The 288,358-nt window shown below is 44.4% G+C and overlaps 4 protein-coding genes and 1 long non-coding RNA gene across 8 annotated transcripts in view; 3 read left to right on the forward strand and 2 right to left on the reverse strand.

Annotated features, from left to right (window-relative positions):
• Positions 1–3,451: 3,451 nt before the first annotated feature.
• Positions 3,452–157,501, reverse strand: UNC79 (unc-79 homolog, NALCN channel complex subunit). Its single transcript, XM_066607519.1, has 52 exons — positions 157,450–157,501; positions 153,116–153,236; positions 131,457–131,761; positions 124,900–125,070; positions 120,237–120,332; positions 118,082–118,137; positions 114,757–114,886; positions 111,311–111,375; positions 110,765–110,853; positions 106,887–106,927; positions 99,812–99,840; positions 97,487–97,722; positions 95,921–96,092; positions 93,920–94,150; positions 91,384–91,574; positions 90,967–91,090; positions 90,129–90,269; positions 89,822–90,043; positions 86,484–86,711; positions 84,117–84,264; positions 79,874–79,953; positions 79,603–79,751; positions 78,814–78,971; positions 77,671–77,852; positions 73,661–73,862; positions 63,793–63,972; positions 62,388–62,453; positions 60,729–61,015; positions 58,767–58,949; positions 53,923–54,085; positions 53,269–53,418; positions 49,475–50,608; positions 48,424–48,531; positions 45,880–45,996; positions 43,988–44,071; positions 43,552–43,654; positions 43,317–43,457; positions 43,194–43,232; positions 40,726–40,838; positions 40,555–40,640; positions 36,728–36,901; positions 36,266–36,334; positions 34,824–34,934; positions 26,862–26,966; positions 26,312–26,389; positions 12,285–12,374; positions 12,016–12,191; positions 10,672–10,858; positions 7,970–8,167; positions 7,221–7,298; positions 4,446–4,487; positions 3,452–3,710 (listed from the first exon to the last, which is right to left on the reverse strand). The coding sequence occupies exons 1-52, from the start codon at positions 157,469–157,471 to the stop codon at positions 3,510–3,512; spliced, it is 8,052 nt and encodes a 2,683-aa protein (XP_066463616.1). The 5' UTR covers positions 157,472–157,501; the 3' UTR covers positions 3,452–3,509.
• A 34,193-nt stretch (positions 157,502–191,694) lies between these two features.
• On the forward strand, positions 191,695–239,776 carry BTBD7 (BTB domain containing 7). Of its 2 annotated transcripts, XM_066607517.1 has the most exons (11): positions 191,695–191,788; positions 212,041–212,227; positions 212,780–213,859; positions 217,660–217,868; positions 218,774–218,849; positions 219,436–219,596; positions 220,062–220,205; positions 221,606–221,795; positions 222,096–222,274; positions 223,272–223,700; positions 226,184–239,776. In XM_066607517.1, the coding sequence occupies exons 2-11, from the start codon at positions 212,146–212,148 to the stop codon at positions 226,979–226,981; spliced, it is 3,348 nt and encodes a 1,115-aa protein (XP_066463614.1). In that variant the 5' UTR covers positions 191,695–191,788; positions 212,041–212,145; the 3' UTR covers positions 226,982–239,776. The 2 variants fall into 2 exon arrangements, with proteins under 2 accessions (XP_066463614.1, XP_066463615.1); XM_066607518.1 differs by lacking the exons at positions 218,774–218,849; positions 219,436–219,596; positions 220,062–220,205; ... (2 more) ...; positions 223,272–223,700; positions 226,184–239,776 and having other exon boundaries at positions 212,780–213,863; positions 217,660–217,710.
• A 5,575-nt stretch (positions 239,777–245,351) lies between these two features.
• On the forward strand, positions 245,352–249,559 carry LOC136632558 (uncharacterized). 2 transcript variants are annotated; one of them, XR_010793181.1, is made up of 4 exons: positions 245,352–245,571; positions 246,837–246,898; positions 248,366–248,519; positions 249,413–249,559. It is a non-coding gene; the product is annotated as an uncharacterized lncRNA (long non-coding RNA). The 2 variants fall into 2 exon arrangements; XR_010793182.1 differs by having other exon boundaries at positions 248,366–248,511.
• A 5,055-nt stretch (positions 249,560–254,614) lies between these two features.
• Positions 254,615–271,566, forward strand: SPC25 (SPC25 component of NDC80 kinetochore complex). Of its 2 annotated transcripts, none has more exons than XM_066607520.1 (7): positions 254,615–254,707; positions 256,546–256,721; positions 262,551–262,616; positions 267,454–267,600; positions 267,692–267,796; positions 270,995–271,093; positions 271,368–271,564. In XM_066607520.1, exons 2-7 carry the CDS (start codon positions 256,577–256,579, stop codon positions 271,496–271,498), a joined length of 693 nt encoding a protein of 230 aa, XP_066463617.1. In that variant the 5' UTR covers positions 254,615–254,707; positions 256,546–256,576; the 3' UTR covers positions 271,499–271,564. The 2 variants fall into 2 exon arrangements, with proteins under 2 accessions (XP_066463617.1, XP_066463618.1); XM_066607521.1 differs by having other exon boundaries at positions 254,634–254,707; positions 256,551–256,721; positions 271,368–271,566.
• A 5,325-nt stretch (positions 271,567–276,891) lies between these two features.
• UBR7 (ubiquitin protein ligase E3 component n-recognin 7) overlaps positions 276,892–288,358 on the reverse strand; it is a 12,760-nt gene continuing 1,293 nt past the window's right edge. The window contains exons 3-11 of the mRNA XM_066607522.1: positions 283,801–283,861; positions 282,343–282,438; positions 282,122–282,175; positions 281,815–281,920; positions 281,301–281,455; positions 280,282–280,449; positions 280,026–280,188; positions 277,862–277,923; positions 276,892–277,771 (exon numbers count right to left, since the gene is read on the reverse strand). Of these exons, the coding sequence (XP_066463619.1) occupies positions 277,679–277,771; positions 277,862–277,923; positions 280,026–280,188; positions 280,282–280,449; positions 281,301–281,455; positions 281,815–281,920; positions 282,122–282,175; positions 282,343–282,438; positions 283,801–283,861 (958 nt within the window). The 3' untranslated portion in view covers positions 276,892–277,678. The remainder of the gene's footprint in view (positions 277,772–277,861; positions 277,924–280,025; positions 280,189–280,281; positions 280,450–281,300; positions 281,456–281,814; positions 281,921–282,121; positions 282,176–282,342; positions 282,439–283,800; positions 283,862–288,358) is intronic.

The following is a 288,358-nucleotide window of genomic DNA, read 5'->3' on the forward strand; positions in this document are numbered from 1 at the left end:
CAGCAGAAGGCGCCATTGTATAATGGCAGAAAGAGAAAGCCCCCTAGGAAACCCTGAATCCAAATTGGATTTCAAAGAGTTAACATTGCTAATTTTTCTGTTTAATTTTAGGAGGTTATTTTTTAAAGATTCGTTACTATTTTCTCTGTCCCTAACCACCAAGTTCTGTCCGCAGTGGCGTCCACAATGGATATGAAAAATTCATTTTTATCCATGTTGAGGTTTACACTATTCTACCTATTCAAGGAATTGGAAACCCGACATTAAGGAGCTGTGAGATTAGTGTGAACCAGGCCTGACATCCATGATCTGTGCATTGGATCAATACAAAGATGGCCTCAGCAACACCGTATCCAATACTGGAAGGCAGGACTTTGTAGTGTATTAGTCTCTGGTTACTTTGTAGCTACATTTTCTTTTTCTGGGGCCGATTGTAAGATCTGCGCAGTAGTGATGACCTAACACTCATTCATATTCTGAACACATCTTCCCACCATGATTTATAAGTGGAGTTACACCATGTCAGCTCTTTAATCTGTCACCTCCTCCTCGCTCCGCATTCTAGAATTATCCACAGGACATAAATTAAGATTGAACTGGTTTGATAAAAGGTGCACAGATCAGAGAGCGACAGAAAGCCATCTGCACAGCCATTCTGCTAAAATGTAAAGCTGTAATGTATCTCTGTGAATTTAAAGAGAATGCAGAAGATTTATGAAACTGTCTAAGAAAAAAAATTGGCTTTGTTGCCCGTAGGAACCAATCACAGCCCAGCTTTCATTTTACCAGAGCATAATACTAAATAAAAGCTGCACTGTGATTGGATGGTTGCTACGGGCAGCAAAGACAGTTTTTTCTTTTTGGACAGTTTCATAAATCCACCCCAATGTGTCCATTATTGAGCACCAAGTTACAGGTTACATATAGAACTTATAGTATGTAAACAGCAGACATTATTCTGTACTGTTATGTGCTGTGTTATACTCTAGAGCTGCACTCACTGTTCTGCTAGTGGAGCTACTGTGTACATATTGTACATTAAATTTAATCCTGTACTGATCTTGAACTCATCCTGAATTATACTCCAGAGCTGCACTCACTATTCTGCTGGTGGAGTCACTGAGTACATACATTATATTATTTATCCTGTACTGATCCTGAGCTACATCCCATATTATACTCCAGAGCTGCACTCACTATTCTGCTGGTGGAGTCACTGTGTACACACATTACTTATCCTGTAAGAATTCTGAGCTACAGTATATCCTGTATTTGACTTCGCTAGCATAGTATTTAGTGGACCTTTGGAATATAATACATGATGTAACTCAGGATCAGTACAGGATAAGTAATGTAATGTATGTATACAGTGACTGCACCAGCAAAATGATGAGTGCAGCTCTGGAGTATAATACAGGATGTAACTCAGGATCAGTACAGTATAAGTAATGTAATGCATGTACACAGTGACTGCACCAGCAAAATGATGAGTGCAGCTCTGGAGTATAATACAGGATGTAACTCAGGATCAGTACAGGATAAGTAATGTAATGTAATGTATGTACACAGTGACTCTACCAGTAGAATAGTGAGTGCAGCTCTGGAGTATAATACAGGATGTAACTCAGGATCAGTACAGGATAAAGAATGTATGTACACAGTGACTCCACAAAAAGAATAGTGAGTGCAGCTCTGGAGTATAATACAGGATGTAACTCAGGATCAGTATAGGATAAGCAATGTAATGTATTACACAGTAACTCCACCATCAGAATAGTGAGTGCAGCTGTGGAGTATAGTACAGGATGTAACTTGGGATCTGTATGAGATAAGTAATGTAATCTATGTACACAGAAACTTCACCAGCAGAATAGTGAGTGCAGCTCTGGAGTATAATACAGGATGTAACTCAGGATCAGTACAGGACAAGTAATGTACAGTAGGTACATAGTGTCTCTGGATCAGCGCTGCAATATATTTAGAAAGTCATTTGAATTTATAATTAATAATATAATACATGTCATACAATAATATATTATAATTAATATTATAATACATATAATAAAATATAATATAATTAATAATATAATACAGGATGTAACTCGGGATCAGTACAGGATAAGTAATGTAATGCATGTACACAGTGACTCCATCGGCAGAATAGTGAGTGCAGCTCAGATGTAACTCAGGATCACTAATCTCATGTATGTAAATGGTGACTCAACTGTTATTCTTGATTATTTTGAATACGGTGTTCAAAGGTGAATAATGAGAGATCTATAGTCACTTTAACTTCAATACAATGACATAATTCAATATAAAGGGATTCTCTGACCAGGTTCATGAAGTTTGACTTGGAGCTGAGGCCCTAGTCACAGAAGTGGGCAGTGCCAGCCTCTCCCTGCCCACATCATGCAAACTGACAGCTCTCTCCCCTTTTATGTATAAGAAGAGAGCTGTCAGTCTGCATGCTGTTGGCAGGGAGAGGCTGGCACGTCCCACTTCCATGACTCGGAGCTCAGCTCCAAGTCAAGCTTCCAGAGCCCGGTGAGAGAATCCCTTTAACAAGATTAGCATTAATATAATGTTGAAAATTCTAATACCAGTTAGTAACAACAGAAGGAACAAGAAATGAATGCTAATAAAACAAGTAACGCAGTAGTAAACGGGTAAGACCCAGCAGACATGTAGGCGGCGCAATCCCCTCCACTGCAAGCTTTCTGGATAAAAATAAACTGTGCGTCTTTGGTATGTATCATTAGATTGCAGTGCAAGACCTCCCTCCATGGCTTACATTATAAAAGGTCCAGTGGTCGTCTGTGGAATCGGGGTGTTGCCTGGTAATCCCAATAGTAGACAAGTGAGGCGCCCACCCCTCTTCTTTCACCTCATTAAATCGGCTGAGTGTCCCAACTTCTGGGCACAGTGTGCGTTCCTGATCCACCCTTGACCTTTCCTATTAGCTGCTTTCCAATGCAAACAAAAATCTTTTAAAGGGTTATCCGGCTTTAAAATCTAAATAAAAATCCCTGCAAATGTGATAATGCAAAAAAAAAAAACCACTATTCACTTGTTTTCTGCCCTGGTGACCCAGCATTCCAGGTCCAGTGGTCCTCCTGGTCTTTGTTTAAAAGCGGACAGCATGTGACCATTGCAGCCAATCAGTGCAGCAGTCACGAGCCCTTCTGACTGGCCTCACCAGTCATTGATGAGTGCTATGATGCCAGGAGTATGGCACAAGACTACTGTGACCACTGACTGGCTACAGCAGGAACGAGCACTACGAAACATCATTGCTGCTGACTACTCAACAGAGACTGTCAAGAGACAGCCAGCTCATCAGTGCTGCATCGCCAGGATAGACAACAAGTGAATAGTGTTTCTTTTATGTTTTATCACATTTTCAGGGGTTTATATCCTTTTTTTAAAAGCTGGATAACCCTTTAATCTCAACCATTCAGCTTGATAGCGACAGGAAGAAACATTCCATCCCTTGTGTCTGCACAGTATTATAGCGGATAGAACTGTGATGCAGCCTCCGACGACTGGATCTCCACCTGTGCCATTTTGAACTGGGTACATTGCAGCCATTTCTTCAGAACCCCCGAGTTGTGGCTGAACTGTGCAGAGCCTTGTAACATCCGCAGGTTCTGTTGGTTCGCGTTGTTCTGTATCGCCTGGAGACGTAGCTGCAGCCCGGCTGATAAATGCTGGACAAAAGATGTATATTAGTGTTTACATTTACCTTCATTAATACTTTGAAAACAAAAAGAATCAAAAGGCTCATTGAGGCATTTCCTGAAAGATTCAGCAACTTTCTAACATACATTTCTTGCCACTTTTAAAATCGGCTTGCTGTCAGTAAACAGAAACTCGGAGAAGGCTGCCTGACTTGGAATCTAAAATAAACTAGAAAGTTGTAAAACGTTTCATTTTAACACCATTGAGCTTTATTTACATTAGACTTTTGAAGGGAAGCGAGGTACATGAAAGTAGGGAACCCCACAGAGAGTAAGGGATACCTCAAGTTGCCTTCTTCACTATCCTGCATGGCATGAGAAAGAGGGAGGGATTAAACTCACTCAAGTCCTTCTGTCCCAATTGAAGAAGAACCTCAATGGCGGATTGCACTTCTTTTTTATGCCTTGACAGAGAATGATAACAACCTGAGAGAGACTCTCTCTTCTTCAAGAGCTTCATGGAAGCCATAGGAGCTGCCTCTGTATACCCTTGAAGAGGACTTGATATGCAATCAACTTCTTTCACATTAGTTGCACTTAGTTGTTATTTTACGCAAGTGTATTACCAATACACCTACCTCATACTGCCGGGCAATCATAGGGAAGCAAAATCTCAACAGCTGGCCTGACCACTCATTAACAAATGACTGATCTGCATTTAACATCCTATTACCACTGAAAAGTCAGAAAACTGCGGTCACTTACCTTTATATTGGACTGGATCATCGGTAACCACATTGGTATCAACTGCAGAAAAAAGATACATTGAGTTACTACAAATGTGCACATGCTGAAAGAAATAGATCTATTCATATTACACAGTAGCTGTCAAGTTCATCTTGTGATGAGGGCTACAGTGCCAGCTGTCATTGGTTGGACTTTGTCTTTGCCCAGAATCGCCTCAACACAACCTTGGCTCAGATAGTATTACCTTACTGGGGAAGTTGCCTGGGGATGTTCCAGTAATATAGCTGTCTGTATATGGACAGGCACATCACTGGAGATCCTTTGGACAGGGAATCTTAATTGAGCACAGATTTCCTTGAGACGACCCTGAGAGTTGTGATCGCAGGGGTACCTCCATGGTCTTTATGGTGTGTATGCCCTTGTGAAGCATCTCACTCCCCTTTGCAGAATATCTTCCTCTCTCTTTGCCTTGCCTTCTTGCTGGGCTTTTCTAGCTGCTGCTTGTTGCAGTCCTCCAGCTTTGGATCTTTCATGATTTGTGGGATTATACATGAGCCAGAAAGCCTTGCTCTTGCCCTGCATGTTGAAGACCAAAAAAATCGGTCCTCATGCAGTCACTCCAGAAGAGCTAAGCTACTCCCAAGCAGATGGGGGAAAGGGAAAGTGAGAGCAGGGTGCATAGGATGAGGGGCTGCTGCATGGGTAAGACAGACATTATGTCCAAGGTACAGCTCGAGGGATAGAGGCCTGACCCTAAACGGAAGGCACTCACCCACTCAGAGACTCAAGAAGAGACAGCTGGAGAAACTGCCGCAGGTGGTGTAGTCTAGCACAAGGTGTCATTAATGTGCCCACTCACAGAACAGACCAAAAAGCTGGAGAGACAGAGGCCAACTGCGTCCAAGAGACAGGGAACAGAGTGGTAGCATGGCTGAGTGGCATGCACTGAACTAAAGCTTTCAAGGAACCTTTGCCTGGGAAAACGCCAGTGATTAGCATCCATATATGGACTTGTGCCACTCAGATGGAAGCCTACAGTGATATCTGTCACCTATAGCACTGAGGCCTCCATCAGGTTAATGTAACACTAGAGACATGTTCAGCATGTACATCAGAAGCTTTCCTTGTGTACAAACTAAAAAGGCATTAATTGGTATGCAAATAAGGGAGCTAGAACAATACCTCTGCAGCGCCACCTATTGGAAAGCAGCATTTCTGCAAGTCAAAGTTAGACTCTTTATACAAGCCTTGTAACAATGACTTATTTGCATATTACCCAGAGAAGCATGAATGGCCTTATAAGTCTCCTCACTCACTCACCTTCTAGGTGCTCGCCCTAAGGAGAAAAGGTAGTATTCCTGACCCACACACGATATGGACACAGCTCAAGCCCATCTGACTGTATTCTCTGGAGGCAACTTGAAACTTCTGCCCTCCTTGGATATAACTACAGTACCAGGGTAGCAGGCATGACAGCTATTAGGAGATACAGGGTCCAAGAATGCCTACTTCCACTTGCAGGTGAGGTGCAGTGAGTGATGCCTGTGAATAATGGAGGCTGCGTAGGGCATTGAATGCAGATTATTGTGAGACAAGGGCACAGATTATGTTTGTCTGACAATCCCAAATTGCCACCCAATTTTCCTTGAAGATCAGGGTATTCCGAAAACCTTTGAAAATCCTGGATGAATTTGGTCACGTGACCCCGGCCACACTCAAGGCTCTTATTTTCTGTGCAGGGAGTGCACTTGTTATGTGACTCTGTTATTCGCTCCATTCATTGTACACTGTTCATTTAGATTCTGCTGAGGCACCACTCGGGCAGAAATCAACATCTATTGCTTAATGAGACCTTGGCCGCTCCATTTTGGATCCAGAATATGAATGCAATTATGTCCTTTTAACATAATCAAGATCTGCAATTACACCTCTAAATCTCAAGGCCGAGGATAATTGGTATTGACTGGATCTGTGATGAGTCACCTTGTGTTCCGTTCTGGAGAAGCATCGCAGCTTCCTATATATCATGTCACAGAACACAAAAAGCTTTCAGGGTAATTAGATTTATTACATTGTTACATCATACTCAAAGCCACAGACCACAGCTTCTGGTTTTATATGAATAAATCTCTAAGAGACCATTGGAGTAGGAGGTTGTGCTGGAACTTGTGGTTCTGTAGATGTGAGATGTTACGCTGTCCTCGCTGTCAAATCTGTACACCCATGCAGTGAACACCTTAAATGTGTGATCTGTATGCAATATATCCTTATATTTGCTTATTATGTATTAACCCTTTCCAATCCAATTTGAATCCTGGTTTTCCTAGTGGGCTTACTCTTTTTCTGCTGTTATACAACGGCGCTATATGCTCACTAAAGCCAGTACTGCATGAGGTGACACGTTGGATAGGCTCCGACAGCAGAGGGGCTGGCAATATACAGTAAGAGAACTCTGACGGACGTCTTCCAACATCAGAGCTGTACAGCCTTAAATCATAATGTCTGAAGACATCAGACAGTGGATTGGAAAGGGTTAATTAAGAGTGACCTAGCATGCACAGGCACCTTTCCGCTGGGAAGAGGGGATGGAGCAACCCCAATTTCAGAAGTATTGGTACCCCCCCAATATCATTTAGACATGAGTCAAGCATGCTCTGTAGCTCCCCCCAAATATCTATAGGGAGCATTTTCATATACCAGTCCCAGACTGCTATACGTGCAGCATGCAAAAGCCTCAATGACTATCTCATCTGACAGATAGCAAAGAAGGGATGCATGTGGAGTGCATCGTACCTTCACGAAAACCATGGAGTTACACTCCTGTAGTGCTTCCATCAAGCTGATCAAATGTAGACAGACCATTTCCACCATCTGCAAAAATAAAAAATATCACGTAAGATCAGCAGCCGTTGCTCCATTAATGATCTAGCAGGATTCTGCATAATTTTTGCCTTCTGCATGGTCCCCACTGTCTCATAGGATAACTTTTCCTCTAACAGTGTATACTAAGGAGGGAAAGCTCAGAGCAACCTGAAAATGGAGCCACTCTTTTCCAAGCAACTTGATTCAGTTCTTCCTATGTAACATCTTCATCCACCCTCATTTGCATTCTTGACTATTCATGCTATACCCCCCCCCCCTTCCTCCTACATTGCGAGAGTAGTCAAGGACGTGCAGTATCAGAGCAGAATGGGGAGACGTAGAAGCGGTGAGGAATCGGCACTGAAAATAACCTTCCCTGAAGCAATGATTTTGGAATTGGTTACTTAGGGGAGTTGGGGATAGTACAGCATAGCCCCCACAACATCTAAACACATAGGTATAGAGTGAAATCTTAAGTGTCTAACCCTCCCTCCACACTGAGGAAACATCTCTATTTCGCTTCTTCCAAATGCCACTCAGAAGTGGACAGAAAGCAGCCCGGTGATATTATCTGCATAATGAGATTTGCAGTATGTTGATCTAATTATTTGAGCTCTACAGGAACGCCAATTACCAGAGATTGACTTGACCATACAAAGGAGCTCAGGGCCTGCACTCACCACAGTGTTGTGCGCCATTAGCTGCAGGATGCTGGGAGTCACTCTGCTCCAGAACTCCAGAGCCGTAAGTATGGCTGTGAAGCTAAACTCATTTTGGTTCTGAACAGTTGGAGCGATGGCTGCCTGCTCACAGTATACAGTCCACAGCTGGGCGAAGATAAAGGCATGAAAGAGGGAGCACATGTGGAGCACGGAGGTCTGCAGAGATAAAAGGCACGTTAAAGGGGCGGCCTGATTCAATAAAACCCAACCTAAAATACTCTATTAGGTATTAGTCTGAGTTAACAGAGGGGCTTCCCTATTTAATCGGAGAGAAGCTATAAAGAACATTTCTCTGGGAAGGACCAGCTAGCGCATTAATTGAAATAAAAAAATTCTTGTTATTTGTATAACGCCAACTTATTCCGCAGCACTTTCAAGTAATTTATTTATTATTCCCCAGCAAGCTGGGTACTCATTTTACCGACCTCGGAAGGATGGAAGGCTAAGTCAATCTTGAGTCAACTACCTGAACCATTCGGAGATTGAACTTGCAACCTTTAGGTTGTGATTGAGAGCTTAGGACTGCATTTCGGCTGTCTTAACACTTTGCACCACACAAGGGTGGAACCTGTGTAATTCTTAATTTTTTTCCCGCAGGAAACACCTTGTAATCAACTTTTCAACAGGAAACCCTTCTAAGGGCTCATGTCCACTTGTGTTTTTTTAATGCTGCGATATCGGTGCATTTTTTTTTTACGCAAATGTCAATGGGACTTTCTAATGTTAAAAACGCATCGCAAGCTTGTGCTTTGCGATTTTTGTGCGATGCGTTTTTAACATTAGAAAGTCCCATTGACAATCAAACAAATGTTACATCCCCATGACTGAAGATAATATCATAGAAAAGTAATATAATCCTGCATTAAGGCCCTTTACACACAACGATTATCGTTTGAATGACCAAATGACTGAACGAATTAACGACTTTTTTGCATAAAATGCTGAACATTTAAAAGTACAAATAATTATCTGAAATCCTCTCCATTTCCCTCATTAGCTAAAGTAAACACTGTATATGTGTCACGTCTGTCTCCTACAGGTTCTCTGGAGCTTTGGTTTATGTCTTGTGGTTTTGTTTGGTTGTGCCACTGGACTCCTGGTTAGTGTAGGGACTAGCAGTATTGCCGGGAGCCGTGACGTCGCCCACTAGCTTCCATATTTTGACCAAAATGCCAACAAATGCCAGGCATTTATAGTATTAACATCTGCTACTAGTGTTTGCGTATTGGCTGCTGTTTGGTGTGATTATGGCTCTGTGTGTCTTCTTATCCTGTTCAGTTGTGCTTGTCAGTGGTGGCATGTGTATGCGTCCTAGCCTGGGTGTTTGAGTTCCAAGTGGCAGAAAGGGCCCAGATCTGAAGACCACTGGGCCGCCCTTCATTGGGGCGATGTCCCCGCTCAGGTAGGTCCTTGGTCCTCTTCCTCTGTAGAAGATAGGGGGAGGTGTTAATCGGTCGTAGATTCACCTGGTGTTCCCTATCCATGGTAACGTTTGTGTGGGCCCAGTGCTCACTTGCCTATACGAATGTAACAATATGTTTGCTCCAGTGGGTGGGTGTCTGTTTATGTGAGGAAAAATGTGGCAGGCAGGTTTTTAGTTAGTGTGAAGAAAGGCCATTGTCTTCTGCTGGCATGAGTAAACAAATAATCCTTCTGCAAACAATCATTCCTCCCCTCAAGTCTTTCAGTATTTCAAAGACTGAATGAATGCCATTTAAACGGAATGTAGAGTGAACTACATAACGACTATTTTTAGTTAGGCTGAAACTCAGCGATAAGCGACAAGTGAATGAATAGTGCTTGACGGACACACGTTTACACATAACGATTATTGCTCACTTTCACTCGTTTGAACGAATTCTGAGATTAATCATTGCATGTAAATGGGCATTTAACTGCTGCTTGATTTCCAAAGAGCAGTAAAATCATATAGAGCCAAGCACTGTGATATATTATTCTGTATCCCCAGCAGCAAAACTGTATGGCAAACAATACCTTGAGAGGTTCACTTTTAAAATTACTTCAGAAACAGCTGGTATATAACTGTATGCGAGCTTGTTCTTTTTAAGATGAGTCATACTTTTTAACAGAACCATTTTGGAGTGCATATACATTATTTTTTAGCCCTACTAGGGGACCTCACAGTACGATAGTTTGATGGCTAATATCCTTTGGTATACTCAGTACAACAAAGCATTATTGCCTGTCAGTGTAAAATTGACAGGTAATCTATAGTTTCAAGCAACTTAACCGGCATACTGCCTTTGTTAGGCTTAAGCTGCAATCGTATTGCGGACCGCCAATGCAGTGAGAAAGGGAGTCCCTCTCTCTGTCTAACTGCTTAAATGCAGCAGACATTAGTGACCGTGGCATCTGAGGGGTTAAATGGTCGGGATCAGAGTCATCTCCAACCATGGCAGCTGCAGTGAGTAGCCTGCTGTAGATAGCATGGACACAGTTCCTGTGCCCACACCTTCCTCTGGACGTAACTGTAGGTCATAATGCAGGAGCACACCACAAAACTGAACATACAATTAAGTCCATTTGCGGCAACGTGTTAAATGGTAATCATAGTTATTATAGTGTCATATACTCATGTGCATGAGGGCTTTCATCATCCATAAGTAAATCCGTGATTTGTGCATAAGTAGTTGACTTACCTTTGATTGCTCAGGGAACCCAATCAGAATGACGATCAGATGATCAGCAACATGTGAGCCGGCATCTAATGGGATTGGCATACAGGCTGAGGGTGAATTCATGCACACCACGCCATGGGTGAGAGACCCCAACAGAAGCCATGACAGAAGTCGGATGTGAGAAACACATTCGATGAATTCTTTAGGACTAGGGGGAAAAAGATGGTTTCAATAATAAAAACAGTTATGAAGTTTTAGGATAGACCGATCAGTCATAACATTAAAACCACTGCATCTTGTTACAATGGAACCTGTCAATGGGGTGGGATATAATATGCAGCAAGTGAACTGATCGTTCTTGAAATTGATGTGTTGGAAGCAGGAAAAATGAGCAAATCTAAGGATCTGAGTAACACTGACAAGCCAAAGTATGAAGGCTAGATGATAGGGTCAGAGTATCTTTAAAACAGCAGGTCTTGGTGGTTGGTAGCTACGTATAAAAAGTGGTCAAAGGAAGGACAAGCGGTGAACAGGTGACAGAGTCTTGTGCAACCAAGGCTCATTGATGTGCATTTGGAAGGAATTCTAGCCCGTCTGGTCCAATCCCACAGAAGAGCTACTGTAGTACAAACTGCCGGCTATGATAGGAAGGTGTCAGAACACACAGAACAGCTTGCTATGTATGGGGACTGGTCAGAATGCCCATGCTTATCAGTCCTACAATGGGCAAGGAAGCATTAGAGTTGGACCATGGAGCAATCGAAGGAGGTGACCTGATGTGGTGAATCATATTTCCTTTTACATCATGTGCATGGCTGGGTGCGTGTGCATCACTTACCTGGGAAAGGGATGGCACCATATGCACTACGAGAAGAAGACAAGCCAGCGGAGGTTTTAGGATGTTCTGGACAATGTTTGGTGGGGAACTTTGGGTCTTGGCATTCATGTGGATTTCATTTGACATGTGCCATCTACCTATATATTGTTGTAGACCAAGTACATCTTTTATAGCGGGGGTATTTTCTAATGGCAGTAGTCACTTTCAATGTGCCCAGCCACACTGCAGAAATTGTTTAGGAATGGTTTGAGAAACAGGACAAAGAGTTCAAGGTGATGACTTGGCCTCAATCTGATTGAGCATCTGTGGAATTTGCAGGAAACACAAGTACGATCTATGGAGGCCAGATACCACAGGGCACCTACTGAAGTTTTGTGAAGTACAGTGCATGCCTTAACAGAGCTGAGTCGTTTGGGTGGCATAAAGGAAACCTACACAATATTAGGCAGTGGTTTTAATGTTATGGTTGATCTGTGTATATTCTGTAATTATACACATTTACGAGAATGCTATTTTGCTTCTCTTACCCTTGTTGCATGGATGATGGTGGATGATACAACCAGGGTAGATATCGTATGACAGCTTTATTATCCCGATGATTTCCGCGTGTTATCTCCATGGCAGCAATCTGGGCAAGACCAACCTTAAGGTGTCCACCAAATGTGTCCTCATGCAAAGGCTGGGAGCAAGTCTTCATGTGGCTCTACAGGAGGGAGGAAACAAACACATCACATGACATCAAGTTGTTGTACAAGTCCCTTATGGTGGCTTTCCAATGTTCTCTATCAGGACTTACCTTCAGCTTGGTCAAAGTGTGCATATCTGCAATGAAATCCAAGATCTCTCCAATGTATTGTCTGGTGCACTCCATAGCTGCTGTGCCGCACTGCATGGTAGGGAAATATTGGAAATTGCGTCACTTATAAAACATTAGAGGTGACCTGCTCTGACTTTAATTCCACATAACCTTTAAGTGACCTTCTAATTTCAAGAAACTTCTCATATGTCCCAGAAACATATGTTTATAGCTTAGAGATCTCCAATGCCCTTGCTATGCTCTTTTGAGTCTTGTGGCCCTTAGTGATCTTTGCGTCTCTTTCTACCTCTGTGCTCTTTGTTTATTCCATTTACATTTAAAGGGGTTGTCCCGCGCCGAAATGGTTTTGTTTTTTTTTCAATAGGCCCCCCGTTCGGCGCGAGACAAACCCAATGCATGTGTTAAAAAAAAAACCGTTTAGTACTTACCTGAATCCCCGCGCTGCGGCGACTTCTTCCTTACCTTAGCAAGATGGCCGCCAGGATTTTCACCCACGATGCACCGCGGGTCTTCTCCCATGGTGCACCGTGGGCTCTGTGCGGTCCATTACCGATTCCAGCCTCCTGATTGGCTGGAATCGGCACACATGACGGGGCGGAGCTACGAGGACCAGCTCTCCGGCACGAGCGGCCCCATTCACCAGGGAGAAGACCGGACTGCGCAAGCGCGTCTAATCGGGCGATTAGACACTGAAATTAGACGGCACCATGGAGACGAGGACGCTAGCAATGGAGCAGGTAAGTGAATAACTTCTGTATGGCTCATAATTAATGCACGATGTACATTACAAAGTGCATTAATATGGCCATACAGAAGTGTATAACCCCACTTGCTTTCGCGGGACAACCCCTTTAAGGTTCTCACTTGCCCATTGGTTTTCAACTTTCATATCTCTGCTGCTCCTATGAGCACTTGACCCCCCAGGCATTCAGCTTAGGAAGTTCTTCAAAGTCTTGTGACCTTTTCACTTGGACTTTTTCAATAGTTTTCCAAATACCTTGGTTGACCATAAATTGTAATTAGTATTGTAGCTCGGCTTTATCGAAGTGAATGAGGCTGAGTTGCAATATCTCAAACAGCTTGTGGACAGGTATGAAGCAGTTTTCTTTTTTCGAAGAAAGCAGCCATGTTTTTCTAATTGTGTGCAGTTCTATTAAGTTGTAGGTGCATTCAATTTCTGTTCAAGTCTACAGCTGGCCTATCAATCTTTTCTGATCTCAAGCTACAAGAGGAAAGAGCTTAGAGGAACATTGGAGATCGTCTTGCTAAATGCTAAAGAGGAACAGCATTAGAGACTCTTTTTGATCTAACAACTGGTGGGAGCCCACCACAATGAAACCCCCTAACGTGTCTTAGGGTGGCCCAAAAAAAACTAAACTTTCAACTACATAGCAAGTCACCCTCTATTTTTTTTTTCTTTTAACAAACCTTTATATGGGGCAGAGTTTCAGGTTCTTATGTCTACAACAAGGTTGTGCTCAAAGACCATTAATTTTCAGACTTTTTACTAATGACGAAGAATTATATAGATTACCAAGAAGTCCGTGTCCAGTCCTTAAGCTCTGACTGACAAATATTTGTGTCGTAATTTTGACTATTTTCATATATTTGGAGGTATTCTTGAATGAATAGCACAAATGTGTAGATGGTCAGGACAAATGTCATTGTTAATACTTGTTTTAAAGTCTAGTGGTAGTTTTGCAAAAGTGAATTGTTAATATTAATGCTGCAGCTTCTGTAATTGGAAATCTTGTGTGTAAGCGCCATTTCTCATAATATACATCAGTTTGAGCACCTTCTTGCAGTTGGAATTTAAAGCTAAAACTTTACCCTAACATTACTATTAGTAGTTGTAACAAATTGGGAAGGTGCCTTGCTGTATAGCTGCCACTTGATTTTTTGCCATATCTCTGTGGGCCACCCTAAATTGTCTATAAGATAACCAAAGTTTGTTACTTTAAGGCAAATGATACTACTTGGAATGTCAAGATTTGGATTCCATGACTGGATATACTGTAGCTCTCCACACTGAAGACTAAATTACACATAGGAACCATTATAATGAACAAGTACCGTTTCCCCTTTATATTGATTTATGTCCATAGTGATGTATGTAGAGAAGTAATGAGACTTCATAGAGATTCTGTGTTTATGTTTACAATGTGAGAATTTGACCTGCCAGGGCCCCCCACCTCATAAATCTGTGGTATTACCATTCCCCCTGACAAGCAGCGCCAGCCCCATAAACTTTAACAGTCTGCGGCACCAGCGAGTCTCCCTGGCGCAACGGCATCCACTTATATTTCATCTGTTTAATAGAGATTAAATATGTCAAGTCTACATGGTGGGGGCGGGGGACAGGAGCAGCACACAATGACAGACCGTCCTCTTCACTTAACCGAGAAAGTTACTGGAGAAAGTTGTATAAACAAGTTACTCATTTTATAGACAAGCCTCTCACCTTCTATACGAAATCTGCTCTACATCAGAAATCCACAGAGGACACTAATCTGAAGAGTCAGTTCATACAGACAGTAACAAATCTACAAGGTCATTGTTCCCTGCACCAGCAATGGACTGACAGAAATACTCGAGTATTATAGCAGTTATGTTCTTGACTATAGGGGGCGTATTATAGTAATATAGTATGTTGGGCGGAAGAAAAGACCTATGTCCATCCTGTTTAGCCTATTTACCTACCAAAGTTGATCTAGAGGTAGGCAAAAAAACCCCATCAGGTAGAAGCCAACGCTCAATAAAGACATCCAAGCCCCTCTTAAACTCTTGTATAGAGTTCACCATCACCACGTCCTAAGGCAAAGAGTTTCATAGTCTCACTGCTCTTACAGTAAAGAACCCTTCTATGTCGGTGTAGAAGCCTCCTTTCCTCTAGACGTAGACAGAGCACATTTGTTATAATCACAGTCCTGGGCATAAATAGATGACGGGAGAGATCTCTGTATTGTTCCCTGATATATTTATACATTGTTATTAAGTCGCCCCTCAGACATAATGTTTCTAAGCTAATTAACCCTGATTTTAATAACCACCCATTCTATTTATTAACTTAGTTGTACGTCTTTGGAGTCATTCAAGCTCTGATATGTCCTTCTTGAATACTGGTGCCCAAAACTGTACACAATGTGTGGTCTGAGCAGTGACTTGTAAAGTAGAAGAACAATGCTCTCATCCTGTGTCTCTCGACCTCTTTTGATGCACCCCATGATCCTATTTGCCTTGGCAGCAGCTGCCTGACACTGGTTGCTCTAGGTAAGTGTTACCATGCGGCGGTTGCTGGTCCTCCCGAGGCGGCGGTGTGCGGGGTCCCGCGGTCAGGGTCGTCCCCCCGGCTTGTTGTCCGGCTGCAGGTGGCACGGGTGCCTGGCCAGCGCGGTGCTGGTGGCGAGCGGCTCCGTGCGCACCTGTGAGTGCAGCTGCCGTGCATGAGCTCCCTTTTATTATGTTCTGTTGGGAGTTGGCTGTCTCCCATTCTCCGTCCCTGGGCAGAGGCTTTTGTTTAAAGGTCAGGCAGAGACTTGCAATCACTCCCAGTTATTGGTTTCCTTCAGTGTGCTAGCTAGTCTGCCTCTGTTGGTCTCCTGCCTCTGTCATCTTGTCTGCTATACTTTGCTATTGTCCACCAGGTTTTTCCATCTGCCTCAGTTCTGCTTAGTATTGTTCGTGTTGGTAGAATACCGACAGAAAAGGCAGATGTAATTAACCCTTTCCATCCCAGTACGCCAGCGTCCCTTTTTGGTCCCTAGTGAGAGTAGGGACCGTCGCCCAGTTGCCTGCCTGGGGTTAATCAGGAGTGGAGGCAAGCAGGCAGGGACAAGAGTTGTGGGTGAGATCTAGGGCACCTGGGCTGGCGTATCAAGGGTAGTATACCATGTTAACAGTTAACTAAAATCCCCAAGTCCTTTTTTATGTCAGTGTTACCCAGTGGTTTCCCACTTAGTGTGTATTAGTGATATGTTGTTAGGGTATGCTGCTGGGATCTGTTGTTCTACATGGGTTTCTAGCAGTGCAGCCCCACAGGTGGGGGTTGATTGAGCTGACAGTGTGTGGATTTCTCCAGCCAGCCAATCACCACCGGTCTGCAGCTCATATATACCAGCTCCTCCGCTAGAGGCTGCTGGGCTTTCCTCTGTTTGTTCAAAGTGTTCAGTGTGAACAGTGCCATGTTCCTACGTGTCGGTGCATGTGTCGGACGTGTGGTGTGAACAGTCCTGTTCAGGGTGCATGGTGTGCAGTTTGTATGCAAATCCCTGGCATGATGGTATGAGCTCTGTTCTGTGTTTCGTTTGTCATTTAGGTCTAGGTAGGTCCCTAGGTACCAGCGCTGGGTTGTCCTTGTTAAAACAATTGCCCTGCATGCAGGCAGGTGTCATGTGGAAGTTGTCTCGTTAGAGTAGTGACCCACAAGACAACGAGGACCCTTGAAGTGCACTGGCACGCTTAAGTATCTTGGCCATTACCTTGCATGGTATCCATTTACATCTGTTTATGCGTGCGGGTATGCTTGGTCGTGTTTTGGTGTTTGTTAGTCATGATTTTTGTCTGTTTCTTAGTTATGTCTGCTGTTTCCAAGTTCCGCTAGGAGTCATTATCTGTTAGTCACATTTGCCAGAGAGGAGCAGGTTTAGGAGGTGATGCTTGATCAAGGCAAAGAGCAAAATAATCATGCAACGCAGGAGTGTCAGGCCCAGGATTTTATAGGAAGTCCTAATCAGGAACAGGTGGAGCTAAAACAAGTGCTGGATAGTAGGATGTCGAAAACCTGGTCAAGGTATGCAGAGGCATGAGTTCAAAGGCCTGGATAGCTCAATAAGAAGGACTACTGCTTGGAGTGCAGAAGGTTCCCGATTCGAGTCCTGACACATGTATTTCCTCTTCCCATGTACATAACCTTACATTCATCAGTGTTAAAGGTCATTTGCTAGTTTTCTGCTCAAGCCCCCAACTTATCCAGATCCTTTTGCAACCACATGCTGTCCTCTGTTGTGTTCAATTACTTTACATAGTTTTGTAACATCTGAAAATATTGCTATTTTATTGTGTAATCCTTTTACCAGGTCAATAATAAATATATTAAAAAGAATAGGGCCCAAAACCGACCGCAGTAGTAACGGTGACCCAATCAGAGTATATACCATTTATAACCCCCATCTGCTTTCTATCACTGAGCCAGTTACTTAATCACTTACACACATTCTCCCCCAGACCAAGCATTCTCATTTTATGTACCAACCTTTTATATAACACATTATCACACGCTTTGAAAGAAATTAAGATATACAAGATCTAATGATTTTTTCCAGTCAAGTCTAGAACTTACCCTTGTATTAGAGAAGTCAAATTCTTGTACATAGGGGGCAGTACTACAGTAGTTATATTCTTGTACATAAGGGGCAGTATTATAGTAGTTATATTCTTGTACATAGGGGGAAGTATTATATTAGATATATTTTTGTACATAGGGGGCAGTATTATAGTAGTTATATTCTTGTACATAGGAAGCAGTATTATAGTAGTTATATTCTTGTACATAAGGGGCAGTATTATAGTAGATATATTCTTGTACATAGGGAGGCAGTATTATAGTAGTTATATTCTTGTACATAGGGGACAGTATCATAGTAGTTATATTCTTGAACATAAGAAACAGTATTATAGTAGTTATAATCCTGTACATGGGAGGAGGTATTATGGTAATTACATTCTTGTACATAGGAGGCAGTATTATGGTAGTCATTTTCCTGTACATAGGGAGCAGTATTATAGTAGTCATATTCTTGTACATAGGGGCAGTATTATATTAGTTATATTCTTGTACATATGAGGCAGTATTATAGTAGTTATATCCTTTTACATAAGGGTAGTATTATAGCAGTTATATTCTTGTATATAGGAACAGTATTATATTAGTTATATTCTTGTACATAGGAGGCAGTATTATAGTAGTTATATTCCTGTACATAGGGGGCAGTATTATAGTAGTTATAGTCTTGTACGTAGGAGCAGTATTATATTAGTTATATTCGCACACACAGGGGGCAGTATTATAGCAGTTATATTCTTATACATAGGGGACAGTATTATATTAGTTATATTCTTACAGACAGGGGGCAGTATTATAGCAGTTACATTCTTGTACATAGGAGGCAGTTCTATAGTAGTTATATTCTTGTACATAGGAGCAGTATTATAGTAGTTATATTCTTGTACATAGGGGTAGTATTATAGTAGTTATATTCTTGCACATAGGGGGCAGTATTATAGTAGTTATATTCTTGTACATAGAGAGCAGTATTATAGTAGATATATTTTTGTACATAGGGGGCAGTGTTATAGTAGTTATATTCTTGTACATAGCAAGCAGTATTATAGTAGTTATATTCTTGTACATAGGAGGCAGAATTATAGTAGTTATATTCTTGAACATAGGAGGCAGTATTATAGTAGTTATATTCTTATACATAGGAAGCAGTATTATAGTAGTTCTATTCTTGTGCATAAGAGCAGTATTATAGTAATTATGTTCTTGTACATAGGAGGCAGTATTATGGTAGTCATATTCCTGTACATAGGGAGCAGTATTATAGTAGTTATATCCTTTTACATAAGGATAGTATTATTGCATTTATATTACTGTATATAGGAACAGTATTATATTAGTTATATTCTTGTACATAGGAGACAGTATTATAGTAGTTATATTCTTGTACATAGGGGGCAGTATTATAGTAGTTATATTCTTGTACGTAGAAGCAGTATTATATTAGTTATATTCTTACACACAGGGGGCAGTATTATAGCAGTTATATTCTTATACATAGAGGACAGTATTATATTAGTTATATTCTTACACACAGGGAGCAGTATTATAGCAGTTATAGTCTTATACATAGGGGACAGTATTATATTAGTTATATTCTTACACACAGGGAGCAGTATTATAGCAGTTATAGTCTTATACATAGGGGACAGTATTATATTAGTTATATTCTTACACACAGGGGGCAGTATTATAGCAGTTACATTCTTGTACATAGAGGCAGTATTATAGTAGTTATATTCTTGCACATAGGGGGCAGTATTATAGAAGTTATATTATTGTACATAGGGAGCAGTATTATAGTAGATATATTTTTGTACATAGGGGCAGTGTTATAGTAGTTATATTCTTGTACATAGCAAGCAGTATTATAGTAGTTATATTCTTGTACATAGGAGCAGTATTATAGTAGTTATATTCTTGTACATAGGAGGCAGAATTATAGTAGTTATATTCTTGTACATAGGGGCAGTATTATAGTAGTTATATTCTTGTACATAGGAAGCAGTATTATAGTAGTTCTATTCTTGTGCATAAGAGCAGTATTATAGTAATTATGTTCTTGTACATAGAGGCAGTATTATACGGTACTAGTTATATTCTTGTACACTAAGAATATTACTGTATTTATATTTTTGTTATATTCTTACATAGGAGGTAGTTTTATACTAGTTATATTTGTACATAGAGAGCAATACAGTAGTGGCTTATTTTTGCACATTAGGGGCAGTATTTTTTAATTATATATAGAAATTTAAAGTTAGTGATTTATAAATCTTAATAAAATGATAAATGCTTTACATAGTTACAAAGTTTATAAAGTTGGAAAATCCGTCAATCCAATCTATAACCCTACTATGTTAATCCAGAGAGACGTAAAAAATTCCTTCACAGCTTTTAACATGGCAATAAGAAAAAATACCAGGTGACAACGTCCCGTCTCCAGGAATTTAGTACTCATAACTTGTAATATTATATTTTTCAAGAAAGATATCAAGACTGCTCTTGAACTTGTTCAATGAATCAATATCACATCATCTCATGGCAGGGAGTTCCATAGTCTCACTGCTCTAACTGTAAAAAAAATCCCTGTTTACATTGATACTAAAGCCACCTTTCCTTTCGAAAAGGATGCCCTCTTGTCATAGTTACAGGCCAAGGTATCATTATAAAGATCTCTGTACTGTCCATCCATATATTTGTAGATTATAATTAGATCATCCGTAATCCGTCTTTTTCCCCCAAACTGAATAACCTTAAATTTGCCTAGATGTCTTAGTACAGCAAACCACTCATTCACTTACATACTCTTGCTGTCCTTTCTACCTGCTCTAGTTCAGCTATGTCCAAAATTGTACACAATGCAAAACTATGTTTTTGTAATGAGCATCTATGCCTCTTTTGATGCACCTCATGATGTTATTTGCCTTGGAAGCAGCTGCCTGCACTGGACTCTAAAGTTGAATTTATTGTTCACTATAAATCAAATGAATTTGATTAATTCGCCCATTCAGTGCTCCACGATTCAGAATTTTGTCTGAATTGGATAATCAATTTAGCTCAGACGAATAGCCCACTACCTGAGCCATTCTGACCAGACTGTTAGGAGGTGTTTGGACTAGTGTATACGTGAGGGCACACAAGGTGACCAGGCTCAAGACACCTTCGACAGACCAGCAGTAGAGAGGATGGTCTGATCATTCGACAAGCATGAGCAGCTCCAACTGTTTGGTTATCCGCCAAAGACAGGTGGCACCATTGTTATAGACCCCTGTGTCTGTCGGAACCATTTCCAGGTACTTGGCTGAAGGACATTTGGTCCCACGGCACCCATTGCGTGTACTGACTTTGATATCCAATCATCGTCACCTCCATTTGCTGTGGTGTTATGAACGACAAAATTGGACTGCTACACAGTGGAACCCGGTTATCTTCAAAGATAAATCCAGGTTTAGTTTGGGCACTGATGACGGCCATTTTCATGTCTGAAGACCTAGAGGTGAGCGCCCCAAACCTGCCTTTGCTGTGGAGTGGTACACTGCCCCCACTGCTGGTGTGATGGTCTGGGGGGCCATCGCATATGACAGTCGGTCACCCCCAGTAGTGGTACGAGGGACAATGACGGCACAGCGATATGTTCAGGACATCCTGCAGCCCCATGTGTCCTCTCATGGCGGCTTCCAAGAGGCATTTTCCAGCATGTGTGTGTATGTGTAAGGGTAGGTTAATTCCACCGTCTTTCTTTCCAATGTTCAGCTCCACCCTCAGAGCTGAAAAACTTGAAGTGCCAGATACAGTATGTGCCAGAATCAGACAGCCAAACAAACCTCATTGATTATGATGGGATCCAATCAACTTCCAGCATGTAGGCAGACATTTTTCTGGACTAAATAGTGAGGCGTGCTGCACTATTTCATCTGGGATTTCATGCCAGAGCTGTACCAGACGCTCTGAATCAAGCCTGAGATGCAGATGTAAACTTAGCCTATGGTGTATGTTTATATGTATGTACTGTATATATGTGTGTATTGTAACATATATATGTGTGTACTATTCTATACATTACACACATTAAAACACATATGTGTTATGATGTGTGTACATATAGCATGTGTATATGTCTGTATATGACATTTTTCATTTCACTCAACAAAGAAGAAAGACATATTAAAAAACAATTAAAAAATACCTACATGGTGACGGACATTCTACTCTGGGTTTTAAACCATAATAACTTAGCCTCCCCAAAACTGCCTGTCCAAATATCAATGCTACTTAATATATGTTATAAAAATTACATCATAATCTCCATAGCCATAACAAAACAGCAAACCTATACTATAATAGCGACAAATAATATACAGTTATTCATAAACGGCCAACTGTCACTATATACAGTACATACAACGATATATGCCAAGAAATACAAGACAGGAAAGTATGAAAACAATCATTACTGAGTAAATCAACAGGGCAAATATATGATATTGAGTATATCTGGGATATGGAGAGGATAGTATAAAATAAAACCCAAAAATATGTACTTCAGATGATTGGGCACGTAGCAACCAGCACTTATGTATATCGCCAAATTTTACGTTTGTACGAAACTGGGAAGTTAGAGAATTAGATTAGGTACAGTACACAGGGGTGCCAATACTTTGGGACTTAGCATTGAATAATCGAGTTGTAACCCCTTTAGTTTTCCTATTTAGGACCTAATGAATGGTCATGCCAAATTTCATGTTTGTGCAGTTATTAGTGTGTGTTATTAGTTAGATTACATAGGGGGTCACCTACTTTTGCACTTAGAATTGAATAATGAAACTGTGATGCAGTTACTTCTCCTATTAAGAAACTAAAGAATAGTTATGCCAAATTTCAAGTTTGTAAACGGGAAGTTAGAGAATTAAGGGCGAGTTAGTCAGTGAGTGCTTTTGCCTTTATATATATATATATATATATATATATATATATAGATGTACATAACATATCGGCATCATTTATTCAGATATAGCAAGCGTTCTATTGATTGCTGGTATGTGACACAATTGGGGTGCTTTCACATGGGCGAGTTTTATGCGTTTAAAGACGCACGGAAATAGACCCAATTATTTTCAATGGCTCTATTTACATGCCTGATATCACTCATTACAATGCTGCGAGATAAAACATGCTGTGATTTTTCTATTTTTCTGCGATCTTGCAGAAAACTAGCTGACTATTTCCTATAGGCAAGTTAAAAATTGCATGGTACTCACATGGCACTTGCATGTAAATGCGAGTTTCATCCAAGTGTGATACATTTTTTAAATTCTCCTATTGAAAAAACATGTGATTTTCACATGTATGAAGATCGTATGTTCAGCAATGCAATGCGATTTTCTCACAAAACACATTGCAATTGCTCAGGGGTTGGGAAATCGCAAAAATACACCCGCTCAGCTATTTCCAGCACTCCGGTTGAAATGAATGGAGCACCAACCGCGTATGCTCAGCCAGCGCTCCATTCAGAGTGTCATCACCGCTGGCGAAGAAGCAACCCCCGCAGTGGCAGGAGAACGGGTCACGGGAGTCACGTTCTTGGAATCGGCAGGGGTCTCAGCGGTGAGACCCCCACCAATCAGCAAGTTATCCCCTGTCCTGTGGATAGAGGATAACTTGTTATTCTGGTAAAGCCAAGTATTCCAAGAAGCAGCTAAGCTAATAATGCGCCGGTGTAGCAGTAAGATCATGAGCATTCAGGAGAGAGACAATTTGTCATTAAACTTCAGGCTACTAATGATAAGAAGCTAATATTCATTTTAGCAGTAGGCTGTAATGTAAAATGCTTGCGTATAGTCTAGCGTTTTGTCCTGATATCTAGCGGATATACAAAAACTGTAATTTTTCGTATTTCATTTTTTCATCTGCTAAAATTGCTTAAAAATTGATTTTCCCATTCTCTGCAGATATCATGCCTTTTAAAGTTGCCATTTACATCCTGACATTACAAATGTCCTGAGTAATTATTTTAGCAAGGAAGAGGCGAGCAGAAATCACAGCATTGACTTTTTATAATAACATTAGCGGAGTCTGCAGCAATGTAATTAATTGCACAGATATGGATTATCTTTCATATGAAAGCCCCAGAGATTTTTCATGTAAAAGAGGGAGCGCTGCGATGGAGGAGGGGTTAACGCAGCCCGGCTCAAGGAAGCGGTTAAATCTTTCTATGGCAGCATCATGTGCAGATGTCCACTCTGTTATGATAATATAGCGGATCCTCATTGTGCTGAACTGGACCCGACTGTCTCACAGACTGCGATGCCTGACATTATTTTGACAGCAACACAAACACAAGACTAACGTGACTGACAGAGGTGCCCGTCCCGTTCTGCCCTACTGCCAGTGATAGGATCATCTAGGGTGGTGATAGTTGTTAAGCTTCAATGATCTATCTATCTATCTATCTCATATCTATCTATCTATCTATCTTATATCTATCACATATCTATCTCATATCTATCTCTCTCATATCCATCTATCTTAAATCTCTATCTATCTCTATCTAATATCTATCTATCTCATATCTATCTATCTATCTCATATCTCTCTACCTATCTAATAACTCTCTCTCTCTCATATCTATCTATCCATGTAAATCATCTATCTATATCTCTCTCATATCTATCTCTTTCTAATCTCTCTGTCACTCCCATATCAATCTATACTAACTGTAAAAAAAAATCAAGCCTCTAGAAGTTGTAGTTCTGCTGCAAAACTCAGCATGTAATTACATCTTAGATAGATATGGAAATGATGAGAGCTGTGGTGTGATTAGATGAATGGTCTTGCCACCTGAGACACTAAAAGTGGTTCTCAGAGGCTATTTGTGTGCAGTGACCTCTTTTTCCACTTAGAGCTTGTTGGCCACTAGACCTCAACTGGGCAAAATCTCTTTGATTGCATTGTAAACAGAGTTTGAGAAGGGGCACATTATTAGAATACAAGAAGCTGGATGGTTGTATCAACGAATTGCCTGCCACCTGGGCCGTTCTGTCCAGACTGTTAGGAGGGGTTGGGGCCGATATGCCGCAGGATACCATACAGAGCCTGTGTGCTTCCATGCCTGTCCATATCACATCTTACATCCAAGTTAGAGGCAGCCCAACAGAGTCTTAGAGCCTCCATGCCTGCCTGTATCACATCTTGTATATAAGCTAGAGGTGGCCCAATAGAGTACTAGAGCCTCCATGCCCACCAATATCACATCTAAGCTATAGGCAGCCCAACAGGGTACTAGAGCCTCCATGCCCACCCATATCCCATCTTGTATCCAAGCTAGAGGTGGTACAACAGGGTACTAGAGCCTCTATGCCTGCCTGTATCACATCTTGTATCCAAGCTAGAGGCGGTATAACAGGATACTAGAGCCTCCATGCCCCTCCGTATCAAAACTTGTATCCAAGCTAGAGGCCATACAACAGGGTACTAGAGCCTCCATGCCCACCTGTATCACATCTTGTATCCAAGCTAGAGGCAGTACAACAGGGTACTCGAGCCTCCATGCCCACTTCTATCACATCTTATATCCAAGCTACAGGGGGTAACATCAGGGTACTAGAGCCTGCATGCCCACCTGTATCACATCTCGTATCCAAGCTAGAGGTGGTACAACAGGGTACTAGAGCCTCCATGGCTGCCCCTATCACATCTCGTATCCAAGCTAAAGGCGGTACAACAGGGTACTAGAGCCTCCATAGCTGCCCATATCACATCTCGTATCCAAGCTAGAGGCGGTACAACAGGGTGCTAGAGCCTCCATGCCCACCCATACCACATCTTGTATCCAAGCTAGAGGCGGTACAACAGTGTACTAGAGCCTCCATAGCTGTCCATATCACATCTTGTATCCAAGCTAGAGGCGGTACAACAGTGTACTAGAGCCTCCATAGCTGTCCATATCACATCTTGTATCCAAGTTAGAGGCGGTACAACAGGGTACTGGAGCCTCTCTTCAAGTGTTCAGTTTTCTGCATAAATTATCCTTTTGCTCGGATATTGTAATCACTTACTTATATCATTGTTAGAATCGCACAGAAAGTTTAATTCCATTCCAACAACTCCTTCTAGGTGCTTGATTTTTTTTTACTATGGATCTATCTCAAGCCGTCAGTGTACCACACTTGGAGCCCCCTCCCCACGAATGCAGGGTAGCCTGAGAACACTTTATCCAAGATTATACACAAAGTCGAGCACGTCACCATATATATTATTGAAGCTTTGATCTATCAGCCTGTCATGAGAATAAGGGCTATCGACCCTTTTTTGCCTTTTTGTATAGTAGGGGGGGGGGGGAAATCACATTCAGCTCTGAAGATACCTTAATATTTGACCTCCTTGCTAGGTTAGTTTCCGAAGAGAGTATGACAGCAGCTTCCTCAGAAGACTATGTATGACCACTACAATTTCTTATTCTTGCTCGGTGCACGTCCTGATATTGGTATGTGATAGGAGAGGGGAGAGGATGGATTGCCAGTACTGGTCAGTAGAGCTGGCACCACTGTGGCCAACGTGCAGGACCTTGCTGATGTAGAACATCCTACTTTATCTTCTATATCATGATCCAACTCTAATACATTCAAAATACAATATACAGAAGACTGCCGCACAGATCATCACTCACCGAAGGTAACGATGCAATCATCTGCTTGTGAATGATCGTTGACTCCGACAACTTCGTTCCAACATCTGCACAAATGAACTATCAACATAACCGTAGTCAATACCAAGAGGAAAAATGTATAAAAGAGACAAAAAACATTATTGTAGTTATTCTAGAAACATACTGCAACAGACAAGCAGCCACCTAGCAGACAACACAAAAAGCAGGATATATGTATATCTCTTCAAAGTAAATACCCCTTAAAGAAAGAAACATTATCCACATCTATAGAATGATATTACTAGACGCCTCGTCTCTGCCTATAGCTTACGGCCTGTGTGAAGGTGGCGGGTGCACTTTAATTCTCCTACTCCTTTTAAGTAGGTCACATTTGCTTGGAATTGGTCTCAGGAGCTCAGATACTAACACAGATCCTTAACGCCGGTCCTTTAATTTAATGAAAAGGCTCAGCACATAAAATTGCGTTCACTGGGGAGAGTCATTGATGAAATGGCCCATTTCATTCTCGCTGTAATTACCATTCCCCTGCAGCCTAGAAAGTGTTTCATACCTGAACTAGCAGCAGGAGGTTGGTGTCAGGCAAGGGAGACTTTAACTTCAAGGCTTGCAGCAGGTCCAGGATCACGCTGCGGGTCAGGTAGTACTTGTCCCGTTCCTGCAAAGCATTTGTAAAAAATGGTCCATTATATTTAAAGTGCATGATCTTTGACTTTCAGTGGAGTGGTAATAGCGCCTCTTACAAAAGCTGCATAATCAAGGCACATCTCTGCTATATCTGTATACATATATACAGGAGCCACGGGCAGAATTAAAGTCATCTGTCTACACAGAGGCATCATCCATCTCCATCAATGGCAGAGACAGCAAGAAAGAGTGCCACCATATTCAGTGACAGCCCTTACAAAGCGTGCTTACTCACAGGACTACTATACATGAGCGGCTGATGTATTGCTGCACCTATGTAGATCAGAACCCTGAGAGAGCTGGGTGCCTAGTCCTGTAGAAGCTGTGGGTAAGCACTGACATTCACTTTCTCAACAATTCACGACATAAGGAAAGCTGTCGGAGCTGCGATGACAGCTTTCCTAAACTGGTGTACCTCTGCATAGCTATATAGCTTTGTTTACCAGGACTCTGAGAAAGTTGGGTGCTACAAAAACAGAAATGGACACCATATTTAATGTTACTCAGCTTTCTGAGATTTGTATACCTTACCTCTGCATAACTGGGTAGAATTGATGTGCAGGACCATGGAAAATCTGGGTATCCATCCTTGCTAATAGTAACCCTACTGGCTGCCATTCAGCTTTTCAGACATCCTGATCACTGCATCTGCAGGCAGATTTGCAATTCAGGTCTTAAGGAAGGCTGTGGCAGCTGTAATAGCAGCCATAATGGACCTCACTCAGCTTTTCCAGAATTCTAGATCTCTAATTAGATCTGTTATTCAGGACTCTGAGAAAGCTGGGTAACATTTCCAGCCAAAACGGTAATGGAGGATACATTATAAGTCACTCACCTCTCTTAAAGGAGTAGTCCGGTTACTTTTTGACATTGTAAAAATAACAAATCCAGCCTACTTACCTGTCCTCAGCGTCAAAGATGCAGCCCTGTGGTTCTCCCAGTCTCTGTTGACAGCAGAAGTCAAGTAATTTCTGCCTACTAATCAGAGGCTGCAGCGTCACGCTACGTTGGAAGAGATAAGACTGGTGAATGGGCGCACAAATCAAACGTTTGTGCGCCCGTTCAGACGGCATGGGTCCTGGCACATATACGCCAAGACTACCACGCAGTCGCCCCTTTTACCCTCCCTCCCCTTTGCAGGCTCACCTCTGCTCTCCTTCCCACTCATTCTTTGCTGTGGGAGGCGGTGGAGCGGGGCGGGGGCAGTGCTAAGCACCGTCACATCCCGCCTCCTCCCATTGATGGCTATTGACAAGGGGTGAGAGCTTAGCTCCACCCACGTCCCACCCCTTGTCCACAGCCAGCAATGGGAGGAGGCTGGACGAGACAGCGCTTAGCTAAGCCCCCATCCCACCCCCTCCCACAGCAAAGAACGAGCGGGGAGGAGAGGTGAGCCTGCACAGTGGGGGGTGGGGTGGGAGCACAGGGAGGGAGTTTAGCAGCCACGCTGCTAAACTCCCTCCCACCTGTGACTGCTGCCATGGGATCCCGTAGGAGCCCATGCAGCAGCCGATGTATTCCGGCCCAAAAGACAGTTCCAAGACTATCTTTTGGGCCCGACATAAAAATGCCCGGCGCTATATTGGCCGACCGGGCGCTTTTACGTCTCAGGAATACGGCCATGTGATCTAATGCTTTAGAATCCAATGCATCAGATCACAGCGTATATCAGCCAGCCATAAAAACGGACAACTGATATACGCTCGTGGGAAAGAGCCCTTACGCTGTTAGATGAGCAGAAGGTGTGTGAAAAGTTAATGTCCATTTAAATTTCTGTGTAGCTGCTTACCTATGCAGATTTTTTGTTCAGGACTCTGGAAAAGCTGTGCGACAATCTCTGTAAAAATTTTCGCAGCAACAGCTATAACTTACTGAATAAAGGCTTGAAAGAATACGATGGTTGAGGACTGATAAATTTCTCCTGCTAACAGCTTGATATTTCGGTTCCAGAGCTCCACCTTGCGTATAGTTACAGTTTCTGGCACAATCTCTTGAACACAGCAGAATTCCCACACAATGCTCTGAATTATGGAAATAAAGCCCCTTTTGCCCCTTACCCTGACAAGCTCTGATCAATCATATCGACCAGTTGCTGCATTAGCATACTTTCCAATTAGTTAGAAGGCTGTAAAGTCACTGACCCTCTGCTGGTCACTCATTAATTTTCCCTTTTTCTTATTTAACTTGACTTCTTGCACATCACCAGTTGGCATCTAATTTGTGTGCAGGCACAATCCTAAGAGACAAGTGCACTTGTAAACACACAAAATTGATGCGGAGCACCGACTTCCACAAGAAAGTAAGGAAGGACAACAAAGATGGCTGAAACACTGATCTGACTACCTAATGCACACTGTGCATAGCATGCATTGGTAGTCTGAAGCCCCATTTAAACGCAACAATTCGCTCAAACGATGTCTTTTGAGCAATAATCACTGCATGTAAATGCTACCATTGTTTACTTTTCGGCCGAACGATTTTTAGTTCAGCTTAAAATCCATTGTCGAGCCGGAGAGCTGATAGCAGGGACCTCAAGCTGTGTTTCTCCATGTGAGCTCTAATAATATTGTATTCAGCTGCCGCAGAACAAAAGAGAGAGAAGAGACTACCTGCTGTTATCTGCATACAGCTCCTGGAGGCTCATTTGCATGCAAATGAAGTTAATAGGCTACTAATGGGCATTAGTGCCCATTAGCAGCTTATGCAAAATGATCGCTCAAACTGTGAATCATCCTATCTTTTAAAGGAATTTTGAGAGATCATCTTTGTGTGTAAATGTGGGCAACACTGGCCAATTAAAACAGCATGTAGTGTCTTAAACTAATGATGCATCCTAATGCATAGTGTGCACCAAGTCGTCAGAAAAGTGGTTCAGTCATTTTTATCTGTTCAGGTTCAGAGGGTCACTTTACAGGGGCACCAACTTTTCAGATAACTAATGCTTATGTACTATCTTGTGTTAGTCTCATCTCTCATCATTTCTGTAATATACTTGCATTAAAAGTTTTGTTGCTTTACCACTGTAAATCACATTTGAAGCGGCTGCCCCTAGGGGTCTCCCTCCCAGCTGCTCTGCATTCCACTCTTTGTCATTAGGTACAGAGCTTCCTTAGTAGCAAGGAAATAGATGTTTCCATAGTAGTAGTGAGAGGGTTTATCTTCACTAGCAGCTGTCCTGTACTTACAGGCTGACAGATCTGCAGACACCCTGATAAGGATCTCCACAGTCTCTGCCTCCCCTGCTTAAAAGCAGTGTCTTTGTGTATCTGTGCACACTATAATAGTGGGTTTACTAACTATTTGTCCTGAGTGTCTCTGAATGCCTGAATCATACTAGGAGGGCAGAGGAGCAGGCATTTGGATACTGCATGGGAAGTAATGGAAAAGAAGTGCAGGACAGTGAACTACTGGAAGAATACTAGGCATGCTTCACTCCCCCTCCTTGAAAGTGGATTGCAAACGACAAAACAGCAAAAAAAAATGGGAAGAACTTTCCTTTATACAATGATTACACTTTGTTATAGAAGTCTAGGCACTGTCCCTTTAAAGGGAAGGTGTCATCAGAAAATGATCTATTATATAAATAACATTTTTGTTTTCAACATTTTTGGTACTTTTTTTCTGTCAGTCTGTATTTAGAAAAAAAATCCTAAAATCCTGCATTTTATACACTGAGCACAGAGCCTTATACTGGTCTGTCACTTCCTGATCTGTAGAGAAAGCTTAGCAGCTGTCATCCACTGAACATCACAGGCAGGATTACACTGACTGGTAACACCTACATGTAGATAACACCCTTTACAATATGTGATCAGCTGTGACTATCTGCTCCCCTCCCTGCACAATGACCCCTGCACAGGTCATAGAACATGTCTAGAATAGTCTACCATACAAGTCCTTGGGTCAGCTCCTGTCCATTGTGTGAATGCCCCATGAAGATGCTGTAAATCACACCTCTAAATGCTGTTAAATGTAACTGAACAAGATGGCCATCCCCACAGTCATGTACAGACAACAGAATAAAAAAATTCTACACTCAGAAAATAAAAGCAGATTAGAAAAATGGAAAATGTTTCTCTATCTGGTTTTACTTAATAAAATAAGTTGGTGATACAGTCCCTTTAACATGTATGCTGCTATTAGTAAAATACTACTTCACTGAAGTAAACATTCACTTCCAAAGAAAGTCTGCTTCTCAGTTTTAACCCCCCAGCAGTTTAGGACAAGCTGTTTTCTTCTGCAGGAAATAAGGAAATGGAACAATACCTCTGCAGCGCCACCTATTGGAAGGCAGCATTCCTTCAAATCAATGATTGACCCTTTAGGGTGACTACCCACTACAGTTCTTTTTTCACTGCGAAATTCGCAGCAGTTTTTTTCTGCAGGGGTCTATGGGACTTGTAGTGTTAAAATCGCGATCGCCGAAAATCACAATTTACCGCGAAATCGCGATTTTAACATTACAAGTCCCATAGACCCCCGCAGAAAAAAAACGCTGCGAATTTCACAGTTAAAAAAAACTGTAGTGGGTAGTCACCCTAAGGGCGAGCACCCACTGGCGTTTTTTTACCTGCGTTTTGCGTTTTGCGTTTTTCCTGCACAGGCATAGAGATAACATGTGTTCCTGTCCACTGGCGTTTTTTTTGCGTTGCGTTTGCGTTTTTAACATAGGAACTGTCAGTTGCATATGTGTCCTTATTTTTCTCCATGGAAATTAATGGAAAAGCCGCGAAAACGCCGCGAAAAACGCGCGGAAAAATCGCGGGAAACGCGGCGAAAACGCAAACGTTTTCCCGCGGAAAACGCAAACGCCAGTGGGTGCTCGCCCTAATACAGGTCTGTAGAGCAATGATTGGGAATTGAAAATCAAGCCAGAATCCATACACCTTCTTGGCGCTCTCCCTAAGGAGTGATGTTACCCCTCCCAAAACAACATCATAGGCCTCTCACTAGCCAAGCCAGGATCCTACTGCACACTGATGAGGGGCCAAAACCTCGAAACAGCTGTCTTTGCATGGATTCTGGCTTGCTTTTCATTTCCCAATCATTCCTCTACACTGTTCCATCTTCCTTATTTGCATTAAACCCAGATGAGCATGGATGGCTTTATAAGTCTCCTCACTCACCCTCTTGGTGCTCTTTCCTAAGGCTCCCTGTCCACGGGCGATGCGGTATCCCGTGGCAGATCTCAGCCGCGGGAGCCGTCGCCTGGGAGAAGGAGCCGGCACACGGTTCTCCGCAGGTCAGCCTATCTGACAGATAGGCTGACCGCGGAGAATCGGGGCAATTCGCAGCATGCTGCGAATTGCCGGCCGCGAGCGGAGAATTGAAATGATTCTCTGCTCGTGCACACGGGGCCGGCGCTTTCCATAGCAGTGCTATGGAAAGCTTCAGCCTGCGTGATTCGCCAGCGATTTACCGCCGGCGAAATCACGGCCGTGGACAGGGGGCCTAAGGAATAATGTTAACCCTCCTGACCTTCTGCAGGAAACAAAACATTACAGTTTTGGATGAACAGAGTTTGTTCTACTTCAAACAGCTGTAGTTCCAGTTCTACGGGGCTATTGATATGTTTTTGGTGTCATTCTAAAGCTTTTTAAGCATGTTGGTATCCCTTACAGAATCAGAGTTACAGTCATTTGAATTGGAGTCGGGAATACTGAATTTACAGCTGTCAATTTTCAGTTATTGGTGTAGAGGAGAGAAGGAGGGGGAGAGGAGACCACCAGCAGCAGTAGAGAAGATCTGTGATTTCTTTTATATCTCCCAGTCACAGGGGACGGATGACATGAATTTATGTTCAAGATATGTCAGCTATTTGACAGCTCTGTCAAATGGGAAAAAAATGCTCCGGTTTTGGAAGGTGGCATCACACAAAAAGTATTTCTGTGAAAAAAGGTGTTACATTGTGCAAAAGTAGCAGCGACCCAGTTTGGTACTGCAAGTACAGCTTCTATTGAGTTCCATGGGAACTGTGCCTGCAATACCAATCTGACCTATTGCACTACAGACAGCGCTATCTGCTTCCTGCTTTGTCCATACTGACATTGGAAATCAGCTGATTGGTAGGATCCTCAGTGGTGGACCCCTATAGGTCATCAGTAGGGAAAATGCCCAAAGTCCTGACAACTTCTTTAACCCCTAACGCCACAGGATGTAAGGTTACGTCATGGTAGTGTGGTACTTAACGCAACAGGTTGTAACTAGAGATGAGCGAGCGTATTTGCTAAGGGCAAATACTCGAGCGAGTAGTGCCTTTTGCGAGTACCTGCCCGCTCGTCTCAAAAGATTCAGGTGCCGGCGGGGGTGAGCTGTGAGTTACGGGAGTGAGCAGGGGGAAGAGAGAGACGAGCGGGCAGGTATTCGCAAAAGGCAATACTCGCTCGAGTATTTGCCCTTAGCGAGTACGCTCGCTCATCTCTAGTTGTAACCTTACGTTATGTGGATGGCATGGGTTCCAAAGTGAGCCCACGCCATCCGGTAGTGGGAGACGGCTGTCACTGATAGCCAGCCTCCCGCTGCAACAGTGGTGGTACACGAGGACAGTTACCCCCGCTGTTAACCCCCTACATGACTTGATCTATGTAGACGTCATTGGATCCCCGCGATATAAGTGCAGAGGACTGACGGGTTGCCATGGCAACATGATTTCTATTCCAAGCGATAAGGTATTGCAGTATAGAAGTCCTGCAATGTCTTACCATAGCGATCATAGCTGCTTTGCATCAAGTCCCCTCCAGGTACACAAAAGTGTAAGAAAACAAAAAAAGAGTGTACACAAAAATCCTGTAAAAAAAACCAAACCCTTTTTTGCTAATTTTCTCCTATTTGTATAAAAAAAATTAAAAATTCAATAAAAGCCCACACATTTGGTATCATTGTGTCTAATGACCTGTACTATCATTTGAGCACACTAATAATCCTGTGCAGCAAAAAAAGATCGAGGCAAACTGCTTATTTTGTTCATTTTACCTCCCAAAAAGCACAATAAGAGCAATCAAAAAAGCCATATGTACCCCAAAATGGTAAAAATAAAAACTACAGCTCGTCATGCAAAAAAATGGGACTTTGAATGCAGTGGTGTAAAAATAATTATAGTTTCCAAAAAAGGGGTTTTATTGTGCAAAAGTGGAAAAACCTAAAAAAATTATAATATTTTTGTTATTGCTGTAATCATACGGACATGCAGAAAAAATGGATTGTATCATTTATGCTAAATGATTGACGCTGTAAGAAAAAAAAACAAGGGCAGAATTGATGTGTTTTATCTCCCTGCTCTCAGGGAAAAAAAAAAGGTTTACAATACATTATATGTACCCAGAAATGGAATCAATAAAAACTGCAGTTCGCCACGCAAAAAACAAGCCCCCACATGACCATGTCAAGACAGAAAAATAAAAAAGTTATGGCTTTTGAAAAGTAGAGATAAAAATTCCCCAAAAACCGTTGCGTCCTCAACGCCAAAATAGGCCGCGTCCTTCAGAGGTTAAGGCAACTGAGTTCTGCGTAAAATATATTTTTTTTCTATTTTAATGTGGCCGTTGGGGGGGTTAAACAATGGGTCAATTTCTTGCTGCAACTGTAACAGAATGTTTCCAATTGATTTAATAGCCATCTGCTGAAAAGTAATCAATAAATGTCATCTTTACACCAGACACTGTCCAGTCATCTGATGTCGAGAACACTAACATTATACGGAAGGGGCTCAGCTGAGCTGTTCAGGGGTGTCTGACCACAAACATGATGACTGTCTCTAATAACAACCAGCTGATGTGGACAAAGCTTTTACAGAATGATGCTAATGATATAATTGAAGCATTGCTCCTACCTTGGTGAACGCCCGGTAACACAGGCCACAAAGCTCGACAAGGTACGCCAGTGTGAACAACCCGTTCTGAATGACGAAACTCAGCAGCTTGGAGAACGGCTCTAGCAGACTCTATGATGAGGAAGAAGATGATCAGTATCATATGTCTATATAAGAATATATATAATCTTCAGAATCACAGGCCAGACAAGCACTATTTCAGCCTCTATCCAGTGATTTCAGTCCTATGGAGCCATTTGCTTCCTATCATGTCATTTATACCACATAGAAAAAACACAAAAAAAACCATAGTGGAATTATTCAATACATTATATCTACCCCTAAACGGCGCCAAGGAAAAATAAACCGTGCTTTGCAAAAACAAGCCACCATATAGCTATGTTGATGGAAAATAGAAATAAAAAAGTTAAGACTTTTGAAAAATCATGCCGTCATTTAAGCAAACTATGTTGCATTCTTAGGGATTATTCACACAAGCGTATATCGGCCACTGTTTTCACGCCCGGCCGATATACGCTACCATCTGATGCATTGGAATCCAATGCATGAGATCACATAGGTATATTCCCGCAGTATAAAAGCGCCCGTCTGGGCGCTTTTACGCCGGGCAGGAAAGATAGTCCTGGAACTATCTTCCTGGCTGGACTCCTATAGGAGCCAATGACAACATCCGGAGAAGGGAGGTGGGAGGGAGTTTAGCAGTGTGACTGCTAAACTCCCTCCCCCTTCTCTCCTCCTCTCTCCTCCGGCTGTTTGCAATAAGAGGGGGCGGGACAGAGGCGGAGCTGAGCTCCGCCCCGTCTCACCCCTTCCCATTGCTGGCTGCAGACAAGGGGTGGGGAGGGGCCAGGAGCTTAGCTCCACCCCTGCCCCCTTCCATTGCAAACAGCCAGAAGGGAGGAGAGAGCTAAGCTGTCTCTCCCCGCCCGATGGCATATACGACGAGACCATGCATCAGATAGTAGCGTATATCGGCCGGACGATATACGCTCGTGTAAATAATCCCTTTCGGGATTAAATGAGCAACAGAACATGTATGTGATTAAATGGATTTTCTGGCACTTTTTACACTTTTTCTACAAGAGATGATAGGCAGAAACCCACTACTCAGATCTCCACCAATCGGACCGCTGATTCTCGGGGTTGCTGTCACTGGGGGCAGCACAGGAAGCAGAAGGAAATGACCACAGCGCAATGGCCAGGGTTGGTATTGCAGGTGAATTTAGTAAGAGCTGCGCCTGAAGATGGGCTGCTGTGCTATGGTCAACGCATTCTGCTTCCTGTGCTGATTGCAGTGACAGCAGCCCCAGGAATCAGCTGATTGGTGGGGACCTGGGTGACAGGTGTCCGTAGGTCATCAGTAGAAAAAAAAATTTAAAGTCCCACAATATCCCTTTAACATCAATCAGAAAATATGAGATGAGCAGCATGTTTGCACTTACTCTGGTAGCGTTAGATGTTGGGATCTTCAGAAGACAAATCATTATCCGCAAACTGGAATCTAAGGAACACTAGATGCAAAAATAGTGGTACAATTATTTAGAATGAAACATACTAATACAATAAACAGAAAATACCGTAAAGGCATCTACTTCATCTAGCCATAGTGTAGAGTCGTGTTCCCCAACTCCAGTCCTTAGGGACCCCCAACAGGTCATGTTTTCAGGAGTTCCTCACGATTGCACAGGTGATGTAATTATTGTCGGTGCCTCAGACATTACCACAGGGGTTCTTACTATAGGAGATCCTGAAAACATGACCTGTTGGGGGTCCCTGAGGACTGGAGTTGAGAAACATTGCTGTAGCCTACATGTTACAAATGGTAACAGCAGACTGTTGGTCACAAGTGGTAGTGCGATATAGAGTGCATCATTTCACAAAGCGGATGTAAAAAATGTGTCTACCTTTAGTGGAAGGACAGAAGGCAATTTTGTGAAAAAGGTCTGGAACTGGTTACAGATGGTGGTCCACAGATTACTGGGGGAATCCATAGGTAAGGCTTCCATGAATGTGGCAATATTTTCCAAGCATCTCAACATTGTACCACCAGCTGGTAAGTTCTTCTTGTTATTCAACCCCTGAAAAGTACATCAATTCTATTACTGCATTCAATAATTCTTCTTTTTATATCCATATAGGATTAATATATGTGGGTACGTCATTTTATTATAATCAATAAAAGTTATGATTTTTTCTTTTTGGTCCTTACGGTGACAATTCTTTTTATATTAATTTCATATTATTTCATTATTATTTTTAAAATAATTTTTAACAATTGCCCAACAGTTTCACTTGTTCATATGGCCTAAATCAATTTTAAAACAGAGAAAAGTTGTGGAAAAAAAGAGATTTTCTTGCATTTGCTTAACAAGCTAAAGAATAACAAGACACATTTTTATGACATGCATGTACAGCAATTCCTTTCTATACAGTATACTGATTGTAAGTATTGTACAGGACTATTCTGATAATTACTATATATTCAGGAACTGCAGTGCATGCACATCACTTATGTGAAGTTATGGGATACAAACTTCATTTATATTCAACTACGCCCCAGTCATCACTTGTTCAATAAACATCACAGACACCCTTGTATTGTTGTCTTCCGCAGCCATACAACCTCCTCAGCAATGCATTGCAGTAATACAAGCATAGCGCTGATTGGCTGAGGCTCATCAACCAGCACTATGCTTCATCTCTGCATCTTTCCTCAACCTCCTCCACTAGCTGCTGCCCATCCTGCTGCAGCGTCTCCTCCTACACAGGGGGCGGGACTAATAGTGATTTGGCGATTATGAATCATAATTTATGATGAAAATCACAATCATGTTACATTAAAATTGCAAATGAATCAAATCAATTTGCTTATTCGACCAGCCCTAACTTTAACTGTTATATTCTGTACTTTAACTTTTAAAATCTTCCTTATGGGTCATCTAATTTATTTCCAACTCTACCATTCTATGATTCTATTTCAATTGAATTCAAACAAAGGCTGTCTGAGATGATTTAGTGAATCCTGCACTGAGCAGGGGGTTGGACCCAATGACCCTGGAGGTCCCTTCCAACTCTACCATTCTATGATTCTTTTTTTATGATTCTATGATTGTCCTATATGTCATGTTTGTTTTGCAAGCACATTTTTCAATGTTTTCACTTATGTTGTTTTTGTTGTTCAGTTTCAATTGTATTTTTTTTTCCTTCTTAACGTAAACCTGTATGTACTAATTGTCAAACACAATAAGATCTTACCTTTTCCATTTCATTTATAATTTTAGTCATATTTGATTTTTTTTTTAAATTAAAAAAGAACCTGTCAGGTTCTATGAGAACCATAAAACATACAACAGAGGCCGCTGATTCAGTGGGTGTGCTTTTTATACTCCCCCTCACCCCCCGACCCTCCTTTCCTGTTTCTCCACTGTCCGTTGGGGAAACCGCACCTTGATCCATGCATGGGACTCATCTATGCATTTAGTGCATGCGCACACACACCATTCCCTATATTTGTGCATTCACACAGAATATAGAGATGAGTCTAATGCATTGACCGAGCAGCTTCCCAGACGGACAGTGAAGGAACAAGGAGGAACATAAGTATATAAAGTATACATCAGCGGCCTCTATCCTATGACACCATAAACTTAAAGGGGTTGTCCCGCGGCAGCAAGTGGGTCTATACACTTCTGTATGGCCATATTAATGCACTTTGTAATGTACATTGTGCATTAATTATGAGCCATACAGAAGTTATAAAAAATTTTTTACTTACCTGCTCCGTTGCTAGCGTCCTCGTTCCCATGGAGCCGACTAATTTTCGCCCTCCGATGGCCAAATTAGCCGCGCTTGCGCAGTCCGGGTCTTCTGCTCTCTTCAATGGAGCCGCTCGTGCAGAATGCCGGCTCCGTGTAGCTCCGCCCCGTCACGTGCCGATTCCAGCCAATCAGGAGGCTGGAATCGGCAATGGACCGCACAGAAGAGCTGCGGTCCACGGAGGAAGAGGATCCCGGCGGCCATCTTCACCGGTAAGTATAGAAGTCACTGGAGCGCAGGGATTCAGGTAAGCGCTCCGGTAAGCTTTCTTTAGGTCCCTGCATCGGGGTTGTCTCGCGCCGAACGGGGGGGGGGGTTGAAAAAAAAAAAAACCGTTTCGGCGCGGGACAACCCCTTTAAGGGGCATTTGCACAATTAGCATTCAAAAAAATCCCAGCATGGTTCTAACTTGATCATTCATTGTGAACGCAGACTACGATCAAACGATGAACGATAATTTGTTCGCTTATCATTCATCATTTATTTCATGCACGTATGAAAATCATCATTGGCTCATTCGCTAATCATTCAGTTTTAATATCTATCATTCAGTCACTCTCATTCACTTATACAATAAATGGGAATGACAGAATGATTTAGTGGGGGAACAATGTATCTGCCTGTATAAACAGGCTGCACAAGATAACTCTGACATTGCTTGCTCGTGCGAACGATAAATCGTTACGTGTAGAAGCACCCTTAGTTTATGGTGTTCATAAAACCTGATGGGTTACCTTTAAAAGAGATTTTATATATATATATATATATATATATATATATATACATATATATATTAAGTTATGCTCACATCTTGAAGCCTCTGTCACTCATTCTATCAGATTTGACAAAATGATGGCCAACTCGGTGAAGCCCAAAAGACCGCAGTGTCAGTCAATAGGATTCATGGACGGCTGGTGGTCTCTATTGAGCAGGGCCTTAATATTTTATTTAATCACTTATACACCTTTTAACTTTTTACTCTAAGCTGTAACATTCCATTATAATAAAAACCACATTATAGTGCAGAATCTGTCAAATGACAGACACCGGTGGCGCCTGACAGACCTACTGACTTACAATGGTGCCCACTGAGTTCTGCCAAGATGTCTGTCCTTTTGAGAGGAAAATCAGCAATGCATGAATTGCTATTTCAGTCAAAAACCTGCAGAATTTACTAAAGCAGATGTAAAGAGCGCAATTTGTGTTTTATTCTTTAATTTGCATTGAATGACCAATGTTCAAAGACCACTCTAGCGAAAACACATTTTTCCATGCCTGACCCCTCACCTGATCACATTCTTGAGATCCCCTGTGTATATTCCTCAACTTCCCTGCAGTGTTATCCCCTTTCTGATGCTTACCAGGCACCATCTTCAGAGCAAGACTTTTTTCATTCACTTTCAATCAATACCCATGATGCATTAGCGCAGCATTAGCTTTGCCTATACAATTTTTGGCTGTTGGGGAGAAAGTTTATCATTACCTTCTATATTCACCTAAATAAGCTACAGACCATAAGTATACAGTCAGGAGCAGAAACGGTGATCTCCTCTTTTACAACTGTGTGACAGGAGCTGTGTGATCATCATCAGTAACTGTGATCTGAGTACCTATGTCCCCCCTCTAGGTAGTTTCTGTGGTAGATACATGCAATAGCATCACTCAAACTGAGAATCTGACCAGAAAATGAATACATAATTCCAAGAAGATCTGAACTGGTCAGAACTGAGATCACATGGCCATCTGAGGAGAAACAGGCTGGATGCTTCAGGCAGAAAGAAATAACTAACCAAGGTAACACTAACCGACTTATATATACTGGGGGAATAGCTACATGATGAATGAATAAAAAAAACAACAAATAACAGGAGTGGCCCTTTAAATAGAATATCTGCAACCCCTGGACTATTCTTACCTCCAGTAGTTGACTCAGGGCAGCAAAAGAGCTAAGCTCACTGAAGTCCATTAGAGATGCAGCTAAGGTTCGTAAAAAGCTGCCATCTGTAAAACAGGGAAGCAGAATGTGACTGTTGAGTAATATGACAATCCTGGATATAGATAGTGTGTGCGCTCTGACATATATCACCTTTGATATTGCTTTGGAACAGCTGTGAGAAGATGCCATTGGGAGCCAACTGATGGAAAACGCAGCGCAGGAACTGCTTTGCCACCCCGGCCACATTCCCTGGAATCATCATACTGGAGAAAAAAACAACATTTTGAATTGAATAGTGATATCTGTAAAAATATTACATTTTTCATATGTATAACACCCTGCTGTCTTTTGCTACAAAAGTCTGGACTACCTAAAGCCACCACTAGGGGGAGCTTAGGATCTTACTGCATACTGGTAATACATTGCATTCAATAATAAAAGAATGTGAAGTAAGCTCCCCCTAGTGTTGGCTGTAGGAAGCAGGGCATCCAATATTTAATTCTATGTCAAATCTAGTCCTCCATGTAGGATTCTGCTGACAGTCACCTGGAATCTGTCAGCACTGTGCTAACAGACAGGCCACTAATAGCTGAAAACTTCTAATGTACTGGTTTCTTAGGTGTAGAGTACTATTGTCCAGTCCGTGTAGTAGAATACACCCACAGCCAATGATAATTCTCCTTCATATGACATATAATCATGTGACACCTACCTCTCCATATCTCTTTGTATCTCAAATGCTAAACTCAGACAATAGTAACCACTGGGTTCAGGATCAAGCTCCTTCAACAATTTGCATGTTTGGAATTAAATGTGTAATTCCCCTTTAACCCTCTAACTACTTTTCAAATGCAGTGCTCAGCATGGAAAAAAGGATATTAATGCTTATCCCAACTATAACATGGGGCAAAGGAGCTGCTATTCTAAAGGCTTTACCTCCAGCTGCGATTTTGGTCTTGTTTTAAAGCCTAGTATCAAGCTTGAGCTAAAGCAAGCTGAAGTGAGATCTGCATAAACTACACTTACAGATCTTACTTCAGACCATGTGAAGAGCAGAGGGAGACCAGTGGGAGATGTGCTAGTGTAGGTCATCAGTGAAAAATGACAGACAAACCCTTTAATCCCAGTCCAGCCCTAACTAAGGGAAGGGGTAAGCAGGAATTGTTTATTATAATCATCCCCCATATCAAACAGCATATTTACTCTTGGATTCTGCGGCAAGTTGCTTGAGAGTTCTCCCCGCTGTCATCTCTCTGCTCTGCTTTGAATTCCCCCGCCGTCAGCGCTGTGTAAGTAAGCGCTGCGATTGGATCGATGTGCCAGCCAATTACAGCCGGCGCTCAATAAACCAATCACAGCAATTCAGTGATGTTATCCACTGAATGGCTCTGAATGATCGAACACCGGCTGTGATTGGCTGGCGCTTGATCCAATCACAGCGCTTACCTACACAGCGCTGATGGCAGGGGAATTCAAAGCTGAGCAGGGAGATGACAGCGGGGAGAATTGTCAAGCAGCTGGCCGCACCGCCGGGAACACCATTGCGCCCGGGACATAGACACAGGCTGAGAGGTGAGTATTGCGGGTTTTTTGTTGTTTTTTTTTCACCTCACTCGAGTATAAGCCGAGGGGGGCTTTTTCAGCATAAAAAATGTGCTGAAAAACTAGGCTTATACTCGAGTATATACAGTATTTGGTACGCTTACACTTGTAGAGCAGACAGTGTGACAGGAGTGAGTTACAGATAATTAGGAGATGAGCACAAGTCTGCTTTTTATCGCCCGTCACTGATTTAATCATGGAGATGAATTATCAGTTGGATATTTTAACCTTTTAGGCATTTAATCTTCACCCCTCATCACATGACACATGAAAAGTCATCCAGGTTCAAAGGTACGTTTGTTGTCTTTGTGGTCGGACAGATTCACTTCTATAAATCTTTCATTGTGACTTAATTAAAGGATGAAATCATTATTCTCATTAGTCTAAATTCTCCCTGGTCCCATTAATTATGTCATCATGCTTTATGATGTCATTGACAAATAACTGTATGGTGAAAAATGCTTTTTTTTGCTTAAAGAAAAACTCCACTCTTTTGAACAAGAATTTACGACAGCTCATGTTAAAGAGCAACATAAATCGTAAGTAACGTTTTGTTACTTAGTTATTTTGTGTTACGTAATGCTTTCTTCTCCAATCATGTCCAAAGCGAATTTCAGAATTCCACTGGTTTCCTATTACCAGAGAACGAAGCATTGTGGGAACTGAGATGAGAAATAACACAGAGCTCCGCTGTTAGGTCACATGTCTAGGAGTGGGTATGGAGCTTAAACTGCTGTGTATTTCTAAGGGCAACCAATACAACATTTGGAAAGCCACCCTAGATATGATTGTATAAAGAAACACATAAAATAACTCAAACTATTAAAAAAAATTAGATAATCCATATGATAAACCATCAAAGTACTGTATGATCATCAGGGTCAACCCATGTGATCCCCACATCAGTCAGCTGCTGGACTACTTCATTAAACCACCATAATTCAAAGAGTCTAGGAAAACCCCCCTTTAACAAGGAAACCAGAAGAGAAAAACATTAATTTATAAGACAATATTACCTCTCTGCTTGGTTGGAGAAGCTTGTGCTACATGCCAACCTAGGAGAAAATATACAGGATAATGAACAAAGTTGTGTAAACTTTCTTCTGTGCTTCTTAGTAATTGCTGTAGTATTAACTGACCTCCCCACAGACTGCATGATATCGAGCAAAAGGGGTGCAGCCAAATCTGGGCTCAAGTGTATGAATGTCAATAGAACAACTATTGCCAGGCCTAAGGTTTCTTCATCATACTCCTCCAGAATGGCCCCACAATCATGACACCTGCAAGGATATGAAGCATATATGTTACCTAGGAGGCTGCAGGACATTCAAAAGGTGGGGTTGATACAGTGTTCACATTCTGGTCACCACTTACTTGTCAGACATTACTGTGGGCTGCTCATCAGAAAAGTCTTCAGGTGCTGGGACAAACATGCTGACAATGCTGGGGGCAGAGAGAAGGCTGGACTTGGTTGCCCCTTTAAAGATGTAAAAAGATTATTTAGAGATATGTAGAAGAAAATGTGGCCAAAATGATCTAAGAATGTGTCAAAATATTAAAGGGCACTTTTTGGTTATAGACATTATGCACCCTAGATAAATAATATCCTTGTTATTTGTCTGCCAGTTATTTAATGAGGGGCATGCTGGACAATGTGAACTGCTCTCATATGTGACTAAGTACTCCATCTAATAGGAAGTATACAGCACACTGGGTGGACAGGGCCTGTCTGCAGACCCCATGGCCAGTCCGCTTGCAACAGCCCCATCCGTATTCAGCACTAAGTGAACAGATGTAACTTATCACTCACCTATCTGAATATATGGAATGCTCGTCCTTCCCATTGAGACTTCTGAAATGCTCCCTAATACTTCATGTGCTGCTTTGGGATCATCTAAGGAATAAAAAAAATCAATCTTTATTAAATATTGCTACTTTCTCGATAAAGGGGTTCTCCAGTCTCAAAACTAATGATGACCTAATGACAACTAGGATAGGCAACAAAGAGTAGATCAACAGATGTCTCCCACCCAGGAATTCCGCCAATCAGGCCAGTGTGATTGTGCACTGAGGTGTTTTATGCAGAAAGCAGGCAGCTCCATTCCCACTCTAGTGGCCAGTTATGGTATTACAGGCAAAGTTTTCATTGAAGTGAATGACCTACAATACCAAGACTGGACACTTCAGTGAGAATAGAGCTGTCTGCTTCCTGCAGAAATCAACTCAGTGCAAAAGCACACCAGTCCAGTAAACAGCCCTAGGTGGCGGAACCTGGCTAATCTACTATAGATGGCCTATCCTAAGGTTAGGCCATCAATAGTTTACAGCTGGACAACCCCTTTAATAAGACATTTGTACCAGCTGGGTCTGGAAAATTTAATCTGATTCATACAGTCTGGGAGAAAATTCAACAAGAAACTATATTTCTGGCTTTCTGTGCTCCTTATGGACATTGAGGATCTTTCTCATAACCAGGAGGTGGCAGTGCTCTGTCAATGCATTATTCATTGTAACCTTTGAAATCCATTCCACAATTTATAAATACAGTAGAAGACCAACAAAAAGTCACTGTACAATGTATGCAAATCTCTTGTAATAAGTATACAAAGCAATTGCATTTGCCTTCTCTCAAAAAGGTGTACAATGATTTTTTTATACCTAACCCTGGAGATACAATCTATATAAAAAGCTGAGTACATCTGTAACAGTACAAACTCATGTTTATCCTGAGCTACAACTTGTATTACACTCCAGAGCTACACTCATCATTCTGCAGGTGGAGTCATTGTATACATATATTTCGCTAATTTATCATGTACTTTTCCTAAGTTACATCTTGTATTATACTGCAAAGCTATATTACGGTATAATAGTGAGTTCAGCTCTGTAGTTTAATACAGGAAGTAAGTGTGGCTTAACGCAGAATAAGTAATGTATGTACACAGTGACTCCACCAGCAGAATAGTGAGTGCAGCTCTGGAGCATAATACAGGATGTAACTCAGGATCAGTACAGGATGAGTAATGTAATGTATGTACACAGTGACTCCACCAGCAGAATAGTGAGTGCAGCTCTGGAGTATAATACAGGATGTAACTCAGGGTCAGTACAGGATAAGTAATGTATGTACACAATGACTCCACCAGCAGAATAGTGAGTGCAGCTCTGGAGTATAATACAGGATGTAGCTCAGGATCAGTACAGGATAAGTAATGTAATGTATGTACACAGTGACTCCACCAGCAGAATAGTGAGTACAGCTCTGGAGTATAATACAGGATGTAACTCAGGATCAGTACAGGATAAGTAATGTACAGTCGGTACATAGCGACTCTGGATTAGCGCTGCAACATATTTAGCAAGTGACTCGAATTTTTATTATCTCTAAATGTAAACTGTAAAATGGGGATCAAGTTGAATGCGCACTTTCAGTCAAAATTCTATTTCTTATTATTTATGACAGCTCTTGTCAGTGAAATCACAAAGCAAAATCACACCACAGGACAAAATATGGAAATGGTGTGGTAATTATAATGCAAATTCTGACCCAATTCCACCCATTTTTAGCACACAGCTTATTAATTTGAGGATTTTCTACCTTACTCAATTAAGTACAACAGTTTCATAGCCCTTGTATCAGAAGCACGTGCGATGTTGTATGATTTGTGGTGGTCATGAGTGAGGCGAGTTGTGGTCACCTACCCGGATCCCAGGTACTGATGTTGTGGGGTGCACTGGATTGGTGTTCAAGCTGCCTCTTCATGATCTGGGCCATAGTAAGTGCACCAAGAGAGCCCCTTTTCATTTGCCTATATTGCGCTTGATGGACATAAATATATTACGATATATTAGGAAGAAGCAGCTGTTTCTGAATTACAGATGCTTCACAATTGTGTTTTCTTTTTCCCTTTAAATATGAACAGCCCTGCACCGAGCCATATTTCCTGATACCGATATCCATAAATACCGCTGCTAGAAAAGTAGACCACACCCACTGCACTTTTAAGCTCCTCCCAGCTCCCCCCAATCATTATTTTAAAGCTCCGTCTATTTTGTGGGGGTTCTATAAGTTCTACTGGTCCACAAAAATCTCATATAAAATGTATGGGCATTGTTGTATTGTGAACAGGAGTTCATAAAATAGAGATTTTCTACATTCACATAACACACAGAGCACTTAGGAGGTTCTCCAGCTGTATTTAAAGAGAATTTTATAATCATATACCATGCCCTTCAACTTCTTACCATTTTAAAGGTCTTCACTTGCTGTCATTGAATAGCAACATTTTAGTTTGCATGCTGATAAACCACCCTTGCCTGACATACAGCTTAAGTTCTGCTACAATTGTATTCCATCTAGCTAATCCTGTGTAAACCGTGTGATACATTGTAACAAATGCTGATGCATAGCTCACAGAGGATTTTCGAGACTGGATACAATTGTAACAAACCCCCCAGCTGTGAGAAGTATTAGGTCTTTTTGAGTTTTCAGCCTCTGGATCTGAGATCTTAACCCCTTAGTGACCACGCCTGTTTGCACCTTAATGATAAGGCCAAATTTTGGAAATCTGACATGTGTCACTTTAACATAGAATAACTCCGTAAAGATTTTGCATATCCAAGTGATTCTGACATTGTTTTTTCACCCCAAAATGGATACCCTCATTTGTTCCGTGTTCAGAAACATACCCATTGTGGCCCTAATATTATGTCCATATGTACAACGGGGCTTAAACCAAAAGGAGCATTAAACTTCAACTGTGTTTTAACGTTTACTTAATTGCCATTGTCCATTGGATAACGGCAATCATGTGACTGGGGACCAGTCGACGCGGCCCTCGGTCAGTCTTCCAGGCTCTCGGCTACCTGTAGTACCCAGGAGCAAGGAGACTTTAAACTGCCCAGGCCATCCCCAGCTTTTGTGCTTGCGTCTGCCATTTTGTAGATGGGCGCAAGTGCCGAAGCCGGAGAAAGGTCCGTGGATAAAGATCCCATCAAAGGCTTTAGGTAAGTAATTTCACTTCCCCTCACGGATCGGATCCGTGTGGGGAGGTGAAACCTTTTTCTTACTTTTACGTGATCGCCGTTTTCTATTGGAAAACGGCATTGACGTGACCAGGTACCACGTACCCCGGCCCACTGTGCAGGCTCTTGGCTATGTTTGGAAGCCAGAAGCAGGGAGATTTTAAATTACCCTGGCATTCCGTGGCTTTTGCACCTGCATCCGCCATTACGGCAGCGGAAGAGTGCGCTGAAGCCATGGGGAGGTCTGTGGATAAATCCGGGGGCCTTAAGTACGTAATTTCAAATCCCCTCATAGATATGATTTTTAAAAAAATTTTTAACTTTCATTGAATAGCCGCGATCATGTGACCAGGAACCACATACAATAGCTCCTGGTGATATCTCTCTGATCTGGGTTACGCATGCTAGCCGGGAGCCATTTCCCAGGCCGCGCACCCTTCTGTGCACGCGCCCGATGTATGACATTTGGTGCACATGCACAGAAGGCGCTGTTGGGACTGAGAGGCCAGAATGCCATGGGACATCGCTGAGATGAAGGTGAGTACTTTCAGCTGCCCTGATGGATCTACTCCATCAAGGCAGCTGAATCGTTTACTCTTATTTACATTTCATTGAGTTTCATTCGGCACATGCCGGTGATCACATGGCTGGCAAGGGGGGGTGGTCACTAAGGGGTTAAAGGGTTTTCCAGGCAGCGCCCTCTGTCTGAGCCAAGATGCAACAAGGTCAGAGTGGAAGCTGCTGCTCCGACCCCTGTGTAGCGGCCTTCACTTGTAATTGCAGGCGCAGCTCTCATTGAAATCAATGGGAACTGCGCTTGGAAAACCCCTTTAAACACAGTGATAGTTTGCGAAAAGCTCTTAGCTGGGTAAGCAGGATCAGGTCAGAACTTTTTTTCATAATCTGAATGTAAACCAGGGTGTTTCTACTCACTGAGAGGAAACAGAGATTTTGATACTAGCTAGAAAATCAAACACCGGGTCTATTAGAAAGTTGTAGATCTATTCATTATACATCGATTAAACATTATTTACATAAAACATGCACCCCCTCCTTTAATTCACAAGTCATTCTACCCTTGAGCACCACATTACATATTTCCTTCATGTCACTAATTGTTTTTACCTTAACATGACCATAACATAAGGTTTTATATGAATTTCCGGAATGTAAATTACAAGAGTTTTTCCGTATATCAGCACATGTCCATTCATGACCTACTTGCAAGAGATGAGCGGCTACTGGGCTCTGGAACACCAGCTTCTAAGGTGGGTGCAGAAGAAGATTCTCGAGGCATCTCCAAAATTGACAGTGCTTTACTATCAGTCTCTGGGGGAAAAAAGAACAATGGAAATGGCAATCCAGTATTGAATGGCTTAGCTGAGCTATGTCTGACAGTGTGGGAATACTGCATAACAACCAGTCGTATTAATGGAGTTATGAGACTGCAGTCGGATTACTTAGGTGTTCAGGGGAATTAGCATCGGACTGAGGTCTATGATGGGGAAAGGAGACCTGGTGGGACTTATATCTCCCATCCTACCCCTGTCAGCTGAACACACTCATCAACCAGTTCTAGCCCAGGCTATTTTCCCCTGTTAATGACCAGGCATACCTTCTCTTTTTTAGTACATGAGGGTTTTAAAAGTACAATACTTTTTTTTGTTTGCTTATTTACATTTTTTTTTGCATTTTTGTGACACACGGGGCTTAATTTTTATATCATTTTTATAAGAGTACTTATGGGAAAATATAAAAAAGAAGTTTCTATTTTATTATATTTTTCTAATATTTTCAATAACACAAAAGTGCATATATAAGTTGTGTCCTCCATTCTGTTATGATAATTGTTACATAAGAACACGATATTTACTTTTTTTTATTGACGATTTACCCTGTAATTGGGTCTGACATATTAGCCCCAGTTATGGGGGAAGTACAGCCTTCTGACATGCCCTGTAGAGCTCATGAAGACTAGGCAGATCCTGCAGCTGCCAGGCACCTGGTGATAACGCAATCTCTGGGACTGCAATTGTAAGTGGCATTTTCCGTTCCCTGATCTGTGCAGACACCGCTTACTGAGCACCTTGTATACAGCGATCAGGAGGGGACAGGGACAGTAATAAACCGTCTCTCTAATGAACTGTCTCTGACAACTCTTCGGAGTTCTATGGAGACAAGCATGATGTTCAAAGGCGTTTAGCAGTCCACAAGTGGTTAGGTATCTGGCCTGATACAAAGTAACTTATTTTATAACTGTCCAAGAAGTTACCGTTGTCTTTCTGCTCTCCCAGCTTGTCCAGGATGTTGAAGGTGATGTCCAGGTATTCCCTCTGGATTGCACTGACCGCTATCTTTCTTTGCTTCCGTTGCCTTGGGACTATTTGTATCTTAAATTCTTCTGTCTCTTCCTTCTGTTCTGCACCTTGCTCCTGGTCAGATTCCGTGCTGGCATCGGGCTTCTCACCTTCTGTTTGGTTTTCAGCATCCTCTGGGACGCCGAGTTGGATACTTTTGGTGGGGGATTTGTTTTCTTCTACAGTGTCTTCAAAGTTGTCATCCACAGACATGTCAGAGAGAGCACAGGACTTGCGTAACAGGTCCCTCTTCTGTTTGAGAGTGAGCGGGCTCCCGGTGTAGACTTCTAGCATATCTCCTGGTTTGGCCAAATCTTTTTGATCTTCTGCAGATTGGCAAGAGATGTCCTCTACTTGCAAATCGGGATTGTAGCAGAATTCCTCAGAGGTGAAGGTTCTTGAGCAATCCTCTATGCTCACTTGTACCAACGGTGTCATACTGAGGCTAAGCACAGATGTACTCATGGGAGTTGACGTAGCTGAAACCACAATGTTTCCACTGTTGATGAGCTGGAACTCTTCATCATCACTTTCCACAATCCTCAAGGGTGGCAGAGGCTCAAACACTAAAGAGTCACTATCGGAGGTAGATAATATGGACTGTTTTTCTGGGCCTGAGGTGGAGTCGGAAGATAAATCTATCAGGTCCAAGTCTTCTTTTGGAGAAAGCGGCTTCACTGGAGAGTCAACCTTGACCTCAAATGTCTCCATGCAACTCAACCTCACCTCTGGTATAACCGGTCTCCTGACCTCATGGCTGCTGTCTCTTTCCGATGGCTGCTCATTGGAATCCACATTATCAGCCTTGTTGGAAGAATTCTGACGTGACTGCGCATAGTCATTCATCTTTTGGCTGTGACTGATGTCGCATCGGTCTATGCAAGATTTCCTGCGGTGCTCATCCAAAGTGAACAACAAAGAGTCTGTGTTGCCGATGTCTAAAGACTTCTGCTTAAGGGAACGCAGCCTTTTCTTCTGAATGCTTTCATCTCTTACACAGCGCAGGATACTGTCTCCAGATTCCCTGTATTCAGCCAGTTCTATTTCACCTGGAATAAAGCAAGGAAAGAGATACACATTTAAAGGGATTGTTCACAAGCAGACTATATCTATTAACGATGCATTGTTAAATATAACGTTTTTGGCAACAAAGATAATAAATAGCTAATTTCATCATGATTTCCCTTCTATTTTTTTATACTATGCAGGTTTCACAATGAATGATCTGTTAAATTAGGCCTCATGCCCACAGCTGTAACGGATGCCACCAGCGGAATATCACAGCGGAGTCCGCCGCAGCGCCCCCCAAAACCCCCATACTCACCACTCTGGATCTGCTGTATACCGCATACCGCCTGCCGGGCTGGTGCGCATGCGCAGTACAGCGCCGGATGACGTGGCCAGCAGTGGGCGGAGATGCGTATTCACGCGATACTTCCGCTGTGCTACAGCGCAAGTATAGCATGATGGCCGGCTTCCATTGACTACAATGGAGGCAGGCAGTTTGTATTCCCACGGCAAAGAGAGCATGCCACTTTTTCTTTCACACTGCAGAATTCCGCAGCATGAACATTAAGCTATTAGGTTCACTAGAACCTAATAGCTGCGGGACAACTCTACGGACTTCTGCCACGTAAAACGGGACAGAAATTTGGCAGTGGGCATTAGCCCTTTTTTTTCTTTTTATGTAGTGTAAATGTGGTTTATGCTAAATAATAGTAGTTTTTGTAATTTATCTGCATACATTTTTTAAACGGGTTGTCCAGTTTATCACATTTTGCTCTATAGGTCCTGCTGTGCTAAAACAACAGAAGGACCTGTACATGCCTGTCCTCAGCCCCTGCAATCCAGCGCTGCAGCCCCACCATCTCTTGGTGCTAGCTATGGAAGATGACATCACAGGATGACATCTGCCCGCTGCAGCCAATCACTGGCTGCAGCAGTATAATTCTCAATTCTTGGCATTGTGACACCCAAGATGGGAGCGCTGGTGCCAGGAGTTTAGAATGATGATGCTGCAGCTTCTGATTGGGTGCAGTGGTCAAGTGACATCTAGCAAAATCATCTTCCACAACAAATGCCAGGAGGATGGAGAGGCTGCAGTGCTGGATTGCAGTGGCTGAGGACAGGCAAGTATAGCTCCTTTTGTTATTTTATCACAGCTAGACTGATAGACGAAATGCTGCTTGGTAACCAGATAACCCCTTTAATGAAATTTCGTTATTCTACCCTGAAGACTAGCCATCAACAATAAAAGACCCAGAAAACCCCTCTAAATCCTTATATGCCAATGGGTTGCTTAACTGCCATGTGTGAATGTCTAAACTATAACACCCAATTTTATCCATTTAAAATTCACATATAGTATAAATGTGAAAAGAAAACATGATATACATATTTGGTATTGCCAAATTCATAATGCCCTGTATATTAGGGCTTATTCACATTAGGGTATATTGGCCGCCGGTTTCACGGCCGGCCAATATATGCTACCATCTGATGCATTGGATTCAAATGCATCAGATCACGCAGGCATATTTCCGTGGTGTAAAACCACCCGCCTGGCCAATATAGCACTGGACGCTTTTACACTAGGCAGGAAAGATAGTCCTGGAATACGGCCGCTGCATAGACTCCTATGTGAGCCAATGACAGCAGCTGGAGAAGGGAGGTGGGAGGGAGTTTAGCAGTCACGCTGCTAAAGTCCCTCCCTTCTCTCCTCCTCTCTCCTCTTCTCTGTCTGTGTGCAATGGGAGGGGGTGGGATGGGGGCTGAGTGCCAGGCCCGTGCCGTCTGAATGGGCGCACAAAAATTAGATTTGTGCGCCCGTTTACACGTTTTTACGGCGCAGGCGGGCGCACGTAAAAACGCTTACGGCAATGTGAAGAACCCCTTAAAGTTATATTTTTTATACTGCATGGTGAATACCATTTTCCACTGTATCCCCCAAAAAATTAATAAAAAAATGAATCAGTGAGTTAAGTGTAGCCCAAGATGGTAGCAATTAAAAATAAAAGTCGTCACACAAAAAACAGCCCTCATGAAGCTATATACATAAAAAAAAAACTTTTTGCTATGGAAATATGGTGATGCAAAGACAATTTTTTCCAATGCAAAAGTAGTAAACTATACATATGAGATATCAGCATAAATATAAATTACCCGTAGATTAAAGTTAAAATGTTATTTCTACTGTAAGGTGAGAGGCGGAAAAAAAATTACGGAACTGCTGTCCCCCCTCAGGAAAAAAATAAAAATTAATCAAACAGATAATTATGCCATTGTAAAATATAACTCAGCCCGCAAAAAAAACAGCCCTCATACGGTTATATTGGTGGAAAAATATAAAAGTTATCACTTTTGGAAAGCGACAATAAAATACAAAACATACAAGAAATTCCTACATCCATAATGGTGAGAATCCCAAATCAAAATCTTGGTAATTCCTCCTGGTGGTGTGAAATCTTTTCCCCCAAATACCTGTGCTATGTGAATAGTTGCAGTGAAATAGCTTGTTGCTATGGTAGACATGCTATATTGTAACCCCCGAAAATTCAGATTTCCACAGGATTGTCCCAATTCAGACCCCCTATGGTCATAAAGATCACTAAAAAGTGGGTAATATGTTAATATGGTGGTTTCTGGGCAGAACCAAGGTTATGTGGTCATTCCAGCCCCCCTTAGTGACAGACTGAATTCTTGCTCATACTTCTCTGTCCGCTCATTTCTACTGGTTGATATTTCACCATCTTGCTCCCTCCAATCCTCTTCAGACGTGCGAAGAAAGTTTGTGACTCCTTGTTACCGGCTCCTGTGGGAGTTTCGTGGATGTCGGACTCATCGAAGACGCTGTCTTCCTCTGCTGTGGATATAACAAAAGAGAAAGGTACTTCTGTCAGGCTGATAAAACCTCATTAGTAGTTTCCAAGCTGGGACAGTTAGGTGGCAACCAACATTGACGTCATTCCAGCTTTAACCCTTTCCAATCCAATTTTGGATTCAGGGTTTCCTAATAGGCTTTCTCTTTTTGCTGTTATACAATGGTGCCATCTGCTGGCTAAAGCTAGTGTGTGCGCGCCAGAGAGGCTCAGACAGCAGAGTAGCTGGCAATAGACAGTAAGAATACCCTGTCGGATGTCTTCTGACATTGGAGCTATACAAGCTTCAATCAGAATATAGGAAGACGTCAGGCAGTGGATTGGAAAGGGGTAATAGAGTCATCTACCAAGCTTTCCCAGAGCTAGGGAGTGGTATTGGAATGGGGGATGTAACTACTCATGCATGCCTCACAGGAGCCTATGAAAGCTGTGTAGGAACAACTATTGGAGCTAAAATGGTGAGCAAATAGACATGAAGCAATCACCTTTCTCCTTCTCGCTGTATCGGCTGATGTTGCTGTTGTCGCTGTACAGCGGGCCGGCTGTGGCGTGGGGTTTGCAGCTGTGGTACTGAGCATTCAGTGTGTTCACTGTGATGTGAATGAGATGTAACACGATCTTCCCAAGATCTGCTTCCCGGTACGGGTACTGCCACAAAACAATAAATTATCACAGTGTAATGAAAAGTCGGAAAACTTTCTAATATACTTTACACTTTTCAAGATTTCGGCCTACTGTCAGTGAATGTAAATATTTTTGCTTTATATTAAAGGGGCTGTGCTTTGATTGAAAATTATCCTCTATTCACAGGTTAGAAGGCAGGGATCAGACTGGTGGGGGTCCGACCACAACTGCTAGGGCGGAGAGGAGGCAGAGAGGGGGCGGGAGCTCAGTGCACTGCTGCCGGCTCTTCCAGCCTCCTCCCCCTGCAGAGAGCGACACCGTATATCGGCTGGCGTGAATACCCGGCCGATATACGGTCGTCTGAATGCACCCTTATACCTATGTGGGGTGAAATGGAAAAAAAGCAATTGTGCCATGTTAGGGGAGGAGATGTCTTGTTTTTACAGTGTTCACGGTGCAGTACAAATGACATTAACTGTATTCTGCAGGTCAGAAGACTTGCCGTAATGCCAAATTTATAGAATTTTTATTATGTTTTATGACTTTGAAAAAATATAAAACTTACAGGGCCACTCCAGCGAAAACACATTTTTATTGTCATATTCCGAGTCCAATAACTTTTTTTCCCATCAAAACATCTGTGTGGGGGCATGCTTTTTGCAGTATCGGTACGCAGTGTGCACGACCTTTTGATCATTTTAATTTAATTTTTCATTTAGCAGCAGGATGACAAAAATATCTGCAAATCTGGCATTTTTTTTCTAATAGTGTTCACTGTGAGTAATAAATAATGCAATATTTTGATATCTTGGATGTTTACGGATGTGGGGATGCGCATTATGTAGTTTATTGTATTATTTCGATTTTTTTTAACATGAAAATTAACAAAAGTATTATTTTTTTACTTTAAACTTATTTTTATTTTTTTTTAGTTTCCATAGGGGACTCCTGATCATCTGACTGCTTGTACAATTTCCTTCATTACCTCAGTATTGCAGTATATTGTACTTTTACTGGCAATCTATTCAGCCCCGCAACAGGCAGAGTTTAATAGGTTGAAATTTATGGTAGGTCTAGGAGCCTTTACTAGGCTCAAGGCTGTCATGGCAATGCATCAGCCGACTGCAATGCATCGCAGGGGGGCAGTAAAACATCAGAAGGAACCTCCTCCAGCCAGCTATGTAGATGCTGTGGTCAGCATTGACCACAGCATTTAAGTAGTTAAACAGCCAAGATCTGGCTAGCTCTGACCATGTTGTAAGGCCCAGGTAGTAGCTGTTGACTATGAAGTGGGCTCGGCTTCCAAACCTGCTCCATATTGCCCCTGGCAACACATAATGAATATATCCATCATAGGTCATTAAGGGGTTAAACTTAGCCATAGCACAAACCTCTCCAACGCAATTACAATGTATCAATGTAAACAATCAGTACCCATCTCACTTCTATATTGGATACACTGATACATTGCAACACGCCCTCAGCTAAGTGACCAGGACTTGGTACAGTCAGATTTTCTGGATCATTCACTGACAGCAAACGGAGATTGTATTTACATATAACCAGATTTCCTCTACATGGTGAAACACGCACAGGGCCAGCATTGGGGAAGAGCAAACTGGCAATTGCCCGATCCCCAAAAGAGCCCCTTCTCTTCAGGGCTGCACTGTGACTACTGCTGTGTGACTTGCAGCAATGTGAATCCTTAGTGATTGAGCAGTGCAGCTTTAAGCAAGCACAATCAATGGATTCTCATTCAAGTGAATAGGACATATTAGAAATTTGGGGTCCCACTTAAAATTTTTGTCTAAAACTGACCCTAAACACATAATTTGCAAATAATTTACTCCCACATTAACCCTATTACCCTCTATTTAGAAACACTACTAGTACCAGCATGCCTCCATTGTCCAGGGTGCGGTATTTCCTATTCTATGATCACATTTCCAGAAGAGCACATTGCACGGTCCCTTATCAGCTGTCTGCCCATCATTAGCTATTTTATTAATTTATTCGCTGTGGTCACTGGCAAGCGGTCCTAGCAGGCGACACGCTGACGGCTCCATGACAGGTGAAAGACAGTCAGAGCACTTTTGTGTCACCAATTCAGATTAGAGTTGACAGATATTTGGAATAATGGTGACCCGGGTCTGGCCATTAACATATTCAGCCGTCGTATGAAGGAGAGGTCTGTGTCTGCATGATAATGGGCTGACTGTATGAAAGAAGAACAAACTCATGGGTACACTTATAGACACCCCATCTGCTGGCACAGACTCCTGGGGGATCATGTAGTAGTAACGCCATTTGTACCGTAAGAAGAGTAGCGCAACGCGTATTAGAAAATAGTGATGTATGTTATATTTATAAAAAATGGATCCAATAGCAGTCGAGAATACACTGTTAGGGCTCCTGTCCACGGACGATAGTGCATTGTGTTACCCGAAACGATAATCCCTCCGCGAGCAGCACAGTGCACGATTTCCATAGCGTTGCTATGAAAAGCACAGTCCCCTGTCCACTAGCCAAGAATCATAGCAATTCTCCACTAGCAGGACTCAAATCACGGCATGTCGCAATTCTCCGCGGTGAGCCTATCTGTCAGATAGGCTCACTGCAGAGAACTGTCAGTTCTCTCCTCTTCCCCCCCAGCGGCAGAATATTGCTATCGATATTTCGCCTCGCCTGTGGACAGGGGGCTTAAAGAGAGGACCCCAAGAGACTTCCTTCTAAGTTACCCTCAAATGCTGCAAACTTGCCTCCTGAACATCCCCCCTGTCCAGGACACATGATAACCACCCCTAATGCTGACATCCTGCATATCCTAAGTACCTGCACTCCTTCACCTGAGGCCAGCTTTAGCCCGCCTGCAAACAAACTGTTAAAAATTGCAAAATCCATGCTGGGCGTCCGTACCAAGGATCCACAGCAAATACAATTTGTAGCGTGCTATGGAAAAGTGCTTCTTCCTGCATATGAGCAGAAATGAATTGCGATTTTTGCTTGCGGAGGAAAAATTGCAGCGTGTTCTATTTTAGTATGGATTCCGCATTGACGGCTTCCATTGAAGCCAACTGACATTGCGGATACGTCACGGGTACCCATGTCATCATCTAGTGATGGCACAGGAAAAATAAAGATTTACATCAGTAGAGATAATGAAGAAAGAAGAAATGTATGCGGGGTCGTCGGCCGGGGTCAGAGCCGGATTCCGCTGCGGGCTTCCACATGCGGAATCCGGCTCTGCCATGTGCAGGAGGCCTTACGTTCCTAATAGAGACAAAGGTGGAACAAGCAGTTGATGCTCCCCCATGCTGCACAGCAGTGTAGTGCACTACTCCTTTGGTAGATACTGGCTATGGGCTTAAGAATATTAGTTCAACCAAAATTAAAGCAGTCACTATCTCTTGGTAATGCTTGCTTGCTATTTATTATGAACTCTTTATCTTGTGCCTCTAATCAGAGGATTAGGCTGCTGTTTGATTTCTCCCAATGCTTTACACTGCTGCTTTGCTCAATTAAGGCACAATTAAGGCCATTGTCTTCAGCTCTGCTGATTCTGTAGTGGTTTAAAATCTACTTCCTGTATTATCAGTGTTACTGAATATTTCTTTGATCTTTGTCCCATGCTTTAAGGCGCTTTTACATGCAACGAATTATCACTCAAAATTCGTTCAAACAGCCAAAACTGAGCAATAATCCTTACATGTAAACGCGGGCAGTTGTGTACTATTCGTTCAATAGTGGTTCAGCGCTGTTTTTTAGCCGGCATAAAAACCATCACCAGGGCCGCACAAAATTCGTTCCATAGGAATACAGTTTTTTCTGTTTTTTCAGCGGCTTAAGGATGGGTTTTGTTTGCCTTTCATACATAATGAGTACATTGTTTACTTGAGAAGACAATAGAATCCTGCTGGCCAGATAATCCCTCGCATAAACAAACGCCCTACTGAACCAACAGCAGCTACTGAGTTTACTTTAGCTAAATAGGAAAAATAGAGCTGATTAGGTGCGAGTAATTTTATGCAAAAATGTCATCAATTTGTTCAACTGTTCCTCCGTTTAAGCGATAATCGTTGCGTGTAAATGGGCCTTTACACTACAGCTCTGCTTGTTCTGACTGACTGATTTGTTTAAGCACAAGCTCATCAGGAAGTTAGAGCATAGAGGTCTGATCTCCACTTCAAAATCAAGAGTATCACACATATACTTAAATGAGACATTATAAGGAGAACACTGGAGAGCTTTAACTATTGTGCCCCCTGTATGGTCATGTGCTATACTTTAGGGGTCATTCAATCAACGGTGACTTCGGCACATAATAAGCACGCAATGCACGGCCATGTGATACGCAGTGAATGGAGTCAATGAAAGTACACACTCTATTTCACCGCGTATCACACAGCGTGAGCCCTATTCTTTTCTATAGGGGGCCAATACATACGCAACGCCGCTATGAGAAAAGCATGAAAAAAAAGACAAATGTCACACTGCGCATGTCCGTGTGCGGGAGACACGCTGTCATGTGCAGTGCACTCGCTGCCATATGCCGCGATGGTCAGCACTTACACAGACCGGTAAAACGCTAAGTGACCCACACAGCATTTTACGCATACGCTTGTGTGAATGAGACCAGATGGAAATTAAGTAATAAACACAACTAACCAAAGAAGCATGAAACATACTGACACGTTTCCCTTTGTACCTTATAGAGGATGACGAGGAGAGCTTTCAGCCACATTTGCCGGATGTGTGGCTTTAGAGACCAAAGCGAGCAGCGGGGCGGCTGCTGGAAGTAATGCCTGAGCTGGGGGCATGTGCAGTATTTTAGGACTTGTACCACCAGAGGCAGAAGATGCTTCCCCAGGTTGATGTTATAATCCATCACCTGCAAGACATGCAATAGAGGTTACCAACAATAAAAAACATGCAGACTGTGTCAATGTCACCCAGTTTTCCACAGACCCTGAATGCTCAACCAAGAGTGCATGTGTATGGGGGAGTTGGGTGTACTGAAGGTGTATGGGGTCTTCAGTGGCTGCAGGAAGTTACCAAGTGTGTACAGTAGCAATCAATGTTTTCTGATACTGAATAAACTCAGCATTTCCTCTGTTTACCTCGAGCAGATATGGATGTCGTTTATTATAACTGTTCATTATCCGGTCATTAATAATAGCTACAGCTTCCAGGAAACTCTAATTTAACTTGTCTTACCCTAGAGGTCAGTTACATTTATTACATAAGACACCATTTCCTGTCACTGGTAAATAATACATAACTCTCACCAAGAGAAGATACTGTGACAAATTCCAAAATTGTATTTAACCCCTTAAAGGGGTTGTCCAGCTTTACATTACTGATGACCCATCCTCAGGATATGCTAGAAATAGTGGATCAGCAGAGGTCCACCGTTTAGGCCGATGCACTACTGCAGGTCGATATTAGGGTATACTAGTAATTATTAGGAAATTATAGCACCAGCATTTCTAGTGGCGCAATGCGCTTCACAGCTCTGCTACATGCACGTTACACACACACAGCTTTACTACATGCACGTCACACACACAGCTTTGCTACATGCACGTCACACACACAGCTCTGTTACATGTACGTCACACACACCGCCCTGCTACATGCATGTCACACACACAGCCCTGCTACATGCATGTCACACACAGCTCTGCTACATACATTTTCCATCCCATACAACAGGGAACACAACCAGCACAGCAGAGTCCTGCACATACTGATCACCCCCGGGATCATGTGACCCCAGACTCCTCCTAAATAGGTGACGGATCACATGACAGTGACATCATCACAGGACCTGTAAGCACATGGCTGCTGTCCGGCTAGGTGGTCGTAAGTATTCCATAGCAACTAAGGCTGTAGGGGTTTGTAGGGGATGTAGTCCACCCGCAATCTGCACAGGGATGAAGGACCTGTGATGAGGTCACCGTCATGTAATCAGGGGCGGAGCATGTAACTCACTCACGGACAGGTGGTCATTAGTATCTGCATAGGGATGAAGGACCTGTGATGACATCCCCGTCATGTGTTCAGGGGCGGAGCATGTAACTCACTCACGGACAGGAGGTTGTTAGTATCTGCAGAGGGATGAAGGTCCCGTGATGACATCGCCGTCATGTGATCAGGGTGGAGCATATAACACATGCACGGACGGACAGGTGGTGACTAGTATCTTGATTAGCGAAACTGCTATATACCAAAACTAAGGCAGTGTGCACAGAGCCTAAGTCACATCGCACTGATCATTAATTCTTGGATATGAGTGATAAGTAATAAGGTGGTTATTACAGCTTACATCCCATTGGTTGACAATCAGCTTTCCCAGACTCCTCAATGTTTTTTTTGGTTGGATATGAACATAAGAGTTGGGGGTATATTACTGGTGTACATAACATGGCGTACTTATCATTGAGATGTTTGGAGCAGCTGGATGATTATTATTACAGTTCTCAAATGCATTGTCTACTAGTTTTCCAAGGCCCTTACAGTATCTGCCTGGTTATTAGAGTTGGAATGTGTCATTGCATAACATAGCAAATGATGGTAAATGTGTCATTCTGGGGGAGATGTAATGGCAGTCACATTGGTTATCACCTAATGTTTCAGAAGAAATGATTGCTAGATCTTGTCACCATACCTGCGCTATTCCTGCAATAAATGCATTGAAGCATGTAGATATGCGCATTTTTTGAGGGGCGATCATGAAACATCCCTCCTGCTGATCGAAGCCCAGCAACACGTATAGATGGCGTTTTACTGTATTGAAAGCTTTAGCACTGCTGATGTCTGCTTCGGCGCTGCTCTTGTCTTTGGCCATGAACTTCATGAGGACAGTGATTAGGTGGTGCACAGTCTGGTGGTCAATCCCCGCATCCTCTGGCAATGGGTCCTTAATGATGTTGTCATTTTCTGGAGACTGCTGACCTGTACATAAAGACAAATGTTGACCTGTCTTGCGTGCCTTCCTGGTGCATTGTGGGAGCTGAGATAACAGTAAGGCCATGTCCAGTCATGGTAACAGAAAGTGGATCATAAACCTAATTTACTAACGGAACATTAAGAGAGTCGTCTGGGACTTTTTACATGTATTTCTATTGATGTTCAGTGGGGGTCCTGCTACCTAGGATTCCTGGTGCTGCTGTCACTATGAATAGCGCAGGAAGCAGATTGCACTAACAATAGGGCAGTGGCCTGGGTTGGTATTGCAGGTACAGCTCCAATTGAATTCAATAGGAGCTGTGCCCGCAATACCAACCAGGACCACTGTGCAATGGTCAGTGCAATCTGCTTTCTGTGCATTCCATAGTGACAGCAGTATCAGGAATCAGCTGATCAGTAGGGGTCCCAGCAGTGGACACCCGCTCATCATCTATTGATGACCTGTTCTGAGGACAAGCCATTTCCCTATTATTTATTTAGACATAGAGAAGTAATATTTAGGTGTCCGAGTATCAGGGCACCCTGTGTTAGCTCAGCAGAATCAGTGCATTAATTTAAATGGGTGCTAAGTAAAGGCCCATTTAAACACGACGATTATTGCTCAAAATTCGCTCAAAAGCTGTCTTTTGAGCGATACTCGTTGTGTGTAAATGTGCTCATCTTTCAATTTTCTGCCAAAAGATGAATTTGAGTTCAACATAAAATCCATCGTTCAGCAGAACAGCTGATAAGATGCACCGCACGCTGTGTTCTGCCCGGGGAGGGAGAGCTGATAACAGCTGATTACATTGTCTCAGCTGTCAGCCCCGCCAGCAGAATAAAGGGAATGCATTCAGCAAACAGCAGGTGGTCTGTTCCCTGAATACAGCTCCCAATAGGCATTAGTACCAAGTAGTAGTTTATGCAAAGTGATCGCTCAAAAGATGGCTTTGTGTGTAAATGCACCTTAATGTGTAAAGAAAAGGAGCCTTCAAGGAGTAGTTTCCCTTTCAGTGTGTCGGAAATGTTGTGAATTTACGGAATAATATCTCTTGGATGGTACTGATTCTCCTTTTGAAGATGCAACTGGTGTAGGGAGTGCAGAGCTCCCTGGAAAAAGTATACAACATAACTCTCCTATAGAAGGAAGAAAATAGTCTCTCTAGTGTCCCCTATGGGTAGCTATACTTGTAAGCCAATATCTACAGTGTCTCTAGTCATGTTTCCAGGCTGTTTACCAGTAGCTGACAGGATAGCTACTTGTAGGTGGCAACAGAGGGACAGTTTTCTTTCTTCTGGGGAGAGCTAATTTCGGAATAACATTTGAGTGCCCGATCCAAATGTAAGTAAAATACTTCACTGCTTCTCACAGACTAACCTTGAGTTTGCTCCGCTGTGCCACCAAGTGCTGGGGCAGACTGTTCATGTCTCGTCAATCTGACAGCTAGAGACAGGAAAACATGTAAGTAAACAAATCTGCAATGATAATGAGTGAAGAAGTGCCATGAAAAGAGTTTATTGGGCTGAAAACCAAAACTTCTACAACTTATAAAAATGGAACATTATAAGTGCAGCATTTAGTGGGCGAAGTTTCTCTATATATAAACTAGTCATAAAGGGGTAGGAAATCTTTCTGTGCATCCCACTGAAGTACATTACAGACAGTTTCTCCCCAAGCTGAATTGGCTGATAACTGAGAACATTAGTTTAGTTGAACTTTAGATCAAATTCAGAGAAGACAGACTGCAGAGCTAACATCCCTTTTAGAAATGATGACCAATGTGTAAAGTCTACAACATAGGAGTGTTATACAGGGTTTTTCAAAAAGTTGTAGATTTGGGGATTTAATTACAAACAAACTAAAATAAACAGGTATACAATCCACACACACTGAAAGGTCGAATGCCCACGGGCAGATTATCGCTGCGAAAAAAAACGCGGTAAGACAACCGCCACGATTTCCGCAGCAATGTCTGTCCATAGGCATGCTGTGTAAAACGATTCTCCCCTGCCCACAAGCGGAGATCAGCTGTGATTTTCTGCTCGCGAGGGGAGAATCGCAGCATGTTCTAATTTTTGTGGAAAAACGCATGGATGGCTTCCATTGCAGTCAATGGAAGCCATCCGTTTCACGATTCTCCGCACTGTGGGCACAGCAGAAGTATTGTGGGAATCTGCATCATACCTTAGCGCTGGCACGTTATGCGCTGCACTGAACACGCGCTGGCTGACACTCTGAGGCAGATCCGGACAGGTGAGTATAGGGTCTCTGGGGGGCGCCGGGTCTGATTCCGCTATGAGATTTTGCAGGTGGAATCCGACCTGGCCGTGGGCATGAGGCCAAAAGAAAAAGGTTCAAAGTTTTTTATGATATACTAACAAGTTCCATCTTCTCCCACGTCGCAGCGCTGTTTCCTGTTTACAATTTATAGGAAATGGCTTCACCACAGGAGAAATCATTGTGAGTCCTTGACTTCAAGTGCAACGTGAATTCCAGCATGAATTCCATAAACAGCCGCCTCGTCACAAGTAAAATTATGAGTGGCACAGACAAGTCATTGATCTAGGTTGTATATGCATCTCAGGGACCATAAAACTGTGAAAGAGACACCTAGCACCGCGATGTGGCAGAAAATGGAACTTACTGGAATGTCATAGAAAACTTTGACCCTTCCTCTTTTCAGCGATGTGTGGATTGTGTATCTGTCTTTTGTAGGTTGTTTGCAATTAAATCCTCAAATCTGCTCCTTTTTGAATAACCCTTATTTAAGTTAATACTCAACGGATTTTGGTGCTGAGAGTCTCTGGCAGGGAGAGGGCTCTCTTGGATTCTCCTGCTCCTTTAACGCTGTCTCGGAGGGAACGGACACTTTTCTGTCGGTTGCGTGCAAATCGTGCTCTTTTAATCTTCCACATGGCAGCATCACTTAAATTAGCCACATTTGTCCTCACCGCCGTGATGGCTAAATGTTAACACACAATTAAAAGAGACACAAAGTATAAGAACAAATACACATGATACTTGGTAATTATAAGAAGTCTGCAGAATTGTGAGTGCAGCTCTGGAGTATAATACAGGATGTAACTCAGGATCAGTACAGGATAAGTAATGTAATGTATGTACACAGTGACTCCACCAGAAGAATAGTGAATACAGCTCTGGAGTATAATACAGGATGTAACTCAAGATCAGTAATGTAATGTATGTACACAGTGACTCCACCAGAAGAATAGTGAGTACAGCTCTGGAGTATAATACAGGATGTAACTCAGGATCAGTACAGGAAAAGTTATGTAATGTATGTACACAGTAATTCCAGCAGCAGAATAGTGAGTGCAGCTCTGGAGTATAATACAGGATGTAACTCAGGATCAGTACAGGATAAGTAATGTAATGTATGTACACAGTGAGTCCACCAGCAGAATAGTGAGTGCCGCTCTGGAATATAACACAGGATGTAACTCAGGATCAGTACTTGATAAGTAATGTAATGTATGTACACAGTGACTCCACCAGCAGAATAGTGAGTGCATCTCTGGAGAAGGTTGGGTGTGTGAGAGCTCTGCAGGATCCAGGGTGTGGTCACCAGTAAGAGGAAAGCTTACCCAGCCAAGTCTACAGGTGCTGGGCTTGCTCCAGCCATGGAGTCCCAGACCTCCTCCCTCTGGCCTCGGTCGGGGGGAGGGAGGACTGCACCCCAGGAGGGGAGAACACCTGGTCGGAGTGGCAGCAATGTCACCCTGACTCCCCTGGAGGAGCCCAAGAGGACCCGCAGCCAGAGGAAGAGAGTGGAGGACCATGCGGCAAAACAACGTTTGCAGGCAAGTTGGGCTGATCGCAGGGAGGGCGAGTCTGTAACGGATGTGGCATCACGCATTGCCAAGTATATGAAGGACTTTGGGCATGTCGGGAGGCAGCTGAATAAATATAAGCAGGAGCTGCACGTTGCCCGCTATGATGCGGAGCGGGCCAGATCCCGCACCAGGAAGTTAGCCATATCGCGGCAGATTGAAGCCTGTGAGGAGGCCATGGAGTTTTATGCAGAGGAGAGGGAAAGGATTCTGCAAAGAAGCGGGCCTTTCAAAGAAAAACTGTTAAACGACGAAAGGTTTAGCAAAATGGCGTCTGTGAGCAGTTGCGGCATTAAAGAGCGCTCTGCCAGGTGCTCAAGCAGCAGCACAGGCGAATCAGACAGTGCTGAGGATGGGCGAGCTGGGTGCTCTGGTGAGCAGCAATCGTCGCTGCCAGGTGGGACTACTGGGCCCAGCATCCCAGCTGAACAGGTCAGCCTGCCCCCCACGTCAGGCGAATCTGACCAGGAGGACACCGACGACAGCTGCAGCAGCAGTGGAGAGGGGGCGCTGATAATGCGGCAGATACAGCTGCAGGAGTCCCCAGAGAGGCTACAATCCTGCTACTTTGGAAAGGATTTGCCCCCAGACACCTCAAGCAAAAAGAGGAGGAAAAAGGAAAAAACGTATATTCAAGAAAAGTTCGTTTATGTCACCAAGCACTCTGGTTTGGCTGAAAAGTCAGACCAGGGTGGTAACCCTGAGCTCCTAGTCCCGGGCTCTATGGTGGGTCCGGTGCAGGGGACTGGGGAAGAGAGGGTTAATGCGGCCCAAAACTCCAAGCCCACTTGTGCTAGTAGTGGGAATGGAGGAGTAAAGGAGGTGGAGAAGAGCGTTCGGAAAGCGAAGAGTCGCGGCCAGTCCAGAGGTGCTGGCGCTGTTGGTCGCGTCCCAGTGGGAGGGGGGCGCGATCCGGCGCCAGGTCCCACCGGTGGTGGCTTAGCTGTCCCCCCTGTGTCCCTAAAGCGCCTTTCCGGTGCAGAGGGGGCGCAGGGGGTGGTGGCTGGGTCTGCCGATCCTCCCACACATGGTAAACATCCTTCTGCTGCTGGAAGGAAAGCTGGGGGAACTGCAGATCCAAGAGTGGCTAAGGTGGGTGGATCTACAGCCACCAATGTCAAAAGAAATGTTGAAGTACATCTTCAGCCACCCACCAAAGGTGCCATGGACTTGCCCTCAGGGCATAAAGAGAAAACTAAGAGTAAAGGTAACATGGGTCCTGGTCCAGCAGCTAATGGAGAAGTGAGTGCGGTAATGGATGCGGCTGTTGGTACCCCTGCTGCCCCTGTTCCTGCTGCCCCTGTTCCTGCAGGAACAGGTGTCCCCGATTCCCCGGCTGGTATGCCACCTTTTGTAAGGGAGGGTGGGGCTTTGGAGGGTAGTCAGGGGGTGGGTCAGGATCCAGTCGCCCCTCCAGCGGCGACAACATCTGGTAGAAGTTATGCCAGTGTCGCCGCTGGAGGGAGGGGGGATGCGTCCTCCTCGTCTTTGGGCTCTGGGGACGGCGTTTTGCAACAGCGCCTCCTGGAGGCCTTGAGGAGGGGGGAGAGCTCGATGAATGTAGGGGGCAGAGTTGTGGATTTGTCTCTCTGGGTGGAGAGACATGGTCTTGGTGCCTTCCGAGAACAAAGGGGGGAGACCGTCTGGTCCCTGCCGACAACCGGGCAGGACATTGGCCGTAGGAATGTGGCTCGTCTTCAGTGGAGAGGCAATGACGCGTGCCCATCCAGGAGTAAGGTGGTGGAGCTTCTGCTGAAGATGGGTTTCAGGGCAAATGACATCTATGCCCTGATCCATCCTTATGGCACGTCTGAGTTCGACATCAGCTTTGCTCGCCCGGAGGGCCTGGAGCTCTTCTGGGGGAATTATGAGCTGATGAAGGACGAGCCCGGCTGGCGCGGTTTCGCTGCACAAGTGGTAACCCGCCAGACTGGAGTCAAGAGAGTGACCGTTTTGACTCGTAACGAGTCCCTCTCTTGTTATGATATCATGACTTGGATAAGTCGGTATGGAGAGGTGGTGGATATGCCCAATAAGAACCGGGACGAACACGGCATCTGGTCCGGAGCCTGGACGTTTATGGTGAAACTTAAGCGTTCAGGGAATTCGGTGGCCCACATACCATCCGCGGCTTTCCTTGGCAGGGATCGTATCTTGGCCTTCTACCAGGGGCAGCCGAAGCTCTGTCACAAGTGCGGCGACCCCACACATTTGAGTGCAGCCTGTAACGTCATCAAGTGCGCTCTGTGTGGCGAGGTAGGTCATCTTGCGGCATCTTGTACAGAGATTAGGTGTCACCTGTGTGGTGACCTCGGTCACCCATTCAGTCGCTGTCCACGCTCTTTTGCCAATGCGGTCAGGGCCCCAGCGGAGGAGAGCCGTGAGGTTGCTTCTGCAGGGGAGGGGACCAGCAGAGGCGATGGAGCCCAGGAGCCAAGGAAGAACAAACATGCTGGGGCAGCCAAGCTAAGGCGCCAAGAGAAGCGCGGAAGGGGCAGGGAGCTGGTGGAAACCCAGGTGGCAGGTGGGTCAATGCTGGCCCCTGCTCCGGACGCAAATCATGTGGCTGAGGCTCCAGGGGACAGGGAGCTGGATGAGGAGGTCAGGAGGATCCAAAGGGAAGAGGATGCCACTTATTCAGATTCTTCCCACTATGAAAGTGTGGGTGAGGGCAAGGATGAGTGGCAAAAGAAAAAGCGCAAGCAGGGCTCCAAGAAAATGAAAAAAAGGGAAGGGAAATCTTCCCCTGCAACGGGCCAGGTGCAGGAAGGCAATCCAAACTCTCCTCTTGTTGGGCTCTCCAACAGGTACCAAGCTCTCTCGTCCTCGGAGGAAGAGATGCCTAGGACAAGCGTGGGGCCTACAGGGGGTGCTGAGCCTTCCTCTTATGGGGGTTTGGTGACCTCCAGGGGGAGGGCTGGCCCAGAGCCCAGTGACAAGGAGGACGAGGTCGAGGAGCCCCTTGCCATGGACCTTTCAGTGTCCAAGAAACGTGGCAAGGGGTCATCCTCAGACCCGGATGAGAAGGGGGGTGGGAAGAAGAAAGCCATCTAACTCAATCACCAATGATGGCGGCACCCGCTCCGTTGACGCTGGCATCCATTAATGTTGCCAGCATTAAATCTGATATGGCTAGATTTGCGGCCTTTGATTTTCTCGGCCGCGTTGAAGCTGACATTTTGTTTTTGCAAGAGACCAGGCTGCCAAATTTGGCAGCTGTGCATAAGGCAAGGAGGGAATGGAGGTCTGGTCCATCTTACTGGTCTCTTGCGGCCGAGCCATATAGCGGAGTGGCGGTACTTTTTACCGCAGCGGTTGAATGCCGACGGGTTATCGAGTTAGAAATAGGGAGGTGCCTGATCCTGGATGTTCTCATGAAGGGACAAGAGCTTCGGCTAATCAACATCTACGGTCCCCAAACCAAGCGGGACCGCAAAGATCTCTTTATGAGGATCAAGCCGTACCTTTTTACCAGTCGGCAGGTGATCTTTGGGGGTGACTTTAACGCAGTCACGAGGACCCGTGACAGGGGAGGCTCCCTAGGCAAGCTGACTTATGATAGCGTCGCGCTTAATAGCATAGCTAGCGAAGCTCGCCTGGTGGATGTCCACATCCGGCACACCCCAGGCCACGCGGGTTTCACCTATTATAGAGGCGAGTGCAGGTCTAGAATAGATAGGTTTTATTTGAAGGAGGAAGCCATCTCTTCACCAGTTTCTGTTGTTGAGGTGGAGTTCTCCGACCACTGTCTGATTTTGTTTTCCCTGAATGTTGCAGAGACCCCCCGGATGGGTAGAGGCTTATGGAGGCTGAATTCATCACTCCTGGAGGAAGCAGAGATAAGACAGTCCTTTGAGGATTTTCTGCAGAGCCAGGTACCATTACTGGATCTTTGTAGCAGTAAGTCAGAGTGGTGGGAGATATTCAAGATCAGGGCGGCGAGGTTCTTCCGCCAGCTCTCTAGCCTCAGGAGCCTGAGTAAGTATCGTCTTTATCAGGGCCTGAGGAGGAAACTCGAACATCTCATCTCGACTGGAGGTAGCCGCGAGGAGATCTCCAGAGTGAAGTCTTTGCTCAAAGGGTGCCAGTATAATAGGCACGCATCTTTGGTTTTTGAGAGGGACTTCGGGAAGTACCACTCACCTGACCCTTACAGAAACTGCAAGATGTCAGTGAATCGTAAAGTTGTCACTGGACTGATCGACGGTACGGGATCTCTGAACAGGTCCAGATCAGGGATTCTGGAAGTCATCAGATCCTTCTACTCGCACCTTTTGAGGAAGAGGGATCTAGATCGAGATGTGATGTCGGCTTTCCTGGCTGAAGCTGTTCCTGAGCCAGGGGATGACATCTTCCTTAATGTTTTGACAGAGGAGATCAACATAGAGGAAGTTAAACTGGCGATTGATGGGCTTGCGCTCAAAAAATCTCCAGGACCGGATGGCTTAACATCTGAGTACTATAAGACCTTTAAGGACCTCTTGAGTCCCCTCTTGACTGAGGTTTTCAATGAGTGTCTTTCCTCGGACACTCTCCCAAAGTCAATGAGGAGGTCGGCTTTGATCCTTCTGTCAAAGGGTAAAGACTCGAGCCGTATTGAGAACTGGCGTCCCATAGCGCTTCTCAATACGGACAGGAAGGTTCTGGCAAAAGTGCTGTTTAATCGGCTGGTCAAGTTTGCACCCCGGCTCCTCTCGGGCGCCCAGCATTGCTCTGTTCCAGGCCGTAGCACCTTTAGTGCTGTTCTAGGTGTCCGGGAGGCAGTGGAGCAGGGTAGGGCTGGTCACTGGGAGGGGTACCTGCTGTCCTTGGATCAGGCCAAAGCGTTTGATCGGGTTAATCATGAGTACCTCTGGTCTGTTCTTCTGAGATATGGCCTGCCAGTGGGGTTTGTCAATTGGCTCAAGACATTGTACGCGGGGGCTGAGACTTTCCCGCTAGTGAACGGTTGGGTCGGCCACCCATTTGAGGTTGGGTCTGGCGTCCGTCAGGGTTGTCCTCTGAGCCCCTTGCTGTACGTGTTTGCCATTGATCCTTTCCTTAGGATGATTGATGGTGGGCCTATGGCGGGGGTCGGGATGGATCGGGCAGTGCCGGAAGCCGCCCTCAGGGTGGCAGCGTACGCTGATGACGTCACCGTCTTTGTGTCCTCGAGGGGGGAGGCAGAGTACGTGATGGCAGAGGTGGATCGCTACTCGGAAGCATCCGGGTCCGGCATCAACTGGGATAAGTGCGAAAGTCTCTGGTTAGGAAGGGGAGATCCTACATTTAGTCTCCCGGACACCCTTCCAGTGCCCCAGGACTCGGCTAAAGTTCTCGGCATCAAATTCGGCCGGGGAGATTACCCCATGCAAAATTGGGTGGTCAGGCTCGATGGTGCCACTCAGAAGGTGGCCCAGTGGAAGGGTTGGTCTTTGACCCTTCGGGAAAGGGTTAACCTGATCAAAACATACCTGCTCCCTTTATTCATCTACCTGGGCAGCGTATGCATTTTGCCAGAACCTCTCTGGACCCGGGTCTACAACCTGTTCTTCCTAATGTTGTGGGGGAACAGGTTGAACCTAATTAGGAGAGATGTCACATATCGCACGAGGAGACTAGGGGGGTTATCTATGGTCAACCCCGTGGTGTTTCTCGTAAACACCTTTGTTAAGATCAATATAGGCAACCTCTGGCAAGAGAGGGCTCCTCCGTGGGTATTCTCCTGTTGGGGATGGCTTCGGCCTTTCTTCCAGGAATGGGAGACAGGAGGGCGAGTGAAGGATCTTCGCACGCCGCACGGGCATCTTCCGGCTTACGCTACTGTGGTTCTGAAGATGATACGTCGGTGGGGTCTGGGGATGTGGGAGATCAGAACTCTGTCGAGGAAACTCCTCGATAAGAGGGTTCTGTTGACCCATTTCCAGAAGCCCCTGGCGCTCAAGGACTGCCCAAGTCGGGACCTGGAGGGAGGGTTACGTTTATTGAATTCTGACAGGATCCCCTTGAAGTTTTGGGACTTGACTTGGCGCTGTTTCCACGGGAGACTGTATGTAAGGGGCAACTTGAAGAGCAGGCCACTGGTGGATAGGGGTTGCCCCCGCCAGGAGTGCAGCAACGTACTGGAAAGCATGGAGCATTTCCTGCTTCAGTGTCCCTTTAATACAGAGGTGTACAAACGGGTGGGAGCCTCCATTGGTTGGCCCAGGTTGGCACGCCTCTCGTATGCGGAATGGGTCTATGGGGCATTCGGGGACCTTGGTGGCAGGGACCGGTGCACTTTATTCTTAGTCAGCCTAGTGGTCAGGTTTCACATTTGGAACGCACGGTGTTTAGTTTCGACGGAAGAGAAAATCCTCCCCGTGGATGAGGTGAATAGGAACATCCTGGGTGACCTGGTGAAGGTGCGCTCTCTGGATTATGAGAGGTTGGGCACGACTAAGGCCTCTCTCCTATGGAGAGGGTTTGTATTTCGTTAGGGACAGTCTTCTTATTGTTAGGGTCTTTGTAGGGACAGAATAGGGAGAGGTAGGGACAGTTTCTCTGAGGGTAAGTTTTAGGGAAGGAGTAGGGACATTGTAGGGACAGATTAACTATAGGGATAGTTTTTCTCTTTTTGGTCGGTGCCCGGCTTATCATATCCAGTCCTTGTGGAGGGCTGAGTGTGACACTAGTAGAGTTTTTGTTTTTCGGTCAAAGATGAAGTATGTACGGCTGCAGGTAACTGAACCTTAGGCTTTCGGGTATTAATATGTAGTGTTGGTTTGTAGTTGTGTAGTATAAGATATGTTATATGTTATGTTATGTTTTGTTTTGTATATAGGGTGAGGGGTTATAGATAGGTTGGGTGGGGGTTTATTGGGGGGAGGGGGGGGGGGGGGATTTATGCCTCAGCCGTAGCTTGACACGTCCCGGACAATGAACACTGGGCACGGACTGTTGGTGCGGGCGTGGCCCTCAGGCTGCGGCGGGCAGGGTGTGTGTATGCGGTGCAGCTCGGCTCGTCCTGGACATAGACATTGAGCACGGACTTGGGATGCAGGCGTGGCTCCCGTGGCTGCACCGTAGGGGGTTGTTTGGGGTGTGTGGTGGTTTGGTCTGGATATAGGGTTAGTTTAGGATTATGTAAGGTTTTATTCTTTAGGTGGCGGGCATTAAAAAAAAAAATAAAAAAAAAAAATAAAAAAAAAAAAAATTGAAAAAAAAAAAAAGGTATTGGGTTGTTCTTATTGTTATTATTATTACTTTTGTTGTTGTTTGCATTATTATTATATCATTGCTTCGGTTATTAGTCAAGTTTTCTTTCTTCTTTCTTGGGATTTCAGGCTGGATCCTGTGAGTTATGGTTGTTTTCTTACATGTGGGTTTATTGTTATATGTAGTCTGTAGTGTATATGTATTGGTGAGGATGAGTGAGTGTAGTTTTGGAGTGCAGGTTGGTGTAGTGTGCGGTGTGTATTATTTGGACCAGATGGACCTTTTGCTTTTGTTACTTTGTCCTGAAGTAAGGCAAAGTACAGTTAATATAAGTGATGATTTGTTTTGGTTTTATGTTTATGTCTTATGCCAAGTGAGCGATATTTATGTTCTTGTCATTGTTATGTTTTTTACTTTTATAATAAAAGATCTACAGGATATAACTCAGGATCAGTACAGGATAATTAATGTAATGTATGTACACAGTGACTCCACCAGCAGAATAATGAGTACAGCTCTGGAGTATAATACAGGATGTAACTCAGGATCAGTACTGGATAAGTAATGTAATGTATGTACACAGTGACTCCACCAGCAGAATAGTGAGTGCAGCTCTGGAGTATAATACAGGATATAACTCAGGATCAGTACAGGATAATTAATGTAATGTATGTACACAGTGACTCCACCAGCAGAATAGTGAGTACAGCTCTGGAGTATAATACAGGATGTAACTCAGGATCAGTACAGGATAAGTAATGTAATGTATGTACACAGTGACTCCACCAGCAGAATAGTGAGTGCAGCTCTGGAATATAATACAGAATGTAACTCAGGGTCAGTACAGGATAAGTAATATACAAATGTGTTGATCTTTAGCTTGACTCTTAGGGCCCTTAAGTAGGGGCGGATCATCGTTCAGATTCTTGCTGGATTGCGAGAATCTGAGCGATGATCAATTGCATCGACAGACTGTACGACGAACGATAATTTGTTCTGTTATTGTACAACGTTCTGTTTATGCATGAATAAAAACTGAACAATTATCGACCCGTGTAAACAGGCAGTCGTTCATCTATGAACAACTGCCTGTTTACTGTGAATGAAGAAGGGCAGGCCGGAACGATCTGCATCTGCGCCCAACAGTCATCCTGTGTAACAGGGCCCTTAATGTGATGTGATATCATGGAGTGCCCTGCTATCAGGGTGGTTTATTTACACTGTGAATTACTTTTTAGGTTTTTTTTGTTGTGTCAAAAGAAGAGAACAATAACTTTTTAATGGATTAAGATAAAATAATTTTCTGCACAGTGTTATAACAATCAAAGTAAAATTTGCTCATCTGTATACACAAAGAGACTCCAACAGCAGAATATTGAGTGCAGCTCTTGAGTATACGTGTAATATAGAACTGTAAAGGAGGATCAATACAAGATATGTAAAGTAATGTATGTACACAGTAATTCTTCTGTTTATGTAGATTAATTCTATATGAAAACTGTAACCTGGTGTTCTGAAGTGGACAGATTAAGGCCAGGTAACCCCAAAGAGGAGACTTATATTAGCAGTTAACCTGTTGGAATATGGATTGTTGGGGAGCAAGCTATTTAACAAAGTGCTTACTTGTAGGGAATGGGAACTCCTTGTTGCAGTCTAGGTGTAGCTGAGCCTCTAGAGACAACGTGTCAAATCTATTCACAAAGAACTCCCAGCTCAAGGCAGGAATGTCTTGCTTTAAGAAATGAAGGAGAAGCAGTTTGCTGAGAATGGTTGGCCGATCTTTCACCACCGTGTCAAACTGGAAATCCAGGCAAAGGCAAAGACCCTGCAAAGTCAAAACAGGAGCAAAGTGAGAACAATGTACATTCCTTATATAGTACTTGGAGGTCTAGTTTGCAGTACTAGGTGCAGCTTAGTGACATATGTCCTATATAAATCAGGCAAATATTGTAACTAGAGATGAGCGAACGTACTCGGTAAGGGCGATTTCGCAATCGAGCACCGCGATTTTCGAGTACTCCACTACTCGGGTGAAAAGTACTCGGGTGCGCTGTGGGTGAGCGGGGGGTTGCAGCGGGGAGTGGGGGGGAGAGGGAGAGAGAGAGGGCTCCCCCCTGTTCCCCACTGCTACCCCCCACTCCCGTCTGCAACCCTCCGCCCCACAGCGCACCCGAGTACTTTTCACCCGAGTAGTGAAGTACTCAAAAATCGCGGTGCTCGATTGCGAAATCGCCCTTACCGAGTACGTTCGCTCATCTCTAATTGTAACCCCCTGACTATATACATGAATTTAATGTTGAAAGTCATGAATAACAGGTTTTGACCTTTTCAAAATAAATAAAAAATGTTGTTAAACTAAAAAAGGCAAATAAGTGAGTGTGAGAGCTTGTGAGTGTGCAGATGGGTAGTATATATATATATATATATATATATATATATATTTAGTAATTAAAAACCAGATAAAAACATTAGGAAAATGTTTCATTATCTAGACTGCAGATTTTTTTATTCTAGTGTCTGTACATGACTTTGGGGACTGTCATTTTGCCTGAGCTGCATGAATCATGGGCCATTCACAGAATGAACAGGAGGGGATCCATTGACGTCTATGCAAAAGCGTAGTAGACATGCTCTGTAACCTACATAGAGGTCATTGTGTACAGTAGGGAGGGGAGTAGATAAGCTGTGACCATCACCTATTGTGAATGGTGGATCCTGTGTTGTAGGCATATAAGTGTCACCTTTCATTGTAATCCTACCTGTGATGAAAATGAGATGGCTGCTGAAAAGTTCTGTCTACAGAATAGGAAGTGTCAGACTATTATTAGGCATAGGGTAGTTTTACAAGGGCTAACTATTGGCCGTAAAATGGCTCAAACAAGTGACTTTGACCTATAGTTGTCTTGGACCCGACAGGATACTTAGGCCTTAGTCAGACGGGCGATTTTTCACGCGATTTGCGCATGCGCATGCGTCCGGCGATTTTATAAAACCATTGCTTTGCAATGGTATCGGACACATGAGCGCTTTTTATGCGCTCGTCCGATAAATTATAGAACAAAAAATCGCAGATCGCACCTATCTGCGATCTGCGATTCCTGTTCTCTTCTCTATATGCGCTCAATGGGGCCGGCGGCAGCAGCGCCGACCCCATTGAGAACATATAGAATACAAATCATTCTTCTCTGCCACAGCTGTAACAGCTGTGACAGAGAAGAACGGTGTTTGCCCATTGAATTCAATGGAGCGGCAATACAGCCGCTCCATTGAAAGCAATGGGCTGCCGGCGTGCACGGGGTGAATTGTCGGGAAGGGCTTAAATATATAAACCCTTCCCTGCAATTCATTCTAAAATGTGTTAAAATAAAAAAAAATTGTATACTCACCTTTCCGCTGCAGCCGGAGTCCAGCCGCGGCCGCTGTCAGTTCTCCTGAACTGCTTCTTGGCACTATTCAGCCGGCGGGGCTTTAAAATCCCCGCCTGCGGAATGATCTGCCTCTGATTGGTCACAGCCCTGACCAATCAGAGGCTGAAAACACTCACACACCCATTCATGAATTCATGAATGGGTGAGTGACTGCTGCCTCTGAGCCAATCAGGGGCAGGTCTGACTCACATCCATTCATGAATTCATGAATGGGTGTGAGTGAGGCATGCCTCTGATTGGCTCAGCGCTGAGCCAATCAGGGGGCAGGTCTGACTCACACCCCCTTCACACCCACTGCAGGACGGCCGTGCGGAGCTTCGGCTGCCGGGAGAAGGTGAGTATACAATTTATTTTAACACATTTTAGGATGGATTGCAGGGAAGGGCTTATATATTTAAGCCCTTACCGACAATTCATCCCGGGCTCGCCCGCAGCGCATTGCTTTCAATGGAGATGGCTGTATTGCCGTCTCCATTGAATGCAATGCGCTGGACAGCTCCGGCCCGTTTCTAATGAAACGCGGCTAGGAGCAGATTTTCGGGCGATTTGCGGGCGACTTGCGCGCACCGGTCACGCGATTTGCGGATGCGCATCCGTCATGCGATCCGCAAATCGCGCGAAAAAACGCCCGTCTGACTAAGGCCTTACTGAGAAACTGTACATTAGCTTTTAATCTCTTCATTTCAGTTCACTGAAACGAAGCAACTAATGAGGGACTTCTCATTCAGTGTAAACAGGCAGTCGTTCATCTATGAGTGACTGCCTATTCACTGTGAATGGAAGGCAGGCGGCCGGAAGAGATCTCTGGCCCACTACACCTTCATTCACTGAATAACTATTGCTCCTCTGTGAAAGCACCCACCAGTCATCCCATATAAAAGTACCCTTATGGTGGTGTTAGATTTGACAACTCTTGCCCAACTAGTCGCTTGATCAAGCAAATGTAAGGGACAGTTGTTCTGTGTAAACACGGCCACGAAAAGGATGATGAGCGAGAATTCATTCACTAGTCAATTATCGTTTTCTTTTAGCTAACTTAAAAAACAGTCGCTGATTGATTAATAACTCTCTGACTTTGTCTCTCTTTCTGTCTCGACATATTCCCTTCAAGTATGACCCAAGATTCATTGACTTTAGAATAAAGGGTTTAGAAGTAACTGCTATTTGGTCACCATTACTTTTAGGTTGGAGGTTTTTTTTTCAAAATTAATTCTTCCTGTACTTTTAGAGATCCCCATTATTCATAGTGAGCCCATTAGTCGTACTGTAAATCCTGAGCCATATATGCCCTCCTGGATGGGGCATACTGCTGTGCGTGAGAATTGCCCATCTGGAAGCAGAAATTGTGAATCTAAATGAACAGCTCTTAAAACTATGTACAACTGATAAGACAGAGAGAAGTGTGCTTGGAAGATCAGGGTGATGGGGCTGGGTTACAGCAGAATGGGTAGTTTGCAGTATCATGACAGGTTACCAAACCTGAGGTTATTCCGTTTAGGAGTGATCTAATTACAATGTACAAATATATGACAAGACAGGACAGAGATCTTTTAATGATCTTCTTACACCTTGGCCTGCAACCATGTACATCTACAGTTAAGAAGGTTTCACCATCATCATAAAGCGGTATATTTACTGTAAGAGCAGTGAGACTACGGAATTCCCTGCCACAAGATATTGTGATGGATGAATCATTGAACTAGTTCAAAGAGAGTCAAGAAGCCTTTCTCAAAAAACATTATAAGGTTATAAGTACTAGATTTCTGGAGATGAGACGTTGAACCAGGGATTTATTCTGATTGCCATATTTGAAGTCGGAAATAAATTTTTCTCCCTCTAATGTGGGGCAATCAGCATCCACCTCATATGGATTTTTTGCCTTCCTCTGGATGAACACCATTGGATTATAGATTGGACTTAGTGCAGCTGTGTGCTAGTCCTTTGTGGTTGTTAGCCATTTAGTTGTTCATGACTCTCGGTGACCCAAAAGGCGAGCTCCCTCCGTGTTTTTCGGTTTTGTACGGCTTCTTTCAGTTGTCTAATATCCATGCTAGTCCTCCACCCATAGGCAATAGAGCCAGCCAGAGCTGCTACACACCACCCCCTACAAAAGCAGCTTACTCTATGACTCGTGCCCTTGTTGAACACTGCTGTAGGTCAACTTTGTATGTTCTCCATGGAATGAGAAGTTTCCCTTAGTCTTACCTGTAGAGCAGGTCTCTTGATGGTGTCCAGTAAAAGTCCAGCTCTTGTTGCCACAGCCGGGTTGACATCTTCTACCGCAGTTAAGAAACAGCAGAAAGCATGAGCCAGTGAATACTTCAATAGATGGTTTTTGGTGACTGAGTGAATGTCCAGAAATCGGCACAAGACAGCAACTTTCTCCACTGTAACAACAAGAATAAGGCATTTATAATAACAACCATTATTTGTCATTAAAAGAGCACTCAAGGTGAAAGCGTGCCATGTTATGCCTAGATCATGGCCTGAGGGCTGGAGAATGACGTGTGGCTCTTTGGTGCCATACACCTTTCCCTTAGGCATGACAGTGTATTAATCTTGCCAGGTCCATTCCTTTAATCCATACACAGAACTAAACCAGGTTCTATTCACATCATGTTCTGACACCAGCTTAACATGTATGACGATAAGCAGTGATTGTCTGCTTACATAGGACAATTTGCACTTGATTTTTATGCCTGCCTAAACTGAATGACGAATGATAAGCATTCATCATTCAGTTATTGGCCATTATTACACATTGGGGCAATTTCACAAGATCCAGTGACTAACTGAATGATAATCGTCCATGTAAATGGGCCCTTAGAACATCTGCATGGAGTTTGTACGTTCTGATTGGGTTTGTGTATACTTTATCCAATTTCCTCCCACACTCTAAAAACGTGCCAACAGGTGATTTTATATTGTGAGCCCCAATGGGGACAGAACCCAATATCAGGTGATAGACAGTGTTGTGGAATATGTATGAGCTATATAAATGAGTAAAACAAATAACTCTAAGGCCGGCTTCACACAGGCCATATAATCACACGATTTTGAGACGTACAAATATGAACCCCCATTCATTTGAATCTCAACCCCATTGTTCTCAGCCGCACCAGAGGATCCCTTCATCCCCATACTGATGCAAGGCTGCTTTCACATGAAACCACCTCACATCCACAGGCCTTTCACATGATGGGGAGCGCAATATGGGGGCGGGATTCACGGCCCTATATTATGCTTGTCCATGTGAAGCTAGCCTAAAAGGGATGTAAAGAATCCTCTGTGTTTGCTCTTAGGATTTTATTGATGCCCTGGGACATTGCTCATTCACAATAGATTTACCTGCTTCAAATCTCATTTTCCAGTCTTTGCTGTTAAAGTTGGAGTTTATGATTGTCCAGAAAATATCTGCTCCGTAGGGAAGGGATAGTGCATGAAGAAGCAGAGGGACCCCCAAAGAGGACAACTGTGAGAACTCTGATTTCAGAACTCGCCACAAGCTGCAGGAGCAAAGAGTGATCTGTCCATCAGTTTACATTCAAGTATCATGGCAGCAAAATCAGTTTAAATCCTCACAGAATGTTAAGTAACTCTATAAATAATATGCATTTTGTCATATACTCCAACCACATCCGAAATGTGCATTTAAGGTACATTTAAAAATCCTGCAGGCTTGCTGCTCACGAAGTATAATGAGTTCTCGAAATTTAGATGAGAGTAAAACAGAGCTGTTATTAGATGATATGCCTGGCAAATGGAGATACCTCTTTCCCCAAAGGCAGCCTGCATAATTTGAGGAGTTCTTGAGGAGCTTCTCGTATTCATATGTCATCTATTGATTGATAATTACTAAAACAACTAGAATAAACTATTCATATTGATTATCACTGTGAAATTATATGAAAAATGTACATGAATGGAAACCCAATCCCATTGCTGCAACTACTGTATCTTCTACTGTATGGCCATTTAACAACCAGCGTTTCACTAATGGAAAATGCTACAACATTGCTGGGATAGGGATCAAATTCACCAAATCCATAGTCTAGTACAAAGCACCATTATACTATCCGCAAGTATCCCTCTTGTCTTTGGCGTAAAAATCTGCTTCACAACAATACATACAGCTACCTGGAAATCAGCATGTGTTCCTGAATGTACGCCAAAAATGGCAAATGATCCTTCTTTGCAATATATAGGCACTCGCCATGAAGACACAGAATCTTCAGGCAGTTCAGCATGTTAAACAGAATGTCCGGCTCGTCAAACTTTGCCATTTCCTAGAATACAAGGTGAAAATGATGCAAAACATCTAAAAAGTTGTACACCAAAGAAAAGTAAACTTTAACAAAGAACACGTTGGATTTCAGGGATTATGTATACATGCACAGGGGCCACATACCTGAAGGATGGTGTAGATTAGCTTCAGGGTGACAGGAAGTTGCTGGTAACAAAATTTTTGTTCGGTATCATTTTTGACAGCTAAAAAGGAAGAACAACTTGCTGAAGACAGATCGGTTGTTTAAATTTAAGAACACCGAGGAGAATAAAAAAAGGTGCAAAGGTAAAACATAGAAGTTTCTTACACCAGCCAAATCAGGACTATATTGGATGTTATGGGCAAAACGTCTTATTCCTTTGCAGTAGTTTCCATATAGAATAGAAAACGTCATTGCCAAGTATAACTATTTACATATGGCAAATTGCAAAAAGCACTTGGGTTAACGCATGCAAGAAAAGCACATCAAGATATCACATTCTTCCCCATTGTGGAGGATTTTGATGCATCAGTAATATTACAGGGTGAAACTGCCCATGTTTGTAATGTAATAAATTTGCTGTGGATATTTTAGGGCTATGGACATCTTTGGGGGATTTTCTTTAACTTAAAGACATGTATTTTTGGAAGAAAAACATTCTTACAATAGGGTTTTATTAAACATTTTGCACTGTTTTGGCTTCTGCAGCTTCTGTGTATCACAGTATACAGCAAACTGCAGAATGCCATTTATCCCCAATTCTATCAGTGTTCTCTACTGAAAGGTCTGACCCCTCTTTCTCGTCTCCTGGACGAACTTTCAAAATTGATTTGTAAGCAAATCAAAGTTTAACTGCAACATTTTTAATAAAACCCTATTGTACAAATGCTGTGTAGCCAAAAATATATGCTTTTAGAAAAAGAAAAAGTTACCTAAAGGTGTCCACAGCCTTTTAAGGCAACCAGTCGTGTCCTATAAGAACTATGAACTTAGTTATGGTGCTCATAGGGAATGTGGATGTACTTTTCATACCTACCTGGCCCACCGTTCCATTGCAGTCGTCCCTGGAAGTTGGTGCTCAGTCTGTGAGAGCGACTCTTTTTTTCAGTCATAGTGTGCCCTCCCACAAATAAAAATACGTCTGCACACGTAGAAAAGAGACATGCTCACAGCGACGACTTCTATGGGTGACAGTTTATGCTTACAGAACGTCACAGTTTCTCTTTAACTCCTTCCCACTCCAGGACATACATTTACGTCCTGGAGCATTGGGGTATGTATAAAGAGAGGTCACGAGACGACCTCTTTCCATACAGTGCGGGTGTCATCTGTCTATTACAGCTGACACCCATAGGCACCCTTTAGTCCTTTGCAATCCAATTTTAAATTCAGGGCTTCCTAGGGGGCTTTCTCTTTCTGCCATTATACAATGGTGCCATCCGCTGGCTAGAGCCAGTACTGCGGTATGTGACATGCTGGGGAGGCCCCCGACAACAGAGCGGCCATTAATATACAATAAGAATACCCTGCCGGACGGCTTCCGACATCGGAGCTGTACAGCCTTCAATCAGAATGTCTTCAGACGGCAGACAGTGGATTGGAAAGGGTTAAATGCCGCTATCACTTCTGACAGCGGCGTTTCAATCCCCCAAACAATGCTCGGGGGTCCCATACAGCCCCCCGAGGTGGGATCAGGGGAGTTGTGCAGGTGTCACGGCAGCCAGGGGCCTTCTGAAAGGCTCCATGGCTGCCTTAGGAAACTGCCTATCAAGCCATCCCTTTGGTGTGGCTTAATGGGCTGCCTGTCAAAACGCAGTATGACGTAATGCTGTAGCATTACGTCATACTGCAGGAGCGATCAAAGTATTGCATGTTGTAGTCCCCCAGGGGGGCTTAAAGGAAAAGTGAAAATAAAGTATTATTAATTGTAAAAAAAAAAAAAATAATAGAAGTTTAAATCACCCTCCTTTTGCCATATCTATAATAAAAAAATCTAAATCATAAAAGAAAAATATATATTTGGTATTGCCACGTCCATAAAAGTCTGATCTATCAAAGTAGCACATTATTTACCCCACATGGTGAACGTCGTTCCAAAAAAAAATAAAGAACGCCAGAAGTGCACCCTGTCACCCAGAAAAAATGCAATAAAAAGCGATCAAAAAGTCGAATGTATTCCAAATTGGTACTAACGGAAACTACAGGACATCCCGCAAAAAATGAGCCCTCGCTGAACTACGTCGACATAAAAATTAAAAAGTTTTTGTGCGCACAAAATGACCGCAGAAAATAATTGAAAAAAATTAAATGTCTTTGAAAAAAAAAGAGAGTAGTATAGTAAAAAAAAGCCTATACAAGTTTGGTATTGTAGTAATCGTACCGACCCATAGAATAAAGGTTTCATGTCATTTTTGTTGCAGTTTGTGCGCTGTAGAAACAAGAAGCACTGAAAGCTGGTGGAAGGTAGTCTTTTTTCTTCATTTTACGCCATTTGGAATTTTTTTAAAGTTTTTCAGTACATTATATGGTACATTCAATAGCATCTTTGAAAAATACAACTCGTCCTGCAAAAAAAGCCTTTATACAGCGACGTCGATGGATAAATAAAGGAGTTACGATTTTTTTAAAGGGGGGAGGAAAAAACGAAAATGGAAAACAAAAAAGGGCCATGTCCTTATGGGGTTAATGCTCTTTTATGAACACAATTTTTGCAGTGTTTTTTAAAATATTGTAAGAAAAGCTATGGGTTTCAAGTTTTTTTTACAAGCATTTTTTAGAGCTGCTATTTATTTTGCAACATCTGTAATGTGTGCTTTTTCTGGTGTTTTTCAAGGCGTGTAGGGAAGCTTATTGGAAAAGCGCCAGAAAGACAATCATAACCCACAGCATGCTGCATTTAAAATAAATGGTCACAGACTTAAAAATGCTTTAAAAGCCCTAAAAACAAAAATGCTGTGTATGTTGACTTTCTAATAATTTCCTTTAGAGAACCTGTCAGTAGCTACAAGCACCAAAAACTGACTGATGGTGTTTATAGTTTAGATGATGTGGAGTCTAAAGGCTTCCCGGATTCCACTTCATCACAACTATAAACACCACAACTTAATTTCCGCTGCTTAGAGTTGCTGACAGGTTCCCTTTAAAGTAGCATGTTGCCAGACTATTTTGAGAAAAAAAGGCATAGAAAATGCCACAAAAAGCTACAAAGTGCTGTGTGTGAGTTTAAACTTAAGAAAATATATTTTTAACGCATTTTGTTCCAGGCCTTGAGCTTCAAAGGCATATATACCAATGCAGCGGCCCATGCATCCGTTGCTCCTTGGAGGGAGTTGACCTACCTTTTTCAGGACCGCTTCTGCAGGGAAGAACTAAACAATAGTAAACAAGGGCCAAAGTGTTTTTTTACACTGCGTTTTTTGAATGCAAGTGTCAATGGGACCTACTAATGTTAAAAACACATCACACAAAAATCGCAAAGCACAAACTTGTGATGCGTTTTTAAGTCCCATTGACATTCGCGTAAAAAAAATGCAAGTGTGTAGGAGCCCTTAGGCTTCATGTCCACGGGGAAAATCAGGCCCGCTACGGATTCTCCATGGAGAATCCGTAGCGGGTCCCACCTGCCCCGCGGACATGATGCTAAAAAATCAGAATAAACTTACCCGCAGTGGTCCGTGCGTGTCTTCCTTCCGTAGCGGCCGGATCTTCTTTCTTCTTTTCTTCGAAAAAAGAAGTTTCCGGCCACGAAGGAAGGAAGACCTGCATCGCCCGGAGCAGGTGAGTTTAATTCAGGCGCGGGTCTCCCGTGGATCCAGACAGCTTCCATAGGCTTCAATAGAAGCCTGCGGGAGCCGTCCCCACGGGAGACCCGCGCCTGAATGGAGCATGTCCGGATTTTTTCCTGCACGCAGGACCCGCGCTTGCAGGGAAAAATGACATCTGCAGGTATTTAACTACTTGCGGGTGTCTAATGCATCCCTATGGGGCGCGGATCCGCATGCAGGAAAAACGCTGCAGATTTAAAATCCGAATTTGCCCGTGGACATGGGGCCTTAAAGTCATAGAAAGGGAGTGAAGGTGGACACAAACTCCAGGCTCTTTTGTCCTGAGTGAAAAAAGCCAGCACCATAATGGGGGTCCCAATCTAATCACTACTATAGGGCCCCATCTCCCTTATGTACAGTACTGGTGAGCTCCGCAGCGGATATTGTGCAGTGCAATCTGCCAATACAGTACTTATCCCATAGCCAAATGATATTGGAGCATCAATTTGGGGTGCGGGCTAATTTATGGCCAACTTCAGACAACACACATGTATTGCAAGCTGTATATATAGTAATAAAGACCGTCATCCTGTATATGGTCCATCTCCTGTATATGATGCACCTGTGTTGGAAGGCTCTGCTGTCTCGGTGTGTGTTCCTGGATTATCTCCATGTTTATTTGATGGATTCTCTTCTTCTTCTCCTTCGTTCCCAATGATAAATTCGGCTCTTGAGAATAGCAGACTCTCTTCTAGACTGTCTGTTGGCTCCTAAGAAAAATATGTGCCCCTGTTTGAACTTTTCTGAACATTTACAAACAATTTATAATAAAACATTTCTTACAGACTTGTTTTTTGGGATGTCGGTCGTAAATCTGATAGCAAGTGAAACCCTGCCTGGGATGATCTACATGGCTCATGATAAGTGATTTACGGACTTCCAAGTCTACTTCTATTTCTTCTCTCTGACACGTCCATCAATTTCATCTGATTATATGGAGCCATTTATCATGAAACTAACTAAAACAGAGATAGAGGATCTGGGGTGTAAACTAAAAATTCATTCCATCCATCACGTACATCTTCATAATGGCAGCAGCTCAGGACAGGTGCCGCATTAACAATCCTGCTGGGCTGTTGTGTAAGCTGGAATATCCCCTCAACACAATGAGCTGCACATTTTTCAAAATGACAGCATGGAGAAGAAAGGATTACAGCAGCGAGTGCTATATTTACAATACAGACAAGAAGTACTCTTTGTAGAAGTACTGTGTGCTTATGAACTATTCAACTTTATTCCCACTTTATATTACATTCACAGGGCAGGTGAAAAATATATGATTGCTGGGACACCGACCAATTAGGGGTCACAAGCTCTTGTTTGAATGGTGCAGTGGTACCACATCACACTCCATTCATCGTCTATAAGACTAATGGAGTAAGCCGAGTGCTATGTGTGTGACCACTACTATGTTCAAGTGGAGGACTTCCATTCTCATTATCAGAAGGGGTCCCATCAGTGGAACCTTGCAACAACCATACATTTATCAACTATCCAGTGGAGTGGAGTTTGCAGGCCAACCTCTTCAAAGCAGACAACCTGTTGCTATCTTAAAGGGAATGTGTAACCAGAAAATGGCCCATTATATAAAACACATTTCTGTGTTAAACATATTTTTAAAGAATTTTTGGCGATTTTTTTTTTTACTTTCGGTCAGTCTGTATTTAAAAAAAAACACATAATTTGTCACACTGGGCACAGAGCCTTATACTAGTCTGCCACTTCCTGATCTGCAGAGAAAGCTTTAGCCCCATTTAGATAGAACGAATGTCGGGCAAACAATGCCGGACACTCGTCCCTGCACATACCCGATCCCGTGCTTATATATATATGTAGATAACACAGGATTCATCATTTACAATAGGAGATAAGCTGTGACTATCTAGCCCACCTCCCTGCAAAATGACCCCCACACAGGTCACAGAACATGTCTAGAATAGTCTCCCATACAAGTCAATGGGTCCCCTCCTGTAGATTGTGTGAACGGCCCATTAGCCTCCTGTAAACCATATCTCTAAATGCTGTTAAATGCAGCACGGGGAAGATGACTGCCCCCCACCCCCACCCCCACCCCCACCCCCCCATAGTCATGTATAGTCAACAGAATTAAAAATCTACAATCAGAGAATAAAAACTATTTAAAAAATTGAAAATGTTTCACTATCTGGTTATAATGAACACAAACATGTTGGTGATTATAATCCCTTTCAACATTATATAAAAGTTTCTACTGAGGTTTTATGAGAGTCTAAAAACTGACTTCCTCTTTCATCACAGACTCAGACTTCTGCTCTTCTTCTCCCCTATCCTTTATACTCCATTTCTGCTCTGTTATAGCACACTGTGATCAGTGAAATTACCTATAAGAATTTGAAATCAGTCTCCTCTCATCTGAGGCTCTGGCTATTGTTCATTCCCCTCTCTTCACTTTACACTGCAGCCATGCTGTTTCAGGGTCCAGAGGCTGAGGGGTCTCACTCTTGTAGAGAAATATTGTCCATTTTTTAAGGAAAAACACTAGTGGCTTTCCACTGTCTTTCGTGCACAAGATAGATTTTAGCTACACAGCTGTCTGCAACTGTGCTTCATTGCAGCAAAGGTTCAAGCTACTGCTCTGTTTTTTTCCATGCTTTACACTGCAGCTCTACTTATTCAGATTGGCTGCTGTGCATTATCACGAGCTCTGCAGGAAGCCAGTACATGGAGAATGCATTTGCATTACAGCAAGGACAGAATAATTATATACTACAAGGAGCTAAACCTTCAGTGAGAAAAGCATATTATAAGGAAACTGCTGCACATCATAAATACCTCCTCACACCTAAAAGTGATTTGAGTATGGGCCTTCAGGAAACTATGGTAAAAGCCGCAGTTCCCTCTACAAGGGAAGGTTTATAAGATTAGCATAGAAAGTAGGCAAGACTCTCACCACCAGCCGGATCTCCTCCTTAGGAGCCAATCGCTCAAGAAGCTCACAGGCCATCTGGTAACAGAGGATGCTGGACTGGCACAAGCTACACTCTACAGCTTTTTCATCCTTCTGGCAGGTGTGAGATCCCCCCCAGGGGGCTTGGAACACGTTATTTATGATGGAAATTATGTCTTTGGACAGACTGTTCTCCAACCCCAGAGTGATCCCATCATCTTGCAGCTCCATCTGCAACAGAGAAGATATCCATAAACATTCAATATCAATGATCTTCCTACATATGACAGCCATGGTTGATGGAGCGCCAGTAACTAAAAGTAAATCAGTTAATATGTAAGCCTCTCTACTTCAGTTCACAAGTGTGCAATTAAATTAAACCCCAATATAAAGGTGATATTCGGCTCCTTGGTGGTCGAGCAGAGTTCAACTGCTTGGCCACATCTGGTGTGGCCTATTCACAGATGCTTTCAGATGTCTCCTGAACCTCAGCTATTTCCTGACGGCTTCCGGTATTTCTTTATAGCCAAGCTATGAACTATTCCCACTTCCCGACATTGTTCCTGCCATGAACATGTGGATTTATACCTGTTGTACTCCCTTCATAGTGACCTTCAGGCTCGGTGTAAGCAACTAGCAAACCTGATAGGTGCAGGAGCCTACTAAATAATGAGGGCTCACTTTTCTTCCTGGACCAAGATATGATTCACAGGAGAGCTGGGCTGCTGGGTCCGGTACAGCAGTTTCCCCCTAATTTTAATTTTAAGTGTATTTAATTTTAAAAAAAACAGTCCCCTCTCATCTCCTGTGCCCCACCCACCTCCCTCGGCAGCTGTAATGGGCGCGCTGCCCCATGCGGACTTCCGCCTTGTGCAATCATGTGACAAACACATGATCGCTGTAGTCAATAGTTCACGTTACTGTGTATCACATAATCGCACAAAGGGTAACAGCATGGCCATTATAACTAGTGGGGAGTGGCACAGAAAGTGAGTATATATATATTTTTTTTCTATTGCATGTAAGAGGACATTGGGGACAGTATTTTTCAAAAAAGGCTAGCAGGAATTGAACCTGGGACCTTCTGTGCTCTAGTTAGTGGCTCTCCCTATTGAGTCATCCAGCCTTGGACAGTTCCGCTGCATGACTCTAGCTTTGTTCTAGGTTTCTTGCTAGTCTAGTTACTGCCTCCCTGTCCTGGCCCCACCCAGCCACTAATTGGGGCTTCCTATAAAAGCCTGTCCATGACACTCCTCCAGTGCGTGATTATTGTGCTCCAAGCTTTGATCTGCGACACTTCTGCCTGCTCATCTGTCACCTTCTGATATCGATCCCTGGCTTCTTTTCTGACTACGCTGCCCACCTCACCCATCTGTACTGCAAACTGAGACCTCCCGTTGCTGACTCCTGGCTCTTCCCTGACTATTCTCCAGACCTGCAGCTACTACACCTGAGGCTCTACCCTAGTGCTTGAAACTGCTACAAAGGCAAATGGGGGCATTACGTTTCAGAGGAGGCAAATGGGGCTATTATTTCTGAAAGAAGGCAAAAGGGTACATTATTCATAAATGTGGGAAACAGGGGACATTGTTTCTGAAAGTGGACATTGGGGGCATTATTTCCAAAAATGCACAAACAGGGGCATAATTTCTGAAAGGAGGATAACAGTATTTTTATTTCTGAAAGCAGACAAACAGTGGTATTATTTCTGAAAGGGGGTATTAGCAAATGGAAGATAAAAGGGCTGGTGTTACTGAGTGGAGGCAAAAGGTGGTATTATTACTGAGTGGGGACATAAACAAGGCATTGGTGCTAAGTGGAGGGCACTTTTTCTGTGTAAGGGTCACTATTAAATAATAATAATAATAAATTTTATTTGTATAGCGCTAACATATTCCGCAGAGCTTACATAGACAGGGGGGATACAGAAAGACAAAATACAAACATTACAGAACCACGGTTACATAGTAATCACTTGATGGAAACAATAGGGGTGCGGGTCCTGCTCCAACAAGCTTACATACTACAAGTAATGGGATGATACAGAAGGTAAAGGGCTGGAGATGTGCATGGTATGGCGAGGTGGAGAGTGAGCAAAGTTATACACATAGACAATGGTAAGACATTTAGCCTTGTGACGGCAGAGACGGTGTGACTGCAGGAGCGGTTTATGATGGCTAGCAGGGATTGCAGTCAATAGGTCAGGGAGCATGTTATCAGGCGGAGTACAGAGGGGTTTGTTTAGGGAATGCGGTATGCCTCCCTGAAGAGGTACGTTTTTAGAGCACGCCTGAAGTTCTGCGAGTCCTGGATTGCTCGGGTAGCCTTTGGTAGTGCATTCCAGAGGACTGGTGCTGCTCTGGAGAAGTCTTGGAGGTGGGAATGAGAAGTTCGAATTAAAGGGGCACTCAGTCTGGTTTCGTTAGCAGAGCGGAGAGCCCGGGCTGGTTGATGGATTGAGATGAAGGAGGCGATATAGGGGGGCGCTGCGTTATGGAGCGCTATGTGGATGAAGGTAGCGAGTTTAAATTGAATTCTGTATTTAACGGGCAGCCAGTGCAGTGACTGGCACAGGGCAGAGGCGTCCGAGTAGCGTCTGGACAGGAAGATGAGCCTGGCTGCCGCATTCAGGATGGATTGGAGAGGGTAGAGTCTGGTGGCCGATCAGCAACAAGTTGCAATAATCGAGCCGGGAGTGGATGAGGGCAACAGTGAGCATTTTTAAAAGCACTTACTGTGTGAGCCGAACAGAGGGCACAAAAATGTGGAGAGTACTACTGTGTGGGATACCATAGGTAGGCATGATTATTATAGAAGGGGCATTATAGAAGGGGAGATTGTGTAAAAGTGTAGAAAACATGGGGATGGTGTTAGAAAAACAAGGAGCCAAAGATATCTGTGTATTAAATTCCATAGAGAGAAGTTATGGCCGGGAGAAGTTATCATGGCGAACTAGGCCGGACACATGAGAAAAGTGGAACTGAATGACTCCAAACAGAGAGGACATTACCTGTGATCACTGGATATAACGGTCCTGTAATCACTTATATGGTCTGCAAAGCATCTGTATAGAGCTGGTATCTAATATTATATGGTCACTGTATGTGCCGTTTGCAGATTCACTGCCGCATGTGTTGTGACACACTGTAAAAGAGCCCACTGAGACTGTGTCACCCAAGGGTCCGAATAAAACTGGAACCAGCTCTGCTAACCTTGGTTCCATCATATGACTAAGGACTGTCCCTAATACTTCTGCCATTTATCACCACTTTCCTGATATCAACACTTGGCTATCCTAACCAGTTCTCGGTATTGTTACTATGTCCAGGCGTGTTTCGTACCTGTTTCAATATGAGGTCGAACATAAGGATGAAACAATTGAGATTCATCTCATCATCATCACAGTCAAAGTCAATGGTTCTTCCAGCAGGATGTCCATAGTTCTTAAAGGGACTGCGGAAGGGACTACGCATGGGGCTTCGGAAGGGACTATGAAAAGGGCTGGGGAAAGGGCTCAGCATACTGTGTAACACCCGTCGGCCAGGATCTGAGGCAATGCTGCCCTGAAAGAGAGACATGACTTTATTAGAGGGTTTCTGTGATTACCCAGGATGTTCCAGTTGTGTAATAGGCATTTTTGTTTCCTACCCTGTGACCTGGAACGTTCCCTGAAAGTTCTGTGATCCGGACTTTCCTTTGATTGGCAAGCTCCTTCACAGAATTCACCCCATCAGAAAACATGCTGATCAACAGCTGCAGGGGGACCACTATATCTAGTTCAGACAACACCTGTAAGATGAAGGAAAAATACATATAAACCCAGGTTAAAGAGAAAAAATACACATGTGGGTTCTCCCAGTAAACACTCAAGTGTCAGTTCCTCATTCCTGCTGTATTCCTTTATTATCTGCTGATATTCCTTAATGCTTTACAAATTTCAATGAGCTTTAAAATGTACTGATTTATGGGCATAGTCAGATGCCTATGGTACTCGGCACAACTTAGCCAATGGTTGTCAAAACAACTAAGTACACGATAGTCCCTGCAACCACTGTAAGCACATGGAAGTCCACACAACTAATCCCATTGTAGTTCCAACATCCTTGCAATTAAACTCATGGTGGTACGCACAATAAAGCCCATAAAGACCCGTGCAACTAAGCACATGACAAACCCAACAACTAAGCCTATGTCGTACCTCACAACTAAGCCCAAGGCATTTCCCAAAACTAAGCCCATTGTGGTTCCCACCATTAATCCTAAAACAGTTCCCACAATTAATCCCATGGCAGTCCCCAGAAGAAAGTTATAGAAGTGCCCACAGCTACTTCCATGGAGGTGCCTACAACCAAGCCCATAGTAATCTACACACCTATGCCGATAACAGTTCCCATTTCTAAGCCCATAGTGGTTCAGAACAACTCTAATATTTTCTTTGAATTTTAATAGAGAAAATCTAGAACTGAAAAAAGTCCAAACTTTTTACATGAAGCCAAAGCAAAGCTTGTTCCTGGACAGAAGATGGATAACCGGTGAATCGGCAGCTGATGAATCCAAACATCTCCTCCATAGAGAAAGGTAAAGGGCACAGCTCGATGTCAAACATTTTACTGTGAAAATAAAGCATATAGCAGAAAATTAATAATAATAATCTTTATTTATATAGAACCAACATATTCCACAGCACTTAACACACATACAAGTAATGTCTAACATATGACAGAGGGGGCAATACAGCTGAAGCTTGGGATGCTCAGATTATGTTTCTGGTATAAAACCAATCCAGTCCCATGACACTGACAGACAGATGATAACAAATCTTGGCTCAATGGGTTAATTGGTTATAAGCAATTCACCTTCCTATTATTAATGGCCATATTATATAAACTTCATTGCAACCAACCTGAGGACCTCTCGAAATTCCTTGAGTTGATTGTCAGGCACTTCTGTCCTGATCGCTTCCAACCACTCCGGCATGATACATTCCCAGATTGGCTGGTTTATAACATTATATGGAATAAGGCACAGAATTCTATTGAGACCTTCTTTCAGCTGGGTGACCGTACTGCAGGACTTGTCCCAGTATCCACCAACCTGAGGACAGACACACAGATTTAGCCACATTGACATATGCATCCTCTTAATGTGTTTGATCATTATATTTATGAATAGTGTTGAGCGAACTGAACCAGTAGAACCCTGTTTGGGGTCAAACTTTGTAAAAATGCTGGTTCAGCATGAAGTCGAACTGAGCTTTTAGCAAAGTTTCATCTGAAACTTGGTCTTATTGGTTTGGTTTGCCCTACACTAGTCCTGACCACTGCTGTATAACACTGTCTAAGAGCCATAAAAGCCTTGTGTAATACTCTAACAGTGTTATACAGGGCTTGTACGGCTCTTAGACAGTGTTATACACCAATTTTAAGTGTTTTGGTGAACTTCCAGTTTGGTTCAAACTAATTTGGACAAAACTGAAGTTTTTGAAGCATTCATCCAAACCAAATTTTTCAATAGTTTGCTCATCACTATTTCTGAAACAGTCCTTCAACTGTTGCAGTACGGCTGTTTACTATTTAGATGGCAACATATATTTGTCCTAGATATCAATAATTAAATAAACACCCTGCCTAGTTCATTGGAAGTTCCATAGGATCATAATAAAACCCCCAACACTAGAATTGGTGTGCCAGCACAACAGTGAGTGAGCATGATCATCAGTGCTGACTACATTGTGATCATCAGGAGGCACTGTGGAGCCACCAATGAACAGGTAAGTACATATATTTATTTGTATAGGTGTCCATGATTTGAAAAACATCCAATAATCAGACATCAGCAATTATGCCTGATTACAAAAAACGGACACTGTAGTGGCCCGAAGTATCTGGCCCCTCTATAAATGTCCATACATGTCATGTCTTTAATGTGGATGCACTGTGCAAGTGTCTTGTTAGTGATTTATGTGTATTGCACAGCTGCAGAATATGAGAGGTTAATGTCTGGAAAATGTAACAGTTTGTGTGTAGTCTAGGTTGTCACCTGAGCAAGAAAGATTTATGTGTTTGCAAGGTGTGCAAGTGAAGGAGTCTAGTTAGTTCTCTACAGACAGCAAGTCAGTAAGTTAGTCTAGACGGTGTGTACAGCCAGACTGTCTACCTGTGGATTACAATCTGTGTGAGAAGAGCGTGAAAGAAAGGAGAAAGCCTCACCTAGGCCTAACCAATATGGAGGAAGCAGAACGATATCCCATCTATTAAAGAATGGAGAATATCCCGTTTAATCCCCAGTTGGTCTTGAGTATTGGAGTTATCATGGAAGAAGTGAGTGTTGGCCGGTAGAGAGAGTGAGAGAAGTCGTCCGGAAGAGTGATCCTACAGATAACGTGGACTGTATGTATCAAGATGCCCCGAGTTGCCTCCCTGCCTCCTCACAAATACAAGTTGTCCTAAAGCCAATCCTCCATTGCAAGGACTGGTATAAATTATCCCTGTTGGATGTTCCAGTAAATAAAAGCTTTACCGACTGTTCCTGCTTGATTCTATTTAAAGTACAGCCCTGTGTGTGTAAACTATTTATTGCACCATCATTGGAGTTCACCGCAGCGCATGGAACGGTGGGGTCACCCGTGAAAAATACAGAAGTTTCACTACAGAGTTTTATACAGGTAACCGCACCACCAGCGTTACCTGGAGAGGCATGTCGGGGCCTTAGCAAAGGGTTTCACGCGTCCCTCAGGGGAGGAGTTAGTAGTGCCACTGTGACATCCCTAACACCTACCTTGCTATCTCCTCAGCTGTGGGCCCTGTGCCTCGGTCACTGCAACACTACAAGGTATGAACCTGTCACGTCCCCACAGCACCATAAACTAAGCTATGGTGCTGTTAGGGGAGATGACAGGGAGCTGGGTGATGGTTTTTTTACATTCACCCACTCCCGCAATCCAGTGCTGTCACATGGTGAGGTCTGTGCAGCGCACGAAAATCTGACTTTGCTATCCCATAAGATTTGTATCTGGTGCACAGGACTGAAAAGAGTCCTATTTTCGTGCGCTGTGCAGACTTTATTAGGTAACAGCGCTGGTTTGTGGGAGTGAGTGAGTATAAAAAATGCATCACCGGGCTCCCTGTCATCGTCTCCAACAGCACCATAACTTAGCTTATGGTCCTGTGGGGACATGACAGGTTCCCTTTATAAAATTGTGTTCCACTAAGTGCATGACCCAAGGACTCAAAAAGAAAGAAGCCATGTGTTAGGCTCTGTCCCTTAGGCCCGACAATAGACATAACACAGTATATCAGTTTTGCTTGAAAAGTTCCGTTCTGAATCCATTGCACTCATACTGACAGCTGCATCTCCATTCTCCCCAGTTATAATATAGCACAACGTTGAGTTGCTATCATATGCAGAGTAACTTCCGTTCTAATCATTTTAGTGATTACCCGAGCAAATTCCATTGGTTTGGGCAGCAAGCACATAACCATAACGTCAAAACGGATGTCACAGACTGTTTTGAGCCACTTGGTGACGAACTGCGGCTTGAGTTTCTCCACCAGACTGCCAACCTCATCATCCATCATGTAAGCTGTAGAGTGGAACCACTGAAAGACCATACTGACCAGGCGCGCCAAGCTTTCCGTCGGCGTGTTTTCGCTGGGAGTGCAGAGACTGACCTGTGCCACGAGATCATAGTAATTCGACAAGGTGATTACTCAGGACTTCAACATTTATTATTGTTACTTATGAATTAGTAACACAATATAGCAATGTAATTTTACACATTAACTTGGGCAACTTTGTAGGTATTGCATTATGTAACTATGCCTGATCTTGAGGTCACAGTCTATAATCTAGCCACATCCAGAGTTGCATTTACAGCTCTGCTACCTACCTGCAAGCAGTGATCTGTCAACATGGCGTGGACAGTCATAGCCCTATCAACTCAGGTGGGCTTCCGTATTACCAAGCTCTCTGGTGACTAATGTGAAATATCACTTAGGCCAGATTCACATGGCTGCATGCGAGTTGTGCGCCAGAAACTCGGGCGTAACTTGCATAAGCCAGCGCACAGACACCCATTCATGTGCTAGCCCCTCTCCATGGACACTGCACATTGCATGTTCTACTCTCGTCTGTGAGAATGACCGAGAATAGGACATGCAGAAATTATTTTTCACACAGACCATCATTCATGTGATTAGTCTAATTGGATATAATGGAGTCCTTTGCTGTCTGTAGAATGCACAGAGAGCACAAAGCCCAAAAATACAGCCAGGGGAATTGGCGCCCCCTCTCCACCCCTCGCCACTATTTGTAATGGGAGGGTGCGAGGTGGGCCGGAGGGGAACTTATCTCCGCCCCTATCCCGTCCTTCCACTGCAAACAGTGGCTAGGGGCGAAGAGGGGGTGGGAGCTCAGTGCACTGCTCCCGGCACAGCCCGCCTCTCCCTCTGATGAAAACCCGGCCCTTGCATGAAAAATATACGGACGTCTGAATAAGCCCTTAGGGCGACATCACACGACCGTATAAATAAAATAAATAAATAAATCTTGGTATTTGTATAGCGCATACGCTCACCTCAGTATGACGTATTTGCGCATGAACTAGTTACTTTTGCGCATGTATTGGCACATAGTACTGTATTTTCGCACCTGCATTGCATGTTCACATGCATGCGCAAAGCACTCCCGCCCTGATTTAAAAGGCTATTTAGACTAATGAGGTCCAGATGTGTTCTTTACTCTGCAGTCTTGCGCAGTGTATTGCGTGGGTATTGATTGCGCATTTGCATACCTCCGATAGACTTTTATGAAGCCCCTGGTACACAAATACACAGAAAGATAGCACTGATCCTATTTTTTTCCGCAAACTCATAAGAATGAATCCAATGAAAATCAATGGGTTCCATTTTCTGTCTTTTGCGCGCGTATATTTTATGCCCGCAAAAACACATGCAAATACTGTTGAGTGCAAAAGCCCTAGGGCTATATCCACATGGGATGGATTTGCTGTGGAATGTCCATAGTGGACATTCCACAGCAGATCCGCAGTGCAAAACCCACATTAAAAACCGCAAGATTTGGTGCAGATTTGAACACTGTTTTTAACATGAAATTTGAAGAGGAGTCCAGACCGAACATCTGCTGCTAGAATTGACAAGCGGCAGATATAAATTCTGCACCGCATATCAATTTCCGCAGTGGATTTTCTCAGTAGTGAGTGGACGAGATTTGGAAAATCTTATGCACTTTGCTGTTACTGTGAATGCGACAGATTTTCCATGCAGAGGGTCCGCACGGAAAATCCATAACAAATCTGCCCCGTGTGGACATTTCATAAACCAGCAAGGGGCAGCACTGAGGCCAGGCTGAATTGTAAATACAGCTCTGGATGTGACAGGAGTATGAGACATAATGTAGCAAGATAATGAAGTTTCTCTCACCAAGAACCAGATTCCAAACTGACTCAAAAGGCGCTGGTCGTGTTTATCATCATCTTTGTTATCAAAGTCCGTGTTGTCTAACGAATGATGCGAAGAGGCCAAACCCATCTGCCTCCTGCGGTTCATCTCGTACTCCCTCTGCTCTGCGTGATATTCCGCTTCCTTCAGCAAGCTGGAAAATTAACCAAGAAAGTCATTCAAAAATCTGATCTCAGAGTTCCTCGCTCCTGGGACTTGTAGTACTCAGCTATAATCTACAATTCCCATTTGTGTCCCCTTCACTGATTTTTGTACACAGTGGTCCCCGCAACCCCTTTGTGCAGGGAACTTCTGCGCAGCCCAATTTAAGCCATGATACAGTTCACAGCACAGAATACACAAAGGCGATTGTGTATTCTAGGGATATGCCATCACTTCACAAAATGGGAATACCCATTAATGGTCGGTCTGTGTAAAGTCTGGACATTCTAGGTCTTCCAGAGATGCTCTTTGTGGCCGCTCTTCTCTCTGACATATTGACAGAGGTCACCCTTTCTAGAAACCCAGAATGCCCTAATAAGGGTGTGCAATCTACACTGTCCTACTAAAAGTAATAAGATACCTGAGCAAGAATCAAAAGTAGCACTTATCTACATAAGTTAGGCCCTATTGACATTGGATACTCTTTTTGGTATACTCTCTACTAACATCAGATACATTTTAGCTGCTATTTCCCTCCATTCATCCTGCAAAAGTCTAGCGAGTTCTCTCAAGGAAGATGGGCGCTATTCATATTTCCTGACTCTACATTTTAGAGTTAGGAACAATAAGGTTCAGGTCGGGACTCTGTGCAGCCAGTCAAATCATGGAACATCCATATCCTCAAACTAATGTAAACAAAATTGGATTGCTGACTATTTCCAGAGTATTGATATATTGTTGGCAGCACATTTTTGTCTAGAATATCCGTCTTCATGGTTCTTGCCACTACAACCAACAGACCGAGACCATGCCACGTAAAACATCCCCAGACCATAACAGAACCTCCGCCGTACTTAACTGTTGGCACAACACACTTAGGTGAAAGGTGTTCCCCAGGAGTTCTCCACGAAGAGGTATATCCATCTGATTTGAAGATGGAGTAGAGCAATTCATCACTTCAGAGAATATTCTTTCATTGCTCAACTGTCCAATAACAACACTCAATCTATTATTGCAGATAGCTCAATGCATCTTCTTTGAGAGAACTTGCCAGCCATTTGCAGGATGAATGGAGGGAATTACCAGCTGAAATGTATCAGACATTAGTAGTATGCCACAGAGAGTATCCAATGTCATTAGTGCCAAAGGAGCCCCACTAAGAATTACCATATGGAAATAAATACTACTTTTGAGTCTTGTTCAGGTATCCAATTACTTTTGGTAGGATAGTGTACAACTACCACTGACACCTGCCTGTCTCTACCATGGCCAATGTGTGGAGTTATAACGCATTGTCATTAGATGGATCTTTTATACATTCAATTTTATGATTTCTTTAGTACATACATAAATAATAAGACTTCATACAACAGAGGCATTTATTACCTAATTACCGCCTCCACCGCGCACACCAGCTCCTCCGCCCCACACTCCCGTGTGTTGATAGGGGGCGGTGAGGTCTGAAACAAGTGTGTCTCCGATGAAGAAGCTCCCCCAGCCTCGCTGTTGTGGTGGTAGGAGTGGCATCGTTTACAGTATCGTACAGGACGGTTACCATGCCGGCCGCAGCATCCCGCAGAGAAGCAAGTCACCACCGCCCTCCTTACATGTGAGCTGCAGTTCTAGAAAGCAGTAATAAGTATTCATTTCTATGGTTATGCATTAACTGGACTTTCACAGCCTGTGTATAAATTGATTGGCACTTCAAGAGGCCAACTAGTGGGCACAGTGGGATATTAGGGTATCTGTAAGATGCAAGTTAAGGGGTTGGACACAGGGGCGAGTTACCTTTAAGAGAAAAATGTACCAAAAAGTTTGTATGAGCAATATTTCATTCCAGTGCCAAAGACTGATCATTTCCAAGCAATGATGCCATTCTGTAGCAGCTCAGCATACCTTACCCTGCTAAGGAATGCCTGACCACGAAATGTGTCCACTTATGTAATGAAGAAAAAATATTTGCAAGCAGCATGAGGTCAATGGAAAACAATCACAAAACGTTTTACAATGGGCGGAGCAATCACAGGAAATAACGATTCTGCACATGCAAGAAAAATGATGAAGCTGTGTGTGTTTTTCGACAGGTTTTCTGGTTTTATGCAAATAAAGCTTGCTTGTCCTGTTACCTTCTATCACACTTTGGGGGAATTTATCAAGACTGACATGTGATACGCCCATCTGCATATTATACCCGTCAACGCACGATGCGCCTAATATATGAAGGGACACACATTTCTTCATATTGCTATATCTCGGCTCTTCCACACGCCCACTTAGAAATTTACGGCGGCTAGGAGCTGGCATAGGTTTTTATATAATTTAAGCCTGTTTTTAGCGTAAATTATATAAAAATGTGACGAGCAGCCACGCCCCCTCCCCACAAGTCACGCTCATTTAATCGAGAAAGTGGAGTTGAGCGGCATAACTATTAAAAAGTCACAAATTTTTAGCTCAAGCTGCTCTTGCACCAAATTGTGCAACTTTTTTCTGACAAAAACTGAATGATAAATCTCCCATTTTGCGTTTCAATTCTCACCATTTTCAATATGTCTGCTTGCTGTCAGTGAATGGGAACATGAGAGCCTGTCCTAATCATGTCCAATTGATACAGCCTCTTACCCACAGTGTATTAGAGCCCTGTAGCTGTGTGTGCTGGATGGGATGTTAGGCCGGGTTCACACGACTGTATTGGAATTGCATATTATGCGGGCTCTGTACACCCGTGTGATACGCGGTAGCTCACAGGAAATCAATTAGACTGCCTTATGCAGTTATGCTCACATTAGCATGTCAGAAATGCATAATCTGCAAGCGCAAAATAGAATGCAGCGTGTACTATTTTGCCGCGTATATACGCAAGAGCTCATTGTTCCCTATTGTTGTGTATATACCCGCACTGCGTATGGCCTGAGGGTATATGTGTCATTGCTAAGTGACTGCATGGAAAAATATAAACAAACCAAAAAAAATACAGGCGTACTGCGCATGACCGCCTGCGTGAGCATGCGGTGATATGCAGTACAATTTGGCCACCATACGCAGCCTTATGAAGGGTCACAGCCGGGTTCACAGGAGTAAAATGCTGGGGGAGCCCTGTGGCGTTTTACGCTCATGGCCATGTGAGCCTGGCCTTAGTCTGTGGACATAAATGTGAATGTTTTAATTCATTGACAGCAAGCAGAGGTTCTGAAAAAAGTGAGAAATTGAAACACAAAGTGTATTAAAAAGTTGCAGAACATTTCATTATACACTGCTTCAGCTTCATTGACATAAAAGCAGAAACCCCTATCATAGGTAAATGAATGGAATGAAGTTGACTGTGCAAGTTCTAGGACTGCACTACAACTCCCAGCATGGGCTGACAGTCTCTGCCAATTCCATCGCCCTAGGATAGTGGTCTATAATCTGTGGCTCTCCAACTGTTGTGATACTGTTATTCCAAATATACCCTGAAGGCTTCTATGGGCATGCTGGAAGTTGTAGTCTTAAAGCAGTTGGAGAGCGGACTGGAAGTAGTTACTGAGTACAACAAGAAATCCCATCTGACTGCAGTCTGCTGGACCCAGGGTTGTTGTTAAAGGCACAGCGCTGTGTAACAGATGTATTGTGGGCCTTATCCCTTATGAGTGATGGCAATGACATGGGCCACAGATAGACAAATCACAGCTGAGATGTACAACAACACGGACGGCAAAGCTGGGTGGTTCTTACCTTCTTCTGACAAATGGCTGAAATCTCAGCTGCGTGAGACATGTACAGAAATCTCAGTAAATAGCGCCATCACAGACAGCACAACATCTGCACGGCCTCATTCACATTTGCGCTACTTTTAGTGAGTGATCGCTTTGCCCATTCCCAGTGTATGCGGCCATGCTGCGGGGTCTCTGTGACTCCCACTCACTGCACTGCAGACCGGGCACTGGGACAAGGCTACTCAGGGATTGCGACCCCCTTGTTCTTAGCGGTCCACAAGTCAAGTGTTTTACTGGACAACCTCCTTTAAAGTGATCCTGGACAAAGATGGCCGCACCGCTTCTCTGACTACCTGACACACACTGTATCTTAAGACACTTCATGTTGACTGGGCAGTACTGGCAAATCCAAGCAGCTTGCAGTGTCTTAAGATGCATAGAAATACGCGGGGTGCATGAGTGAGTTAGATCATCTTTGTTTGTCCAGCATAGCGTTGCTTGTCATGATCGCCCGGGGAATAAAATCGGGCCAACTATTGCTAAATCGGATCAGATCATCCCGATCCAATTTTTTGCAAAAATTGCCAAAATACTATCCCTCTGCTTTGACCAGAAAGGACGGTGTGATGGCTTGTAGGAATAAAATATGGAAAACGGAGAGATCTCTGTGCTAGTAAGGGTTCTATCACTGTTGTAAATAGAACAGAACAATCCCGGAAAGAGCGTGCCAAAAAAAAAGGATTTTTTATTTAGCGAACAAATAAATAAATAATACATTAAAAATATTGTGTTTTTGGCACACTCTTTCCCGGATTGTTCTGTCCTATTTACAACAGCGATAGAACCCTTACAAGTGCAGAGATCTCTCCTTTTTCTACATTTTATTCCTACTGTTCTTTCACCTACACCTTTCTAAATGTTGGGTCTTTGAAGTCCCTAGCTGCACTCCAATCATTGGATGTCCTAGGGGTTGCAAGGCACTCGGAAACACCACAGCGGACGGGAATTCCCGTGCTAGCGGGTAAAGACCCCAACCAGGGTAGTTCTCGTGGGCACCAGGTAACTTCCCTTCCTTCTCACTCTCGTGCTCGTAATAATTTGTGCACCTACTCACCCATCCCTATAGGTGCTGTCCCAGACCATACACTAGCTGTGTTGGCTTGGCACTGCTGCCTTCTAAAAACTGACCACTAGGCCGCCCCCGCTGCCACCGCCGTATCCACTATTCTTTAAGAAACATTTTAGAGGCCAAATGAGAGAACCTGAGTTTAACTCCTATTAATTTTAATGGAAGTTGGAATCGGGACTTTCAATTATTTTTTTTTAATTGGGTCAATCAATCCCGACCCAATTATTTCAATAATCGCTCAAGACTAGTCCATATTCAAGGACTAAAGTAGAGTATGTGTACTTTAGAAGTATAAAGTGACATTTTTTTAAACCAGCATCCAGTAGTCTAGAAAGTCTGATAATCTGACACATGCATTTATACAGAATCATATATGAAGTGATACAATTCACATTATCAAATCATAATTCTTTGATAATTCCATGGAATCACTATAAACTCATATTCACTTGGTGCCATCTAGTGGCAGCTGTTGGAATTTGTACATCCAGCAGAGATGGTAGTAGGTGACACAAAGGAAATAGGCTCCACTGGTTCCTATAGGGATAATAAGGCCAAGCAAGGCATCTGGAGAAGGATAACCATAGAGTAGCATCAGCTAAATATTCCTGGAACTATTATATGAGCAAAGAATAAGGGCATATTCATCCGCAGTAGATCTGCTCCATACGTGTGAACTGACTTGTTTCTGCAACAGGTAAATTCATTTCTGCAGGCTCTATTTAGATGAATGGGACAGTTGCAGAAATGACTGCCACGAGTGAACATATTATCTGCGTCCGAAAAAGCTGATGTGAACGAGGCATTAGTCTGGACCTCTGGAGGGTCTATCCCTCTGAATGAACTGGATGGATGTTTCATATTCTCAAGCAGTAAAATTCATTGTATATTTTATCTACATATTTATTTGATACAACTTTTATTTTTTAATACAGACAGAATTATTTTGTTCTTTTGATCCTATACAATGTGCGCTTATTTTAGGTTATTGTATTTTCAATATGAATGTATTCGATTCACACAAACGTATTTACGTGTGTTGGTGCATGCAAAATTTACACGCAATACGCAGAGAATAGAGCCCATTGATGTCAATGGGTTTTTCACATTTCCATATTTTGCGAGTAAATTTCAGTTGCACAAAAAAAAAATGCAGCATGCTCTACTTTTATGTGCATTTGCGCACCAAAGGTCCCCGTAGTAGGGGGGTGCACCAAAGCATACAGTATATGCTTGGAGATGTGTAGCATGCTGTGTAAGGGCTTATTCAGACGTGCGTATATCGGCCGGGTTTTCACGCCTGGCCGATATACGCTGTCCCTCTCTGCCTAATCCTGCCCCTTCCATTGCAAACAGTGGCGAGGGGCGGAGAGGGGGCGGGAGCTCAGCGCACTGCTCCCGGCCTGGCCTGCCTCCTCCCCCTGCAGAGAGGGACACCATTTATCAGCCAGGCATGAATACCCAGGCGATATACGGTCGTCTGAATAAGCCCTAATTGTGTTGGGAAAAAAAATACATTACACGAATTAGCCATTTCAATTGGTGCGGTTTTTTTTTTGCCATGCACAAATGAACATGCCATGCGGGTGCGAAAAGTACAGTAAAATACTGCAATGCATGCGCAAAAAAGCATTGTTCATGCCACAAAAACGTAGTGCTCAAGCACACGCAAATACGCATATGCTTGTCCTAAAGGGGCCTAAGTTTTGTATTTCTTGTTATCATTTTAAATAATTACATTTTTTTATATATTTGGTTTTATTTTTTTTTACTAATTTTATCCTTTGTTATATTACACTGTGTAATGTTTTAGTTTATTTACTTTCACCTATTACTAGATTTTATTGGACTGCTTTGTGTAGCTAACTCCTTCCTGTTCTTTACTTATTCTTATCATGTTTTATTACTATTTATTTGTCCATGCAGTATGTTTATAGAGTCCTCAGCAGTATATACAATAAAGCCGAGTGTATGATTCATCGATGGATTCTGGCCAGTTATTAATGTGTCAGGAAATACGTTTTCCCGCAACTCAGAAAGAGCAGGGGATGATCTGCTTATGTGTGTTACTACGATTACCAGACAATTCATCTTCTGTGTCAAGATTGATACATAATATCCTAGAATTTACTATCGTGGCTGGTCTGTAACTCTCAGAGCACTATGTGGGCATATCAGATCCATCCTAAAAGCGGGTTTACATGTATACTTTGTAATACCCATTGCTATCTGTTATTAGGAGATAACACCACCCAAAATACATTAATCTCCTGCTACTCTGTTCATGAAATCCAACTGGGATTATACAATTTGATCTATGGTGACAATAGGTGGAAGGTTGTCAGAGTCCCACCTTGTCATGAGGATCAAAAACTCTTTCAATATGCAATGAATGGCCATTAGATTATAGACACCAATCTAGTAGCTCACTGGTCCTCCTTTGGCCTTCAAGACTGCAGCAATTATTTGTATCCATTCAAAGGTATCAGAGGACCAAGGCTGTGCCAAGACGACATTCCCCGCACAATTATTCCACCTCCACCGGACTGAACTGTTGACTGCTAGGTTGTGCTCCTGGGACCTGTAGTTCTAGGGGAGCACACTGCCACAGGTGTGGGATGATTGAGCTGGCTGGCCTTGGAGTTCTCCAGCCAGCCAATCACCACCAGTCTGTTGCATATAAAATATTTGGCTAGAGGGTGCTGGTTTCCTCAGTTCCCTCACAATATCCTTGTGTTTGCATCCATGCAGGTTTCAGTAGGTGTGAACAGCGACGTGTTCTGTGTTTCTGTGCAGGTGGCCGGACATGTGGTGTGAACAGTCCTGTTCCGTGTGGTATGCATTCCATTGTGTGTTGGTGTGAATGTTGTCCTGTTCTGCTTAGATCATTTTCCATCTGGGGCGAGGCAGGTCCTTAGGCTCCAGCGTGAGGCCATCCCTATCGGGACGATTGGCCCACTTGCAGGCAGGATCCATGGAGTAAGTTGTCTTGTAAGAATAGGGACCCACGAGACAATGAGGACCCTTGTTGGGGGCTCGTAGGCTTAAGTATATTGTCCAAAATGTGAACCAATAGCTTGTACATGCTGTAGCGATTCCATCTGTTTATGCGTACAGGTATGCTAGGTGAGTGTTTTGAGTGTTTGTCAATCATTAGGTTATCCCTGATCGTGAGTCTCGTTCTTAACCCCTTTCAATCCACTGTCTGACCTCTGAAGACATTATGATTTAAGGTTGTACAGCTCCGATGTTGGAAGACATCCGCCAGGGTTCTCTTACTGTATACTACTAGCCTCTCTGCTGTCGGAGCCTATCCAACATGTCACCTCATGCAGTACTGGCTTTAGCCAGCAGATAATGACGTTGTATAACGGCCGAAAAAAAGTAAGCCCCCTAGGAAAACCAGGATACAAATTGGATTGGAAAGGGTTAATGCATTAGTTCACATATGAAGGAGACGTTATATGACACTTGTCAGGAAGGGTTCACCAATTCAAGCTACTTGCGCCAAATTTCGTTGCTCCCATCACCATGCTGCAACGGAAATTTGGATTCATCTAACCAGATGATGTTTTTCCACTGCTCAGTGATCTAATTTTTGTACTCTTAGTTTCTCTTAGGCAGCAATGGCACTCGAACCGGTCATCTGTCGATGAGCTGTATGTTCGGACACGTCTGTTGGAGCACCAGCGTTGTTTTCGGCTACAATTTGCTTAACTGTGCACCGCCTGTTTGTCAGAAGAATTCTTGCTATGCTCCTCTGACCCCTTTCATTGCCAAGTTACATCCCTTTTATTGGATGTTTTTCCTCAGTCATACCATTCTCGATAAATGCACAACCCCATTATATGAGAAAACTGAACAAGGTTGTCAGTGTATGAGATATTGGCCCTGACTAGTCTAGCACGATGACAAGGCCTTGTTCAAAGTTGCGCAACTTGCTTGATTTTTTCATTCTAATGCAAATCCACACTAAAACTGATCTACGGAAAACTTGCTCACTTGATCTTATGCTGCACTCCAGGGTCATGTGTCTAATTGCCATACAGGGAAGCTCCAGTCATGAAAGGGAATGTCACAGCATGCCTGGCAAATGGTCGGTGGTCCAAGGTAGCACTGCAGTGTTGGCCCAGGCTCACGTGATGAGCAATTTCGGCGTGTTTTCACTTTATGTCAGCACTAATCAGCAAAGGGTTAACTCTCCTTCCTGTTAGGTGGTTAGTTGACGGGCTGAAATAAGTGGCTGGTCAGCCAGTTAGCAGCTGTTTAGTTATTTAAAGCAGCTCTTCTGAACAGAAGGTGATGGTTATATTCTTTGTCAGAAGTTGTTTCTGGTCTTGTCGGTGGCTCCTAGATTTAACCTGCGTCTAAGTAACGATAAGTTTGCTGGTGATCCACTTACTTATCTGGGGTGTTTCTACATCTTCTTCCCGGTATTTAAGTGGTTAAATATACACTGCATGTCATGTTCTCTTTGCTACTGTTCTCTGTCACCACCTAGGCAAAAGTCAGGGTCACACCAGGTTCCTAATGTGGGGTCGCTCTTATCAGGGTGAGCGCTCTGATTATAGGTAGGGTCTTCTTTTTTTCAGATTGCTCAGGGTTATATTCCCCATTTTGTGGTGTTATCTGTGTTTATATTTAGTGTGGGTCCAGGTCCGATGTAACAAGGCATTCGTGTCTCGAATAAAGTGGCCATTCAGGGTACATATGGGAAATAAAGTTGACCTGTCTATTTTAGCATAAACTTGCGTTTTGCATAAAATAACAATTCTGGAGCATCTTTTCTTACAACTGTTTGTTGTGTCATTCCTCATTGACATATCAACAAGGGAGTGTTACAATTCTCCTTGTCAAAAGCGTGCCCCTTTGACATGGGGTATGGTAAGATCTAGGTGTCAATTTATTCATACATTTCCACAAAGAAAAACAGAGCAAATTTCTCCCCTTTCTAAGTTCCTCATCAAGGTATCAAATAAAGTAGAGGATCAGGAGAGCAAAGCAGAGTAATACTTTGCTTCATGGCTATATGAATGGAGTGAAATCTACCTGAAACTTGAAAGTTTTATTTCTGCTTCAGCCAACAATGGCTGATATGGCCATATCCCCTGTATGTGGAGGCTGGGAGTACGGAAACAGCACAATGCCACAGAAGTGAATGAGACTAATGGAAATACTGTAACATAGTGAGCTCTACTTTTTCCGTAACTCTGAAGCTGCAGAAGTAGAATCACTAGTTTTCACTTGTATCAGATGTGAATATGTGATAAAAGTCTGAGATAGGAATACTCCTTTAATATAATATATGTAATTAGGGTAAAGCATTATCATCCTCTTCATTCAGTAGTAATACTGTAGTTCTTCTTATCCAGCTATCAGATACCTGTAATATTGCAGGGTTATGGCCACAAGACCCGGACCACCTGGGGTTCTGCTGAATCAGGGCTCACTCATACGAATGTATTTTGGCTGTGTACTACACGTGCATTTTTTACATGCATAATACAAAAAGCCCGTTGATTTACATTGGGCCATTCAGACCTTTACCTTATTTTTCACACGCGTGTATAACACATGTGGAAAAAAAATAGTCCATGTCCTATTTTGGCATGTAATACGCAGCATTATTAGCTATGGGTGCTTAAATTATGCAGGAAATACACATATTACATGCGTATTTGCTGCATGCTGCCTATTACGCAGCCAAGATCATCAGAGTCCTACGGTGCTCTAAGCTCAGTTCTGTAGTACCACATGGGATCACAGTTTCCTTATGGTCACCTGAAACAGGCCTAAATGTTAGAAAGCTACCCAACCCTTTCAGAGAAGAGGTTCCACAGGTAACACTACAGTTGTGGTATACCGACAGCGATTAGACCATATATAAACTAATGAAGATATACACTACACACTGTTCTACAACTGGCAGGGTATATATATATATATATATATGCATTATACACACCTTGTGGCAGGAGAACATCTATCAGCCACGGACTGTGATCCCTGCACAACAAAATGAACAGATCTGTGACTAGGAAAGGCATGCTACAAGTACGTTATCTTATGCAATATACATCTGGACTATGTTTACATGTTGGGGAATTGGCTGTGAAAAACCTGTAGCATTTCACAGTACGGGTATTGTGGATATGAGATCAGTAAATCCCATCCACACACTGAGGAAGAAATCTGCAGCATACTGCTCCTGTCCATGGCCGATTTTGCATTGCGTTACTCGCAGCGATAATCTGGCCACCAGTAACGCAGTGCATGCTTTCCATAGCATTGCTATGGAAAGCGCAGCCTCCCGTCCACGAGCGGAGAATCATAGCGAAGCATGCTGCGATTTGCCGCTATTCTCCGCGGTAAGCCTATCTGAGCTCGTGATATTCCACCTCGCCCGTGGACAGGGGGCTTAAAGTGATCTGTGATGCAGACTTTAAAGCTACAACATGCCAATGTATGCTGTGGATTACCACCACTGATCTCTCCTCTTCAAATGAAGGGGTAAAATCTGCATCTAAGTCCACATATCACTGCTGTAGCCCTATTTACTAATATAAGAATACAAAAATGTACGAGGGCAGGAACAAGCACCACTTGCCAACACAATGCAGACAGGCAGGTTGCTAAATGGAGGAGCATTTCACAAGTGCAAGATACTGATGAGCAACCACTCACATACCTACCATATATTGTGGGGCTGGCTGCTTAGCATTATTATACTTGCACATAGATAAGGTATACATAGGGTGCCAGACCAACTGATACATGTGGTGCACCGATCTAAAAAAGACGCCACATACAATTCAGAGCAGTGGGTTGCCTTGGACCAACACCCCAGGCTGACACCCCAGCATCTAATTGGACTTGGCACCCTTTGTAGGTCTATGTCTATGAGCAAGTATAATACTAAGCAACCACTACCCCCAATATGTGGTAGATGTGCGAGTGGTTGTTCACCAGTATCTTGCTCTTGTACAACGCTCCTCCATATAGCAATCTGCCCGTCCGCATTCTGTTGGGAAGTGGCGTTTGTTGCTAGCATGATAATACAGTATGTAAGGCCGCAAAAAAGACATACGTCCATCCAGTTCAGCCTATTACCCCTCAATGTTGATCCAGAAGAAGGCAAAAACCCAATGAGGTAGAAGATAATTTCCCCCATTTAAGAAAAAAAAAATCCTTCCTGACTCCAATCTGGCAATAATCCCCGGATCACCGACCCTTCTGAAGTAATCAGTGACTATAACATGTAGTATTGTATCACTCAAGAAAGGCATCCAGGCATCTCTTAAACACCTTTAGTGATTTCAACATCACCACATTCTCAGGCAGAGAGTTCCACAGTCTCACTGCTTTTACAGTAAAGAACCCCCTTTTATGTCGGTGTAGAAACTTTCTTACCTCTAGATGTAGAGGGCGCCCCATTGTTACAGTCACAGTCCTGGGTATTAACAGATGATGGGAGAGATCTCTCTACTGTCCCCTGATATATTTATTCAGTTATTAGGTCGCCACTCAGCCATCATTTTCTAAAGTAAATAACCCCAATTTTGATCATTTCTCTGGGTGTTGTAGACCACCCATTCCATTACTTTAGTTGCCCGCCTTTGTACCCACTCAATCTCTGATAAGTCCTTCTTGAATACCCATGCTCAAAACTGTCCACAATATTCCATGTGTGGTCTGACCAGTGACTTGTAAAGAGGAAGAACAATGTTTTTGGGCCTCTATAACTATTTGGATACGCCCCATGATCCTATTTGCCTTGGCAGCAGCTGCCTGACACTGGTTGCTCCAGTTCAGTTTACAGTTAACTAACATCCACAAGTCCTTTTCATGTCAGTGTTCCCAGTGGTTTCCCATTTAGTGTGTAATGGTGACATGCATTCCCTCTGCCCATGTGCAGAACATTACATTTATCAGTGTTAACCCTCATTCACCACTTTTCTGCCCCCAACTTATCCAGATCCTTTTGCAATCATTTACTGTCCTCTATTGTGTTATCTGCAAATATAGATATTTTACGGTGCAATTCAGAATTCTACAAGGTTATTAATAAATATATTATACCCTTATTATGCTCCTAGTATGCTCTTTTAAAGTATATCGTCTGGCAGTGATTTATGAGTTGTATTTTTCCCTTTGCAGTGGTATGAATTGTATATTTGTAAATGGTAGGACACTCTCACACATGCATTCAGTTAAACGCTGCTTGGACCCACAGAATGTTACCGCGATTTCGAGCTGCGTTTTTGAACACATCACAGCGTTTTAGCAGCGCTTTATTAACTCACCCCATCACTGTGATGGGTGATGGGGTGCGTTAAAAAAAAACTAGAAAATGCTGAAAAATAGAACAGACAGTGCTCAAAAATCACGGCATTACAAACACTGTGTTCGAGCGCAGTTCTGCCAAGCCCCCAAATCAATGGAAGAGTTAAACACGGTAAAAAGCAGTGAGTGTGAAAATGACCTTAGTTTAGGGACTTGCAAAATAACGAGGACCCTTGATGTGGGCTTACAAGCCTACATATTTTGGCCAAATTGTAACTAATACCTCTTATTTATGGGTATTTAATATTATTTTTTGCAATAGGCAGTATGGCCTTAGATGACGGGAAGCCTGGGGTGTCGGTCCAGTTTGGCTCACTTTGAGATGCTGGGCTTAATGGTATGTGGTGTCATTAATAGGTTGTAAGCCTGCATGGTGCACCACATGTGTCAATGGGACTTGACACCCTTTGTATGGCTTATCTATGTTTAAATACAATATTAAGCAGCCAACCCCAATATACTGGTTGTTCACCAGTATCTTGCACATGCCCAACGTGCCTCCATATTGCAATCTGCCTACCTGTATTCTGCTGGGAAGTGGTGTTTGTTCCTGTACTAGTATATCTTTGTATTAGTATATAGGTAAATATGGACGCTGGCAGTGATATTTGAGTTAATGTTTCACTTCGCAGTGATATGTTTGCATCTAAATCCACATGTAACACAAGCAGATTTTGATGTGTATTTTGATGCAGATTCGCACAAAAATCCACTGCTGATTTTCCGCAACATGTGGACATACCTTTATATCTGAATACAATCAATAGTGATTTGCGCTAAAAGTTACTTATAACATTTTTGTAATTATTCTAATTGACATGAATCTAACAAATTTTGGAAAGGTTTAATTTGTCTAGGCACTTGCAATACCACTTTTCACCACTGCAAGCAGCACATACTTTCTATAAATATTCGTGCAATAGCACCCCACCACTTCAGGCCCGAATGTATTTCAGACTATAGGTAAAGGCCCATTTAGACACAATGATTATCGCTCAAAAGATGACTTTTGGGCAATAATCGCTGTGTGCCTTTACAGCGCAAGGTGATGACTCAACCATTGAGCGGTCACCTTGCGCTATACAGCCAAGCGCTCCGAGCGGGGTATGAAGAACACAGCTTGACCACTGTGTTCTTCATACTCCGCCTGTTTTCAGGGAGCGGATTACAGCTGGAACAACAGTATCAGCTGTATCCCGCTGTGAAAGCCTGATAACTATTCGCTGATCTTTCATCATGCTAAAAGACAACGATCAGCGACGGCTTAACGAAAACTTCACAATGTCAGTGCAGTTACGCACAACGACTATCGTTCAAAAGCCGCCCTTTGAGCGAATTTTGAGCGATAATCGTTGCGTCTAAATGGGCCTTAAAACCTTTGAAAAACATTTTTTTTGCATGAAGTATTCCTCAGACTGGACAGTACCATTAACAAATAGGAGTGTGCAACTTTACAGGCAATGTATTGTACCCCTGTAACATGTCTATTCAGCTACTCACCCTGTGATTCTCTGGCTGCATTCCTCACACAGGTACAGTGGGGGTGGCTTGTCCCCCAGAGCCACTGATAGTGCTGCGTCAATGCACATCTGCAGCAGGAACAAAATACAAAAAAGACATGATACATTCTAAAATAGTCTTTTGATGACATCTAGTGGCAGTAGCAGTGTATTACAAGCACAATATTCCTCTGCTCTGCCCATCATTGTTACAGGAAGCTGAAATCTAAAGAGCAGCTTGCAGGTGTTGTCACCTACAGAACTGGCTTAATTATCCCTGGAATAAGGTATTAACACCATGAAGTAGTAACGATTATACATGTTACGACCCTGCAGAGCTACTATTTTAAAGGGAAACATAAATGACTGGTGAAAACAGCGTTACCTCAATGTCACACAGTGGACTCTGCAAACAGGATCAGCCCTCAAAATCAGCCGAGTCTGACCGATAATTGGGTCATGTACATGAGCCACATCTCTAGCTGATAATAAATACTGAATATCAGACCGAACTACTCATATATCAGACATAGCGCTAGTGCCGTACCTTGACTGCTGGCTTGTTGATGGCATTGTGGCATTCAATATGCTGACAATGGATGGGATTCCAGGCTGAGAAGATAAAACACTATTTAGTGCTTCAGCATCATTTAAGCACAGGGATTTTGTTTTTTTAATAGATGATACAAAATGATCTGTTCAGAAAAACATATTACGGGAAATATATTTAACAGCTTACACCAGTTTTCTGTCTTTGAAAAGTTGAAATATTTTGTGCAAGTGATACCTGCACAAAGAGTTAAATTGTTGACCTTTTTGAGCCTCTTAATAAATCTGGCACCACTGCATGTATGTAGTGATCCTGCGGTACTGGTAGCACCATTCCTAAATTACAGCCTGTATTATACTCCAGAGCTGTACTCACTATTCTGCTGATTTACTCAGGCTGCCTTCACGTGGGCGTTAAAAATCGAGATTTGTGTATTGTGAGATGCAGAAATATGAACCTTATTCTTTTGAATGGGGTCATACACATGAGCGATCTTCTGCATGGCACCACGATGCGATGCTATGCAGGAAAAAAATCGCAGCATGTTCCATCTTGCTCTCGCATCGCAGCGGCCTTCTTATTTCAATGAGGTCAGCAGCTGCAGTGCACGCAATGTGATGTAAGGTCTTGCATTGAAGACAATAGGAGAAACTCTGCGATCCCCCACCACAGTTAACAGCCTTGGCAGAGGATTCCCTTTAACCCGGAAGTAATGCGAGGCTGTTTGGACATGAAAATGCCTCACATCCTTGAGGATTTCCGATGGATGGTAAGTGCGATAACGTGGCGGAATTCACAGCCCCTTAAAGCGCTCGCCCGTATGAAGTTAGCCTTATTGTGTATATACTTGACATTACTTATCCTGTACTGATCCTGAGTTACATCCTGTATTACACTCCAGAGCTGCACTCATCATGCTGCTGGTGGAGTCACTGTATACATACATTACATTACTTATCCTGTACTGATCCTGAGTTATATCCTGTATTATACTCCAGGGCTGTACTCACTATTCTGCTGGTGGAGTCACTGTGTACATACATTACATTACTTATCCTTTACTGATCCTGAGTTACATCCTGTATTATACTCCAGGGCTGTACTCACTATTCTGCTGGTGGAGTCACTGTGTACATACATTACATTACTTATCCTGTACTGATCACGAGTTATATCCTGTATTATACTCCAGAGCTACACTCACTATTCTGCTGGTGGAGTCACTGTGTACATACATTACATTACTTATCCTGTACTGATCCTGAGTTATATCCTGAATCATACTCCAGAGCTGCACTCACTATTCTGCTGGTGGAGTCACTGTGTACATACATTACATTACTTATCCTGTACTGATCCTGAGTTACATCCTGTATTATACTCCAGAGCTGCACTCACTGTTCTGCTGGTGGAGTCACTGTATACATACATTACATTACTTATCCTGTACTGATCCTGAGTTATATCCTGTATGATACATCAGAGCTGCACTCAATATTCTGCTGGTGGAGTCACTGTGTACATAAATGACATTACTTATCCTGTACTGATCCTGAGTTACATCCTGTATTATACTTCAGAGCTGCACTCACTATTCTGCTGGTGGAGTCACTGTGTACCTACATTACATGTCCCACTCTTGTGCGAGACTCACACAAAATTAGGACATGCAGTGATTTTTCAAACATGAAAAATCTCACATGAATGAACCCATTCAAGTGAAAGGGTACATTTTAAGTGTGAGTTTTGTCCGTCCCAAGTTTTGTCCGTCCCGAGCACAGACAGAACTTGTGCAAGAATATCGGCCATGTCAATGCGGCATTAGTACAGGACTATGTAGTATAAAACCCCAAGCAAAAAATGTGCATCCTACCAAATTCACGACAATAATCAGTCTTTATTAACTACATATTCTAAAATAGTCTGCCTTGTAGCGCTGTCGCGGTAATTCTGAACAGCCCATGCTCCCTATCAGTTTTTTTTTTATAAAAGCTGCTTCCGGTAACGCTTTTTAGCACTGGAATAGAGAAAGAAACTGCTCATACATTCCATCCCCAGGCTATACAGAACAAGCTTTCATACCTCGTGTCCCCCATATTTCCGCATAGTTTGTAAGCTCCTTCAAGCAGGCCCTCGCTCCTATTGTTCCAGTTGCACATCCATTTAATACTGTATGTTATGACTTATATTGTGCTTTGACCAACTTGTAAAGTTTTGATGACAGTATATAAAGATTATTAGGGCCGCCTGCACATGTGGAATCCTGCAACGGGATCTGCCCCTGAGCCTGGCTGGCATTTGCGTGTACCTGTCCTGAAGTCTTTTTATCTGTACTCCAGATGGTCCGCACGGCTCTGATTTTCGTGCGCCAATCAAGCTGCCCATAGGAAAGCATTGGGCATCTGTACTTCATCTCTATGGGAGCTTACGATTCGCAGTGCATCCACAAATACATTTGCGGATGCCCTGCAGATTTGAGGGTTAAAATCAATTAGGGAGGTGGAGAAAAGGCTGGGAGGTGGGGTTGCGGATTTTTTCCACTCGGATGATCCGCGATTTCCCGCAAGCAATAAAAAATCAATTTAACGATGACAGTGCATCCGCTGCGGAAATCTGCATGAAAACTCAGCGCGTACCGTGGACATGAGGCCTAAGGGCGGATTCAGATGAGCGTGGTTTCTCCCCCTATAGGGCTGTGATAATCACGGCCGTATAACGGGACAAAACAAAACCAGTGATCTCAATAGAAGTTCAGTGCTTTTGTCTTCACCACCTCTTTTCCACGCATGATTTGTACGGCCGGTAAAAGATAAGACCTGCCCTATCTTTCCCGCATGTAGTTAAACTACTTTCAAACTCCTGCGCTCTAGTGTGGAGGTGAAAAGCCGGCAAAAGGTAAGAAAGTCTCCTTGATCCGGCGCAACTACGTTCCGTGCTGCCGAGCGTAGTTGCGTCATTGCTCATGGGAATAAGCCCTTAGTCCGGTTTCAGACGAGATACGTAAAGCAGACGTTACACATGACAAGTGTTCCATCGCTATATGATCTCTAATTGCCTCCATTGGTTTTATTTTCTACTGGGCAAAAACTGATCTTTATTTGCTCGGTAGAAAATAATAATGATGAATGCATTTATGGAGGCAAAACCAGACATAAATAGGTCCTGCTGCGTACTTCAGACACGTCCAAGGCGACCAGCCCTATAGACCTACATGAGCTCCGTATTACAGTCCACATACGTAGTTATAACATGCGCCTCAGAAAGCACCCCGAGGCCCTGTACAAATACAGACCACTGAGCTATTCACGCTGCGTGGTGAGCGGGGCGACGACTGTGATGGCGGGCGGTAACAGCCGACAACCAGCATCTGCATGGCTGCATATAGTATTAAGGGGACGACTCAGGGACTTACTGTATAATGGCTGATTATCTCTACAAGATACCTGTATACTGTAATCCACGGTATTCGCTAATTGCGCCCGGAGGTTTCAAATTAGGCCAGTAATGAAAAAGCATTTGCACTGCTGGTGGTTTCACTTGGGAGGGTCCATAGGCGATTACATAGAGTAAATCCTGTGGGAAACAATATAGTACATAAGAAGACATAACGTACGGTGCAGCATGATGTCCACATGGCCGGCAGTCTGCTGGAACTGTGCTGACAGACTCTGTAAAAGGACTCTTTCATACGGGGAGCTAGTGGTGATTTTTGCGCGGTTAGCTCCCCGTGTGAAAGAGGCCTAAACGCCAGCCAGAACAGCAAAGCTCATTCTGCAGAAGATGGATGGCATTGGGCACTAAATACAGGTGTGCACATGGTCAGACCCTATAGTGTCTCTACTGTACCAAAGCTCTGAGAGAGACCCTGACAATAGATGGATTACTTAGGGTGGTTTCAGACAAGCGAGAAAATTGCGCGATTTTCATGCAATACGAGAGTGATTTTAAAAAAAAACAGATTATGAAACCAATGATTTACAATGGTTTTTCTTCCCATCTGCGATGTTTTTACTCATGCAATGTTGAAAAAAAGCAAAAAATCATGACATGCCCTATCCTTCTGCAATACGTGTTTTTTGGTTTTTTTTTATCTCCCATGTTTCCCTATGGAAGCTTCTTTTTATGGCCTTGCAACGCAACAAACTTGTGTTGCGATGCGATTTTAACATTAGAAAGTCCTATTGACTCTTGTGATAAAAACATCACGTTTTTATTACGCGATTTTTTTCGTGGGTGGCAGCAATGCAATGCCAGGTTATTCTACATTTTAAAAAAGGATTGCTGTTGCCCAAAAATTGCGGGAACAAACACACAATTTTGACCTAATTTTTTCTTGCGGCAAAAATCGCAATTGCCTGTGTGAAACTAGCCTTATATCTACACTTGGCTGCCAAATCTACACATGACAGCAATATCGCTGCTACAAAATAGCTGCTATGTACACGCGATTTTGTAGCGTCAGTGATGCTTTTTTTTTGTTAAGGGCTTTTACCCACTAGTGTCTTTTTTAAACTCGCATCGCACAAAAATTGCAAGTTGCGATTTTCATGTGATGCGATTTTAACATTAGAAAGTCCCATTGAAAAAGACGCAGCGATATCATAGCGTTAAAAAAGACGCTAGTGGGTAAAAGCCCTAAAAATGTAGCATTGTATCGCTGCTATGTGCGATTTTCTCACACGACAAAATGGCGCGCATTTATAGCAAGAAAGTTAATAGGACTTACTAATGTTAAAAACGCATCGCATAGCATGAACGTCACAAGTTCGTGCTATGCGATGCGATAAACAAGGAGGCTCCATAGGGAAACATGGGCTACAAAACATAGCAAATCGCAGCTGTTTAGAGCATGCCGCAATTTTGTAGTCTCTCAATGTCGCAGGCTGCAAAACATCACTTGTGTGGAAGAACCCTTAGGAAAGCATGGGTTCTACATGCATGCGATTTGTAGAACTGTCGCATTGCGCCAAATCACGCTACAAAGTTGCCCATGCGGATACAGCCTTAGGGCTCTTTTACACGAGCATATATCGGCCAGACGTTTTCACGGCCGGCCGATATACGCTGTAATCTGATGCATTGGATTCCAGCGCATCAGATCACATGGGTGTGTTCCTGAGATGTAAAAGCACCTGGGCAGCCCAATATAGCGCCGGGCGTTTTTACGTCAGGCCCAAGAGATAGTCCTTGAACTATCTTTTGGGCCGGAATACGTCGCCTGCTGCATGGGCTCCTATGGGCTCTCCTCCCCCGTGCAGGCTCACCTCTGCTCTCCTCCCTGCTCGTTCTTTGTAATGGGAGGGGGGCGGGACAGGAGCAGAGCTAAGCACCGACCAGTCCCGCCTACTCCCATTGCTGGCTGCAGACAAGGGGCAGAATGTTGGCGGAACTAAGCTCCCACCCTCTCCCCGCCCCTTGTCCATAGCCATCAATGGGAGGAGGCAGGATGGCGCTTAGCCCTGCCCCGCTCCACCCCCTCTCATTGCAAAGAATGAGCGGGGAGGAGGGCAAAGGTGAGCCTGCGATGGGGAGGGAGGGGAGAGGGGAGACAGGATGGTAACTTCGGCTCATATGCCGTGTGAACGGGCGCACAAACGTTAGATTTGTACAGCCATTCACGAGCTTCTACGCCCCAGATGGTAGCGTATATTGGCCGACCATGAAAATGCTGGTTGATATACACTCGTGGGAATAAAGCCTGAGGCTGCTTTCACATGGGTTACAAAATCACGTGATGGAGAAAACGAGCAGGAACTTGCAATTTTTGTGCTATGCGATACATTTTTAACATTAGAAACTCCTATTAACTTTGAAAACTACGGGTAGCAGCGATGCAATGAGAGATTTTTCAAAAGCACCACTAATGCTACAAAATCACCTGTACAAAGCTGGGTTATCGCAGCGATTTTGTAGCCCGTGTGAAATAGGCCTAAGGGCTTATTCACATGAGCATATATCGCCGGCCGTTTTCACAGCTGGCCGATATACGCTACGATCTGATGCATTGGATTCCAATGCATCAGATCACATCGCGGCATAAAAGCGCCCAGATGGGCCAATATAGCGCCGAGTGCTTTTACGCCGGGCCAAAAAATAGTCCTGGAACTATCTTTCCAGCCAAAATACATCGGCCACTGCATGGGCTCCTATGGGAGCCAATGACAGCAGCTGGAGAAGGGAGGTATGAGGGAGTTTAGTAGAGTGATTGCTAAACTCCCTTCCTCTTCCCTCCTCCTCTCTCCCCCCCCCCCCCCCCCTCCGGCTGTTTGCAATGGGAAGGGGCTGGACGGGGCTGTAGCTAAGCTCCGCCCCTGTCCCATGCATTCCCATTGCAAACAGCTGGAGGGAAGGAGAGAGGAGGTGAGTCGGGGAGTGGGAGGGAAGGGGAGGCAATGGCATTGCCTCGTATATGCACCGGGGCCCGGGCCGTCTGAACAGGCACACAAACGTTAGATGTGTGCGCCCATTCATGTGTTATTATAGCGCCGGCAGGCACATGTAAAAACGCCTATGGCCATGTAAGAGAGGCCTAAGGCTCATTTACTCATAATGATTATTTGCTCCAAAATTCACCCAAAGGAGCGGAAGTGTACGATAACTGTTACGTCAAAATGCAAGCCACTGTGCACTTTTCATTTGTCGCTCACTTTCAGCTTGTCTAAACATTCTGCACGAGCGCAAGGAACTGCAAACAAATTAGCGGTGGCATCACTCACTCGTGCACTTGTTCAAACGAGAATCGTCCAATATTAAAGTGGTGTTACTTACTTTCCACACCTCCTGCTTATACTTCATGAGACATTCCAGCAGCTGGCAGTGGTATACTATGGGAAACAAAACCCGTGTTACTAAGACACATGGGAGGTGATTGATCTGTGCACCAGAATTGTGGGAAAAAAGTCATAAAAGTCTGTTGTGGGCAAAAATGTGCACCTTTTTTCTACCCACTCTTCACTTTTCAGAAAATGGGCGAACTTAGTAAGAGGGAGTGGCTTCCTGCAACTTCGTAAATTTACTATCATTTGTACCAGAATCTAAATTATAGTGGAAATCTACTTATGTGATGATGATATTGACTTTCTAAAGCAATATAAACCTCCTTTTGCACATAGTGTATTGTCATTTTGGAAAAGATATACATGTAAAAGTTTAATGGATTAGATAATGAATGTATTAATAATGCCCAAATAATGGTGCCATACAGTGCCAAATAGCCCAAATAAAAATCGCCATATAGTGCCTCCATAATTGTGCTACACAGTAACTGGTATGCTGTAATATGAATAGAGCAAAACTGCCTGTTTATAGGTGTGCGCCATTTTTGGGAGAATGTAGCTATGTTTTTCTAATCCTCTGGAACCTCCTTACTCCCTTCCCGCACCATGACGTACATATGCATAATGGAAGGGAAGTGGTTAGCGCCAAATGTTATATGTGTATGGCATGTAACTGACCCCACACCATTTTCTGTAGGACCCAACTGTAACTGACAGCTGGGGTCCTGCTGCAACAGCAGAATTTGGCAAGGCAATAGTGGAGGGCCAATGAGTGCCTGGCAACCAGATGGTTGACAGGGGCTTCCAGGTTTACCATGGCTTGTAATAGCAAAGATAAGAGCTAATATACAGATGTACTGCAGAGTATCATCTGAGCGAGGATTGCAGGTTCAAGTTCTCTACACGGACATAAAAAAAGGTATAAAAAATAAAAACACTCAAAAAAAATCAAAGTAAACAGACAATGAAAAAATCTTTTTGCACATCTTATTGTTTTTTGGATTCTTTTTCAACGATAAAAAAGAATTAGTAAAAATACATGTTGCTGCATCTGTAATGCTCCATACAATAAATTGAAAACACTTTTTATCCCGCACGGCAAACGCTATTTAAAAAAAAAAGCAAAAAGACTGAGCCCAAATTCTTTTGTTTATTTCCCCTCCCAAAAAATGCAATAAAAGTGGTCAAAAAAGTCATATGTAGCAATAAAAGCTAGAGCTCATCATGCCAAAAACAAGACCACAAACAGCTCTGTCGATGGAAAACTAAAGTTTTGGGTCATTGGATGCAGCAATGCCAAAAACTAATTTTTTTATTTTTTTTTAAAAGTTTTTACTGTGAAAGTGGAAAAACCTAAAAAAAGGAGATGTATATAATTTTAGTATCCTGGTAATCATATTGACTCACAGAAAAAAATGACCATTTTAATTATATCGTATAGTGAATGCCATAAAAAAAAAACAATGGCAGAAATGATGTGTTCTTTCAGCCGGTCCCACCTAAAAAGTTAATACAAGTTATAAAATGCGTTATGCGTGCCTTAAATTGGTACCAGTAAAAACCACAGCTCACCATGCCACGAACAAGCCCACATATAGCTATGTTGATAGAAAAGTTAAAAAGTTAGGGCTTTTCAAAAGTGGAGATGAAAATCCAAAAAGATCGTCACGTCCCTTAAGGTTGTTTTCAAACAGGGCAGAATATTCCAGAACGACGCTTCTGCCCTCTTGCAGTACTGTTAATGTGCAAATTGTGATGCGAAATTGAAAATACAAATAATTTCGCATCAAAATCTGCATTTAGCCATGGAGATTTTCAGATGGAATTCCGTGATGATATATTCTGCAACATTGTTTCAGAATATTTCTTCCTGTGTGAAAGAACCCGAGGGGTTAACATCACAACAGGCACTTATCATGTATGTTTATGCTATGGAAAGAAAATGGCCGTGGAGACCCTGGGGCACTTTTAAAAAAAAGTGTACAAAAAAAGTTAAAAACTAAAAAAAGGCAAAAATGCTACGGGTCCTTGTTGTCCAAAAGTATCATATATTTAATATCCATAGTAACAATGTTTAGAATGTAAATCTAAGTAAACTGATAAAGCTGTATGAAGGCTCTTCTGCGAGTCCTCTTGAGTAGACTTACCTGGGTTTGTTGTATACTGCATTGCGATCATAAGCATTGAAGAAGCGGACAGATTGACATGAGCGGGGACGCCACCCTCTCTCCTGCTAGACCCCACTGCAAGGAAGAAAGGACACTCAGCATGGTGTTCATGTCTGCTGCTACATGCACCACTCCTCAGGGAGGTCATTGTCACTATGTAACAAATATATGGCATATGTCATGTGCTGTACGGTGGGGTGATACTGCATCAGATGGAACGTGAAGGAAGCACCTGTCCCAAGTCATATGCTTTGTGTTATACTACTTTCTCCTTTTTAAGATCTCTGCTTGCTTTCTGTTAAAGGGAATCTGTACTGAAAAGTGCTTTTTGCACGCATTGTTATGCTGCGTTTAGACGGATCATTCAGAAAATCGTTCAAACAAGCAAAACTGCCTGATATTCCTCAGTTTAAACGCAGGAAATGACTGAATGACGAACAAGAATCGTGCAGTTCTCGTTTGTCGCTCATTTCAGCCAGCACATAGGAATGTGAAACACTGAACAAGAAGTGAACGACAACTGCACGATTCTCACAGATAACCGTACAGTCTAAACAGGCAGCACAAATGAGAATCGGGCACTTCTCATTATGTGGAAAAGTTGTATTACAAGTGAAAGCACTGATGTAACATAGTATGTTAGGCTGAAAGAAGACAATGTCCATCCAGTTCAGCCTGTTCCCACCCTTGTGGATCCAGAGGAAGGCAAAAACCAACTCAATTTAGCCCACGGTGGGGGGAAAAATTTCTTTCCTGACTCCATAGTGGCAGTCAGAATAATCCCCCGAATCGACAACCCCTCTGGTTATTTAATGTCTATATCCTGTAATATCATAGCGCTCTAGAAACTTGTATTGTCCCCTCTTAAACACTTCTATGGATTTTGCCATCACTACATCCTCAGGCAGAGAGTTCCAGAGTCTCACTGCTCTTACAGTGAAGAACCCTCTTCTGTGTTGGTGATGAAACCACCTTTCCTCTAAACGTAGAGGATGCCCCCTGTTACAGTCACTGTCCTGGGTACACATGTGTGAGCAGTACAAGGTCAGGGCAGGTTTTCATCCTCTTAGGCTGGTGTCACACAGGTGTAAGCACATTTACGCGCACATGTGTCTAATGGGCACTGCATATTTGCATGTTTTGCTGTACTTTTTGTGCATGCAAAAAAACGTAGCAATGCTCCCATTCATTGAAATTGGCAATTTGTGTAGCTAGTTCAACATGTGCGCAGTAAAATAGAGCATGATGTGTTTTTATTTGCAAACAAAATACGCCTTTGTGAACACATTGGGTTCTATTCACTTTGTATTGCGCTTGCAAAACGCTGCACAAATACATGTGTGTGATACAGGCCTTGGGACCTTTCACACGGCACAGAATATATACTCCTTTGGAATATTCAGCAACAAAATCCGCACTGCTAACGGGGTGTGCGATTCAAAATAGCTGGTAATTCCTCATCAAAATCTGCAATTAGCTGTGTGGATTTTGGTGCAGAATTCAGGGGCGATATATTCTGCAACAATGTTGTAATAATGCAATGATGTAAATGTATATTTCCCAGCATAAGAGAATATACCATTTTTTTTTGTTCTGACTTAAATACTATTCATTTTTATTTAAAAAATAAAGTAGAAACAATCAGTGATTGGCTGTTAACTAACCTTATGGTCTCAGGATGACATGTGGTAACTGGATCCTGCAGAAACCAGTGGCAGCCAATGGACAAGCAATCTTACCAGTAATAGCAAGATTGTGCAGCCATTGGCTGCCACAGGTGGACGGGGTTTCGGACACACACGGTTAGCACAGCATGGAATCCCAGCCTGTATCCTGTGTCTGTGATTAGCACATGGTGTGTATGGGCCATAGGTCTCATAGTACCTCAATACCCCGTACATCCTGACTCATTTAACCAATGAACAGCCAATGCAGTTAATAGATTTATAGGTGAGAATAAACTTGCACACGGACGATTTTTCTGTCCAAAAATCAGGCGGAAATAGAAACCATTTATTTGAATAGGTGTATTCACAAGGGCATGTCCCATTCTTGTCTGATTGTTGGATGAGAATAGCACATGTAAATGTGCGGTGTCCCACACATCAGATAGCACGGGATGTCCATGTGCTGTTCAGTGCACGTTGTGCTCGAGAATCTCGGACGCAATTTTAAATTGGTCCGTGCACAAGTAGACTAAAGGCATCTGACTTGCGGATTATTTGCATAACACACTTAAACATAAAGCCCCCCCGGTCAAAGGATTGGTAAAAGGGGGTAATCGTGAGTGTGCAGGAGCACCTACAGACTTACATTGGTTAGGGTATTTCATAGATGTCATACCAGCATGGACTTAGGTGACAGGTGCCTTTTAATAACCTTGTGTTTCACTGGATTAAATAGTTTGGGGGGGGGGGGGTAGCCACCATTTTTACTGCAGTGTTTTCTGAGTTTTTGTACAAGTGGCAGAAGAATATTTTACAAATAAAAAAACATTTCAGAGCAAATGCTGTCAATTGTAAAAGATTCCTAAAGTCTCAACTACTTAAAGTTTAAAACCCAGCATCTCAATAAAAAAAAATCTCCACATTTTTGTGCACAGCAGAAAAAAAATTCTTCTCCTATTTGGAAGCTGTCAGTAAGCTGGTAATCTGCTGCCAATTAAAGGGATAGGTCATTAATAGTTGATCAGCAGTGGTCCTCCACTCTGGATAACCCTTGATTCCTGGCAGCGCTGCCAGTGCGGACAGTGCCGGAAGCAGGTGGTGCTATTCATATAGCAGCAGCCCAGTTTGGTACTGCAGGCACAGCTCCCATTTAATCCTATGGAAGCTATGCCTGCACTACCAAATCGGGGCACTGCAATGTTGACAGTGCTATCTGCTTCCAGCACTGTCTATGCTGATAATGGGCCCAGAAATCAGTTGATTGGCAGGTATATAGAGGTGGACCCCTGCTGATCAACTATTAATAATGTATGCTGAAGATAGATCATCAGTAGTAAAAGTCCTGGAGAACCCCTTTAATCTTACTATGTCCTTATTTGTGTTCTGCTAATGGCTTGTTTGAAAACCCAGGACAACATGGCACATTAACGCAAGAACATCCAAGTGACTTTAATTATATGACTGCTAAAATCTTCATTGAGCATGCGTGTTTTAAGATGAAGCGATGGACTTCAGGGAGAGTTAATAGAACCACAATAACCAAAATAACTCGAACAACTACTCTGAGCATGCAAGCAGTAAAGCAAGAAGAACTAATACATCTGTCAATTGCTTGCTGATGGTTTCCAGTTCTAAAAAAAGATATATTTTCATACACTGCAATAATAAACTGAAATAAGAAAAGACAGCCCAAATGTAATGAACACATATTACATTGATTCCAGATTTTACATTTTCTTTATCACAGCTGAAGCTGCACATTACAGAACAGCCATCAAATACTAGCAGTGTGGGCAGATAAATGGTAGATGAAGAACAATGGAACATATTTATTATCTGCCTTGCACCTGTCAGGTGATACACTTCTATGCTGATGCCTCCTGGAGCTAGACTAGGGACCTTTCACACAGGGTGCAATATTCTGCAATAGCGTTGCAGAATATTCAGCACCGAAATTCGGATTGTGGTGCAGAACTGAAAACGGTGGAATCCTATCAGCAATGCCGCATCAAAATCCACAGTTAGCAGTGTGGATTTTAGTGCAGAATTCAGGAACGCCATATTCTGCAGCACTGTTGGGGAATATTCCGTTCCATGTGAATGATCTGTTAGGGAAAATTGATTTAAAGAGGTCTCTTAGGCCTCCTTCCCACGAGCGTGACGGGCTCCGCAGCGTAATATTCCGCTGTGAAGCCCGTCACGGCGCCCCCCAGAGCCCCTATACTTACCTGCGGGAGATAGCGTGAAATCGCTTCCCCGCCCACCACCGCCGCGTCACCGCTCGTCACCGCCCACCGCTCTCGCGTCACCAGCCGTGTCACGTGACGCGGCCGGACCGCGTCATTTGGCGTCATATGACGCTCGGCGGTGGGCGGGAAAGCGTTTTTTCACGCTATCTCCCGCTGGTTACAGCGGGAGATAGCGTGAATGGACGGCTTCCATTGACTGCAATGGAAGCCGTCAGTGCGTACAGCCCGTCCTCACCCGCAGAAAATAGAGCATGCTGCGGGTGAGGACGGGAGAAATCGCGGTGCGTAATTCCGCGGTGGAATTACGCATCGTGAGCATGGAGCTATTAGGTTCAATAGAACCTAATAGCTGCGTGCAACGCAGCGGATTTTCGCCGCGAATTACGCGGCGGAAATCCGTTCGTGGGAAGGAGGCCTTAGAGTGTTAGACCCCCCCCCCCCCCTCCCCCGATTCCTCCAGTCTTGATTATCTTCCAATTTGCTAAGAGAATCCTGTTGATCGCCATCGGAGGCCCTGATGCAAAATCTGTAACAAAATCTGTCCCCCTTTCCATGTGCTATTTATAATACTGGTGTCTTCTTATATGGCAGAGGAGCCTTCGGGCCCCATCAGATACCCCCAGGGTCTGAGTACAACTGATATCTCTGCACCCCTGTTTCTGTGTGTCTTGATGGAGACAATGAAACTCATAGTAACAAGGAAGCAAGAAACGATTGTCTACTTACATATTGCCATGGGCAAGAAGGACGTACTGAGATACTCTGTGATGTCCTTGTGCAGGAAAGGTGGGAATGTAGCCAAGGTAGAGATCATGGTATAGGGTAAAGTGCTTAATATATCATCACTCAGAAAGGGCAACAGACAAGCAGTTGTATAAAATATAGACTGTCCCAGATCTGGAAACAGGAACAGGATGCGTGGTTAGTGGGAAGCAAAGCAAATACAACATAACCAACATAAAAAGTCACGAACATCACTGCCGAAAATCGTGTCAATGCACGATTTACTGTGAAGGAGTTCCGCGATGAAATAGCATTTTTTTGGCGATTCACACAGCCGGGTGTGACGTTTTGCCGAAAAAAATGCGCTTCTGATCGGAATTTCCTTGATCTACAGAAATCCTCCTAATGACTTAAATAGAGGCATCTGTCATCTTTTCCCAGCTTTGGACGCAGCTAAACTCCCTCCCCCCTCTTTTTTTCCAGGTCCCATAGGAGTCTATGAAGGCCCCAGTGTTTTTTGGTCCAAAGATAGGGCAAGACCTATATTTTTTGGCAGCAGGAGATTTCAGCTGCTGAATTCAGCTGCCTATGTGCTATCTTTTTTTTTGGTCTGATTTTTTTTTTGCGTGGCTAAAAATCGTTCGTCAGAATGAGTACATTGGAAACCATTGGTTCTAATAGTTGTGGTTTTATTGCGCTGCTAACTTAGCCACGCAAAATCATTCCTGTGAACGATTCACTGACATTTTACTTTGGAATTTTAGCATGAAATCCACAGCCCAAAATTCCATAGCATCTCTGGGATGTGTGAACTCACCCTTAAAGGGGTGGTCCAAGTTATATTTTTTCAGTAAAAGTATGTTCCCAATGTAGTAAAATAACAAATTGGCATACACTCACCTCTCCCTGCTCCTGCTGTGTCCAGCAACACTGCTGCAGGTCTCCCTTCTAAAATCAGGTTTACAGGCTACTCCAGCCTGTTTACGGGACATCATAAGTGCTGCAGCCAATAACAGAGCTCAGTGCTGGATCGCTGATCTCTGTTATTGGCTGCAGTGCCTGTGACGTCCCATAAACTAGGCGGGACTGCAGCCTGTAATTAAACAGAGCACTGGCACATGCCGATTTGTTATTTTACTGCATGGGGAACATACTTTTAGTTAAAAAATATAACTCGGACCACCCCTTTAAGCCACTTTCAGAGGAGCGTGTTTTGCGGCCCATAATACAGATCTAATGCAAATCCATGTATCTATTCACATGGCCTTATTCTTCACAGCTATTTTTTTTTATTTTTTTTTTAGTATTTGCTATTATTTTCTATTGGGCAAATACAGATCAGTATTTGTCCAGTAGAAAATAAAAAATAAAAAGGCAAAAACAGATTAAAAGACTGATGAAATAATGCTGACTTATAGTTGTAATGTCATCTGTAACACGTCTGTAATATAGATTCATATGTGTTACACAGCACAGGGATCGGGTGCCATCTTGGATTCTGGCACGCACCTCCACACCGCTCTGTCCAGCAGCTCTCAGGTGGTGGTAAAGCTGTACCAGCCATACCCGGGCAACCTAGCCACCCTCCAAGGTAGGAAGCTTGGACTAAAGAGGCAGAAGGGAAGAAACACCATCATACTGCATAGCGCTCCATAGTCATGTTAAGGAGTACTTACTTTTAGGGTTCATTCACACGGGCGTTTGCAGTTGTGGTCCGTGAAATATGCAGCATTTTCACAGAGCCAAACTGTGTGTATTCACTGCGTATTTGGACCTTCTTGCTTTTTTGTGCACATATTCCCATTGATTCATCCTGCCTTCATGCGTAAATACATAGTGGATATGCATGTATCATCCATATTCATTGCGTATTTATGCAATCACATTGACTTTAATGACTTTTTTTTTCACGCGGCCACTAAATCTTGCTGCAGGTATTTTGCAGTCAGTCAAGGGTTTTTGACCACCAGACTCATCAGGAATCTGGTGCCAGATAGTGATAGCTTCTTCTTTCTGCCAGGTCCAGACAGCGTAGTCAGTGAACTATGCTTCTAATGGTATCTCTACGAACATTCAGAGCCTTTGCTATCTTTTTGTATCCTTTTCCTTGTTTGTGCAAGGCAATGGTCTCTTCTCTTAACCTATTGGACCACTTTCTTGACATGCAAACAAATGTCATAGTCAAGAAAATCCTTGCCAGTCCAGGTATTTTATGTGCTTTATCTCAAGCCATTGATTAGTTACACCAGGTGTGTTTGAGACAACATCTGATTTGCAAATGTGTGTTCTTATAAATAATTCTATTCTGGGGGGCTGGCTCATTCAGAGACTGCAGTAGTCATTAAAAGTAACGCTTTGTTTTGAATTTGGAGAAATCCCTTGTTACTGAAAGTTTGTAAATTTGGCAAATAAACGGAATTTGTAATGGGTATTGAATAGAGATGAGCGAGCACGCTTGGATAGTGCAGTTACTCAAGTGAGCATCGCTCTTTTCGAGTAACTGCATTCACGTCCGAGCAGGCTCTCTCACTGTGGGCAGGGCTTAGTAAAAAGGGTGTGGCCTATGGCATCTGAAATTCACATGGGCTAAATTGTATAGTGAACATCTATGCCAAGTTTAACCTGGCGAAGACTTCAGGATGATGCGCACACTTGCCTATTAATACATTCGGCATATCTTACTCCAGAGACATTTCTTTAGGACCAGCATATAAGACATATAAGACCAGCGTATAAAATGCCCCAAAATCTGTTTTCCAGATACGACGCATTTTTGGTAATTCTGACATTGGCATTTTTGTTGCGCTCATTTTATGGCAAAACACCATAGCCAGATATTAGCATGCATAGTGTGGTTGCTCAGTCGTTAGCACTGGAGTCCTGGGTTCAAATCCCACCAAAGACAACATCTTGAATGGAGTTTGTATAATGTCACTATGTCTGTGTGGGTTTCCTCTGAATACTCTGGTTTCCTACCATACTAATAGGTGAACTTAAACTGTGAACTCCGATGGGGACATCCAGTGATGTACAGCACTATAGAATAAGTATGCACTATAGAAATGTGTAACATAAATATTAGTGTAGATCTACAAAAACAGGAGCATATTTACTAAGACTGATCTAAGTAAATAATGCAGCGACATTCCTGCCACAAATGTATTAGGGAGCTTGAAACTCTTAATACCTTAGTCCCATCTGGCAGTACATTACAGTAAATGTGATGGCAATGCCCTATAACTGGGGTCCCCAACTCCAGTCCTCAGGGACCCCCACCAACAGGTCATGTTTTCAGGATCTCCTATAGTAAGAACACCTGTGGCAATGTCTGAGGCACCGACAATAATTACATCACCTGTGCAACACTGATGAAATCCTGAAAACATGACCTGTTGGGGTCCCTGAGGACTGGAGTTGGGGAACACTGCCCTATATGCAAATGTGAGGGGCTTCACGAGGCCCCGCCCCTAATGTTAAACCTTGCCCACTTTTTAAAAAACTTGCAGAGCTCAGTATGAAAATGCAAAAAGCTGCAATTTTGATGCATATGCCAAAATTGCCTCTTTTGTATGCCAGAAAACTGTTGTACAAGCAATAGTAAATATGCTCCGTTGTGTTTTTTTAACAGGCTTCTCGGTAGGCAGAAAATAAAATCACCAGAAAACTGGTTCCCCCCAAAAAATGACTGTAAATAACCCAGGCTTCATCCAAAAATTATTGCAATTTTTCTGATGTTTTTTTTCCACAAAAATAGGCAGAAAACGACTGTCTGGAGGCAGCGTAAGTCAGCAGCTAGAGCAAAGTCATCACAAAAACTGTCCTCGGTGGGACTAAGTGACACAGAGATCAACTGCCCCTAAGCGATACCCTCTGCAAGGTCCACCAATGCCGGCTGCACCTTCATGGCAATGTCTGAGGAATGGCAGAGCACGCTATAGGTAAGCCCACTCGGGACCTAGTTTTCACTGTGAGGAATCCGCTACAAATCCGTGGCCTAATCTGCAACATAAATTGGTAGGCTGCAGATTTAAAATTCACACCACAGTTCAATTTACACTGCGGATATTTTCCAGAGAGCGGATGAGAATTCGAAAGAAGCTTGTACTGTAATGCTATGTATATTTTCCATATGCAAATCCGTAGCAGAAAATACGCAGCGTGTATGCAACGGATGAACATATCCATAGTGAAGCATTCAGTTTCCAAGTGGATTTCTCCTTTAAATAACAGAACAGGATAAAATACCACAAAAAGTTACAAATCTCCAACCTCATAGTTGTCAGCTCCGTGGTGAGTTTCCTCCTCCTCAGCTTTCCACCTGTCAGACCTAAGCCCCATTCCCTATTACTGCTTGACTCAAAAATAGCAGCCTCATGTGGTTCATTACTGCCTGTCAGACTCTCCCATGCATATTAGACAAAAGTTGTTGGAACTTGCCCATTTTTTGAAGGACCAGCCAACTGTTATATGTAGTTATATAAGGACCAGCCAACTGTTATATGTAGTTATATAAGGACCAGCCAACTCTTATATGTAGTTATATAAGGACCAGCCAACTGTTATATGCAGTTATATAAGGACCAGCCAACTCTTATATGTGGTTATATAAGGACCAGCCAACTGTTATATGCAGTTATATAAGGTCTCCAAACTTTTCCCCTGCAGATAATATTGGGTAGATGAAGGATCGGAAATGCAGAATTTCAACGCCCAATACTTTTGTTCTTCCTGACTACCTCCAGAGGTGCCCAGATGCACCTATCTGCCGAACCAAGCATTCTGTGCAGCTGAGGGCCAAAAAAGCATTCATCTGCCAGCTACTGAAGATAACTGGACACCATTAGACTCTCAATACTCATGTTTTAACCAGTAACCAACACCAAACAATTACCTCTTGCATGTGACAGACAAAAGGAAGTCACCTCCACTGATCACAGCAGTAGAGTACTCCAAATTACTATTTAGGTTTTGGAAAGGATAGCACTCCACCAAAAAGTAGGTTTTAAAGGGACTAGACTAGAGATGAGCGAACGTACTCGGATAGGCACTACTCGTCCGAGTAATGTGCCTTATCCGAGTACCGCTGTACTCGTGCTGAAAGATTCGGGACGCGCTGCAGAGCGGGGAGCTGCAGGGGAGAGCGGGGAGGAATGGAGGGGAGATCTTTCTCTCCTTCTCTCCCGGCCGCTCTGCCCTGCTCCCTGCTGCGACTCACCTGTCAGCAGCGGAGCGCCCCGAATCTTTCAGCACGAACACAGCGGTACTCGGATAAGGCACATTACTCGGACGAGTAGTGCCTATCCGAGTACGTTCGCTCATCTCTAGACTAGACCTCTCATTCTATGTGAACACCATGTAGCTTGTAGGGAGCATGCAGCGGCGGCTTTGACAGTACGCAGTAGGGGAGGGACGGGGATCATAAGTATAAGACTCACATCCTCGGATTCATCTCCTATGAGCCCATAAGTTTAGTTTATGGGGTTCATAGGAGCTGACAGAGTCCTTTTAAACCAACCCTCCAGGACTGGAGAAACAAAGATGGTTGCACCAGCTTCCCTGACTATGGGTGGATTCACATGGGCAAGAAAATTGTGCAAATTTTGTGCATTGCGAGACGCACGAAAATACAGCCCATAATTTGTAATGGGTGTGTTTACATGGGTGATTTTTTTTCTCACAGCTATGCTGCAAGACGAAAAAGTCACAGTATGTTCTATTTTTGTGGGCGTCCATCTGCTGTGCACTGCGAGTTGCGTCTGAGAATGTCTGGAGCGACTCGCTATCACCCATGAGAACGCACCTTATCTGATGCACACTGTGCCTTGGTATTCATCATTAGCATAAGACACTACACCTGCTTTGGATAACCAGTACTGTCCACATGAGCTGCACTGGCTAGTAGGAGCAGCATGTTGTGTCTTAATCCCCAGTTACACGCAAAGATGATCGCTAAAAATGCGTTAAAAAGATAGGGAGAATGACAGTTTCAGCGATCATTTTGCATAAGCTGCTAGAGGGCATTAGTGCCCTTTAGTAGCTTATTAACTTCGTTTGCATGTAAATGAGCCTCCTTGAGCTGTATGCAGAGAACAGCAGGTGGTCTGTTATCTGCACACAGCCCCTTTGTTCTGCAGCGGGACTGCAGCTGAAAACACTGTTACCAGCGCTCCTGTGGAGAATCACAGCATGCGCTCTCTGCTATCAGCTACCCGGCCGACGATGGATTTTAAACTCAACATAAAATCATCCTTTGGCCGAAAAGCAAACGATGGTAGCATTTACATGCAATGATTATCGCTCAAAAGACATTGTTTGAGCTAATTTTGAGCGATAATCATCCCGTGTAAATGGGGCTTTAGACTACCAATGAATGCTATACACAGTGTGCGACAGGTAATCAGAAAAGTGGTTTGGTCATCTTTGTTGCTACAGGCCTAGAGGGTTGCTTTAATAGTGTAGATGGACTTCTCCTTTAAGAGTGAAATAATGAAGACAGGACTGTGCACCCTTAGACCCAAGTAAAATAATGCAATGTAAAAAATAATGAAATAATCTCTTACCATGTTGGCCATGCTGAAGCAATGGGACTAGATCCAACAGGGTCACCAGAGTCACATAAAGTCCCTGATAGTCCAATGAAGGGTACTCTGATAACTGAGCGTCTCGACTTTGTTGGCCTCGTTCTGATGGAGAATCTCGCAGGACGCTGTAAAGGAGGGAGCGAGTAACAGTAGGGTTGATGGAACTGACCTGTGGTCTTAGAGATGGAGTGAGTGGGAATGGCACAGGAAAAAGACACATAGTCATGGGCACTGTCAAATTGGCGGCATCTTGATTTTCCTTCTTGCCTGACCGGGACAAAATGCTGTTGAGGGGACAAAGAAAAAAAAGAGACAACAAAGACACAAAAAAACAGCACATTACATTGAAATGACACTGTAAAACAAAGAATAAAACACCAGATACGCGCCACATTAGATGCAATGCCTACCAATCTGGTGCCAGGCTCTAGACTAAATCTCTTCACTTTCACGCTCGACATGATGGAATTGAAAAAAAATTGTATTTCTCTATTTTATTTTTATTTTATCAGTTTTCGTTTCTGCTCAACATTCTCATTGCATCTCATGTGTTATCTGGTTCATAAGGAGCAAAACTATAAGGATGCATGTTTCAGTGTCACACCCATGCTTTGCAGGCACCCATGATTCATAAAAATCCAAAACCCGATGGGTAACTGGCCAATGTGAGCATCCAATTGCTTCGTAGTCCTACGATCTCAAACAATGCAATTGTTTCTTTGTATCTTTTTGCTATTGTTTTTGCTTTTTTGATGGTCTCGATTCGTTGACATCAGCGTAAATCGAACCCTGTAAAATATAGGTGTGGCACTTCCAGAAACATGTTTTTAGCCAGTAATAAACATGTGAGTTTGTTAAGAGGTTTTAGCTTTTCTTAAAAAACACATGTTTATTGCACCAAAATAATGTCTGTATGTATTTTATGATACTGTTTCATGACATTCCATCAGTATCATCTGACATAATGAGGTTTCAACAGGCACATGGATTAAGAAATCATATTTCTTTCTAAAAATGTTCACTAAGCTACTGGGAGGAAGCTTTGAAAAATAAGATATAATTGATGATTTGTAGCATAGGTGGAGCTAATGGCAATGGCGGATTATGCGCTTATAATTTAACATTGTCCATGTTTGGGGAGGAAACAAATTATTTTAACAATACAAACACTATTTTGTTAACTTGATACCTTCGTATTTGGCTGACTAGTCATACAATATCATTTCTGTGCTGAATGACGTCACTGAATAATATCGTAATTTGGTACATTTCCTGTAGTGTCCCCTTAAAAGGACCATAATTCTTTAAAGCGTATGCCCAGCTGTATAGTTTATAGATAGAATTAATCTCCATAAACATTCAAGTCACTGTGTACATACATTACATTGTTTATCCTGTACTGATCCTGAGTCACATTCTGTATTATACTCCAGAGCTGCACTCACTATTCTGCTGGTGGAGTCACTGTGTACATACATTGCATTATTTATCCTGTACGGATCCTGAGTTACATTCTGTATTATACTCCAGAGCTGCACTCACTATTCTGCTGGTGGAGTCACTGTGTACATACATTACATTATTTATTCTGTACTGATCCTGAGTTACATCCTGTATTATAGTCCAGAGCTGCACTCACTATTCTGCTGGTGGAGTCAGTGTGTACATACATTACATTATTTATCCTGTACTGATCCTGAGTTACATCCTGTATTATACTGCAGAGCTGCACTCACTATTCTGCTGGTGGAGTCACTGTGTACATCCATTACATTATTTATCCTGTACTGATCCTGAGTTACATTCTGTATTATACTCCAGAGCTGCACTCACTATTCTGCTGGTGGAGTCACTGTGTACATACTTTACATTATATATCCTATACTGATCCTGAGTTACGTCCTGTATTATACTCCAGAGCTGCACTCACTATTCTGCTGGCGGAGTCACTGTGTTCATACATTACATTATTTATCCTGTACTGATCCTGAGTTACATCCTGTATTATACTCCAGAGCTGCACTCACTATTCTGCTGGTGGAGTCACTATGTATATACATTACATTACATATCCTGTACTGATCCTGAGTTACATCATGTATTATACTCCAAAGCTGCACTCGCTATTCTGCTGGTGGAGTCACTGTGTATACACATTACATTAGTTATCCTGTACTGACCCTGAATTACAACCTGTGGCGCATAGTGTTAAGGCAGTAGAATGCAGTCCTAAACTCTAACTCACGACCTGACAGTTGCGGGTTAAATCCTGCATGGTTCAGGTAGCCGGCTCCAGGTTGTCTCAGCCTTTCATCCTCCCGAGGATGAGTACCCAGCTTGCTGGGTGGGTAATAAAAATTACCTGAAATCGCTGCAGAATAAGTTGGTGTTATACAAATAAGTCCCTTCTTCCACCTTGTATTTGAAAGCCATATTTTGAGCGACAATCGTTGCGTGTAAATGTGCCCATCTTTCACTTTTCTGTTGAACTATGATTTTATGTTCGACATAAAATCCATTGTTCGGCAGGACAGCTGATAGCAGGGACTTCATACTGTGTTCTCCCTGGGGAGTGCTGATAACATTGTCTCAGCTGTAAGCCCCGCGGCAGAACAAAGGGAATGTATTCAGAGAACAGACCACCCACTGTTCTCTGAATATAGCTCCCGGCTGCTCACACGCATTAATAAGCTATTAATTGGCAATAGTATCTATCAGTAGTTTTTGCAAAATGATTGCTCAAAAGCGATCATCTTTGTGTGTAAAAGGGCCTTAACTTGATGCGACATCTTGGGTGTGCCCTGCTATCAGCGCAGTTTGTTTACACTTTGAATTACTTTACAATGGGTTTTGTTGTGTTAAGATAAGAGAACAATAGCTTATTCATCAGATAACTTTCTCCACAGTAATTTAATGGCTCATTTATACACAAGGATTATTGCTCAAAATTTGCTCAAAAGCCATCTTTTGAGCAATTATCATTGCGTGTAAAGGCCCATTTAGATGGGATGAATGTCAGGCAAACAATGCCCGACACTCATCCCCGCACATACTCTCGTGCTGTCGCACGGACGCTAGTATCGCTGGCTCGCAGAGGGGCAACTGGAGATTTGCCCCCTCTCCATTTACTTAACATAGCGGCCGTTCAGTACTGAATGGCTGCTATTTACACTGAACGATTATCGTTGAAGAGGGGCGGGGGAAAGAGAGGAGAGAAATCTCCTGCAGCCTCCCCACCCCCATGCTGGCCGCTCTGTAAGTGAGCCAGTGATACTAGCTCCTGGGCAATAGCACAGGAGCGAGTGCATGCGGGGACTAGTGTCGGGCATTGTTTGCCCGACATTTGTCCTGTCTAAATGTGCCTTGAATGTGCCCGTCTTTTATTTTTCTGCCGAATGTTCGGCAGATGTATTTTATATTATACTCCAGGGCTGCACTGACTATTTTGCTAGTGGAATCATAGAAGGTTAGAGTTGGAAGGGACCTCCAGGGTCATTGGGTCTCCTGCTCAATGCAGGATTTACTAAATCATCACAGACATATGTCTGCCCAGCCTCTGTTTGAAGAGCATAGGGCTGATCCCTCTGCACTGTGACAGCCCTTCAGTAATTTGTAGACAGCTATTAAATCTCATTTCAGCCTTCTTTTTTACAAGCTAAACGTTCCCAGATCTGTTAACCATTCCTCATAGGACATAATTTGCAAACCACTTGTCATCCTGGTAACTCTTCTCTGAACTTGCTTCAGTTTGTCTATGTATTTTTTAAATTGAGGTGCCCAGAACTGAACACAGTATTCCAGATGAGGTCTGCCTAAGGAAGAGTAGAGGGGGATAATGACCTCACATGATCTAGACTCTATGCTTCTCTTAGTACATCCCAGAATTGTGCTTGCCTTTTTTGCTGCTGCATCACACTGTTGACTCATGTTCAGTCTGTGATTTATTAGTATACCCAAGTCTTTTTCCCATGTATTGCTGCTTAGCCCAATTACTCCCATTCTGTATGTTCTTTTTCATTTTTCTTGCCCAGATGTAGGTCTTTGCATTTGTCCTTGTTAAATACCATTCTGTTAGTTGCCGCCGACTGTTCAAGTTTCTCCTGATCTCTTTGAATCTACTCTCTCTCTTCTCCTACTTTTGTGTCGTCGGCAAACTTGATCGTTTCCCCTCAATTTCCTCCTCCAGATCATTTATAAAAATGTTGAAAAACACTGGCCCTAGGACACCTTTTGGTACCCCACTTGATACATTCTTTCACTTGGATCTGCAGCCATTTATCATCATTCTTTGAGAACAATCATTCAGCCAGTTGTGAATCCACCTAACAGTTGCTTTGTCAATCTCATACTTGGTCATGAGATACTTTGTCAAATGCTTTACTGAAGACAAGATATACTATATCTCCTATATTTCCCTGATCAACACAGTTGGTCGTTCCGTCGTATATGAAAACTAGATTCGTCTGGCATGACTTGTTTGTTACAAATGCATGCTGTCTCTGGTTAATTACTCTGTTCTCATCCAAGTACTTGCATACATGCTGTTTAATAATTTGTTCAAAGATCTTTCCCGGTATAGAAGTCAGGCTCACAGGCCTGTAGTTTCCTGGATCCACCTTCTTCCCTTTTTTTGAAGATGGAGACAACATTTGCCCTTTTCCAATCTTCTGGGACTTCTCCTGTTCTCCAGGAATTTTCAAAGAATATGGTGAGTGGTTCAGCAATTACCTCCGCTGCTTCCTTTAGTATTCTACAAGTTGCTCCTCCACATCATTGTTTGGCTGACTGCATATGTTTAGGGCTTATGGCGGTTGCGCATGCCCTACGGCGATTGTGCCGATGGTGATTGTGCCTGCCTTATTGAGATCGTGCCTATGGTGACCGTGTCTGCATTGCAGACTCAGGTATTGCATTTTTGGCTTTTTCAGTGAATAATGTTTTTGTTGTTTTCCTCACCTCTGTGATTTTATGTAATTTATAGTGAGTTAGCGTAGGTACTGACGGACATGGCGTGGCCTCAACACAGCCCGTCAGCCTATGCATTTTGGCCAAAATGCAGTACCAACACCCGCATTTTATTAGTATGCATTAGTATTTTTGTATGTAGTTTGCTAGTTGTTGGGGGAGCCCAAGATGTCAGCCAGTGTGGCCCACTTTAGAGATACAGGGCAACCCGCTGTCATATCAGTGAGGGTTGATATCCTGTATGGTGGGTCACCATCCATCTGTGGCTGGCATCTTTGGTATCGTTCACATGTGCAGGCTATGATTATATGCAGTCGCTCCTCCCCAATCTGGGCTGCGTTGAGTGGGTGACTGCATATTAGCCTGCAATGAACAAGTTGCTCCTCCACATCATTGTCTGGCTGACTGCATATCCTTAGACCTTATGGCGGTTGCGCCTGCCCTACGGCGATTGTGCCGGTGGCGATTGTGCCTGCCTTATGGTGATCGTGCCTATGGCGACCGTGTCTGCATTGCTGACTCAGGTATTGCATTTTTGGCTTTTTCAGTGAATAATGTCTTTGTTGTTTTTCTCACCTCTGTGATTTTCCTTTAGTATCCTAAGAAGTAATTAATCTGGACCTTGAGACTTGAATTCATTTACGTTAGCTAAGTGTTCCCTCACCATCTTTCTGCTTATAGAGAGCCTGCATTTTTTTTATTCCTTCAATGGCACAGAGAATGTTACATTACTCTTAGATAAAACAGATACAAAATAGGAATTTAAATGTTTGGCCTTTTCAATGTCATTCTTAACCAATTCACTATTTTCATCCTGTAAACGTCCTACAGCATTTTTACCTTTTCTTTTGCTTTTGACATATCCCCAAAATCATCTTTATTGCTTTTGACCTCTCTTGCAAGCCTGAATTATTAGCTTTTCTGACACTTGCCCTACAGTTTCTGCAGACCGCATTAGATTCTTCTTTAGATATTCTTTCCTTTTACCATTTGATAAACATATTCTTCTTCCTTTTTAGCATGTGTTTAAAGTCTGTGTTCGTCCATCCTGTTCTCTTTAAATGCTTCCCATTTTTACTTCTTTTGTTAATAATTATGCTTTGAGAATCTCACTTTGCAATATTTCCCATCGTTCTTGGATATTTCTGTCCTCAAGAACATCCAGCCATTAGATCCTTCCTACCCTCTTTCTGAGTCGATTAAAATCTGGCTTTCTGAAATCCAACCTTGACGTTAAAGTCACTGTGTACATACATTACATTACTTATCCTGGACTGATCCTGAGTTACATCCTGTATTATACTCCAGAGCTGCACTCATTATTCTGCTGGTGGAGTCACTGTGTACATACATTACATTGCTGATCCTGTACTGATCCTGAGTTACATCCTGTATTATACTCCAGAGCTGCACTCATTATTCTGCTGGTGGAGTCACTGTGTACATACATTACATTGCTGATCCTGTACTGATCCTGAGTTACATCCTGTATTATACTCCAGAGCTGCACTCATTATTCTGCTGGTGGAGTCACTGTGTACATACATACCATTACTTATCCTGTACTGATCCTGAGTTACATCCTGTATTATACTCCAGAGCTGCACTAATTATTCTGCTGGTGGAGTCACTGTGTATATACATTACATTACTTAGCCTGTACTGATCCTGAGTTATGTCCTGTATTATACTCCACAGCTATACTCACTATTCTGCTGGTGGAGTCACTGTGTACATACATTACATTACTTATCCTGTACTGATCCTGAGTTACATCCTGTATTATACGCCAGAGCTGCACTCACTATTCTGCTGGTGGAGTCACTGCATACATACATTACATTACTTATCCTGTACTGATCCTGAGTTACATCCTGTATTATACTCCAGAGCTGCACTCATTATTCTGCTGATGGAGTCACTGTGTATATACATTACATTACTTAGCCTGTACTGATCCTAGGTTAAATCCTGTATTATGCTTCAGAGCTGAACTCATTATTCTGCTGGTGGAGTCACTGTGAACATACATTACATAACTTAGCCTGTACTGATCCTAGGTTAAATCCTGTATTATGCTTCAGAGCAGCACTCACTATTCTGCTGGTGGAGTCACTGTGTACATACATTACATTACTTATCCTGTACTGCTCCTGAGTTATATCCTGTATTATACTCCAGAGCTGCACTCACTATTCTGCTGGTGGAGTCACTGTGTACATACATTACATTACTTAGCCTGTACTGATCCTAAGTTAAATCCTGTATTATGCTCCAGAGCTCTTGTGGGATAAGTAATGTAATTAATGTACACAGTGAAAACACCAGCAGAATAGTGAGTACAGCTCTGGGGTTTAATGCAGAATTTAACTCAGGATCAGTACAAGACAAGTTATGTAATGTGTGTACAGATGTATCAAAGTTTAACGTGAGTGTGTTAGCTTTCTGCAACAAGTTTTCTTATCTTAGGTCATTGAAAAGCATAACTAATGCAGTTGCAGGGGTGTGACCATACCATGTTTCCCTGAAAATAGGTCCTACCCCAATAGTAAGACCTATTGGGTTTTCAGGGAGGCTTAAAATATAACTCCCCCCCCTCCCCGAAAATAGGACCTAGCTCAGGTGCCCCCCCCCCAAAAAAATAAAAAAGAATACACCCCTGGTCCGCGGCGTCCGGATGGTCCACGGCATCCCGAAGGTCTCTGGCGGTGCTGGGGCAAACGGCTGAGTACTCCCCGTCTGCCTGCTCAGCTTCTGCTGGTGACGAGGCTTTGAATACCCCGCCTCCAACAGAGCGAGCCCTGTGATTGGCTAATCTCAGCGCCATCTGCCTATCATAGCGCTCGCTTCGCTGGAGGCGGGGTATTCAAAGCCCCGTCGCCAGAAAGAAGTTGAGCAGGCAGACGGGGAGGACACTTGCCGCAGCGCCGCTGGAGACCATTGGGACGCCACAGACCATCCGGATGCCGCAGACCAGGTAAGTATAACCCCCACCCCCACCCCCCTGAAAATAAGACACTGTGCCCTTTTTGGGGGCAAAAAATAATAAAAGACAGTGTCTTATTTCCTGGGAAATGCGGTGGTTGCCAGCTCTCAACTGGGTCCATGTGTGGTGGCACAAAGGACACTGTTACTGTGTGGAACCTAGAGGGGGCATTATTACTGTTTGAGGTTGGGGTAACTACTACATTGTGGGGCACAAATGGGGATACTATTACTGTGGAGCATTCAAACTGGTCATCTGTTGTTATAGCCCAACCACGACAAGTAGTGTGTTCGGATACCTTAGTTGGAGTATCTGTGTTGTATTCGGCTGCAATTTGCTTGATCATCAAACCAATTCTTGACATCCTCCACTGACTCATTTCATAAACCAGCTGTTTACATCCATGGGATGCCCTTTCACCAGATGTTTTTCCTTGATCACCCCACTCTCTGTATACACTCAACTCTGTCTTACAAGGCTGGCACTGTTTGAAAAACTGGCCCCGGCTAGTGTAGCGCCAATGATCAGGCTTTATATGAAATTATTCAGATTGCTCAATTTTCCTATTGTAATATGGATTCACACAGAAACTGATAATCGGAAAACTTGCTCACTTGATTTTATGCTGCACTCCGGAGTCACGTGTCTAATTTCTACACAGGGAAGCGCCAATCATGTCCCAGTTAATGTTGTGACAGGGCAATTAGTGCGGTAAGCCTTACTGCATTGCTGATGCCATTAAGCTGTCAAATTCAAGTACTTTAAAGCACTATTTTCTCTGCTGTATGATGGGCTTGTTTCCTCCCCCGCACAGCACGGGGGCGAAACTATGTGTACCGCTCATTCACCAGATCACATGCCACTTGACTTTTACATTCGGAGGAAGCTGATGGAGATAGTTTCACGACATCTTAACCCTGCGCCAAAAAATAATGGTCGCAGTTAAACAATTGGCTCTGGACGAGTTGCTGCTGAGTACCAATGCACCCTTCATACATGGCTTTGCACTACAGCAGAAGGTGGACATGTTGAGAACTTTTTGATGTAAACTTTTTGTTTTTCCTGCATTTAAATTATGCAATTACTCCTTCCCGACACGCACTGTACATGTATGGTGCATGTCAAGTGTCTGTGTATGGAGCAGGCTTGGGAGCCAAGCTTATTCTATACATGGTGGGTGTCGGCTGTATTGGACAACCAACACCCACCCCAAAACAGCCAAGTTCAGAGATAATATCAATTGCAGCTTTTAACCCTTTAAATGTTCCAATTGGCATTTGGATATTCCAAACAGATCCCCTGCAATGAGATTGCAAGGTGCCACATGGGAGTCAAGGCAGCTTGTGGCCTTCTCGAAGCTCCAAGAGCTGTTATGAGTGAGCACCTATTAAGACGAGCCAGTGGCATGTCTTAATAGAATGCCCGTCAGAATACAATATAATGCAATACTATAGTATTGCATTATACTGTATAAGGGATCAGCTGATGACAAGTTCAAGACCCTTATGGGGACTTAAATTGAGGGAAAATGAGTAAAATAAAGCTATGTTATTAGAAAAAAAGAGATATGATTTTTTTTGACAGTGGAAAGGAAAAAATAAAGACAAGAAAATGAAAAAGGCTGCAGTGGGAAGGGCTTACATGAGCTTGCATCCCGTTTTCCATATGTACAGTTTCTTAACATTACACATCAGTAGTGCAGTGAAGCCTACCTCAATCTTTACCTTGTCACAAAGTGGGACACCCTATATGTATGTATGGGTGCAGGTCCACAACGTACCCTGGGGCTCATTCAAATCTAGATATACCCAACAGTTTCTCTATCACCAGAATAGTGAGTGCAGCTCTGGAGTATAATACATGGTGTAGCTCAGAATCATTCATGTATCTACAAATGACCCTGTTGTTTATGGAGACTATTCCTAAATATATATCATGTAAAACTGTGTGAGCATACGCTTTAAAACATCAAAAAGATTTTCAAAAAAGTAGCCCTAAGGCCCATCTGAGGTTGTATAGAGCATTACCATCCTTTTAAAGGCACTTGCATTTCAATGTCATACCCAGCATCCTTTGTAAAATGTATCAAAAATATGCACAAAAACCTGTTTTAAAGTAGAACTACCAGATCTATATTAAAGCCCCTTGAGTCCTTTTACAAATCTGAAAAGATTACTTAAATTTATTTTTCCTGTGCCTCTATCATGCGTTGAACTTACAGGCTTCCTGGGAGAATAGCGTCATTATCAGTGCACCCTTGACTACACTTCTCGCCTACAGATGCAGAACAGTGTTGCTACATAGTGAATGGATTTCATAACAACCAATCAGAATTCAGCTTTTATTTATTAATTTTTGTGTCACAAGATGATGAAAGAAGAGCTGTGATTGGTTGCTATAAGGCCCAGAGTCCTTATGGTAAGACTGAATACATGAGACATAGAGACAGACAGTGTTGTCATTGGAGCACAGGAAGAGAAGCTTTTCTCCAGGGAGGTCTGTAGGCTCCGCACAGGACACACTATAGGAGCTTTAATAGGCATCTGCTATTTCATTTACCTTTCATCATCAAAATATACAGTCATTTCATTCCCACTCCAATAGATCAATATGAACACATCATTATAATATCTGCTGGACTTTATAACTGAGCACATTTATAATCATAATAACTGACCTAATTCAGAAGGGTTTTAGAGATATTCACATGTGCAATACTTTATTTGGCATATCGGGTAAGATAAGTAATTGCTATTAAAGGGGAAGTCCACAGCACTGCATACTGTATCAGGTTAATCACCCCGATTATTAGGCCAGTTTCAGAGAAGCGTACTACAGGCTCATTTATGCACCTGCATTATGGATGAGTGTCCTGACCGACCTTGGGTCTACTGATCCAAACTTACAGCATCATACCATAGATTGGATGCTGTGACTTCAGGTTAGTAGGCAGGGACCCTTGACCATACTACGGGCGTAAAAATGCGCCTGTAGTAAACTTATCGGAATTTGGCCTTAGGATACTAATACATAAGTACTAGTTGCCACCACTGATGCTCATGTTTGCCATTAATTGCTACATCTACAACTTCAGCTTGGCAATTATCGGTAATCGATCAATAGATGAGGAGCGTTACCAGCAGCCGTTAGTGCTCATGTAATAGCATCCTTGTTCTTGTGCAGTTACCTACACAATCCTAGTCCTTCAAAGGTGTTGTCCAGTCTTATTTACTGCATAATGACAGTTCCAGAACCTTCCAATAGGCTCTGTGTTTTAATTCTTCATCATTGTAAGATCTCTGTTTGCTGACTGTGTTTGGAAATAGAGGCTGCAAACCTGTCGTGACTTAGTGCTACTCTTAGACCGGATTCACACCAGTATATATCCGCACAGCGTATTATGGACAAAAAATGTGCGTGCACAATATGCAGCGAATATAACGCTATGATTTCATTGGGTTCATTCACATAAGCATATCTTGCGTGAACATTTCGTTTCCACAACAAAATACGCAGCATGCTCTATTTCCTGGGCATTTGCACAGAGAAAGAGAATACATTGGACTAATTACATTAATTTCAATTAATGGGAACATGGTTGTTTGTTTTTTAGGGCTCTTTCCCAGGAGCGTATATCGGGTCACTGTTTTCACGGCCGGCCAATATATGCTGTGATCTGATGCATTGGATTCCATGCATTCCATGATGCATTCCTCCTATGGGAGCCAATGACAGCGGCCGGAGAAGGGAGGTTGGAGGGAGTTTAGCAGTGTGACTGCTAAACTTCCTCCCATTTCTCTCCTCCCCTCCTCTAGGCTCCTGCACCCTCCCCAGCTCCTTGTCCGCAGCCAGCAATGGGAGGAGGCGGGGTGGCACTTAGCTACGCCCACTTCCATTGCAATTACCTGGAGGGGAGGAGAAAGGTGGTGAGCCGGCTAGGAGAAGGGAAGGGGCAATGGCATGGCGGCCTCGGTGTATATGTGCCGGGGCCCATGCCATCTGAACAATTGAACAAACGTTAGATTTGTGCGCCAGTTCACGAGTTTTTTACACCTCACATCGTAGCGTATATCGGCCGGCCGTGAAAACGGCGTCCGATATGTGCTCGTGTGAAAGAGCCCTCCGAGTGTGCGCAATTTGCACATGAAAAGGTGCAGTAAAAAACACACATATACAACACCCATTGCATAAATATGCAGAGTAAATGCGTGCGTAAATGCACTTACGTTCCTGTGGCATTGACCTGAGGCCAGATTTACACAGGTGTAAGCACATTTACACACATTTACGCCGCATATTTGTGCAGTGGGCGTTGCACGCTTGTGCACGTATGTGTATGCTTAACTGTACTTTTTGCATGCACAAACCATGTTCCCATTCATTGAAATGGACAGTTAAGTTAATATGTACTATTTTTGTTTGCGAATGCGCAGGAAAATAGAGCATGCTGCTTTTTTTGCGGGAACGAAATGCGCATGCAAAATACACTTATGTGATTGAATCCATTGAAATCAATAGGTTCTATTCACTGCGCATTGCACGACCTTACAACTGCTGAGCTTGTTACAATGTATCAGTCCAGATCAAAAGTTTCCAACCCTTGGTTTATGCAACTTCGGGGCTTAGGCTTTATTCCCACACGCGCATATCGGCCGGCCGATATACACTACGATGTGAGCTGTAAAAAAAAACAAACATATACGCCGAGTAGAGATGAGCGAACGTACTCGGTAAGGGCGATTTCGCAATCGAGCACCGCGATTTTCGAGTACTTCACTACTCAGGTGAAAAGTACTCAGGTGCGCTGTGTGTGAGCGGGGGGTTGCAGCGGGGAGTGGGGGGGAGAGGGAGAGAGAGAGAGCTCCCCCTGTTCCCCCCCCCCACTCCCCTCTGTAACCCCCCGCCCCACAGCGCACCCGAGTACTTTTCACCCAAGTAGTGAAGTACTCGAAAATCGCGGTGCTCGATTGCGAAATCGCCCTTACCGAGTACGTTCGCTCATCTCTAACGCCGAGGCTTCCATGCCGTTGAGCCTTCCCCCCCCCCCCTATCCCTTCCCCACCTCTCCATTGACTGATTGCAATAGGAGGGGGCGGGGCCAAGCCCACCCCGTCCCACCTCCTCCTTTTGCTGGCTGTGGACAAGGGGAGGGGAGGGGGTGGGAATCAGCCAGGGGGGAGGAAAAAAGAGGGAGGGGGTTTAGCAGTCGCATTGCTAAACTCCCTCCCTTCACTGGCCGCATATATTTATATTTCAACAACACTTCTGCTTGATTCAACCCAACCAACCAATCACTGTGAATCAGCCACCCCAAACAAACAATCACTGTGAATCAGCCACCCCAACCAACCAATCACTGTAAATCAGCCACCCCAAACAAACAATCACTGTGAATCAGCCACCCCAAACAACCAATCATTGTGAATCAGCCACCCCAAACAACCAATCATTGTGAATCAGCCAACCCAAACAACCAATCAGGTTGTGAATCGAGCAGAAGTGTTGTGGACTATAGATATATGCTTACCGGCCGCTGTCATTGGCTCCCATAGGAGCCCATGCAGCGGCCGACGTATTCCGGCTAGTTCCAGGACCCAGGACGTATTCCGGCTAGTTCCAGGACCCAGGACGTATTCCAGCTAGTTCCAAGGCCACATTTTGGGCTGATATACACTCGTGGGAAAGGGCCCTTAAACACATTTGTGTGTTTTTGTTCTGTTTTGCAGACGTGATTTTCACGGCCACAAAATGGAATGAAGCAAAACTATTGATTTCAATGGTTTTGTTTTTACAATCGGAATTCTCGTGCGTTAATACTACATGCGAGAAAAATAGAGCAGGACCCAGCTTCCCGCTTTTTTTTCAATAGCGTGGAGTTCGAATGGTCCAAAAAAACCAAAAAAACGGTTTATGCACTAATACACTTCGTGGAGGCGTGCGTATTAGCACATGCGCCCGTGTGTTTTTGCCCTCAGTTCCACAGCAGCTAGAACGCCTTAGGTTGGGAAGCGAGGGTCTGGACCACCCACTGCGAGAGGAACATAGCAGAAGCACAAAGTTGTCTGCTGTTGTGATAGTTCCATTCTTTCTACACTGATACATTGTATCAGCCTGGATTACAGACGACAGTCTGGACTGGATACATTGTAAGAAACTGCATCTCTGTGAGTAGGGCTGGGGCAGGACAGGTTTCATCTTCAATAGTAAAACAAAAAGTATCAATTCACTGACAACAAGCACAGAAATCTTGAAATGCAGAACTTTATATTATACAATGTTTACATTTTATTTACATAAGGCTGGACATTGACCCTTTAATGTCTTGGCCGACCCCTGAACGCCATAAAACAGTTTACATCTAAATATAATCTCCATATAATATTCATGCTCTTAGGAGTATGTGCCTTTCCTGGTTTTGGGATATTTCATGTCTTAAGCCAGCTTCACATCTGCGTTGGAACCTTTGGCCACAGGTTTCATTGCAGATACGGCTAAAAATACCGGAAGAAAAAGCTCTGCATGCAGCACTTCTTTCTTCTGTCGAAAGCCTGGGCTGCTGGGTGGTAAGCCAGCGGACTCCACTATAGTCAATGGCGTCAGCCCGGCGCTGTTCGGTTCCATCCAGAGACAGAGCCGTTCGGCCGCAGGGATCCCAGAACGGACCAGAAAAGCGGAACCCCTGTCGCAGATAAGAAACCACCCTGTTTACATAATAGCCACTTTAACCAATGGCGATACTTAGGAAATGTTTGCCATGCCCTCCAAAATGAGGTTGGCCATACCAGATTGGCTCTGATGTAGGATTTCTAATATTGAATAATTATGGGCAATTTCCTGACTAAGGTTTGGCGCACATTAGTGTATTTTCAGATCATATGCTGTGTAATTCCACAGACAATACATAGCTCCATTGTAGCCCATTAGGCTATAAACATGGATGTTTTTCACACTACCTGAAGGTCCGCATGAAAAAACTCATGTCCTATTCATGGAAGTGAATAAGCTGTGCCCATGTGCCGTCCCATACAAGTTGCACCCAAGTCTCTTCGTGCAACTTGCAGTAATAGCTAGTGTGCACCTAGCCTAAGGCACTTTGAGCTCTATGTGCTATATATATATATATGGCAGGAAAATTCTCCAATATATATGACCAACGTGCCCATAAGGCACATGACAATATGTGTTGTACAATACAACGTGTCTCATGACACGTCATATCTAGTGACTTGTCAATGGTGTTGCATTGCAACCTACGACCTAACATGACTGTGACATGACAATAGCAGAAAATCCAAATTGGTTGGATTTTGGTTGCAAGTTGCATGACACTTTTCCACCATACACATCAGTGTAAGGGCTCGTTTACACAAGCGTGCTTTTCATGCTCTAATAGCATTGAGAAAAAAAAATTAGCATAAAGCTCAGGAGAAAATATCGTGAACAGGGGATTCCCAGCTATTATGTCTCAACCTAAATTAGCAGTGAAATTGCCCATTCACTCGATCGGGAGCTGCATGATGCGTGTTATCCAGCTCCTATAGGAGTCTATGGAAACTCCCGCACAGCTTGCACCAAAGATAGGTCGGGTCCTATCTTTTCTAGCAGCACGGACCTTAGATGTGAGCTTTGCAGTCGCATGTCCTATCTTCCTTAGGAGCGAGCTTTTTGCGCGACTAAAATTCCTTCGTCTGAACGTTTCCATGGGAAACCATTGGTTCTATTAGACACGATCTTTTCACGTGCCTATACTACACCAAAACCACGCTGCAGCTCTGAAACCGTCACGCAGCAGCAAGTTGCACAACTTTTCTGAGACATTATATGGTGCAACACATATCGCTTGAGATTATATCTAGATTTAAAATATAACATGGTGCCCATAGGTGGCGCTATACTTCATGAGTTGTGACTAATAGCTGCACAATGCATCAGGCAAAAAGTAGTCAGCACAAATGGACCTCCCCTTAAAGAGTCATGACTATCACAATGCATCTTGTAATAGAACATCCTTCAGTCTTTATAACAAGACAGGCAGCTGGTGGGGCAGATTTATCAAGCACCAAACCCTCTCTATGGCTGCAGGGTGCCTATGTGCACCATTCGTACTCTTTTATTGTATGAGATATACTATACACAGGATGATTTGCTGCTTAATAAATTAACCCCTACTCTGCCAGCTTGTGAGGTTGCTCAGTATCAACACCACTCCAGAAAAATAATCACTAATGAACATCTATTTACAGGTCCAATCTATATAGAATGCTGAGCAATGCTTTGATCATGTCTTATACTCCAGTCACATATAAAGCTGCACCCACAATTCTACTGTCACACCCCTAACAGCTGATTGCCTGCTGTATTGTATAGTTGAAAAGGTAGCTTTCGTTTTTTAAATTTACATAAGGCCGGGTTGACATCTGTGCTGGACCCTCCGTTTGGAGGTTCCGTCGCAGATTCGGCACAAAATAATAGGAAAAAAAGCGCTGCTTGCAGCATCTCTTCTTCCAGTCAAATGGGTCTGTTTGGTTCCATTATAAGATGGATCCGTCCGGAGAGGGGATTCCCCTTTCCTGCTCCCCAAACGGAGCAGGAAAACGGAATCCCGGCCGCAGCTGTGAAAGCAACCTTATGGCTTAAACACATGGGCGTGCTTTTGTTCCGTTATGCGGCCATGAAAATCAAAACCATTCATATCAATGCTTTTGTTTTCACTATTGGGATTCTCACACGAGAAAACATCGGACTTGCCCTATCTTTCTCGCACATAGTTTTCCTATCTTCCTGGGGGGGGGGTTATTGGACTCACGCACATTAGTGCAGTTTGAATAGTAAAAAAAGCAACCCCTGGTTCATGTGCTAATACACTCCATAGTAGCGTGCGTACTAGCGCTTGCCCCATGTGTTTTACCCTTAGACTACTATGACATTTCTAATATAAACACTACATCTTCCACAATGCACAGCAGCAGAGTGATATCAGTATAGACCAATGTTTTCCAACCTCAGTTCTCTAGAACTACTCGGGGATCCCTTTTATAGGGATTCTCCAGAAGACACAACAAAAGAGACCTGACTTTTACAACTGATGTGATATTAGGCGACCACTAGGAGGGTATAAGTTTCCGGGGGTGTACCCATGGTAAACAGGTTTAGTATTACTAGTGCAGGCAATAGGGAGGGTCTCTGAAAACGTAGAGGTGGATTCTGATTGGCTGTTGTAGCCAACTTCTCCACTTTTTCTTGGCACAAGTTCTGATATATCTCCCCTAAATAACTTTCTTCAGGGTGGATGGTAGATGCTCCGGTTGGAGATTTAACAGGAAGACAAGAATTAGTGCTGCATTGGATGTGACTGGAGTATAAGACGTTACAGAACTCATAATGGTATAAAAAGAAAATCAGAGAAAAGGAATTAAAAAGTTAATCAACATTCCAAAAAGTTTTAACCTGGAAATAATGTTCATAACTAAGTCCCCCTGTGAGCCCAGCGCTGCTACAGGGTTATGGCGTGGTACAGTGGTGGTGTGGACATTGAGCCTCAACACAAGCCAATCAGATAAACTCAATCAGTTATCAGCAATCAAGAAGGTTTCTGATAATCAATGCCCGCTGTATGAATATTGTAACCCTTCTGCTGACAATGGTTCAAGATCAGAAAAACCCAATGTGAACCCAATGACAGCACAAGAATCCACTGTGAACATGTTATATAGAAAGATGGGTGAAGACCAGACAACACAACACTCTCCATCCATCCATCCATCCATCCATCCATCCATCCTGGTATTCCTACTGGTAGCACAATGATGGAAATCTACAATCTATGTTACTGGAGTCTCACTATGAGTATTGTATAAGTGATGGAAGATCTAAAGGGTAAATACACCCAGTATAATACTCCAGAGCTGCACTCACTATTCTGCTGATGGAGTCATTGTGTACATACATTGCATATACTGTACTCATCCTGAGATATATTCTATATTATACTATAGAGCAACATTTATTATTCTGTTGGTGGAGTCACTGTGTACAAATATCACTTAACTTAGGCCTGGTTCACACAGGCACGCACGGATTCGGCTGCTGAATCCCACAGCCGAATCCGTGCTTGCGAGCAGAAATAGACATTAAAAGGCAGCTTCTTGGGCGGCTTGACTTGTGGATCTCCTGCGCGGGTTCCGCAAATTCAATCCGACAATGTGAGCCAGGCCTTATTCTGTACTGATCCTGAGTTACATCCTGTATTATACTTCAGAGCTGCACTCACTATTTTGCTGGTGCAGTCACTGTCTACATACATTACATTACTTATCCTGTACTGATCCTGAGTTACATCCTGTATTATACTCCAGAGCTGCACTCACTATTCTGCTGGTGGGGTCACTGTGTACTTGCATTACATTACTTATCCTGTACTGATCCTGAGTTACATCCTGTATTATACTTCAGAGCTGCACTCAGTATTCCGCTGGTGGAGTCACTGTATATACACCATGTTAACAGAAATATTGGAACACACAAAGAAGGTGATGAAATGTGATTTTATTCACATTTATCAATATGGTGTTGGGCCGCCTTTGGCTGCAATGATTGCAGAAACCGTCCTAGGCTGCTTTTTAGCAAATTCCAATAGCTGTGTGCAGGGATTTGCCCCCGTTCCTCAAGGAGAGCTTCAGATAGTGATGTGAGGGATGATGGGCATGTTGGGTTACACAGATACGGTATTCTATTTCGTTCCAGAGATGCTCATTGAGATTCAGATCCGGACTTTGGGCTGGCCAATGAAGTTTGCACTTGTTTTGCGCCTCAACATACCGTGCTGTAAGACATGGTGCTCGGTCATTTGGTATTGCCACAGGGTAGGTGATGCCACATTGTCCACAATGTCTCTGTACAGATTGATGTTGAGGGTGGACTTCACTATAACCAATAGCCCTAGTCCTCCCCAGCAGAAACACCCGACATCATAACAGAACCTCCTTCTAATTTCCTTCTTGGGGCGATGAAGTTGCATAGAAAACGCTCTCAAGACAATAACCACACCCAAGTACGGCCATCCGATCAGAAGATGGTGTCCTGTGAATAACACTTTCTTCCACTCATTTTCAATCCAAGAATGACACTCCAAGCCCCATCGCAGACTCCTCTGTACATTCACTGCTGGGCTGTTGGGCTTCTGTGCAGCCGCTCATCCTTGGTAACCCTTCGCATGCCGCTCCCTACGGATGGTTCTGGTGCTAATGGATGTTCCTGTGGCCTGTGAGACCTGAGCGAAGGCAGACGATGTGTGTGATGCCTTCACAGCTTATACAAGGCTTCATTGTCCACGTTCTATCAGTTTACGTGGGCTCCCTGAACGTGGCTGCACCGAACGCACCAGATGGTTTCCATTTCTGAACAACATTGCCAACAGTGGACTTTGGAAGGTCCAGAAGTGCTGCGATGTCCCGTACTGACTGGGTGCTCAGGAGACATCCCACCACCAGACCCTGTTGGAAGTCTGACATCTCTACACTTCATGGCATTCTGGCGGTTTCTGTACTGGGATATGCCTGTGTGATACTCTCCTTTATACCTAATGCTCACACATCAGATTTGCACAGCCCTGCACCTGACAGCACAGAACTGGTGAGCGTCCCAATACTTTTATCAACATGGTGTAATATACTACATTACTTCTCCTGTACAGATCCTCAGTTACATGCTGTACTAGGGTATTTTCACAGGGGATGGCCGATCCACAGCTACACATCACAACCTGCACCATTTGGTGTGGACTTTGATGCAGTATTTACCTTAGATTTGAGTGTGTAATTTACCCCCTCATTTAGAAGAGGTGGATTCCATAGTGTGTCTGGAGCTAAAACTGACATGTCGCAAATTTAAATTCTGCACCACAAGTCAATTTCCACATGGGTTTTGTGCTGATTTTTTCCACAATGTGTGGATGAAATTTTGCAAAGTTGTCACACAGAAAATCCACAACAAATTCACGCCGTGTGAACATGCCCTTATACTGCAGAACTGCAATCACTATCCTGCTGGTGGAGGCACTGTGTACATACATTACATTACGTATCTTCCAGAGCTGCACTCACTATTCTGCTGGTGGAGTCACTGTGTACATACATTACATTACTTATCCTGCACTGATCCAGAGTTACATCGTGTATTATACTCCAGAGCTGCACTCACTATTCTGCTGGTAGAGTCACTGTCTACATACATTACATTACTTATCCTGTACTGATCCTGAGTTATAGCCTGTATTATGCTCCAGAGCTGCATTCACTATTCTGCTTGTGGAGTCACTGTGTACATACATTACATTACTTATCCTGCACTGATCCTGAGTTACATTCTGTATTATACTCCAGAGCTGCACTCACTATTCTGCTGGTGGAGTCACTGTGTACATACATGACATTACTTATCCTGTAATGATCCTGAGTTATAGCCTGTATTATACTCCAGAGCTGCACTCATTATTCTGCTGGTGGAGTCACTGTCTACATACATTACATTACTTATCCTGAGTTATGTCCTGTATTATACTCCAGAGCTGTACTCACTATTCTGCTGCAGTCTTGCTACATTGTATCAGCCTGAAATGATGTTCTGCAAACTGTTGCTCTTCATTTGTACTAAAACTTCAATTTTCCGCATTCCCTGACAGATTCTATCTGACTACTAGGCAACAAATTGCTTCTCTTCTGTGTGATTTTATCGCTTTCCTGATGTTTGGCGTCAGCTCACACCACCCACACACCATCCATACGCGACTCTGCACACACTGGCATTCTTTAATGGTTGAATGTATGAGCAATGGGAATTGATCTGCAATATTATTAACCATGCGATTCCTGGGTTGTTCATGTTGCCGAGATAGCAACTATATAACCCCTATACAGGGGACACATATACATTAAAGTACACCTTCCCTCTAAAGCAGGAGACCCCAGAACATATAAATGTCAGAGTCGTCCTCTTCCGTTAAGGCATGAAAAGTTGGAAAAACTAGGTGACAACCAATATGGTCACTCTAAGCACTCACCCAGCTTTCCCAGTGACACAAATAGTCACTTTACCTAGAAATGATCTGACAAATCTGTCTGGTTACACAGTGATAAATTCCCAATATCCATAAGTAGGAAGATTTGCCTTTCAGGACTCAAGGACAGCTGGATGAGAGCCCATTTAGGAGGTCTGATGGCAGCCGTATTTATGATTATCCGGTTTTTCAAAGTTTCACCAGTTAACAGAAGAAGAAAATACCAGGAGGAACATTCAAAGGAGTTTTTCAGAATGAGAAAAATATGGCAGCTTTCTTTCAAAAACAGTGCCACCCTAGTCCACAGGCTGTGTGTGATATTGCAGATGAGCCCATTCACTGCAATACCAGGCACAACCAACAGACAGATGTGGCGCTATTTCTAGAAGGACACAACCATATTTTTCTAATCCTGGACACCCCCTTTAATGGGGATTGTTCAGCTTTTAAGGGGGGAAGTGCCCTTTTGGTCTTGGATAATGGCAGTCTTGGTGTAATGCAACCTCCGGCAGCAGAGAACGTATGGTTAATAAGATTGTCTTAAAGGAGCATTGACAAGGCAGAAATCCAGGTGAGAACCTATAGACTTTTATTCTCTTCTTCATCTTCAGACTAGAAATACTGAAATCTCACCTTAACAATGTCTGGGAGAAGTATTTCAGGGTGTTGGCAATGTCCGTCCCGGTTGGCACTGGGTATGTGTTATGGATGACCCGGTGGTGGTACTCATGAAGGTATCGGATCTTAGAAGCAACTGCACAGAAAAACATGGGGGAAACCAGAGACTTCAGCATCATAACAACAAGAAAGAAGCCCCGAGTTAAAGGGCCACTCCGGCGATTTTTAAAAATACTATACATATATATATATATATATATATATATACTAGTGTTACTTTGGTTAGTTACTTCTTTCTGTCTGCATCTCCTGGCCTCCTTTTCTGCATATAGTCATCTGATCTCAATCTGACCAGCTCAGATTTACTTGGAGTTATGTATTCATTTTGTAGTCAGATAATCAGTTTGTGTGATGCTATTACATGAATCTATCACAGAAACGGCCTATAGAGGGAGATACAGGCACTCCTGTCAGTTACTGATGATGATCACACAGCTCCTGTCACACAGTTATAATAGAGGTCCAGCTGTTCCTACTAACTGTATAATAGAGAAGATCACAGATGATCCTACTGACTGTATAATAAAGGAGATCACAGCTGATCCTACTGACTGTATAATAAAGGAGATCACAGCTCATCCTACTGACTGTTTAATAGAGGAGATCACAGCTCATCCTACTGACTATATAATAGAGGAGATCACAGCTCATCCTACTGACAGACTTAGGGTGCATTCAGACAACCGTATATACGGCATGAAAACCCAGCCGATATACGGTCGTCTGAATGCACCCTTAGGGCTTATTCAGACGAACGTATTTCGCATCAGTATTTTGAGAGCCAAAACCAGGAGTGGGTCCAAAATACACAAGACATGCAAATATTTCCATTATATTTCCACTCCTGGTTTTGGCCCTCAAAATACTGATGTAAAATACGTTCGTGTGAATAAGCCTTTAGTCTGTAGCTTATCTAAGTGACTATATAGAAGGTATTTAAACTGTCCCCGCAGCAGGCAAAAATTATATAGTCTCAGCAAATACTGTGCTGATGCATCATGGGATATATGTGAAACTGAAAGAAAAAAATCTCAACTTCCAGATGGTGCCTGATAAGCATCGGACAAGGAGCTACACAGCAGGAAAATGGCTAGAATACACAGAGGAGACCCCCAGAGTGTGACAGGTAATCATGTGAGGGGGAGAGGCATTGAAAAATGTGTTATCACCGGAGCGGACCTTTAACTTCATCATTTCTACTCAGTCATTTCTCGGAGAGCTGGGTGACAAGAATATAACAGCTACAACAAGCGTCATCACCCAGCTTTTCTAGTCTCCTTAATGGAGCAATACAAAATACACCACTATATCACTCCACAAGTAGGTGGATTTGACATTCAGGTCTTGGGGAAAGAAATGTGATTAACCAGATTTCCTATAAAACTGACGTACCCCGTAACAGTTGAATAAACAATCACTGTTCCTCACTCACCAGTTATATAGTATATCTAATTCTAGGAAAGCTGAGTAGCAACCCCTATGGCCACCGTTATGTCTCCCGTGGGGTTGTTACACAACTTTCCCAGAGTCCTAAAGAGCCAATCTGTCTAGTTATATCCACCCCTAGGTACAGAAAAATGAAAAGCCAAAGTGGCGGAGGACTTTGTCCATCAGACTAGAAGGATAGGAACAAGTTTCAAAATTAGTGAAGGCTCCTATAAGTTTCTGGAGGGGGGAGAATTACTTGGTGCAGTTGTGCCCTTCGATTGGGTGCCCTATAAAGGCATATAGCAAATATGCCTTTATAGTACATTCATACATCACTGATTTGCTTCAGATTTATGTGCAGATCTACAGAAGATATCACCCTTTCAATTGAATTCAAATTAAGGGGGTGAAATCTGCAGCAGATCTGCACAAAAATGTGCCGCAAAATCTGCAGAAAATCAGTGACATGTGAATGCGCTCTTACAGGACAAAGGAAATCTGCCCTGGATACCCCTATAATGTTACATTAGTTGATACAATCAATGTACAGCTCATTCTCCAACCCACAGAACAACCGGCTGTATCACCACAGACCAGAGATCTCAGGCTGTTGTGCAGAACTACAGCTCCCAGCAGCAGTCGGCCCTCATCTTACGCTGCAGGTGGACTGCACGGTGCACTTACCTTCTGTACTCCTGCAGATCATTTCATGTATCTTGAAGCTTCCAATCAATTCACTAGGGGGAACTAAACCTACAGTCTAAAGGCCCTTTTAAACTGCAACGAACATGAGACCAGCCCTGATGTAACGATCATATATGCCTGCATTTACAGAGAGCAATTTATTGTTATCTGTTATCAGCCATTTCAGACTGACTATAGGATAGAAGAATACAGTCTATTGTTGACTGTTATCAGCCATTTCATATTTCTCCCTATTAGTCATTTTAAGCTAGGTAGGAACTGACTGGTGATTGCAATCTAATATTCCCAGGTATCAGCTATTTTAGGCTGGGGGAAAGTGAATACAATATTTTCTTTTTCAAGATCTCTGCTTGCTATAAGTAAATTAAAAAAAATTTCTTGTTTGCATCCAAAGGCTGAAAACGTGTCCTGTTCTAATACTTCTCACAGCTGAGGGTTTGTAACAATTGCATCACTCTAAAGTTACAAGTCTTTGTTAGCTAAACAGGCTAGACTTCTGCACTGATACATTGTAACAAACTATCAGGACAGGATACATTCAACTACCAAACGTAAATCGACACCTGAGCAAAGTAGTTCATTCGGAAGACGTCTGGCAAGTTCTCTCAAACAAGATGAATCAGGCTGCCTACAATGGCGCAAGGAGTGTGATAATTGCACAGTTGAGCAGAGGAAGAGTCAATCTTTGTGGATGTACCTGGTGTGGAGGACATCCGGGGGCACACCTTACACCTGAGTGTGTTGTACCAACAGGTAAGTAGAGCGGAGGTTCTCTAATGGTCTGGGGATGTTTTACATGGTATGGTCTCAGTCTGTAGTGACAAGAACCATGAACACAGAGATGTACCTTGATATTCTAGACAATAATGTGCTGCCGACAATGTGACAATACTCTGGGGATGGTCAGCCATACTTCCAACAAGACAATGTGCCTTGTCACTAACCCAACACTGTTTTACGTTGGGTTGAGGATATGGATGGACTGGCTGCACAGAGTCCTGACCTGTACTCTACTGAACATTTTTAGGATGAACTAGAACGTTGGGTCAGAAATATGCACAGTATCCATTTTTTATTGGTCATTGTGTGGTGCAGAGTTCTAGGGCAGCAGTATGCAGTCCTAAGCTCTTGCTCACAACCTGAAGGTTGCAGGTTCAATCCCTCAATGGTTCAGGTAGCTGGCTCAAGGTTTACTTAGCATTCCATCCTTCCATGGTCAGTAAAATGAGTACCCAGCTGCCAGATAAATAAATTATCTGAAAGTGCTGCAGAATAAGTTGGCGCTATACAAATATCAAGTAGAACTTTCTTAAAGAGAAGGATGAATGGAGGGAAATGTTAGTGGAAAGTATGCCATGGAGAGTATCCACTGTCATTAGGGCCAAAGGAGCCCCACTAAGTATTACCATATGGAAATCCAGTAGATACTACTTTTGCTCAGGTGTCCAGTTACTTCTGGTAGGAACTGCTGATGTCGGAGAGAACTGAGCTATGTAATGATTTGGGGTGCAGAGGTACATGATGGCTCCTATTCATCTCATGTCTGATCAGGTGAATGTTACGATCAGGCAGGGTAGAGCGGGCGCAGGCGACCCCCTCCCACAACAGTTTATCTTTCTGGTAGGGATGAAGGGAGACAGTGGGGATTAGTAGGAATCAGGGGGATTAGGGATACATTAAATTATTCCTAAGCGCCTGACTATGGATGAGAGGTTCTGTCTTTTGCCTGTTTATTCCCATCATGGTACATGACATGATGAGCAGCATGTATGACTTTGACATGTTCACCTGTTGATGATACGGCCATAGTAATATGAGAGGCACAGGTACATAGTGATCCCTTGTAGGATATATGTATCCATATATGGAGGGTAACAGAGCATGCATTACAGAATATCCCCTGCTGCCAGCCGGACCCCAGATCAGACTTCCATTACAGATAGGCTGGCACTCTACTGGCATGCTCCATACATACTATATGCCCCCTCCCCCATTACAGCCAGTGCACCCCAATGATTGACACTTCATGCCCCCCAATCCTGCATCCATCTATACACTGATCCTATATGTAATCTATAGCCCCCTCCCTCCACGTCTGACAGCTGACCCCTCTTATCATATGACCCTCCGTGCAGCACCGCGGACAGCGCACTCACACTGCTCGGCTTTGGTAGACATGGCGTCCAGCTGCAGGCGTCTGGCGCAGGGATCCGTGGTGCTGGCGGGGCTGCGCTCTCCCCGTCTGCTGGAGAGGCCGGAGCGGGACACTAGTGCCGGGCCTGACACCCGGAGCCGGGGGGCCGCGCTGTCACCGGAGGCATCGGGGGCGCCGGAGATAGGGAGGCCGCAGCAACAGCGGGGCGGGGCTGGGAGGAGGGGCGGGGCTGCCAGTAGCCAATCCCATCCGAGCACCGAGGGTTGTGTGACTGGGTGATGGGGCCTATAGAGTATATACGTATCTATACACCTCCGTATACTCCATATGTGTCTTCCGGTGCAGGAGATGCCGCTATGAGCACATCCCTCACAGGGGCAATGGCCGGATTATCAGTCATGTATTGAACTATTGGACATCAGGCTTCCCTCACTAAACCTGGCTGGTCACAGGGGAATAGAATTAGAGAATATATGAATATATAGGATTTAATAAGGGTAAAACAAATGAGCCATGCGCTAACGCGATCTCCGCTACGGAGTATATTGGCGCATGAACCAGCGAGACTTTTTTGACTATTTAAACTTTGCACAATTGCACATGAGTTTGAAAAAAAAAAAAGTGGTAAGCTCCTGAAATACCAGTTCTACACAGTGATAGTGATGACAGTGCAGTTACCTCCACTGATCACAGGTGATGTCATCTACGTTTGGTTTTCTTCTCCAAGACTGCTACTGAGACTACTTCCAGCCACAAGTTGCCTCTGCACATTCTCCCTATCCTGTTCCCTCACCCCTAATTACCTCCTCACAGCCCCCTATAGAAAAACAGGGCTTATTTAATATTCATAATGCAACATTTTTCTGCCGCAAGTACATAGTATGTAAGTTACACCAGAAAACTGCCGTACATCCTTGCGCCACATTTATCATGTATTATGAGACCCTTTTGGGCAGTTTTTCTGACTTGTCCAGTAAAGGGGGATGGCCTTTATTGCACCAAAAATTTGCTGTAAATCGTGTCAAAATTTTGAAGTAGTTTTTTGGCATAAGCTAAGCCAACTCGTAGGTGGTATAAATGTAAGCCCCATTTACACGCAAAGATGATCGCTCAAAATTCGTTCAAAAGATAGGAGGATTGCCAATTTGAGCGATTATTTTGCATAAGCTGCTAATGGGCACTAATGTCCATTAGCAGCTTATCTTCATTTGCATGTAAATGAGCCCCCTTGGCTGTATGCATATAACAGCAGGGTGTCTGTTATCTGCATACAGCCCCTTTGTTCTGCCATGAGACTGCAGCTGAAAACAATGTTATCAACGCTTCCATGGAGAATCACAGCGTGTGGTCCCTGCTTTCAGCTCTCCACCCGAAAGATGGACTTTAAACGCAACTAAAAATCATCGTTCGGACGAAACGCAAACAATGGTAGCATTTACACGCAACAATTCGCTCAAAAGACATTGAGCACATGTTGAGCGATAATCGTTTCATGTGAACGGGGCTTTAGATTAGACAGTCTTATCAGATTTATCAGTCAGTGATGCACTGGCGCATTGTAAGGCCCGTCTCACACAAGTGGTTTTTTACAGCTTTTGTTAGAAACGCCCGCTAAGTACGCTGCGCTAAGCCTTCATTCATTTCAATGGGGCCTCTCAGACGAGTGTTTTAGCATAGCATTTTTAGCGCATGCTAATAGAACACTGTATGTTCTATTTTACAGCATTGCAGGGCATTTTTGACACCCTACATCGCCCATTGAAATGGATGGGGTGCGTTAAAAACACCCCACTGAAAAACACTGAAAATGCAGTTTAACAGGGTTTTATGGTGTTTTTAACACTGCTGACTGTGCCACCAGGAGGGGAAAAAAGTGGTGGTGTCATCAGCTTACCTTGTCTGCATTGTTACTGCACAGAATATGCAGTAAAAAAGCCAGCAAGCACAAAAACTCTGCTCTGCACACTGTAAAATGCAGCGTTTTTACCAACACTTGTGTGAGAGCGCCCAAGACTGTCTAGTCTAGGTTTGCACTGTGTAACCTTTAGACAGTATTAGTAAATAAGCCCCGTTGTGCCTGCTGTGGTCCTGCTTAGGCCACTCTCACGCACACTGCTTTTTACCACGATGAGCGTGGCATCCCAACTGCCGCACTAACCGCCGTACAAAGCTTCCATTGACTTTAATGAGGTTTCACAGACCTGCGCTCGAACGCAGTATTTGTAATGTTTTTTGATCGCTGTCTATTCCATTTCTCAGCATTTTAGCGTTTTTTAACGCACCCCATCACCCATCACAATAATGGGGTGCATTAGGAAGCACTGTCAAACATTGCGACATGCGTTCAAAAACGCTGCTCAAAATCATGATAAGATACCGCAGTTCTGAGCGGCGTTTAACTGAATGCATGTGTGAGAGTGGCCTTAGGCAGGCCTGCACAACTGAGCATTACCTAGGGGCCAAAGTTAAAAATAGGCAAAGCTCTTGGGGCCGCAGATAGGTTTTTAGTTTAATCAACACTTTTATTTACAAAGTAAGCCGCTAAAAAACTATCTATTCCATAGTTTAATCTGCATTTAGTGGCTCAGACACAAAATACCGGACATAATACCACAGCATGCTGCACTATTTTGTTGTCTGGGGAAATGGCAGTCAGCATGATGGAAACCTAGATGGCACCCTTTCAGTTTTCCAGTTCTGTCAGGGAAGCAGGAAAATGGAATGCCAACTGTGAATGTAATCTGTCTGATGGAGCCAAACGCCACCTGACGCCCCCCCTATGTATGAGTACTATGATTATATTCATACATAGGGGGCATCAGGTGCCAATTGGTTACGTCCCCAGCTGGCATTCCATTTTCCTGTTCCCATGACAGTATAGAAAAACGGAATTCCCAACTGCAGATGTGAACAGAGCCTAAATATATATTTTTTTCAGATTATGAGCAAAGAGAAAGCCAAAGAAGAGAGTATAATGTTTTTGATTTTATATCTTTCCTCGAAGTAGTTCTGGAACAGGAGTGTTAGTGAAATTAATATGACTCCATTTTATAGTATGATCATTCCATTTTGTATGATATAGTCTGTGTCAACGTATTCATATACATATTCATATTTTGTTTATGTTTCTTTGATCAATGGTAATAAATGAATTTTAATAGATTTGAATTATTGTAATTGTAGCATGTGCCCCTATAAAAACTGCTGCCTGTCAATCAATAAACATATAAATTTAGATCACATCCATAGCTGTGTGGTTTGATGTTAATCTCCCAAGCTCGGCTTAAACTTTAACTAAGGATTTGGAATCCAAAAGTATATCATATAGCAAATAGTTTTGTTTGCACTAACATGAGCATAAAAGTTTAAGCTTTATTTAAATAAAACTGGAAAACCCTATTACCGATTTTGCCTTTGTCAATACAATTTACTATGCAGCACCCTGAATATGTTAGGGGGGCCATTGCTGGGGATCTGTGTTTGTATTACCCATAATATCAGTAAAGGGCTGAAAGATATTGAGATAAACCACTAATCCATAGTGGCTGTGAAAGGCCGGTTTCACAACTACGTTGGGACCTCCAGACGAAAGTTCAGTCGAAGATCCGACTCAAAAACCTGGAAGAAAAAGCACTACATGCCGCGCTTTTTCTTCCGTCCAAAAGCCTGGCAGCTGGGCGGAAACCAAACAGATCCCATTATAGTCATTGGGTCTGTTCGGCGTTGTTCAGTTCTTTCCTGAGCTGTACGGCCACAGGGATTCCCATATCCTGCTCCCCGAATGGAGCAGGAAGGCGGAACCCCACTCGCAGATGTGAAACCACCCAAAGAAGCATGGCTGCCAGACTCCAACCCTGGGGACCGGAGTACTAGGTAACTATAAAGTTGCATTTCTACAGTTGTTCCTATGGTATGTCCACTCATGGTGCCATATTCGAGAAGTAATAAACATATAGGGGCTATTCCTAACGCATAAAGTGAAGGCATATTGCTAGGAAATGCCATTGCGTTATGATCCGTATGGGTCAGATCTCTGGGGCACCCGCCAATCCTTAGAATGAAGGAGCTGCTCTGCTGATTCAGAGCTGCGACCCTCCAAATTCTTCACCTGCCGGGCAGCACCTTGGCCACCTCTGTGCAAGACAGCTGTAGCATAACTCCTTTCAAGTGAATTGGGCCAGCTGCAGTTCCTTGCACAGCAAGTGGAGGGGGCACCACTAAGCAGCGCAATGCTAAAGTGGCTCCTTCATTCTCAAGGTCAGTGGGAGTAGGTTGGACCCCCACTCGATCATAAAGTGATGCCATACCATGGCTTTACGAGAGCGGAATACGCCACGATTCTTTTAGCCGCGGCGGAGGATCACTACTTCTCCGAAGTGATGCAAGGCGGTTTTATCACACAGTGAGCGAGATATCAGCCTGAGTTTCATGGCCCGATATTGCACTCGCCCGTGTGAAATTTGCCTTGGTCTGCGTTTGCGGCAGTGCTTCATTGTAGTACACATAAAATCTATCAGTCTGGAGTACAAAATGATAAAAGATCTCATTTCCACGTGTCGGAGGTCACAGGTTTCACTGATTTATCAGAAAAAAAAGCACAGCATACAGCACTGTTTTTTCTAGTAAAAGGACAAAAATACCATAAGGCCTCCTTCACATGACCATATGCGGTTTTATGTTCGTCCGTACGCGCCCTATTATCGAATGAATGAATAATTGCCATGATCGAGTCCCAAACTTTAGCCACGTCTTTTCAGCCATTCACACGGGAGGCTGCTGTATATCGGCAAAAAAAAGCAGAAGCGATAAAAACCATTGCTGTAAAATGCTCGGAATGACCAGTAATGGTTAAATTGGGCCAGCTGTGTTTTTCCCCAGTGTTGTACGCAGGCTAACTCCCTTTTTCCAGCATCCATTGAAGTCTATGGGCAAGACCTATCTTTTCATGCTGCATATAAAATCAGCAATCAAAAGCGATCGCGTATGCTATTTTTCGAAGTGCAATTTTTTTTTACACACCCAAAAATTGTTTATCTGAATGCATACATTGAAATCCAATTCTTCAGATAGTCGCAACGTTTGGGCAATTTTTTTTAGGCAGCTAAATAGCTGCATAAATACGGTCGTGTGAATAAAGCTCGAGGCTAGTATCACACAGCCGAGAAAAATCGCACCAAATTTGTGTGTTGCGAGACGCACAAATCTCGCAACAATATGAACCCCAATCTTTTGAATTGGGTCATATACATAAGCAATTTTTGCCCCGCATCGTAGTGCAGTAAAAAGATGATGGCATGTACTATCTTTAGGCGTTCCCTCAGAACGCCTCTCCCATTGTTTTCAATAGGGCTGCAGAAAACATTGCACCGCATGCAATGCGAGGCTTCCCACTGGGGAAACAGTTGCCACACTGGAGGATCGCTACTTCCTTAAGGTGATGCAAGGCGTTTTTGACACAAGAGCACCTCATATCCGCAGGGAAATCCACGTTCCCGAGTGCAATATCAGGCCGATTTCCACAACCCAATATCGTACATGACCATGTGAAATTAGCCTAAGAGAAACCCAATGTGCCCCATTGTGGTAATTGAGGTCCGTTGGAAACTCCAGTATCTTGGCTATGTTTGGTAGCTGGGAGCAAGGAGATTTTAAATTACCCTGACAATCCGCAGCTGTTGCACGTGTGTCCCCCATTTTAGCAATGGGCGGAAACGCAGAAGCCGGAGTAAGGTCCATGGATAAATACAGGGGCTTTATGATCCATGAGGGGAGATAAAGCTTAAACTTTTTAAACTTTTTTAAAAACTTTTTTTTACTTTTTTCTTTTTACTTTACATGATCGCCGTTATCCATTGGATAACAGCGATCATGTGAACGGGAACCGCATACAGCAATGCCCGGTGACATCTCTTTGCTCTCAGCTACTCATGCTAGCCGGGAACAAGGAGTAATTAAATCTCCTAGGCCCCTCTGCCTTCTGCGCATGCGCTCGATGACTGGTACACAAGCACAGAGGGCAGCGTCTGGTCCTGGAAGTACCAGAACACTGCGGGACATCGTGGAGGACGGAGGTGAGTACTCTCAGCTCCCCTCACAGATCAGCTAAAACTTTTATTCAACTTTTTTAAACTTTTTTTTTCACTTTGCACGAGGTCACTATTATCGCTGATAATAGCGATCTCACGCCTGGCAACTGCAAACCGCAGCCAGCAGTGTCTTCTCTCTGCTCTCCGCTGCTTTTGGTAGTGGAGAGCAGAGAAATTTCAAATTTCCCAGGGACGACCAGTAAGAAAGAAGACAGCGGTGGACTGCGGCAGGCTGCAGGTAATCTGTTTCATTCCCCCAAAGTGATCCATTCGCTGAGGGGAGCTGAAACAGGCACCCTTTGTGCACCCCCATTTACTTTCGTTCGGTCGACGATATTTAACAGATCAGATGACTGGGGACTGCAGTAGGTGAGAGCCTGGAGCTGTGACACCCCCCGAGCTCGTGCACAGGTTGTCCGTTTATTGACGGCCCTGTGGAATAAGGCCCAGTTCGCGAGGCCATCAGAAGGCAAATCAGTGGTTACGAAGGGGTTAAATCTCTGGATGTAAACAAGAGTGTTCAAATTCACTAACTCAAAGCAGTGGATTGAGAGGAAAGTCTATTAGAAAGTTCTAGATCTTCTGAGTGTACAAGTTATATAAATGAAACTTAATAAGTTCTGAAATTTACTAATATACTTCAAGGGGAATTAAGTAAGGGCCATGTGCCAGAATTCTGGCATAAAAAAGTCTAAAAATATAACAGAAGGAGAAAAGCCGTCTCCTTAAAAACACTTCTTTTATTCTTCTTTAATTGCAAAAAATGCATAAAATTATAAATGTTGGGTACCGTGTGATACCATGCCAACGCACAGACGCATTTAGAAAGACACTGCTTTCTTGATCACAACTACTGGCTCACGGTCCGCATCCTGCTGCGAGAATTCCCACAGCGTATCCGACCCGGCTGTCTGCAGGCGACCGTAGACGGCGCTTAATGAAAGATTTTAACTGGCATAAATTACAGTGCAAGTCTATGCCATCGTATAGCTGGCATAGATTTGTCTGTAAATGGACTTTGTTAACTTTTCTATTGATGACCAACAAGTCATCAATAGATGATTGGGCGGTGACCCGCTGCTCGGATCTCCACCAATCAGCTGATTGCTGCTGCCATGTGTAGTACACTTGCAGCCATATGCAGTCTCTGACGGTAGACCCAGTATTTACAAACACCGGTAAAACGCTGCAGGGAGACCCGCTGCGTTTTACCAATACGGCCAAAGGTGGAGAGCAAAACCTTTTAGAACATCAGCTGTAATTTTGGCAAGAGTGAACTTGACTTTGGACCACAATTTACTAATTTGACAGAGAAACAAATGCTGACCACTAGAGGGCAGTGAGATACAGATTTTCTCTCAAGGTAGATAGATATTACAAATGATCTTTCTAATTTGAAACCATCATAACTCACATTCAATGACACTCAGATCTATAAAGTTTATAAAAATGGAAACAGAAATTCAGAAAGTTTTGTTGCACAATCTAAAAAATGTTTTCCGCAGAGGTGATCAATGTGGCCCCCTTTGTCACTCGGCACTCATTGAGCCTGTAGACAAGTCCCTGCCATACACTTTGTAGCGTATCAGGACGGATGCAATGGCCTTGTGATGTGTCCCCGCAGATCATGCATGGTGGGTGGTAAGGGTGGAGGCCAAGGAAGACGTTCACTATCGTCATGACCTGGTAGTTTCTTATTGAGCTCACTTATAAGTTCACTGTGAAATGAGGGATGCCCCATCCTGTTGGAAGATGAACCCTGGGATTTCCTGTTCCAGCTGCGGTAGAAGCCATATCTGTAGCGTCCAGGTACAAAACCCCCGGGATTGTTTCCTCACTGGAAAAGAAGGGGGCGGGCACTGTCCTACAGGTTATAACGCAAAACATACTCACCTTGGGGAATCGCGCATACGCTCCATGTATACATGAGGGTTTTACTGCCGCCAGATTCTCACATTACTTTTATTAACTGTGTTTGAAAGGTGGAAGGCGATTTCATCACTAAACACCATTGCTTTCCATTAGAGTTTGCATATTCTCGCAGAAAGAACTTCTCCTCGCTTTGTCATCCATTTTCAGGGCCGGTAACAATTGCACTGGGTAGGGGTAACCTCATAAACATTTGCGCAGAATCTTCTGCACAGTCGGTTGAAGGATGCCCAGTTCTCTGCTCTGACGGTAGATTTCTGAGGACTTCCTGTGAAGTTTGCACGGACGCGCTCCACTGTTTCCGCGCTTACTGGTGAACGGCCGGATGATTTTTCGCAAACAGCTGCACCCTTTTTCCTTAAAATTGGAGTTCCACTTACAAATTGTGCGCCCGCTGGAGGAAACTTCATCAAAGTTTGTTAGAAAATGACGTTGCACTCTAAGAGCTCCTTCACACGGGTGTATTTATGTGTGCAAAACTTGCACACGCAATACGCAGAGAGTGAAACTCATTAATTTCAAGGGGTTTGTTCACAGGTTGGGATTTTTCGCACGCATTTCGGTCTTGTGAAAAAAAAATTCAGTATCCCCTACTTTTCTGCGCATTCGTGCACCAGCGGTCCTCATAGAAGTCAATGGGCAGTACGCAAATACACATATGCAATGCTAAAAAGATAACGCATCTGGAAATAATTAGCCATTTAAAGTGATGCGTCTTGTTTACCGCATACCCGTGTGGGCAGATGTGCGCCTCCAATAGACCTGTATGGGGATTTTAGGTGCGCAACCACACACAAGATAGGGCAGGTCCTATTTGTCTTGTGCCTGTTTTTGTGCAGAATGGGTTTCATTCTCTGCATTATATGTGCTGGAATTTACCACGCCCATAATCGCGCTCTTCTGTTTACGCCCTGAATAGTAACATTTAAAAAAAAATTTCCCTGGCATTACACTTAAACTATTTCCCATTTTCTTGGGTTGGATCTCGCCCAAATTTGTCCTTATTTCTTTTTCCAAGTTTTGTGCTCATCTGGTAGCCATTTGTATAATTGCTGTACCGCCGCTGTGTTTTTCAGTGTCTGTTCTTCCCTGCATTGTCGAGCTGCTCTGTGCTGACGGGCTGCTTATCCATTATAATACCAGTGCTTATGTGTGTATTGCATCATCATCACTACCATCAGACATGACCCCGCGACCGCATAGTGTGTGTACTAACCGCGACAGGACACAACGTCCCGATAGTCTACACAGTCCTGAGGAAATAGGAAAACACTGACCTGAATGGAGACCCCATATTTCCCATCACCCACCCATAACCCTTGTGTTTTGTGTGACATTCACTTCTAAAATAAGCTTCCGTTAGGCCTGAGATGAATATCTGACAGGCAAGTAGTCGCATTTGTGAATATATTGTGGAAGTAGCTTAAAGGTCCACTTTTATGTAAATAAAGCTTAAAGGAGTTTGTCCATGAGTAAAAAAAAGTCTGCTGTTTAGCGCCACGTCTGTCCATGGGTTGTGTCTAGTATTGCATCTCACCTGCATTCAAGTACATAGCACACAACTGCAATACCAGACACAGCCCATGGAGAGAGGTGGAGCTGTTTCTGCAAACACTGCAGGACCTTTCTTCTAATCCTGGAAACACCCTTTTAACCCCTAAGGCTTCGTTAATAGAGATGAGCGAGCGTACTCGCTAAGGCAAATTACTCGAGCGAGTAGTGCCTTATGCGAGTACCTGCCCCTGCTGACACCCGAATCTTTAGAGACGAGTGGGCAGGTACTCGCATAAGGCACTACTCGCTCGAGTAGTTTGCCTTAGCGAGTACGCTCGCTCATCTCTATTCGTTAATACGGGATTGATTTGCCACAAAATGTCAGCAGCGGGCATTCTGTAGCAGATGAGCAGCGGAAAGGCTGCCTCAAGACCCGCGCCATCATCTTCCTGCACGCAATTGTCCTTTTCATTAAGAAAAGGTGAATTCTGCAGCACAAAAACAGCGATAAAATTGGCATGCTGCAGGACTGAATTATGCTCTGCATGTAAATTTACGCACTGCTTTTGTGCAGGTTATTTCCGCAGCTTGTGGACAGGATTTCAAAATCTCATCCAATTTGCTGCTACTGTAGATGTGGCAGAATGTTTGTGTGGAGGATCTGCGCAGAAATTCCGTAGCAGATCCGCCCCATGTGAACCCAACCTTAGTTTCTCACAAGCGCATGAGCAAAACACAAGCGATAGCACAACTTTTTTGTGCCATGAACGTTCCGCTATCGTGTGTCTATCTGCGCATTTTACTGTACTTTTTACACTGCACTGGGCCTGTTCTCATGGGCGCGTAACACAGCTGCACCCCGAGTTAAAAGGCTATTTAGCCTAATTAGTACCCGGTGTGTTCTTTTCCCCGTAATCGCACGTGTTTTGGGTGCGCATTTATGCATTGTTGGTGCACAAATGTGCACCAAAATACAGCATGCATTTAGTTCTCATTCACACGGGTATATTTCGCACCCATTTCTGTGTATTTCACGGACAGCACATTGACTGATTATAGTCAATTAGGCTATCAGCGGTTTTTCACATGGACAGATTGTGTGAAGAAAATCGCAGTATGCGCTATTCTGGTCATGTATCATGTCTGTATACTGCGAGTATCAAGCTGCACACGAACGTGCGTCTGATGCAAGTTGTAAGAATCGCAGGCACAACTCGCATACACCTGTGTGAATGGGCTCTTAGAGCAAATGCTGTCAAATTTCCGCAGCAGATCTTGCTATGGAAGTCTGCAGCATTTCCAGTACAAGCTATGTGAAGGAGACGCACAGAGAGTGGACAATGTCCCCAACTAATCCAATCCACAGCATGCCTTTGTATGCTGCAGATTTGTGCTGTGGATTTCAACCATTGAAATACAACGCTTAAAAATGACGGCAAAATCTGCGCAATTTAAAGTGGATTTAGCCACTGTTGATTTCCAACATATTTATTGTAGGTTTTCCACTGCGGAAAGCCTGCAGCAGATACGCTGTGTGTGAAGCCACAAGCAACCCCCTTAGCAATAGAAGACCCTCTGTTGCCCCAAATAGTAATAGTGACCTCCTCTGTGGCCTTAATTAGTAATAAAACCCCATGTGTACCCCAGTTCGTAATAAAATGCCCCTCTGTGACCCTCCACTTAGCAGTAGGACCCCTTAGGTGCCCCAACTTAATAAAGCCCTCTGTACTGCAATGAATTTTTAGTGACACTAGGTCCGGCTCCTAAAACTCCTGTGAGTGGAAGGGGGTAAATTCAGTAACATATTCACACAGTGGCTGCTGCTCTGAGTCTTTCTCTCCCTGATTCTCCATGTTGTCTTGCATAGCTTAACTTCCTCACTTCTCCCCCCACTAGGCTCCAATAATCACAGTACTCAAGTATGGAAGCTGGATATTCACTGTACTCAAGTACTGAAGCTGGGCAAAGGGAGAAGTTAGAAGCTAAGCTATGCATGACAACACAGAGAGTCAAAGACTTAGAGCAGCCACGACCCCTGCATGAGTGTCTTACTGAATTTAACCCCTTCCACCTGTCTGAGTTTTAGGAGTAGGGCCGGGTGACACCCCTTTCATTTTAGTGGAGTGACGGGTCTTGGGCAGTTGCACAGGTCACACACCCCAAAATCTGGCTTTAGCACCCAACAATCATCCCCTGTAAAAGGGCCCTTAGGCATAGCAGCAAGGGATGATTGTACGAGTATACATAGCAGATCAGAGTGTTGAGAAGGGGAAAGCATCCAAGTCTTTATAGAGGGCATATCACTCAAGTTGTAGTTTATCAGGATAATATATAGAGTGAGAAGAGTATACAAAGCAGGGGGAGGGGGTGGTCACACAAGCTGTGTATCTGTAAAAGCCTAACTTTACACGGGCGAGTGCAGTATCGGGCTCTGAATCACGGCCCGATATCGTGCTCGGCAACATGCGATTTCCCCGTGGTTGAACGGCGTTTTAATATCAAAACCGCCCTGCATCACTTCGGGAAAGTAGCAATCCTCCCATTGTTTTCAATGGGGAAACCTCGAATCACACTGTGTGCACATAGCATGTGGTGTAATGCTGCCCGGGCCCCATTATAAATAATTGGGCGATGCGATGGCATGCCTAAAGATGGGACGTGCTGCGATTTCTTTTCTGCATCGTATTGCGGTGCGATGTGGGGAAAAAAATCACTCATGTGTATGACCTCATTGTATGCCCATGTGTATGCCCCTTAAAGCAGCCTAAGGCAAGAGTAGAGTATCTATGGCACTTTCTGCAGGGTGAAGGGAGGGGGAAATAATTGCATAATGAAAAGTTCTGTAATTTTCATATACCCTTTTTGTTTACATTCCTCACAATTTTCAAGATCTGTACTTACACCAGGCTCACACAAGCGTATGATTACCACGTATTAAGCGTGCACTGCATGTGCACGTGATATGCGGTAATTCGCAGGCAATCAAAAACATTGCCATACGCAGTTCCACTCACGTTAGCATGTAGGGATCGCATAATACGCAATTGCAGAAAAGAACACAGCATATTGCATATGAGAGAGCCCACTGTTCTCTATGGGCGGGTAAGCAATGCCGCCTATACGCAATTACATTTAGGCCTCATGTCCACTAGCTAAATGGAATTGCGGAATCCGCTGCGGATTTTGCCCATAGGGAATTATTGGCCATCCGTGGTCCATTAAATTGATTTTTGCACCGCGGATGGCATTTTAAAAGAATTGCATTTTTCACGCGCAGGAGAAAAAACGCGGCATGCTCCATTCTACCGCGGATTCCGCGCGGATCGGCAACATTGCTATCACATTGATAGCAATGTGTGTGGATATCTGCATGCAAAAAAATACCATTTAAAGCAAATCCGCACGAAATCCGCGGCAGATTCTGCGCAGATTGTATTTTTCTAGTGGACATGAGGCCTAAGGAAAATCAGGCCCGCTACGGATTCTCCATGGAGAATCTGTAGCGGGTCCCTCCTGCCCCTGCGGACATGAGGGCTGAAAATAGCAATTACTCACCTCTCGCACGCTCCGGATCTTCCCTTCTTCGCGGCTTCATCTTCTCTCTGTTGCGGCCCGATCTTCTTTCTTCAGCCCGGCGGATGTGCACAGCACGCCGGCTGCGTGCCGCGCGCATGCGCCGGCCAGAAGAAAAAAGATCCGGCCGCGACGGAGAGAAGATGAAGCCGCGGCGAAGGGAAGATCCGGAGCAGGTGAGTATATTCTGATTTTAGGTCTCCCGCGGATCCGGACGGCTTCCATAGGCTTCAATAGAAGCCTGCGGGAGTCGTCCCCGCGGGAGACCGGCACCTAAATGGAGCATGATCCAGATTTTTTCATGCTCCATATTTTTTCTAATTCACTTTTATTGACCATCCCGGGTATTTATCTACCTGCGGGTGGTCAATGCATTCCTGTGGGGTGCAGATCTGCGTGCGGGAAAAACGCTGCGGATTTTAATTCCTATTTTCCCCGTGGACATGAGGCAAGAGTTTAAAATCCTATCCTGACCTAATACTTTCCACAGCTGAGGGCTTGTTACAATATATCCAGTTTAGACAATCTTACATGAGATGAGCAATAGGACCTGTTCTTTCAAATACACCTTGTTCTGTGCTTACAAGGGCTCATGCCCACGTCTGTTTGCATAAAATGCTGTGGGTCTCGCTGCTGATCAGACACCGCATATGGCTACATATGGCATTGAGCATGCCCGCAAATCACACTCCCACGGACATGCACAGTGTGATTTTTGTAATTTACTAGATGGACCTGATGTTCACTATGCGAATATAAAAAGATAGGAAAAATACTTGTAAATGTTTTAAGAACTGTTTATTTTAATTGGCTGAGCAGTGCTGGATGAACCAATCACAGCCATAATGGAGGCAGGATATTTGAATCGGATGAGCCACGGCAGTCTGGCGATGAGCCCACGGCTCAGCTAATTCATAAATTCCGCCTGCACGACACACTGGTTATGATTGGTCCAGCCGTCATGGAGGCAGGATTTTCAAATTGAATTGTCCCTTCCCCTTCTGTGATGCATTTATATTAGTGTAGGGACCCACTACAACGCAAGGAACCGTGAAGTGGTTAGTGGGCTCATGTATCTGGGCCAACATCCAACCAATGCCTTGCATTTATTATCTATCATTCACATGCAGCGTGGCTTTAAGACTCCAGGGGGAGCCCAGGGTGGCAGTACCAATGTGGTTTACTGAAGTAAATGCAGGGCAACCCGCCGAATTATCATGGCGTCATTAATAGGTTGCTGGTCTGCATGGTGAACTACATATATCAAAATGGTCTGGCACCCTGTATCCACTATGTGTGGGAGTGTACACCAAGCATCCACCCCCCTCATTATCAGGAGGCAGTGTGACTGTCTCATCGGTGTCCTGCACAGGTGTAATTCACTCCTCCATTTGGTAGTCAGCTACCTGCATGGTGAGAGGAGGATGCATCTATATGCACTCCTCACTCAGTAAGTAACGGCCATTTTCTGTGATTGAATTGTCCCTTCAGCATCGCCCGCTGTCACTGCAGCACCGCCTGCTATCCTTCAGCGCTGCCTGCTGTCCCTTCAGCCCCGCCCTGCTGTCCCTTCAGCACCACCCACTGTCCCTTCAGCACCGCCCCTCTCCTTTAGCGTCGCCCTGCTGCCCCTTCAGCACCACCCTGCTGCCCCTTCAGCACCACCCGCTCTCCTTCAGCGCTGCTCGCTGTCCCTTCAGCACAGCCCCTCTCCTTCAGCACCACCCGCTGTTTCTTTCAGCACCACCTACTCTCCTTCAGCGTCGTCCGCTGTACCCTATGCGCCACTTGCTGTCCTTTTTGCACTTGCTTAGCAACGGTTCACTGTCCCCAGGCACGCGCCCATAGACTTACCATAGGAAGTTTGGGCTGCCCTCACAGGTCACTCGCTGTACTAATCTCCAATTTTATGATTTTACGGCACCTGTGAGGATGTCACTAATCTAATGACACCATAATCGTCCACCGAAGGTCAGACAAAGGGGTCAAAGTGTGGTGCAGGAAAAAGCCTGCAGACTTATTTATATTAGATTATTCTTAAATTCCCCACTCTATTCAGAGCGAGGACGCGTATGAAGACGTATCATATGCAGAACATACAAATTATACGGGGTGAAAACACGGTTGTGGGCATCAGCCCTTAGTAATGCAGCTGTTCCCCAACACAGAATATTAATAGGTTCTAACTTCTAGATAAATCACTGTATGTTGAAACCATGACTCTATAGAAAATTGGTCATTGTTCTAAGGCCTCGAAAATGTGAAGCAAGAGTAATAAAAAATGAAGATTAAAGAAAATTGAAGGGGTTGTCTGGAGCTTTTACTATTGATGAACTATACTCAAGATAGGTCATCAGAAATGGATCAGCAGGGGTCAGCTGCTCCGAATTCCCACTACGCAGCTGATCGCTAGGCCCGCTGTCAGTATTGCAGTGACTTGGTTTTAGTACTGCAGGCATAGCTTCCATTGAATTTAACTTATTAGTGAGTAACATAAACCTATGACCGGCCCTAGGTATATACAACCCATGCGGTCACACAGTTTGAATCAGGGGGCACCAGGAAAGTGCGGGCTTCTTCCTTCGTGTGGCAATGTCTTGTAGAAGAGTTCCCTAAAGGTGGCCAACCCCTTTGTCATTTTTATCTTTATTAGAGATGAGCGAACGTACTCGTTAAGGGCGATTTCGCAATCGAGCATCGCTATTTTCGAGTACCTGGCTACTTGGGTGAAAAGATTCGGGGGGGGGCGTGGTGGAGCTGGGGGTAGCAGTGGGGAACAGGGGGGAGCTCTCTCTCTCCCCCCCACTCCCCTCTGCAACCCCCCGCTCACCCCCGGCGCCCCCCGAATCTTTTCACCCGAGTAGTCAGGTACTCGAAAATAGCGATGCTCGATTGCGAAATCGCCCGTAACGAGTACGTTCGCTCATCTCTAATCTTTATTAATTCTTATTGTGCGCGCTTCGGTGTATTTTACTGCGCTCTTAGTGCCCTCAAAGCATGTTCATTTGTGCGCGGCACACAAAGACGCACCAATTGGAATGGTTAATTAGTCTAATGAGTTCCAGTTGTAGTCCTTTTCCTGCGCAATAACGCTGTTTTTCACGCATCTCCAAGTGTGCACGTAATGTCGCATCCATATCAACTTCTAGTGGGAATTTGGGTGTGCAAATGAGCAGGAAAAACAGCGTGCTGCGTTTTTAATTTTTTTGCCAGACTGAAATGCGCAAAATAAATACGCGCATGTGAACGAACTCATTGAAATCAACAGGTTTTATTCTCTGTATTGCAAATTTTGTATGCGCAAACACGCCCATGTGAAGAGAGCGTTACTCAGTATTAAAGGTCCCATGAATAGATGCCTTTTGTTTCAAAAGTTTAAAGCCGAATCACACCATTGCTTCCTCCCTTTCTGTCAGTCACATGTGGTTCAGCCAATATGACCTCCATTACATCTTCCACAGTGGTAGGCACCCAGCTTTCCTAGAACCCTGAACAGTGCACCTGTCTACTCATGTGCAGATGCCGTACCAGAGGGTGCATCACTGAATAAGTAGGCAGTTTGTCATCCGAACTCGTGAGAATCCCCGTTGGCCATATTTCCTGGCACAGAACGAGATATAGCTAGAAATAGTTGAATCTTACAGGCGGGTAGGGGTGGGGGTGAATCTTACAGGTGGGTAGGGGTGAATCTTACAGGCAGGTAGGGGTGGGGGTGAATCTTACAGGCGGGTAGGGGTGGAGTGAATCTTACAGGCGGGTAGGGGTGAATCTTACAGGCGGGTAGGGGTGGGGGTGAATCTTACAGGCGGGTAGGGGTGAATCTTGCAGGCAGGTAGGGGTGGGGGTGAATCTTACAGGCGGGTAGGGGTGGGAGTATATCTTACAGGCGGGTAGGGGTGGGGGTGAATCTTACAGGAGGGTAGGGGTGAATCTTACAGGCGGGTAGGGGTGGGGGTGAATCTTACAGGCGGGTAGGGGTGAATCTTACAGGCAGGTAGGGTGGGGGTGAATCTTACAGGCGGGTAGGGGTGAATCTTACAGGCGGGTAGGGGTGAATCTTACAGGCAGGTAGGGTGGGGGTGAATCTTACAGGCGGGTAGGGGTGGAAGTATATCTTACAGGCGGGTAGGGGTGGGGGTGAATCTTACAGGCGGGTAGGGGTGGGGGTGAATCTTACAAGCGGGTAGGGGTGAATCTTACAGGCGGGTAGGGGTGGGGTACTTTTTTTGCTCTCTGAACAAAGATTGTAATGCAAAGAAACAAAATGAATAGTAATCAGTCTGTGTTATTCCTGAGCGATAATGAAGATGTCGCTCGCAGGGACTGAAGCCAGTTGGTAACATTTCCCTGGTAAATTGTATTATTAGATGACACTTTGTAGCATTGGATTTAATGCCATGACAACATCCAGGCGCTGTGGGCATCGCAGGGAACAATTATCTGTGCCACATGTTCATCACACCTGCCTGTCTCAATTCATGAACTGACTGCGTTATGGAGATCGACGCGGCTGTAAACCTCCAGGATCCGGTAATACAGGCCTCTAGCTAATGATTAACCCTTTAAAGACTGGCAATTTTCATAATTTTTCTTTTCATTTTGAAATGAAAAAAACCCCCACAATTGCGCCATTGTTTTCTGGATTTGTTGTATTCATAGGGCAGCAAAAGTAACATGTTAACATTATTCTGCAGGTAGCTACAAATGTGGCAATATTATCTTTATTCAGTTTCAAGTGCTTATTCACACAGGTGTGAGCATTTCGCCCGCCAGCAACGGAAAAACGCGTGAACCAATCTAACGTTTGTGCGCCTGTTCAGACAGCCCTGGTCCAGCGTATATACGCCGAGCCTGCAATTCCGTTGGGTGGGGGGAGACAGTTTAGCTGTCTCCCCCCACTCCCCTCACTCAGCAAGGGAGGAGACGGGACAGGGCAGGAGCTAGTGTGCTAAGCTCCCGCCCCCTCTCCGCCCCTTGTCACAGCCAGCAATGGGAGGGGGTGGGAGCTTAGCAACTAGCTCTGCCTCTCCCCTTTCCCTCCCATTGCAAACAGCCGGAGGGGAGGACAGAGGAGGAGGGAAGAGGGTGGGAGTTTAGCAGTCATGCTGTTAAACTCCCTAGCACCTCCCCTCTCTGGCAGCTGTCATAGGCTCCCATAGGAGTCTATGCAGCCGCCGGTGTAACAGCACCTGGCCGAAATGCACTATCTTCGCCGGCTGGGCGCTTTTACTCTGTGGAAATAGGCCCATGTGAACTGATGCATTGTAAACCAATGCATCAGAGAGGCAGCGTAAATCGTCCGAGCTTGAAAATGTGGCCGATATATGTTTGTGTGAATCCAGCCTAAGAGTTTTCATGCCCGACCGATATATGCTGCCCCTCTGATGCATTGACTTACAATGCTTAAGTGCACAGGGGCGTATTTCCACACCGTAAAAGCAGCCAACCGGGCACTTTTATGCTAGCAGCGGCATCTGCATAAATTGCTATGGGAGCCTATGCTAGCTGCCAGAGAAGGGAGGTAGGAGGGAGTTTAGCAGCGTGACTGCTAAACTCCCTCCCCCTTTTCTTCCCCTCTCCTCCGCTTGCCACTATTTGCAATGAGAAGGGCAAGACAGAGGCGGAGCTAAACTCTGCCCGCTCCGCCCTCTCGCATTGTTGGTTATGGACAAGGGGCAGGAGCTTAGCTCTGCCCCTTCCCACCCATCCCATTGCAAAAAGCCAGAGGGGAGGAGAGAGGAGGTGAGCCGGCAAGGGGAAGGGGGAATGGCTCCCCAGGCCCCACGGCATTGCAGCCTCGGCATATATGTGCCATACCCTTTGTCGCTAAGGCGTTTTTACGACCCGGCATGCGCACGTAAAACGCCTACACAGTGTAAATTGGCCCTTATAGTCATATTGAGAGACCCATAACTTTTTTATTTCACTCTTGATAGGCGTTGTTATTTTGGGTGTGACCTGTAGTTTTTATTAATACCATTTTGGAAGCTTTTAATTGCTTTTTATTCAATTTTTTTTAGGAAATTGGGTGCCCAAAAACTGCAATTCTGGCATTCTTTTTTCTTACGATGTTCACTGTGTGTAATGAATAATGCCACTTTTAATCATTTGGACTTTTATGCACACTGCGACACCAATTAGGGGTACTGGTGTATCTTATCTCCACTGGAACTAGGGGTGGAGGCATGGGTTGGCCGGCCACAGTGACAGGGAACCCCCCGTTACGCCCCCTTGGTTAGGGTTAGGGATGTCTTAGCGTTAGCCTTATGGATAGGGATCTGCTCACCACCCTGTCCTGCGTTGTGCAGTCTGACACTGCTGAGAACTCACAGCAGCTTGTTGGCTGGGGCGCATGCCGAGTGTCCGGGAGAGATAGCGGGGCCGCTGTGCTGCCAGAGGGGATGACAACTCCCTGCGCTGATCGGAGGCCACCAGGGAGAGTGACAGCGGGCAACGGGAGTGGAGCTCAGCCGGCACTTACATACAAACAGTGGTGTCGGGTTAAGCGCCGACAGCTTCATGCATACTGGCATGTGACAACGTGGGCGGCTTGAACAGCAGAGGCGGACGGGAGGAAAGATTCCAGAGGCCATGGGCTGCCGGGCAGAGGAGGACACTAACAGCGCCACAGCTAGCACATCAGAAGGGAGAGCAGCTGTCAATACAATTGCAGGCAAGAGGGAAGATAATGGTAGAGCAGCCGTTGTGTCGGGAGTGGAGATGGGGGGGGGGGGGGCAGTCACAGCGGCCACAGATGCAGAGATTCCAGGGCGGCGCAGGACACTTCAGTGTCAGGAGTATGAGGAAGCAGGCAGAGCTGAGGAGGCCACGTCTGCGGCAGCCAATCAGCTGCAGGGGGCGTTGCCTTTGACTGAGGACTGGCAAACCCTGACATCCGGTGTACACAAGATACACCAGAACCCCAATTAGGTTTATTTTTTATATTTGTAAAAAGGAAATATTTTTTTTCTTTTAAAGGAGTTTTCCAGGGAGAATACTACTAGGTCATCAATAGTTGATCAGCTGAGGTTAGTCGCTCGGGACAACTCAGCCAGTTGTGAATCCACCTAACTTGTCAATCGCATATTTAGTCATTTTTTCCAACAGAGATCGTATGAGATACTTTGTCAAATGCTTTACTAAAGTCAAGATATACTATATCTTCCACATTTCCCTGATCAACCCAGTTGGTGATTCTGTCATATAAAGAAATTAGATTAGTGTGACATGACTTGTTTATCACAAACCCATTATACCACAATCCCACTAGCAGTTTATCAAGCCATGCCACAGGCATGGCTTCATAGGCAATCTGCAATGACAGCCCTGAGAGCCATCAGAAGGTCCCCATCTGCCATGGCAACCGAATAGCATTGCACAATCTCATTGTAGGGGGGCTATTCGGGGACCCCTGAACTCCAATTGTGCCATTTAAATGCCGCTGTCAGAATTGACAGCAGCATTTAAAGAGATAGCAGCTGCAATCAGCGTGAGCACTGATCATAGCTGTTGCGGAAAGGTGTCAGCTGTCAAAGAAAGCCGACACCCGCATTGTATGGAATTGATCCCTGAACCCGTCCCATACAAACCCTGAACTTTCATGACGTAACTGTATGTCATAGAGCGTTAGGGAGTTAAAGGGATTCTGTCACCAGAATCATAAAGTTTGACTCAGAGCTGAGCTTCCAGTGACGGAGGCGGGCTGCGCCGTTTTCCCCCTGCATGCACTAAGCTGGGTAACAGAAGTCTCTCTACGCACAAAAGGGAAAAGAGCTGTCAGTCTGCATGATGTGGGCAGCGGAAGGATACTTCAAGTCAAATTTCCAGTACGTGATGACAAAATACCTTTAATGTCACATTGATTTTTCTGGCTAACATGGTACCACTCTCTTTGCTGGACAACCCATGTAAACATATCCTACACTGTGAAAGGAGCAGAGTACCAATAGTACAGAGTATTTCAGAAAAGAGGAAAGTGCGATTGTTCTCAGTAAGAGAAACCAAGTAATCTTGTAGATATAACACCTTTTAATGGCTAACAAAAATACATGATGTTATAGCGAGCTTTCAGACCTCACAGGGTCCTTCATCAGGCATAATGGCATAAGAGTAATGTGCAGATCTTGTTAGGGGCAGTGACCTGACCATTGATGGGATGTATACATCTTTGTAACTTGGATCATTCACAAGATTTGAATGCAGAATATAATCCCCTTAGGGCTGCAACTTTATGTGATTTTTTTTTCTTTTTTTGGGGGGGGGGGGGGCAATTTCCTAAATGTTTCTAAACTTTTTCACTTATATATATTTTTTATCCTTGCTACCACAGTGTTTTTCCTCTTCCTTGGAACTGACGATCAAAGGCTCTATGTTTATTTTATTAACTAAGAAGTAAATACAGTGGGAGCTGAGACCCTGCCAGGAATAATGAGCAAAGCATTCTGGGAGGTTGTATATTGGCAGATCACCAGCCCACTGGTCTGGGAACAGACAAATCATAGGGGAGCCGCAGTAAGAGCCCCTGCATGTTCACTTATGAACGCTGCCTATAAATTTCTGTTCTGCTTTAATTCCAAATAAAACTCCATCAAATGCAGTTATTTTCATTCAAAGAACCAGATAGTTCCCATCACGTGTTGCTGTATCTAAACTCAGTATGTGTACAACTGACTCATGAGCTGCTGTTTCTAATCCAATTGGCGCTGTTCCGTTCCGTCCTGAGAAGGAGCTGTTCGGCCGCGGGGATTCCCCTTTCCTGCTCCCCGAAACGGAGTAGGAAAGTAGAATCCCTGCCGCAGATGTGCAACCACCCCAAGCCTACCATGTGTGATACTGTTTACTGAGCCTCTGTATCTCATCCTATCCTGTGTGATACTGTCTGCTGTGCCATTGCACAGTATCTAAGCCTGTCTTGTGTGATACTGTCCCAGATAACCATGGAGCAGCAATAGAAGGGAGAGAAAAGACACTCTATGTAGGAGCTTCATATAACTGGACCCCAGTAGGACAACATGACTAGTACAGTTATTATAAAACTTCCAGCTTTAATATCCTGTTAAATGATGATGTCATTGTGATGTCACAGGTGTGCCCGTCTCTCTTTTCCTAGTGTTTCCGCTTGTCTTGGAGGTCGGCTAGAATCCATGCAGCCGGACCCAGGAGGCCGAAGGATAAAACTGAAAAGCCCACAATTGTTTCCTGCAAGGACAACGGATAATCAGTTCTTAAGAGCCAGTATATTCCAAAAACACTGTGAAAATGCTGCTTTCGGCTTCAATTTTGCAAAATGCGACTGTGGCATGTGAATAATCCCTAAGGCGGGTTTCATACACCACCTGTCTGCTACTTGCTTTCCACAGCCGAAGACCAACAGGAAATACGCCATAGATGCACAGGGGGTAAATCCATGCACACAGGTGGGTTGATTCCGCAGCGGAATCCGGCCCTGGCAGCAGCGGCGTCCACGCGTACCTGCTTTCTTTTTCTTTTTTCTATACTGCGGAAGGTCCGCAAGTCTCAGACATGTGCAGTACAGGTTTTTTTATAACTCCTGCTTTTCCCGCGGAATCCGCGGCCGGCCCACAATGTCAGTTATGGACAGGCTGGGGTTGGACGGCTTCCATTGACTTTGGCAGCTGATTTCAGAAGATACCGCACTCCCCCTCACCTCAGAAGCCTTTTTGCTCTTGGTGCTTCCTTCACTGGGTACCCAGCGGTCTCTAATGAGCATATGCCACTTCCCCACCATCTGACCAGCAGTGCTGCGCTCACTAGAGGTCATCGGGTGCCTGGTGAAGGAAGCACTGACAGCACAAACACTTCAGGGGTGGGGGGAGTGCGGTATCTTCTTAAATCAACTGCACAAGTGCAGATGATTTGGAGTCAAAGCCTGCACCGATGGTGCGGATTTTGACTATGTGTCTTTTGCGGAAATGCTGCTGACTTTTCTGCAGAATTTTCAGTCACGTGTAATCATACCCGTAGACAGTTTTCATTCATTTCCCCCTATGTATATTAAAAAGTTACAGAGCTTCATATAGTGATTAAAGGGGTGTTCTCAAGATAGTCTCCCACCAATTCTGAGAATTAGGGTCCTGTTTCCCCTCTTCTTCTCACTGCAGGCTCGCTGCACCCCCTACAGCGAAGAGGAGATTGAATGGTGCACTGGTCGTACATGTGCGGTGCCACTCCATTCATATTTAATGGGGCTGACAAAAATATCCAAGCGCTTGTACTTAGCCATTTCCATCAGCCCCACTGAAATTAATACAGAGGTGGCCATCCTGCTCGGCCACCTCTTCATTCAATCTGACATCACTACAGGTAGGTGCAGGGAGCCCGCAGTAACAGAAAAGGAGGACACGGGACCCTCGTTCACGGGAACGGTGGAGATTTCAGCGGTGAGACCCCAACGATCAATGAAATTATCCCCTATTCTATGAGTGGGGATTGAAGTCTATCTTGGCACAGCCCCTTTAAGATTTATTTGCACCGATCCTTTAAATTATCTTCACACATGTCATAGAGATGAATTCTGTGATCTAAGCTTAAAGGTCTCTTCTATATTTTCTAATGAAATTCCCTTGTTAGAAATACAGTAAAACTATTTTTCTAGGAAGGTCGCTGGAAATTAAATTTGTATTCCTGCATCAAGATTCTTCTTATTTAAAAGTTGACACTTTCATTTACTTCCTACAGAAAATTACAGATTGCAACCCATCGCTGCATGGCACCAGGGAAATGCATGTCGGTATCATGAATGATGCAGCTGAACTGAGAAACAATAGAATTTATACTGCAGACTGTAACATAACGATAGCACAAAAATAAGATATGCAAATGATTAACACAATACTACTCATATATATATTATTGACATCATCATCATAATACAATGTGTTACATAGGGCAGCAAGTAAATCTACACCTTTGTCTTCCCTCAGTTATCATTGTTTACTAAACAACAGTAAACTAAATAACAAACTCAACTTTACCACACCTGTAAAAAGAGAACAGTGATACTCACAAATACGCCAACCTCCTTCTTGGGGGGCTTGGTGTGGTACCTGCTGAGAGTTTTCGGAATGATGAATGTCCACCATGAAGCTCTTGAAGACAGGACAATGGCCCTGTAGACTCTGACGGACATGATGCCTGTCAGTTTAATGTGTGATGTGACTTCCCAGTACACGGAGTTGTACTGATGTGGAAAATGGATGGAATGAGACAAAGTGACAGAGCTGGGAGGAGAAGATCAGACCCCTCCTTGCTGGACCTCAATGACCAGAGCTGTTTGATCATCCAGTGATTGACACTAATCATAATCTAATTCATTATGTTATTGTGACTCTCTGGAGAAGAGATAAAAGCCCTCTGTGCTTGTGAGGATGAGGGTAGCCAATAATCCACATAGTGCCCCAAAAATGCATATAAAAAAAAAGACCGATTTAGTCTTCTGTACATAAAGCTACATCAGTGTGTAATGAAAAGTTCTGAAACCTTTTAACAGACTTTGCGTTTCAGTTCTTCGTCATTTCAATATCTCTGCTTAGTGTGAATGAATGGAAACATTTTTGTTTACATCCAAAGGATGAAAACCTGCCCTAACACTTAGGCCAGCTTCACAAAGGCGTAAGTGTATTTGCACACTGGGTATTAGTTTTTTTAGTGTGTGTGCATATGATCCCATTGATTTCATTAGTTTATTATATGCTATTTTCATGTGCAATACACATAAAAATCGGACATGGTGCATTTTTTTTTTGCAGACGAAATGCATGTGAAAAATACGCTCATATGAACAAACCCATTGAAATCAAAGGGTTCTATTCACTGTGTATTATGTGCACAAATTGTGCACGCGTAATACGCTGCACAAATGCGTTTGCGTGAATAAGCCTTAAGGCCTATGTCACACAAACGTATTTGCGCATGCAACATGCAGTAAATGGAACCCAATGGGTTTGTTCACATGTGATCATTTAGTGCGCCAATTTCAATAAATGGGAGCATGGTTGCACGCTCAAATGTCCACGATTAGTGCACACAAGAAGTACAGTAAAACACATTTTGTGCAAATACGCACGTAAATGCGCTTGTGCCCATGTGACACTGGTCTAAGGGTACTTTTACATGGACTATCAACTTTAAAATTGCTCAAATGACTGACAGTCGTCCCAGGTAAAAGTGGAACCTGACAGAGTACTGAGTGAGAAATAGCTCATTAGTCACTAGTTGCTTCGTTGTAGCTCACTGAAGTGACTAATGAGCAACTTCTTGCTTAGTGTAAACAGGCGGTCGCTCATCTTTGAAGAACTCTCCATGTGACTGTTTTCAGTAAGAGAAACCAAGATATCTTGTAGTGTAGTAGGAGGACTTATTACCTACTGCTTCTCTATTGTCAGCCCGAAGGCTGAAGCATATTATATATCCTGTTTATTACATACTGTATGTATCTACCAAATGAAATGTAGCTACTGTATACTAACTTTAGCTTTATTAACTTCCCTTCCTCTTTGTATAAATGTAGTTAACTAAAAGATGTTTTTTCTCTTAAGCTGACTGTCCATGGGCGATTGTTCATTGTGTTACCCACGGCAATAGTCTGGCCCCGCGTGACGCAGTGAACACTTTCCATAGCGGAAAGTGCAGCCGCAGCGTCCATGAGCGGAGAATCTCCACTCGCGGGGTCTAAATCGCGGCATGCCACGATTCTCCGCGGTAAGCCTATCTGTCAGATAGGCTCACCGCAGAGAACTGACATTCTGGATATCCACATGACTGCTGCAATCACTGGCTACAGTGGTGATACTTGCATGTATGGCACTTCGGCTTTATTCCCACGAGCGCATATACGCTGCGCTTTCACGCCCAGGAGCACATACGGTAACCATGTGAAGCATTGGTTTCCAATGCAGCCGTTCACACGGGTGAATATACGGCGCATAAATACGCTGGCAGCATGAAAAATAGAACATATAATCGGCCGGCGCATATACGCTCAGCCAAAAGATAGTTCTGGAACTATTTTTTGGCCAATATACGCCTGTGGGTCCCATAGACTACAATGGAAGTAGGGAAGGAGAAGGGAGGGGGAGGCATATTTGCAGCGTCCAGTGTTGCAAAAAAGCTTACAGGTGCCTCTATATAGGCACTGGAATGCATCCTGAGGATTTTGCCAGAGCGAGGGTTTTCTGGGGTGCGGCGAATTTCTTCGCAAAAAACTATGCTCGCGGTCGTATGAATGGACGAGAAAACGCTGGCTATGATTGCTGAAAAACGCCCATTCAGGAGCTTATACTGAGCCGGTGTGAAAACATAAAAACAACATCGCCGTTTTATGTGCTCGTGTGAAAGAGCCCTTCCACTGAGGCCAGTGAGTTGCACTTGGATGTAGGGCACATCATCCCTCTAGGAAAATAAACCTAAGACTGGCAGGGACCACCAGATGCTTGGCACTGCAACTGCAGAGCATTTAACAGGTAACTTCTGTTGGTTACATTTTATAAAATGTCCTGCAATTAATTATTTAGAACCCTCTGACAATCCCTTTAATGTTCAGTTTTAAACTATTGATGACTTATCAGTGGGATAGGTCATGAATAATAAATTAAGGAGGGTCTGTTGCCAGGGACCCTTGCCAATCAGCTGTTTGCTGAGCACTGAGCTAACTTTTACAGGAAGCAGACAGCGCCATTCTTACTGCAGTGGCCAGACTTGGTATTGCAGGGCCAACTTGCATTGATGTGAATGGGAACTTGGCCTGCAATATCAAGCCTGGCCACTGCAGTGAGAATGGAGCTATCTGCTAACAAAGACTGAGTGAACAGCAGGGCTGCAATGCTGGATCGCCATACAGAGGATGAGTAAGTATTAAATTCACTTTTTTTCACACAGATGCAGCTGATCTTTAAATTTGAAAAAGTAAATGGCCAACCCCTTTAAGGGCTCTCTCACACAAGCGTATTTACAGAGTATTACGTGTGCAAAAAAAATGCGGCATTCACTATCTATGTGCATATTAACCAGGAAAGTGTATGAGGATTGTCGGCAATTCATTGCATGCTGGAGATATGCGCAGAAAACGCTAATTTGAGAAAGTCCTAAGGGTAAATGATTGGGCCAACACAATGGGATTCTATAAACTGGATCTGGAATATACTGTATCTATGGTAAGCTGCCCTGTCCTAGAGGTATATATATATATATTTCCTAACACATACCAGGCAAGGGATTGCAGAATTAGGCACTAGGGTGCAAGTGTGTCACAACAACTTCTTACATCAGGCAGGTCCAGTAAGGAGATCTATGAGGATTGTCAATAAAGGGACACCCTCCAATGACAATATCCCTCCAGTAGGGATACAGGCTGTGCAGTGAGAATTCTGCAGTGTGCATGGCGAACGCGTGGGGTGTCAGCGTTCTCTATATGATTATTTACAAAAAGTGAAAACAGCTGTTTGGCAGCGACCGTTTTCCATGACCTATGATGAATTACCAGATGGCGTCCGGGATTGAGAACATTCTGCACATTTCTTGTCCCTAACTTAACCACATTGTGCATGGGAAGAGACAACTGTATGTTGCGCTGGTCCAACTCAGCTAATGCATTGCCTGATCACTTATTAAAAAGCCACTAAGCCTAAAACTGATGACTTGTATTACTGCTGGAGTGTTATAAGAGGAGCAGCTCATATCAGTGACACGTGTGGATGGAAGGGTCTCTGGAACTCCTCAGCACTGGAGGTTTGGGACATAACATCTCATTTCACTTATCCATGTAAGAAACACTACTCCTCTCCTGAAATGGTTGATAACAGGGAGCGATAGATGTAGTATACCAAAGCTTAATGGGGATTATCAGCATATTTATGTTGCCCTTTTTGAGCAGCGCTGGGTCACTTACGTTTTTCATGGGTTAGGCTTCTTTCACATGGGCGACATGGGGTGGAAGCAGTAATAGATATAACCTGTTCTGGTCATTTTTTTTTTTACTTCTTAGGTTGGTCTCACACAATCAGATTAGAACTGCGGATTTCATGGGCTCTGTTAGGTGATACGTGGTAGCTCACAGGCAATCAAATGTATTGCCTTACACGGTTCCGATCACATTAGCGTGTCAGAATTGTGTAAATCTATGGTTGTGGATTTACTCGCTACATTGAGTATGGGCTGCGAGTCTACAAGTCATCGATAAACAACTCGAGAAATATGAACAACCCCCCCCCCCCCCCCCCAGCTGTACAGCACATAATTGCCTGTGTAAGTACGTGGTCATGTGCGGTACAATTTCACCACTATACACAACCATACGCAGGGTCATCGCCGGGCTCACGGCTGTAAACCGCTGCCAGAGACCTACAATGGTTTCCGCTCATGGCCGTGTGAGCCCAGCCTAATGAGTCATATTACTTACAGTTTGCTTATACTATTATGTACGGCACTCTAGTATGATGACCTGTTTTGATTACCTTTTGTATTACTTAATGTGTCATGTTATTGACAGTGTGTGTATAATTATTGTGTATAGCACTCCAATGTTATTTGTAATATGGTATATTGTTCCAGCACCTGTTTTAACCCCTTAAAGACATGGTCTATTTTGGGCTTAAGGATGCAATGATTTTGGGGGGAATTCCTGTTAAAGAGCCATAACTTTTATATTTTTCCATTGCCACAGCCGTATAAGGGCTTGTTTTTTGCTAGTTTTTATTGGTACCATTTTTGGGTTCATAGACTGGTATTATTGTATCTTGTCACCACCGGATGTGTGGGTGGCGACAAGATACAGGCTGCTTAATAGCCAGTTCACGCACCCAGGAGCTGATTGCCTGGGATGTCCGCTGCAGCCGGCCAGTGGGTGGATTGCCCCACAGGCACAACTGCCACCCATACGATCCCCAGGGGGCACGAAGCAGCTATGAAGCCAGGCTAACCCCCGGAAACCCAGCAGACAGTGGCCCTGCAGAGTCAGCGGTGGGGGACAGAGCTGTCATCGGCCAGAGCACAGCGGGAGAAGCCTTCTCCAACTGCAGCGTTGGGGTCAGGAGCACCGGAGTTGGCAGACGAAATTATGTGAGCTCGCAGGACTGTTTTCTCCAAAATGTGAGTGCGGTGGGGGCAGGAGGTGAGAGACACCGCTAGATAGCAGCCTCCGAAGAAGTGTGAGCGGTGGAGGCGGGACGCAAGGCCAACTGATGTGACGGAGCCGTGGAGAGTGACAGCGGGGAGCGGACAGCAGCGGAGCACTGATGGGAACAGTGGGTAGCGGAGGCTGACACGCCGGGGGAATTGTGTGAGCATCGGAGCCGGGATGCGAGGCACACCTGTGGCATGTGGGTAAGCTGGGAACCCAATCTACAGTCCAAAGCCAATCGGGAGCTAGGGGCATTCCTCCATGCTAGCCCTGTCAAACCCCAGGCTTCCGGTGGTGACAAGATACAATAATACCGCATAGATTATATTGTAAAACATTTATTTTTTTTGAGAGAAGGGAGAGAAAACACATCAATTCTGCCATTGTTTTTATTTTTTTACAGCGTCAGTAAAACAGCATAAATGACACAATACATGTTTTCCACGGGTCGGTACAATTACAACGATATCAAAAACATTAAATTATTGTAAGTGTTTTCACTTTTGCACAATAAAAACCCTTTTTTTGTGGAAATTAGAATTATTTTTGCCTCATTGCATTCAAAGTCGCATGAGTTTTTTAATTTTCCACGCACAGAGCTCTGTGAGGGCTTGTTTTTTGCATCACAGACTGTAGTTTTTATTTGCCCCATTTTGGGGTACATAAGGCTTTTCTGGTCGCTTTTATTACGCTTTTTTGGAGGCAAACTGAATAAAATAAGCATTTTGCCTCTGTGTTTTTTTACGGTTTTTGCTGCGCAGGATAATTAGTGTGCTCAAATTATAGTGCAGGTCGTTATGGATACCATGATACCACATATGTGGGGTTTTTCTTAATTGTTTAATTTTTTTCATACAAATAAGGGAAAATTTGCAAATAATGGTTTTAATTATTATTATTCTTTTTTTACACTATTACTTTTATTTTTTCACATTGTTTATGTCCCTGACCTGATCCATAGCATCTATGATCGCTATGGTAAGGTATCGCAGGACTTATGTACCGCAATGCCTTATCGCTGGTTATAGCGATCATAGGCAATGGCAAAGCAGGATGGCTGTATCTTGCAGTCTGTTGCCATGGCAATCCGTCGGCCCTTTGCGAGTACATTGCGGGGGTCCGATGACATCACAGAGTGAAACGGCTTCCGCTGTGAACCCTTTACACACGGCAATCCCGCAAGATCCACATGACGTAAGGTAATGTCATGTTGCCTTAAGTTCCACCCTGCCATGACGTAACATTACATCCTGTGGTGGGAAGGGGTTACATACTCTGGTTATTATTAATACAGTTTATACACCTTACCATACATCTGAGTCCGCATAGTATACTCGCACATTAGGGCTATTGCACACTGGCAGTTTTTGCTTTCCCTTCAGCTGTTGCATTGTGGGAACAGTAAAATGGAAAGATAACGTTTGTTTTCCTGCCCATAGAAATACATTGTAGCGATCTTCAGCTTCAATCCAATTCTCTTTTTTCCGCCTCCATTCTGTTTTTACACTGGAACAAAAGCGCACTGTTCATTGCCTATGGGCTATAGGTCGGACGGCCTCCGTTAACATCAATGGAGGCCGTCCGTGATAAAATTTAAAATGCTGTGATTTTTCTTCCGCTTGCAGAATCTGCGATTTGCATCCGCAAGTGTGAACAAAAAAGTGGAAATGCATGCCTTTCAGTCCCTGCGTTTTACTGTACATTTTCTGCAGGGACGGCTATAGCAGAATCCACAATCCAAATCCGCCCGTGTGAGGCGGCCTTATTGAGCATTCAGTTTTGGTCAGCGCTGAGGACTACTTGCTGTGACTGCATGAAACATACAGCTGCTAAAAAAGTAAGTGACCACTCAGGAACTCCTTCACTGCCCTCGGATAAGACGGCATCATATAGTAATAGACTCCCTCTAAGATGTGCTGCCCCCTCTAGATTGCGCCACGCACTGCCTGATGACCTATCCACACTTCCCCGGCCCATTAGGATGTATTAGGAGTGTTCGCTGCACAAGTGGGACGTCTGCGAGATGCTATTTGGGAGAACTGACTGCAGCAACATCTAGTGAGTGTATGATCCGCGGTAAAACGCGCTTCAATCAAATGCATTGAATTACGCAGTTAGCATGTTGGAACTGCGTCATCCGTGAGCACAAAACATTTAAATGTAGCATGTTCTTTTTTACCGCGGATATCCGCGACTGTAGCCCATTGTGCTCTATGGTCACAAATATACCCGCAGCTCATACGCACCTAAATTGCATATGGGCTGTGGGTATCCGTGGCATCGCTAAGTGACGGCGGGGAAATAGAAGCAAAGAAAAAAGGTGTACTGCACATGACCACCTGCGTGGGTACACGGTCATGTATAGTACAGCTTAGCTGCCATACACAGGGTTGCGGCCGGGCTGACAGCTGGATTCCGCTTACGGCCGTGAGAGCCCGGTCTTAGATATGATGGACTTAGGCTTGTGTCACATGGGCATATGCGTGTTCGCGTTTGCAGAATGTTTGTTGTCTTTTAGCATGCGTTTCAGCATATGTTTCTGCAAGAAAACACAAACTGATGCTCTCGGCCATTGAATGGCTGTGATTGGTTCATCAAGCGCTGCAATGATTGGCTGAGCCGCGGCACTTGAGGACTAATCACAGCCAGCACTTCCTGGAGGCGGGGTTTATGAATCCCTGACCAGAAAGCGCTGGGTGAAAACTGCAAACAAGTGCCGGAACTGCAGAGGAGACGTGCGGCGGAGCGGACAGCGCCTCTTAGGTGATGGATTGCTTTTTGCTTTTTTATATATCTGGTGCTTATTTTAGGGCAAACTGTAGGATTTCCTACTGTAAACATTGCATCGCACTGCACGAAAAAAAGCATTTTCACGGAGGAAGACTCCATAGGGAAACACGGGCTACAATGTAGCAGTCTACAAAACATGGCTAATGTGAAGGAACCCATGGGAAAGCATGGGCTTCACATACATGCGATTTGTAGCGCGGTCACATCAAGAGCAAATCGCGTGATTTTGTCGCTCGTGTGAAAGCGGCCTAAAGCGTACCTACACTTTCAGAGTAAGCTTCCATGTGTGCTGATGAGGAGTAACACCATGTCTGCCCATTATATGACTTGCATTCTGCATTTCTCCCTGTTTTCCCCTGAAAGCTCCATCTCTAAATCTTCAGTTGTCTCTGAGCTGGCAGGAGGAGACTTCTGCTACGATGGCGTCTGTGCGTTCAGAGGAACATGGTTCATATGATGGTTTCTCCCCCTACAGTTTGCCTTCTTGCCGGCAGTACATCCCCTGTTGGCAGCCAATGACTTTATATGCACAGAAAAGAAGATATCAACCAGAAACAAGTCATTTTTTTTTGGCCCCGCGATGATGTGGAATCTGTGACCTTTCCGCAATATTAATTGCAGAAGGGCTGCGGGTCGGCCGGCTTCTGTTTACTTCAAAGGAAGCTGACTGTGCGGAATCTGCATGAAAATAGAGCATACTGCCATTTTTCCTCCGTTCGCAGAAATTGTAATTCGTTTCCGCTCGTGTACAGGAAGAAGGAATTTCCCAAAGCATGCTATAGACGGTATTTGCTGCAGAACCGCGGTGCGGACGCCAACCACGGATTCCGCAATGCAAATCCGTTCGTGTGCAGGTGGCCTAATGTCTGAAAAAAACGGACACTTTTTGGGGATGTGCTGCTCCGTTAGGCCTGTTTGATCCGTTTTTCCTCTGTCTGCCATGCGTTTTCCACAATTCTTCTTCCTGCACATGGTGTTCGGTTCCGTTCTGAGATGGTGGCGTGTGACCGCAGGGATTCCCCTTTCCTTCTCCACGAATGGCGCAGGAAACTGGAACCCCCAACGCAGATGTGAATCCACCTTATGGCCGGCCTCACACAGGCAGCGCTTTTAAATGCAGCATTTTCAGGCGCGTTCAACAGCCCCTAACCTATCCTTGTTCTGGGCGACGCGGGGCGATAAAAACCGCTAAGACGCGCTATAATAGATCACAGAGCATTCGCATAGAAACGCCCGCTAAAGCACTGGAAAACCGCCTGTGTGAGATAAGACGGACCGCCTCTGCAGACAGTATCACACAGGCAGGATTAGATACACAGCTCGGGAGACAGTATCACACAGGCAGGATTAGATACACAGCTCGGCAGACGGTATCACACAGGCAGGATTAGATACACAGCTCGGCAGACGGTATAACACAGGCAGGATTAGATACACAGCTCGGCAGACGGTATCACACAGGCAGGATTAGATACACAGCTCGGCAGACGGTATCACACAGGCAGGATTAGATACACAGCTCGGCAGATGGTATGACACATGACAGGATTAGATACACAGCTCGGCAGATGGTATCACACAGAACGGATTAGATACACAGCTCGGCAGAGGGTATCACACAGACAGGATTAGATACACAGCTTGGCAGGCGATATCAAACTGAAAGGATTAGATACACAGCTCAGCAGATGGTATCACACAGACAGGATTAGATACACAACTCGGCAGACCGTATCACAGAGACAGTATTAGATACAGCAGATCTGCAGACGGTATGACACAGGCAGGATTAGATACAGCAGCACCGGGACAGTATCACAGACAGGGTTAGATACAGCAGCTCTGTAGACAGTATCACAGACAGGGTTAGATACAGCAGCTCTGCAGACGGTATCACAGAGACAGGATTAGATACAGCGGCTAGGCAGACAGTATCACACAGACAGGATTAGATACAGGAGCTAAGCAGGCAGTATCACACAGACAGGATTAGATACAGGAGCTAAGCAGGCAGTATCACACAGACAGGATTAGATACAGGAGCTAAGCAGGCACTATCACACGTGGCAGGATTAGGTACACAGCTCAGCAGACGGTATCACACAGGCAAGATTAGATACACAGGGCTGTACGGAGGCTCGCTGGTGACTTCACGGCGGATCACGTGACTGCCGGACTGGTGACGTCGGCCGAGGGAGGGGGAAGAGACAAGATGGCGGCGGCGGGGTTCTGAGGCGGAGGGGGAGCTCGGGGCCGCCTATCATCTGGATAATGGCCGCGGCGGAGCGCACAGAAGTCATGGAAGGAGCCCGGAGCTGCTGAGCCGCCAGGAAGTAAGTGTCAGCCGCGGGGATATGGCGGGGCCGGCGGGCTGCGGTGACAGGCCTCTGTATATGGGGACCCTGTCACTGAGGGCGCCTAGTGGTCACACGGAGGACTGCCGTCCTGCAGGACCCTCTACCGTACCGCAATACCGGCACCCTACACTGTAATACCTGCTGCTGTATATTACACCCCGAGGTATACTGTAGTACCCCTCACCCCGTGGAATACCGTCCTGCCCCCCCATCGCCCCGTGGAATACCGTCCTGCCCCGTGGAATACCGTTCTGCCCCGTAGAATACCGTACTGTCCCCCCTCGCCCCGTAGAGTACCGTCCTGCCCCCCATCGCCCCGTGGAATACCGTCCTGCCCCGTGGAATACCGTACTGCCCCCCCCCCTCGCCCCATGGAATACTGTCCTGCCCCGTAGAATACCGTACTGCCCCCCCCCCCCCTCGCCCCCGTAGAATACCGTACTGTCCCCCCTGCCCCGTGGAGTACCGTCCTGCCCCGTGGAGTACCGTCCTGCCCCGTGGAGTACCGTCCTGCCCCCCATCGCCCCGTGGAATACCGCCCTGCCCCGTGGAATACCGCCCTGCCCCTCCTCGCCCCGTAGAGTACCGTCCTGCCCCGTGGAATACCGCCCTGCCCCTCCTCGCCCCATGGAATACCGTCCTGCCCCGTGGAATACCGCCCTGCCCCCCTCGCCCCGTGGAATACCGTCCTGCCCCGTGGAATACCGCCCTGCCCCCCTCGCCCCGTGGAATACCGTCCTCCCCCGTGGAATACCGTCCTGCCCCCCCCCCTCGCCCCGTGGAATACCGTCCTGCCCCCCCCCCTCGCCCCGTGGAATACCGTCCTGCCCCCCCCCCTCGCCCCGTGGAATACCGTCCTGCCCCGTGGAATACTGTCCCCCCCCCCTCGCCCCGTGGAATACCGTCCTGCCCCCCCTCGCCCCGTGGAATACCGTCCTGCCCTGTGGAATACCGTCCTGCCCCCCCTCGCCCCGTGGAATACCGTCCTGCCCCCCCTCGCCCCGTGGAATACCGTCCTGCCCCCCCTCGCCCCGTGGAATACCGTCCTGCCCCCCCCTCGCCCCGTGGAATACCGTCCTGCCCCCCCCTCGCCCCGTGGAATACCGTCCTGCCCCCCCCTCGCCCCGTGGAATACCGTCCTGCCCCCCCCCCCTCGCCCCGTGGAATACCGTCCTGCCCCCCCCCCTCGCCCCGTGGAATACCGTCCTGCCCCCCCCCCTCGCCCCGTGGAATACCGTCCTGCCCTCGCCCCGTGGAATACCGTCCTGCCCCCCCCCCCCTCGCCCCGTGGAATACCGTCCTGCCCCCCCCCCCCTCGCCCCGTGGAATACCGTCCTGCCCCCCCCCCCCCCTCGCCCCGTGGAATACCGTCCTGCCCCCCCCCCTCGCCCCGTGGAATACCGTCCTGCCCCCCCCCTCGCCCCGTGGAATACCGTCCTGCCACCCCCCCCCCCCTCGCCCCATAGAGTACTGTCCTGCCCCCCTCACCAACCTTCCTGTTTGCCCTGTGCTTATTGTGCCCTCCTGGCCCACGAGAAAATGTCATTGATTTGCTATGACTGTAGCCTGCAGGTGCTGGTACTGTATCCCTGGATGGTCGGGGTCACCTCCATTTTGCGTAAAGTATGTAGCCGCTCCTCTGCTTCTCCCCTGGTGGCGGTCTGCGGTGGATTACTAAGCAAAGTAAATTTGAAACCGATTACAACCAGTCCTGCGCTCCGTAAGAAGGGCGCTCATTCCTCTTTATAGCTTCCTGAGGCGCTGTCTTAATGTTGCCAAGGCTGGATTACTGGATGCCGGATTAAAAGAATTCTGTATTACTTTTTCCCCCCATTATGTGACTGGATGAATCTGGCTTTGGGCACTGAGCCCCCGGTACACCAAGGGGGCCGTGATCAGAGCCGGCCGTTCCGGTAGGAGGTTGTGTAGTGTGTGGTATCTCTCATTGCAGCAATGTATCGGACCAGAGCCCAAACTGTTTATGTCACAGAGTATTGTACGATTGTAGCAAACCCTCAGCTGTGGGACATGTTGGGTCCGGAGTACTTTCCAACCCATAGATGTTAATCATTGATACAGGGTATTGTATTTAGTGAGGAATTGCTAGCTGCACACGTGTGTAAAGCCGGCGGCACACGGACGGGGCAGATTACGCATGCGGGAGCCCGCGGAATCCGGCTCAACCCCCGGCCAGTGACCCTGCATTGTAGATGACCGCAGACGCTCGCTGTCAATCAAGCACAGTGCAGATTTTTTTTTAAACATTGTTTTTCCCGCGCTGTTGCTATGCAACGAAGTGGATATCCGCGACCTATCTGCAATGTCAATTGTGGAAGGGCCGCAGGTTGGACGACTCCATTGACTTCAGTGCAGGCCATCCGCGCTGAGTCCGCAGAAAAATAGAACAGGCTGCAATTTAAAATCTCTTGCAGAAATCACCATCTGCTCATGTGACGGGCGAATGTTCTATTCTTTCAAGGTGTGCAGAATACTGCGGATCGTCCGCGTGGGTGACTATAGCAGATTCCACAATAGAAATCCGGTCGTGTTGGACCAGCCATAGGCCGGGCTCAGTTATATTGCGTAGTACACGCGATGAGTGACGCCACAGAGTACATTCATTGTCACTGTTACACTCACACTTGCTCTTATTACACATGTAATATTATTCTCAGTGGATGCATTCGGAATAATCCCCTTAAGCTTGTGTAATAAATCTTGCAACTTCTCTGCTTTGCCACTTTCATAAGTGGTTGGGCCGCCCCTCATGCGACATTTATGTATAGTTTATACCACAGACTGGCTTAGGCTGGGTTCACACACGGCGGATTCCAGTCGGAAATCTCGCGGTTTGGCCGCAGCAAAAACCACAAGACTTCCGCCGGGAGAACCGCCGCAGTTTAAGCCGCGGCGGTTTTGAAGCGGCCCGGCCGCTTGCTTTTCCGTTGCGGCCAGCGCTCCCATAGAGGAAAGCGCGGCCGCGACGAAAATAAACAAAAAAGAAAAGGTAAATGGACATGCTGCTTCTTTTGAAACCGCGGCGGCTGCAGCCACAGTTTCAACCGGATTTACCGCAGCGGATTAGCCGTCCCGTGTGGACGAGATTTCTGAGAAATCTCATCCACATGGCTGGCTAACCCCGAGATTAACGGCCGCAGGCGGTTTTCCCGCAGGCGGATCTACCGCGGCAAATCCGCCCTGTGTGAACCCAGCCTTAACCCATCCCCAGCTGGCCGAGCTCAGCTTGGTTTTGTATATGGAACGTTGTGCACCTCCTCATGTATTCTGTACTGGTGGGAATTCTACTTGATATTGGAAATGCTGCTTTTAGTAAATGTCCCCCACTGTTCTTAGTTCTGCGTTGCACAATTCTTCTATTCTCCATCCTGGAAATGTATGCCTAGTTTGACAACTAGGTGTTACCGTTCTGCATGTTGATGGCACTACAGAGTCTGTCAGTTCTGGCTTCACAGTGAGAGGCGCCCCCTGCTGGTAGCACCCAATGTACAACCCAGCAAGGTGATTAGGGCTGCGGTCACACGAACGGGTTTTGTTTCCGTCTGGCTGCCCTGTTGTGGGAGCGGCTAAAGAAAAATGGAAATGAAAAGCAGTCAAACGGAAAATGGAAGCAGAAAGAAAGCCGTTCGTCGGCAGCAATGTCATATAAACATCCGTTTTGGTTCAATTTATTAAACTGGAAGTAAAAGTACTGCAGTCTACACTTTTTGTTTCTGTTTTAAAAACGGGATGGCGATGGGAAATTGACCAAGTAGTTAATAGTTAAGCGGGGGTCTTCAGTGCGGGTCTGGGGGCACAAAAACAGAAGCTTTTTTTTTTCCTATTATCTGCTCTTACAATACTACAGCTAGACAGAAACAAATACCTCTAGTGTGAACTTAGCCTAGTAAAGGGGCAATTAACATGTCTTAAGACCTGCCTTTAACATGTCTTAATAAGCAAACAGGCATGGCAGCCGTGGGGCCCTCGGAAGGCCTGAAGCTGCCGATACTCCGGGATAGCAGCGGGGGCCAATTAATTCCAATCAATCGGAGCATTTAAATGCCACTGTCATAACTGACTAATTCTTTCATGGCTACTGATGCTTGTGCGTGGCTGAGTGGTTATGTGACCGCCCACCACTTCCTCCAGGCTTCATGCAGCGGACGCCGGGGCTGCACGGGCATCGTCCGGGATAGGCCTCCTGTAGTTGGCCGGGTTGGATCCCACTGCTAGACGTCTCGCAGTAGGGTGCAAGCCGTGCCCTGCAGTTACCCAGCAGTCACCTCCTCCCGGTGTTTCGCTCTGCTCTGCCCCGGCTGTTGCACAGTGCAGAGTCGGCGTGTCACCAGTGACGTATCTGTGCGAGGCTCGCACAGAAATAGGACATGCCGTGAGTTGTTTACCGCGTGTGTTTTCACACGGTCAAATCGCAGCTGTGTGCATAGGATTGCATTATGTAATGTAATCCTATGGCAGTGGGCAGGGGCCGAAATTCTGCGGTAAATCCCGCCACGGAATTTCCACCTGTGTGCATTTTGCCATAGGGGAGTATTCAATTCTATTTAAACCAGTCTAATGTATGTTTGTTTTTATGTCCTGCAAGAACTGTTTAAATTTTTTTTTTTTTAATGTAATTTGTAAAACCTGGTTTACTCTTCTTCCTGAGGAACGGCATCTCGCACGTCCATAGCAGCTCAAGTAGCCTCAATATCGAAATCCGTGAACGATCTGCGATATTGTGTGCTCATTGTAAAAATAGAATATTTGCTGAAATGGGCGGACAGCCTGAGGAGAGGCTGCCCGCCTGAGTAACGGACCCCCACCAATCTCATATTGCTGACCTCCCCTAAGGATCGGCCATCGGTATTGGGGTCCTTTTTAGATGTATAATTTGAATGGGCGGATGGCGGCAGGGTTTGTTCGTTCGTGCCGCCTGTTTAGATGGGCAGATACATCTTTGGTTCGTTCAAACAAGCAATCCTTCAGAATTGATCGGTCTCTCACACTCGCTGTAGAAGTGAATGAGAACCACTGAAGGATCGCTGTTTAACACCAACGATAAGTGAAAGAGCCAACCATGCTTTTTATGCCTGCAGAAAATGAGCCAGAAGCAAATTATTGGTCTGTCGTTGGCACGTGTTTAGACAGAACAATTATCGTTCGCTTTGCTTGTTTGAACAATCCTTTGGACAATAATCGTTTCATCTAAAGGCACCTTTAGGGCACCAGAATACCACTTTATAACGGAGCACTTTGCTCTTAGCAGCGGGCCTCGGCATGTCACAAGGTTCCCATTGTGTTTGTGTCCCCTGTGACCCCTTCACTGATAACAAACAAATGATCCAGAATTACTGCTCATTCACCCCCAGGACAGACTGTGGCCTATTGTTTGTGCTTAATGGTTTTATTATTGATTTGCATGTGTAACGACCAGTGTATATTGCTAACGAGGGTACGTGCGCTACGCCTGATGATCTGTGTATTATGGTTAACCACTGCCTTTACAATATGGTTCATCTATAAAGGAGCAGATGTCCAGCGTCAAACATCATCTTACAGTCTCTATATACAATCTACATAAAGTTGAGACAGTTTGTAAATTTGTTATCCTGTACTGATCCTGAATTATACTCCAGAGCTGCACTCACTATTCTGCTGGTGGAGTCACTGTGTACATACATTACATCACTTATCCTGTACTGATCCTGAGTTACATCCTGTATTATACTCCAGAGCTGTACTCGCTATTCTGCTGATGGAGTCACTGTGTACATACATTACATTACTTATCCTGTACTGATCCGGAGTTACATCTCGTATTACACTCCAGAGCTGCACTCACTATTCTGCTGCTGGAGTCACTGTGTATATACATTACATTGGTTATCCTGTACTGATCCTGAGTTATATCCTGTATTATACTCCAGAGCTGCACTCACTATTCTGCTGGTGGAGCCACTATGTACATACATTACATTACGTATCCTGTACTGATCCTGAGTTACATCCTGTATTATACTTCAGAGCTGCACTCACTATTCTGCTGCTGGAGTCACTGTGTATATACATTACATTGGTTATCCTGTAGTGATCCTGAGTTATATCCTGTATTATACTCCAGAGCTGCACTCACTATTCTGCTGGTGGAGCCACTGTGTACATACATTACATTACTTATCCTGTACTAATCCTGAGTTACAGCCTGTATTATACTCCAGAGCTGCACTCACTATTCTGCTGGTGGAGTCGGTGTGTACATACATTACTAGCCCTGCACTAATCCTGAGTTACAGCCTGTATTATACTCCAGAGCTGCACTCACTATTCTGCTGGTGGAGTCGGTGTGTACATACATTACTAGCCCTGCACTGATCTTGAGTTACAGCCTGTATTATACTCCAGAGCTGCACTCACTATTCTGCTGGTGGAGTCGGTGTGTACATACATTACTAGCCCTGCACTGATCTTGAGCTTAAGCTTCTGTTATACTCCCGAGCTGCACTCCTATTTCTGCATCTCCTGCTTGCATTCTGTGTAATGTCATTGTTCTCTGGCCCTTGTACAGCCACCTGTTATCACCACAATTGCCTAACGTTATAGGAGCTCAGCTAAGTCATTAGGGGTTTTTGTCTGCAAGCTTGCTAATTCGTTGCAATGGGGCGGTCACACATGTTGGATATCACGTGAATTTCGATATCTACGTTCGCGCAAAAAACTGCATCCCATGTACGTCAATGAGGTTTCCACGACATTTTTGATGTGCATCGGAACGTTTTCATGAGGATTTCTGGCTGCACAGTCGCATAAAAATGTCTTCTGCCACGTAAGTTAGCGGCGCTCCATCATCATCATCCTGTTTTCCATGTTATATACTAGAAGGTATGAGCCTATATCGTGTGTATGTAATATATAAATACATGCAGTGATCTGGGACAGAATAGGTGCGAGCCGGGTAAGTCAGAGGGTGGGGGCGCCCTTTTCAGGGTAGTACTTCTGCAAGTTAAGTAGGGGAAAAAAGGGACCTGTAATAGGGAAAATTGCTGGGTCCCTGCTTGTAGCGCTCTCTTCAGGCACATTAGGGTGTCCATCTAGACATGAGTGAACATAACCTCACCCCATACCTTACTGATTGTCTAACGTTGAGTGTGACCGATACTGACTGATGGCGTATTTCCGTTGAAACGTTGAGCTGTTGTGTTGAAACTTTTTTAGTCATTGTCGGGTGCTTTAGTTAAAAGGTGTTTGCGGAACAACTGAGCTGCACCCCATCCATGGAAGACCAAGCCACAAGGTATGGCGGAGCTCAATCGGGATTTGTTATAACTTATGGCATTGTGACCCAAAACAACCTTCACAGACCAACCATGAAGAACACGTCATCCATAAAATCCCTTACGTGTGGCCGGGTTATAACGCCATGCTGATGATGTCCTGGGTCTATTATATGCAGCCCTGTCCTAAGCCATGTACAGCACTGCTGACGCTGGACTCGCTTGCTCTCTGACTGCAGTGATGTCGGTGTGATCGCCCTACTAGATGAAGTCAATCCTCTGAGTGCTGACTACTGCTCAGCCGCATAACAATGTGCCCCTCCAGTGAGGATTGCGCTGTTGACTGCAGTGTATTATTGTAAAGTGCTTCACATATGTGGCGCCTGGTTGGCACACGGGCCACTCCTGCCTTCTTTTCAATAGGCACTTGTGTTCCCCGGCTGAGGCCATCATTAGCTCTTCACTTGTCACTACACGCAGCTCCACTTTGTGCTTAACTCAAATGCAAATGAACGGCGGACCTCCCAGACTCGCCAAAGACTTTTCACTGCACTAATTGAGTTTGGTAAATAAAAGCACTAATGACCGATTGAGCCTATTCAGCGTTATGGAGTTTGGTACCCGAGCTAGCAATCACTGGGTAATGCGGACGGAAGGCATCCCCGGAGTGTTCAGCATGGGCGAAAACCATCTCCAGCTAAGAAATCTCAGCGACTCCCAGTTTATGGGTGTTCATGTAGTTGAAAAGCTGGGTGACTACTAGTGTGGCCACAAAGACAGGGCTACTTACAAAGTCCTGAGTGGCAAACCTGCCTAATAGAACATAGTAAATCGGGGAACATTCAGCCTGTCAGCGATTCATTGATTGCTCCATTATGGAGCCATATGCACTAAATAGCCACAATATTATGCACATCCATCTAGTAGCATTTTGGACCTCCTTGGTCTTCGGAACCACATCAATCCATCAATGAATAGATTCCACTAGGTGTTGACATGGTTCTGCAGGGATATTGGCCCATGTGGACACGATAGTTTCTTGCAGTGAATGTAAACCAGGTGGCGGTACTGACGTGCTCTGAAGAGCTGACAGGAAGGGTCATCGATTCATGCTGCTTGTGGCAAATTCTGACCTCCCATCAGCACGGTGCACCAGAAATCTGGATTCATCTGACCAGGCGATGTTTGTCCTGCTCGGTGGTCCAGTTTTGGTGCTCTACCAGCGGAGTCTTGTCTTTCTCTTAAGGCCCATTTTCACGTAACGACTTTTGCTCAAAATTTGCTGATGCGAATGAAAGTGCGCGATAATCGTTATGCGAATCTTTGTGCACTTTTTGTTCGCTTTTCATTTGGCGTTCAGTTTCAGCCTGCATAACAATCCTTGGCGCCTCTCTCACTTCTCATTATGGTTAAATGCTCACCGCTCAGTCTTATATAGCATGTGAAGCGCTGAATGATTCTCAACGATGATCTGCCTGTCTAAACATTGTGTGCGAACTAATTAGATGTGACTTCACTCGCTTGTGCGCTCGTTCTAACCACAATCGGCTTATGTAAAAGGGGCAATAGCTGTTAACCCGTTCTAAACCATCTGCGCTAAGGAATGACAAGTCGTGCATTCGGACATGTTAGTTGAAGCACTAGCGTTGTATTTGGCCGCTATTTGTTTTACTGGGCATTGTCCGATTCTTGACTACTTCCTCTGACCCCTTACATTGACAAGTTTACCTTCTCAGGATCCCCTGTTACTGGATGAAGAGATGCAAGGGTTTGGCTGGATTTGTATCTGACTCTCCGTATACTCTACTTGACGCCAATGGTGTATTGGCCAGTATCTAGTGAGTTAAACCTATTTCTGAATGGAGTGATGGCCGTCTCAGGAAAGAGATCCACTGGGTTTGGCTAGCTTCTGGCACTAGCCAACCATTATAATTTATGACATGACTGTCACTAGGATGCTGTAAGGTATGGAGTGATGCCGCTTATTATAGGGTACAAGCTCAGGCCCTTCATTACAGGATCTACTTGTTATCAGTTTTATGTATTTCTGAGGCTCAATTCCAGTGACTAAGTACCGGAGCCCCTGGTCTCCGCCCCTCCCCATATGGATACTCCATTTTCATCGGTTTGGGGGTGAAAACCCACATCAGCACATTTCCATACTTTGCTGCTGGCAGCCCTCGCTCGTGTTCTTGGGGTCCATTTAGACCTGCCATTTCCACGTTTGAACAAGCAAACAATGTCAGAGTCGCCCTCGGGCAGCCTGTTTATACCAGCAGATACATCGTTGGCTCATTCACATTCACTGTAAGTGAATGAGACGGACTGAACGAGCATTATTTAACCGAATGATAAGTGAACGAGTCAACGATTCTTAATGCCTGCATAAAATGAATGAAAAGGAACCCATTGATCATTCGGCTTTGGCTGCGTTTACTCTGAACAATAAGTCATTTTCGCTCATTTGAATGATGTTTTGAATGATCAATTAGTGTAAAAGGGTCTTTATTGTTTGTAGGTCGCTCTCTTGATGGTGCATAGCTGGTGGGGATGGACTTTACGGAGGCGACTGTTTTATTTAATCTGATCCTTTTGTCCTCTGAGGAGTCTGGCCACTTATACAACATCACTTCCTGGTTACGGGATTCATAAATCCCGCCTCCGGGAAGCAATGGCTGTGATTGGCTGAGCAGCAGTCCAAGAACCAATCAATGCAGCGCTGGATAAACCAATTATCAACCAATGCGATGGCTGTGATTGGCCATGGCTCAGCCAATTCATAAATTCCACCTCAACAACGTGATGGCTGTTGATTGGTTTATCCAGCGCTACATTGATTGGCTGAGCAGCAGTCAAAGAACCAATCAATGCAGCGCTGGATTAACCAATGCGATGGCTGTGATTGGTTCTTTGACTGCTGCTCAATCAGTCATCGCTTCCTGGAGATGGGATTTATAAATCCCGTAGCAAGGAAGTGATGTACGAGCGGCTGAGGGCTGCAGGAACCGTGCCAAACCTCTAGAGCATTGGGAGGGACCTGGATCGAGTCTGCTAAGTAATGTTGTTGTTGTGTTTTGGGGTTTTTTTGTTTGTTTTTTTTTTAAATGTAGTGTAACTAGGACTGATTTTCAGGTAGGTCCTATTGTCAGTTTCAAAGAGCAACCAGCAGAATTCTCAAAGCGGCTTTTGATATGACTAAAGGAAAGGGATTTGCAACATCCCTGAACTTTTTCTGTAGGCTTAACCCGTGAAAAGTGTGAGAAGTACGGCAAGCTTAGTCTTGCAGTATCCTGTCCAGGACCGGCTCACCATCTCCGTGACTCATGCTGTTCTGGTTGGGTATTCGGGAGCGTACTAGTTGGAGAGTTACAGGTTGGTGGTTTTTGTAAAACAATGGAGCATTGGAGCATGCCTGGCTGGATTTGGAGGGATTTGCAGTGAAAATGGAAAATTTAAAGCCTGAAATCTGCAACTTAAGGTGATTATGAATAATTCCAGTAATTGTGCCATCCCTGCTAGAATATAAACAGCTGAAAAGTATTAAGGTGACGGGAAGAATAATGATGAATTAGGCCATGTTCATGCCGGATTTTGCTGCCAGTTTAATGTGGAACCCACACCCAAACGTGCCCTATTCATCTGATAGGGTTCTGCGCTGTAGTCGGACGTACACGTTTTTTTACTTTTCTTCCGTGTTTAGGGAAAAGTAAAACGTCCCTTTTTGAAACAGAATACAGCCGTGGATCTTCCCAATCGAACTAGGCTAAATATGCGGACATTACAAGCACGCACCATGTCCTACTTCGGACGTTGAAATGGCCAATTGCAATGTAAGCTTACCGCATATTAGGTGTGCTCTGTATGTGCATGTGTAACACGAGTATTCACAGGCTTATGCAGTTCTACCTAAATCTGTAGGAATTGCGTAATACACAAGCACAAAAAAGAACGCAGCATATTCTATTTTGCAGCATGTTCAGTTTGGGTAAACTAGTTTGCCATTGTTGGCCCATGTAAAGTGGGACCCAACGGGGTGCTGAGCAAGAAATCGCTGTTTCAGTGAGCTGAAATGAAGTGACTAATGAGCGACTTCTCGCTTAAGCTCCGTTTTAGACTGAAAGATTAAGGCCTCATGTCCACGGGGAAAATCAGATCCGCTGCAGATTCTCCATGTAGAATCTGCAGCGGGTCCCTCCTGCCCCGCGGACATGAGCGCTGAAAATAGCAATTTAAAAGCATTTACCTATCCGTAGCGGGCGGCGAAGCTCTGCTCTTCCTCACGGCCGGATCTTCATTTTCGGCCGGCGGATGAATTTCTGACGCCGGCGGCACGTCGCCGGCACGTCGTCGACGTACCGCGCGCATGCGCCGGGCACATCCGCCGAGCCGAAGCAAGGGAGATGCGGCCGTGAGGAAGAGCAGAGCTTCGCGGCCCGCTGCGGGTGAGTAAATGCTTTAAATTCCTATTTTAGGTCTCCCGCGGATCCGGACGGCTTCCATAGGCTTCAATAGAAGCCCGCGGGAGCCGTCCCCGCGGGAGACCCGCATGAAAATGGAGCATGGTCCAGATTTTTTCATGCTCCTTTTTTTTTTAAATCGCTTTTATTGACGATCCGCGGGTATTTATCTACCCGCGGGTGGTCAATGCATCCCTATGGGGTGCGGATCCGCGCGCGGGAGATCCGCTGCGGATTTTAAATCTCATTTTGCCCGTGGACATGAGCCCTAAAAGAGCGAAACTGAATGATAATAGTTCAGTTTAAATACCTCCAGCGACGGAACAAGAATCGTGCGCTTCTTATTCGTTGTTCAGTTTCTGGCGGCATAAAAAACCATCGCCAGCTCAGGCAGTTTAAACAGCGAGCGTTTAGTGTTAGGCCGATCTGTCATGGACTCCTGTCAGTGTTCGCACGATAGATCTGCAGCAAATGGCGTGCATTGAAAAGTATGTAAAAATCGCTTTTCCTTCACACTGACGGAAACGAATTGCGTATACCACAAGCAGAGGAAAAATCGAATCGTGCTGTATTTTGCTATGGACGACCAAGTCAGTGGAGGCTGACTGACCCATCCTCAATTGACATTGTACAGGCTGCAGATATCCGCGTCCTCGCCCAGCAACGGCGCAGGGAATACAAATATTTAGAAAAATCTGTACTGCGCATGACCACTGGCGAGCAGGTAACCAGGGTCGCCGGCCAGGGTCCTAGCCGGATTTCGGGTCATTCATGTGAGCCCGTCCTTACACATAGGAATGTGAGACACTGAATGATTCGCAATGAGAATTGTGCCGTGAAACGCGCTGTGCGTGCGTGGACGAGTTAGTGATGACGTCACCAGCTCTTTGGCTCAGACAAGCGAGAATCATTTGATTCTAGTTTGATGTAAGACGGGCATTAGTGTAAACAGGCAGTCGTTCAGCTTTGAATGTCTGCCTTTTCACAGTGAATGGAGGTGGTCAGCGGGAAGAGATCTCCAGCTCGCTCTGCTGCCTTCCACTGGGGGCTAATTCCCACGTGCGGATTTCCACCACAGAATTCTGCACCGTGAAATCACACATCCTCACCCGCGGCATGTTCTATTTGCCGCGGGCGTACGCGCAGACGGCTTTCGTTGCAATCAATGGAAGCCGTCCGTCATGCTATCTTCCGCTGTAGCACAGCGGAAGATAGCGTGAAAACGCTTCCCCGCCTATCGCCAGCCACGTCATGCGACGTGGCCGGCGGGTCCGGAGGTAAGTATGGGGTCTCCGGGGGGCGCCGTGACAGGCTCCGCTGCAGAATTCCGCTTGCGGAGCCTGTCACGGCCGTGGGCACTAGGCCTGAATGACTCTCTCTCCTGTGTGAAAATGCTGGAGCAACAGCGGTCCTGTGTAAATGTACGCTAAGGCCTTGCCCACTTCTGCATCACTAATACAGGCATATATGACTGAAATAGGCGTACAGCGCTGGTCTTCACATCAAAATGACAAACAAATCAGTGCAAACCAATGGATTTGATTAGTCAATGGAGTCTGTCAGGCGCCAACATGATCCGTTGTGTGATGGATTCGACAGAGTTGCAACAAATATGAACCGAGCCTAAAGATTGGAGAATTACCCCCGCACACACTCTCTTATTTTGAAGATCCCTGCTTGTTTAGTGAGTAGAGACATCACAACTGTACAAGAGATGTGCTCTCCCATGAGTATACAGTATAGTGGCAGGATACTTTCACCTCGCCAGGGATGAAGTATAAACTACAGTAAACGTTATTGTAGTGCAGACACACATTTTGGAGCAGAAAGCTCCTTTTCCACTCACTGTACATAAGGTCCGTCTCTCGTAGGCGTTTGTAAAAACCTTACATTTTTAAGCGTGATGTTTTGGAACAGTGTTTTGTTTTTTTTTTAACCCACCCCTTCATTGCAGTGGGTGATCTGACACATTAAAAAGTGCTGCAACTCACTAAAGTAGAACAGGCAGCATTTGAGTCACACGGTGTTAGAAATGCCATCCTAAAATGCTCTTCTGGAAGCCCCATTGAATTCAGTGGAGGCTCAGTACGGCGTTTTCAGGGGTCTGTGATTGTCAAAGGAGCTTTCCCCTCTGAAATGCATTTTTCTGGACTACAGCTAAATTTCCTATACTTCATACCTGGTGTTATGGAAATATCTTGCTACTATGTATCCACCGGACAGCGTGTATCTCCTTTGTGTTGTCAGTTTATTCCGGTTCACTTTTGGTGATTGCCGCCTACCTTGAGACATTACACATGTTGTGCTCTGTGTGCTACATCATAAGGGGGGCAATCCATTTGTCTTTACCTTGTTCCTCTTGTGGGATTAGTACCCTAGGAAGTGCTTACCATCAGGCAGGGGAGAGATTTGTGTTGCTAATATGTGTAGAAAGACACAATTGTAAGACTTCCTCTGCCGTGAGAATCTGCTCCGGTTTCCTCCTCTCCAAATAAACATTCACCAACAACAAGCAGCGCTCCTAAAATGGCGAGTAATTGGAATAGTAACTATAATAGAAAGTTGCAGAACACTTTATACAATGATTGAGCTATATTTTATACCGCCGGAGAACCCCTTTAGCAGATGTCCCATAACTGGAGCGGAATTTAATATTCTTTTTGGTTTCCTTCATATGTTCTCCAGATGTCTTGAAAGTTGGCTTAAATAAGGATGGAGACCCTTTCAACTTATTTACGTTGTGGGAGGACTACCTAATCGGCTCGGGTTGGATTTACATGTAATGGTCCAGCCATTGTCAGGATGTGTTGACCATAGGTGCCTACAAATTCAGCGCTATTATGTACTGTACGGATGTAGCGCACCAAGAGCGCAGCCGTAATTTTCCCACATCTTCCCTGCTCCAAAGCAGGAAGCACACAGGGTTGTTAGGACAAGTGTGTTTGTTTAAAGGGTCCAGTCATCCATTTACCTTCCAACACTACAAAGAGAACCTGCTGCCACGAAACCGACCCTGAATCACTATAATCTGTGTCTAGCTTACAGTAATTCTGATTTCTAAACTCCCTTTCATGTCCTTGCAGTAAGGTGGCCAACAGCCCCATACGTCTAGGAGTCCTCTTGTACTGTTAGGAGTCCAGGGAATGTGTTGCACTAGAGGGCTGGTCCTTTTTAGATGAGCTGATTCTCGTTTGAATGAACAAGCGGCTGACGTCCCCGCTAACTCGTTTGCACTCCTACAGTCTCTTTGGACAGGCAAATGCATCATTAACTCATTCAAACAGGAATCGTTCAGTCCCTGGATAAGCGAATGAGGGGGACTGAACTATTAGTTATATCGACCAAATTATAAGCTAATGAGCCGACAATGATTTGAATGCCTGCTTAAAATGAATGACGAACGGAAAGGGAACAATTTTTGTCCATCATTTAGTCATTGGCTCGCCTTTAGACCGACCGATTATAATATTGTTGACATTTACTTGTTTGAGTGATTACACTGTGCAACAAATTTTTAAAAAAAATTGTACCAAAAAGTAATTGATATGTTTCCGTAAAATTAAAACCTGCTGATTACATTGGTTAAAGTGAATAATAGCAGCACGTCTCATTTTCAAGTTATTTAACCCCTTGGTGACCAAGCTTTAAAAAATCGTAACCTTTTTTTCCATCAAAGTTGCTGTATGAGGGCTTGTTTTTTGCGGGACGAGTTGTATTTTTCAATGGTGCTATTTAATGTACTGAAAAACTTTTAAAAAGTTCTAAGTGGAGTAAAATGAAAAAAAAAAAACTAAATTCCGCCATCTTTCAGTGCGTCTTGTTTCTACAGCTCACACACTGTAACAAAAATGCAGATAACTTTATTCTATGGGTCAGTACGATTACTACGATACCAAACTTATTTTAATTTTTTTTTGTTTTGTTTTCCATTTGCTGTACTACTTTTATTTTTTTTTTCAAAGACCTTTACATTTTTTTAAAATAATTTTCTGCTGCCATCTTCTGTGCGCAATACATTTTTTTTTTTCCGTCCACATAGTTGTGCAAGTGCTCTTTTCTTGTCCTGTAGTTTGCGCTTGTACCATTTTTGGAATACATACAATTTCTTGATCACTTTTTATTGCATTTTTTTCTTGGAAACAGGCTGACCAAAAAAAGCGCATTTCTGGCATTCTTAATTTTTTTTTTCGGACGACGTTTACCGTGCGGGGTAAATAATGCATTACTTTGATAGATCAAACTTTTATAGATGCAGCGATACTAAACTATTGTTTTATGATTTTGATTCTTTTTTTTTTCTTTTCGTCTAACCAGTGACCTGTAAAAACACAGTTCATTAATTACAGCTTACTGGTGGATGATCCGCAGTGTTTCCGCCACGAGGAAACATACCCTATGTGTTACATAAACCTACCCTTAGAGCGTTCAGTCAGCACACAGTGTGTAACAGTGTTTGCCAAATAGTTGCGCAATCACTTTTGTTCTTTTTATTAAGCAAGGTTAATGGCGAGTAGACTGGATTAATTGTATAAGCAGAGCTACAAAAAATACAATACAACGGCAATCAGATTACATTATTCCCCATAATTGGAAAACGTTATGTGGCAGAAAAAAAACTGATATCATATTTGAATTTGGTGCACTAAAGCTAGGGCCCATTTAGACACAACGATATTCGCTCACAAGCAATCTTTTGAGCAATAATCGTTGTGTTCATTTATATGGCAAAATAATTGCTTACAATTCGTTCAAACTGCAGTTTGAGTGACGGTTTGGAGCGTTCACTTTACATAAGCTCTTAAGTAGCTAATTAGCTACTTAAAAGCTTACTAATGTGTAAATGAAGGCTCCTGCTGTATATAGGAGATGGCAGGAGTGCTGTGTTCTGGGAGTGCTCAGCTGTTATACAGCTGAGCGCTCCAAGTGGGATATGCAGAAGACAGCTGGAGCGCTGTCTTCTGTATACAGCTCCTTTTTTCTCTGCGCTGACAACTGCCAGAAGGATACCAGCTGAGAGAATCTTATCAGTGCTCATTTCTAGAAAACTAGGCGTTTAGACGCAACGGTTATAGCTCAAATGACTGCTTTTGAGCGTTAATCATTGTCTAAATGGACCTTTACTATAAGCTGCTTATCTGTTACAAGAATTGTGTTGCACAGTGTAATTGTTACATCTAAAAGCACCTTAAGGGCTGTTGACAGGCTTACCGCTGGGGAAGGAAATTGTGTTCATAGAAAAGAAATACATCACTGGAATATGTCCCTCTTCAGCTAGCCACATAGCATAGTTCAGGGGGCTTTCATGGAGACAAGGCTGCCTATCCATGGGCAAATTTTCATTGTGTTCCCCACGGTGATAATCCGGACGCGGGGAACGCAGTGAACACTTTCACATTGCTATGGAAAGCGCAGCCCCCCCTGTCCACGAGTGTAGAATCCTAGCGATTCTCCGCTCATGGGTGGCAAATTGCAGCATGCTGCGAATTGCTGTGATTCTCCGCGGTGAGATCCGTCAGCTGGCTCCTACTCCACGGTGGCTGCTCCCATGGTGGAGATTTGCCGCGGCATATCGCAACGCCGTAGACAGGCAGTTACGGTTTGTGACAAATGGCCAAGAGGAGAGAAGTACCAAACCAGCGCCACATGTCCTGCTTCTGGGTTTATGTAATGCTTCTATTTCTATTCTCCTTTAAACCTTTGTTGCTCTGAGAAGTATACTGCAATATACAGCTAGAATGTAATGTGAAGGGTATGGATACACTTTCAAGTTGTTTTTGTTATTTCTCCAGTTTATCTGAAAATGGTAACTTTGTAAAGTGTGTTGGTCCTATAGGACCTGGCAATTTTTAGAGAATTTTATGGATATATATATATATATATATAATATATATATATATATATATATAGAGAGAATTTATATATATATATATATATATATATATAGAGAGAGAATTTATATATATATATATATATAGAATTTATTTTTTTATTTATTTTTTTCCTGGCTTGCCAAAATTATTGTTGTTGTTTTGGTTTTTTTTGGCGCACACATGGCAATTTTTTTATTACCTTTTTATCACTGATATTTTTTCACTCCTTTTCCATTTTATTAGAGGCAATGTGTACACAAAGTAGAAATAAATCTAGTCCCTTATTTTTAAAATTATATTTTCGTTAAAGTATAGTGATGGGTTCACCATTTTGTTTTTTGATGTTTTCAATATATAATTTGTATAATCTTGAATTACAGAGTGGGTGTGGTGATAGTTTGGGTTCGCGTCATCAGTGGGTTTTTCTATTTCTTGTATTGTTTTTTGTTTTTTTAACATCTATGTACCCCATGATGTCATATAAGATCTCATGGGGGACATTCTAACAGGTTGTGGTTTATTTTTTCTAAATTTTGCACCCTTCATGGAGCATCCATAGGAGCCCTAGTGTTACAGTAGTCACTGTCAGAACTGCTCTGACATGCCAGGTGGGTGCTAGTGTTCACCGGGCTGCATACAGAAAACAGCAAAGCTGCGTCTTACATTCTCTACCTCGCGCTCATTGAGTGCTACGTAGTCTGTAAAAGAAAAGGCAGAAGCTGTTAAAAACTGCTTCTGTGTTTTCCTTCGGGTCCTCGGCTGTCTCTGAGAACCTGACCTGCTCCTGCTTGATTGCAGGTACGGGAGCGTTAATTTAATCCTCCAGTATATATACTATCGGCCGGTATTAAAGCGCAGGACATTTATGGCGCTTATTCCTTAATGGGTTAAAAAAATTACTCCTGCTGTTTTTATCTACAGTTCCTTTGCAGATCTATGTGCCTCCATGTGTAGTGTTTACCCACAGTCAGCAGAAGCGGAATTATCAAGAAGCTGAGTCAGATGGAAGAGTAAGGCCGCCTGCAGACGAGCGGGTCGGATCCGGCGGCGAGAATTCTCGCCGCGGGACCCGACCCGAGCGCCTGCAGAGACGAGCGCATACTCGCCCGCACCCGGCGGCCCCGGCTCTTTCATGTGCCGGCTGCCGGGCAGCCGGCGCATGCGCAGACCGGAGCCGGCGGCCGGGTGAGTGACGTTTCTGTGCGAGGCTCTGCGAGCCCCGCACAGAAATAGGACATGCCGCGGTTTGTTTGCCGCGCGAGATTTCGTGCGGCCAAACCGCGACCGTCTGCATAGGAGTGCGTATTGTAATGCACTCCTATGCAGGCTTTCGGTGGCGGAAATCCCGCGGGAAATCCCGCTGCGGGATTTCCGCCCGTGTGCAGGCGGCCTAAGGGCCCACTGAACAAAAATGCTGGGTTCCCATGGGACGCTTTCCCAGCGGAAATCTCACGGTTTTGCAGCAGTGAAAAAAAACGCAAGATGTCCACCGGATAAGCGCAGCGTCAAAACCTGCGGCACTTAGCCACGGGTTTTGGAGTGGCTTCGCCACATGCTTTTCCGTTGCGGCCGGCGCTCCCATAGAGAGGAACGAGGCCGCAACGGAAAAAAGAAATGACATGTTGCACCCTGGGAATCCGCGCTGCAGCGCCAGCTTTGCCGCGACGGATTGTCCGCCCCACGTTGACGAGATTTTTGATAAATCTCGTCCACGTGGCTGGCTAATCCCGGGATTAGCGGCTGCAGGGCGGATTTGCCGCAGGGTATTTTTGCGGCAAATCCGTCCTGTGTGAACCCAGCCTAATTGTTCAGTGTAAATGCCGGCAGTGACTGAACGATGAAAGTTTATTTATTGTTCAGCTTCTGCAGGCTTATAAAATCGACCGATCAGCGTGCTTGCTGTAAATGGAGCCGGCCAGACGGAGTGATCTCCCGCCGATGAGCCTCCATTCACTGAGCGATCCCTGCTCCTGTGTGAAAGCACAGCAGTAGTCATTGCTGGGACGACTATCGAGCACTGCGGTGCCCAGCGTCCTGTGTAAGAAGACCAGAACACATCTCAGAAGGAACAGGATTTGTTTGCAGTCTACAGCCATGGAGACTCCTACTTCTGCATAGCAGCTGTCCGTAGAAAACGGAAATTAGATTTCAACAAAGCAAAGGTGCTATTTCTGATTTAAAATGCACTGAGGGGGGGGGGGAAAAGTAATTCAAAAGTATATACGCCCTCTAAAGAGAATATGCTTCTCAAATGAAAGTAACCACAGAACCAAAAGTCCCAGAGTCCTTCCTCTTATGAATGCTGTCTAGCTACCTATCTAATTGCCACTTTTCTTTGTTTTCTTGGGTTCAACTGGGTTTACAGATGCTGGATGACACTTTTATGGGATCCATAGTGATATTTGCCCAGCTTTCCACAAACCCTGAATGGTGTGTAAATCTATATTGTCCCTTTATATGTCATTCAGGGTCTGGAGAATGTTGAGTTACAAGATCTAGTGAAGTTGCCAGTTAGCATGCAGCCTCTTCACGTGTCAGAAGAGTTTGGGGAACTGTAGACGCAGAGAATCTTAATCACTTGACTTCAAATGTAACCTGCAGATGATCTTATAGTTCTTGTTTCTTTGCAGACATGGAGGAGCGTCTTGCAGGAGACCCTGGAAATCGGATTTACATGACTATGTGGGATAATAATTTGGACAGCGGTCAGGCAGAATGTCTGAGTGACTGACGACATGGGTGTGAATGCATCTAGCTACCCCCACTCGTGTTCCCCGAGGGTAGGGGGAAACTCGCAGACACAGCAGACGTTTATAGGTAAAGTATCTATGTCTCTAAGTTTCAATATGTCCTTACCCCACCCCTGTTTGTCTCGTTCATTGCCTTAATACCTATCCTATATATGCAGCATGCGCTTTCCTAATAATTCTAGGGGTGGAAATTTCTGAAATGTTTGCATAGGCGTATGAACATCTACTCAAAATACCACGGTTAAATGTTTTCTTTTAAAGGGACACTTAACCTGCATGCAGCCTCTATTTGTTTCCTTCCATTAAATGCATGCTACAGCCTCCTGAGAATGCAGAAAAATCTTTTGTCATCAGGGCAGACCCCTTTAAATTGTCACATGCAACAGCGGAGTACGCCCATTGAATACCTCCTTTCCCCCCTCAATGTGCAGCATGTAATCTAATTTGGAGGGACCCCATATAACAGGAAAGTAGTGTTAGCTGCCAAGTAATGGCATAGCTTCCTACCCAATGAGACCAATAGGTTTTCCACAGGAAGTAGATGCACAGCTTTGTGATTTGGGTTTAATAGGGGGCAAAGAAGGTTTTATAAGTAGACTAATTCTACTTCTTCTCCTAGGGACATCCTCCTACTCTCACCAAGGGTATGGCTATGACTCCAAGTTATATAGCCTTGAACATGGCCACGAGAAACCACAAGACAAGAAAAAGAAAACCTCGGGCCTCGCCACGCTCAAAAAGAAATTTATTAAGCGGCGAAAGTCAAGCAGATCAGCGGACCATGCCAAGCAGATGAGAGAACTGCTGTCCGGCTGGGATGTCCGAGATGTCAATGCACTTGTGGAGGAATACGAGGGAACGGCAGCCTTAAAGGAGCTCTCTCTGCAGGCCAACGTGGCACGTCCAGAGGCTAGGACTTTACAGAAAGATATGGCTGACCTGTATGAATACAAGTACTGTACAGATGTGGATCTGATATTCCAGGAGACATGCTTTCCTGTTCACCGCGCCATATTGGCAGCAAGGTGTCCTTTCTTTAAGAAGCTGCTCTCGTCTTCTCCAGAGTATGGGGCGGAAATCATAATGGATATCAATACCGCAGGTATCGACATGCCAATGTTCTCTGCCTTGTTACACTATCTGTACACTGGGGAATTTGGCATTGAGGACTCCCGGTTCCAGAACGTGGATATTCTTGTGCAACTAAGCGAGGAATTCGGTACACCAAACTCATTGGACTTTGACATGCGTGGGCTCTTTGACTACATGTGCTACTATGATGCGGTGCTTAGCTTTTCCTCTGACTCTGAACTGGTGGAACAGTACGGAGCGCCGAGCTGTTTGGAGGAGGAACTCCGATCACACAAAGCGATCCTCTCTGCACGTTCTCCGTTCTTCCGCAACTTGCTGCAAAGACGAATACGGACTGGGGAGGAGATTACAGACCGGACATTAAGGACTCCAACGAGAATCATCCTAGATGAATCCATAATACCAAAAAAATATGCAAAAGTCATTTTGCATTGCATGTACACGGATGTCGTGGATCTGTCCTATGTCTTGCACTGTAGCCCATCCATTGGGAGTCTGAGTGAAGTGCAGGCTCTGGTAGCAGGAAAGCCAAACATGACCCGGCCAGAAGAAGCAATGGAGCTCTACCACATAGCACTGTTCCTAGAGTTTAATATGCTTGCACAAGGTAGGTAAGCATGAGAGGTTTTGCAGAAGCAATTGCCTTTATTTGCCTTTTAGTTGCTTAAAGTTTATACCAACAGACTAAATGGGTAGAAGAGCTGCAAATGAGGTTTTCACCGATGAATGTAAATTTATGCTTATGGGCAGGGAAATGCCATTATATAGTATATAGGAAACCATTGAGAAGCACTGACATGGAAAAGGACTTGGGGATTTTAGTTAACTGTAAGGCTGGGTTCACACAGGGTGGATTTGTTGCGGTTTTGCCGCAGAACTGCTTTTGCGGCAAAGCTGCTTCAAATATTATTTTTGTCTTGCTTATTTTCTTGCGTAGTTTCCACGCGGAAAATCAGCAAGCGGTTTTTTCCGCAGCGCTTTTTTACTTTTGCAGTGGATTTTGCTGCGTCCATAGAAGTCTATGGACAAAAAAAGCGCTGCGGAAAAGTCAAAAGAATTGACATGCTGCGTCTTGAAAAACTGCACCGCAACTGCGGCAGTGCGAAAAAAAATCCGTCCTGTGAACAGATTTTTGCTCAAACACATTTGCACTGCATTACACTGCAAACGCAGCAGTTTTGCCGCAGTGCAGATATGCAACGGCAAACCGCGGCAGGACCGCAGCAAATCCGCCCTGTGTGAACCCAAGGGTTAATAGAATTACCAGTCTCTTCAAGTTGGTTGTTTAGTCCTAGCAGTGAGGAGCATGCAAAAATAAGGAAAGGACAGTCCTTTATAAGATACAGCTCCTTGGTGCGGCAATTTGTGGAGTATAACCTCACAGTTCTAAGGCTACTTCAAACTACATCTGCCCCCATCCATGCCCAACCTGCCCCCTGTGACATCAGGGAGAGGCCTCTGAATGCCTAGATCTTACTGATGGAAACGCAGCTTAATGTTTTTGGTCATATTTTCCCAGGAGGTGTTCAAGGGGGGAAACTAAATAGCCGTCATATTTCATTACATGAGTTTGTCAACTAATAAACACTGAGTGTAGAAGATTATCCCCCCAGTGGGTATGTGATTCCCCCATGTTCTGGAGATTGCACAACAAGGGGCTGGATGCATTGAGTTCACGGTTGACTTCCAATTCTGAAAATATAGCTGGTTTTGGGCTAAATATCTAGGATGAATCATAATCCCAGTTATTTCTCCTTTGATAGCAGTACTTCATCCCAGCAACGTATAGCTAGGCTTGTGGATTGTGCTAACAGGATAGAAACAATGGTGAGGAGGTTGCTGGGTGGTCATTTTGTTATGGAGACACAAAGAGCCATAGCCATGTTAATAGCCACATCCTCAAAGTTACAAAGGTAGAGGATGGGGTCAGACAACCCCTATTCAAGGGTCATAGCCAGCCGTGTGAATTTTAATTGAGCTTTGCTTGCTGCTGACACACAAAGATGGGTGAATCTCCCAGTAATATACTTAACACTGTATCTGGCTGCTACTAATAAAATGCAAGTTTCTCCCAAACTCCTGCACAGATACACAGCAGACAAATCACTGTAATCAGCGTGACTGTCACTACCGTGTGCTGCTCTTTAAGAGAATTGCAAAATGATGGTGACAGATTCCCTTTAAAATATATGGCCTTCCTTTTAAACAACTTATTAAAACACGATTAATAGTAATTACTTATGGCTATCTACAGGACAGGATATATATATATATGCCGGACTGCTACGGCCCTCCTTTATAAATATGCAAACGAGAGGATAAGAAACAATAGCTTACTATTACAAAAATGGTCCTGATGACTTATAAATACATCAGGTAGCGCATGTTAGGAAGGCAAAGTACACTTGTCAAAAAAATCAAACCCCTACATAGGAGTTGTCATTTTGCTGTAAAACTCTGCATGCAGTTCCATCTCAGGCAGATATGTAAATGATGAGAGTTGTGGGGTGATTAGATGAACGGTCTTGCCATATGAGGCCCTAAAACTGGTTCCCCCCCCTTGGCCTATAAAAGGCTCTCAGAGGCTCCTTGTATGTAGTGACCTGATCTTCTGCTTGTGTAGAGCTTGTTGACCACTAGACCCTCTACGACACAATCAAAGAGATTTCACCCAGTTAACAGAGTATGCGGGGGGACATTATTGGGATGTGCGAAGCTGGATGGTCGTATTGACAAATTACCGCCACCTGGGCTGTTCTGACCCAATAAGTGGTGTTGGGACCAGTGAATGTGTGCGGGCACGCATGAAAGGGTGTCACAGGAATGACTACATAAGACTGCCACACTTCTGTGGCCTACCCACTCACCAGATTTATTGCCACTAGAACATGTATGGGAATGATTAGGTTGCCAACATCAACCGTCTACATGTGTGCATGGCTTATAGTCTGTACATCAAATGTGGACTAATTAGCAGCAGGATACCATACAGAACCTGTATACCTCCATGCTGTCCATATCCTAACTTGGTCCAAGCTAGAGGCGGCCCAACAGGGTACTGGAGCCTCCATGCCCACCTGTATCACATCTTGTATCCAAGCTAGAGGCGGTACAACAGGGTACTAGAGCCTTCATGCCCGCCCATATCACATCTTGTATCCAAGCTAGAGGCGGTACAACCGGGTACTTAAACCGTGTATGAAAATGCAAGTTTTGCAATTTCTTGTTTTGTGCACACAATTGGTGACCTAATTTCTATTTTCTGTTTATACCAATTACAGGCAATTAATTTTTTTTAAAGTAACTTGTAGCTGGTGGGGATGTCTTTAAGTGCACGGTACCACATGTATAAGAGGAGTTAATTGCTTAAATCCTTCTAATAAACATTGCTGTAGAATGAGCTTCACCCCCTTGTGTTTCTGTCCTTTCAGACCTCTGCTGATACTTTGTTTTCCGTCTGTAGGTGTGACTGTCCAGGGCTGAGCTGAGGGTGAAGCATCAGATAACTGGTTATTTGTGGGCAGCGTAGATATATAAAAAATGCTAATTATCAGTCCTGTTCCGTGAGCTCGGGTATTTTCAGAATGAAGTGACTCATTGCATCTGTTTTTATGTTGTGTCCCATTTTTTTTCATTTCCTTTTACTTTCCATTTTTCTACAACTTGTCTGCATGTCAGGATAGTGGACACTGGGCACAATATTAGCAGAGCTGTAACATTATATGGAGACTTGTTCAGCATGTGGTCCGGTGAAGCTCCTGGCGTATTTGCCTGATGCAGCCATAGGCCCCTACGCAACAGCAGCAGTCAGTATGCTTTGGCCTCCCCTGAGCCGGTGTACATTGGTATATGCTTTTTTTTCTATATAGGAAAGTTGAGCTTGGCTATATAGTGGGCCACTGCAAAAAGATGCATACCATGTGCTGTAGATATTTTTTTTACATTGTGACCATTGCCAACATATGCCACTGTGTGGCTTTACAGTGGCACACAACAGTAAATACTTCTGACATTATACAAAATACAGCTAAAATAATGTGAATTATGCATTGACATGGCCAATACTTTGCCTGTACCGATGTTGAATGGCATCATGTCTTATACTCCAGTCACATCCAGAGCTGTCTTCAGAGTGCTGCTGGTCAAAAGTAAACGCAGCCCTTGAACAGCTTGAGGTAGCGTTTAACTTTTGCCATAAAAAGAAAAAAACTTTTTAATGCTTTTTGGTGCTCGGGAGAAACACTACATCCTCCACAATGCACTGCAGCAGAAGAATGTGTGTGCAGATATTGGAGCAGTGAGATGTGCAGATATGATGGGATTCATAGCCACGCTGTACGGTATTATATTGATGAGGGGCTCATCTGTCCATCACCGCATAGTGGAATCGGATTTTTTCTTTTTCAGGCTGTGAGGATATCGTTGCAGAAAGCATCTCTCTAGACACCTTAATCGCCATCTTAAAGTGGAGCTCGCAGCCCTATGGATCTAACTGGGTGTATCGCCAAGCTTTGCACTTTCTGTGTGAGGAGTTCAGCCAGGTCATGACTTCAGATGTCTTCTATGAGCTTAATAAGGACCATCTGCTAAGTGTCATCCAGTCTGACTATCTGCAGGTAGGTGTCCGGCATGGTGAACCTGATGCCCTGGGAAAACTATGGGATTCCTGAATTTTGCTTCCCATATATCTCATCAACCTGAAAACTCGCCTCATCATGCCCTGTAACTATATGATGTGTGACTCTTCACTTGAAACCTGCGCCATTGTAAATGTATATCATCGCAGTCTACCAGGATTTTTGACAAATCTTGTCCACATGGCTGGTCGCAGGCGGAATTGCCGCGGTGAAATTCCACAGCAAATCTGCCCTGTGTGAACCCAACCGTATACTTTGTTGGGGTCTATTTATTTTGCAATTTTATAAGAATAGAGAATTCTAAAACTTTAACTTTTTGTAAGTTACCCCAAATAACACTAAAAGTTCAAAACAAAATATATATGATAAAAATATGCCACAAAAATAGATTTAAAAACATCCCTGTGCATCATGAAAAGTCATAGATAGTACAGCAAATTAAAATTAGGGATATTAAATCGCCATGTGCATAAAATCGCTAAAGTGTCTGGTCACTTAAGACCAAAAGGAGTATAGGAGTAGCTGCGTTCCCCCTCCACATAGTTTCTGGGGGGGGGGGGCTGCATAATTAACGAATCACTGGAGTGGCCCTTTAATGTGATGTGTTGTCAGAAGCAAAAGCATTCTGTTGCTTTCCCGGTTCCACTGCCCCAAGATTGTGGTAAATGCCTGCAACTCCTTAATATCTTCTGGTGGATATGTAGACTTGTCGCCTTGAACTGTATCTTTCCACCCTTGCAGGCAGAGCATGCTGGGACCTTTAGTTCTATAGGCATAAGTTTTCCAGCCTTGCGTTTTCAGAAGGGTCACCTGTCACTTTATTCAGTACGCCTAGATGCGACATTTCTCAAATAATGGCCTAATTTTTTTTTTCTCTTCTGAAGGCAAGTGAACAGGATGTTCTAAAATATCTCATCAAGTGGGGGGAATACCAGCTGATGAAGAGGATAGCAGACCGAGGTAAGACACTTAATTTATGCAGAATGTTCGAGCAATTGGTTTTATTCTCTATAATAGGCACCGTCATTTTAAGTGAATATAGGAGTTATCTTATCAGAGAAAATGCCTTTCTTCACTTATCCGCCATCTCGCCTCCCTCCTGCACTACTTTATTCACACTCAAATCCTAGCTAAACTCTGGGAGGCACAGACTAAATGAATTATCAGCTCACTGAGGAATTAGATTACATATGATACCCATAGAAGTCTATGCAGAACTGAGGGAGGAGGAGGAAGGAACTGTAGAGAGAGTGATCCAGCGCTGTCACCCAGCGAAGTTGGCGCCTGGCAGGAAAACCTGACTCTTTTCAGAGTACTGTGCACATAGAAGTCTATAGGAGACCTCATGCACGGGACTCTGAAAAGAGATTTTTGTGTCATGCGCCGACTTCAGAGAGTGACACCAATGTATTGCGGTAGCAGGTGAGTATTTAAAAGTACATCACCCCAGCTCCGTGTCGCATCGTAGCTTAGTTTATGGTGCTGTGGGGGGGCACAACGGGCTCGATAAAATAGTAAATAGTTTTTTCTTTTGTTTTTATTTCAGAGCCAAATCTGCTAAGCGGCACAGCGCACAGTGTGAACAAACGAGGCGTAAAACGCAGGGACCTGGATGTGGAGGAGTTGAGAGAGATATTGTCTCCTCTGCTGCCTTTTGTCCGCATCGAGCATATCTTGCCCATGAACAGCGATGTTTTGAGCGACCCTGTAAGTATATTTCCTTAGCCAAGTAAATATTACCAGATGGGCCACTAGGTTCATGCAGATAAACCTGGACATACCTGGTACAGTTATCTGTGCACTCCTGATATAATCTGTTTTAGCATTGACCAGAACTGGGTGTCATAACTTCAGAAGCCGTATTCTGTTCAGAATTAAATACGCCTTCACACCTTACGTTGGTGATTACCTCTGTGGGAGCCATAATGGTGGCATTATTTGGTCACCCAGCTTTTCAGAAATGAGAACCACTAAAAACAGCTGAACAGTTTGTCAGGAGGTCTCAAGGAGTTCTTTTTTTTTTTTTTTTTTTTTTTTTTTTTTTCCTCATGCGTGCAACAATGTTGTGTATGTGAATGTGGTATTTGTATGTTGATGTTTTGTTCTCTTGGATATTTAATACCTGGAATCTCAATGTTCCCCCTTAATTGTTTTTTTTTTTTTTTTTTCTAGATGAAAAGGGGTCTGATCAGCACTCCTCCTGCAGATATGTTACCAACATCCGAGAGTGGGAAGTCAAACGCTTGGTTACGCCAAAAAAATGCTGGCATTTACGTCAGGCCCAGATTATTCTCGCCGTATGTGGAAGAAGCTAAGGTAACACTGATGATTCGTTTTCCTCATTCAAATGCGCTTTACTGCTGCAGTTTTTTGTCATGTAATCACTGTTGAACCCCTTAACACTCCAGGAAGTACATTTACGTCCTGCAGCATTTGGGTATGTATGAAGAGAGATCGCGGGGCGACCTTACTTAATATAGTGCGGGCGTCAGATGTTTATTACAGCTGACACCCGTGGCCAATAGCTGCAATCAGCCGTGCGGCTGATCAGCGCTATTAACACTTTAAATGCCGCTGTCATTTCTAACCACCTGAAAGGCCCCAGGGCGGTCTTGGCAGACTGCCTATCAAGCCATTCCCATAGGGTGGCTTAATAGACTGCCTGTCAGATTGAAGTATGATGCAACGCTATAGCATTACATTATACTGTAGTAGCGATCAAAGCATCGCTTGTTGTGATCCCCTAGGGGCTAAAGAAAAAAAGTGAAAAAATCAATAAAATTTTACTAATTGTGTTAAAAAAAATTTAAATCCCCCACCCCCCTTTGCCTTATCTAATATATAATAAAAAAAATCTTAATCCTAAAAAAAATACATATTTGGTATCACTGCGTCCATAAAAGTCCAAAGTAGTGCATGATTTCCCCCGCACAGTGAACATCGTCCGAAAATAAAATAAAGCACGCCAGAAATGCACTTTTGTAGTCACTCCATCTCCCAATAAAAATGCAATGAGAAGCAATTAAAAAGTCGTATGTATTCTGAAATGGTACGAACATAAACTACAGGACGTCCTGCAAAAAATGAGTCCTCCCACAATGTCGACGGAAAAATAAAGTTATTGCGCGCAGAAGATGCTGCAGAAAATAATTTAAGAAAATGAAATGTCTTTGAAAAAATAAAGTAGTACAGCAAAAAAAAAAAAAAAGCTACGTTTGGGTATCGTAGTAATCGTACTGACCCATAGAATAAAGTTATCATGTCGTTTTTGTTGCAGTTTGTGCGCTGTAGCAACAAAACGCACTGAAAGATGGCGGAATGTTTTTTTTTTTTTTTTAATTTTACTCCTCCTTTTTAAAAAGTTTTTCAGTACATTATACGGTACAGTAAATGGCACCATTGAAAAATACAACTTGTCCCGCAAAAAATAAGCCCTAATAAAGCTACGTCGATGGATAAATAAAGGAGTTACGGTTTTTTAAAAGGGGAGAGAAAAATGAAAATGTGGGAGGGGAAAGGGCCGCGTCCTTAGGGAGTTAAAACTGAACAGCCAGGACCCCACACCAATGTAGACCTTCACTTATACATTGTAACAAACTATCATGACAGGAGACACATTTATGCTGCTGATGATTTTAGTTCACAAAGGATTCTCTAGACTAGTTTAGATGAACTGGCTTTTACTAAATCTTTTCCTTTTCCCCCTTTCCTTGCAGTCCGTGCTAGATGAAATGATGGTGGAACAGACCGATCTGGTTCGCCTGAGGATGGTTCGAATGTCCAATGTTCCTGACACATTGTATATGGTGAACAATGCTGTACCTCAATGCTGTCACATGATCAACCACCAGCAAATGAGCAGCAGCCAAAATAATCCTCCCACCGTTGTAGCAAATGAAATACCAGGTGATCCATCAACATACCATGGTGGGGTCCTGAATTGCCGTTAAAATAAATGTAGTAATGCATGAAGTACATGTGCTGGGTCAGTCGTCAAGGCTGACGTCCTGGATTCATACCCCACAGGATTCTGCATGAAGTGTGTTGTCTCTGTGTTTTTGGAAGTTCCATTTCCCAACCCAATTCAGGTGTCCTTTGAATTTGGTGTGCATGTGTGATATAAGGAAGCTATTCATTAGTAAGTTTGGGGTTTGTTCATGAATGTAATGTTCATGACTGACATTTTTTCTTGGTTTGTCTTACAAGTTCCTCCCCTTGGAGTGGTGAAGGAGATGATTCGGCGCCTGCAGGAACTTCGCCACACAGAGCAAGTTCAGCGCGCATACGCCTTAAACTGTGGAGAAGGTGCTACTGTCAGCTATGAGATCCAGATTCGAGTCTTAAGGGAGTTTGGGTTGTCCGACTCTGCAGCAGAACTGTTACAGGTATGTAATGGTGTAAGAACAAGTCCCACAAAACATCTTTCCAATACGTTTTTTTGCTACACCAAAAATATATATCCTGCATAATGCCTGAACTGCCGCATAGTGGCTTTATGGTGGCTGTTCTGGGGACTTCTGATGTGCCAAGCATTTACAGATGTGCCAAGCATTTACAGTGCTGCACAAGACGTCTACATGGAGGATCATGCAACCTCAGGTTGTTTTTAAGCTGTTGCACAACCAGACATCCTGAGGCAGAGGCTGAAACTTAAAAAAAAATTTTTAAACAGTTTCTGCTTTCCCAATCTTGTATATAATAAAGTAGAGGCACGCTGGAACTTCTGTTACGTGACAGAGCTGCACAGCCCTGATTGTGACAACTATCACAATTACAGGGCTACCATCTTCTGTAACAGGATCTGCAATAATGGCCCCAGTTACAGGGGAAATATGGAGTGTAAAAAAATCAAGCGTGTACCCATCCTATATTCTGAGACCTGTAATTTAATTTTTTTTCGCCGATTTGGCTGTAGGAGGGCTCATTTTATTTATTTATTTTTTTTATGTAGTGAGCCAAAATTGTTGTTATCCCCTTTTGGCGTGCATACATCTTTCTGATTGCTTTTTATTTAAATCTTTGAGAGAAACTTTTTATTTTTTTCTTAGCCTTCACTGTGCAGAATAAATCTTGTGATTTGCAGTCCTGACTGGTTTCTCTCAGGCTGCACGGTGCACAGCGGTGATTATTTATTTTTTGTGCATTTCTCTACAACCCCTTTTAAGCCTGAAACACAATAGTGATGGGCTGAGATTTCCATTTACAAGTCAATATAAACTACATGTTTTTCAATACTTTATTTGGATGAAAATTGCTTCGTTATGTGCTGCTTCAGTTTTTTTTTTTTCTTTCCCTTCCATGTCTTTGCTTACATTCACCTGTATTACAGTACATTTTAACAGTTTGTCTTTTTTCTTCCCCCACACCCCCTCTGCTTTGCAGAATCCTCATAAGTTCTTCCCAGATGAAAGGTTTGGTGATGAGAGCCCTCTTCTTACCCTGCGCCAGTCTGGGAGATGTAGGATTAACAGCACCCCTGCTACAGAAACCATGTTTACGGACATAGACTCTTATGTGGCCTTCCATCCTCCTCTGCCCCCTCCACCTCCCCCTTATCACCCACCTGCCACACCCATTCATAATCAGTTCAAAGTGGGCTGGAAGCACAGAGTGCCTAGCCAACACCCCTCCCGCTCCTTCTCCTATCCCTGCAACCATACAGTGTTTCACTCCAGGACCATCCCTAAAGCTACACCACCTTCCTACCTACCTGGTGTCAAAACTGTACCCCCCGATTGCACTAATACTGCCCTTGGAAGGCAGACCGTAGCAGCAGCCGCAGCAGCGGCCCTGGCAGCAGAGCAGCAAGTGGTGAGTATATGTTATCTGAGGAATATGCAGTGACTCCTACCCTATATGTTACCAAATCATAATGTATTTTAGGTGTGATTGTGTGTTTTTTGTAGCTAATTTTTTGGGACAACTCTTATTTCTATATCTGTACAACCATGGTGAGGAATTTCAATGGAGTGGCGGATGAGCATTAACACTGCCACACAATTTAAACTCTTAAAGGGGCTTTCCAGGGAGAATACTACTGATGACCTAGCCTCAGGATATGTCATCAATAGTTGATCGGGACCCCGAATGATCAGCTGAACAGGTGCATGCTGTAAGCACCGCAAATAGAGGTTGGAGCTGAAGCAGTGAAAGTCTCCGCGCCGACCTCTGTGTAGTGGCCGGCACTTGTTGCTGCAGACACGGCTCTCATTGAAATCAACGAGGATAGGTCATCAATAGCATTCTCCATGGAAAACCCCTTTAGGAGTTGCAGTAATTGTTGCGTGCTGCAAGACATGCAAGTGAGGATGACTAGATTGACATTGGATCCCTTTTAGTAATCAGTCAGGTGCCAGTAGTGAGGCCCCCAGTTGTCAGACATTTATTGCCTGTCCTAGGGATAGCTAGTAATGGTATTGGGTGAGAAACGTCTGTGTAGTTACCATTTACATATACAGTACATTGTAGTCAGGGTTAGTGTTTTGGGTAGAAACTGGCAGTTTCACTCTGGGGTCTTTGGTGGACACAGCAATGTGGGTAAAGGCCCTGAGACTCTGAGCCAAACGTGTTTTATGGCCACCAGTGATCATCTTGCTTTGCTTAACCAGTAATGACTGTCAGTATGCTACTTTTATGGTGACTCTCGTCTTATTCCATAGCGCCTTGTTTTTATGCGCTGTGCAATAATTGAAGCAGGTGCTTGTCTGGCTAATGGCAATTGAAGGTCTGTTATAATAGCTGCACCCAGGCCTCTGGCTTGTTTCCATTGTTCAGCTCTGTGCTGAGTCAAACTACGAAAATGCCAAAAGTGCCAAATCCGAGTAGTGTCAAACACACCCGGCTGACTATAATGAGGTCCGTCTGGCTTCTGATATACTATCCCAAATTTTCTTGAACAAAATAACGCAGCATGCTATGCTATTTGTGCCAGATCTGCACCAGAGCCTCAGATGCAGATGTGAAAGAAGCCTTTCAGAGTGTGAGGGGAATACCTCTGTAACCCCTTCTGCACCTCTACAACACAATCACGGTGTGTATGGGTTTTCCATCGTAGCCAGGGGCCCACAGGTCTATTAGCCCCTACAAGGGATCCTGTCAGTATAACGCTTGTAGACATATTACACTGCACTACAGGTGTAAAGCAGTGTACAATTACAGAGCTGATCTGATGATGGCGTGTTCAGATTTTATAGTGGGATTTGGGGAGAAAAAATTGTAAGTATCATTTAAAAAAAATTAATATTTTTGCAAAAATTCTTTATTATGGAGAAGAAAATTAAACTACATGTAATTGGTATTGCTGCATTCGTGACAGCCCCAACTATTCAATTATGACATTTAGAGCTTATGTACACGAGCGTATATCGTCCGGCGTTTTCACGGCTGGCCGATATACGCTTCCATCTAAGCAGTTCCCTCCCCCTCACCGGCTCTCTGCCTCTCTCCTTCACTCCGGTGTTTGCAATGTGAGGAGATGAGGGCGGAGCTAATCTCTGCTCTGTCCCACCCACTCCCATTGCTGACTGGACAAGCTTAGCTCCACCCTCGTCCCGCCCACTCCCATTGCAAACCGCTTGGAGGGGAAGGGAAGAGGGGCACTGTTTAGATGGAAGCGTATATTGGCCGGCCGTGAAAACGCAGGCTGATATACGCTTGTGTAAATAAGCCCTTAGGCTGTATGGTAAACTACAAAACATTACTGGCTTTTTTTTTGCTCGTTTTTTGTTCGTCCTGGCTCATAAATCCTAAATAGTGATTAAAAAGTCTTACGCTACCCAAAAATGGTTCCACTGAAAGCTTAAACTTGTCAACTTTTAGTGTGCAAAAGCGGTAAAAGCATAAATAATTATGCTGCATGCCATATTTGTGTTAAAATGTGCAGCTTTTCTCTACACTCCTTTTGCAAAGTGGGTGGGCTTCGGACATGGCAAGCAACAATTTGGCAAATTTATAATGTTTAAAGCCAGAAAATTGTGCAAATCTATGCCTACTTATAGCAGACATAGATTTAATTTTCTACTTTTAAGACAGACCACTGAAGTGCACAGAATTTTATTATGAATGGCTTATGAAACGCCACTCAATACATCCCCCTAAAATGCATTTACACCACACAGATAATACCTTAAAAACAACAAAAAAAGGAAGAGGTGAACAAATTGCAAATATTGCTTGGTCATTAATGGGTCAATAATGGGTCAATAATCCTGCCTGTTTTAGTCAATAGAAGCGCAGGCCAGTGCTGGCCATGTAATCTACCAGTGGCCTAACTTGTATTTCTTCTCTTAAACCAGTGCGGTGAACCGGTTCTCAATGAATTTATGCCAGACATAGCGATGGGAGTCTCCTCAATGTCACTGAAGGACCGCAGGCTGCCAGAACTGACTATTGATACCCAGCTTAGCCAGCAAGTGTCGGACATGATGCCGCTCCATGCCCAGCACCACGCATGCATCCCCACCCGACACATGCACAGTTCACGGAAGAAACAAACTATAGAACAGAAAATGGATTCTCGTGAAAGCCAGCCGGAATATCCAGAGTTCTACGATTTCTCCAACTCTGCCTGCCGACCGTCCACGCCAGTTCCCAGCAGACATTCCCCTTTGGCCTCACAGGGCATTTATTTCGGCCCAGATTTGTACAGTCACAGCAAACCACCTCCAAGTGGATTAAAGCCCTCCTATCTCTCCAACCAGATGTCTCCGAAAAAGCAGGATGACCCCAGAAGAGATTACCTGTTCTCCCTGGATAGTCACCTGCACAGGCAAAAGAATGAACCGCTACACCTTGATGTCTTAGAACAGCCTCCTCAAAGACTTGATCTCGCCCTCGCAGCTCAAGAGGGCGCCAGCCACGGTTCTCACCACGGCCGGGGACGTACGAAAATGGAATCTGACCTTACCTATGGCCTGACCTCTAATAGAGCCTCACACTCTGCCTACAGCACCGACCGACAGGACGAGCGGGTGTTCAGGAGGATCGCTGACAGCGACCAGAGGAACACCGACCTGGAGCGAGAGGACGCTGTGGGCAGAGAGCGAAGATCTCCTAATAAGCCTGACTTTCTCTACAAGAAATCTGCTCTCTGAGGAAAACAACAAAAAAAATGAAATAACCTCTCAACATTAATCTCTGTGCCTAAAACATGTGGAGTACAACACTTTCCATGGATTTATTCTGAGCGGTGTTAATCTATGCTTTACTGGAAACATAACCCAGCCTGCATTACTTTCTATCATGCGTCGCAGTGGCTGCATGCTCCCTGTATCTTCCATGGTGGCTTCCTTTATATACAATGGTTGTTTGCAAGTCTTTGGTTACTTTCTACTACTTTAGCTGGCATTTCTTGATTTTCTAATGTTTAATTTGCAGTCTACGTTTGCACCTGAATATGTTTGCCTCTTAAGATTTGCAGCGTGTCAGTTACTTATGGGAACAGTGTATTTGTGTAATATATATATTTTTTTTCTTGCTGACCTCAAGGGTTTAGGTTCTAGTGGATTTAGCAAACAATATTTTCTAACAAAACAAACAAAGTGTTTTTATTTTGTAATAATGAAGCGATCCAAAGAAGCACACGTAGAATTTCCTCGTGTCCTCGTGCCGGGGTTACATCACTTTCTGACGACTTCCTAATATGTTTGGCGTTAGAATTCCGTCCAGACCCATGGCAAATCCACCCCCTCGTAATCGCATATGGGGTATGTTTGAGCAGAAAGTCCCTTCCGCTGTGATACATTTCATAATATGGGGGATAGCAGAGCTGAGATTTTTTTGGGGTTGTGTGTGATACTGGGTATTTCGTACATGGTGAAGCGTTCATAACCCAACAACGTGTTACGTATGAATTATTTTAAAGCTGAGGAAGCATCTTGTTTGTAGCCCACTAGTTAAATAAATCTGCCCGAAAAGTGATTGTCCAAAGAGTATAACCCCCATGAACTTCGATAGTTACCGTGATACATGAGCAGCATTATAAAATCGCAGCATTCTACATCTGAATAGGGCTCCATGCTAACCAAGAGAATATAAGTTGTAGCCACTGTATCAGAAGGTGATTGCGGAGGCCAAAGGTAATGTGTGTTTTTAAAACTTTGACTGTAAACTTAATTTTTTTTTTTTTTTTGCTCAAGCATTATTGAGTTTTACATAGCGAACGCGAGCAAATGTATTTTAGATGGGATTTCGTTACCATTTAATGGTGGTTGTAGGTACAGTTTAGTTTTGGAATTAAATCCTTTGACGGATGGCCGGTCTGCAAGCTGTAAAGCATAAATGTCCAGTGTTTGGTGGTTTGCTGACCTCCGCAGGGGTTGTGGGCATATGTAAAGTGGCTCCTTGGGGGTGGGGTTTCTAGCAGAGGGATGTTTTATTAGTGACCGGTTCCTTAATGTACATAATTTGGCATAAGGCAATGGTGGGCAGAATTTGTTAGATTAAACTTTGCCTAAACTTGTCTTTTGTCCAGGTAAAGTTTAAATTACTTTTCAGCAATGAATTTGTGATGTGTCAAGACCAGCACGCCTTTGATGGCTTACAAGATCTTATATTCCTTAGCCCAAAGGTACACAGCCGTATTTTATGTGTGTTCCACAGGCAGCACATGGGCACTATTGCAGTCATTTTTACTGATGAGAATAGTACATGCAATGTCTGTGTGTAGCAGACGGCACACGGACGGACGGGTGTCCTTGTACTGTTTGATGCGAGTTGCACCCAAGTTTCTCGGATGCAGCTCACACAGCTGTATGCCTTTTGGCCTTAGGAGACTGAATATAGGATCCTTTTAGTACAGGTGAGCAGGAGCCTCCAAGCTGCAACCCATCTGCAGGTGCTTTAAAAGAGTTCGACAACCTTGTATTATGAAACGTTCTGCAACTTTCTAATATATTTGTCATTTTCAAGTTTTCTGCTGGCTCTTTTAAGTGGAACCATTTTTGTTTCCAGCCAAAACACACGAACTCCATAGGAAGAAAATTGCAACATGTCCTATTGTCTGCTTTTGCGGATGAGAATAGCGCATGTAGTTTGTGGGGCTTGGTGAACATTGGCGAGCACAGAAGACTGTGTTTTATGTGTTGTGTTTTTTAATTTTTTTTATCCTTTTGCACGAGATTTTTACATGGGCACGGCTGGTGAATTCAGCCTTAGACCGGATTCAGACAAACTTTATTGTGGCACATTTCTGCCTCCATTATATTGGGCGTATGTCCTGCAATTCAGAGCACCATAGATTATTATGATGCTCCCACTTCGGGTCAGTAAACTCTGCGGTTGGGCTGGGGCACGTGTCCATATTTTGGATGCAGAAATGCTTACATAATACGCTTGTCTGAAACCAGCCTCATTGCTTTCAGCCTCTGGTCGGAAACAAGACTGTGTGCAGTCACTGACAGCAAGCAAGGAACTTGGAAATGCTCAGGAATTTGAATACAAGGAATATTAGAAAGTTACAGAACTGCAAGGTGGTTTTCCCTGTCCTGATATATTGGGGCTCGGAAAGATATTACTACGGTAGTAAACTGCCACACCAACTATACCATCCAGAAAGAATAAGGCTGTCTGTCCACGGGCGTAGCGATATCCCGCCGCCCGGGAGCAGGAGCCAGCAGACGATTTGCCCTCTGAGTGGAGAATCGCTATGATTCTCCGCTTGTGGACATGGGGGCTGCGCTTTCCATAGCGTTGCTATGGGAAAGCGTTCACTGCGTTCCCCGCGGCCGGATTATAGTCGCAGGGAATGCAATGAAAATACGCCCGTGGACAGGCAGCCTCAAGAGCACGGAGCCCTCCACAACCTCCCTCTATTACTCAGAGTAGAGAATGACCCCCGCTGACTAGACACTACATGGATACTCCTACTTGGGGGCTCCAGCAGCATCCTCTTCTCGACATGCAATCAGCTGAATGTGAGGACCCCTCCAATATCTCCCTGTGATGTTAAATAAAGTATCCCTGAGTAGACTTACAGCCCTAATGGTCTAGTATGAGCCACGGTCCCAAATCTCTCGGTAGAGGAATCTGTTGCTGAATAGGCACAGATCTGTCATTCAAGGGTCAGAAAGGTTTTACATAAATCATTCCATGTTTGCGATCTGCGTGATCTCTCATATTTGCAGCCGCATCACCTACCTCCTATGAGCTTAAAGGGCACCTTTTAAAAGCCACAGTCTATGTTCTATACATACTGCTGGGGGGAGAACCCTCTGCAGGCTCTTTTATCCCGTAGCAATAAGTTTTGGGAAGGTAGCAGCCTCTTCCTGTGTAATACATCTCTGCCTGTGTAGCATTATCAGCGGGCCCGGAGCAGCAGAACACTAGATCTATAGCACCGCATGCTCCTACATACGTTGCTCTTAGATATTTTATGCCTCAGTGCACATCATTATATACCTCAGTGTTGGCTTCTGTACCACTTCTCATGCTCCCGTGACATGTTTACAGCTGAGGGCATGTGTCCTGTCATCTTAGGGTTCACGCTGAACCGATTCATAGTGTTGCCTCTTGGACTGGATGCTGCCCTGCATGTGTGTGAATATATATATATATATCACACACACTTGGCTTGTTCTGTTTTACATCTGCAAATGTTCCCATTATTGCAGTGGAGTCCAATGTAAGCCCCATGTTACACTTTATATACATTGGTTACGTCATCATGGTAAAGTCTCTTGGCGAGGTTCTTATAGGACCGTACATGGTTACACTAATTATGGAGAGGGGTCTGTGGTTCCTCTAGGACTTTATTATAGCAGCACATGATATTCTTGGTCTGGCGTAGGTTGACTTTTGTTCTGCAGGTTTGAAGAGGATGTTTGGGTGCAGCAAACACTTTTTATAGTTTTCAACTGAGCGAATAGAATAAATCCCCTCCCGCTTCTGAAATCTCCATCTTTCTCTTGCATGTTACTTAAAGGGACAGCAGCTTGACTCAATTGAATGAGTGCTATTGCCATCTGATTTTTCGGACCGTTTTTCTAGTGTTTACTAAGACTGATATCTCAGGAGAGCAGACAGGTCTTCTGTAAAGAGTTATGGAGGGAAGTAATGGAGTGTGGGCTCAGCAGAAATGTGCCCACTCCAACTCTGGCTTCAAAGTGAAGGTTCTAAACTGATCACTGATCCTGATGTTACCCTTTTACTACCAGAAACTTGTTATTACTAATATACTGGAGCCATTGACGAGCCAGTTGGCAGTTTGGTTCACAGACTCCACAGCCCTGCTGTTATCCATAATATTGCAGGATTCATTCATTCTTCATTCATGTTGATTTCTATCAAGCCAATGAAGCAGAGCAATGCAGTCTGCAAGTAGCTTCCTTCTTATAAGACCTGTTGAACCCCCAATCTTAAGAGTTGTATTCTTCACTAGTATTTTCTCATGCTTCTCCTATATTACCATTTGTAGCTCCTACTATGCAGTTTGTGTATTTTTCTGCTTACTTCTCCTTTCTTGCATCGTGGCGAACCTCTGCCGCTCCAGACTCAATCTTGTATGTTCCCATAGGTGTCTATGGGCAGGCAGATGCTTTTCAGCATACGTCTGTATAGGATACCTGTATGAACCAAACCTGGCATGAAAAGGGCTTACCAACCTCTGTGTGTGAATGAGGTTTTGCCACAGCCGCTTGTATCATCAGGACTGTCAGAGACATTACCTGACAGACCTGCTCATCTCTCGATTTCTGGGGTTTGCTCTGTGTGTTTATCCCCTTGTTGCAGTGGATCTTCAGTGTGACTTCGCCCCAAGATCAGACCTTTGTCATCCAAGGTGCTTACATTTCTGCATTGCCTTCACTATCCCTGCTGCTCGGGGGTACTTGAAAGGGCTCCTGTGTGTTTTCACTGTCGCTATGTAAAATGTTTGTTCATCTGTCATTGGAATTGACTGCAATTTTTTAGTACGTAGGTTGTGAATGGGTCACCTTTTACATAACCCCTAAAGGCTCTGTGGAGCATCTGAACTCTATTGATGGTGATCTCGATTGGATGCCAACAAATGGCAGCTTCTACTATACGCAAGCGACTGTCCGTGATCAGTTTTGATACTTTAACACCAATGAATTTTTTTTTTTTTTTATACTTTAACTAGGGCTGCTTTGTCGCCCAAGTTTTGCTCCATTTGTGGTGTTTGTCATGTGTATATGTATTATGTGACCTGGTACTGTACGTGAATGGTGATTTATATGGAAGTTTTTATGCCCCTCCTATTAAACTAACAGAAAACCCACCCAACCCCAGGAGAGGGCTGTATGGGCACTCCGCATGACAATCAGGTCCTTCCTGACAATCATACGCCATTTCAGACTGTTTTCTTAGAACGTGATAGGATTGTGCGTGTTTAGAGATGTGATGGTGTAAATTTCCCCGCTCGCCGTGTTCTTTGGAAACGGGGTTAAAGAAAAGTTTAACTTATTATGTATATTGTTTCCTGTTCTTTTTTTCTACCCCTTCCCCAGTGATACTTTGTAATATAATGCATGTGGTGTGGATTTTGAAGGTTACTCTAATGGAGTGCATGCTTGTTGACCGACACGAGGACGTATTTTCATTCCACCACACAAAACCGCAACTAGTTAATCATTGCGTTGTAATTTTTTATTTTTTTTTTTTTTACACCCCAATCATTGATTTCATGCGGTTTGGTTTTTTACACATTCAAGCTCCATTAAAACTCAAATGGCTAGAACATTCCAGTGAACACACGTGGCGTTTGCACATTTTATTTCCATTTTTGGTGCATGGTCTGCTACGTTGTTGAAGATAGAAAGCGGAGTGCGTTTGCATGACTGCTTATATTTCTATGGAAAAGGGACTGACTTTAAGCTAGCCGTTCACCAGTAATGGGGACCCTGACATTTTCGATCGGTGATTAAATACTTATGAAATCTTTTTAGGGTGGAATCGCACATGAAGGAAGTTTTTTTTTTTTGTTTGTTTGTTTGTTTTTTTTTCTTAAGCCAAAACCAAGAGTGGATGTGGAAGAAATGGAAAACCTACAGGGAGGCCTTGGGTCAGTTTCACATCTGTATCGGAACCTCTAGCCGCAACTTCTGCTGCAAATAATGGAAGAAAAGCGCTGCATGTAACGCTTTTTCTTCCTTCCAAAAACAGGGCAGAAAGCAGGAGAACCCAACTTGTCAATGGGGTCTGCCCGGCAGTGTTTGGTGCCGTCCATGGATGACTCCATTCAGCTGTGGGGATTCCCCTTTCCTGCTCACCGAACGGTGCAGGAAAGCGGAATCCCCAGTGCAGATATAAAAGCACCCTGATACTTTTCCTTCCTGCTGGATCCACTTCAGGTTTTGGCTCAAACGGCATGTCTGTTTCCAACTTAACAAAAAAAATTAGGTTTCAAAAGGTGCAAATTACTGTATCACCCCAATGCTTTTAGAAAGAAAAATAAAGCAACTCTACAAATCTTCACTTCAATATTCCTGCGGTTTTGTGTCTACAGAGGATATGCAGACGTCGGATAACATCCTGTGTAGTCTGATCCTGCAGTCCTACTCTTTTCTGTCTGTCCCCTACGTCATCTTAATAGACCAAATGTATGGTGAGAAGAAGCAGGGGGGACATGAATTCTGGATCACACTACACAGGATTTGTTGCTTGTGTTGCCATGGAAATGCATATGACGGTATAGCAGCTGTAGACTGAAAAGAGATGGCAAATCACTTTTCTTCTTGCCTAAAATATTGTCTGTGGTGAAAAGTCCCTCAAAGACTGTATTCATACGGGCAATTTTCCTACACCTGTTCTGTCCAAATCTGTGATGGACAGAAGTCGCACAGGAAAAGAACCCATTCATTCGGGTTAATTCATACAGCTGGTTTTTCACTTAGATCGATGGTCCAAGTTTGAAAAATTGCTGCTTGGCCTATTTTTGTGCAATTCTTTGGGAATGACCCATTATTTTCTGTGGGATTGAGAGGAAAAAATCATCATAATTGCATGACATGTGATTGGCATGCATGTACAATGCAATTTTAAAGCCTTTTACTATTAAAACCATATTCAATTTTTTTCACATGCATTAAAAACGTATATAAAAGTGCAGCGCACATGCATGAAAATCGCAAGTAAAACAGTCAGTTTTTTCACTGACTTACACCACACTTGCCCATGTGAATACAGCCTAAAGTGCTGGCCTCCAGGGGGGGGGTGTTCTTTCTAATTTCCTGTCCACTGCTGTCATATGGAATCCATATTTAGTAACAGAGATAATAGGATGGAGCACAAGAGGTGGGGGGTGCAGTATGACTCATGCTGCCCATGGAAGTCTATGGGGGGCAAAGGGGAGGATAGAGAGAAGCAAACTCACACAGACCTGTTGCTAATAGTGATTTACTTTCTTACAATAAGTCTGCATACGGCAGAATTTTGCCTGCAGATCGCGCCCCAAAGTTCCACAACAAACTGCGTTCACTCAGTGGAAGGAATCCACAGCAAACATTGTGGAAAAGCAACAGGTTTTCAGTAGATTCCATTCATTGCAATGCAGTGAGTGAATTTGCTGTGAAAATGTAAGAATTACTATCCACCCTTTGACCGAGTCTAAGGTTAGGCACAATAACTGAAATACATGAGTGAGTATATAATATACTGTTGGGCATTATGGGATTTAGATGGAGATATAAAGAGACAGACATAAACATCACAAATACACACATTTGTTACTGAATAACAAAGATTTCAGTAACCTAACATACAGCGTTACAATATTTTATATCTTATAGCTGTTTAAACTTGCAATCAATTCAATTACCACAACGTTACAAGATTTGTAGTCTCCACATGTGGACACTCGCACAGGGGTCTCTACATCTCTGGTGGCTTCCCCATTGGTTCCTCTCCCTGAGCCCCGATTGGGTTTTTCATACCATAGTGGCTGTTTGCCCTCCCCTTTTAGAGACACCCGGACTTGCCTTCATGATTGAAGAAACTTAATCAGATTGGGCTTCTTCCTCTCCTATAACATATAAGGCAAGAATGATTATGCTGACCATCCCAATCAAATTGGTTTAGCCTTTATGACATGCTTTATTTATGCACTGAAATTCATTGCTCCCCCTCCTGTAAAGGCCCTTTTACACACAATGATTATTGCTCAAAAGCCATCTTTTGATTGATAATCGTTGCGTGTAAATGTGTCCATCTTTCACTTTTCTGCCGAACATTGTTTTTATGTTTGGCATAAAATCCATCCTTCCCAGAAGAGCTGATAGCAGGGACTTCACGCTGTCTCCTTCGCTGATAACATTGTCTCAGCTGTCAGCCCCGCAGCAGAACAAAGGGAATGTATTCAGAAAACAGACCACCTGCTGTTCTCTGAATAAAGCTCCCAGCAGCTCACATGCATTAATAAGCTACTAATTGGCATTAGTACCAATTAGTAGTTTATGCAAAATGATCGTTCAGAAGCCATCCTTTGAGTGATCATCTTTGTGTGTAATTTTTAAAAAACGCTGTGTATTCAATATCTACACCCCGTGGAGATTTCTGAAATCTCCACATGGCTTTTACTGTAAATACTGTGGAATATTTGCAGCGTGTATGGCCCATATGACTGTCACCCTTACAGCTACTGGAATCACACCAACACTGCTCAGTACTGCTTCTGTAGTGTCATCCATGCTTGCTATTTCTGTGCACTACATTTTCTCCATGTACAGTGTATAGAAGCTAGACGCCTCTTACCAGCTCAGATAACTGAAAATTACTAATACAGCCTGCAGATGGGGGGAAATGGGCATATATACAGCATACAAGTCCTATAATGGACAGACATCGTGCTATTCCTCATGTACACAAACAGCAGTGCAGGGATGTTTCAATAAACTATTTGCAAAGTTGCTTTATTTTTCTCTTTACATGCTGACCATGACGCTGTGATAATATAGTGACCCTCGGGTCATCCTCTATAATCAGACTGCCTTCCTGTTGTTAGGACCTGATAAATGCAAGTTCAGGGGTGGGGGGCAGTTTGTTTTGGAGCACTCCAGCTAATCGGATGCACTTGGAGAGCGGTAACTGCTCCTTCCTAAACACAGGTGACGGGTGCTTCACTGTCAGGCCACCTGGGTACAGCTGATTGGTTAAGGGGCTTGGTAGCACCCCACGGATGTGCTTTTCATAAGGCTTCTCATAGGTATCTCCACAGCAGGAGTCTACTTGTTACTTGATGCCCTTTTTAATCCACAAAGGCAAAACTGTCCTGTTCAAATTTTTTGCATTTTGGAGTTTTATTGTGTCCGGTTGATTTTGTCTCGTTATTGTTATAACTAGTGTTTTCCAGAGTATCCTATATACTTATTGGGCCTTTAAGGCTTTATAGTGGCCAGTCTGGTTATATCTTAGCCATGGCAGCTCAGATCTTATTTATGCTCTGTTTCCTATGATTGAGAATTCCCATTAACCCCTTCAGTGGCAGGTTTATTACCTTGTCAGCGCAGCAAGCCCCAGAGATTTTCCCCAGGTGATTCGAAGTGGCAAACGTGTACAGTGGCACAATAACTGTGTCCTGGCCAGCATTTCAGCACTAGAGCTGTCCACGGAAATCTTCCAGGGTTTACCTGCATGGTCAGTGCAGCAAGCCCCGAAGATTTTCCTGGCGTGCCATTAAAGGGGTTAATCCTTGTATAATAAAATTCTGCAACTTCCACATGTTTGTATCAGTTCTTTGCCATTATTAAAGGGAAGGGTGCCATCAGAAAGGCACATGTGTTATTAAAAATTCTCTAAAAATATATCTATTTTTTTTTTATATACATTTTCAATCACAATCAAAAACCAATCCTATAATCCTGCATTTTTCATACATACTAGTCTTTCACTTTTTGATCTGTAGAAAAAGCTTTGCAGCAGTCATCTAATGAACATCGCAGGCAGGATTACACTGAGAGGTAATCTCAATATGTAGATAACACAGGATTCCTAATTCGTGATAAGCGGTGACTAGCTAGTCCACCTCCCTGCAAAATGACCCCCGCGCAGGTCATAGAGCATGCCTAGGACAGTCTCCTATACAAGTCATTGGCTCAGCTCCTGTCCATTGTGTGAATGGCCCATGAGGCCACTGTAAAGCATCTCTCTAAATGCTGTGAATAAATGCAGCCCCTGTAGTAATGTATAGGCAATGGAAGAAAAAATTCTTCAGTCAGAAAATAAAAGTAAACCCTTTCCATTTTTAATCTAAAAACATTGGTGATATAGTCCCTTTTAAGGTCTCTATTTGCTGTCCTTGAATGGGGACATTGGATACCATCAGAGGCTGAAAACCTGTTGGCCCAGAACTTCTCATTTCTGAAGGTCTGTTAAATTTGTATCCAGTCTAGACTCCAGACTAAGGCATTGTAGGGGTGCAGGTAAAATGTAACAAACTGTCAGAACTGGGGAGAGCCCGGTGCTGCTGATGCATTAGCTCAGGGGATCGTCTAGACTGGGTAGAAGTGTAACAAACCCTCAGCAGTAAGAATTATTGGGTCTGGATGGGATGTCCGCCTTTGGATGTGAACAAGAATGGTTTATATCTAACCGCAAGTAAAAATTTTGAAAATGGCAAAGAACTGAAATACTGAGGGCTCTTCCACACTTGCGCTTTTCTTGCGCATTTTTTTTTCACGTGACTTTGCTGCATTTTTTAAAACGCGAATGTCGATGGGACTTTCTAATGTTAAAACCGCATCGCACAAAAATCGCAAAACACAAACTTGCAATTTTTGGGCGATGCTTTTTTAATTTAAAGTCCCATTGACATTCGCATTTAAAAAAAAAAACTCGCATGAAAAACCCCAAATGTGGAGCAGCCCTAAGGGATGCATTTATTAGCCTCCTTACTGCACTTTCTAGCGAAAAAAAGCTAATTTTTAAGCAAGGTAGTATTTGCGTGAAACTTTGCAACTTTTATTTCTGCACTGGCCTTGCTGCTTTTTTTTTTTTAAGTGGGTGGGACTTGTCGAGAAGAAGGGGTGGGGTGGGCACGGCCACTCAACGCCAACAGGTTTATGCATAGCCTATGCCAGAAACTGGTGTAAATTATGCCAGGTTGGACCTGGTGTGCATTTCTAAGGCGGCACATGGAGGTGCCGGGATGCACTCAGTACATGAAGAGGTGTGTGCCGGGGGACATTCTACTGAGCCTGTAATCAGAAATGCCCCTAAGTATATATTAGAAAGCTGCAGGATTCTTTACAGTTCATGGTATATTCAGGCAATGCAGTTAAAAGTTGCACAAACAAAAGGTATTGGAAGAACGCACGCAGTTTTCTCTGATTTGGCGCGGCTTCAATGCACTGTAAACATATCAAAAATCTCAGTAAGACAGTGTGGTTTTTCACTTGTAGTTTCAATGCGTTGCCTGATGGCATCCCGGCTGCATCGTCTGAATACAACCTTTCCCAAGAATAGAACTTGAGTCGTCCTTCTCCTAAATTGGAATTTTTTTTTTATTTTTATTTTTTGCTGCTTACCAAATAAGCAGCATGAAAATGCTTGACCTTCATCATATGTGGATTTTCTTCAATTTATTACTCTTGTGACATGCACTTTTTCTGACCTTTTTTATTAGTCTATGGAAAAGGCTCCAGAAAAAAAAACAAAAAAAACTCCCCACCGAGCATGATGTATTTTGAAAAAAAGAATATAATTTACGTAAGAAAATGGAAAAAGCCACCAAATTGCCACATAACACTAGTGTGGTGCATTTTCCATTTCACCATAGACTTTCATGTAACATCTGGCCGCTACGTTTTTAGGCAAGAATAAACCGATGGAAGAACGCAGGGTTTACCTGAAAGACCCTGTAGAAACAGCTGTAAAAAATCATCTTCTGGAGGTTTCACAAGGAAGGCAGTCCAGATTGGTGACCGATTGTTGGTTCAGGAGTTTTTATGATGTCATGACTGTAAGATCTTATTGTTCCAACTAATTTTTGTACACCCCCTTTGAATGAACTAGTTGGCACTTTTGCAGCCACGAAACGGCCTTCCAAAGTACTCATAAGCCGGCTTGGAAAATAATTAGTCCCATTTGTTCCTTCCCCTAGAGCCCTTTCAGTACAGTGAAAGCAGGTGATATAACGAACTTACCCGTAGCCATAACTCTTCATAGAGAGGCCTGGCTCTGCGCACTTGGGGGATGGATGGTGTCATCGTCTTGACACCGTTGCGCCATATAGTAGCTGCAGCTGTGCCTACTAACCCAGCTATGAGAGGGCACTTTCCCTTTAATGTAGGTCTTGCCCTTGTATGTGGAGTGTAACGCGAGCTCACATCCTTGGAAGGGCTGGCTGTGTGTCGAAGTCTTCATTTTAGACTTATTTGGGAACTGGGTGGGATCATTCTTGAGCTGTGTTTTCTGTTATCTACCGCTTCTCTGGGGATGCTCCAGTATATTCAGGACCATGGTTCCTTATCTACGATGGACACTATATGGGATAGAGAGATGTGCATTTCCATTGTGAATGTCTGTGGCAATCTGCAGTTTTTTAAATCTCATTCAGAAAAAAAAATATAAAAGTTCAAGTGCCTTCACCGCTAAAGGCTCAGAAACTGAAATCTCCACCACAGCGAACTTCAGACTCTCCACGTCCTATGCAAGTGTTTTGTACAACCTGCATAACCAGTACTTTGTACGCTTTGTTTATGACTCTTGTACATAGTGGGGTTTTTAAAGAATAGTATTTTTATTTAGGTACCTCCAGACTTGAATTTGTGTCTCGTGTGATGATACATTGTATAACGCCTCTTCTCTCTTTCCAGTACCATTGCTGTTGTACAAAGGTTTTCACTTGTTCTATTTTTCTACAGTTACTGACAAGCATGTAACAGACTTTACCCTACATTATAATTGGCATTTCAGAAATAAATGGCTTGTATAGAAAACCTGCACTCCCATGCTTCATTCAAGTGGATCTCCTCGCTCCTCCTCTCAACTTGTTTGCACCACTTTCCTGCTCTTCTTCTTTTTCTCACTACTGATTTATTAGGTTGGAATTGTACTCAATCTACTGAATTACTGTTAAATTTGTATTTCATACCCAGCAGTCAATCAGAGCAAGAAGAGCTGCAGTGTAGAGCAATGCGGACGAAGCAACATTTTGAGCCTTTGAAGTAGTTTGACGTATACTCCAATGTAGCTGGGGCCACTGATCATAGATGTACCCTAATGAAGCATAGCTTCAGATACGGCCAGCTCACATGAGCATATTGGGATTATATTCATGTGCCTGTAATATGGACGTGTGCCCTGGCCTAACTGGGGTTTACTGACCTGAACTCTCACCATTAGGGCTCCTGCACGTTGGCAAGGGCGATATCGCCCTCGCAGACCTGAAAACCCCTGGATGTGCGGAAACCGCCTTGCATCACTGCGGGGGGTTCCTTTCATCTCTACCACGGCTGCGGCAGAAGATGGCGATCATCTTCCATTGATTTCAATGGTTTTGCCCTTTTGAATTAAAGGGGTAAAGTCTACTGCCGGTCAACTTCAAAATTTGCACCAATGTTGTGGATTTTGACGCGGTTCCTGATTACATTGACTTTGGTGTGGAATTTCTTATGCAGAAAATCCATCCTAATTCCCTTATGTGTGAACGCACGCTGATTCGCCTGTCAGACAAGCGTATTTCAAATCCACATTTGGTCTGTGTTTTGCAGGCGGTAATATGGAGTTAATGGAAATCTATCAATCTATTTACATGGGTGTATAAAATACGCACGTATCTAAAAAATGCAGCTTGCACTATTTATCCATTTTATGAATGTAATATGCCCATTAAAATCTAAAGAGAGTGATTAAAATATAAAATACATACATATTATCTGTATTTCCATACACTGGTATTTTCTATTGGACACAAAGTATGATGTACTGTTGCAATTTTATTGCTAATACAGACATACAAATGCGCTGGTCTGAGGGACTTTGTGGTTTGTTCACAAGTTGGGGATTTTCTGCAGCAGAATTGGCTGTGGAAAAACTGCAGCATTTACAATACAGATAATGGGGATTCCAATCCATCCAACGTGTAATAAAGTCGCCAGCTTCTACATGAGATTTCTCCTTTTTTAAGTCCTTATTTCAAATATTCAATATCAGACACATGTTAAGGGACTCATGCCTTTGCTACCATAGCTACGTCAGCAAAGGCATGCGTCTTTTAACACGTGTCTGATATTGAATATTTGAAATAAAGACTTAAGGAGAAGTCTTGTGTAGAAGCTAGCAACTTGGTTACACGTTGGAGATCTTGTCTGTTTCTGCTGAGACGTGCAGCTGGCCAAGACTCCACGCAGAGATCTCAAGGAGCAGTGGTTTCCTAAAGCCTAGGATGATGGTGAGCCTTTCATATATTTTCTTAAAATATAAAGTTCAAGGATTTCTAGAAAGTTTATCCACACAATGTGGGAAAAATCCAAAGTGTAAATTGACCTGCGCCGTGGGTTATAAAGCTGTAGCATGTTGCTTTATGCTGTGGCCTTTTGCAGCGTATTTCAGCTGCTCAAATGAGGGGGTGAAATCTGCACCAAAATCTGTGTGCAACATACTGGTTTTCATGCACATCTGCTGCAGATGTGATGTATCCTAAGGCTTTATCTCCATACACTGGAGCTCTGTTGCAGAAATTTTAGCCACTCTCCCATTCATATCAGCCATATAGAAGTCCACATACATGCTGCACCAAAACCCCCCATTCACATGTAAAACACAGACATTCAGCCGCATGGATTGCTGCAATCAATTCGCCACTTGTGAGTATAAACTCTTAGCCTGGGTTCAAATGAGGCGTAATTGCTGTGGAATTTCCATGCATACATTCTGCATGGAAATTCCGCCTGCGACTTTTTATCCCGGGATTAGCCAGCAAAGTGGACGAGATTTGCAAAAACCTCGGCCACGCTGCGGCTGATCTGTTGCGACCAAGCCGCGCTGAAATTGACATGCTGCATGGAGTTCAAAGGTGCGGCATGTCAATTCTTTCCCTGTTTCCTCGGTGGCCTCTCTCCTATGGGGAGAGATGGCCACAGCAGCATGGAGGTGGTGAAGCTGCGGGTTCTGAAGCTGCATTTCTCCCGTGGAAATCTTGCTGTATTTCCGTGCAGTCATTTTGCGGGATTTCAGTCTGGGGGGTAATAAATAAAAAATTAACTGAAAGTGTTGCGGAATAAGTCCCTTCCCTTTCAAAATTAAGGGACCACTGCAGCAAAAACACATTTTCCAATGCCGCACTCACCTGAGTGCCTGTCACACTTTGGTCTCCTATGTATATTGCAGCCGTCTGTCTGATATTTATCAGGCACCATCTTATATATCAAGATGTTGAGATTCCTTCCTGCTTTTTTTCCTCCATGCTGTGTACAGAATCATATGACCAACTAGATGCAGTATCCTCTCTGGCTGCAGGGAGGACATGTGCTTATAACTACTCTGCATATTCATCTATGTAAGCTGCAGACCTAGAATATACAGTCAGGAGCTGTGATCTCCTTCATTGTAACTGTGTGGCAGAAGCCTACAATCCTTATCAGTAACTGTGATGAGAGCTTCAGTCCCTCCCCCTACAGACCCTATGAGGTACACGCCATCAGTTCATCATATAGGAATTATGCTGAAAGAAAAAATGGACTTCTTGAGAAAACCTAAAGCCAAGCAATTCTCAGGTGGTCAGAATGAGATCACATGAGCCTCCTGAGAAGTATAGGAAATTTCAGCTGGAAAGGAATAACTAATCAAGGTAATACCAGCTGACTTATATATACTGGACACTAGTTAGATAATGAATGGAAAAAAGAATCATGACCTAACAGAACACTGGGTACACTACCTGGACATGACAGCAAGAGGAAGCGATCACCGTCTGCCACCAAATTCCTGAGGAAGCAGGTGGTCAAGAAGGCCCTGCGGCAAGATTTGGTGATAGGCACTAAGGTGATTTGGGATTCGATGCCTTTAGGGGGAAGAAACTTTCCATCCGGTAACGGAACTAGGTATTTCATTTACAGCAGTGTTTCTTGGCTCCATGCCTTGAGTACCCACAGCAGGTCATCTTTTCAGGATTTCTTTAGCATTGGACAAATGATGTAATTATTGTCAGTGCCTCAAAAATCGACACAGGCTATCTTCAAATCATCACCTGCTGCTGGGACTTGAGGACTGGAGTTGGATGAACACTGATTTAGGTTAGGGCTGCATCGAGACTTTTGCCATAACACAGATCAAGTGGCCAAAGTACGCCCCCATCCCACCCCCTCCCATTGCAAATGGCCAGAGGAGAGAGGAGGGAAGGGGGAATGTCTCCCTGGGCCCTTTGCCATTTAGGCGTTTTTACGGTGCCGGCGGGTGCACGTAAAACACCTACGGCCGTGTAAATGGGCCATAAGGTTGGCTTCACATGGGCTGTAGATGCTATGGAATTTTCACAGTTTTCACGGTACTGAGTATGGCTGCTCACCACTGTAGTGATTACCGGCGGGATGCCGCAGTTTCCCAGCCAGTAATCACGCTGAGACATCAGTCTGCACCCAGGATCCTCCTTCCCTGAGTCCTCTCCTCCTTAGTTCCACAGGAGAGGGCTCGGGGAGGAAGCATTCCGGGGGTGCACACTGCTGTCAGTGTGCATTGGGGATCAGCGCTGACTGCAAGGAGGAAGTAAGTGACTTACTCTTGGGGTGACGTCACATCATTATGTTTCCTTGGTAGACTGTTTTTGCTGAACCCATGTCTCCACCCATAGTTATGGTGGAGACGAGATGCACCAGTACCCCCCGTCTGACCATACTCTGCAGGGACCTTTTGCACATGCAGATTATTTCTGCAAAATGCATCTAAAGATGCAGCTTAGGCCGCTTTCACACAGGCATCAAAATTGTGCGATTTTTCTCACGATGCGACAGTGCTACAAAGCTCATGTATGTGAAGCCCATACTTTCCTATGGGTTCCTTTACATTAGCCATGTTTTGTAGGCTGCTACATTGCCAGAAAAAAAAAATTTGGCATGCCATGATTTGCGATGGTTTGTAGCCCATGTTTCCCTATGGAGCCTTTCTTTGTGTTGCACTGCACGAAATTGCGGTTTTTGCGTGGTGCAGTGCACCTTTTACAGTAGGAAGTCCTACTGTTTTCCCTAAAATAAGCCCTAGCAGCACAAAAAACCCCAATACATTACCTAACAGGCGCTGTCTGCTCCGCTCCACGTCTCCTCCTGAAGCTCTGCAATACTTGTCTGTAGTCTTCAGCCAGCGCTTCCTGGTCAGGGGATTCAAAAATCCTGCTTCCAGGAAGCGCTGGCTCTGATTAGCTGAGCCGCGGCGCTCGAGAACCAATCAGTGCAGCACTCGATTAACCAATTACAGCCATTGCAATGAACAAGTGCTGCCGAACTGCCAGAAAAGTACGGCGAAGTGGATAGCGCCTGTTAGGTAATGTATTGTTTTGTTGTTAAATGTAGCCAGGGTTTATTTTCAGGGTAGGGATTATATTTCAATCCCCCCCAAATCCTGGTAAAAGAGCGTTAGAAAGTCTCCAAAAATTGTTATATCGCCACAAGAAAGTACGGCGATATTGCACAGAACGCAGCTGCAATTTTCTCGCGGCGCTATCGCTGTCATCTGTGTGAAAGAGGCCTTAGCCTGCTGCGGTGGATCGCCGCTCCCACATGTGGATTTTTCTGCATAGTTTTGTGTGTGTTGAGGTGCGTCTTGCAGAACTATTGCGCACTTGTGACGGGTCTCTAAGGAACCTTTCACACAGGAAGGAATATTCCAAAACGGCGCTGACCATGGATGTTGATGCGGAATTTCCAGCAGGATTCTGCTATTATCAGTTCCGCATGTTAGTGGTTTGGATTTTGGGGCTGAATATTCTGCAGGAGGACATAAGGCTGTTGTGGAATATTCCGTCCCAAGCGAAAGATCCCAAGGGGCGCTAGTACCCCGCCGCGTTTCTCTCCCACAACACGCAGATGGCGCTCTGCTGATTGTGGCCGGCATCTGGTCTCATCAGATAGTTTGAAATGAGGATTCCACGCGCCAGCCACAGTCGGTGTTTTGCATGAGAGAACTAGCGGGTGTATCGGCGCCATAGAGGTAACGCTGCGGAATTTGGTAAAATTCATTATTCCCTATTATCAGCTGGTTTAGCTTTCACCTCACAAGCACAGAATACGCCCTACAATCATCTCTGCTCAACCCCTATACATATACATCTATAGAAACCCATAAGCAGAGGCCTACAGTCAAAAAAAACCTCAGGCACCACCACGTGATGCGCTTCACAGGCGACCGCCGCTAGAGGCTGCTCAATCCTTCACACACACAGTAAAGCGGCGGCCATGTTGCCGGAGACCAGGCATGGCTGTAGTGGAGGCGGACTGATGCAGCGCTGGAGACACTTTAAGTGTTGGGAATTTTTGTACATCTACCGGAAGTGGTTGTGGATTAGACGGGAAGTGACTGTCTCTCTCTCTTTCCCTTACTGCATGGCTACGAGAGGTTGTGGGTGAGTGGTGTCCGCCACGTGGTCGGGGTAGCTGCCCTCCTGCGGTAAATGGGATGGCAGACGCGCTTCATTTTATGTGTGTTCAATCAACAGGACTAACAGCCAGCCCTCCTTGGTACTTCTATGATCAGACCTACAAGAATAGCTGGAGGGGCTCGTAGTACAATGTACGAGCCACAGGTAATGAGGAGCCCAGAACTGTCTTACATCAACTCTGGCAGCGCAATATAAGAGGCGCAAAGAAAGAAAACTTCACAAATGCCAAATCCATACCAGATCTAAACCTTTATAAGGTACCAAATAATTAAAAACCTCTTAAAAAGAGAGAATCAATACTTAACCCATGAGTGTCTGGGGGACCGCAGACAAAGGCAGCAATGCTGAAACGTATGTCCTTCACACTGGTGAGAAAATTGCGTGATTTTTCAGGCAAAGAAACCGCAGAATTATGAAACCCATGCTTTTCAATGGTTTCATTGCCTTTCGTAATGTTTTCTGTCAAAATGAATTGCAAAGGGTTAAATCCTATCTGGTATGAGTGCGGTGTTTGTGCACTTTTTTTTTTTTTGTATTCGCTTTGTGTTTGTATATTAAAGGGATTGTCTGGGATTTCTTTTTTTTTTTTCCTATTGGAGTCCTATCGATAAATGATCAGCGGGGGTCTGCCACTTGGGAACCCCCTGCCGATTAACTGATTTCCGGCCACACTGTCAGAACAGTCGTGCTGGAAGCAGATTTTGCCGTCTGTGTTGCAGCAGACTGAATTTGGTAGTGCTGGCGCAGGTCCTATTGAATTTAATAAGAACTGTGCCTCCGTTACCAGAGCAGGCTGTAGCAATATGGATGGCACAATCTGCTTCCTCTGCTGTCCGCACTGACAGTGGGGCCCGAAATCAGAGATCCCAAGCAGCAGACCCCCACGATCATCTGTTGGTGACCAAGCCCAAGGATAGGTCTTCGATAGAAAAAAAATCCCCCATATCCTGGACAACCCGTTTTAAGGCTGAAGTTGGTGTCCGTCCTCCCACAAAGGCGTGCCTGCAGACTGCTGTGAGCCGGCACGTAAGAACCGGAGGAAGAAAATATTGGAGGGGAGTCGTATGCCTTGCGAATCTCACTGATGAGATGAGCGAAGCGACTCTTCTCCTACATAGTTATAAAGGGCAGTGCCCGCCTCTGACCTGCTGCCATGTCCTGGTCTGTTTTCTCCTTGGTAGTGTATTATCCTTTTAAGGAGCTGGAGGGCAACTGTAAAGATACAAATAGCAACCACTTCAAATTTAATTAGTCTTTCTCTGATAAGATCACATGCAATGAACGGATGAGGATTTTCAGTGATCTACAGCGATGCCGGATCTTCAGATGGCCCAGATCACATTCACTGATTTCTGGAATTGCAGGGTTTGTGGTGTCCCCTTTAATTATGTTCTTTATGTCTAACACAGGTCTCAGCTATCAAAATGGAATCAATCTTGCTGATTAATGTAGCAGAAAACGTTCATAACAGGTAAAAATGATGCGTCCGTCTCCTTGTGGGCACAGTGCTCTGGCATAAGAAGACCTGTGGGCAAAGCTGCCAATCTCGCTGCGGCTCCACCCACATCTAGCCGCTCGCGTTACAAGCTTTCCATATATGATTACTTCCTGGGGAGCCCATTATGTTGTCTTGTTAACCCTCCCACAAAGGCGTGCCTGCGGTACTTGGTTTGCAGGTGCGTAAGAACTGGAGGTAAAGTAAAAGATGGAGGCTTTCTGTTTTTGCCTGTGCTTCCTCCTAAGCATTGTGCAGATGTCGCCTGTCTTACACCTTTGTATTAATATTTATGGTACGGCTCTTGTGACAGAATTGCAACACATTTTATATCCGAAAGTATACATTTTTGGAATCTGTCAGCAAGCTTATAACTCGTATAATTTAGGGAGGCAGTTTTGTTTCCCCCTTGCATTCTGTGACTGGATGTAGTGTGGTGTAGAATTGACCCTTCCCAGAACACAAATCACCAGCTCTGTGCAGGTAATACTGGGAGACTGCAGTTCTGAAGCTTGTAGAATAGTGAGTGCTGCTCTGGAGTATAATACAGGATGTAGCTCAGGATCAGTACAGGATAAGTAATGTATGTATGTACACAGTGACTCCACCAGCAGAATAGTGAGTGCAGCTCTGGAGTATAATACAGGATGTAACTCAGGATCAGTAAAGGATAAGTAATGTATGTACACAGTGACTCCACCGGCAGAATAGTGAGTACAGCTCTGGAGTATAATACAGGATGTAACTCAGGATCAGAACAGGATAAGTAATGTAATGTATGTACACAGTGACTCCACCGGCAGAATAGTGAGTACAGCTCTGAAGTATAATACAGGATATAACTCAGGATCAGTACAGGATAAGTAATGTATGTACACAGTGACTCCACCAGCAGAATAGCGAGTGCAGCTCTGGAGTATAATACAGGATATAACTCAGGATCAGTACAGGATAAGTAATGGTATGTATGTATGTACACAGTGACTCCACCAGCAGAATAGTGAGTACAGCTCTGGAGTATAATACAGGATGTAACTCAGGATCAGTACAGGATAAGGAATGGTATGTATGTATGTACACAGTGACTCCACCAGCAGAATAGTGAGTACAGCTCTGGAGTATAATACAGGATATAACTCAGGATCAGTACAGGATAAGTAATGTATGTACACAGTGATTCCACCAGCAGAATAGTGAGTACAGCTCTGGAGTATAATACAGGATGTAACTCAGGATCAGTACAGGATAAGGAATGGTATGTATGTACACAGTAACTCCACCAGCAGAATAGTGAGTGCAGCTCTGGAGCATAATACAGAATATAACTCAGGATTGGTGCAGGATAAGTAATGTATGTACACTGTGACTAACGTTGCTATGTAGATTATATATACTGTTTGGTTAATAGATTCTGATGTTTTCTACTTTTTGTTTGGCACTTAGGTGAAAGGTGTCACATTGTATCGGTGCTGGAAGTCATTTCCTCTACATGGCTTGAATTACAGAATGATGGTATCGGGCTGCTGTAGAGTGAAGTCCTGAGTTGAACATCTCTTAGGATCAAAACAGCTCATAATGGAGTAAATCTGGTATGAAGGTAGTCTTTCCTCTCCTGATCTCTGTAGTAGGCAGATTTCGCACATGCGTAATGGTGGCGTAAAGCACGACCAAGTCTTATAATCCCCTTATTGTTGACTTGGATTTGCAACTGTTTTTTTTTTTTTTTTCCCCCTGAAACTGGCCTTGGTTAGTGTTAGTGTCTGATATTCATGTGAGTGGGGTCGAGCTGCAATACCAGACAGTACTGGTGTACCTTGACGCCACTGGATGTGGTGGGTGTACCTAAGTGTGAGGGAGCTTGACAGCAAAGTCACACCCCCAGTATGTGATTGACTCACGCCTCCTGGCTGCGGGGGACTGGAGGCTGGGTTTTTAAATATGGGAACACGGGCGCAAAGCTCCTGGCAGCGTCCAATAAGTTTTGGCTGCCCTGGAGGGTTAGGGATAGTTTCACTGTTTGGCTTACATTATTAGCTGTCAATGCTTCCATGTAAATGCCGACTTGCTCTCACATTGAAGCATTGACAGCTAATAATCTAAGCCTTAACTGTTAAACTAACCCGGACCCTCCAGGGCAGCACAAACTCCTTCCACACTGCTGTCGGCCCTTGGAGCTGTGCTGGGTCGCCAGCCAATTGGGAGCTAGGGGCGTTGGTCCTGTCAAACCCCTAGCTTCCGGTGGCGTCAAGGTACACCCGTACCATACCAGACTGCCCATGGACGGGGGTATAGTGGTGTTTTCAACAGAAAGCCATATTTCTCTAATCCTAATAACCCCTTTAAAGTTCCCTTTCCCTGAGAATGTGGACCACACCGCTAGCAGATTACCAATACCATAATAGTAGCACCTACTGCTGACCCATTGACTCCCATCAATTTGTAGAAGAGCACTGCTGTACTTAATTGAAGTTAAATTCTGTCTCTTTCTAGGTTGAAGTTTTAAGAAAAGTGAAGAAGCAAAGAAGAGACTTGAAGAAAACCTATACAGTATAGGAGAAGCTCAACAAAGCAAATCATCTTAACATCTTGCATTGGAAAAAATAATGCATAATAAAAAATGTACTGATAGAAGATAAATTGGTTATTTGTGTGCTCTTTGGGTCATGTGACAAGTGGTGGGGCACGTTCTGTGCATTACAAGACACGGAAACAGACCCAATTGTTTTCAATGGGTCTATTCACACTATGACAGCGTGCTGTGAGTTCGAAAAGTTGCAGCAATTTCAATTTTTCTGCTAGTCTGCAGAAATCTTGGTTATTTATTTTTCAATGAGTGAGGGAAAAAAATGGCACTTGCATGTATGCGATTTCTAGGTTTTCCTGTAGAAAATACATGTGATTTTTCGTGTGCAAAAAAAAAACCGCGGTTAGCATCGCCGTTTTCTCACACGTTGCATCGCACTCGCATAGAAAAACTGCGGTTTTACAAGCACCATATTGGGCAGTTTCCCGGACTGATCTTGTGCTTGCCCATGTAAATACAGCCAAGACCGGTTTACTGTTGATGACCTGTCCTTAGGTTAGGTGATGAAGAGTTGCTTGGCTGGGGTCCACTGCTCTGGACTCGGGGCAATCGGCTGATAGAGCACCTGCTGTCAGGGCCACAACACCGGAACGGATTGGAGGCTGCTGCTCCAACCCGTGTATTGGCTGAAGTTGGTGACTACAGGTGTAGATCCCATTAAAATGAGCAAATCCACAGCAAAATCCGCACCGCTTGGTGCAGATTTTAACACTGAATTTGTGGCAGATTTCCCCCACTCATTAAAAGCTGACATCAACAACAAAAATCTGGTGGTATAATTTACATGCTGCGAATTTAAAATCTGCACCGCATGTCAAGTTTGTGTGGAATTTTTCCACACTGGATGTGATTTTGCAAATCTCATCCACTTCGGGTAGAAAATCCACAGCATTTACAGTAGCAGCAGAGGGTCCTCATGGAAAATCTGCCCCGTGTGAACATAGCCTAAAGGCTCCTCTCCACGGGCATAGGGATATCCCGCGGTGGATCTCTGCTGCGGGAGCCGCCGCAGGGGAGAGCTGATGGTTCTCCGCATGAGCTTATCTGACAGGCTCACCGTGGATACTCGCGGCTAATCGCAGCATGCTGCAATTTAAAACCCATGAGCGGAGAATCTCTAATTCTCTGCTCTTTGACAGCAGGGCTGCACTTCCCATAGTAATCAATGGAAAGCGTTCACTGTGTTCCCCACAGCCGAATTATCGCCGTGGGAAACGCAGTGAAGAATCGCCCATGGACAGGCAGCCGAAGAGTTAGTGTCATGCATATCTCTATATGATCTTGTGCAATGAGGCCACAACCTAGCATTCATGAAGCGGCTGCAACACCTAGAAACCTCGTCCCTCTGCCACAAGTTCTACTAGAATTGGAGCACCATAGACCTATATGGTGATTTATTATTGGTTCAGCTGCACCCCAGAGTCTGTGTATTGGAGCCATTATACAGATGCCAAAATGTGGCCAAACTGGCTGTGTGAATGCAGCGCCGTACATCCAGTGTGACACATGCTCTGCTATCCTGCTGTTTGATGTCATGATATAACTGCGGAATCGGGTCCGTTATTACACAGAAAACTTTCCATTCACTGATAGAAAGCAGGGATCTTGTGGAATTCAAGTAAAGTAAAAAGTGCCTCATTTACATAAAACTTATTTTGGGTCTGCACGACAAATGAAAGTTCTGTAAAATCGCTTACATTGTTCCCTGTGGGGTGGTAAGGCATATAGTCATTTTATTTACCCTATTGCACTAGCTTTAAAGCCTGGCCAACTTGAATCAGGTTTCTGGATCTTGTGACCTTTTTACTCTGAACCACAGACTTTTCTAAGGCCAGATTTACACGGACATATTTATACGCAGTGAATAGAACCTGTTGATTTCAATGGTTTTGTTCACATGCTTGTTTTCCTGCGCACTTTGGTGATACACAAAAAAAAGCATGCCCTATTGTCCTGTGCATTTGCACACCAAAGGTCCCCCTAGAAGCCGAGGAGTATGCGTGATAAGCCATGTAATTTCGCTGAAAAAAAAAACACGTGGGACTAATTGGCCATTTCAATTAGTGTCTTTGCTGCGCGCAAATGAATATGCCCTGTAGGACCAAAAAGTACAGTAAAATATGCTGATGTGTGCGCAAGAAATCATCATTCTGCAAAAACACTCCGCAGAGTGCGCACATGCTCGTGTAAGTCTGGCCTTACGGTTCGTTTGGACCTGCCTATTTGAGCACGTGAATGATGTTGGTGAACTCGCAGAGGCCGATGCCCCACATGGAATCCCAGTGCGTTCAGCCTGGCCTGCAGTAGTTCTGAGTATAAAAACTGGCATCAAAGGGGGCAGCCGACCATTTTTTTTTCTTTTTTTCCCCTCTAAAGTGACTAGTGTTTTTACAGGGTTAAATGACTGTGCCGCTGATCTCGTACTACCAACACACAGTGATGGCCAGCATCAAATACAATGGAGTTTAGCCTGGTCCAAAGTGGTTCTGGGCATAAAAACTGGCATCAAATTGGGCAGATGAACACTTTTTACTAATGTGAACAAGTAACTGGTGGTTTCAAAGGGTTACATGACTTCCAGCTGCTGCTCTCACACTGGGAGGGATGCTCGGCATTGAAGGGGTTTTTCCACTATGACATTTATCCCCCTAATCACTAGATAGGAAATACCAGTCAGATCACTGTGGGTCTTGAGATCTTTGCACCCTGAATCCTCCATGAGCATGCAGCTGTGGTGCCCATGTTTGTTTACCACTCCATTCACTTCTATGGACGGAGGAAGATTGCAGAGCGCGTTCATCTCCCTCTTTCATAGAAGTGAATGGAGCCGCGGTCACGTGTGCACAACCAGCTGCGTTCTCATGAAAGATTAGGGGGCGCACAGATCTCTGGATCACTTGGGGTCCTAGCGGTCAGTAGTGGTACATCCCCTTAAAAATCCAGTTAAGTCCAGGGTGCCGCAACTTAAAGGGGTATTCAAGAGAGTAAAAGTTCATTGCTTCATAAGGTGATTACATGGAATTTTGCTACATAAGGTTATAACGTGTGTTACAAAGCCGCAGAGATGTGGCTTCACCTCCGGTCTCACTCCTTAGTTCCCCATTGTATCCAATGGTTATGACCCGTCTGCTCCGCTGTTGTACTGGCCAGGCGTGCCCACTGCCTTCCAACTTCTGTACTGAGACACAATTGTACAGTTGGCACTGCGCACTGGTCAGTAACGGGCAGGGGGGCATTATGGGAGATGTAGTTTTTGCACTAGCCGGCAGTTATCTTATAAGGGATTTTCCATGGAAATGCTATTGATGACTTATCAGGATAGGTCATCAATAGTTGATTGGCTGGGGTCTGCCGCTCAGGACCCCGACTAATTACCTGAGTGGGTGCATGCTGTCAGCGCTGCAAATACACAGAGGTTGGACCAGAGGCCTCCACGCCGACTTCGGTATAGTGGCCGGAGCTTGTAACTGCAGGCACGACTCTCATTGAAGTCAATGGGAGCTGTGCCTGCAGTTACAAGCGCCAGCCGCTATAAGGAGGTTGGTGCGGAGGCTTCTGCTCTGACCTTTGTGTATTTGGAGCAGAAGCCTCTGCGTCGACCTCCCATGTAGTGGCCGGCACTTGTAACTGCAGGCAGTGCTCACGTTGAGTACAATGAGTGCAGTGACTGCAGTTACCAGCGCTGGACATTACATGGAGTGTGAAGCAGAGGTGACAGCATGCACGGCGCAGTTAACATATCTCCTTTATTCCTCCAAACGTTAAAGACATACAACGTTTCGGCTCAAAAGTCTTTTTCAAGTATGTAGTAAGTATTTTTTACATCTATTGGACATTACATGGAGGTCAGCGCAGAGGCTTCTGCTCCGACCTCTGTGTTATTGCAGCACTGAGAGCACGTGCCTGCTCAGCTGATCGGTGGGGGTCCCAAGCGACAGACCCCAGCCGATCAACTATCGATGACCTATCCTGATAAGTCATCAATAGTATTTTCCTGGAAAACCCCCTTAAAACATGTTGTCTCGCGGCGAAAGCGCAAAAATTTTTTTTTCACTTACCCCCGCATTCTGCCCTGTTAAAAAGAAAGCATAGGTTAGTTTTTAAAAAGCACATTGCGCTTACCTGCATCAGCGTTCTGCAGCTTCTTCTATTCTTCTTTTAAAGATGGCGCCGCGGGTCTTCTCCCACAGTGCACCGCGGGTCTTCTCCCATGGTGCACCGTGGATTTTCTTCTCCTTCCTTGCGTTCCATTGCCGATTCCAGCCTCTTGATTGGCTGGAATCGGCACACGTGACGGGGCGGAGCTACGATGACGACGCGGTGACCAGCTCTCCGGCACGAGCGGCCCCATTCACCAGGCAGAAGACCGCACAGCGCAAGCGCGTCTAAAAAAGCAAGAAGCCAGCGAAATTAGACAGAGCCATGGAGACGGGGACGCTAGCAACGGAGCAGGTAAGTGAATAACTTCTGTATGGCTCATATTTAATGCACGATGTATGCGATGTATATTACAAAGTGCATTAATATGGCCATACAGAAGTGCTGAACCCCACTTGCTGCCGCGAGACAACCCCTTTAAGTAACAATGTAGAAATCTGAAAGCAGCAAATGAGGAGGTCAGCAAGAAAGGCACTGGAGTTCAGTTGGATGATTTACTGTAGATGGGTGTTTGCAATAAGTGGAAATGCTAGGCAAATTTAGTAAGCATCGTACAGAACTGCAACTCAGCATAAATCCTTAAAATAAATGATTACGGTTTATCCCAGCATAGTAACCCTCGTAATCTCTCCTTATAATGTACACAGGTAGGTGTGTGTGTGTGAAGGGGGTGCAGCTATATATCACACTGTCTGATTGTTACTCTATGCCACAACTACAAATCTGTAACGTTCTGGATGATAAACTGCAGACTCCGTCCTAAACTAAAGCAGAGCCTGATGATCCCCTCCCCTGATCACACATCTAATTCCACATCAGTCGTGTGCTCGGAGGGGTCGTGTACTACAAAATCATATACTGTACAAACAGCAGGGCATTCGCCCACAGCAAAGATGGCAGGCGTAGAATCTCGGCAATCGACTTTCAGCCCGCGTGCGGTGTAGGCAGTCGATTGGTGGGCCCTAATGACGTCACGTGCCTGACTGAGCGGCAACATTCGAATCCGGGAGGGGAGCAGCCGTCATCTAGCGGCCGGGCAGCGGGTGAGTGCAGCACGTCACTGGGGGCAGCGGAGCCCGCTATTCCTCCGGGTGTCTCCCCCATGTAATAGCGGGCGTTACGGGACCTCTCCTGGTGCATACAGAACAACAAGCTTGGAGTTCTAAGGGTTTACGGCATTCTCTGGCCCACCTGGTTGTGGGGCGGGCTGTTGGTGTCACGTGATGCACTTTATCAGCTTGCTGGGTCATTGCTGTCTATTTAACCCCTTAGTGACACCGCCTAGTTTGGACCTAACAGCGCCAGGATTTCATTTTTTTTTAATTTTTTTTTTTTTTTTTTTAAATGTTCATTTTTCAAAAGCCGTAACTTTTACATTTTCCAGTGGCCATAAAGCGGCTTGTTCTTTGTGTTGCGAGCCACAGTTTTTTTCTACTTGCATCATTTTTGGAGGACATGTGGTACCTCTATATAACATTCATTATTTTTTTTGGGGGGGGGGGGGGTACTAGAACACATTATTTTAGGCATTTTTTATGGCAGCCACTTTGTAATCTGAATGACATAACTTTTATTCTGTGAGTTTTTTTGCATCGCTGCGTTGAAAGACCCATAACGGGTTGTTTCTCTTTTCCTTGGACGGGGCTCTGATGTTTTTTTGGATGTGATGAGCTGTAGGTTTTATTGGTACGGTTTTTAGGTACATATGACATTTTTGATGAATCTTATTGCAGGTTTTTTGGAAGGTAAGGTAAAGTCCCCTGGTGCAAGCACCGAGTCGTGACCAACTCCTAGGGTGACGTCACATTGTGACATTTTCTTGGCAGACTGGGTGGTTTGCCATTGCCTTCCCCAGCCATCTTTTACCCCCCAGCAAGCTGGGTACTCATTTTACCGACCTCGGAAGGATGGATAAAAATTGTTTTTTGTTAAATTATGTAAATTATTTTTTTTTTTTTACGCTTTTCTTTTTTTTGTCACCTTTATGTTCTTTTACAGGACTTGAACGTATAATTTTATGATCTCTCGGGATATACAGTGCTGTACTGCAGTGGATTATCACTATTGACTAAGGGCTCATTTACACGCAAATATGATCTTTCAGACGATTGAAAGATTGGCAGTTTTAGCAACCATTTTTTATAAAGTACTAATGGACACTAATACCCATTAGCACTTTATCAGCTTCATCTGAATGCAAATGAGCCTCCAGCAGCTGTTTGTAAATCTCAGCATCTGGTCTGTACCTTGCACTCAACTGCATTGTCTTCGCACAGGCTGCCTAGGGCTGTCAGCTGAATGCAATGTAGTCAGCTGCTCCCGTGGAGAACACAGTTTTCGGTTCCTGCTATCGGCTCTCCAACTGAACTCTGAATTTTATGCCCACCTAAAAATCATCATTCAGCCGAAGAGTGAAAGATGGAAGCATTTACACACAACGATTATTGCTCAAAATCCATCGTTTGAACGAATTTTGAGCGATAATTGTTGTGTATAAATGGGGCTTTACACTGACAGTCATGGCTGACCCAGAGGCCACTTTAGGTCTTGGTTGCTATGCAGGTCTAGTTGTCGGTCACAGTCGACTTTCGTTGTATATGGTGTGGGCTCGGCTCACCCCGCGCCTCTTCCCAGAACGTACATATATTTCCTGGTCTGGAAAGGGGTTAAACGACAGTCATCATAATGGCCGCTCTAGTTGGAGCGTTCCCTTCTCCTGTAAATGATGATGATACATTATGGTGCCCATCTGATTATCCAGAATATCTGGTTGACACTGACAGATTGTGGCATGAGACATGCAGGACCATGTGCCTCGCTGCAGGGGTCTGGCAGCATTTCCACATTTGCTCTACTAATTTCCCTTGTCTTCCCTGTTCAGCACAGAGCGCCTCCGCAGTTCAGTGACTGCCATGTCTACCGCCGAGATGGATGACGAGCAGAGCCTCCACGCCTTCATGCAGGATTTCCGAACGAGATTTATTAGCCAGAGCAACGAGGAGATGTCCCCACAGGAAATAAAGGCCTCCTACAAGGAGTCGCTGCAGAACCTCAGCGGTGAGACTATCATCTGACTCTGTCGGCTTCCATGTCAGTTAACATAGTTCGTAAGGCCGAAAAAAGACATTGGTCAATCTAGTTCAGCCTATTACCCCTCAATGCTGATCCAGAGGAAGGCAAAAAAACCAATGAGGTAGAAGCCTCATTTAATGGAAAAAATTCCTTCCAACTCTAATCTGGCAATCGAAATAATAACTGGGTCACCGACCCTTCTAAAATAATTGGTGACTATGAAATGTAAGATGGTATCTCTAAAGAAAGGCATCCAGGCTCCTCTTATACTCTGTTAGGGCTCATGTCCACGGGGAAAATATGATTTAGGATCCGCAGCGGATCTCCCGCATGCGGATCCGCATCCCATAGGGATGCATTGACCACCCGCGGGTACATAAATACCCGCGGATCGTCAATAAAAGTGATTTTAAAAAAAATGGAGCATGAAAAAATCTGGACCATGCTCCATTTTCATGCGGGTCTCCCGCGGGCTTCTATTGAAGCCTATGGAAGCCGTCCGGATCCGCGGGAGACCTAAAATAGGAATTTAAAGCATTTACTCACCCGCAGCGGGCCGCGAAGCTCTGCTCTTCCTCACGGCCGCATCTCCCTTGCTTGGGCTCGGCGGATGTGCCGGCGCATGCGCGCGGCACGTCGACGACGTGCCGCCGGCGTCAGGAATTCATCCGCCGGCCGAAAATGAAGATCCGGCCGTGAGGAACAGCTGACCTTCCCCGCCCGCGCCGGATAGGTAAATGCTTTTAAATTGCTATTTTCGGCGCTCATGTCCGCGGGGCAGGAGGGACCCGCTGCAGATTCTCCATTGAGAATCTGCAGCGGATCTGATTTTCCCCGTGGACATGAGGCCTAACTGAGTTCTCTATCACCATGTCCTCGGGCAGCGAGTTCCACAGCCTCACTGCTCTTACAGTAAAGAACCCTTCTATGTCGGTGTAGAAGCCTCCTTTCCTCTAGACGTAGAGCGTGCCCCCTTGTTAAAGTCACAGTCCTAGGTATAAACAGATGATGGGAGAGATCTCTGTATTGTCCTCTGATATATCTATACATAGTTATTAGGTCGCCTATCAGCTGTATTGGAGCATGCCACGATTTTTTTGTTCTCGCAACATTGCATCAGTGGAAATATCGCTAATGGAAAGGAAGCCATTGAAAATTATTGGTTTCTTAAATCTGCTTTTTTTTTTTCTTTTTTTTTTACTGACTCTTGCATCGCACAAAAATCACGTGATTTTTCTCGCCCGTGTGAAACTACCCTTAGAAACCCCTCAAACATTTTACCCACAGTAGAAGTAAGACTTACCGGCCTGTAGTTTCCAGGTTCACTTTTTGACCCCCCCCTTCTTGAATATCCGCGCCACATTGGCTATGTGCCAATCCAGTGGAACAGACCCCGTCACTATGTGGAAGGATGTTGGATATAGGGAGGGTGTGAGGAGATGAATGGGAGAAATAACTACTTCTCTGACATATGGGAGGAGAGTGACGGCTCATTCTGGATGATTTGCGAGAAGATGAGGTTGGTATGATTGCGGGTGAGACAAATGTTGAGCTGTAACATGATGCAGCTCTACATAAGGGGCAGACCATATATTGGGGCGTTTAGATCGTATAATTCCCAAGTAGTACAATAGTTGTGTATTTAAAGCTAGCTAAGGTCCAGAAGCAGCCTATCAGAAGGACGGGTTCAATATAGCTTTGAGGTTTCTTCAAAATAGGTGGTTTAGGTTAGATATTAAATAGATAGTCTCAGTATACACTGGTCTATATAAGCTGTCAGGGCTCGCACTTGTATAGCATATAGCAACTTATAGGATGTTGGTCTCACCAGGCTGATGAGCAGTTTGTGTCCCAGTAATATCCAGTGTTTAGGCCTTTAGGCTAATTTCGCACGGGTGCGTGTGATATCGGGCTGCAAAACTTGGCCTGATATCGCGCTTGCCATTTCCCAGCAGACGTGAGGCAGTTTTATGTTAAACTTCTCGCATCACTTCAGGCGAACTAGCTGCAGCGGAGGATAACTGAACGTCTCCATTTGTAAACCTCACATCGCACGCGCACACTGTGCTATGATTTGCCGGCCCCATAGAAAACAATGGATGATGTGATGTGAACGAACGTCCAAAGATAGGACTTTTTTTTAAAATTCTTATTTATTTCCCCCATGCCACGATGCGGGAAAAATCGTTTGTGTATTACCACATTCAGGGCAATACAAGAATAGGGTTCATATTTGTGTGTCTCAACACACGCAAATCTCATGCGATTTTCTTGGCCGTGTGAAATCAGCCCAAGGATCGGGAGTAGGATAACTCCCAGCTTTCAACTACCTGTCACCTCGGGAGAGAAGCAGCGGGATACTGTACTGTGGCCCACTTATCACCTCAGGGTGGCCGCAGAGTATGTGTTGTGGCCCACTTATCAGTGGGGGGGACAGAGAGGCTATGAGGTTTTATATCACGGCCCACCTATGCCGTGGGGAAGCAGAGGGGTAGCGAGTTATTATATCTGCAGTGTGCTTTAAAGCACATGGGAGAGGACAGTTGGATACAGTGTCCATAGCGCACCCGCCACCGCGATCGAGGAGGGGCCAGGGAGCAGATGGACAAGGTGTCCCTGACCGCTTGTCACCTCAGTGGAGAGGAAAGTACATGGTAGGCTGTCACATCAGGGACCCGCCGCATGCTGGTCTCACCGAGGCCTATGTCCGCATTTCTTCGCAGAAGTGGAGAACGAGGAGGGTTCCTCTGTAACCAGGGGCGCGAGGTCTGGAAGACCCCGCATTCTGCACTCGCTGGCAGCAACTTCCTGGGCTGATAGCGGAAGAGGTAAGCTCAAGACCTGGGCCTATGCACACGCTGCACTGGAAAACTCTCAAACGTCTCCAAAGCACCTCCACCTTACCCCTGGGCAGGAGTCCAGCCATAAAGAGTGCTACAGGTCGCTATTGGTCCTCAGGTATGGCAGGATATTTAGGGTCACGGAGGAACTACAGCTAATTGCACCCTATCCTCATGGCTTCAGGCCTTACCCCCTCAAAGATTACTACAAGGAAGTGTTGGATTTTTTTATGTATATTGGAGAGATTTATTTTACCAGCAGTCCCCCCCCTCCCAAATCTCCTCTTAGGTTCCACGAGAGCAGGAAGAGGAGGCATCTGGCAGCACATTAATACAGTGTGCACCAGGATCAGTGCAGAGCAGAGGAGCAGCGGAGCTTCCGTGTGGAGGAAGGAGTAAATATGCGGGTCTTGGGGTGGGATGGGCAGCCGCGGTGGGGTGCCACTGTTATATGGGGGGCCGCGGTGGGGTGCCACTATTATTCGGGGAGGGGGCGCCGCGGTGGGGTGCCACTATTCGAGGGGGGGGGGGGGCCGCGGTGGGGTGCCACTATTATTCGGGGGGGCCAAGGTGGGGTGTCACTGTTATTGCTGTTGGGCGTCACTGTTATCGCTGGGGGCTGCTGTGGGGTGTCACTGTTATCTATTATATGTTTACATGTGGCGGAAATGGGCAGGGCTGTTTCAAAATAGACAGGGTGCAGATTTTGACTGCTTTTTGGATGTGAAAATGCTGCAGAATTTTCCACAGAAATTTCCGCTGAGGACATTCTGCAGTATTTCCGCTTCCAAAAAGCAGTCAAAATCCGCATGCTGTCTGTTTTGAAGCGGCCCTATCCTTTTTAGGACGACGGGGGTAAAATCGTACGTCATAAGCCCCGCCCCCTGACATGCTGGCACTTTCCGATAAATATGTGGGTTTTGGGTTATAGTTTGGGCACTCGGTCTCTAAAAGGTTCGCCATCACTGTCCTATAAGGTGTGAGCCTTTCATAGTAAGTATTTAGGATGCTTGTAAACATTTCCCATTTATTGTCAAGTTATGGGCATCTCTAATCCGATTGAACTTTGCCTTCTTAAAATTGGTATTTTTGTAGTACCCCAATAAAACTTATTATAATATAGTTACTATTTCCCAGGTGCCCCTCAATCAGCACTTGTTGTTGTCAGGTCTATGGCTAAGAAATTCAAAATGGCCGTCCTTCTAGTTGGGTCCTGTACAAGTTGGGTAAGGTACCATATATACTCGAGTATAAGCCTAGTTTTTCAGCACATTTTTTTTTATGCTGAAAAAGCCCCCCTCGGCTTATACTCGAGTGAGGTAAAAAAAAAAAATAACCAAAAAAACCCCGCAATACTCACCTCCCAGCCAGCGTTTGTGTCCCCGGCGTGATAGTGTCCCCGGCAGTGCGGCAAGCTGCTTGAAAATTTTCCCCTGTCATCTCCCTGCTCGGCTTTGAATTCTTCCGCCATCAGCGCTGTGTAAGTAAGCGCTGTGTTTGGATCGAGCGCCAGCCAATCACAGCCGGCGCTCGATCATACACAGCCATTCAGTGAATGACATCACTGAATGGCTGTGATTGGTTTATCGAGCGCCGGCTGTGATTGGCTGGCGCTCGATCCAATCACAGCACTTACTTACACAGCGCTGACGGCGGAGGAATTCAAAGCTGAGCAGGGAGATGACAGCGGGGAGAAGTCTGCAGCAGCTTGCCACACTGCCAAGGAGACCATCGCGCCGGGGACACAGACGCTGGTTAGGAGGTGAGTATTGCGTTTCTTTTTTACCTAGTATATACTCGAGTATAGCTAGGCTTATACTCGAGTCAATAAGTTTTACCATTTTTTTTTTTTGTGGTAAAACTTATTGACTCGGCTTATACTTCGGTCGGCTAATACTTCAGTATATATGGTAATTATCTTTAGTAATATACAAAAATGTGTTACCTTTAGGAGATCTGCAGGTTTCGGCTTCCCAGTTTATATCTGTATAGGTAATAATTACTTCATTGTGATTTGCTGCTTCATCTATTTTCTTCAGTAATATTATAACATATTTTTTTGGTCTATAGAAAATCCCTATGAGGATTTTGTGTATTTCCCACCCACAGAGGCTCCACATGTTCATCTTTCCTATATATCTCTCAGCAATGTGGGGTTTAGACAGGATTTTACATAAAGACAAACCCCTCCCCTTTCTGTTTTTTACAATCCCCACCCCCTGATTAATCACTCCTACAGCCTTCTAGTCATCTTCTCCCCCAGCACAGCTGCCCCCTCCCCATTTAGATGCAGCCCGTCCCTACGGTAGAACCAGTAGCCAACAGCAAAGTCGTCCCAGTTCTTCAGAAACCCAAACCCTTTTTTCCTACACCAACTCTGGAGCCACTTGTTTACCTCCCTAATCTCCTGCTGCCTTTCTGCTGTGGTACAGAAAATACTACTTTGGAGGTCCTTCCCCAAAGCTTACATCCTAGTTCCCTGAAATCGTTTATAAGGACCCTCCACCTACCTCTAACTGTGATTGGTGCCAATCTGTACCATGATCGCTTGATCCTCACCAGCCCCTCCCAGTAATCAGTCAACCTGATCCGTGATTTATCAAGCTCACGTGCCAAGAAGACAATACACCGTTCAACGATTCTAGTCTTTGTGGCAGAGGGCATGTCATGCTGCAGTAGTGCTAATCCTGTAATGGTACCCCGCTCATCTGCCAACTTTGTAAGCTTGTTGGGGTATGCCAGTTCAGAACGAGCCTCCCTGGCTCTCTTCCCTCTACCCCTTCTCCTGTCACCCAGCTAGCTGCCTGCTCATCCTGCTCTCCCATACTACCATCAACGCCCACATCTACCCCAGCGAGTGCCTGCTCAGTGAGCAGCAAACTGCTTTCCGCAGTGCGACCGGATCTCGGTGTTTAGATCCAGGATCCGGGCTTCCAAATGTGTAACACTGTTGTTTTTTTTTATTTTTCCCCAGATTCTTGGGCCAAAAAATACAGAGAAGGAGAAATGATGATCAAGAAAATCCAGGAGTTTAATGACGGTAAGGATGAGTAATCGAACACCAATGATCCAGAATATCTGGTAACTGCCAGCCCCTGTTATAGAGATCTATACAAGCAGTAAAAGTCAATTAATCTGACAGGTAGAAGACATACATGGCGCCTCAATACCGGGTCACATGAGGCAATATTCCCGCAGCCCTCTGCTCCGACTTCCACTGTTGCTTAGTCTGCAGTGTCTGTGCTCTTAAGATTCCAGATTATAATGTCTTCATACACCCTTTTTTTTTGTCTTGTAATATTTAAAATATGTACAGTCGTGGCCAAAAGTTGGCACAAATATTAACTTTCACAAAGTTTGCTGCTTCAATGCTTTTAGCTCTTGTAGTCAGATGTTTCTATGGTTACTGGAGTATATTTACAAGCATTTCTTACAATTTTAAACTTTCGACAAACTCAGGTAAAGACTCAATATTTACAATGCTGACCCTTCGTTTTCAAGACTTCTGCAATTCACCCTGGCATGAAGCTATCATGAGTCCTGTGTCATGCCAACAGTAAATCAATCATATGTGGGGTTGTTTCATCCAAGGGGGCTCACTGACAGTTTTACTAGGAACGCTGCCATGAATTAGGAAAAAATAGTATCTAAGAATCCTCCAAGATGAACTTTTCCCAATGATCCAGGAGCAATTTGGTGATGAACATTGTGTTAACTCCTCCCACTAGCTATACCCCTCCTGGAAGCATCATGCTAGCTCAGTTTTTAGCTTGGTGTCGTAGGAGGCAGGACTGTCTACACCGACTATTTTTTTCATCTTTTAGATTTCACTTCAACTTTTTTGTGGAAGATCAGATAATAACCGGGGAGGCAGGAATCACACTGTTAACCCACCGAGGAGGGCGAATAGAGGAGAACTTAACCCTTTGTTGTCTGCCCAGTCCCTCAGAAGACAAAGAGGCACATTCAGGCCCTAACCTGGATGTGACCCGCCAGCCGTAGACCCCCCCCTTTCCTACGGCCCGTCATTCTCTCCCTTCCTAAAGGCAGGCGATGGTGGGGAGAAGCTCTGCTGGAGTCGGGAAGCCACCCTACCTCGGTCAAGAGGTAAGTATGTGGTTTTATTCTGTTAGTCCGCCGCTGTGCAGACCGTAACGGGGTGTCTCCTGGTGTTTGTGTAGTGACTTGTGTTGCGCTGCCTGCACCACTTGTAGCTGGTAGTGACCGCCCGAGGTTTATGGTGATGCTGCCAGCAGCTTGTGTTGTGCCGACCGTGGCTGGAAGTAGTGCCCTGCAGCTTGTTTTTGGTGAGGCCGGTGCCGCAGGCTGTGGTAAAACCCCCACCTTCTTCAGTGCAACCGCACGGCCATCTGTCACCCAGCGCTGCCCTGAATCTGGCACGTGCGCCCACGTGATGTCACAGCACTGCCATGTCCCACAGTGTTGCCATGTCACTAGCATTAGCTCTGCTAGGTCCCCTGGCGCGGCCATCATATTTGCTGCCACACGGCCTCTTGTCGCTGTGCGATATAGGTGCCTTCACCGCTGAACGGTCTTGGTTTTTAGCTGCTGTGCGAGCTTCTACTTTTGCTATGTGACGCACGGCTATGTGTCATAACCGCTGCGCGGCCGCTGTTTTTAGTCGCTGTGCAGCCTGCAGGGCCGTCTGGGGCACGTGTCCTGTGTACATCACCGCAAGGCAGGATAGGCCGGTGTATGACCCGTGTGTTTTCCCACCGACAGGCCTGGAGTGCAGGGCCACCAGGCGGGTTTTTGGTGTAATTTGCTGTTCAACAGCTGGTTTATATTGCTACTGTGCGGTCTGTTTTGCCATCATGTGGCGGTTCGTGGCTATGCTGACCACTCCAAATGCGCCTAACACCTCCCATCCTCCCACCTGGGGTTGCTGAAACCTGTGGTACCTCCCATACTGGATCGAGTACTCGCACGGAGATTTTCTGGACTCATCGCTCCCCATATCCACTTTGGACCGGGTTGAGCCTGCCCTATGGGTAGCTCCCCTGTTGCTTCTCCTGCAGCCAGCCGTATAGCAGTGTCCGTATCTAGGATGACACATGGACAGGGCTGACCAGAGCCGCATACTAAGTGCGCTCTCGCTACTTACGAGATTACTTCCACCAGAGAAGATCTCTTTTTACGGCCTAAGTGCATGGACTCTTCTCAGCATTACTCTGGGCTTGCTGGGACCTGTGGTACCTTCCAAACCGGAAAGAGAAGAGTACTTTGCGCAGGGATTCTCTGGACTCATTGCTCCCCATATCTACCAAACATCGGGTTGAGTTTTGCCTGTCGGTAATCCCCTACAGTTCCTGCAGCCAGACGTACCTCAGGGTCCACGTCTAGTAGGACACACGGACAGGGGCGGCCAGAGGCACATACTATGTGCGCTCTCGCTACATACGAGATCACATCTAGCAGAGAAGATCTTGTCTTACGGACAACAGTATGCGATCTCTTGTCAGTACTCGCACAGGGAGTCTCTGGACTCATCGCTCCCTGCACTGGATTGAGCCTTGCCCGTCGGTAGCTCTTCTGCTTCCCCCCCCCTTCCTGCAGGCAGACGTACCACAGTGTCCGTGTTAAGGATGACACGGGGACCGGCCAGAGCCATATACTATGTGCGCTCTCGCTGCAGTACAAGATTACTTCCAGCCGGGGAATATCTTATTTTACAGACAACCGGGGTTAAGCTGATTGTCATCAGTACTCCAGGCATGCTGAGACCTGTGGTACCTTCCATGCCTGAAGGAGCGCATACACTGGTCCGGGGATTCCTCTCGCTAACTCTCCTTCTGCAGTTGTCTGTGTCCAGGATTACATTTGGACAGGGGCCGGACAGAGCCACAGATGATGTGCGCTTATCGCGGCAGTACGAGATTTACATCCAGCAGTGACTCTCGTCTTAAGAACAATGTTACTGGAACTGATTGTCAGCTGTACTCTGGCCTCGATGGCGGGCTGGACCGGGTTGAGCCGGGCCTTACTGCTAGCTGCCCTGTTGTTACCTCTCCTGCTGTTACCTGCAGGCAGCCTACTGCAGGGTCTGAGGCCAGCACGACACACGGACGGGCCGGCCAGAGCCACGTACGGTGTGTGATCTCGCTATGACACGAGATTTACATTCAACCAGAATAAGTCTTCCTATGAACAATATTATCGAATGCCTGTGGGTTTTTTCTCCTGCCTCGCTGAGACCTGTGGTACCTGCCAGATGGAAAGAGTACTATCACGGGAATTCTGCGAACACATCGCGCCTCATCTCCGCTCTGCAGCTTCCCTGGGATGACCACCTGCTACTCCTTGTAGGCAACTTTAGGGCGATCCCCGATTTCAGGAGAGCCGCAGGCTGGAGCGGTATACTATGTGCGCTCCTGCCACAGACAAGAGTGACGTGCAGTCAGAGAGCATCTCATTTTCTGCACAGTCCGGACTTGGCATCTAGTGGTGTTTCTGGGTCCCAACTCTGACAGGGAACTGGGGGGCTATAGATACATCTATGGAGCGCCCCTCCGGTTGGCTATGACATGCTGACCACTGTGAGTCCGCTCCCTTTCGGACGGTCTCCGAACTATGAGACATCTGGTGGTTCCTAGGAACCTGGAATGTTACTTCTATCAGCCGTGTCCATATGGACGTTGGTAGCCTACAGGGGTTATACCGGTTGAGACGGAGTCCCCTGCTGACCCTGATGGGTGCAGAACAGGCCACGTGTTTTTCTATATTGTGGATGGAGAAACGGTGGCCGTAAGGAGTACTCTGTAACCAGAGCAGTCTCTAATTGCGGATCGGATATAGGGCGCTGATCCTCAGAAAAACTAGTTCCTCCTATTCCATTGCTAAACGACGAACTGTATAGGGACCTTTTTTGTGTTAGAAAACGTCTCACATCGCTTCAGGGAAGTAGCGCTCCTCCAGCACGGGAGGATTGTCAAGTTTTTCCCATTGTTCTCAATGGGAAACCTCGCATCGCACTCATGTCCGAAGATAGATAGGACATGCCGCTATTTTTTTATTTATTTTTTGCCGCACCATGATGTAGGAAAACAACGCTTATGTATGTGACCCCATTCAAAAGAATGGGGCTTATATTTGTGCGTCTCACAATGCACAAATCTCGTGCGACTTTTCTCTCTCAGGTGAAAGCAGCCTAAAAGATCTAAAAACACTGAAGCGGTAAACTTTGTGAAAACCAAAATTTGTGTCAGTCTTAACCCTTTCCAATCCACTGTCTGACCTCCTGAGGACATTATGATTTAAGGCTGTACAGCTCCGATGTTGGAAGACATCCGTCGGGGTTCTCTTATTGTATATTGCCAGCCTCTCTGCAGTCGGAGCCTATCCGATGTGTCACCTCATGCAGTACTGGCTTTAGCCAGCATATAGCGCCATTGTATAACAGCAGAAAAAGGGTAAGCCCCCTAGGAAAACCAGGATACAAATTGGATTGGAAAGGGTTAAGGCTTTTGGCCACAACTGCACTATAAGGTGTTTAAGGCTCATAGAGAAGCCTATGGAAAAAAAGGACGAAAAAAACTGCCATACCCCGAGCATGCTGTATTCTGAAAGGAGGTCCAAAAACATGTTGCTACACCTTTTATATTGCACTGTAGACTTTAAAGTAATGCGAAAATAGAAATCAGCTGCCTGATTGCTGGTTTATGGACCTGCGGTCAAGGGTCTGCTACTGGGCGTGCAGGAATATTGAAGCCTCCCGTATATGGTGATATACCGAGTACCGCTGACTCCTTTCATTACTACTTGTAGACTCTTAGTGCAGAGATACCCGCTGTTTGGGCCACTCTCGTAGGGCTATGTGATGAATGCTCTAAAATAGGTTTTGTTCTTATCTACTTTAGAGATTGAGAACCAGAACAAGCGCATTGAGCAGAAGCAGGATGACATCTTGAGAGAAATCGAGAAGGTGAAGGAGAATAAGAAGTTGAGCGCTGAACTGTCTGAACACATCCAGACGTTACGGAAAGAACTCGCCCTCAAGAGGGAGCGTAAGAACCGCAAAGCTCATAGCTGCCGTGCGATGTGTGTATGTATATAACATAGAAGTGTATGATGGGAGTTTTTTGTTTTTTCTTGCAGTTGCTTTGGCAAACAAGAAAGCAAATAAAGACAAGCTGAAGGAACTGCACAAGTCGGCCACTTTATTCAAGGAACGCCTAGGGTTGGAGATCCGGAAACTGCGTGGTAAAGAGGGTGCCTGGGGGATTGTTGTGGTGTAGTGCTGGTCACGTTGGTGTTGTATGCTCCTACTTTATGGAATCTGTAATGAGACCATTTTGTAGAGGTTGTTAATCTCTGTCAAGGCACGATCAATGTATACCAAGGCATGTAAGAGGGAGGGAGCTTCCTCTGTGACATCATTGGCCTTCCCCCATCTAATTCTCTCCCTCAGGCAAAATAGGATGTCCAAAAGAAGCATTATATAGATTTTATATTTAAAATGGCACAGACACGGTGTGATTAATTTGCAAGATGAGCAGAGGAATAAATAATTAGTCCACTGATAAGTGATGTGAAAGTTTTACAGTCTTTAAACTGGTATTGGGGTGGCACCAGCCCTGTGTGATATCCCTGCTATAGATTTCTCATATAATCCACTCTGCCATGAAACCTTTGGACGTGTTTATTCCTATGTTGTGTCAGATGCTTATAAACCTGTACTCCCAAATTCTTCTATGACACTGAGATTTGAAGTTTGCTTTTAATATAATAACCTTAATGTGTTGTGTCCATGACCAGAGCAGTGCTCGGCCACAGGTAATTCTGTCTTTTTCTTTAATTGTGTGGCGGTGAGACCTCATCCTTGCCATAGGAAGGTCTTCCAGTGGCACTCGTGGCTCCTGCCTCACCTCGACGTGCATGGTATACAGACTTAGTCAACCTACTTGTCAACGCTCTGTGGTGCCTTCCACTTTAAGACTATCTTCTCTTGCAGGGAACCCCTCTTCCTCTTGAGTTTAGCCACACTTTGTTTAACAGCATGACTGTTGAAGCTGCAATCCTGAGAGATCTGGGTTTTACTGAAGCTGTCGTCCAGACTATGATGAAAGCTAGGAAACCCTACTCTCTGGTTCAGCAGTGGGTGTGGAAAGCTTTTTTCCCTCTGGTGTGAACAGTGTGGTTTTTACTTTTTCCAGGCAGGTCTGGATATGATGGGACAGGTAGCAGCCCTGTCCACCTTTTTCCAGCGCCCTTTGATGTCGAAAGTAGCCGTCCGCACCTTCATATCGTACTCACCTGTGTAAAATAAGCTTTAGGCCGATTTCACACGACCAAGAAAATCGCATGAGATGTGTGTTGTGAGATGCACAATGTGATTGTTCTCAGTAAGAGAAACCAAGTGATCTTGTAGATATGATACGTTTTAGTGGCTAACAAATACATGTTACAGCAAGCTTTCCAACCTAGGCAGGGCTTTTTCTCAGGAGGGGCACTAACCTCGCATAAATATGAACCTCAGTCTTTTGAATGGATTTATATGTGAGTAATTTTCTCCCCTCCCAATCACATCACGGGAAAAAGGCCCCTGCATGTCCTATCTGCACATTCCTCAAACCGCATCGCCCACGGATTTCAATTGGAGCTTTAATGCCTTGCATGGCTCTCACATACCGTACGCTGTGAGGTTTCCAATCCTCTCTTGGAAGCAAAACTTGCACAGGATCATCTGACCTTCACAGATGCAGGGCATTTTTGCCCCAAAAATGCTTTGCATCCACTTACAAATCGCATGTTGGCAAGCTCCATCTCGCAGTTGCGTCTGTGGGTTAGCCTTACAGTTTAATTCTTTGTTTCTATGTTACACTGCCCAGTGTACCTTTTAAATATCTTACTCTAGCCCCCCTGCCGGCCAAGAGCAGGAGAGCATTGTGATAATAGTGTAGGCTACTGATGCCATAGGAGCCGGGTGAAGATGGTAACTTACTGCTGCACACTAGCCTTGTCAGGAAAGGATACTCCCTTCTTGAAGTAGTTTATCTCAGGGTGCCGCCCTATAGCTCCTGACAGTTCCCTGATGCAAGGATAGATCTGCTGCTGTTGGGCACAATCTGGATGCTGATGGTTCAGGTCATTGGGCCGTTGGATGTTTAGCGCCGGTCCGCGGCACCACCGGGAAATTTTGCTCTAAACACAAGGCCCGCGGGCCGAATCCGGCCCGCTGCCTTGTGTTATGTGGCCCGCAGCGTGCCGACGCCGCTCACCACTGAAGCGATTACCAGCCGGGTGCGCCGCAGCTCCCCGCTGGTAATCGCGCTGATCCCGGCGCACACTGACGTCTGTGCAGCCAGGATTCTCCTCCCCGAGTCCCCTGCTCATTAATTCCGCAGGAGAGGACTCGGGGAGGAAGCGTTCCGGGCTGACGTCAGGGCAAGCAGACAGAGAGCGACATCAGGGAGGAGGTAAGTATACGGGTTGGGGGGGCTGCTTGCTACTAGGAGGAACTACCTATTACTGGGGGGGCTGCCTATTGGGGGGGGGGGGTGCTGCCTATTACTGGTGGGGGCTGCCTATTACTGGTGGGGGCTGCCTATTACTGGGGGGGGGGCTGCCTATTACTGGGGGTGGGGGCTACCTATTACAGGGGAAGGGGCTGCCTATTACTGGGGGGGCTGGTTATTACTGGGGGTGGGGGCTACCTATTACAGGGGAAGGGGCTGCCTATTACTGGGGGGGGGCTGCCTATTACTGGGGGGGACCTGCTTATTACTGGGGGGGGGGGGCTACTTATTACAGGGTAAGGGGCTGCTTATTACTGGGGGGGGGCTACTTATTACAGGGGAAGGGGCTGCCTATTACTGGGGGGGCGCTGCCTATTACTAGGGGTGGGGTGGGGGCTACTTACTACTGTGGGGGCTGGTTATTACTGGGGGGGGCTACTTAGTACTTGGCGGGCTGCCTATTACTGGGGGTGGACCTGCTTATTACGGGGGGGGGGGGGACCTGCTTATTACGGACGGGGGGGCTGCTAATTACTGAGAGGTGGGGGCTGTCTATTACTGGGGGGGGGGGGGAGATAAATTATATGCTGCCCTATGTGTGTGCTGGGGGGGGGGGGGGGGATAGACTATATACTGCCCTATGTGTGTACTGCCAGGGCATTCTAAATGTCATAATTAAATGAGAATGGACTAAACTCCAACCCCCTCCATAACCCCGCCCTATATAACCAAAGCCCTGCCCATGTCCCACCCAACCCTGCCGGGCCTTGTAAAAATGGTCTTGCTGGAAGCCGGTCCCTGGTGCCAAAAAGGTTGGGGACCACTGCTTTACACGGCCGGTGGTAGTTCTAAAGTGAATCAAAAACTGCATAACCAATGATAGTAGGGTGAAAGTAAATTCCTCCATGGAAACGTAACCTGGGACTGTCTCCTTCTTTCCCAGGTGATCGGCTGCAGTTTGTCTTCAGATGTATTAACCCAAAAGACCTGGAGGAGCCTTATTCTTGTATCATTTATTTTAACGAGGAAGGAGAATATCAACGTAAGTCACGTCACTCGCTAGAGGTGGTTTCCCCACAATTCTTATGGCTATACACTCCTGTCTAAAGTAAGACCGCAAGACTTGGTGCAAAGTATAGTCAGCAGACCCCTCTATTACTACTTTAATGCAATGATCTCCAAAACTATCACCGTATACCCTGACCGTATGATTTCATCTTCTACCAGCTAAAGCCCACTGATTGCTGTTATATTATACCTAATCCCCCATTCGTTACAGTATTACATTCACTTTTAGTTGTCTTTTCTCATTGCAGTCACAGGATGTGATCCTCCCCTGGACTGCTTCAGTGAGTATGAGAAGAAAGTACAAGAAACCAAGAACTTCTCAGCATTGCTTGCTAATCTGCGCAAATCATTTGCAGCATTATGTGTACAAGTCAAATAACATGTATTTCCAAGTTCTCCACTCCTGTATATATCTGTTCCTGTATTATAAATCTGATAACAGAACATAAGTGTCATGTGGTGCTGTAACCCATAGCAACAACTGCTAGCCCTACTCACTTAGCCCAGATTTACACGCACAGTACACAGTGAATAGAAGTCGTTGATTTCAATGTGTTCGTTCACAAACAGCAGCTGGCACGGAGCTGCCGGGGAGAGCGGGCAGGAACTGAGGGGAGATCTCTCTCTCCCGCCCGCTCTCCCCCGCAACTCACCTGTCAGCTGCGGCGGCTCCCGAATCTTCAGGGACGAGCGGGGAGATACTCGGCTAAGGCACATTACTCGAGCGAGTAGTGCTTTAGCGAGTATACTCGCTCATCCCTAATAAGGACTAATTGGGTTAAGTGACAGAAGGTCAGCTTATCCAACTTGTTTCATTAGTCTCAAAATGACAAATGTCCTAAATATTTCAAAAATTACGGCGCAGGTCTCATCCTGATAGATTGAAATAACCAAAAGAGAAAACCTGAGCCAATAATTCAACCCTACGCATTTCCCCCACTAGGTGGGTTCCTCAGGGGCAAAAGAAGAGATAATTCCAGTAGAAATAAGCTGGATAGTGTCTTATGAAAATTACATATATCCTCTGAAAGATCCTTAATCAGACTGATATTCCGGATATGGGATAACGGATAGGATAAGGAGAGTGAGATAATAAATCTATTCTCCTAAAATTAGTTGAGACCAGAGAGATAATTCCTGATCAAAGTCTATCCGTTTAGTTTTGTAAAAGATAAACTAGCTAAAGCCTCTGGTTGATATATAAAGAGGTGGATATTGGTCTAGCTAGTCACTATTGAGGCTCCGCCAGAACCTAGGTCTATCCTCAAGTCCTGATGCCCTATAATGAGAACTCAATAGCAAGCGGCGTAAGCTCAATTCAAAATAGAAACAAAATAAATGAAAAAAACGGCGGCATGTCAGTCCTAATGGTGGGCTGACAGCATAATGAACAACCAGACCTCTTGGTCTTAAATAGGGGTTAGGTAAACCAGCCCCTAAGTGGGGGTGTCTCAGAAATAACAAATCATAGATGTTCCACCCGCACGTCATCAAGTCCATTACCATAGCGACCCAATAGCTTTATGACTATATTATGCCCCTAAATATATGTATTTGGTTGATGATCAACCCAGGTGATAGTCCGTTGGTCTGCACATCTAACCGTCCTGTACCATAGGACAGGGTGACAAAGCGATGCGTGTAATCATCTCAAACTGTATAACTTGCATGTCCCGGTGTCATGTGATCTACTGATGCGTCTCGGTCATTCTGACGCAATGACGTACGCTTGTAGCGTGACGTCATTAAGCGGTAATCACGTGATACGTCTCGCTAGTGCCTGCTCATAGTGTGATGGCGCGGGCTTATCACGTGACATCATTGCGCACTGACACGTATATGTCACGTGACTCGGAGGAGGCGGTGTAACTGCTTAGTGACGGCTGGTCGCTAGCTTTACAACAACGCGTCCTGATTGGATGATGGTGAGACAGCGTCTTAGTGTAACCTGGCAACTCCCCGGGCTGCATCGGTGTCATTGCTGTAAAGGAATGCAGAAAGCAGGACCACGCTATTATTCCTTTGCTATTAGGATATTAACATAGCATCCTAGGTATAGATTTAGACAGGTACAATATATTCATAGACCTAGTATCTATCCATGGTGTATGATACCAAGAAAAAGGAAGATTTAACATGTTTTAAAATTTGCCAGATTTTTTAATAGAGACGATGATCCAATCAAATATAAAGATTACATTAAATACTATGTAGGGCTAGTCTATTCTTTGGACTGAAAACTCCTCTGTCACGATGAGATTTAATCCCTGACATTAGTAGTTACTAGTGCTATCACTGACTACGGACAGAACTTGATGGTACAAACCGCGATGCATCTAATTAAGTATCAATTGCTAGAGATGCACGGTATATAAAATAGAGGTCTGTATAGTAGTTATAGAGGCGATTCTGATGTATCCAGAACTGAATAAGAAAGGGGGTTCTCTGAAGAAGAATCAGAATAGAATTGTCATCAGATGGCATGATAACATTTATTCCATCATTATAGCGTGTTACACGAAAATAAAGTTGATGATAGAATTATTTGACTCTTTTGATGATTAAATATTCATGTATAAATCACACTTGCAGCACTGACCGACATAGACGTCCTGATTAGAGATGAGCGAAACTACTCGGCCACGCCCCTTTTTCGCCCGGGTACCGCGATTTTCAAATACTTCCGTACTCGGGCGAAAAGATTCAGGGGGCGCCGTGGGTGAGTGGGGGGGGAGAGGGAGAGAGAGGGCTCCCCCCTGTTCCCCGCTGCTACCCCCCCACGCCACCACACCTCCCCCTGGCGCCCCCCGAATCTTTTCACCCGAGTACTGAAGTACTCGAAAATCACGGTGCTCGATTGAGTAATTACTCGAAACGAGTAGGTTCGCTCATCTCTAGTCCTGATTAAATAAAACAGTTAAAAGATAACTGCTCGTTTAGTCCTGAAGGGGCAACTGATTGAATTCTGAAAATCCAACCAACTTCTTTTTGTAATAGAAGCCGATTTGTGTCGCCACGTCGTCCATCCTGGCGAATGCACTCTATGCCCTGGAATTGTATCTGGGTTTTGCCCCCCCCCCCAAACTGGAATGATAGTTGATGAATTCTCGATTACGAAATTCGGCAGATGTGGAAGAGCTACAAAATACAGAGCTTTTCCTAATAAATGGGCATGCCGCACAACCAGAACATGGAGATGTGCCCGTCAAATTGTGTCTTCCAAGCCACATACTTGCAGGCATCTCCGGTTTTAGATAGCTTTTAACAAGCGGATCCCGTAAATTGCGACCTCTCCTGAATATGATTGATGGTGACGAGGGTAGTATATCACATATATCCTCGTCGTCTTTCAGAATGTCCCAAAAGCTATTGAGGATCTTTTTGACTGCAGAGGAGCCCGTATCGTAAGTCCCGATGATTCTAGTAATGTTAGTATCCTCTTTTTTGCGGGGTTGTAACAGTTCAGCTCGGTTTTTGCTAGCTGCGAAGTTGGAAGCCTCTGAGATTATGGTCTCTGAATAACCGCTTTGTGTAAATCTTGAGGCCAGTTTTTTTTCCCTTCAGCTGAAAATTCTTTCTCGTAGGAACTGGCCTTTAGGGATCCCCTTTCGGAGTGGGTAGGGGTGATGACTTTGCCAAGTCAGAAGGGAGTTGGTTGCTGTGGACTTGCGAAATGTTGTAGTTGACAAGGTTCCATCTGGTTCCTTAGAAATCCTCAAGTCAAGAAAAGTAATCGTTTTTTCATCACATTTGGCCGTAAATCGCAAATTGAGATAGTTTCTATTCAATTTGTCGACGAAGGCATCAAAGTTGGATTTGGTGCCTGTCCAGAGTATGAAGATATCTATATATCTTGCCCACATGATGATATTACTGGTGAATAGATGATTATCTTCAGAAAATACATGCCTTTCTTCCCACCAGCCCAGGAGCAGATTAGCGTAGGATGGGGCGCATGGCATCCCCATCGCTGTGCCTCTGAGCTGGTGGAAATATTTGCCCTGGAATAGGAAGTAATTGCGGGTTAAAATAAACCCCAATAATTCCTTTACAAATTGATTGTGGTCATGGTGCTTGTGTGCTTTTTGGCTAAGAAAGTGCTCAGTAGCTCTTAGGCCAAGATTGTGGGGGATAGAGCTATATACGCTCTCGACGTCTATTGTTGCCAAGATGACATTTGTGTCTGTGTGGATACCGTCAATTTGATGCAACATGTCTGGGGTATCCTCCACGTGTGATGGGAGAGAAGATACAAAAGGTCTTAATATCTGATTCACGTAGGTACTTGCATTTTGGCTAAGATTAGCTATTCCAGAAACAATTGGTCGTCCTTTGAGGGGTGATAACCCTTTATGAACTTTGGGTAAGGTATAATATGTAGCTACCCTAGGGTGTTTAGGGACAATATATTCGAATTCTGATGTGCTGATTAGTTTAGAGGACAAAGCCTTTTCTGCAATAGATAGTAACTCCCGAGAATATTGTACAGTGGGAGCAGAGGGTAAATTTCTCGTATGTATTTGTATCTTCTAATAAGGTCATGCATACATTGACATTGATTTCTATTAAGGACTACGATGTTACCACCTTTATCCGATGGTTTAAACACAATCTCATTGTTGTTTGCCAGGGACTTTAATGTGAAGAGTTCTTTACGGGTCATATTGTGGGGACCTCTGCAGTCTTTGGAATTTAGATTTTTAATTTCCTTAAGGACCATCTTTTCGAATGTGTCAAGGAGAGGGCAGTGAAGGGGGATTAGATGAATTTTTGTTTAATTGAGTGAAAGGACCTTTCCCAGGGATGTTATTCATGTCACTTTCTAGCTGCTGAAGATCTGAGTATGGGCATGTCAGATGGAGAAAGCCATTATTCTGCAGCTTGTTTTTTGTCTAGCTGGATGAAATACTTCTTCCATCTAAGTCGGCGCATGAAGAGGGCGATGTCCTTCGTCCAGACGAACAAGTTAAATTGGCTCATCGGGACGAAGGACAGCCCCCTCTCCAATATGCCCACCTCAACAGACGATAGCATCTGAGAGGTTTATAACTTGTAGTTTGTCAATGAGCAAAAGTGAGTGGTGTGGTGGGGAAGTGTGCCAGCCACCGGGTGGACAGATGAGTGGAGGGACGATTGTGCAATATTCACCTAATCCCATCTACTCCCCTATCTTCATCCTCTTTACTTTACCTCCCCTGGGCACCAGCCAGGTCTCCGCTTCAGTGACATTGCATTGAGAGGTCACTGGAATTGGGGCAGGGGAGGGAGCCATCAGGAACATGCAGGTGTCCCCCATGGCTGTCAGGAAGCAGAGTCCTTAGTGACACTTTGTTACCACCTCCTCCAAGAAGACAATGTGTCTGGTGCAACACTGGTCGTCCATCCCCACTTGGGGACCATGAGGGATGTTAGCTACTACTCACTGCCTAGCTATAAAGGAAGGAGGAAAAATAATAAAACAGACCTGCAGCACAGGAAGAGCTGCCCTTTCAGACACTAAGCTAAAACGTATTTAGTTTAGTGCCTACAGGAGGGACCAACTTTTTCTTTGCTTAGTATCGCCTCCTAGTGGCAAAAGCTATACCCAAGCTTTGTGTCCCCACAAGGATACAGACAAGAAATCAGTTACTTTTTCACCCTGTATGTTTCTAGCAGTCACATGGTCTTAGAGATGCACAGATCAGTAGTCTTATCTTTACTTCTCTCTTCCTTGTCACAGTGAGGTTTTACTGCAGGAGGAGTTCACTTATTTTTTGCAGCAGGGAGAAAAAATGTTTTCAATCTATTTTATTGCAATGATGCTCATGAAGAAAACAGAAAATTGGTAAAATCAGCAATATAAAGACATGATGAAGCACTAAAGCAAGGGGTAGGCTGAACGTCATTAAACCCTCCCCCCCCTAAACAGCGGAGGCTGAGCTGATACAGCTGAGCCTAGTTCGCTGCAAATGTTTCTTGTACAGGAATCTCCCAATGACAATTAGGGGCCCTATCTCTACAAGAGAGAACACAAAGGTTTAGGGGAAACACCCTAAAAACAGGAAATGTCAATAGATTTCATTATAGTAAATAAAAAAATATATACACCAGTAAACCTGGGTGACATGACAACATTGGACTCCAACAATGAGCTGCACCCAGGGGTGCACTACATGACTATCAAGCCTGAACATCCTGCTGTTAGGGTACCAACAATGATAAAGGTGACAAAGCTCAGGCTTTGGGGTAAGCAGAGAAACTATAAGCTCGGGACAGATTCTACTGGGAAAGTTTATAGGAGTCTCCTACTATAGGCATGGACACCACAGGGATTGGATATGCCATAAATGTTTGACTGGAGGCGGGAAGGTGGATAAACCACCCAAGAAGAGGCGCGCCAGTCCACGTCTCACTCCAGTCACTGATCCAAGTACGGCATTTCCAATTCGCTATTCTACAAATGGCACAGTCTGCATTGCGGATGAGCAGTTGCTTTTGTCTGTATAAAAAGGTAATTAAAACACCTAATAATGAGGAGTGGGAACACTTCATTTATAAAGCACGATTTCCAATTGTCCCATTAACTGCAATAATACTGCATGCCATCCAGCCGCTGCCTCTTGCGAGAACGAAGATCTTCAAAAAACTTCTGGATGTCTTGGGTTTGGACAACCTGAGAGAAAGAAGTTGTGTAATAAATGACCTGCAGGGAACAGTGGTAGCTCTCATGTATGGACAATGGTGCTAGACAGAGGCATTTTACCTTTCCTTCTTCAGCGAATTTCTTTAGGTAATCTGTCAGCTCGGTCTTCAAGTCATTATATTCTGGCATAAAAAATACAAAATGAGTGAATAGCAGCAGCCTAGGTAAGGGACACCTACACAAACCTCATGCTTCTCAAGATCTGCTTGCTAACAGTGAATGGAGACTACTTCTATTTAAAAGCTAAAGACCTGTGATGTCATCACTGGGGGTCTGATACAACTCTATCCAGTTCCAACAAGGCTCAGCGTTAAGCTGCATTCATACTACAATTTGCAGTGTATCCATCATACAGTGGCAATCATCACCCACAAGCTCCTTTTTGTGTAATGATAGATAGTGGCCATTCACTCAGTAGGCAGGAACCATTAAATCGCTGTATAAAGAAACATTCAAAGAATAACTGCCTTTTTCCTCCAAACGTGACAGGTCAGAGCACTAAGACAAATGTTTTGATCAGTGGGGGCCCTTCTGCAGAGACCCCCACTGATCGCTAGAATGAGGAGGCAGCAGCGCTGACTTGAGCACAGTGCCCCTTCAGCTGTCTTTGCTGCCTTTTGGCAGCTAAAGACAGATACATAGAGGACTATAGAAGATGTTGAAACATCAGTCTTCATTTGCTCAGGAGCCAGCAAAGACAGTTGAAGGGGCACAGCACTCAGGTCAGTGCTGCAGCCCCCTCGTTCTAGCAAGCAGCGGGATCTCTGCAGCAGTACCTCCACCGACGAGGACTTTTAACTTTGCGCTGTGACTTGTCTGACATTTTCAAGAAAAAGTGCATTTACTCTTTGGCACTTTGTAACCCCTTCCCACTCCAGACCGTAAGTTTACGTCCTGGCAGCGGGGTACTTCTCGCAACAGGGTGTAAACTTACATCCTGGGGATAGAGAGAGATCAGAAAATAGATCTTGCGCTCTCTGGCAACGGGAGCTGGCCGTCAGCGATAGCGGGCTCCTGCTGCAATGACAGGGGTGCATCGGAGATGCGCCCTCCACTCTTAACCCCTTCCCTGTTGCGATCTATGTAGATCGCAGCATGGAAAGGGTTCTCAAAGGGAGCGTGCTCCCTCTGACGTTATCGGGCTCTCACGATGCAGTTGCAGAGAGACCGTCTGGTTGTCATGGTAACTGGACGCCACCTACAGGCATCCTGTATTACCACAGCCTGTGATCGCTGTAATAAGCAAATAGGCATTGCAGGAGAGAAGTCCTGCAATGCCTTATCATAGCCATCGATGCTATGCTGTAAATCCCTGAGGGGGACACAAATGCCTTTTCTCATATTACCAAATATGTGGGATTTAAATTTTTTAATGCCATCGTTGTGTCCGTAAAGATGCGTGCAATAAGTTACATGCGCTTTTTATCCTGCATGGCAAAAAGCAGGAAAAAAAAAAAAACTTTTAGCCTTTTGCCTCCCCAAAAATGCAATAAAAGTAATCAAAAAAGCCATCTGTAACCCAAAATAGTACCAATAAAAGCTGCAGCCCTCACAGAGATCTGTCCATGGAAAAGTAAAAACGTTATAGGACTCTGAATGCAGCGAATTAGGAAGGGGGGACGGGGGAACTACTTTGAAAACAAGTTTAAAAGGTTTTTATTGCAAAAAAGTGGAAACCCCCCCCCAAAAAAATATATATCCTATAACGACGTAATTGTACTGAACCACAAAAAAAAAAAAAAAAAAAAAAAATTGTCATTTATGCTGCATGACTAACACTGTAAAAAAAAACACACCGAAATCTATGGCAGAATTTATGCGTTTTCTCAGTTATCATAAAATTATATAATATTTATACACTTTTTTTAACAATATAGTCTATGTACACAAAAATGGCACCAATAAAAGCTACAGTTCACCACAGATTTGGGGGAATAGCAACCATGTTTTTCTGATCCTAGTTAACCCCTTAAAAAGTTGTCCCATATAGCAGTTTTGTTGCAGGGAGCAGACCACTCCAATAATTGCACAGCGGCCCAGGTTGGTACTGCAGGCCGACTCTTACTGAAGTCAAGCACACTCAGTCTGCATTCTCAACCTGACCACAGCACAGTGTACAGAGCTGTCAGTTTTGTTCAACAAAACAGCTAAAATAAAGGAAACCCCCTTTAAAAGGCTCTGCACGTTACAGTACTGTAGAGTCTTCATAGGTCTGAGCACTTACCGCTAATCAGCTCCACTTGCTGAATACGGTTCATTGTACTGAGAGCGGTCATCAGAGGGTCTCTGCTCTCCTGCGCCTCCTCAGATTTCCCCTTATTCTCGTAGGCCTGAACGGTGTCATTTTCATCCAGCAGGAACAGAACTTCCAGATCAGCGTACATTTTCTGATGAGAGCAGAGAACATAAAGCTGTAGCTGCCAACACACATCAAACCATAATATGGGATTGTGCACATTCAAGCCTACAATCAAACATACCATGCATTGGTCACAGCGGCACAGTTTACTACGCCAATTGCTCGGCCAGTACGTGGCAGTGTTTGCTCTGGGTTTCTGGTGTTCTTGGTACTCTTGAAGTCTGCAGGATTTAACTTCAGATTTCATTTCTGTTTTTATGGAGTTGGAAGCGTCACCATTTACAGGTTTCTAAAAAAAACAAAATCCAATCTTAACACCATTACATGTTTCCAGTTCTGTGTTACAAGGAATTGACGATAATTGTGTGTAAATGTGAACCCATCCTGCACTTTTCTTCTATCACTGAGTTCAGGTCAGCTTAATACATCGGGACTAATAAGAGGGACTGCACACTGAGTTCGCTGTCAGAAGCGCTGACAAAATTCTTTCAGGTGCCCTCCCACTGAAGAACAATGGCAATATATTTAGAGAACAGACCACCCACTGTTCTCTAAACACATGCAAATGAAGCTACTTAGCTTCTAATGGACTGATTAACCCATTAGTAAAACTGTAGATATGGAGGAGGGCTTCAACCATTAAAAATAATAACTTTATTGATTAAAACGCATACATCTTACAGGTAAACGCTACAGTTTCTCTCATGAAGTTTAGCCGATTGCCAATGGCCACCCAAGGATGGAGCTCCCGCTGGGAAACAGATATTGTTTTTACCCTGTACCGGAGGCACTGCTGGTGACGTGAGCCCCTATTCATTTTTTCCTTTTTACTTAACCCATTAGTAGCTAATGCAAAATGATCTAAGTTTTGACAAATTTTGAGTGATCATCTGTGTGTAAATGGACATTAAGCCTCATTGTGTAGCTCTGTCTGCACCGATAGGTCACTTTTACAGTTATAGGACCGCACATTGGACCACTCAGTTTAGACTGAGCAAAGTGGATAAAATACAAGTTATAATGAATCTTTCCCCATAAAACTACATATCAATCTGCTCAGCTCCTCCTGCTCTATAACATGATGCCTGTAATTTGGACTGCATGTTCATGCTAAAAGATTCCTTTCAATATAGCAGGTACCTGATCACAGCTGGTGGATGGGGCAGTCTGCTCCTCTTTAACATCCTCACTTTTTGTACAGGGACCATTCTGTGCCTTGGTAGTTTCTACTGGACAGTCATCGACCTTTACATCTTCTTCAACTTCTGCTGGGGTGATTTTGGTGACTGCAGGAACTAGCCAAACAGAAAACACATTGTTTCTGAAATCAGAACAGATCAAGTGTCTAACAAGTTAGCCTACAGAGTTTATCTCCTGCATGAATAGTTACATGATAAAATGTTGTCTGCCTCCAGCCACCAGTAGGGGGAGCTCACTGCTTACAAGTTTCTATAAAACCAATAGAACTAAAACAGATTCCTATGCAGTAAGTCAAGGCAGAGGGTATTTAGTCATTTACCCATTTCTACAAAAAGGGGACAAATCACCAATTTAGCTCTTACCCCATAAAATATGTAGCACCCTATATTATTCTAATGTGTCAGTTCTACCATTCCTCTAGTGAGGCTGCATCCCTGGACAGTGCGATTTTTACCTCCTATCTTGCTGCTGTAAGCCCAGAGGAAGGAGCAGCGATCCATACAGCACTGACACACCATCTCCTGATACTCCAAGTGTTCAGGTGGCACGGCGCCCAAGTGCTGAAATACAAAAAGCTGTGTTACATCCATGTACTCCAATGTATGTGATCATTATGACTTTTGACGGCCGCAACTGAATGTATTCCTATGGACGCCACAGTTGTGTTACTGAAATTAGTGCAATGACCCGTGACTAAAATCACATCCAGGCCATAACGCTGGTGTTTAAATAAATAACTAGCCACAAGCCTCATTACTCACCCTCGCATGAAACCAATCTTCACACACGATACACTGGATCATCTCATCCGGGGTCTACAGAAGATAAGAAGGTCTCATAACTTTATTTCAAGGCAGTGGCTCATTGTCTGTAGCGCTCAGAGCATGCTGGGAGTTGTAGTTTCATGGCAACTGACCTACACAGGTTAGGATCCCTGTTCCCCTTATTATTATTAAGGGATGGGATCCCTCCAGCCACTCACCTCATCCTCGGGATCAGGGTACGGTCTCTTGCAAGTACAGTACAGGCCAAAGAAGTTCTCATTGTATTTATTTCCTGTGTTGAGGTTCTCTTTCTCCTAAAGATAAAACAAGTCAGAATATAGACCCCATTACATGGACCAGTTATCAGACCCCATCATCGGCCCATGCAAATATGTTGGTGACTAACCAAAAAAAACTAGCAGACAGATCTCTTATATACTCGACTGATGGCAGAACATCTTCCTGTGTAAAAGGAGAAGTTGTGCTGCCAACTAAAGCATCCAGTATGGGGATGATCGATCGTAGTAATGATCTTTTGACACCATATGAACGATTATCTACATGTGTAACCATAATTAAAAGGGAGTTTCCAGGGAAATACTACTGATGACCTATGCACTCAGCATAGGTCATCAACAGCTGATCAGCTGGAATCTGTTGCTTGGGACGCGGGCCAATCACGTGCCCACTGTCAGCACAGAGCGGAAGCTGCTGCTCCGACATGTATAGTGGCCAGCAGCTTATAACTGCAGGTACAACTACCATTGATTTTAGTGAGAGCTGTACCTGCAATTACAAGTGCTGGCCACTACACAGTGGTCAGAGCAGTAGCTTCCACTCCGTGTATTGTGGTGCTGAAAATAGATGGCGATCAGCTGGGGTTGACCCCGGTCACTCAAATACTGATGACCTATCCTGAGGATAGGTCGTCAATAGTATTTAACTGGAAAACCCATTTAACAAATGCCAAACAATATTATTGTTCCAGGTCACCACTCATTAGCTTGAGCAGATTTGCCCATGTTAAAAAACACCTTTACTGTAAAAGAAAAAAAAAAAACTAAGCCCTACAGCAACCAGATTGGATTATATGGTTAATGGCCCTATGAGTGGTGACAGCGCTTGTGATATTCTGGCATCAGATACTCACAAACAGGATTTTGGAGAAAGGACTTCTTTGTATAGCGCCAACTTATTCCGCAGCGCTTTCAGGTAATTTGTTTTATTACTCCACCAAGCTGGGTACTCATTTTACCGAGAAGGAAGAAAGACAGTCAACCTTGAGACGGCTACCTGACCCACGCGGGGATTGAACCTGCAACCTTCAGGACGCGAGCGAGAGCTTAGGTCTGCATTCTGCTGCCTTAACACACGAACTTTTGCCATATTGAGGTTTGCATTTATGTTCACCCCATTATAAATAACTATGTAACTACCTGATAAATCTCTATCGGACATTCTGAGCCAATCACAGAACAGTTGGGAATACCGGGAGCCTACAACCACAAAACCACAACGGACACCCACGCTGGAGGGCGCTGCTACAAGCTGTTTAGACAGCCATGAAACTGTATAGAGAAATTCTTCAAATACTAGATCTGCTAATCCTAGAATTGTCAAGTCCCATTAAGGCACAATGATGACTTCCATAAGTCAGGGTGATTAGTGATACGTACCGGGAACAGTTTACACTCCATTTGCTTGAATTTGGCATTTCCGCAGTCACAGCGAAAATTCCTGTGAAAAAAAAAACATAATAAAGTATTTTAGCATTATGTGCAAAATATCTGCTATATTATACACTGAATATTATGTACCGTGTATTTTACAAGACCATTTATGTTACTCACTTCTAAAATCCTTCTAGAGCTCAGTTCATTGGGGGACACAGAACAGAGCGAAGCGTGGAGACAGTAGCAGCTTTACACACCTGTAGCACAGCGGCCCAGTGGCCTACAGCCCCACAGGATTGGTGAAATGAGAGCTCTGCCTTTAATGTAATACACCGCACAAATGGCTATATTGATCCCTACCTTTAACAATATAATTAGGTGGTATCCATCAGCTGCATTATGGTAGGAGTGCCCCAGGAGACTGCGGAGGCAATCTTTTAAATTATTACAGGGTACAATAATTTGGGTACATTTTAAATAGTTGCTAAAAATTCCATTATTAATATGCACTCCTAGGTTAATGCATACTGCCATACTGATCTCTGAAACAATACTAGCCTTGGATACTAGCCCTAAGATGAAAGGAGCCGGAGAATTCTCTAGGATGGGAAGGGTCTCCTTCAGCAGCAAGAAGGGAACCAGACAGAAAAGGTCAGGTAGAAATTGCAAACTCAGACACTAGAAGGGCTCCCTAGCAAGCAGCAGCCAGAGAGATCTCAAACAGAAACTTAAAGGGGTTGTCCCGCGGCGAAATCAAAAATTTTTTTTTCCTACATACCCCCACATTGTGCCCCGTTAAAAGCAATCCCTTTGTTATTAAAAAAAAAAATCGCTTACCTGCATCCCCGTTCGGGCAGCATCTTCTTTTAAAGATGGCCGCCGGTCCTTTCCCAAGGTGCACCGCGGTTTTCTCCCATGGTGCACCGTGGATTATCTTCTCCTGTCTTGTGTTCCACTGCCGATTACAGACACCTAATTGGCTGATCGGCACCACGTGATGGAGGCGGAGCTACGATGATGCGGAGAAGAGGGAGGAGCCAGGACGCAGCTCGTGAGCCCGGAGGTAGACAGAAGAGGAATCCTTCGGTTCGCAAGCGCGACTGTTCGTGCGACTAAAGAAGCAGCTTTAGTCGGCACCATGGAGACGGGAACGCCAGCAACGGAGTGGGTAAGTGTATAACTTCTGTATGGCTCATATTTAATGCACGATGTATATTACAAAGTGCATTAATATGGCCATACAGAAGTGCTGAACCCCACTTGCTTTCATGGGACAACCCCTTTAAGGAGACAACTGCATGGCTCAAGGATCAGGTTGATGTCTAAGGAGTTGTGGGGAGAACATAAGGAGAGTCAAATGGGCAGCCCTTGGAGAAAAGTCTGTATGTCTGGGAGAAGACCACCTCAGATCTAAGATCTGCTGGAGGAAGGATAAAACTCCAGACAAGAAGAAAAAACAAAACAAAAGCAGCAAGAAATCACTCCTAAAAGGGAGAGAAAGGAAGGATAAACTAAGTCTAAGTTACAGGAGCAGGGAGGTCTGCAGGAGACGTATGTATTGTGCAGAAGGAGCCACGCTTTGAATTAGTGTCATTCTCCCACAGGTATCAGCTGTCTTCCACAGGTCCGATTCTGCTGCGATATGTCGGCCGTGGGCATGAGGCCCAATTATCCAAGCTTTACGTTTTCTTAAACTATAATTACTTCTCTACAGAAAACAAGTTTTGGAATTCAAACAATATTTACAGAAGAGTTGAACAAGTTCTTCGACATCAACCCATGTTACATAACAGCCCATCCAGCCCCCGGGAACTCCTAATAGCTCAACTATGTTTGTAGATTGGTTAATGAAGCTGATTATTTTGCATAACTTCATACTTTGGCTTCCTGTTTATGTACACAGCACTGCGTATTTAGGCCGCCTGCACACGAGCGTTCTGGATTCCACTAGCGGATTTTCACGCGCGTATGGTACCTAAATGTGCTTGCGGATAGGTGCGGATGCGTGAAAAATCACGCGCGGATATACGCGGATGTGTTGCGGAAAAAAACACGCAGAAAAATCCGGAAGACACCCTTATTGTAAACCCAACCCCTAGAGAACTGCCCATTACTTGGAAAACAGCTTAAAAACCAACACCCAGACTCCGTTTTGTCCCTCTTGCTTGTGCGAGCACCGTTAAATTATTCTGGCAACATGCTTTCACCCGGTGAGCAGATGTCTTTGTGGGCATGGTTGATCCATGTAACTTTTTTCGGACGTACTGTAAAAATACTATATAAGTGTGGTAACGTAGTAATCGTACTGACCCATAGAATAAAAATATCGGGTCGTTTTTGTTGCACTTTGCGCGCTGCAGAAACAGGACGCACCGAAAGATGGTGGAAAGTCTTTTTTTTCTCTCCGATTACAATTTTTAAAGGTTTTTCAGTAAATTATATGGTACAATAAATAGTGCCATTGCAAAATACAACTCGTCCCGCAAAAAAATAACAAGCCCTTATACAGCGACGTCGATGGATAAATAAAGGAACTACGATTTTTTAGGGAGTAGGGGGAAAAAAAGGAAAAAAGCAAAAAAGCTCCGTCACTAAGGGGTTAAAAGTGGGGATGGAAAAAAGCACAATAAAAACAAAAGTAAAACTGCTTGGCCACTAAGGGGTTAAAATGAAAAAAAAAAGTACATTTGACGCAATAGCGAATAATACTCACGCAAGTTCTTCTGTTCTGCTTCTACTGTGTTCGTCCACGCATCCCCATAAACCTGCGCGGACAGTAGACGCCAGGATTGTTCCTTTCTGTTCTTGTCGAGGTATTCTGGGGAGTTACTGTCCCATAGGCTGGGGAAGTCCTGCATGATTGCCACAAGTTTCCCCATGTCGATCATTATGGCTTGTGGCAGGCTGGTGTCTGCTGGCTGCTCTCTGGTAGATGAGGGGACTGAAAGGACAGATCTGCAGTTGAAATGTGCCTGTGAAGCTCTGTGCTGTGTGTTGGGACGCCTCCTACCATGCCTACTTCCTGTAGTCATAGCAACCAGTGACTCCATCCGCAGCTGCACTGCGCATGTACTGCGTGAAAAAACGCACCCATTCACTTGTATTGGAGGCTTCACGCGCATGATCCGACCAAAATTAGAACAGGTCGCAGATTTTTTCACACGCGTGAAAAAACGCGATACAAATCCGTCCGTCTGGGGACAACTGCGGATCCTCATAGGAGTATATTGGCTGCGGTCTGGGGCGGATTATGTGCCTAAAATCACGCGCTTGAAATTCTGCTCGTGTGCAGGCACCCTTAGGCAGAAGCCCCAAAACGTTTACATATCATTCATAAAAATGCATTTTGGCAACCCAGTACCTGACCAGCTGAGGGGAGCAATTATACATTTGGTTAAAAAAGAGAACATCTCAATAGGAGATTGCCAGAACATTGGATATATCGTTTTAAAATATACAACAGAGTCCGCTGCTCTTGGACAGAAGATGGAGCGCCTTCCAAAAACATCTGCCCAAAACAAAAGAGCATTAACATAGCATGGTCAGGAAGAATCGCTGCGCGTCAATGGGGTGGAAACATAACGTACAATAGAGCCATACGCTGACTAGAGGCAAAGGAAAGGTCTCTGGTTAGGAGACGGTTAAAAAGAGGAAATGTCCGGCGTGGGTTTAGGGGCACCAAAACTGGGTGCCTCATCAGTGGAATTTCTGAAGAAAAGTATCCCCTAAATTGCCTAAAGCCGGGCTCACACGAGCGTATGGCAAGACGTCGCATATAAGACGCAGCATTTCACCAGCACATGGAGCTGCGTATTAATTACTGCACCGGCTCCATGGGGTTTTTTTTGTGTACTTTCTCTGTATTGTTTCCCAGCAACATGCATATAAACCGCCGCACATATGTGATGCAATTGCGTATGTACAGCGTTTTCATAGGCACCCACGGAGAACAATAGAGCTCTACTGTGCCTAATACACCGTAAAATAGAACATGCTGCATTTAGTTTGATCACGTATTATATGCCATAACTATACCCAAGTGGGAAAGGATCAATGAAAAGCAATGTACTTGCATCGACTCCATTCGCCACGTATTTTGCCATTTAATTACACTTGTGTGAGCAAGGAATAAGGGCTCTTTGACACAGGCGTAGGCGTTTTTACGTTTTCACGCTAGCCCTGTATAAGCGCCTGAATGGGCGTTTTTCCGCGATCACGGCCATTCACACGACCACAAGCGTAATTTTTAGCGAAAAAAATACATCACATCTCGGAAATCCCTCGTTTTGCCAAATTCTCGGGATGCCTTCCAGTGCCTATATAGAGGCACCTGTAAGCTTTTCACAGCATTGGCCCTCCCTCCTCTTTCCCTGCTCCCATAGGAGTCTATGGCACCCGCTGGCATATATTAGCCAAAAGATAGTTCCAGAACTATCTTTTTAGCCACAGTATAGGCTGGACCTATTTCAGTTGCAGATGTTTCATTTTTCACGGTCCAACGTTTTTATGTGCCATATTTTCGCCCATGTGAACGAATGCATTGAAGACCAATGTCTCAGAT

Source organism: Eleutherodactylus coqui, chromosome 6 (genome assembly GCF_035609145.1).
Source record: "Eleutherodactylus coqui strain aEleCoq1 chromosome 6, aEleCoq1.hap1, whole genome shotgun sequence".
Lineage (NCBI taxonomy): Eukaryota > Metazoa > Chordata > Amphibia > Anura > Eleutherodactylidae > Eleutherodactylus > Eleutherodactylus coqui.

Excerpts from the sequence above, each read along its gene's own strand:
- UNC79 (XM_066607519.1), bottom strand. The coding sequence starts at position 157,471 with ATGTCTACCAAAGCCGAGCAGT. Across the intron at positions 131,762-153,115 it reads TTCTCCCAGACATTGTTAAG|CATTTTGTCCCGGTCAGGCA; the intron begins GTGAGATTTCAG and ends TCCCCTCAACAG. Across the intron at positions 53,419-53,922 it reads ATACAGCGAGAAGGAGAAAG|AGGAAGACAGCGTCTTCGAT; the intron begins GTGATTGCTTCA and ends TATCCACAGCAG.
- BTBD7 (XM_066607517.1), top strand. The coding sequence starts at position 212,146 with ATGGGTGTGAATGCATCTAGCTACCCCCACTCGTGTTCCCCGAGGGTA. Across the intron at positions 219,597-220,061 it reads GCGATGTTTTGAGCGACCCT|ATGAAAAGGGGTCTGATCAG; the intron begins GTAAGTATATTT and ends TTTTTTTTCTAG. Across the intron at positions 221,796-222,095 it reads TGTAGCAAATGAAATACCAG|TTCCTCCCCTTGGAGTGGTG; the intron begins GTGATCCATCAA and ends TTGTCTTACAAG.
- SPC25 (XM_066607520.1), top strand. The coding sequence starts at position 256,577 with ATGTCTACCGCCGAGATGGATGACGAGCAGAGCCTCCACGCCTTCATG. Across the intron at positions 256,722-262,550 it reads GTCGCTGCAGAACCTCAGCG|ATTCTTGGGCCAAAAAATAC; the intron begins GTGAGACTATCA and ends ATTTTTCCCCAG. Across the intron at positions 267,601-267,691 it reads ACTCGCCCTCAAGAGGGAGC|TTGCTTTGGCAAACAAGAAA; the intron begins GTAAGAACCGCA and ends TTTTTCTTGCAG.